The sequence below is a fragment of the Amblyraja radiata genome, chromosome 6 (genome assembly GCF_010909765.2).
Source record: "Amblyraja radiata isolate CabotCenter1 chromosome 6, sAmbRad1.1.pri, whole genome shotgun sequence".
Lineage (NCBI taxonomy): Eukaryota > Metazoa > Chordata > Chondrichthyes > Rajiformes > Rajidae > Amblyraja > Amblyraja radiata.
Genome location: NC_045961.1, coordinates 10,567,862 through 10,856,219, shown reverse-complemented (window position 1 = coordinate 10,856,219; position 288,358 = coordinate 10,567,862). Strand labels below are relative to the sequence as shown.

At 43.2% G+C, this 288,358-nt stretch overlaps 2 protein-coding genes across 4 annotated transcripts; both read right to left on the bottom strand.

Annotated features, from left to right (window-relative positions):
* Nucleotides 1–87,573: 87,573 nt before the first annotated feature.
* On the bottom strand, nucleotides 87,574–147,314 carry efnb2 (ephrin B2). Of its 2 annotated transcripts, XM_033022206.1 has the most exons (5): nucleotides 146,645–147,312; nucleotides 121,616–121,899; nucleotides 97,989–98,081; nucleotides 96,509–96,607; nucleotides 87,574–90,909 (listed from the first exon to the last, which is right to left on the bottom strand). In XM_033022206.1, exons 1-5 carry the CDS (start codon nucleotides 146,761–146,763, stop codon nucleotides 90,500–90,502), a joined length of 1,005 nt encoding a protein of 334 aa, XP_032878097.1. In that variant the 5' UTR covers nucleotides 146,764–147,312; the 3' UTR covers nucleotides 87,574–90,499. The 2 variants fall into 2 exon arrangements, with proteins under 2 accessions (XP_032878097.1, XP_032878098.1); XM_033022207.1 differs by lacking the exon at nucleotides 96,509–96,607 and having other exon boundaries at nucleotides 146,645–147,314.
* Nucleotides 147,315–169,730: 22,416 nt separating this feature from the next.
* On the bottom strand, nucleotides 169,731–210,860 carry arglu1 (arginine and glutamate rich 1). 2 transcript variants are annotated; one of them, XM_033022205.1, is made up of 4 exons: nucleotides 210,363–210,857; nucleotides 183,301–183,526; nucleotides 179,846–179,929; nucleotides 169,731–170,618 (listed from the first exon to the last, which is right to left on the bottom strand). In XM_033022205.1, exons 1-4 carry the CDS (start codon nucleotides 210,665–210,667, stop codon nucleotides 170,451–170,453), a joined length of 783 nt encoding a protein of 260 aa, XP_032878096.1. In that variant the 5' UTR covers nucleotides 210,668–210,857; the 3' UTR covers nucleotides 169,731–170,450. The 2 variants fall into 2 exon arrangements, 1 of the variants encoding a protein (XP_032878096.1); XR_004412275.1 differs by having other exon boundaries at nucleotides 170,600–170,618; nucleotides 180,336–183,526; nucleotides 210,363–210,860.
* Nucleotides 210,861–288,358: the final 77,498 nt, after the last annotated feature.

Genomic DNA, 288,358 nt, shown 5'->3' with positions numbered 1-288,358 from the left:
GGCTGAATACTGAGGAGCAGGGGACACATGCTCTATGGGACTGAAGGAGTTGTGAGAGAACCAGCAAAAGGGTAAACCTACTTAACCTCACTCATCCCCATCTACCTGTGGCAGCTGCAAAGCCAAATCAAGACCAGATTTCCATTTAACATACAAGGGAGTTACCATTGTTGCGTTTGCTATAATTAATATTGGGGGGTCCACCATTGGCCAGAAACTCATCTGAAACATCCTCATAACTCCATGTCCACATGAGCTGGCCAAAAGCTAGGTTTATCCTGCTTCTAATGTCCCTGCAGATCTGTCCGAACCAAGCACATTAATGGAATAATAAAGAAAGAAAGCCCATCAATGCCACTGCTTCCCTGGAAGATTGGGGAAATCTGATATGTTGACAAATGCTCTCTTGAACATGTATGTGTAGAGTAGAGAGCGTATTGACTGGTTGTATCACGGCCTGGTTCAACAACTCAAACGGCCAGGAATGATGAAGATTTCAAAAAGTGCAAACACTGACCCGTCCAACACCTCCCCTCCATCGAAGGAATCCAGCATCATCAGAGACCCACACCACCCTGGCCATGCTCTCATTTCACTCCTGCCATTGGGAAGAAGGTATAGAGAGGCCTGGAAACTGTAACGTTCAGGAGCACCTTATTCCCAACAACCACCATTGTATAGAAAAGAACTGCAGATGCTGGTTTAAATCGAAGGTAGACACAAAATGGTAGAGTAACTCAGCGGGTCAGGCAGCATCTCAAGAGAAGGAATGCCTTCTCTCCATAGATGCTGCCTGTCCCGCTGAGTTACTCCAGCATTTGTGTCAACCATCATTGTATTGAATGCATGAGCTACAAACTGCCCCGATTGAACTAGGAATTTGGAGGGGAGGGGGGGGGGGTGGGGGTAATTTTAGTCTTTGCACTATACTGATAGTTTTTATATATTGAACTTTTTTGGGTGTTTATTATGGTGTCTACGTTTACAGATCCTTTGTGCCGCTGCAAGCAGAAGTGAATTGGTCTATTTCAGGACATCTATATGTAACTAAAACTCTCATTTTGTCCTCTTCCGGTTTGCGTTGCTTTTAAATTTGTGCAAAATCATTACCCGACAGCGCTACGATTTTTTCCACCTTACTCACCGTTGTCCTGTGCTCCAAGCGCATCAAGTTTTGTTCCGATCGGTGGTATATTACAAACGTTATGAAGGTTTAAAAATCATTAGATCAGCAGATTGGTCTTCTCTCCTGTCAGTCACCAGGACTGCAACGCCCATTCCGGCACCCACTGTCAACTGCCGGGGCGAGGAGAATAAACCCCAGAGGCCGGGCTGAGTTCAGAAACCATGAGTGAGTGAGTCCAGAAGCATGAGTTAGTGAGTGAGCCCAGAAGCCCTGAGTGAGTCAGTGAGTGAGTCCACAAGTCGTCCGCCCCGAAGCTGGCCCGGTGTGCGGAGGAGGCCCGGAGTGCGGAGGAGGCCCGGAGTGCGGAGCATGGCTGACTGCACACCGACTGATGCAACCTCGAGAACCTGGGGAAGTGAGGAGTGGGAGGATTGAGGGGGCTGGGCTCTGGCCTGGGCCGGGCTCTGGTGGGACCGGGCGCAGGCGGGGCCGGACGCTGGTGGGGCACATCAACCCCGCCCACACACCCCCATCTCCCACTCCTCGCACACCCCTCCCCCCAGCGGCAGGCCACGGAAGCGGTAGGCCACTGCCTGAAACCGTCCCCCTCCCCGGCTACAGAACGTTCCCTACAGCCCCCATCTGAACCCCATCCCCAGCTGCGGGGCTAGCCCAAGAAAAGTTCCATTGGCCCACAATGCCCATACTAGCCATCCAGAAATCCCCCCCACCCCCCGCTGGCCCCCATCTGAAGTGCTCCCCCTCCTGCAGGATGCTCTCCCCCCCCCCCCACAACCCCCACCTGAAGCTGTCCCTGTCCCCAGCTGCAGGATGCTCCCCACTGGCCCCATCCTGAAGCCAGTGGGGAGCGGCAATGGAAGGCCATGGCAGCGGCAGGCCACAGTAGCAGTAGGCCATGGCAGCGGCAGGCCACAGTAGCAGTAGGCCACAGTAGCAGTAGGCCACAGTAGCAGTAGGCCACAGTAGCAGTAGGCCACAGTAGCAGTAGGCCATGGCAGCGGCAGGCCACAGTAGCAGTAGGCCACAGTAGCAGTAGGCCACAGTAGCAGTAGGCCATGTCAGAGGCAGGTAGTGGCAAGCCACAGTAGTGGTTGATCGCGGCAGTGGTAGGCCACGGCAGCACTCCCTTACCCCCCTCCCCCACATGCCCCCGACAGCCCCGCCTGAAGCCAGCCCCCTCCTCCTCTGCAATACGCTCCCCCTCCCCATTGGCACACGACAGCCCCCACTTGAAGCCATCCCCCTCCCCCTGCTGCAAGACTCTTTCTACCCCCCCACCGGCACAAAACAGCCCCCACCTGAAGCCGCCTCCCTCTCATGGCTGCTGGATGCTCCCCCCTCCCCCACCGGCCCCCAACCTCCCCCGCCTGAATCTGTGCCCCTCCCCGGCTGCAGAATGCTCTCCCCCCCCCCCTCCCCCCGACAGCCCACGCCAAAAGCCGTCCCCCTCCCCGGCTGCAGGATGCTCTCCCCCCCACCAATCCCTGCCTGAATCCGTACCTGTCCCCAGCTGTAGGATGCTCAGGAGGGGGCCGGTGGGAAGTGGCATTGTATGGCCATGGCAGCAGTAGGCCATGCGAGCAGTAGGCTATGTCAGTGATCCCTTACCAACCCCTCCCCCACTGGCCCCAGAAAGCCCCTGCCTGAAGGCGTCCCCCTCCCCTGGTCGCAGGATACTCCCCCCCTCCCGCACCCGACAGCCCCCTCCTGAAGCCGTCCCCATCTTCCGCTGCAGGACGACCCCCCCCCCCATGTAACGTGATGTCTCCACTCTTGTACCCATTGCCTACCATATCAATAAACTGCCCTCTGTGCAGCATAAAGTTATAGATATGAATGTTCACTGATCATTATTATAAAGCATTTGTATTTAGTGAATTCTGAATCTCCAATAATCCATTGGGGAATTTATAGAATTACATACCTGAGGCAAACTAAGTATGTGGTTTAGTCAAGGGTCTTCACTGAAAGATCGTACTTCTTATTTGATTTTCAGACCACTGCATTTTAATGACAATCCAGATTACTTTTTGTGGCTAAATAATGTAATTATCACCATGTCTATCTATATTACCACATTGAGGGAAGTATGTACCTGTACCCCCCTGTCTGTCTGCTTCACAACACTCACAATTTACCGTGTGAGTCCTGCCCTCAAGTAACTTACCAAAGAGCAAAACCTTGCACTCATCGGACTTAAATTGCACGTGCTATTCTTTGCTTCACTTCACATTGTAATCTTAGATAACCTTCTTCACTGTCCACTATGCCACCAATTTTGATGTAACCTGCAAACCTAAGAACAATTTCAACAAACAGCAGTGGCCCAGTACTGATCCATGATCCAGGACACACATTCCCACACATTGTAAAAGATTTGTATCTGCCATCATAGCTTCACTTATTCCTGTGCTAACTTTTGCATCCACTGCTGAAAGTACTAAAGACCACGGGAGGATGCATGTGATTTTTCAAAATATTTGACCTTTTTTTTAAACTGGAGTCCTGATGTTTGCAGTGCATAGTGGAAAATGTGGTATAATTGCTGTATTCAAGTCCAGTACAATAAAATATCATATTTCATCTTGAAGAGGCGTAGGCTGAATATCAAAGAAGCGCGTGTAGCCAGCAGGCTGTGGTGTGGGTACACCTGCTCCATGGACTTCAGAAAGTGATCGGCACATTGTTGAAGGAGTGCTAATCTGTCAGCAAAATGTAAGACAACAGACATAAGCATCTTCTCTGACTTTAGATCCTCCTCAAGCACTGAAAATGTTATTTGGGGTAATCAAGTACGCACTGAAAGTTAGGAATTACAGCAGCCCATTTGTGCACTCGGAGCTCCTACAGATAGCAACATGATAATGATTAGACACAGAATGCTGGAGTAACTCAGTGGGACAGGCAGCATCTCTGGATAGAAGGATAGGGTGACGTTTTGGGTCGAGACATTTCTTCAGACTGAAGGTTAGTTTAATTTAGCGATACAGCATGGTGATGAGCCACCTCCTTGAACCAATGCAGTGCAGTCAGGGAGAGATTTCCAGTAATCTCTGTTGATGATATTGACTGATACATAACTATCCTTTAATACCTAAAACAATTTTTACATTGGCATCTTTTATGTTAATGTTATAACAAGTCTGATCAGCCCTGCATAAATATCAAGCACATAGTAAGATTAGTTTGCATCAGAGGGTATTTGTCCATTGGCATTTGTAAAGTATTTCTGCAATACAGTTATAATGACATTGGGCCACACAGTATCATTTATCTGACACTCTGGGTGGCAATTTGCTTCCAGTCATTCACATAACTTGCACTGCTCAACTGATTAGGTAGCCTGGAAGCTCATATGTAACATGTTAGTGCAAACAGTTATTGACATCAAACCCTGTGTATTGCTAATTTGGTGTCAGTCATACAATCCAGCATCTTGAAAAGCTCCTCAGACCAATATCAATTCTATCAACTGCAGTGCATAAAAGGTCCTCAGTAACCTGTGAGTTTGTACATAAATGGAATTTGGATGGTTATGCTGAACCAAAAGTATCTGAGTATGTCACTGACATTGGTCAGGTCCATATGATTCTTTTCAACTACAGAATTATGTCTCTTGTTGCAGTCAAACATATCTCCAGCATGCCTAGGGGAAAAGGATAAGACCTGAAAAGATACTAGGAGACGATGAATGTGAGTATGGCTTTATTATTTTAAGTTGTCGGGTAGCTTGGCAAGGGACACACTTCCTGATTCACCAAAGTCTTTTCACTATCTAATAGCCACTAGTTTGTGGAGAGGATGTTTCCACTAGTGGGAGAGTCTAGGACTAGAGGTCATATCCTCAGAATTAATGGGAACTGCACATTAGCCTTCCTGACTTGGAAACATACCTGACCATCACTTTGTTGCAGATTAAAGTCACGAACAAGGGGTCACAGTTTAAGGATAAGGGGGAAATCTTTTAGGACCGAGATGAGAAAAACATTTTTCACACAGAGAGTGGTGAATCTCTGGAATTCTCTGCCACTGGTAGTTGAGGCCAGTTCATTGGCTATATTTAAGAGGGAGTTAGATGTGGCCCTTGTGGCTAAAGGGATCAGGGGGTATGGAGAGAAGGCAGGTACAGGATACTGAGTTGGATGATCAGCCATGATCATATTGACTGGCGGTGCAGGCTCGAAGGACTGAATGGCCTACTCCTGCACCTAATTTCTATGTTTCTATGTATAACCTGCTACCTGAGAGCAGTGTAGGAGCATTTCTGCCACACGCACTGCACGAGATGAAGAATTACAGGTATAATTTTAAAATGCTGACCCCCTGAAAACTTCACCTCATGAGAAAATGACAATTTATAAATTCCGATTGCATGTCCCTCCTTCTTCCTCCTGTTCCAAATGATTCTGGTTGACAAGCACTCAGTAATGCAGAACCCAACCACATCAACAAACCATATTACATGTATTTACTTTCAAACAAGGCAAACAAAATAAACAAAAATACACTGATCAATATGTGACATTTCGGATCGAGACCCTTCTTCAGAAAGGTCTGCAGAAGGGCCTCGACCCGAAACGTCACCTATTCCTTTTCCCCAGAGTTGCATTCTGACCCGCTGAGTTACTCCAGCTTTTTGTGTCGAGATTCAGTTTAAACTGGCATTTGCAGTTCCTTCCTACGCATCCACTGATCAATCTTGTGTTTTCCTTGACCTTACCTTCAGAATCCCCTTGAATGCATAAATATTATTCTAGAGCACCTTCAAGTTAGTGGGAATCTGCTGCCTTGCAATGGCGATGAAGATGGACGAAGTATGATCTTGAACAGCTCTGGGCCCAGAACATGTTCCCTTCCCATAAACAGTAGTAGAATATGTCAGGTGGCTGATTAACATCAGTCATCTCCTCTGGTCCCTTCCTTATAAATGTTTGCAGTGTGTTGGAAGAGGAATTGCTGGAATAGTATGATGTCCCCAAAGCCCCCATGTAATAATAATAATAATGGATGGGATATATATAGCGCCTTTCTAATACTCAAGGCGCTTTACATCGCATTATTCATTCACTCCTCAGTCACACTCGGTGGTGGTAAGCTACTTCTGTAGCCACAGCTGCCCTGGGGCAGACTGACGGAAGCGTGGCTGCCAATCTGCGCCTACGGCCCCTCCGACCACCACCAATCACTCACACACATTCACACACAGGCAAAGGTGGGTGAAGTGTCTTGCCCAAGGACACAACGACAGTATGCACTCCAAGCGGGATTCGAACCGGCTACCTTCCGGTTGCCAGCCGAACACTTAGCCCATTGTGCCATCTGTCGTCCCAACAAACGTGTACAAACATGTACACACGTCCAGACCCCTGATGCCAACTGCCCGAACCTGCATGATTGGAGCTTCGATCCCTAGCTGCAGAACTCATGTGTTAAGTGGATTATAACCCGGCTGAAATGGAAGCTGCTGCATTGATATCAGATGCACTGTAATGCCTGGTCTGCAGATTTGGAAACAGCTGGGACCACTGACAAAGAATGTGCTTCAGATTTCACACAAATCGTAAACAAATTAGGGTCTGAAACTCTATAGGTAAACACAAAATGCTGGAGTAACTCAGCGGGACAGGCAGCATCTCTGGAGAGAAGGAATGGGTGCCAAGTTTGGTAGAGATCCTTCTTCTCACTGAGATGCAAGTGAGATGGAAACTAGAGATATGGAAGGGTACAAAGAACATGTAAGGTGTGAACAGAATAGATCAGAGCAGATGATGATCAACAAAATGTACAGTGGTTCTTAGTTGGCTGAGGGGAAGCTGACAACGAGGCATACAAACAATAAAATTAATCAGGAGAACAGTGAAACTAGTATGAGAACTAGGGTTGGGGGGATGGAGGTAGAGGGAAAGCAAGAGTTACTTGAAGTTAAATAAATCAATATTCATACCGTTGGGATGTAAGCTGCCCAAGCGAAATACGAGGTGCTGTTCCTCCAATTTGCGCTGGGCCTCACTCTGACAATGGAGGAGGCCCAGGACAGAAAGGTCAGTGTGGGAATAGGAAGGGGAGTTAAAGGGTTTAGCAACCGGGGAATTGTGTTGGCCCAGGCGGACTGAGCGAAGGTGTTCAGCGAAACGATCGCCCAGTCTGCCCTTAGTCACGGAACCTCCATGCTCCTGAAGATTTTACACAGGAAAGACAAGGACTCAAGCATTATCGTATGTGGTGAAAGGCAAGAATTCAATAACTTAATAACCATAAAACTAATGCAAAAAAAAAAGAGAAGTCCTCAGTGCAATCAGTGTTGGGAAGAAGCTTTCCTTGAACTTGGAGGTCATGGTTTTCAGAAGCCATCTCTCATTAAGCTCTCAAATCCTGAGTCCCCTCGAGCAGAATGATCGGGCCCTCAGAGAAGCTGGCACATGATTCCCCCCTCCTATCAGACCTCATGTCTGGTGATTCACCACCTCAACGTCCGAAACTGCCTTCTGTGGTATGTGAATTGCTGATGTTTGAGCCATCCAAAATTTGAGCCGTCAAATCAAGAGGCTGAGTACCTTCTTCCAGGACTGCACAGCTGCCCTGCAACTTAGTATTTGGCTAAGTATGAAAAGAAAAGCAAAGTGTGGGATCATGATGAGGACAGAAAGATAGTGAGAGATGGTGCTTGTGAATCGAAAGAGATTGCAGGATGAAGGGTGAATGGGGTAATGGGAGGCAGGTTACACAGGAAAATAGCATCTCAATAATCACCATAGCACTGCATATGCCCACCGTTGCCGTTCCAGGTGGCCCAGCCGCCGAAAGGACTCTCCCGACGCCGTAAGGGGTAAGGGTAAGAACAGTCAGCCATGGCTCAGTAAAACTATAAAGGATAGTATTCGGCTGAAGGCAAGGGCATATAAGGTAGCCAGAGATAGTGGGAGGGTAGAGGATTGGGAAGCATTTAAAGGTCAGCAAAAAATAACTAAGAGATTAATTAAGACGGGGAAAATAGACTATGAAAGGAATTTAGCGAACAACATAAAAACTAATAGTAAGAGTTTTTATAGCTATATAAAAAGAAAAAGGGTGGCTAAGGTGAACGTTGGTCCATTGGAGGGTGAGACTGGAGAGTTGTTGGTGGGGAACATGGAAATGGCAAAGGCATTAAACGAGTATTTTGTATCAGTCTTCACCATAGAAGACACAAAAAATATTCCAACGCTGGATAAACAGGGGGCGGTAGGAATGGAGGAGCTAAATACTATTAAGATCACCAAGGAGGTGGTATTAGGGAAATTAATGAGACTGAAGGAGGATAAATCCCCTGGGCCTGATGGATTACATCCAAGGGTCTTGAGGGAGATAGCGGTGGGGATTGTGGATGCATTGGTGATAATTTTCCAAAACTCCCTGGAGGCAGGAACGGTCCCAGTGGATTGGAAAATGGCCAATGTAACACCTATATTTAAAAAAGGAAGTAAACAGAAGGCGGGTAACTATAGACCGGTTAGTCTAACATCGGTGGTGGGTAAAATGTTAGAGACAATTATTAAAGAAACACTAACGGGGCACTTGGATAAACATGACTTCATCGGACAGAACCAGCATGGTTTTGTGAAGGGGAAGTCCTGTTTAACGAATCTGCTCGAATTCTTTGAGGAAGTAACAACCCGGGTGGATAAAGGGGAACCGGTGGATGTGGTATACTTGGACTTCCAAAAGGCTTTTGACAAGGTGCCACATAAGAGACTATTGCTAAAAATAAAAAATTATGGAATTGGGGGTAATATATTAGCATGGGTAGAGGATTGGCTAACAAATAGGAAGCAGAGAGTGGGGATAAATGGTTCATACTCGGGATGGCAACCGGTAACTAGCGGGGTTCCACAAGGGTCGGTGCTGGGACCTCAGTTGTTCACAATTTATATAAATGATTTGGAGGAGGGAACCAAGTGTAATATATCAAAATTTGCGGACGATACAAAAATGGGAGGAAAAGTAGGGGATGAGGAGGATAGGAAGAGTCTGCAAAAGGATATAGATAAGCTAGGTGAGTGGGCAACAACTTGGCAGATGAAATTTAATACTAATAAATGTGAAGTCATTCACTTTGGGAAAAAAAATGATAGGGCAAGTTATTTTCTAAATGAGGAGGAGCTGCGTTGTAATGCAACTCAAAGGGATCTAGGGGTATTAGTACATGAATCACTAAAAGTTAGTATGCAGGTGCAGCAAGCAATCAGGAAGGCCAATGGAGTTTTGGCCTTTATTGCTAGGGGGATTGAGTATAAAAACACGGAGGTCTTGCTGCAGCTGTACACAGTATTAGTGAGACCACATTTGGAATACTGTGTACAGTTCTGGGGTCCATACTTAAGAAAGGATGTACTAGCCCTGGAGGCAGTGCAGCGAAGGTTTACAAGATTAATTCCTGCAATGAGGGGATTGACATATGAGGAAAGGTTAAGTAGGCTGGAACTCTACTCTTTGGAGTTTAGAAGAATGAGAGGCGATCTCATTGAAACATATAAGATCGTGAGGGGCCTTGATCGGGTGGATGCACCGAGGATGTTCCCAATGATCGGGGAAACTAGAACTAGGGGACATAGTTGCAGAATAAGGGGGGGCTCTTTTAAAACTGAGATGAGGAAGAACTTCTTCACCCAGAGGGTGGTTAATTTATGGAATTCAATGCCCCAGGGAGCAGTGGAAGCAGAAACTTTAAATATATTTAAGACTAAAATAGATGGTTTTTTAGCTGCCAAGGGGATAAGGGGCTACGGGGAGAGGGCAGGGATATGGACCTAGGTATGGTTAGTATAGTAAGACCTGAGTGATCTCCTGGACAAGTGTCGATCGCCTGGATTGGGGTCGGAGAGGAATTTCCCGGATTTTTTTCCCGAATTGGACCTGGGTTTTTATCCGGTTTTTTGCCTCCCCCAGGAGATCACGAGGTTCTTGGGGTGGAGAGGGGTGATAGCGGTATAAAGGGGAGGGTAGTGTCTTGTGTTCTGTGTCTTGTGTCTACTGTTTGTGGGTAAGTGTGTCTGTTTAGTGTTCAGCCATGAGCGAATGGCGGTGCGGGCTCGACGGACCTGGTGGTCTACTCTAGCACCTACTTTCTATGTTTCTATGTTTCACCCGGTGAGAACGGCCAGGGACATCGGGCCTCCGTAGAGGCAATTGCGGTGGCCTCAATAGGCCTGACTTTGGGGTGAACATGGGGCGGGGACTGGACATTGTGCCTTCCCCCACAGTGGTATCCACTGTGGGGGGATGATTTTTTTGTCTAATTGTAATCCTGTAAGTCTGTGTCCAAGATGGCTGCCGTGAAGAGAGAGTGGACGCTGGCGCGCTTTGGCTGCCGCTGCTCTCTCTTCACACTGTGTTTTTGATTTTCTGTTTTTGGATTGAATTCTGTTTTTAATTTGTGTCTCTGATGTCTTTATTACTTATTTTATTCCAATTATATGTTTTTATTCCGATTACTATGTAAGGTGTCCTTGAGATGTCTGAAAGGCGCCCATTAAATAAAATGTATTATTATTATTTGTTGTCTGTTAGTTCAGTCAGTTACAGTGCAGTTTTGTTTATTGTCACATACCGAGGTACAGTGAAAAGCTTTTGTTGCTTGCTATCCAGTCAGCAGAAAGACAAAACATGATTACAATCGGGCCATTTACAGTGTAATAGCAGTGCATTTAGAAGACAGTGACAGGATCAGTCAAAGTCAGCATTTATGAAGGGGAAATCATGCTTGACTAATCTTCTGGAATTTTTTGAGTATGTAACAAGTAGAATGGATATGGGAGAGCAGTGGATGTAGTGTATCTGGACTTTCAAAAAGCCTTTAATAAGATCCCACACAAGAGATTAGTGTGCAAAATTAGAGCACATGGTAATGGGGGTAGGGTATTGAAATGGATAGAGAACTGGTTGGCAGACAGAAAGCAAAGTGTAGGAATTAATGGGTCCTTTTCAAAATGGCAGGCAGTGTCTGGTGGGGTGCCGCAATGCTGAGACACCAGTTAGTTACAATATATATTAACGATTTAAATGAAGGATTTAAATGTAGCATCTCCAAGTTTGCGGATAACACAAAGCTGGGTGGCAGTGTGAACAACAAGGAGTATACTATGAGGATGCAGGGTGACTTGGATACTGTAGGTTGCGTGAGTGGGCAGATGCATGGCAGATGCAGTATAATGTGGATAAATGTGAGGTTATCCACTTTGGTGGCAAGAACAAGAAGGCAGATTATTATCTGAATGGTGTCAGATTTGGAAAAAGGGATGTGCAATGAGACCTGGGTGTCCTTCTACATCAGTCACTGTAAGTAAGTGAAGAAATTGCATGTTGGCCTTCATAGTGAGAGGATTTGAGTTTAGGAGTGAGGAGGTCCTACTGCAGTTGTACAGGGCCCTGGTGAGACCACACCAGGAGTATTGTGTGCAGTTTTGTTTGAGGAAGAACATTCTTGCTATTGAGGGAGTTCAGCATAGGTTCACCAGGTTAATTCCCGGGATGGCGGAACTGACATATGGTGAAAGAATGGATGGACTGGGCTTATATTCACTGGAATTTAGAAGGATGAGAGGATATCTTATAGAAACATATTAAATTCTTAAGGGATTGGACATGCTAGATGCAGGGGGAAAATTCCCAATGTTGGGGGAGTCCAGAACCAGGGGTCACAGTTTAAGAATAAGGGATAGGCCACTGAGAGTTGTGAGTCTGTGGAATTCTCTGCCTCAAAGGGCGGTGGAGGCAGGTTCTCTGGATACATTCAAGAGAGAGCTAGATAGAGCTCTTGAAGATAGTGGAGTCAGTGGATATGGGGAGAAGGCAGGGACGGGGTACTAATTGTGGATGATCAGACATGATCACATGGAATGGCGGTGCTGGCTTGAAGGGCCGAATGGCCTACTCCTGCACCTATTGTCTATTGTCTATTTAGGACTGAAATGAGGAAAAACCTTTTCACCCAGAGAGATGTGAATCCGTGGAATTCTCTGTCAAAGAGGCCAGTGGAGGTCAATTCACTGGATGTATTCAAGAGAGAGTTGGATATACTGTAGCTCTTAGGACTAGCGCAATCAAGGGATATGGGGAGAAAGCAGGAACGGGGTACTGATTGGGGATGATCAGCCATGATCACATTGAATGGTGGTGCTGGCCCGAAGGGCCGAATGGCCTACTCCTGCACCTATCTTCTATGTTTCTATGTATAGGGAATAACGTTTGATAAGGGAATAACCTTTAGTGCAAGGTAAAGCCAGCAAAGTCCGATCAAGGATAGTGCAAGGGTCACCAAAGACGTAGATAGTAGATGTAGACAGTGGTCAGGACTTTTTCCTTTTGCCATCAGTCTGTTGTTGCTGCCAGAGATTCTCACACACAAGTGTGACAGAAATACCAATACAAGTTAATCTCATCAGTGGTTTCATTCCACTGCTGCTTTATAAGAGACCTGATTAGTTTTCTAGCCCCAAGAGCGAAAAGGATCTTTCTTGTCCTCTGCAATCTCATCGATGGAGAAAGTCTATTCAGATAAATGTTTCTTGAAGCAATGGTAGATTAGGCCAATCCCTGCACATATCCACCATTACTTCAAGTAACATTTCTAAAATGCTTGTCAGCATGTGCCACCAGTCTCAGGAACAGCTTCTTCCCCTATATTATCAGACTTCAGAAAGCTAGGGTACAGCCCTGGTTTTCCAAGCAAACTCTTTGTGGACATTGCCATTTTTCTCTGGAACTGTTGAACGCTTCAATACTGAAAAATATATATTCAGGTATTTTTCTCTTCACTCCACTTGTTGTACTTGACCACAAATTTCACTGTACCAATTGGTACATGTGACAAATAAATGTATCTTGTATCTTCTTGTCAAGCTTGATTATATTCATAAATAGTATTATCTGATTTGTTTGGATAGCATGCAAACAAAGGCTTTTCCGACCATGAGGAATTCCATTCCGAGGGATCATTCTACCACAACCAGAGAGCAGTGCTGAACTGCTATTAACCTCATTGATGACCCTCGGACTGTCCTTGATCGGACTTTGCCGGCTTTACCTTGCCCTAAACGCTTTTCCGTTATAGTTTATCTATACACTGCATGGTTCGATTGTAATCATGTATTATCTTTCTGCTGACTGGTTAGCAGGAGACAAAAGCTTTTCACGGTACCTTTGTCCACTTGACAATAAACTACACTGAACTGAACTTCTCACTGTATCTCGGTAAGCATGACAATAATAAGGTTATACCAATACCAATCCTTACATTGACTTTCAGTGGCAGCTGGGAACAACTGCTCTTTGACTTGTGAAGGTATGGTTTTGGTTCGCACTTTGCTGGCTCGAGCCACTGCAAAGTTACATCGCAAGGACATGTACTAAAGCAGTATATACAGTATCATGGTTTGTTGTGGCAATGCACTACAGTCATGAATAATTAAACCTGCACTAAGTCAAACAACCTTGGGTGACGTGCATTGCAATTCCTGCTTCATTTTTCAGCTCCGTCTATTTCTCCATGACTGAATCAGAGAAAGGATGAACAGTTCAGTTTAAAGTGAGATTAGTTAAATGGAAACTCAGTGTGCTAGGTTATGCCAGGAATTTGTCAGGTTAGAAATATCCACTCAAAGCTTTGTACTTGACTAATTCTGATAGTTCGCCATTGCAGGTTAGGGCTTTTCCTTGTTCTCCCGATTTTTTTGAAGATTACCTTCGTAAAAAAATGAAAACACTTCATGAAACTTGACTCACAACAGTTATTTTGAAATCTGTGTAGGAAAGAACTGCAGATGCTGGTTTAAATGAAAGATAGACACAAAATGCTGGTTTGTAACTCTGCGGGACAGGCAGCAACACTGGAGAGAAGGAATGGGTGATTAAATCCGAAGAAGGGTCTCAACCCAAAAAGCCACCCATTCCTTTTCTCCAGAGATGCACCCTGTCCGCTGTTACTCCAGTATTTTGTGTCTATTTTGAAATTCATGTTATTTGCATGCGATTTTAAGTGTAAAATTTTCACTTGCTAACATTTGCAGTTTGTTTTTTGTGTGTACGTTCAGTATGTGTGTATGTGTGTATATATATATATATATACACATGCACACATACTGTACGTACATATATATATTAAAACTCTGTGGCTGGCTAGCTGGCTGTGTGTGTGTGTGTGTGTGTGTGTGTTTCAGCCTGACTTGTGGGTGCCAGCCTTTGGTTCGTTGCTACGCCAACACCAGACCCAGAAACGCCGAGATTTTTTCCATTTCTGTAGAGATCTCACTTTTCATTCCAAGTATCCACTCCTCATTAAATTTTGTCGTGTTTATGTACACATTTTTAATAAAATCCTTCTCCCCCCCCCCTCCCACTCACTCATTTTGTCGCCTCCTGCTGGCCAGCGACCATAACGGCTGCTGGCGCCCGCCTCTCGCCTCAAAGACGGCATTTAAAAACAGCCGCACTGCTGAGTGCTGGAATCTTATGTTCGGGAACGGCTTGAGTTGGAGGACCACGTCTCCCGTGGGGGCTACGGGTAGGGAACGGCTGCGTTGGGGGAGCAGACCCAAAGGGTCTGCATTTGGTCTAGTATATATATATATATATATGTGTGTATTTGTGAGTATGTGTATATATACACGCTGAACTTTTTTTTCTCTCGTTTATTTTATTGTTTACAATGTACTATGTTTACATATTCTGTTGTTCTGCAGCAAGTAAGAATTTCATTGTTCTATCTGGGACATATGACAATAAAACACTCTTGGCTCTTGACTGTTGATGTTCCATTCCCATGACAAACTGAAATAGTTGTTTCATAAAGACAAAATAATGAATGGAACTTTATCAGCTTAATTCTAATCAAACCATTGAACAAAATGATCTTCCTACAACAGCAGCAGGCTAGATGTGTAGGAAGGAACTGATTATGCTGGTTTATACCGAAGATAGGCACAAAATGCTGGAGCAACTGAGCAAGTCACTGGAGAAAAGGTATGGGTGGTATTTCAGGTCAGAACACTTCTTCAGATCCACTGAGACCCCCAGAGTTACTTCAGCATGTTGTGTCTATCAGCAGCAGATAAGGTGCAACTGTCCAACATTTTACCCAAGAGACCATTGCTCACAAATGAAGAGGTTATTTTATTCCATGAGTGGCATCACAATTAAACCACATTCTCTTCACTTCTGCAAATGTAGCAAATGTAGGAAGGAGCAATGGATGGCAAGCAGCAAAGGAAATCAAGGTTAATTCTCTTACCACTAGATAGTCAGACATATCATTTGGGCTTCTATAGAGTTGCCTACATGAGATCATCTGGCAAGTGGAGATCTAGTACATGAACTTCAATGTAGTGTTTAAAATAATGGAGTAGTATGGAGATTTTATAAATACATAAGGGGGAAAAGGATAACTATAGAGAGAGTTGGTCCTCTCAGGAATCAAAGCGGTCACCTCTGTGTGGAGCCACAGGTAATGGGCAAGGTCCTCAATGAGTATTTCTCCTCTGTATTTACAGAGGAGAAAGACATTAGGATGGAGGAACTTGGGGCAGTCAATGGAAGTGCCTTGAGAGCAGTTAGTGTTACTGTCGAAGAAGTATTGAAGTTACTATCGTGTATGATGGTAGACAAATCTCCAGGGCCTGATCATATATATCCGAGGACATTGTGCAAAACTAGAGAGGAAATTGCGGGAGCCCTGATTTAAATTTATGCGTCATCCTTAAATGCAGGAGAGGTGCCGGAAGACTGGAGGGGGGCAAATGTTGTGCCACTTTTAAAGAAGGGCAGCAGGGAAAATGCTGGGAACGATGAGCTTAACATCTGTAGTTGGAAAGTTACTGGAGAGTATTCTAAGGGATAGGTTATACAAGCATTTGGACGGGCAAGAGCTGATTAGAGACAGTCAGCATGGTTTTATACGTGGGAGGTCGTGTCTCTTAAATCTGAGTTTTTTTAAGACGTGACCAAAAAGGTAGATGAGGGAGGAGCTGTAGATGTTATTTACATGGATTTCAGTAAAGCATTTGATTAGGTCCGGCATGGTAGGCTGCTCTGGAAGGTTAGATTGTGTGGGATCCAAGAATAGATGGGTGAATGGATAGCAAATTGACTCCATGGAAGAAAGCAGAGGGTGATGGTGGAAGGTTGCTTCTCGGACTGGAGGCCTGTGACTAGTGATGTGCCTCAGGGTTCAGTGCTGGGCCCGTTACTGTTTGTCATCAACATCAATGATGTGGATGAGAACATACAGGGCAAGATTAGCAAGTTTGCTGATGATACAAAAGTGAGTGGTTTTGTAGATAGTGAAAATGGTTGTGAAAGATTACAGCAGGATCTGGATCAATTGGCCAGGTGGGCGGAGGAATGATTGATGGAATTTAATACAGAGAAGTGTGAGGTGTTGCATTTTGGGACGTCGAACAAGGGTAGGACCTACACAATAAATGGTAGGCCTCTGGGTAGTGTTATAGAGCAGGTGCATGGTTCTTTGAAGGTTGAGTCACAAGTGGATAAGGTGGTCAAAAAGGCTTCATCAGTCGGAGTATAGAGTATAGAAGTTGGGAGGTCATGTTGCAGTTGTATAAGACGTTGATTAGACCGCATTTAAGTAAGTAAGTTTATTGGCCAAGTATTCACATACAAGGAATTTGCCTTGGTGCTCCACCCACAAGTAACAACATGACATACAGTGACAGTTACGAATGACTCAGAAAACACTAAACATTAATAATAATAAAACATTAATGATAAAACACCATTGATTAAACATGTGAACCAACAAAATACCAGATCAAAAGGAGGCTACAGATTTTTGGTTATTGAGTAGAGCAACTACTCGTGGATAAAAACTGTTTTTATGTCTGGCTGTGGCAGCTTTGACAGTCCGGAATCACCTTCCAGAGGGAAGTGATTCAAAGAGTTTGTGGCCAGGGTGAGAGGGGTCAGAGATGATCTTGCCCGCTCGCTTCCTGGCCCTTGCAGTGTACAGTTCATCAATGGAGGGAAGGTTGCAGCCAATAACTTTATCTGCTGATCAGCTGATTCGCTGCAGCCTCCAGGTGTCGTGCTTGGTGGCCGAGCCAAACCAGACCATGATGGAGAAGGTGAGAACAGACTCTACGATGGCCGTGTAGAATTGGACCATCGTTGCCTGTGACAGATTGTGCTCCCTCAGCTGCCGTAGGAAGTACATCCTCTGTTGTGGCTTTTTGACTGTGGAGTCGATGGTAGCCCCCCACTTAAGGTCCTTGGAGATGATGGTTCCCAGGAACTTAAAAGACTCCACAGATGTGACAGTGGTGTTGTTGATGGTGAGTGGGGTGAGGGGAGGGGGAGCTCTCCTAACGTCTACTATCAATTCCACTGTCTTAAGAGCATTGAGCTCCAGGTTGTTGCGATGGCACCAGGATGCCAGCTTTGACACTTCCTGTGTGTAGGCAGATTCCTCCCCATCCTAGATCACTTTCATCTGCAAACTTGAGATGCTTGACAGAGGTGTCTGTGGAGGTGCAGTCGTTGGTGTAGAGAGAATAGAGGAGAGGAGAGATTATGCAGGCAGGCTTGCGGTGCTCCTATGCTGAGCATTTGCGGGTCCGAGATGTGCTTTCCCAGCCTTACATGCTGCTTCCTGACTGTTAGGAAGCTCGTGATCCACCGACAGAGGGGTTCAGGCACAGTCAACTCGGAAAGTTTGGAGTGTAGTAGCTCTGGCACATTGGTGTTGAATGCAGAGCTAAAATCAACAAACAAAATCCTTGCATAACCCTGGCGGTCTAGGTGCCTTAGGATGAAGTGCAGGCCCAGGTTGACTGCATCATCCACAGATCTATTGGCCCGATATGCAAACTGCATAGGTTCCGGCAGGGGGATCGTGATATTTTTCAGCTTGGCCAGCACAAGCCTTTAGAGTGTCTTCATGATCACAGAGGTCAGTGCGACAGACCTGTCGTCATTAGGACAAGTAATCCTTGCCTTTTTGGGTACAGGAACAATAGTGGAGACTTTGAAGCAGGCAGGGACAGTTGAGTTAGTTAGAATATTGTGTTCAATTCTGGGCATCATGTTATAGGAAAGATATTGTCAAGCTTGAATGGGTTCAAAGAAGATTTACGAGGATGTTGCCAGAATTAGAGGGTGTGAGCTATAGGGAGAGGTTGAATTGGCTGGGTCTCTATTCCTTGGAGCGCAGGAGGATGAGGGGTGATCTTATAGAGGTGTACAAAATCATGAGAGGAATAGATCAGGTCTCTTCCCCACAGTAGGGGAATTGAGGACCAGAGGACATAGGTTCAAGGTAAAGGGGTAAAGATTTAATAGGAATCTGAGGGGTAACTTTTTCACACAAAAGGTGGTGGGTGTGTGGAACAAGTTGCCAGGGGAGGTCGTTGAGGCTGGGACTATCCCAACGTTTAAGAAACATTTAGACAGGTACATGGATAGGACGGGTTTGGAAGGATATGGACCAAGTGTAGGCAGGTGGGACTAGTGTAGCTGGGACATGTTGGCCGGTGTGGGCAAGTTGGGCCGAAGGGCCTGTTTCCACACTGTATCACTGTATGACTCTATGACTATATGTCTGTGACTCGAGTACACCAAAGGTCAATATTTTAAATCTCATGATGACAACGTATGAATTAAATGCTATGAAACTGGACATAACTGGGACAACTCCACTAAAATGAATTATAAAAGCCAATAGGTTGTTGTAAAAACCCAACTGCTCTAGAAATGTTCTTCATCATTAATTGTCACTAACATCCTCCTCAGCCTGCCCTTCATGTGCCTCCAGTTGTCATTGATGTGTTTAATTTGCAATACCTGCTCAAGTAACCTAACAAAATCTTCAATGACAAAGAAATGCACAACTGTGGTAAAAACCTGCAATTACTTTCCTGCAGCAACCAAGAATTTGCATTAAATGTGCCCTTAAGCGGCCTTTTCACGGGGCGAGTTGACGCAAGATGTCACCAGAGTGAAGAGGTCGTGGTCCAGCACGAGTCTCGCACGATATAACGGCAGTAGATAAAGAGTTCCCACGGTACTCGGCATTTCTGCTATTTGTGCGAGTGACTTGTCCATTTCCCGAGCATTCCCGTTAAATCTTGAATGAACATCGTGAACTACACGTGACACAAATGATGTAACTTTTTTTTTCACACACTATATATATCCTCCCTTGGTTGAATTGGCTCATTTGGAGACATATTTTACTGTGTATGTGGGAGACACAGATGGACTGAGCACAGTACCTCGGTCTTACTGTGTGTGGGAGAGGGGGAGAAAGAGACGTACACTCACAGAGGCAGAGTCTCTCAGCCTGTGTAAGAGGGAGGGAGAGAGAGAGAGAGGCACACACAAGGTGGATGTGAAATCTCACCTGCCTGTTTCAGTGACAGACACCCGCCGTCAGTAAATGAAGACACCCCCATCTGTCTCCCCCTCCTCTCCCTCGACTCCCCCACCTTTCTCTCCCAACTCCAGTCCCGTCCCGACCCCCTGGGAAACTGAATAGAGCAACAGTCAACTGCTGCCTGTGCGCTGATATGACAATAAAGGCTACTTTACTTTACTGAGTTAAAGAGTTCCCACGGTAGACTGTAAAACTGGGACCCTGGTTCTGGACTCCCCCAACACCGGAACCCTTCTTCAGACAGCCTAATCGGAATTGAGTCTGAAGATGTGTCTCGTCCCGAAACATCAGCTTTTTGTCTCCAGAGGTGCTGCTTGACTCGCTGAGTTACTCCAGCTTTTTGTGTCTGTCTTCGGTTTAAACCAGCATGTACAGTTCACTCCTTACACGGGTCTCTGTACAACATTGATTGGTAGCGTTCCGGACCCCTGGACCCGAGGACTCCGACCTGTATCTCTCAAAGAAGTACATGTGAAAAATTTCTCACGGACCATAAAAATGCGTAACCTTTCAGTAAAGTCCCTTTTAAAGTCCCTTTTAAAGATTATAGTTATTTTCTTGAATCTCATTAACATAACTCATGAATAAGTTGATGTCCATATGTGGATGCAAATCTTTATTTTTATTTATTTTTTAAATTCAATCCCACATAAGATAATTTTTACTCACCTTCTGTTCCCTCTGTCCAGCTTCCGGGTTCACCGTTCGCAGGAGTTCCCACGGTACCCGCAAGAGTTATTACGGATATCGCACTGGCCACTACGTTCATATAATGTTGCAATACTCAACCACAAGTGTACAAGTCAATCTTGGAGAAATTCAAACTTTCTTGAATTTTCTCCCGAGTGACCAAGTTACACGATGACCTGCCGTTAGCGCTACGGTGGTCCACGGTGGTCCACGAATGCCGCACTGTTATCGCACGAGGTTCCCACGATGTTAAACTCCGGTTAACTCTTGCGTCAAGTCGCCCCGTGAAAAGGCCGCTTCACTGCATCAACTATGCAAGACATTCATCTGAAAAAAACAACTTTTTTACAGGTTCAAAAGGAAAGTTAAAACTTAGAAGAAAAGAAAATGAAGAACTTAAATCCACTTAGAACCTTCTGCATTATACAACAGTCCAAATGATTCACAACTGGTAAGATAGTCAGTGTAGGAAGGAACTGCAGATGCTGGTTTACACCGAAGATAGACACAAAACGTTGGAGTAACTCAGCGGGAGAGGCAGCATCTCTGGAGAGAAGGAAAGGGTGACGATTCGGGTCGAGGCCCTTCTTCAGGTAGTCTGATCACTGTGGTAGTACAAACAATCGGTACTCAGCAAGGTCATACAGTCGACAAGGTGATAGTGACTATTAACCAGCATTGGGGGGTTTTTATTGAGAGATAAGTGTTGCCCAGAATCATTTTGAAATTTATTGTGTGAACTTTATTCCACAAGTTCAAGCATTAATACAATGCTTGTCCATCGCTTTTGTGACATTGTTATCACTCTATTTTGAACAGATTAGTAACGCTGCCACTTTATTTTTGAAATAGACTGTGTTTCTGATATCCCACTAACATAATTAGGTCACATTACATGACTTTCCCGTCTATGCAGGTTTAAATAATGCAGTGTGAGCAGAAAATCAATGTCACAAATTGCCCACTGAAGCAAAACCTTTAACACGATTAAATGCTGAAACATATTTTCAATATCATTGTTGCTGGTGAGAGTGAGGAAATAACAGGAGCGCTTGCATTATTCTGTGTCTTTGTCAGTTTATACAATCTGGTATACAATGTAATAACATATCTGCTAGTCCATCACATGATGCAAAATGTTCCTCAGGGTAGATTATTACCAAATTGCAATCACTACAGAGCTAGAACGAATATAATGCACCAATGGTCTGAGGTGGAAGGTGATAATTGCTCGTTTAATTCCCATATTCAGGTGTTGAAATTCTAAATTAGCTGATTTTAAACGGTAAAGAATAATCAGACGATGAAGTGAGTTGTGTCATCCAGTTTGAGCTAAATGTGGAACCAAACTTCATGAAGGCACAAACACAGGACAATGATGGTAAGAAAGACCTGCAGATGCTGGTTTACACCGAAGATAGACACAAAATGTTGGAGTAACTCAGCGGGACAGGCAGAATCTCTGGGGAGAAGGAAAGTGGTGTCAAGACCCTTCTTCAGACTGCTCCACTGTGAAATCTCCTCAAGGTAAGTCTACTTTGAAGAAGTTCTCCTCCTCTCTCCGATGAGAGTTCTACAACACCCTCTCTCGCTGCTCCCCCTCTGTGACAGTCTGAAGAAGGGTCTCGACCCAAAACACCACCCATCAGTTCTCTCCAGAGATACTGCCTGTCACGCTGAGTTACTCCAGCACTTTGTCTATCTTTGAAAAATATTAGTACCTAGGTATTCACCTGCAGATTGTAGAATTAAATAGTGTAGTGTAGTTACGTATGCATAAAAGAATAGCAAACCATACCTAAATTAGCCAGGCTGAGTGGTTCAAACATAAAAGCAGTTTATGACACACTATGTATAGAGATTAGCCAAAGCATATTGTCCCAAAAGGCAATAAAACAACTTTGCAGTGTACAATGTGTAAAAGAGAATGACAGGAGAGAGCCAGCATGAATTTGCTCAAATGTAACCATTTGTTTTCTTGTCAGAACTCCAGTGGGTTTAATTATCGCCAAGATTCAGAAATGCACATTCCAATAAGCATTTTAATTCTGATCCTAAAGTCTTTGAAAATAGTCACAATCAGGTTGCATTTGAGAGGGTTTGTCCTGCCCCCACCTGCTCTTTGTTAACTTTCCCCCTTACTCCAATCTAAAGGTCTTGATCCAAAACGTTGCCTATGCATTAACCTCCATAGATTCTACCTGACCGGCTGAGTTCCTCCAGAAATTTGTGATTTGAACATTTAGAATTGAGCAGAGTGAAAGCTTACTTGATTAAAAGATTCTGGGAGACTCTGGGACTGAGTGTCGCTACTTACAAATATGGGGCTCAACCATTTTATCCCACACAAGCCCATCCCCTCCCCAGGTACCTTCCCCAGCAACTGCAGGAGATGCAACACCTGTCCCTATAACTCCTCCCTCGACTCTGTCCAGGGACGTCGACATTCCTTTCAGGTTAGGCAGAGGTTCACTTGGTCACTAGGTGTGGTCTCTTTTACATTGGTGAGATCAAACGTAGACTGGGCGATCATTTCGCTGAACACCTTCACTCAGTCTGCCTGGACCGACCTGATCTCCGGGTTGCCAAACCTGTCTGAAAGGTCTCGACTCGAAACGTCACCCATTCCTTCTGTCCACCGATGCTGCCTGTCCCGCTGAGTTACTCCAGCATTTTGTGTCTATCTTTGTCAGAGTGAGGCCAAACACAAATTGGAGGAACAACATCTCACATTTTGCATGCGCAGCTTACAATCCAGTGGTAGAGTTTTGGTTTCTCTAACTTCAAGTAACCCTCTCTCCCTGCCCCTCCCCCACCCAGTCATACCAGCTTCAAAGTAATCTTGAGTCTCATTAGCTGTAACTCGTTTTCACCTAACACACAGCTAGCAATGGCCTGTTACCTTTATCATCATTACTTTTTGCATCTTTCATTCATTTGTTCTATATATGTCTACATCACCGTCTATATCTCTTGTTTCCCTTTTCCCTGAAGAACATCACCAGATGCTATCTGACCCGCTGAGTTACTCTGGGTTTTTGTGCCTATCTTAGGCAGAGATGAGTTGATCATGAATCGTTGAAACTGTCATCCTGAAGGGTGGTGGAAGCTGTAGATACAAACAAAAAGATTCAGACAGGATAGATTATTCTGTTCCTCAATCCTGCTCTGCCTTTTTTAGTAAGGTTATGGCTGACCTGATTATAACCTCTGAATACTTGTAGTCTTGACAAGAGGGCATGGAAGGTGATCAGGAGTAGGGAGCCATGCAGAACTGTGATTATAATCAGATCAGCCAGGATCTTATTGAATGGTGGGTCAGGCTCAAGCCGCCTATTCATGCTTTGATTTCTTACTTTCAAGCGTATCAGATAAAGAGTAGATAGACTCTTAAGATTATAGCGATGAGACGTTTCAGCTCAAAACAAAGCCAGTGAGAGAGGGAGGGTATATAATTATCTTTTTCTTTATTCGTTACTTGACTCTGGGCATCATCGGCAAGCCCAGCATTTATTACCCATCCCCAAAGGCCCATGAGAAGGTCATTTAGTTTAGGAAGGAACTGCAGATGCTGGTTTACATCATAGACAAAAAATGCTGGAGTAACTCAGCGGGGCAGGCAGCATCTCCGGAGAGAAGGCAAGGGTGACTTTTCAGGTCCAAACACTTCTTCAGACTGAAAGTAAGTTTAGTTTAGAGAACCACTATCTTGAACCACTGCAGTGTAGTCAGGGATAGGTTTCCAGGTTTGAAACCTAGTAATGGCGAAGAACCAGAGATCTATTTGCAAGGTAGGATGGTGTGAAACTATGAGGGGAGCCTGTCAGTGATGAAGATCCCATGTACCTTCTGCCCTTGTCCTTCATGGCAGCTAGATGCAGCTTTTGGAGGTGTGGTCAGAGCAGCCTGAACAAGTTCCTGCAGCTCACGTTGGAGGCTGGCAGTGGAATGGATGATTGATTAGCTTGGTTCATGGCAGGCTGATTTGTCTAGGATGATGTTGAGCTTTGGGAGAGTTGTGGGTCCTTTCCTCACTCAGACAAGTGAAGAATAGTCTCTCACCTTCTGATGTGCTTTGTAGATGGTGGAAATACCTCAGGATGTTACCAGCGTCAGAAACACAGATGGCCCAGCATATACATAGATACATAGAAAATAGGTGCAGGAGTAGGCCTTTCGGCCCTTCGAGCCTGCACCGCCATTCAATATGATCATGGCTGATCATCCAACTCAGTATCCCGTACCTGCCTTCTCCCCATACCCCCTGATCCCTTTAGCCACAAGGGCCACATCTAACTCCCTCTTAAATATAGCCAATGAACTGGCCTCAACTACCTTCTGTGGCAGAGAGTTCCACAGATTCACCACTCTCTGTGTGAAAAAGTTTCTTCTCATCTCGGTCCTAAAGGATTTCCCCCTTATCCTTAAGCTGTGACCCCTTGTCCTGGACTTCCCCAACATCGGGAACAATCTTCCTGCATCTAGCCTGTCCAACCCCATAAGAATTTTGAACGTTTCTATAAGATCCCCTCTCAATCTCCTAAATTCTAGCGAGTATAAACCAAGTCTATCCTGTCTTTCTTCATATGAAAGTCCTGACATCCCAGGAATCAGTCTGGTGAACCTTCTCTGCACTCCCTCTATGGCTATAATGTCCTTCCTCAGATTTGGAGACCAAAACTGTACGCAATACTCCAGGTGTGGTCTCACCAAGACCCTGTACAACTGCAGTAGAACCTCCCTGCCCCTATACTCAAATCCTTTTGCTATGAAAGCTAATATACCATTCGCTTTCTTCACTGCCTGCTGCACCTGCATGCCTACTTTCAATGACTGGTGTACCATGACACCCAGGTCTCGCTGCATCTCCCCTTTTCCTAATCCTAATCCCAATATGACCTGATATAATTGCCATAGTGTTTTAGTGGCTGGATCAGTTGAGTTTTTGGACAGTGGTGGTCTTTGCCCAGGAAGATGGTGGTGGGGGATGTGTAATTAGAAACTCTCTTGTTGGAGATGATCACTACCTGACATGTTTATGTATCACATCAGCCCTTGCCTGAAGGCTGCATTTAGGTATGAAATGGTTGTTTCTAGTCTAGTGAAGTGTTCTAGTCTAGCTTTCTTCAGCTGCTCCATCCATATTCCTCCTTTGGAAGTGTAGTGTTTCTGATGATTGTGCAATGTTCATTTGCAGTTTTGCTGTGAGTTGAAATGAACATTACACAATCATCCGAAAACACAACACTTCTGAATGAGGAATATGGATGGTGTAGCTGAAGATGGCTGAACTAGAACCATGTGGGAGCTTATAAGGTGTGAGACTCCCACTATTTTTGTTACTGATAAGACAGGGGGCTGCAAAAGCTGTGTCTCTGTGAAGTACAGTCAGGTATCAGCCGACTGCACAGCAATGTAACACATTTCATCCTGGATAGCAGTATTCAAAAGGCATCAATTCATAGATAAGGAAGCTTGTTTTACACCAGTGTCTATTCTGTTAAAGTGTTAAGGGCCTGTCCAACTTAGGCTATTTTTAGGCATATGCCGGCGACTGTCATAGTCGTAGCAGGTAGCGACTGGACCCCCATACGACATAAAATTTAAAATAGAATCAATACCTTAACAACAAAAATAAAACGGTCAGCACCGGAGACAACCTACGTCACCTGGCGACAACCTACGTTAACTTGGCGACAACTACAACAGCACCTACGTCAGGAGAATTCAAGCTACGCTCATTGGCGTCAAACCCACAGTTGCCGACTGTCTCCGAACAATTGTCACCATGTTGAAAATCCAGCGGTGACCAAAAATAAGCATCTGGATAAACAGGGTCTGATTAGGAACAGTCAACATGGATTTGTGCCTGGAAGGTCATGTTTGACTAATCTTCTTGATTTTTTTCAGATGAAGGGGTTACTAGGGAAATTGATGAGGGTAAAGCAGTGGATGTTGTCTATATGGACTTCAGTAAGGCCTTTGACAAGGTTCCACATGGAAGGTTGGTTAAGAAGGTTCAATTGTTGGGTATTAATGGTGGAGTAGCAAGATGGATTCAACAGTGGCTGAATGGGAGATGCCAGAGAGTAATGGTGGATGGTTGTTTGTCAGGTTGGAGGCCAGTGACTAGTGGGGTGCCTCCGGGATCTGTGTTGGGTCCACTGTTGTTTGTCATATACATCAATGATCTTGAGGATGGTGCGGTAAATTGGATTAGTAAGTATGCAGATGATACTAAGATAGGTGGTGTTGTGGATAATGAAATAGATTTTCAAAATCTACAGAGAGATTTAGGCCATTTGGAAGAGTGGGCTGAAAGATGGCAGATGGAGTTTAATGCTGATAAGTGTGAGGTGCTACATCTTGGCAGGACAAATCAAAATAGGACGTACATGGTAAAAGGTAGCAAATTTAGGAATGCAGTTGAATAGAGGGATCTAGGAATAACTGTGCATAGTTCCCTGAAGGTGGAATCTCATGTAGATAGGGTGGTAAAGAAAGCTTTTCGTGTGCTGGCCTTTATAAATCAGAGCATTGAGTATAGAAGTTGGGATGTAATGTTAAAATTGTACAAGGCATTGGTGAGGCCAATTCTGGAGTATGGTGTACACTTTTGGTCGCCAAATTATAGGAAAGATGTCAACAAAATAGAGAGAGTACAGAGGAGATTTACTAGAATGTTGCCTGGGTTTCAGCACCTACGTTACAGAGAAAGGTTGAACAAGATAGGTCTTTATTCTTTGGAGCGCAGAAGGTTAAGGGGGGACTTGATAGAGGTCTTTAAAATGATGAGAGGGATAGACAGAGTTGACGTAGATAAGCTTTTTCCATTGAGAATAGGGAAGATTCAAACAAGAGGACATGATTTGAAAATTAAGGGACGGAAGTTTAGGGATAACATGAGGGGAACTTCTTTACTCACAGAGTGGTAGCTGTATGGAATGAGCTTCCAGTGGAAGTGGTGGAGGCAGGTTCGATTTTATCATTTTTAAATAAATTGGATAGGTATATGGACGGGAAAGGAATGGAGGGTTATGGTCTGAATGCAAGTAGATGGGACTAGGTAAGAATAAGTGTTCGGCACGGACTAGAAGGGCCGAGATGGCCTGTTCCGTGCTGTAATTGTTATATGGTTATATGGTTATAATATTGCAGGACAGTTTTCCTGCTGTTTGAGGATTGGCTGAAGTGTGAAGCCTTGTTTGAATTATTTACATTACCCGGGAGAATGTTGCGTTATTTGATTAATTGACTTCCTTCCAGAAGCTTCTGTAGAAACATTGTTTGGGACACAGTAATTGGGTTGGGGGACTGTCAATAATATTTCAATGTAATCGATATGTGTGATTGGCTTGTAAGGAGAGCCACCCCTATGTAGTTCGGCCCCTCATGTTTCTTAGACCTATAAAAGGTAGTCCCACTGGATCATAGTCGATCTTCTGGAAGGGCACTTGGGACTGCGTGACCTTTTGGTAGTGTCAGCTTGCACGAGGCTGAAGGGCTTAGCCAAGCAGAGACAAGGATCGAACCCACGGTGGTTTAAGTATCGTATAGGTGGATTTGTCTTTCGTTCAATAATAAAGTTTAGTTGATCCAGTGCTTGACTCAGTGTTTTTACTAAACTAGACTAAGGGGGGTAAGCTTCAGGAGCATATTCACAAGGAGACTACTTACGACCATACAAGCGACACTCCGGCGACCATGTGGTGACAGCCTAGTCACCGGCAGTCGCCAAAAAATAACCTAAGTGGGACAGGCCCTTTAGTTGAGTGTCTCTGGTAATGTTCAGTTTCAGTCCTTTAGTTACAGTTCAGTGGTTTCTTTGTTTTGTTAGTTATAATTTCAGGTCTAGAGGGTCTGACCTATGGGGGGAGGTTGAGTAGGCTGCGACTCTATACCTTGGAGTGCAGGAGGATGAGGGGTGATCTTATAGAGGTATAAAATCATGAGCAAAATAGATCGGGCTGAAGAATCAGTTACCACACTGTATCACTATGACTATCATACATTCAGTTTTTAGTTATGTTCTGCAGATATTTGAATTCTTTGCTCTGATGCCGTATAAACCATTGTGCTTGAAAAAAATGTTTTAAATGTTGCTACTGGACTCGGCAAATCATTGAGAATTCAGTGATCCTACAAACACTGGCATGAACTCCTACTGTGAAGTACTGGATCTTGTGACAATCGCAACAATTTTCTGTTTGTCTGGTATTACTCCAAACACGAGTGAAATCCACTGGAATTTGGATCTAATTCCATGTCTGGACCAAGGGAGTGATGAGGGATGGATCCAGGTGATCCTGGCAAAATCCAGCGTCAGTGAGTGGGCTATTCGTTCGCTCGTTCGCCCGTGTGTCAGACGACGCATATCTCGCTGTTGGCTTCCGTCGTCGTCCAACATGTCGACAGAATTGGAAGCCCGACACGTCACAGAGTGCATCGTGTTGTCGTTTCTGGGAATTGCCACGAGGAGGTTTCTGTCATGATCCACAGTCTATTGGTGAGTCAATGATACGAGAGAGCACCTTTGACAATAGCTTCCATTGCTCAGTCTTTGCACCGTTACTGCCATATCTCAATCTCATATAACAGATTAGCACAAAGCACAAAGTAAGAAATTCTGCTCATTTGACATTTATTAAAACCCTGTGTCAGCTCCTAGACAAGAGGCCGTGATCAATTTTACCTGTAGACACAAAAAGCTGGAGTAGCTCAGCGGGTCAGGCAGCATTTCTGGAGCAAAGGAATAGGTGACGTTTCAGGTCAAGACCCTTCTCCAACTGTGATCAATTCCCTGCTTATAGTAAGTGTAGGTCATAGACATAGACATAGACATAGAAAATAGGTGCAGGAGTAGGCCATTCGGCCCTTCGAGCCTGCACCGCCATTCAATATGATCATGGCTGATCATCCAACTCAGTATCCCATACCTGCCTTCTCTCCATACCCCATGATCCCCTTAGCCACATCTAACTCCTTCTTAAATATAGCCAATGAACCGGCCTCAACTACCTTCTGTGGCAGAGAATTCCAGAGATTCACCACTCTCTGTGTGAAAAATGTTTTTCTCATCTCGGTCCTAAAAGACTTCCCCCTTATCCTTAAAGTGGGACCCCTTGTTCTGGACTTCCCCAACATCGGGAACAATCTTCCTGCATCTAGCCTGTCCAACCCCTTAAGTCATAAAGTCATAGAGTGATACAGTGTGGAAACAGGCCCTTCGGCCCAACTTGCCCGCACCGGCCAACATGTCCCAGCGACACTAGTCCCACCTGCCTGCGCTTGGTCCATATCCCTCCAAACCTGTCCTATCCATGGACCTGTCTAACTGTTTTTTTAAACATAATGGTGGTCAAGAGAAAACACTGATCCTTTGTGACAACCATCAGTGTTCCAGTTTGCCTCCAAAATCCATTCCATTGGCTTTAATGTATTGAGTTCTGAAGGCAGTGTACAAGTGTACAAGCCTTACCTCCACAATATGTCCCACGGTACCACTCATCAGGAACAACTTTCTAAGTAGTATGTTGCATTGTTATTATCAGTAATAACTGTTCTATTTTATGGGAGATTATGGTAGAAAGGATAATAATTTAAGAACATGGATTAGAGATAACTTGAAAAAGAACCAGAAAAGAATATAAGATTGTTTTTTTTTGCCAGGAGTTGCTATAATTCTGATTGCACTGCCTCAAAAGATACTGGAAACAGATTTATTGGTAACTTTTAAAAGGGAATTGAATATTTAACTGAATAAGACAGGCTTTGGAAAGAATGGGACTTTAATTTCATTATATCGCTCTTTCAAAGAATTGTCTGGCACTGTGGGCTGAAAGGCTTCTTTCGGTGCCACACAATTCCATGATACGATGTTGGGTGGAAAATATTCAGAATGTCATAGTCATAGAGTCACAGAGTGATACAGTGCGGAAACAGGCACTTGGGCTCAACCTGCCCACACCGGCCAACAATGTCCTAGCAAGACTAGTCCCACCTGCCCGCATATAGTCCATATCCCTCCAAACCTGTTCTATCAATATCTAATCTGAGGCATTAGGTTAGATATGAGAAGAAAATAGCCGTTTGTGTAACCATATTCAAGGTGTCTGGAAAATACACACCGAAGATTAATCAGGTGAGCAGCCTTCCCCTGATTTGGCAGCAAGGTAAACAAAGCCACAAAAAAAGATGAGCAGAAAGGTGAGAATGTTTTTGGTCCCATTTACGTTTTAAAATTCTGTTTGGAATATTGATTTGGTTTTGTATTCATGAATGTGATTCCGGTTCCCGAGCTCCATAAATTAGAGAATGTCCCTGTGCTGAGTGCAGATGTAGATCAAGAGGTTAGATGTGCCGGAATCCAGGCTAGGCTGGCCACCTGGAAGCTCTGGCAGCTGCCACAGGGACTGATCCACCTCCGGGTCATGAGCCGGTTTTCATGAAAAAAATTATACACCAAATGTCAAAATAACAAATGTTTTATCGACTCCTTGTTTTTATTTTTGAATATGCTCCAATTTGTATCTTATTTCTCAAGTATCTTTGTTGCTCACTCAAATATAGCCTTGCCTTTCAACTAGACTTCATTTTTAATTTTCATTAAAATGTCCTAATGGAAAAAATACAGGTACATCTTAGCTGACTAATCCTGAGTAAACTGTAAACCACCACAAAAAATAAGCAGGACCGTCAGAAAAAGTCAAAGACAAACCATAAAAATCTCAGGAGACCACAATGGCTTAATGTGTGAAAATAAATACCTTTTTATCCTTTGAGTCAAATATCCTGGGCCCAATGCAAGGGTTTCCACTCAGAACATTCCCGAGTCTAGAAATTAACAACATTTGCGAGAATTTTTTTTTTCCAAATCACAAGTTGACCAGGAAGAGGTAAACGTGGTCATTTGAGGGAAATACCACAGAACAGGGGAAGGCAAAAGGATCAGCGAGGAAAAAAACTAAATAAGTAGTTTGATAGAATTGTTGCAAATCATTAACAAAAATTATAATAACAGAAAGGCTGGGTCTCTATTCCATGGAGCACAGGATGATGATGGGTGATCATATAGAGGTGTACAAAATCATGAGAGGAATAGACTGGGTAGATGCACATGGTCTCTTGCCTAGAGTAGGGGAATCGAGGACCAGAGGACATAGGTTCAAGGTGACGGGGAAAACATTTACTAGGAATCCGAGGGGTAACTTTTTCACACAAAGGGTGGTGGGTGTATGGAACAAGGTGCCAGAGGAGGTAGTTGAGGCTGGCTGTCCCATTGTTTAAGAACAGGTAGACAGGTACATGGATATTAAATTAAATTAAATTTCTTTATTTATATAGCACATTTTTAGTCAACTTGCATTGACCCCAAAGTGCTTCACATAATTACATCCACACACACAGGCAAAGGTGGGTGAAGTGTCTTGCCCAAGGACACAACGACAGTATGCACTCCAAGCAGGATTCGAACCAGCTACCTTCCGGTTGCCAGCCGAACACTTAGCCCATTGTGCCATCTGTCGTCCCCCTGTGATAGGACAGGTTTGGAGGGATATGGACCAAGCATAGCAAGTGGGACTAGTGTAGCTGGGACATGTTGGCCGGTGTGGGCAAGTTGGGCTTGTTTCCGCACTGTATCACTCTATGACTAATAAAAATATGAAAAATTAGTGAAATATGATTGTGAAGTATTATAAAATACATGTTGAGTGGGATCAATGAACTTTCATGTTTTTCATAATTAATGAAGGCTGGGTGGTAAACCTCAGCATGGATTTGGTAAAGTTCTATATGAAGGTTGCTCCAGACAGTACAAGCACATGAGATCCAAGATGAGCTGCCTAATTATATCCAGAATTGACTTGCAGATAGGAAGCTTTTCCGATTGGAATTCTGTGATTAATGGGATCACACAGGGATCAATCCTGGGATCCTTGTGGTTTGTGATATATATCCATTATGTGGACATAGGAGGAATGATTCGGAAATGTGCTGACGACATAAAAATTGGTGGAGTGTGGATAGTGAGAAAGGCTGTCTAAAACTACTGCACAATATAAATCAGAGAGAAAGTTGAGTAGAGCGTTGGCAGATGGAACTTAGTTGTGACTTGTGTGAGTTGATAAATTTGGGAAATCATGAAGTCATAAGTGATAGGAGCAGAATTAAGCCATTCGGACCAATAAGTCTGCCTCACCATTCAATCATGGCTGATCTATCTCTCCCCCCTAATCCCAATCGCCTGCCTTCTCCACATAAACCCTGACACCCATACTAATCAAGAATTTATCTATCTCTGCCTTAAAAATATCCATTGACGACCTCCACAGCCGTCTGTGACAAAGAATTCCACAGATTTACCACCCTCTGAATAAAGAAATTCCTCTCATCTCCTTCGTAAAGGAATGCTCTTTAATTCTGAGGCTATGACCTCTAGTCCTAGACTCTCCCACTAGTGGAAACATCCTCTCCACATCCACTCTATTCAAGCCTTTCATTATTCGGTGAGTTTCAATGAAGCCCCCCCTCATTCTTCTAAACTCCTGCGAGTACAGGCCCTGTGCCGACAAACGCTCATCATATGTTAACCCACTCATTCCTGGGATCATTCTTGTAAACCTCCTCTGGACCCTCTCCGGAGCCAGCACATCCTTCCCCAGATATGGTGCCCAACATTTCTCACAATACTCCAAATGTGGCCTGACCAGCGCCTTGCAGATTATACTGGGACTGCAGGCCTCTGCATCTTCTACCCGATGATAGCAGCAAAAAGTGGACATGGCCCAGATGGTGGACATCATTGATAATAGAGGCGACCTTCTTGAGGCAGCATCACACATAGATGCTTGCAATGATGGAGAGGATTGCGCCCTTGATGGACTGGGTTGAGTCCACCACTCTCTGCAGCCTGTTGTGTTCCTGTCAGTAGGAATTGCTGTATCAGCCCCTGGTGCACCCAGTCATATTACTTTCTGCAATACATCAGTAATCATTCGTTGGAGTATGCAGTGACATACGAAGTCGCTTTAAACTTCTAAGAACAGAGATACTGGCAAACCTTTGTGATTACATGCTTTGCCAGAGCTGGTCGGGGGGGGAGGAGGGGGGGCAGAGGAACAACTACAGGATTGTTTGGAGTATGTAGACTGGGCAATGTTCAAGGACTCGGCAATGGACTTGAATGAATACGTCGCAGTCGCTACAGACTTCATTAAGAAATGTGTGGAGGACTGCATCCCTACAAAAACCTTCCAAGTGTTTCCCAATCAGAAACCTTGGATGAATTTTGAGATCCGCACTTTTCTGAAGACTAGACACAGGGCATTCATGTCTGATGATACAGTGGTCTACAAGAAGTCCAGATACGACCTTGGTAAGGCCATCGAAAAGGCCAAAAGGGACTTCTGCTCCAAACTGGAGGATGAGACAGATGTTCGGCAGCTGTGGCGGGGCCTGAATGCAATCACCTCCTACAAGGCGAAATCAGGAGGCAGCTCGAATGTCGGCGAAACATCACTCCCTGATGAGCTCAATGCGTTTTATGCACACTTTAATAGGGAGAACCTTCCCGAGCCCCCATTCGCTGTGATGGTACTTCAGTCTCAGTCACAGAGGCCGACGTCAGGAAATCGTTCAGAGGGGTGAACCCTCTAAAAGCGCCTGGACCTGATGGTATACCTGGTCGTGTTCTAAAAACATTTTCAACCTCTCACTTCTGAGGTCTGAGGTTTCCACCTGCTTCAAAGGGCATCAATTATACCAGTGCCCAAGAAGAGTAATGTGACGTGCCTCAATGACTATCGACCAGTGGCACTAACGCCTGTGGTGATGAAGTGCTTTGAGAGGTTGATCATGGCGCAAATCAACTCCTACCTCGACAAAAACCTGGACCCACTGCAGTTTGCTTACCGCCACAACAGATGAACGGTGGATGCGATCTCGCTGGCCCTCCACTCCGCACTGGACCACTTGGACAACAAAAACTCATATGTCAGGCTGTTATTCATTGATTATAGCTCGGCATTTAATACAATCATCCCCTCCAAGCTGGTTACCAAACTCGCAGAACTGGGTCTCTGTGCATCCCTCTACAATTGGATCCTCGACTTCCTCATTCTCAGACCACAGTCTGTTCGTATTCGTGGAAATGTGTCAGACTCGATAACCATCAGCACGGGAGCACCTCAGGGCTGCACGCTCAGCCCCCTGCTGTACTCACTCTATACTCATGACTGCGTAGCCGGTCATAGTGCGAACTCCATCATCAAGTTCGCTGACAACACCACTGTTGTGGGACATATCACTGATGGGGATGAGTCAGAGTATAGAAGAGAGATCGAGCAACTGTCCATATGTTGCCAGCACAATAACCTGGCCCTCAACACCAGCAAAACCAAGGAACTGATTGTGGACTTTGGAAGGAGTAGGATGGGGACCCACAGTCCCGTTTATATAAACGGGTCGATGGTTGAAAGGGTCAAGAGCTTCAAATTCCTGGGCGTGCACACCTCTGAAGATCTTTCCAGGTCCGAGAACACTGATGCTATTATTAAGAAAGCACATCAGCGCCTCTGCTTCCTGAGAAGATTACGGAGAGTCGGTTTGTCAAGGAAGACTCTCTCTAACTTCTACAGGTGCACAGTAGAGAGCATGCTGACCGGTTGCATCGTGGCTTGGTTCAGCAACTTGAGCACCCTGGAGAAGAAAAGACTACAAAAAGTAGTAAACACTGCCCAGTCCATCATCGGCTCTGACCTCCCTTCCATCGAGGGGATCTATCGCAGTCGCTGCCTCAAAAAGGCTGGCAGTATCATCAAGGACCCACACCATCCTGGCCACACACTCATCTCCCTGCTACCTTCAGGTAGAAGGTACAGGAGCCTGAAGACTGCAACGACCAGGTTCAGGAATAGCTACTTCCCCGCAGCCATCAGGCTATTAAACCTGGCTCGGACAAAACTCTGAACATTAATAACCCATTATCTGTTATTTGCACTTAATCAGTTTATTTATTCATGTGTGTATATATTTATATAATGGTATATGGACACACTGATCTGTTTTGTAGTCAATGCCTACTATGTTCTGTTGTGCTGAAGCAAAACAAGAATTTCATTGTCCTATACAGGGACACATGACAATAAACTCACTTGAACTTGAACTTGAACTTTGCTGGGCCCTAGAGAAGTCAACCGAGATGTTAGTGCCTAGGAATATGAAGCTGTTAATTCTCTCCACTGCTGACCTCCATTGAAACTGGCATGTGGTCTCCTGACTTCCCCTTTTGGAAGTCAACAATGAGTTCATTGAATAGACACAAAATGCTGGAATAACTCAGCAGCACAGGCATATAAGGAATGGGTGAGGTTTTGGGTTGAGACCCTTCTTCAGACTGAGAGTCAGGGGAGAGGGAGACTAGAGATATGGAAGGATAAGGTGTGCAGAGGTTCCTTGGCTTTGTTCGTGTTGAGTGAGAGGCTGTTGTTGTGGAACCACTCAACCAGGTGTTATATTTTCTGAATGCTGACTGACCACCATCCGTAATTAAGCCAACCACAATGGTGTTGTCAGTGAATTTGTGGTTGGGATTGGATCTGTGCTTAGCCACACCATCATGGGTATAAAGAAGGTAGTGCAGGGAGCTGCGCATACCGTGAGGCGCACCCATGTTGATGGTCAGTGAGGAAGAGATGTTACTGATCTGCACTGAATGAGCTCTGCCAATGAGCAAGTCAAGGATCCAGCTGCAAAGGGATATGCAGAGGCCTCGGTCTTGAAGCCTAGTAATGAGTTAGGAGGTGGTGATTGTATTAAATGTTGAGCTGTAGTCAATGAACAGCAGCCTGATATATTTGCTCCTGCTATCCATGTGGTCCAGAGAAGACCCTGTGATGTAGCATTAGCTGATGACGTTTGATAGGCAGATTTATATAATTTCTGAGGCAGAAGTTGATTTATACTATAACCAACCCCTTGAAACACTTCATTACGGTGGATGTTAAGTGCTACCAGATGATAGTCATTGAGGCATTTCACCATACTCCTCTTGAAGCATGTGGCAACCTCTGACTGCAGAAGCGAGAGGTCGAAGATATCCTTGAATACACCAGTAGATGGTCCACACATAGTTGGCAGCACATAGCCAGGTACACCATGTGGAATGGATACTTTGTGTGGATTCACCCTCTAGAAGGATGCTCTGGTGTCCTTCTGGACACTGAAATCCCAGGGTCATCAGAGGCTGTTGGGCCTCATGTAGGTGTGTCATCGTTGATCCGTTGAAAGGATACATTAAAGGTGTGTTCATCTGGAAGAGATGTGTTGGTGCCATTTATACTACCAGGTGAAATGGAGAACTAATATCAGTGCATCTGACCCCCAGCTCATCTTGTGTGTCTATGTTTCAAAACATAGGTCCAGATGTCAGGGATGAGCTGAACTGGAAGGAATGTACAACAACCAATGTTGGCATTTCTCCAAAGAACTACCAGCCCAATGTAGTTATCAGGACACCAATACACGGGCTGTAGTTGAGGTGAGTTTCACTTTAAACTGGTCCAGGCATTACAAAATATGTAGGAAGGAACTGCAGATGCTGCTTTACACCAGCTGCCTGATGGTGATTTGTAATTCTGTCTGGGAGAATATCCAGCCTCTTTCTTAATTCTGCTATTCTAACTTTAAAATATTTTGCTTGAAATGCAGAAATGACTTAAGTTCTTGTGGCAGTTTACACAACCTCAGAACATCCCACGACTGCTCACAACCACTTGCATTAATGTTTGATCAAGGAGAGCAACACCACCACGAATTTGGCTGCAGTTGGATCTTACAAACAAAGTCCTGATAACTGTCAAGAAAAATAATTAGTGATGCTGATTGGGGAATTTACTTTTTATTTTACATTTTACAGCTTCATTTTAGTTAAAAGGAGCAAATTGTTTCCAGTTTAATAACCAATCCATTAGGCAGCGCCTCCTATAAGGCAGCATTCCACTCGCAGTGCACTAAGATAAAATAGTAAGATTAAACGAGAACTTACCAGTTTGAAGTTTGATCTTTATTTTAATGAGGAGTAACGTTGAGGGATTACGTGAAGACCCCGTCCAGTACGCATGCGTGTCAATCTTCAAAGCAGCGGTGTGAAATCACAGAAAACAGTTGTTGAACTGAACATAGTAAGATAAGAGAACCATAATACCTGTTGAACTTTATGATAGAGGGCTGGGAGCAGAGGGCACGTAATCCCTCAACACTCCTCCCGAGCCTGGTCTCGTGGTCGTGGTTTGTTACAGCTGGGGTTCCTCTGTGGTCCTTGTAGAAACACTCCATTGCGAGTTATTTCTCCCCCCCAGCTTTTTCTCCACGGTCCCTTATAACAGGGCTTATCCACGGTGTTCTCCAGCTGGGGATTTCTTCCCCCCCCCCCCCCCCCCATCTGGGTATCCCCGCAGAAACTGCAGCCGGGATATCCCCGCAGTCCCTATCAAATGGATAGCCGTGATTTACAAAGTCGGGGGGGTTATCCTGCTTCGGGGGGGGGGGGGGGGGGGGGTATATAAAGCCCCTGGTTTAACTGCCAGCGGCACAGTACTTACTGCCGTCCGCTCCTCGCATCCCGCAGTCTACGGAGCGGGTTCTCAGGTCGCTCCCCGTATTCCACGGTCTCCGGAGCAGCTGTCCCGGTGTCCCCGGCACCAATATGAAGCCGCTGGCACCACTGCCAGCGGCTCGAAGGTGAATCCACCACCGTCCGCTCCCCGTTTCCCGCGGTCTCTGGAGCGGCTGTCCATGTGCTACCGGCACCAATATGAAGCCGCTGGCTCCACGGGTGAATCTGCCGCCGTCCGCTCCCAGTGGTCTCCAGAGCGGCTGTCCAGGTGCCCCCGGCACCAATATGAAGCCGCTGGCTCCACAGCCAGTGGCTCGAGGGCGAATCCGCCGCCGTCCGCTCCCCGCGGTCTCCGAAGCGGGTTCTCCACCAGTATGAAGCCGCTGGTTTTACTGCCAGCGGCTCAAAGGTGAATTTACTGCCGCTCGCAACCCGCATTCCGCGGTTCCGAGCGCCTAGGTCCGTGGGCGGGAGTCCCCGTGACCGGGGTTCCCTGAAGTCCGAGACTGGGGTTTCCCCTCCATCCCGACTTAGCCCCGGACTTTTAGCATGACCTCTAAGTAGAGGTTCCTGCAAGAACATTTTCAAAACCTGAAAGTATTTTAAAAAACTTACCTGTGGTCTGTTGCTGGCAGGAGAATAACATTCACCCTGCCAGTCGCCACGCAATGCGATAGACGATATGGCACGCATGTGTACTGGACGGGGTCTTCACGTAGTCACTCACGTGACTCCGAAGTAAAATAGCTTGTTGTAGATGCTGAGGACTGATGCTGGAAAAGTATCAAACTGAAAAAACAGACTCAGATCATGTTTGAATGCTGTCGTTATGATGAACGACCTTTGAGAAATTTACTGCTGGGATATATCAATTTATTGTCATTTATCAGAATCCTCTCTTTTATTATTTATTTCAATCCACTATCAGCTTCCTTCAGCATGTTGTAAATTAATATAGTGGACATAACACTTGTGAATTATTTTGGGAGTTTTTTAGTCAATAACTTGGAAGATTCATTTAATCCATTCCAATAACTGTCACAATCTTTTTACATTTTACATGTTTTATATGAAAGTACACTAGCTTGGATTTTTTTTTCTTAAATCATTTCATGTTTTTAAATGCATTCCTCAAAAATAGTCAGATATTTTTCAACTATAAATGTCACACTGGTAGTTCCCCGAAGCATTATTGTGACCTTTTAATCTGATAGCCATCAAATTCATATTTTGTAATCCTGCAGGACTATCCTCCCACCCAATAATATAAAGCCTCATATCTTTCATTGTTCATAGCTTGTTTATATTAAATTATGGCCCACATCTAATTCTATATATGTTGTACTCCTGCAGTAATATCAGATAACTGCTGTTGATGGTAAATAATGTGAGTTTCGGTGGGCATTTGTTAAGGGCAGATTAGTATTGAAGAGTGTAAGAAGGAACTGCAAATGCTGGTTTACACCGAAGATATACACAAAATGCTGGAGTAACTCAGCGGGACAGGCAGCATCTCTGGAGAGAAGGAATGAGTGATGGTTCGGGTCGAGACCATTCTTCAGAGTCTTGACCTGAAACGTCACCCATTCCTTCTCTCCAGAGACACTATCTGTCCCGCTGAGGTACTCCAGCATTTTGTGTCTACCTTTAGTATTGAAGGAACTGTTGTGGTATGATTGACAGAAAGCTGATGACAGGAGCAAATGGTGGGAGCAAATAGATGCGAGGAATGTGTGCCATAATATGCCTCAGAAATCTGTGCTGCGATCCTTTTTATTTTAATGATTTATATATTCGCACAAATTATTTATCATGGGAGCAGTGTCAAAGATTGTTCAAGTACCAGGTTTATCAATTTGTCGATAGATATCGCAGCATGTCGTATCATTTTTTCAAAAATAAAATGCTATTGAAGATTTTGTACCTCTGACCAAGAATAGTTGCTGGATGACACCTCCTTAAATATGATCTCCCATTTTAAAAGCTCCCAAATCACCTGAAGTCACCGATGGTTGTACATCTGGGGACAACAGTAACCCACCAGCACCCACCTGGACTGAGCACTTTGTAAGGACCGCAAAGCAATTTGTTTGAGAAACATCCTCAAGAGGGATGGTGAACAGCCGGCTGTAGTTGTGCACATAGGTACAAATGACATTGGGAAGAAGAGGAAGGAGGTTCTGCAACGCGAGTTTAGAGAGTTAGGAAGAAGACTGAAAAGCAGGACTTCTAGGGTGGTTATCTTTGGATTGCTTCCAATACCTCGTGCTAGTGAGGCAGGAAAAGGGAGATAGGGGTTCTTAATGTGTGGCTGAGGGGCTGGTGCAGGGAGCAAGGATTTAGATTTATAGACCACTGAGATCTCTTTTGGGGTAGGGGTGACCTGTACAAAAGGGACGGGTTACACCTTAACTGGAGGGGGACAGACGTTCTGGCAGGAAGGTTTACTAGGGCTACATGCGTGGGTTTAAACTAAATTGTGGGGGGGAGGGATTGACAAATTGGGAGTATAAAGGTGGAGTTAAAGGGGAAGTGACTACAGGAAAAGTTACAAAAGATTCTCGAATTAATGGGAAGGAAAGTTCGAGAAGTGATAACAGAGTAAGGTCAGGGCCAATTGCGAGCGGTGCGAGGGGGGAGGTGAATACGGAGGTCAAAGTGTTGTATATGAATGTGCGAAGTATAAGAAATAAAGTGGACGACCATGAGACTCAGTTAGAAATTGGCAAGTATGATGTTGTGGGAATTACAGAGACATGGCTGCAAGAGGGCCAGGGCTGGGAAAGAAATATTCAAGGGTATACCTCCTATCGAAAAGACAGACAGGTGGGCAGAGGGGGTGGGGTGGCTCTGGTGAGGAATGAAATTCAGTCCCTTGCAAGGAGTGACATTGAAACAGGAGATGTGGAGTCAGTATGGATAGAACTAAGGAATTGTAAGGGTAAAAAGACCCAAATGGGATTTATCTACAGGCTCCCAAACAGTAGCCTGGACATAGGGCGCAAGTTGAATCAAGAGTTAAAATTGGCATGTCGTAAAGGTAATGCTATGGTTGTTATGGGAGATTTCAACATGCAGGTAGACTGGGAAAATCAGGTTGGTATTGGAGCCCAGGAAAGGGAGTTTGTGGAGTGCCTCCATGATGGATTCTTAGAGCAGCTTGTACTGGAGCCTCCCAAGGAGAAGGCAATTCTGGATTTGGTGTTATGTAATGAAACGGATTTGATAAAGGAACTTGATGTTAAGGAGCCATTAGGAGGTAGTGACCATAATATGGTAAGTTTTAATCTACAATGTGAGAGGGAGAAGGGTAAATCGGAAGTGTCCGTGTTACAGTTGAACAAAGTGGATTATGGGGCCATGAGGGGGGAGCTGGCCAAAGTTGACTGGAAAGATACCCTAGCAGGGATGACAGTGGAACAACAATGGCAGGTATGACTGGGAATAATACAGAAGGTGCAGGATCAGTTCATTACAAGGAGGAAGAAAAATTCCAAGGAGAGTAAGGGGCGACCGTGGCTGACAAGGGAAGTCAGGGACAGTATAAAAATAAAAGAGAAGTACATCGTAGCAAAAATGAGCGGGCAGTAAAAAGATTGGGTAATGTTTAAATAGCAACAGACGATAACTAAAAAGGCAATACGGGGAGAAAAGATGAGGTACGAAGGTAAGCTAGCCAAGAATATAAAGCAGGATAGTAAAAGCTTCTTTAGGGATGTGAAGAGGAAAAAATTAGTTAAGACCAAATTTGGACCTTTGAAGACTGAAAAAGGCGAATTTATTATGGGGAACAAGGAAATGGCAGATGAGTTGAACAGATACTTTGGACCTGTCTTCACTAAGGAGGACACAAACAATCTTCCTGATGTACTAGTGGCCAGAGGATCTGGGGTGACGGAGGAACCGAAGGAAATCCACATTAGGCAGGAAATGGTGTTGGATAGACTGATTGGACCGAAGGCTGATAAATCCCCAGGGCCTGATGGTCTGCATCCCAGGGTACTTTAGGAAGTGGCTCTAGAAATCGTGGATGCATTGGTGATAATTTTGCAATGTTCTATAGATTCAGAATCAGTTCCTGTGGATTGGAGGGTAGCTAATGTTATCCCGCTTTTTAAGAAAGGCGCGAGAGAGAAAACAGGGAATTATAGACCAGTTAGCCTGACATCGGTGGTGGGGAAGATGCTGGAGTCAATCATAAAAGATGAAATAGCGGCACATTTGGATAGTAGTAACAGGATCATTCTGAGTCAGCATGGATTTACGAAGGGGAAATCATGCTTAACTAATCTTCTGGAATTTTTTGAGGATGTAACTGGGAAAATGGACAAGGAAGAGCCAGTGGATGTAGTGTACCTGGACATTCAGAAAACATTTGATAAGGTTCCACATAGGAGATTAGTGGACAAAATTAGGGCACATGGTCTTGGGGGTAGAGTGCTGACATGGATAGAAAATTGGTTGGCAGACAGGAAACAAAGAGTAGGGATTAACGGGTACCTTTCAGAATGGAAGGCAGTGACTAGTGGGGTACTGCAAGGCTTGGTGCTGGTACTGCAGCTATTTACAATATACATCAATGATTTAGATGAAGGGATTCAAAGTAACATTAGCAAATTTGCAGATGACACAAAGCTGGGTAGCAGTGTGAACTGTGAGGAGGATGCTATGAGAATGCAAGGTGACTTCAACAGATGAGTGGGCGGATGCATGGCAGATGCAGTTTAATGTGGATAAATGTGAGGTTACCCTCAATGGTATTCCTGCAGTTTTGAAGAACTGTGTTGAAGAATTGTGTTGGAAGGAACTGCAGATGCTGGTTTAAACTGAAGATAGACACTGAAGGGTTTCGGCCCGAAACGTTGCCTATTTCCTTCACTCCATAGTTGCTGCTGCACCCGCTGAGTTTCTCCAGCTTTTTTGTGTACCATAGACACTTAAAGCTGGGTAACTCAGCGGGTCAGACAGCATCTTTGGAGAGAATGAATAGGTCTGAAGAAGAGTCTCGAACCGAACCATCACTTATTCATTAGTTCATAAGTTCATAAGTGATGGGGATTTATAAGAATTAGGCCATTCGGCCCATCGTCTACTCTGCCATTCAATCATGGTTGATGCATCTTTCCTTCTCAACACCATTCTCCTGCCTTCTCCCCATAACCTCTGACACCCGTACTAATCAAGAATCCATCAAATCTGCCATAAAAATATACATTAACTTGGCCTCCATGGCCTTTTGTGGCTGTGAATTCCGCAGACTCACCTGAAGAAATTCTGCCTCATCTCCTTCCTACAGGTAGGAGATTCCTTTTCTCCAGAGATGCTGTCTGACCCACTGAGTTACTCCAGCTTTTTGTGTCCATCTTCCCTTAAAGAGTTGCTGCAGGACAAGATATGAAGTAACATCAATAGCCCAACCTCATACCCAGACATTACATATGCTGTAGACAGACACATGCATGTGACATTCATCTCTGCTGATCACCACCCTGACAGTGTGAGTTAAAATCTGCTCTTAATCTTATAATAGGATACACAGCAACCAGGACAGTGAGCAGATAGATTGATGCTGTGGTTCAAGACATTAAAGAAGTAAAACAATGGTAGGGATTATATTTTAAATGGTTTGGTTTTAACAGATGGACAAAGAGACATTGGGTTTTAGGTACAATTTAAAACAAAAATGAAATAGAGGGTTGAATTAATGTTAGCAATAACCCTGGGATTTTGAGCTTTTAAAGACAAGAGAATGATTTCGTAAAAATAAATGTCATAATCTATATTACTAAAAGTCTGATCTTGACCACTTCCTGTTGTCCTGTATTTTGATTTTAGAAAAAAACGCTGCCACTTACGGCTGTGATTTTTGGCCATCTTACTCAGAGTCCCCCTCTGCTTCGCAGGACAAGAGGCTTTTTCCCATCAATGAAAGATAAAAGAGTTATTAGTGTTTAAAAAATGTTGAGATTCTCTCTCCTGTCAATCACGCCATGAAGGCCACACACCCTTCTGGTGGGAGGGGGGGAGGGACTATAAAACCCAGAAGTGTGGGCGTGGCTCAGTCTCTGCAAGATGGAGGAGGGAGAGGTCACGACTCGCTGTCTTTAGTGGCCTTGCACCCTGCTTGAAATCGTATGAAACTGCACTTGAATTTGGTGGCCTTGCACCCTGCTTGGAATGGAATTTCAAGAAATAGCCGTGAGTCAACTGCCAGCCCAGCAGCCGTGAGTGAGTGAGCTGCCAGCACAACAGGCTTGAATGACTGAGCCACCAGCCCAAGAATCCATTCGGCCCACAATGTCCATACTAGCCCTCTGGAACCCAGTCCCTTCAGCCCACAACATCCATACTAGCGCTCTCCAGAAAGCCCCCCAGATTTAGATGGCATTTCGGGTTGAAACCCTTTTTCAGACTATCTTTGGTTTAAACCAGTATCTGCTGTTATTTCCTCTACAGTCGCATGAGCAGGCTTGTCGATTTACATTTGATGAAATTCTCCAGTGTGTCTCTTTGTAAACATCAAACAAAACAGTCTGTTAGTAGTCTGAAGAAGGGTTCCGACACAAAACATTGCCTAACCATGTCCTCCAGAGATACTGCCTGGTCTTCTGAGCCTGTGTTCCACTCAAAATTCCAGCATCTGCAGTTCCTTGCATCCACAGTCTGTAAATTAGTTGTCTCTTTATGTTGATATGCTTACTTTATGTTACTTTAAATGATAAAAGGGTAATTTCTCATCATTACACATCTATAGATGCTTCTTTTGAAAGAAGAAATGATATGTGGTGGTCGGGGAGGTGAATGTAACTGTCTAAAATGCAACTTGCTCTTTATTGTGGAGAACGTCTGAGATGGGGAGATGTTGTTTAGTGATCCTGGAGTTCTGGAAGTCATGAAGAACCTTTGTAAAACACTTATTTGACAACAACGAGTGTTGAAGAAGGGTCTCGAACCAAAACGTCACCCATTCCTTCTCTTCAGAGATGCTGCCTGACCCGCTGTGTTACTCCAGCTTTTTTATCAGTTTAAATCAGCATCTGCAATTCCTTCCAACACGGGTGTTATGTGATCAGTTCTGGCACCACACTTAAGGAAAGATATAAAAGCCTTATGGAGGGTGCAGAAGGAATTGACAAAATTATTTTATGAATGAAAGACATCAGTTCTGTGGATTGGCTGTCGATGTTGCTCTCCTTGGCATTGAGCATGTTGGGGGCATTTACAATCATGTATGGTAAAGACACAGTGGATAGAAAGAAACGGTTCATATCGGCTCAAGGGATAAGAAGGTGATCGGCAAAAGATTCCAAAGATGGAAGAGGACATAACTTTTTACACAGCCCATGGTTAGGGTCTAGAATGCAATGGCAGGCTTAGCAGTGGAAGTATGATCAATTGCAGAATTCAAAAGGGAGCTGTTAAACTTCTGAAAGGAAAGAAAAGGCAATGTTACAAGTTAAGAATGGGCAGTTGGATTAACTGGATTGACAGAGATTGGATGGATTTGATGAGCCGAATTACTTACCTCCAAGTCAGGTTATCCACTGGTGGCAAGAACAAGGAGGCAGATTATTATATCAATGGTGTCAAATTAGGAAAAGGGGAAGTCCAACGAGACCTGAGTGTCCTTGTACACCAGTCACTAAAAGTAAACATGCAGGTGCAGCAGGAAGTGAAGAAAACTAATGGCATGTTGGCCTTCATAACGAGAGGATTTGAATATAGGAGTAAAGAGGTCTTCTGCAGTTGTACAGGGCCCTGGTGAGACCACATCTGGAGTATTGTGTGCAGTTTTGGCCTCCTAATTTGAGGAAGAACATTCTTGCTATTGAGGCAGTGCAGCGTAGGTGCACAATGTTAACCCCCGGGATGGCAGGACTGTCATATGAGGAAAGATTGGCAAGTCTGGGCTTCTGGATTCACTGGAATTTTTAAGGATGAGAGGGAATCTTATAGAAACTTGTCAAAATATAAAAGGACTCGTCAAGCTAGATGCAGGAAAAATATTCCCAATGTTGGGGGAGTCCAGAACCAGGGGGCACAGTCTAAGAATAAGGGGTAGGCTCTTAGGGCTAGCGGAATCAAGGGATATGGGGAAAATCCAGGCACGGATTGCTGATTGTGAATGATCAGCCATGATCACATTGAATGGCAGTGCAGGCTCGAACGACCAAATGGCCTACTCCTGCACATATTTTCTATGTTTCTATGTTGCTATGCTGTAATCAAGACCCATCTCTTCACCTCTGCCTATCCTTAGCCCCACGTCCCCGTCCCTTTTCATCTGTGCATTAATTGCCTCATACGGTGTTTTGTATTGAATTCTGTCTTTACTTTGTGTACTAGTCATGTATCTACTATTTATTTCATTCCCCTTACATGTTTTTCCTCTACATGCTCAATTTTTGTACGGTGTCCTTGAGACTCTTGAAAGGCGCCCATAAATAAAATTTATTATTATTATTATTATTAATCAATCTGAGAGTTATAAAATCAACAGAATGAGACAAGTTGCTGGTATGATCAGAGCAGTGCCTTAAAAACTAACAGCAGGTTATGAGTTTCACGCAATTATGCTTATAGAAATACCCAGAGGTAGACATATTTAGAAATGCACACACAAGAATGCAAGGAAGATTGCTTCAAGAAACAAACTTGACCTTAAAGAAAACAGATGAGATATGTCATGTAGCGGAAAGCATGAAGGTTCAACCTCGAGTAATTAGAGAGTTTAACGGGACAGAATGTCAGGGCAGTAATTCAGCCCAAGGAAATCCCTAAAGGTGACATGAAAAAACCCATAAGCCAAAGCTAAAGAAGCCCTGAGATATATAAGGATTGGAATTCCGGGGGAAAGTTGAGCTCCAAAAGAGAGAATTGTGTCCTGTTTTTGGTCAAATACTTAATAAATGCAGGAATAATTGTGTAGAGGCACCCTCTTCAGATAAATCAACTGAACATAAGCAGACTGACAGAAAAAATGACGGCGAACTAATAACAAATATTTTTGTTTTAATTAGGTCAGTGCTTAGTGTTGGGAAGATGATGAGTGTTATATCTAATTTAGAATAGAAAGATTAAACAAGAACTTACCGTTTGAAGTTTGATCTTTATTTTATGAGAAGTTGAAGTGAGGGAATACGTGAAGAGCCCGCCAGCCCGCATGCGCATCAATCTTCAGAGCAACTGTATGAAACCACAGACCAGTTGCAGAACTTAAACTATAGAAAGACTAACGAGACTAGAGTTACCAGATGATCTTTTATGAGAATCAGGGTTGGGAGTGGAGGGCACGTATTCATATGGTCCGAGTGCAGGTAGATGGGACTAGGTGAGAGTAAGTGTTCGGCATGGACTAGAAGGGCCGAGATGGCCTGTTTCCGTGCTGTAATTGTTATATGGTTATATTCCTCACTTCAACTTCTCATAAAATAAAGATCAAACTTCAAACGGTATGTTCTCGTTTAATCTTTCTATTTTATTTCGAACACGCGAGTGACTACGTGAAGCCTTCAAAGCTATGTAGTTTCATGCAGTAACCCAATCTGTGTGTGAAACACTTAAACAGATAAAACCATAAATGGTAAAAAGACATGGGTTATTAACAACATGATGTTAACTTGCATACATGGCCATTGCTCTTAATCGGACCATAGTCCGAATTGGCTTTGAGTTGGATAATAACTCATGCAACCCTGTTCAGGATTCTATCTGCAAATATCCAGACATATTCAACTAAATTTTATAACTTCTGAACACGCATTATGTAAGCCTCTTGCTGTATGATGAAAGGGAAATATCCATTCTATTGGCTGCTAATGACTTGGGGTTGCCAAGTTGCTCCTCTAGGAGCCGACTCAGAACTAGCTGTGCAGACCGGCGCTGCCAGTGACTCTGAAGTGGAAACGGATGGCTGTCGGCTTTTCGCACTGCTGCGATCCTCTGCTGCTGGTATCTCAGCAGCCCCTTTAAATCATCATTATTTATTGTACTTACCAGACAGGTTGCGCCTGCTAGTGACTCCGAGTCCTTGCTCCCTTCTGGAGCCTCAACGGAGTATTTCAGGGGAGGAAATAGAGTGCAACCCTGAACCAGGTGTTGCTTCCTCAGGCCTCTGGCCCCCATATGACCCAGTCGAGCCGGCATCATAATCGGAGTCACCTCTTTCCGATACTCCCCTTGACAGAGTGGGAGAAATACTACAACCCTGCCAGGTGTTGTCACAGGCATATGGCTGGAGCCGCCTGTTAATGCTTCCGATATACGGAGCATAGTTTGTTCACATGATTAAAACGAAGCATATCCCCATTAGTTCAGGGTTTCAATTGCTTTATCGATATCCACATAGTTGGAGTCACTTATGAAAGAATCTCCAACAGTCCCCTCTATTGAGCGGAAATTATCATGATGCAACCCTGAACCAGGTGTTGCTCCCACAGGTGTCTAATAGACACAGCTCAAAAGGCTTCCTAAGCCAGGAGCTCCTTTCTCGAGCCTCAACAGAGATTCTTAGGGGAGGAAATAGAACGCAACCCTGAACCAGGTGTTGCCTCCTCAGGCGTCTGGCTGACTCTCTTTCGGAGCATCAATTTTTTACAGGCATTGCCCGTAAGATGCTCCGAACAGCCGCCTGCTCCAGTGGAGCCCCATTCTGCTACGATAGCCACAAACGAGACCGAGCGGCAACCGTTATTATAAGCTGCCACTATACACTATACGCTGCTCTACAGCGTATGCTGAACCGACCTCAGCCAGCAGCAGCTCTTTTTAAATTGCTAGGTGCTGCGGAAAACTCCCAAAGTGAATACTGACCCGCAACTGAGCTTTCATGGCGGTCGCTGTCCTGGCCGCGGCTATTTTTAAAACCCCCGGCTGACGCAATAATCCTTTGCAGCAGTCGCTGACCTGGCCGCGCCGGCAAGCCGCAATAACGTATCTCGTCAGCTCCTTACGTATCCCTCCATGACGGCCTCCAAATCCGGCCGCCTGCTCCCTTTCGGAGCTCCAACGGTGGCTGCAGCACAGGCTGCGCCCGTCAGCTACTCCAGGCCCGCTGAACCGCAGCGGCCCGTTCCTGAAAACAAAATTGGCTTACCTGCCAGAGCAGTTTCGACTGCTCCGATTCCCGCGCCATGCGTCGACGTATTGACGCGCTGGCGGGCTCTTCACGTAGTCACTCACATGACTTCGAAATAAAATCAAGCAACTACCTGAGATTTCAGATAAAATACGGATGCATTTCATTTATGGTACAAAGCTAAGGCAGATTCAATGACCAATTATTAAATTTACCACAGGTAATCTTGTCTTCCTCACAGAGATTAAAGTTGGCTGTTGGTTCAGCATGATAACTGTAAATGCCAAAACATCACCAATCCATGCTCTCCAGAGAAGTTGCCTGACCAACTGAATTACTCCAGCACTTTGTGTCTTTTTATGTAAAACAGTATCTGCAGTTTCTTGTATCTCCCTTTTGTGAAATCTCCTCAAGGTATGCCGACTTGAAGAAGTTCTCCTCCTCTCTCCGGAAAGAGTTCTGTGAGACTCTCTCTCAGTGCTCCCCATCTGTGAATCATCTCTCTCCTTTGTCCAACCATCTGCCTACCATCACTACCCTCCCTCACTTATATCACCCTTTCACTCGCCAGCCTATGTTCTGCCCCACCTCTCTTCAAGCTTTCTCTCCACCGCCCCCCACCCTCCCTCCTTCCACCACAATCAATTTAAAGAAGGATCCCAACCCCAAAATGTTGGGAGAATAAAATGTCAAGGTCTGTGGAAATTAATACCTTATGGTTGATATGGAACTGATGATAAAGGCACCTATATCCTTATTGTATGATTCTATGACTATCATGTTATATAAAGACTCTTATCATCAGCATTGTTCCATAGCCAATGATACACAATATAGTTATGCCACCCAGTTGCTCAACCGTTCCTGATTCTAAATATTGGAATGGATTTCAGCACATAGGCTTCCATGAACAGTCATCATATTCAACTCCTGAGGAAGTACCATTGCAAACATAAGCCATTTGGAATCAACTGTGTACCAGAAAAATGAATGACATGGTGAAATATAAAGGGAATAGAAAATCAATGCCGATGATTTGATGGCAATAGTTTTTGAAGAAAAACTGGTAAAAGCAAATAAAACCATGATAAACATTTAGAAGCATTGCTTCAAAGTTACAATGAGTGAGGAATAGTAAAAAAAAATTATACGATCCCACTCAAAGCTAAACCAATGTTAGAGATAGTATCACCTAACAACATGCCAGGATCTAACATGCTATGTAAGCTTCTTTCATACTTATCAAGCATGGTAAAGCTATCTTAGATTTAACAATTAAATATATAGGATGGTTTGGGAAAAAAATTAAAGTAAGTGGTCACTAGCATCGTTTTTTGAGGAAGAGGTCACTTTATATATGATACATCTCTGGAGAAGTAACTGCCGATGCATCAAGGATATTGACAGGAGCAGAAGTGAGATGTGTACTAATTGAGAAGGAGTACCTGGCAATTTTGTTCACCAGTGGCAAGTAGAACCACAAAACTATGGAGCAGATGTCGTGAATGGTGAATATTGCAAACAGTTGTTCTCTAACCACTGAAGTACATGGCTTCAGAAATCACAAAAATCGCACTGAAATTGACATAAACCCAAAACAAATGCAGGTATTGGTTTGCATGTTGAGCAAAACATAAATGGCAGAAGTTAGTACTTGAGTCAAAGATAGACACAAAATGCTGGAGTAACTCAGCAGGACAGGCAGCATCTCTGGAGGGAAGGAATCGGTGATGTTTTGGTTCAAGACCCTTCTTCAGACTGAGAGTCGGGGATAAGGGAAACGAGAGATATAGACGGTGATGTGGAGAGATAAAGAACAATGAATGGTAGATATGAAAAAACTAATGATGATAAAGGAAACAGGCCATTGTTAGCTGTTTGCTGGGTGAAAATGAGAAGCTGGTGCGACTTGGGTGGGGGAGGGATACAAAGAGAAGGAATGCCGGGGCTACCTGATGTGAGAAAAATCAATATTCATACCACTGCCCGAACAAAATTGTTGTTCCTCCAATTTGCGTTTAGCCTCACTCTGACAATGGAGGAGACCAAGGACAGAAAGGTTAGTGTGGGAATGGGAAGGGGAATTAAAGTGTTCAAGAAGGAACTGCAGATGCTGGAGAAACGAAGGTAGACAAAATTGCTGGAGAAACTCAGTGGGTGCGGCAGCATCTATGGCGCGAAGGAAAGCTTTTTAGGTTTGTGGATTTTGTGGAGAAGGTAAAATCGGACCGTGCGGGGCTGGGGAACGATGAGGTTGGAGGCTTGGGGGGGGGGGGCAGGGAGCCGGAATTGATGAAGTCAGTGATGGTGCTAGAGATAGTGGCCTGGTGCTCGTCAGTGGGGTCATGGTCCAGGGGTAAGTAGGAGGAGGTATCCGAGAGTTGGCGCGTGGCCTCAGCTTTGTAGAGATCGACGCGCCAGACTACCACGGCCCCTCCCTTGTTGGTGGGTTTGATAACCCAATCTGGGTTGTTGCGGAGCGAGTCGATGGCAGTGCGTTCGGGGGGGGGAGAGGTTAGAGTGAGACAGGGGAATGGAGAAGTTGAGGCGGTTGATGTCCCGCCGGCAGTTTTAAATAAAGCATCCTAAAGCCGGAAGACCATGAGGGGGGGTCCTCAAGGAAGGGGTTCGTTGGAGATGGGACAAGGGATCAACAGTGGGGGGGGGGGGGGGGGGGGGGGGGAATCGTTCCCATGGAAGAACGCAGTGAGGCAAAGGCGACGGTAGAAGAGCTCCAAGTCGTGGTGGGCGCGGAACTCATTGAGGTGGGGACGGAGGGGGACGAAGGCCAGGCCTCTGCTGAGGACCGACCATTCGGTATCAGAGAGGGGGAGGTCAGGGGGGGATGGTGAACACCCGGCAGGGATGGGGGTTGGGCCCGGAGGAAGGCAGGTAAGTGGACTGAGGGCGAGGGGATGTCTGGTGGAGGGGTGGTGGGTGGTCAGGGAGGGGGGTGGGGGGAGGCATGAAGATTGTGGTGTGGGTGGGGGAGAGCAGGGGTCACATAGCTTTACTTCGCTCCATAGATGCTGCCGTACCCGCTGAGTTTCTCCAGCAATTTTGTCTACCTAGGGGAATTAAAGTGTTTAGCAACTGGGAGATCAGGTAGGTCAAGTCAAGAGAGTTTATTGTCATGTGTCATAGGACAATGAAATTCTTGCTTTGCATCAGCTCAACAGAATATAGTAGGCATGAATACAGACCATATCAGTGTGTCCATATACCATTATATAAATGTATACACACATCAATAAATAAACAGATAAAGTGCAAATAAACAGATAATGTCTACTAATGTTCAGAGATTTGTTTCAGTTGAGTTTAATAGCCTGATGGCTATGGGGAAGTAGCTATTTCTGAACCTGGACGTTGCAGTCTTCAGGCTCCTGTACCTTCTACCTGAAGGTAGCGGGGAGATGAATGTGATAATAATAACAATAAATTTTATTTATGGGCGCCTTTCAAGAGTCTCAAGGACACCTTACAAAAATTGAGCATGTAGAGGAAAAACATGTAAGGGGAATGAAATAAATAGTAGAGACATGACTAGTACACAAAGTTAAGACAGAATTCAATACAAAACACAGTACGAGGCAATTAATGCACAGATGAAAAGGGAGGGGGACGCGCGGCTAAGGATAGGCAGCGGTGAAGAGATGGGTCTTGAGGCGGGACTGGAAGATGGTGAGGGACACGGAATTGTGGATCAGTTGGGGGAGGGAGTTCCAGAGCCTGGGAGCTGCCCTGGAGAAGGCTCTGTCCCCAAAACTGCGGAGGTTGGACTTGTGGATGGAGAGGAGACCGGCTGATGTGGATCTGAGGGACCGTGAGGGTTGGTAGGGGGAGAGGAGGTCAGTGAGATATGGGGGGCTTTGTAGGTGAGGACCAGGATTTTGTAGGTGATCCGGTGGGAGATGGGAAGCCAGTGAAGTTTTTTGAGGACTGGAGTGATGTGATGCCAGGATTTGGTGTGGGTGATGAGTCGGGCGGCTGCGTTCTGGACCAGTTGGAGTCGGTTGATGTAGGTGGAGCTGATGCCAAGGAGAAGTGAGTTGCAATAGTCCAGTCGGGAGGAGATGAAGGCATGGATGAGTCTTTCAGCAGCAGGCGGTGTGAGAGAGGGTCTGAGTTTGGCGATGTTGCGGAGATGAAAGAAGGAGGTTTTAATGACATGGCGGATGTGAGGCTCAAGGGATAAGGTGGAATCAAAGATCACGCCAAGGTTGCGGGCCTGGGGAGATGGGGAGACAGTGGTGCCGTTGATGGTGAGAGTGGGGTGATGAGGCAGACGGAGCGAAGGTGTTCAGCGAAACAATCACCCAGTCTACGTTGGGTCGCACCGATGTATAAGAGTCCACGTCTTGAACAACGAAACAGTAGATGAGTTCGGAGGAGGTGCAAGTGAACCTCTGCCTAACCTGAAAGGACTGTCGGGATCTCTGGACGTAGTCGAGGAAGGAGGTATAGGGACAGGTGATTCATCTTCTGCGGTTGCAGGGGAAGGTACCTGGGGAGCGGGTGGTATGGCTGGGAAGTGATGAGGGGACTTGCGGAGGGAACGGTTTCTGCGGAAGGCGGAAATGGGTAGAGATGGAAAAAATGTGGCTCATGGTGGGATCCCGTTGGAGGTGGCGGAAATTTCGGAGGATTACTGTATGTGTTGTATGCGACGGCTGATAGGGTGAAGGGTCAAGACTAGGGGGACTCTGTCTCTGTTGCGACTAGCGGGAGGAGGAACAAGGGCACAGTTGCGGGGTACCGAGTAGACCCGAGTGAGGGCCTCATCTATGAAAAGAGAGGGGAACCCCCGTTCCCTAAAGAATGAGGACATCTCAGATGTCCTGGTATGGAACACCTCATCTTGGGATAGACGGAGGAATTGGGAGTAGGAATCTTTGAAGGAAGCAGGGTGGGAAGCAGGATGGGTACTTGAGTCGTTACACATGAGCTTAAGAAATTGAGCCTTGAGATCAACACTTCCACAGTGGAAGCATTCAATAATATGCCCGTAGATGATTCAGTTTAAAAGCATCTGCAAGTTGGTACTCAGTAAGGATAGCCTCGGATTAAGTCACGCATGACTGAATATTTCCATACGTATTTTAATTTTCAAAAGGAATTAAATGAAGAAGGAAATCTAATGTTGAAAGGAGAATAATTTTCAGCAGTACTGCACAGATCTAATGTTAGTTGGTTACTGAGCTCATAGAAAATTGCAGAATTTGTGATTGACTCGATTGGCATAGGATGACATCTGAGTTTAAGCATTAAATTACAAAGTGTGATATTTAGATCAAATCTCATCACTGAATGGTGTTGTCATTTGGATATCACTATCAGACACTTTAGACATGTTTGTGCTAACAGCTGCATACTACATTTAGTACCAATAATGATATACTGCAGTGATTGTAGATCATAAGAGTCTTGCACCACAGAAACAAGCCCTTTGAAAATGACATGGACGCATCTACAATGTATGCTATTGCCATTTACAAGTAATTCTCTATAGCCTTCTATGCCTTGTTCACCTTCATATTTAAATAATATGTAACTACCTACTTCTACCACCTTCTTAGGAAGCTGTTATCAGGCAACTGAATCATCATACCATGACCAGAGAGAGGTGCTGGATTATGCCCCTGTCCCACTTAGGAAACCTGAACAGAAACCTCTGGAGACTTTGCGCCCCACCCAAGGTTTCCGTGCGGTTCCCGGAGGTTGCAGGTGGTTGCCGGAGGTTGCAGGTAGTAGAAGCAGGTAGGGAGACTGACAAAAACCTCCGTGAACCGCACGGAAATCTTGGGTGGAGCGCAAAATCTCCAGAGGTTTCCATTCACGTTTCCTAAGTGGGACAGGAGCATATCTACCTCTTTGGTGACCCTCAGACTATCCTTGATCGGACTTTGCTGGCTTTATCTTGCACAAAACGTTATTCCCTTATCATGTATCGATACACTGTAAATGGCTTGATAATCATGTATTGTCTTTCTGCTGACTGGACTTGAAATGCTCCACCTCAGGCAGCATCCGAGTACATTTTACCTGCACCCTCTCCAGTCACATCCTTTCCATAGTGCAGTAACTAAAACCACATACAGTAGTCTCTGCTGTGGCCTAAGCATTATTTAATAAAGCTGTACCATGACCTCAGCACCCGTATATTCTATGTCCGTCTAAAGAAGGCCAACATCCTGTGTTATAGAGTCATAGAGTGATACAGTGTGGAAACATGCCCTTCGGCCCAACTTGTCTACTCCGGCCAACAATGTCCCAACCACACTAGTCCCATCTGCCCGTGTTTGGTTCATATCCCTCCAAACCTGTCCTATCCATGTACCTGTCTAACTGTTTCTTAAATGTTGGGATAGTCCCTGCCTCAACTACTTCCTCTGGCAGCTTGTTCCATACACCCACCACCCTTTGTGTGAAAAAGTTAACCCTCAGATTCCTATTAAATCTTTTCCCCTTCACTTTAAACCTGTGTCCTCTGGGCCTCAATTCACCTACTGTGGGCAAGAGACTCTGTGCATCTACCCGATCTATTCCTCTCATGATTTTTGACACTTTCTTCACCACTCTTTATCCCACCACCTTTGGGGATCTATGGACATCCATTAAGATCTCCCTATTCCTTTACATTCCCTAGAGCCTTAACATTTATGGTACATCGGATGTCCTACTCTGAACTTAGCCATCACCTTGCACTTATCAAGATTAAATTCTGCCATTGCTCTGCCCAGCTGGTCAATCTCATTCGGTACACTAAGATTGTCCATCCCATTGACATCAGTATCACCAATTTTCATGCCATCTGCCAACCTAAAAATATTTGGCCTGTCAATGTTTGCCATATCAAGACCATTTCATGGGCCATTGTGTCTTGGTCACATTGAAAGGCCTTTGATCTTTGTGAACAACATAACCGGACTCTATTTATTGGGTGTGATAATTACGATAACATTATTGAATTGTCTAGACTTAAACTACTGCTGACAGTGTCTCGAAATAACTAGGTGTGATGTTAGATTTGGAATAACAAATATCCTAGTAATAGGCCATGGATCACAGTTACATTCGTAGAATCTGTAGTGTGTTGCCTAAACATGGAGCTTTCGATATGTGACATCACCTCCTCTATATCCATAGTCAAAACTCTCAGGAGACTATTCACAAAACTAAAGGTGCCTGATAAATCTGAATTTTAATTTTTGTTCGATGGGCACAACATACAAATGAAGGTGAAGGAATATTCATGCACAGGGTCTAATGGGCCATCAGTACAGGGCTGCTTCTTGCTTCGAATGACTTACTGCAACCACAATATTCAGGAAGGATATTCTATGAGTCTGAAGAAGGGTCTCGACCCAAAACGTCACCTATTCCTTTTTCTCCAGAGATGCTGTCTGACCCGCTGAGTTACCCCAGCTTTTTGTGTCTATCTTATATTCAAAAAGATACTTGCACACCAATGCCCAGGAAGAAGCATCAGCATATTACTATCAATAGAGTGCCAAACCACTTCACAAAATCAGCCTAATGGACTCACAAGGATGAAACTCTTTGGCCAGAGCGCATGGAGTGTGGGGACATGGAATAGTATGGTGGGACTGAGATGCTATGATGTCTAAGTTGGAAACGATGTATTGAAATAATCAATGTTTGTTGATTTATATTGAAGCAATGGAAAAATCACTGAAGTTGAGAAATGTTCCACGATGTGGCAGCTTTATGAACTGTTCAGTGTCGTCTTTGAAAAATACAATAACTTGAAGTAACAATTGTGGATCCTGTGTCAAGCATCAGTCACTGGATGCAGCGAATTGAAGGTCCTGAGAGACATAAGAGAGGTGTAGGCAACATGTGTAGGAAGGAACTGCAGATGCTGGTTTAAACCGAAGATAGACACAACATGCTGGAGTGATTCAGCGGGACAGGCAGCATCTCTGGAGAGGAGGAATGGGTGATGTTTCGGGTTGAGTTTGAAGAAGAGTCTCGACCTGTAACGTCCCCCATTCCTTCTCTCCAGAGATGCTGCCTGTCCCGCTGAGTTACTCCAGCATTTTGCATCTATCTAAGAGATTGCGCATGCTGGAGTCTGGAGCAAAACAGGAGCTGCTGAACAAAACTCAGCAGTGGAGGGAACGTTTCAGGTTGGACTGAAAGAGTAGAGGCAGGATAGGCATTATAAAGAGGTGACGAGGAGGGGTGGGACAAGAGCTGATGAGTGATAGGTGGATACAGTTGAGGGGAGGTTGATTGGAAAATGGGGAAGGGAAGGATGGACATAGCAAAAGAGGCTGGGATGCAACAAAGGACTGCAGATGGTGTTAATGGTATTTGTTTATTTTTGTCATATGTATAGAGATACAGTGAAAAGGTTTGTTTGTGTGGTACCATATTAAATCATACTATACATATCATACTATACGATACTCTGGAACGTCGGAGGTTGAGTGGAGACTTGGTAGAAGTATATAAAATTTTGAGAGGCATTGACAGAGTAGACAGGCAAAACCTTTCTCCCAAGGTGGAAATGTCCAACACTAGGGGGCTTAGCTATAAGGTGAGAGGGGGAAGTTTAATGGAGATGTGCGGGGCAAGTTTATTTACACAGAGAGTGGTGGGTTCCTGGAACGTATAGGCAGGGATGGTGTTGGTGGAGGCAGATAGTGACATTTAAGAGGCTTTTCGATTGGCACATGAAAGTGCAGGGAATTGACTGATGTAGATCATGTACAGGCAGATTAGATCAGTTTAACTTGGCGTCATGTTCGGCACAAATAGTGAGGGCCGAGGGGCCTGTTCCTGTGTTGTAAGCTTCTACGTATTATGTGTACATGAGTGCAACCAATCCACCTGTAAGTATAAGATGCAATCTGCTAGCAAATGATGAGGAAGCATGGAACCAAATACGAAATGCAATGTGGTCAGTGCTGGGAGGGGTCCCAGTGGAAGATATGTGGGAACGGTTGGTTGAAAATAAGGGTGTGTGTGACTGGTCCTGGGTGGATCAAGAGAGAGAAAAGGATGGAGATGTAGCAGGTTCCCTGAAATTGGCAAATTTGATGTTCTTGTCGCCGGGTTGTGGACTAACTATAATATAAAGGAATATAATATAAAGGAATATAAAGATGGACAGTAAAAGCTTCTTTAGATATGTTAAGGGAAAAAGAGTAACAAAGTCAAATGTGGGTCCCTTGAAGGCAGACACGGGTGAAATTATTATGGGCAACAAGGAAATGGCAGAAGAGTTGAATAGGTATTTTGGATCTGTCTTCACTAAGGAAGACACAAATAATCTCCCAGATGTCCTGGAGGACAGGGGATCTAAGGGGATAGAGGAACTGAAAGAAATGTTCATTATACGAGAAATAGTATAGGGTAGGCTAATGGGACTGAAGGATGATAAATCCCCTGGGCCTGATGGTCTGCATCCCAGGGTCCTCAGGGAGGTGGCTCTAGAAATAGTGGACGCATTGGTGATCATTTTCCAATGTTCAATAGATTCAGGACCGGTTCCTGTGGATTGGAGGATAGCTAATGTTATCCCACTTTTCAAGAAAGGAGCGAGGGAGAAAACGAGGAATTACAGACCAGTTAGCCTGACTTCGGTGGTGGGAAAGATGCTGGAGTCAATTATTAAAGAGGTAATAATGGGGCATTTGGATAGCAGTAAAAGGATTAGTCCAAGTCAACATGGATTTATGAAAGGGAAATCATGCTTGACTAATCTTCTGGAATTTTATGAGGATGTGACAAGTAAAATGGATGAAGGGATGCCAGTGGATATTGTGTATCTAGACTTTCAGAAAGCTTTTGATAAGGTCCCGCACGGGAGACTGGTGACTAAAATTAGAACACATGGGATTGGAGTTCGGGTGTTGACATGGATAGAAAATTGGTTGGCAGACCGGAAGCAAAGAGTAGGAGTGAACGGGTCCTTTTCAGAATGGCAGGCAGTGGCGAGTGGAGTGCTGCAAGGCTCGGTGTTGGGGCCACAACTATTTACCATATATATTAATGATTTGGAAGAGGGAATTAGGAGCAACACGAGCAAGTTTGTGGTTGACACAAAGCTGGGTGGCAGTGTGAACTGTGAAGAGGATGTTAGGAGGTTGCAGGGTGACCTGGACAGGTTGAGTGAGTGGGCAGATGCGTGGCAGATGCTGTATAATATAGATAAATGTGATGTTATCCAGTTTTGCGGTAAAAACAAGGGGGCAGATTATTATCTCAATGGCTTTAGGTTAGGTAAGGGGGAGGAACAGCGAGACCTGGGTGTCCTTGTACACTGGTCACTGAAAGTTGGCGTGCAGGTACAGCAGGCAGTGAAGAAAGCGAATGGAATGTTGGCCTTCATTACAAGAGGATTTCAGTATAGGAGTAGAGAGGTTCTTCTGCAGTTGGATAGGGCTCTGGTGAGACCACATCTGGAGTATTGTGTACAGTTTTGGTCTCCTAATTTGAGGAAGGACATCCTTGTGATTGAGGCAGTGCAGCGTAGGTTCACGAGATTGATCCCTGGGATGGCAGGACTGTCATATGAGAAAAGATTGAAAAGACTAGGCTTGTATTCACTGGAGTTTCGAAGGATGAGGGGCGATCTTATAGAAACATATAAAATTATAAAAGGACTAGACAAGCTAGATGCAGGAAAAATGTTCCCAATGTTGGACGAGTCCAGAACCAGGGGCCACAGTCTTAGAATAAAGGGGAGGTCATTTAAGACTGAGGTGAGAAAAAACGTTTTCACCCAGAGAGTTGTGAATTTATGGAATTCACTGCCACAGAGGGCAGTGGAGGCCAAGTCACTGGATGGATTTAAGAGAGAGTTAGATAGAGCTCTAGAGGCTAGTGGACTCAAGGGATATGGGGAGAAGGCAGGCACGGGTTATTGATAGGGGACAATGAATGGTCACAATGAATGGCGGTGCTGGCTCGAAGGGCCTAATGGCCTCCTCCTGCTCCTATATTCTATGTTTCTATAACTAGGTAGAATATGAGGTGCTGGTGAGAAGAAGGGTCTCGACCCGAAACGTCACCCATTCCTTCTCTGCAGAGATGCTACTTGTCCAGCTTTTTGTGTCTATCTTCAGTTTAAAGCAGCATCTGCGGTTCCTTCGAACACAGCAGAAAGCAGAAATGGGTGGGGAGGGGAAAATTTGACTGATTATTCCCATCCACTGATGCTGCTTGACTCATTGAGTTCCTTCTGAGTCTTGCATTGAGAGACTTGATCATTGATAGTGCTTCCGCTGATTGTGATTAATTCTGACAAACAGTGAAAATTTTAGACTAAGACATAAGACGAATACATCACTAAGTAAATAAGTGTGCTGTGCTCAGCGAGATGTTAGGATTAAGTTGGTTATTACAATTTCGTCGAGAGTTGTTGGGTGTGTCTGTGTGGAAGCAGTAAACAAAACGATCTGTAATCAATCAATCAATCAATCATCAGTCTGAAGAAAGGTTTCGGCCCGAAACGTCGCCTATTTCCTTCGCTCCATAGATTCTGCTGCACCCGCTAAGTTTCCCCAGCAATTTTGTGTACAATCAATCAACCTTTATTGTCATCTTGCAAGCAACAGTTGTACAGTGCAAAATGAAAAGACGTTTCCCAGGGAATACCGGAGCATCGCACATGAAATTTAAAACATTTCACACATAACACTAAAAACAATCCAGTCCCTGATGGAACAGTATAAATAGTTAAAAGCAGGTAAAACACAACGTTAAAATACAATAAACCAATCATAAAATGTCCGGGGCAGCTGATTTGAGTGGCCAGTGCCAGTTATTAAAGTGGCCAGTGCCAGTTATTAAAGTGTCCGTGCCAGCCGCAGAATCAAGTGACTGTGAGTACAGAGTGACTGTTTAGCAGCCTCACATCCTGTGGTAGGAAGCTGTTTAGCAGTCTGGTAGTCCGGGCTTTGATGCTGCGATATCTCTTGCCTGATGGCAGGAGATCCAGGTGTATGTGGAGGGGGTGCAGTTTGTCCTTAGCAATTCTCTGAGCTTTTTTCAGACAGCGGCTCTGGAACAGTTCTTGTACCGAGGGTAGGGAGACGCCAATGATCCTCTCTGCTCCCCTCACTACCCTCTGCAGGGCCTTCCTGTCTGAGCAGTTGCAGGTGGAGTGCCACGTATTTACGCAGTACGTGAGTACAGACTTCACCGTACCCCTGTAGAAAGTCCTGAGGATGTTGGTGGGGAGTGAGGCCTGTTTTAGTTTCCTCAGGAAGTGCAGTCGCTGATGGGCCCGTTTGACGGTCCCAGTGGTGTTCCTGGACCAGGTGAGGCTGTCTGTAATTTGCACACCGAGGAACTTTGTGCTCTCCACTCTCTCCACTGTAGTGCCACTGATGTTGAGGGGTGTATGCTTTGGCTGCGCCCTCCTGAAGTCGACAACCATCTCCTTCGTTTTGTCGACATTTAATTCTAGATTATTTTTGCCGCACTAAAATGCTTATCTTCTGTTTTAACGTAGTTAGTTTCATTTACCTTAAAGAAAAACAATGTCAATGTAACAAATGTCACTATGCTTATTATTGGAGCCATTTAGTTTCACTGAAAGGAAAGGAAAGGGTCTGCCAATAAAGGTGACCTAATGGATATGGTATATTTTAATGAATGTTGCTAAGCTTCTGCAAAAGAGATTATTGTTGAGAATTACTGCTCCTGGTGCATGTCCTATCACGGATTCATTATTGATTAACAGTAACAAAAGAGGAATGAGAATTAAAATATCTCTTTTGAGATTGCCATCCATTGTTAATGAGGCACAATGACCAAAGGTGGTGCCTCAGCTTGCTTCTAATCTCTGTCAACAATCAATCCATATTTGTCCATGGTGCACAGCTTGTTACCTCTGAGCAGAGTGCAAAGGTGCACCTGAGTAAGCAAAAACGAAGCAGCAGTAACACAATGTACTGATATGTGAAGTTAGTAACCTGAACTCTCTGTGTGCTATAAGGCCATGGAGTACAACAGGGCATCTGTCCTCCACTTCCCACCCCTTGATTTACTCGGACCAGAGAGTGCTCACAGCTGCATTCCTGTCTAGTCTGGCTCCCTGCCATGCTGGCCGCCATCCCAGCTCTGGGCGTCAGCTGCCACCAAAAAACCCGAGTACCGCCCCAACTCCTTAAAATAAGTAACCTGACACTTCACAAGGGAAAGGTTATCGACCCTTCCTCTCGACCTACCGAAAAACTGACCTTGGAGCCCTCCCACTGCCAACCTTTGGGACCCTCACAAAGCCTCGAGGCCCTCCAGGCACCAGGCCCCAAGACTCTGCCACCACATGGGATCAGAGTCCCACATTGAACCAGGCGTTATACCAACTACCCGACTGGACACAAGGTGAGGGACCAGAATTGAAATACTCAGGGAGCAGACGCAAGAACTGAGGTAGACTAATCTAATCTTCAGGTTTTACAGGTCAGGACCACATCAGTGCAGTTCCCCTGGTCAGTGCTGGTGAGCAAGGTCTTGCTATAAAAATGGATGCAATATACTTGGGTATATTGTTGATATAGTTCAACACCGCGTCCTCACTACCCCCTCACTGTCCCCTCACTGTCCCCTCACTGTCCCCTCACTGTCCCCTCACTGTCCCCTCACTGTCCCCTCACTGTCCCCTCACTGTCCCCTCACTGTCCCCTCACTGTCCCCTCACTGTCCCCTCACTACCCCCTCACTGTCCCCTCACTGTCCCCTCACTGTCCCCTCACTGTCCCCTCACTGTCCCCTCACTGTCCCCTCACTGTCCCCTCACTGCCCCCTCACTGTCCCCTCACTGTCCCCTCACTGTCCCCTCACTGTCCCCTCACTGTCCCCTCACTGTCCCCTCACTGTCCCCTCACTACCCCCTCACTGTCCCCTCACTGTCCCCTCACTACCCCCTCACTGTCCCCTCACTGTCCCCTCACTGTCCCCTCACTACCCCCTCACTGTCCCCTCACTGTCCCCTCACTGTCCCCTCACTGTCCCCTCACTACCCCCTCACTGTCCCCTCTATCCCCCTCACTGTCCCCTCACTGTCCCCTCACTGTCCCCTCACTACCCCCTCACTGTCCCCTCACTGTCCCCTCACTGTCCCCTCACTACCCCCTCACTACCCCCTCACTGTCCCCTCACTGTCCCCTCACTGTCCCCTCTATCCCCCTCACTGTCCCCTCACTGTCCCCTCACTGTCCCCTCTATCCCCCTCACTGTCCCCTCACTGTCCCCTCACTACCCCCCTCACTGTCCCCTCACTGTCCCCTCACTGTCCCCTCACTGTCCCCTCACTGTCCCCTCACTGTCCCCTCACTGTCCCCTCACTGTCCCCTCACTGTCCCCTCACTACCCCCTCACTGTCCCCTCACTGTCCCCTCACTGTCCCCTCACTGTCCCCTCACTGTCCCCTCACTACCCCCTCACTGTCCCCTCACTGTCCCCTCACTACCCCCTCACTGTCCCCTCACTACCCCCTCACTGTCCCCTCACTGTCCCCTCACTGTCCCCTCACTACCCCCTCACTGTCCCCTCACTGTCCCCTCACTGTCCCCTCACTGTCCCCTCACTGTCCCCTCACTGTCCCCTCACTACCCCCTCACTGTCCCCTCACTGTCCCCTCACTGTCCCCTCACTGTCCCCTCACTGTCCCCTCACTGCCCCCTCACTACCCCCTCACTGCCCCCTCACTGTCCCCTCACTGTCCCCTCACTGCCCCCTCACTGTCCCCTCACTGTCCCCTCACTGTCCCCTCACTGCCCCCTCACTGTCCCCTCACTGTCCCCTCACTACCCCCTCACTGTCCCCTCACTGTCCCCTCACTGTCCCCTCACTGTCCCCTCACTGTCCCCTCACTGTCACCTCACTGTCCCCTCACTACCCCCTCACTGTCCCCTCACTGTCCCCTCACTGTCCCCTCACTGTCCCCTCACTGTCCCCTCACTGTCCCCTCACTGTCCCCTCACTGTCCCCTCACTGTCCCCTCACTACCCCCTCACTGTCCCCTCACTACCCCCTCACTGTCCCCTCACTGTCCCCTCACTACCCCCTCACTACCCCCTCACTGTCCCCTCACTACCCCCTCACTGTCCCCTCACTGTCCCCTCACTGTCCCCTCACTGTCCCCTCACTGTCCCCTCACTGTCCCCTCACTGTCCCCTCACTGTCCCCTCACTGTCCCCTCACTGTCCCCTCACTGTCCCCTCACTGTCCCCTCACTGTCCCCTCACTACCCCCTCACTGTCCCCTCACTGTCCCCTCACTGTCCCCTCACTGTCCCCTCACTGTCCCCTCACTGTCCCCTCACTGTCCCCTCACTGTCCCCTCACTGTCCCCTCACTGTCCCCTCACTGTCCCCTCACTACCCCCTCACTGTCCCCTCACTGTCCCCTCACTACCCCCTCACTACCCCCTCACTGTCCCCTCACTGTCCCCTCACTGTCCCCTCACTGTCCCCTCACTGTCCCCTCACTGTCCCCTCACTGTCCCCTCACTGTCCCCTCACTACCCCCTCACTGTCCCCTCACTGTCCCCTCACTACCCCCTCACTACCCCCTCACTGTCCCCTCACTGTCCCCTCACTGTCCCCTCACTGTCCCCTCACTGTCCCCTCACTGTCCCCTCACTACCCCCTCACTGTCCCCTCACTACCCCCTCACTACCCCCTCACTGTCCCCTCACTGTCCCCTCACTACCCCCTCACTGTCCCCTCACTGTCCCCTCACTGTCCCCTCACTGTCCCCTCACTACCCCCTCACTGTCCCCTCACTACCCCCTCACTGTCCCCTCACTACCCCCTCACTGTCCCCTCACTGTCCCCTCACTGTCCCCTCACTGTCCCCTCACTGTCCCCTCACTGTCCCCTCACTACCCCCTCACTGTCCCCTCACTACCCCCTCACTACCCCCTCACTGTCCCCTCACTGTCCCCTCACTACCCCCTCACTGTCCCCTCACTGTCCCCTCACTACCCCCTCACTGTCCCCTCACTGTTCCCTCACTACCCCCTCACTGTCCCCTCACTACCCCCTCACTGTCCCCTCACTGTCCCCTCACTGTCCCCTCACTGTCCCCTCACTGTCCCCTCACTACCCCCTCACTGTCGCCTCACTACCCCCTCACTGTCCCCTCACTGTCCCCTCACTACCCCCTTACTGTCGCCTCACTACCCCCTCACTGTCCCCTCACTGTCCCCTCACTGTCCCCTCACTGTCCCCTCACTGTCCCCTCACTGTCCCCTCACTACCCCCTCACTGTCCCCTCACTGTCCCCTCACTACCCCCTCACTGTCCACTCACTGTCCCCTCACTGTCCCCTCACTGTCACCTCACTGTCCCCTCACTGTCCCCTCACTACCCCCTCACTGTCCCCTCACTGTCCCCTCACTGTCCCCTCACTGTCCCCTCACTGTCCCCTCACTGTCCCCCCTAATTCTGCCCTCATTGCCCCTCACCATTCCCTCCTTTCCACCTTTGGTGCCACTCAAACGAATGCTGCCTTAATATTAAGAGCAGTTTCTCTCACATCAGCTCACGACTTTAGCTTTTTGGTCCATGTTTAAACTAACGCCATGAAGAGGTCTTGAGTATAATGGTCCTGTCGTAAACTTAAATGGGCAGCGATGAGCAGGTTATTGGTAGATAGCGTTGCTTGGAAGCATTAGCAACGATATTTCCCACCATTTGCTGATGATGATCACAGACTATTTATTGTCTGTAAACAGTGAAATTGGATTTGTTCTGCTGTTTTTTAGATAATTTTCCACTTTGTGATTCAGATGCCAATGTTAAAAACTGTGCTGGACTGACCAGGTGTGCAGGTCTGGAGAGCAAGTCTCAATACTACTGCCAGATTAGTGTCTGATCTCAAGACCTTTTCTTTACCCAGTGCTTTCAAACAACTCTTGATATCATGTGAAGTAATTCTAATACACTAAAGTCTAGGTTCAGGATGGAAGAATCCCAGCAGCAGGCCAAAGTACATAATCTATTTGGGCACTTTTAGCCATACGGGATTACAAATGTTTGAGTCTTTTCTTAGCATTCATATACTGGGCCCACTGTTGTTGAGGAAAAGTGTAGGAAGGAACTGTAGACATTGCCAGCCTTAGGAGGTGCAGGGCCCAATTGGGAACAATTTTGGTGAGCCCCAGGTTCCCAGCCAAGGTCTGTAGATTCATAGAAATACAAATCAAGTCTATCATAGACTTTATATCTCCATGGTAGAATGGAAAGTCATCAAAATGTGCACTTAAAAAGTGCCTGCGAGTTAATGGACCAAACAGGTCTAAGCTACATATTAATATAAAATTGCATACATGTAATAATGGATGGGATTTATATAGCGCCTTTCCAATACTCAAGGCGCTTTACATCGCATTATTCATTCACTCCTCAGTCACACTCGGTGGTGGTGAGCTACTTCTGTAGCCACAGCTGCCCTGGGGCAGACTGACGGAAGCGTGGCTGCCAATCTGTGCCTACGGCCCCTCCGACCACCACCAATCACTCACACACATTCACACACATTCACACACAGGCAAAGGTGGGTGAAGTGTCTTGCCCAAGGACACAACGACAGTATGCACTCCAAGCGGGATTCGAACCGGCTACCTTCCGGTCGCCAGCCGAACACAAATAAAATGTGTAGATCACCTCTGAAAAGTGCATAGTTACAATACCACTTGTTTTAGTGACTGAGAAATGAAAAAAAAACTAGATCCTGGAAAAGCAAGAACTATTGGCGAAAAACCAGTCCAGGCATTAAATTTTGAGCTTCAGCCCCATCCTACCCTTTGGGCTTCTACCCCATCCTAACTTAGGTGTGTGTGTGTGTGTGTGTGTGTGTGTGTGTGCGCGCGTGTGTTAGTTGTCTGTGCGTGATGATTGTGTGTTAGTTGTGTGTGCGTTGTGTGTGTGTGGGGGAGGGGAGAAGGGAGGGAGGAAGAGAAGAGAGGAAGGAGAGAAGGGAGTGACGGAAGTAGAGAAAGAAGGGGGGAGGGAAGGAGAGAAGGGAAAAGAGAGAGAGAATGAAGAGAAAGAAGGGAGGGGGGGAAGGAGAGAAGGGAAAAGAGAGAGAGAAAGGAGGGAGGGAAGGAGAGAAGGGAGGGAGGGAGGGAGGGAAGAAGGGAAGGGAAGGAGAGAAGGGAGGGAGAGGGCCGTCGATGGGAGCAGATGCCGGGGTCCGGGCGAACGGACGTGAGCTGAGGCCGAGGTTTGTAAACGTTGCTCCAACCCCCGGCCCGGCCCTCCCTGTGTTGGTCACCGCGTCTTCACGGGGAGAGAGGGGGGGGAGCCGGGGCTGTGTGCGTGAAGCACGGCGACTGGAGGGGCGGGAGCGATACCCCGGGACCGTGAGGGAACGACGCACCTCCCCCTTCTCCATTCCCCCTCCCCGTCTATCCCTTTCTTCCCCCTCCACCCCTCCCTCTCTCTCCACCCCTCTCTCCCCCTCCACCCGGGATAGATCTTCTCAAGCCGAGAGTAGATTACTCTAGCGCGGGGCCCAATTGGGAGCCATTGGTCCAATCGGCTTAAGGCCGGCCCTGACTGCAGATGCTGGTTTACACCGAAGATAGACCCAAAATGCTGGAGTAACTCAGTGGATCAGACAACATCTATGGGTGCTACTATCCTTTCCTCCTTTCCTCGTCTCCAGAGATGCTGCCTGAGTCGCTGAATTACTCCAGCATTTTGTGTCCATATTCATTATTGAGGAATGGACAATCATTTATTGGTCACCATCCTCCAAGATCAGTTGCAACTTAAGTGAGCCTAGCTCTGATGCGGGACACTAAAAGCTGGAGTAACTCAGCTGGTCAGACAGCATCTCTGGAGAAAAGGAATAGGTGACATTTCGGGTGGAGAAATGTAGGTGCAGGAGTTGGCCTTTACTGTAAATTATTGCTGCTCAGCATTGCAGTCATCCACCCACTTTCTGTGCCCTCCCTAGTTCCTTTTACTCAGCTCTGATTTACCATGTGATCATAAGGTCATAAGTGATAGGATAGAATTAAACCATTCAGCCCATTAAGTCTACTCTGCAATTCAATCGTGGCTGATCAATCTCTCCCTCCAAACCTCTTTCTCCTGCCTTCTCCCCATAACCTCTGACACCTGTACTAATCAAGAATCTATTTATCTCTGCCTTTAAAATATCCACTGGCTTGGCCTCCACAGCCTTCTGTGGCAATGAGTTCCACAAACAATAGACAATAGACAATAGGTGCAGGAGTAGGCCATTTGGCCCTTCGAGCCAGCACCGCCATTCAATGTGATCATGGCTGATCATCCCCAATCAGTACCCCATTCCTGCCTTCTCCCCATATCCCCTGACTCCGCTATCACAGATTCACCACCAGATGGGGGGCAGTGGGTGTTAATGAGGAGTATGTTTCCTTGCCCACATTTGATCTGATTGCAGGAGACTTTACGGGACTGGGCTACTCTTCTGCCTGCACACATTGCAGCACCATCTCTGTGCAGCTGTCTACACTGAAGAAGTCTGACATCGTAAGGTATTCTTCTCTGAATATGATCATGTCATATCGACTAGTCTGTGGAACAACTCTTTTAATTTAGTTATCACTTCCAAAATGTTTGAGAGAAGAACTTTGTAAGATTGATTGGTTGGAAGTGACTTCACCGGATCTGTATTTGGTGCTTAGTTTGTCAGATAAAACCACTTATTGCTTTGATACAGTGACTTGGTATAACTTTCACAGAGTCAACCACATTTCTATAGTCTGGGTAAGGCTGACAATATTTCTTCCACTAAACGACATTATTGTGTAATTTTTAACAACCATCTAATAGTTTCAAGATTTTCACTATTAAAAGTCATTTTATTTAAATTACAGATTAGATTCAGATTCAGATTCAGATTCAATTTTAATTGTCATTGTCAGTGTACAGTACAGAGACAACGAAATGCATTTAGCATCTCCCTGGAAGAGCGACATAGCAAATGATTTGAATAAATAATAATAAGTGATAATAAGTGTCCGGGGGGTGGGGGGGTGATTGGCAGTCACCGAGGTACGTTGTTGAGTAGAGTGACAGCCGCCGGGAAGAAGCTGTTCCTGGACCTGCTGGTTCGGCAACGGAGTGACCTGTAGCGCCTCCCGGATGGTAGGAGGGTAAACAGTCCATGGTTGGGGTGAGAGCAGTCCTTGGCGATGCTGAGCGCCCTCCGCAGACAACGCTTGCTTTGGACAGACTCAATGGAGGGGAGCGAGGAACCGGTGATGCGTTGGGCAATTTTCACCACCCTCTGCAATGCCTTCCGGTCGGAGACAGAGCAGTTGCCATACCATACTGTGATGCAGTTGGTAAGGATGCTCTCGATGGTGCAGCGGTAGAAGTTCACCAGGATCTGAGGAGACAGATGGACCTTCTTCAGTCTCCTCAGGAAGAAGAGACGCTGGTGAGCCTTCTTGATCAGAGTTGAGGTATTGTGGGTCCAAGAGAGGTCATCGGAGATGTTAACACCCAGGAACCTGAAGTTAAAAACACGTTCCACCTCCGTCCCGTTAATGTGGATGGGGGTGTGCGTGCCGCCCCTGGACTTCCTGAAGTCTACAATGAGCTCCTTGGTCTTCTTGGAGTTAAGGGCCAGGTTGTTGTCAGCGCACCATGCTGCTAGGAGCTGGACCTCCTCCCTGTAGGCCGACTCATCGTTGTTGCTGATGAGGCCAATCACCGTTGAATCATCAGCATACTTGATGATGGTGTTAGTACCATGTACAGGTGTGCAGTCATAGGTGAAGAGGGAGTAGAGGAGGGGGCTCAGCACACAGCCCTGTGGAACGCCGGTGTTCAGGGTGAGGGTTGAAGAGGTGTGCTTGTTTAACCTAACAGACTGGGGTCTGTTGGTTAGAAAGTCCAGTATCCAGTTGCAGAGGGAGGGGTCGATGCCCAGGTTACCGAGTTATTATTAACTCATAGTGTCATATTGCTGTCCTGCTCAGAAACAGGCACTTTGGCCCAACTCATCCCTGCTGTCCAAAGTGCCTTCCTGAGCTAACCGTATGTGCCTGCATTTGGCCCATGTCCCTCAAAACTTTTCCTATCCATTAGGATGAAGTTCATTGAAGTTAAATTCCATAACTTACATGGTGGGATTTGGCATCCTATTCATATATTGTTAGTCAAGCTTCTGGATTACTTGTCTCGTAACTTAACCAGTGCACCACCGACATACCGTAGAGTATTAATTTAATAGACAAAACTAAAAAAACTTGCAGTTTTGATGCCTTTCATGTCTTCAGATCATCCCTGAGTAGGCACATTATAAATATTGGCCAAAGCCGGCATGGTTTTGCGAAAGGGAGATCGTGCCTGATAAACCTGTTGGAATTATTTGAGGAAGTAACTAGCAGGTCAGACAAAGGAGAGTCAGTGGATGTTGTTTAGCTGGATTTTGAGAAGGCCTTTGATAAGGTGCCGCATGTGAGACTGCAAAGCAAGATGAGAGCTCACGGTATCAAAGGGCAGATACTAGCACGGATAGCAGGTTGGCTGGATGGCAGAAGGCAAAATGTGGCAATAAAGGGGGCTTTTACTGGTTGCCGGCCAGTGACTGGCGGAGTTCCGCAGGGGTCGATGCTGGGGCCGCTACCCTTCACATTGTATATTATTGATTTCGATGAGGGGATTGAAGGCTTTGTAGCCAAGTTTGCAGATGATACGGAAATAGGTGGAGGGGTAGATAGTGTAGAGCAAGCAGGGACTCTGCAGAAGGACTTGGACAGGTTGGGAGAATGGGTAAAGAGCTGGCAGATGGAATATAGTGCAGCAAAGTGTGGAGTCATGTATTTTGGCAGTGGGAATAAAGACGTAGACTGTTTTCTAACTGGGGAGAGGATTCAGAAAGTGAGGCACAACGGGAGTTGGGAGTGCTGGTACAGGATTCCCAAAAAGTTGCTTTGCAAGTGGAATCGGTAGTAAGAAAGGCAAATGCAATGCTAGCGTTTATTTCGAGAAGACTGGAATATAAAAACAAGGATGTAATGTTGAGGCTTTATAAGGCACTGATCGGACTGCATTTGGAGTATTGTGAGCAGTTTTGGGCCCAATATCTGATGAAACATAGAAACATAGAAAATAGGTGCAGGAGGAGGCCATTTGGCCCTTCGAGCCAGCACCGCCATTCATTGTGATCATGGCTGATCGTCCCCTATCAATAACCCGTGCCTGCCTTCTCCCCATATCCCTTAACTCCACTAGCCCTCTGCGGCAGGGAATTCCATAAATTCACAACTCTCTGGGTGAAAACGTTTTTTCTCACCTCTGTCTTAAATGACCTCCCCTTTATTCTAAGACTGTGGCCCCTGGTTCTGGACTCGCCCAACATTGGGAACATTTTTCCTGCATCTAGCTTGTCCAGTCCTTTCATAATTGTATATGTTTCTATAAGATATCCCCTCATCCTTCTAAACTCCAGTGAATACAAGCCTAGTCTTTTCAATCTTTCCTCATATGAAAGTCCCGCCATCCCAGGGATCAATCTCGTGAACCTACGCTGCACTGCCTCAATCACAAAGATGTCCTTCCTCAAATTAGGAGACCAAAACTGTACACAATACTCCAGATGTGGTCTCACCAGAGCCCTATACAACTGCAGAAGAACCTCTTTACTCCTATACTGAAATCCTCTTGTTATGAAGGCCAACATTCCATTAGCTTTCTTCACTGCCTGCTGCACCTGTAAACCAACTTTCAGTGACCGGTCAGTACAAGGACGCCCAGTTCTTGCTGTACCTCCCCCTTACCTAACCTAACCCTATTGTGATAATAATCTGCCCCCTTGTTTTTTCCGCCATGGTGGATAACCTCACATTTATCTATATTATACTGCATCAGGAAGGATGTGTTCCATAGAAACATAGAAAAATAGATGCCGGTGTAGGCCATTTGGCCCTTCAAGCCATCACCGCCATTCAGTATGATCAAGGCTGATCATCTAAAATCAGTACCCTGTTCCTTTTTTCTTCTCCATATCCCTTGATTCCTGTAGCCCTAAGAGCTAACTCGAACTCTCTTTTGAAAAACATCCTGTGAATTGGCCTCCACTGCGTCTGTGGCAGAGAATTCCATAAATTCACACCTCGGGGTGAAAAAAATGTTTCCTCATCTCTGTCCTAAATGGCCTACCCCTTATTCTTAAACTGTGACCCCTGGTTCTGGACTCCCCCAAATTTGGGAACATTTTTCCTGCCTCTAGCCTGTCCAATCCTTTGAAATTTTATATGTGTCTATAAGATGCCCTCACATCCTTCTAAATTCCAGTGAATACAAGCCCAGTCGACCCATTCTTTCCTCATATGTCAGTTCCGCCATCCCGGGAATTAACCTGGTGCACCTACGCTGAACTCCCTCAATAGCAATAATGTCCTTCCTCAAATTGTGCACACAATGCTCTAGGTGAGGTCTCACCAGGGCCCTGTACAACTGCAGTGCGGCCTAAACTCAAATCCTCTCGCAATGAAGGCCAACATGCCATTAGTTTTCTTCACTGCCTGCTGAACCTGCATGCTTACTTTCAGTGACTGATGTACAAGGTCACCCAGGTCTCGTTGCACCTCCACTTTTCCTAATCTGACACTATTCTGATAATAACCTGCTTTCCTGTTCTCGCCACCAAAGTGGTAAACCTCACATTTATCCACATTGTACTGCATCTGCCATGCATCTGCCCACTCGCCCAACCTTTCCAAGTCACCCTGCAGCCTCATAGCATCCTCATCGCAGCTCACACTGCCACCCAGCTTTGTGTCATCCGCAAACTTGGAGATGTCACATTTCATTCCCTCGTCTAAATCCCTTGTGGCACCCCACTAGTCACTGCCTGCTGTTCTGAAAAGGACCCATTAATTCCTATTCTTTGCTTCCTGTCTGCCAACCAGTTCTCTATCCATGTCAATACCCCCAATACCATGTGCTCTAATTTTGCCCACTAATCTCTTGTGTGGGACCTTGTCAATGTCTTTTTAAAAGTCCAGATACACCACATCCACTGGCTCTCCCTTATCCATTCTACTTGTTATCCTCAAAAACTTCCAGAAGATTATTCAAGCATGATTACCCTTTACTGCAGTGATTTTAAATTGGATCATCAAATAGGCGCGGTGGTAAAGTCCAGCTTCTTTCATTTAAGGCAGCTGGCAAAGGTGAAGCCCATTCTTGAGCGGCAGCATTTTGAAACAGTAATCCATGCCTTTATCACGTCTAGGCTGGATTACTGTAACGCACTCTATTTTGTAGTTGCTCGATCTTCCCTGGCTCGTCTCCAGTTGGTTCAAAATGCTGCTGCTCGCCTTTTAACTGGAACTCGAAAGAGGAAGCACATAACGCCAATTCTGGCCTCCCTCCACTGGCTCCCGGTGTACTTTCGAGTTCATTTTAAGACTCTTTTATTTGTTTTTAAATCTTTAAATGGCCTCGCCCCGCCTTACCTCTCTAAGCTGCTTCATCCCTACGCTCCTGCCCGGTGCCTCAGGTCAGCTGATCAGCTGCTCCTGGAGGTACCGAGGTCTAAGCGGAAGCTCAGAGGGGATAGAGCCTTCTCTGTTGCTGCTCCGGCGTTATGGAACACTCTGCCGTTGCACATCAGACAGGCCCCCTCACTGTCCATCTTCAAAACCAATCTTAAAACCCATTTCTATTCCTTGGCTTTTGACCCTGCATGAGACTTTGCTCCTGTTTTAGTGTTTTTAATGTTTTTTTTATTGTTTTTACTCTCTTTTAATGTTTTTATTGTTGTGTAATAATTTTTTGTCCATGATTAGTCATGTACAGCACTTTGTTGCAACAGTGGTTGTTTTTAAAGTTATTATTATTATTATTTATTAAATCCATGCTGACTTTGACCGATCCTGTCACTGCTTTCCAAATGCGCTGCTATAGCATCTTTAACAATCGACTGAAACATCTTTTACACTACCGATGTAAGGTCTGGTCTATAATTCCCCATTTTCTCTCTCCCTCCTTTCTTAAAAAGTAGAGTTACATTGGCTACCCTCCAGTCCACAGGAACTGATCCAGAGTCGAGAGAACATTGGAAAATGATCACCAATGCATCCACGATTTCTAGGGCCACCTCCTTGAGTGCCCTGGGATGCAGACTACTAAGCCTTGGGGATTTATCTGCCTTCAGTCCCAACAGTTTACCTAACACCATTTCCTTACTAATGTGGATTCCCTTCAGTTTCTCCCTCCCACAAGATCCTCAGTCCCCTATTATTGCTGGGAGATTGTTTGTGTCTTCCTTCGTGAAGACAGAACCAAAGTACTCGTTTAACTGTTCTGCCATTTCTTTGTTTCCCATTATAAATTCACCTGTCTCCTCTTAATAAACTCCTTTGTCCTCCTCTATTGAGTTCTAAATTTCTCCCAGTCCTCCGGTTTGCTGCTTCCTATGGCCCTTGGATTTAACACTATCCTTGATTTCCCTCGTCAGCCACGATTGAGCCACCTTCCACATTTTATTTTTTCACAAGACAGAGATGAACAATTTTTGGAGTTCATCCATGCGGTCTTTAAATGTCTGCCATTGTATCTCCACCGTCAACCCTTTAAGCATAATTTACAAGTCTATCCTAGCCAATTCCTGTCTCATACCTTCAAAAGTACCTTTCTTTAAGTTCCGTACCCTAGTCTCTGAATTATCTGTGTCACTCTCCATCCTAATGCAGAATTCCACCATATTATGGTCACTGTTGCCCAAGGGGCTTTGCACAACAAGATCGCTAACTAATCCTTCCTCATTACACAATACCCAGTCTAGGATGGCCTGCACACTAGACGGTTCCTCTACATATTGGTTTAAAAACCCATCCCGTATACATTCCAGGAAATCCTCCTCCTCAGCGCCGTTACCAATTTGGTTGGCCCAATCTATATGTAGAATAAAGTCACCCATGATAACTGCTGTATCTTTGCTACACGCATCCCTCATTTCCTGCTTGATGCTATCCCCAACCTCCCTACTGCTGCTTGGTGGTCTGTATACAACTCCAACAAGCGGTTTCTGCCCTTGGTTATTTCACAGTTCTACCCATACCGATTCTACAACATCCAAGCTAATGTCTCTCCTTGCTATTGCATTAATCTTCTCTGTAACTAGCAATGCCACCCCACCTCCTCTTCCTTTCTGTCTATCCTTCCTAAATATTGAATACTCCTGCATGTTTAGATCCCAGCCTTGGTCACCCTGGAGCCATGTCTCCGTAATCCCAACTATATCATATTCCTTAACTACTAACTACACATTAAATGCATCCACCTTATTACGAATACTCCTCGCATTAAGGCACAAACCTTTCATGTTTGTTTTTCACTTTCAGGTGTTAGCTCTGGAGAGGGTCCAGAGGAGGTTAACGAGAATGATCCCAGGAATGATTGGGTTAAAATATGATGAGCGCTTGATAGTATTGGGCCTGTACTCACTGGAGTTTAGAAGGATGAAACTTACCGAATAATGAAAGGCTTGGGCAGAGTGGATGTGGAGAGGATGTTTCCACTAATGAGAGAGTGTAGGCCCAGAGGTCATAGCCTCAGAATAATAGAATACCTTTCGAAAGGAGATGAGGAGGTATTTATTTAGCCAGAGGGTGGCCAACCTGCAGAATTCGTTGCCACACAAGGCTGTGGAGGACAAGTCTTTGTGTATCATGAGATGCAGATTGACAGATTCTTGATTAGTAAGGTGGTCGAGGGGTTGAGAGGGAAAGACAGATCAGCCATGATTGAATGGTGGAGTAGACTTGATGGCCGAACGGCCTGATTCTGCTCCTATGACAAATGGACATGAACGTTTGAGTGCTTTACAGCCTAATTATGAGATGTAGTCAAATTCTAACTCAGCAAATAGAACAAGTAATTTTGACACAGCAAGTGTAACAACAAGCTTTTATTACTGCTGGTCGTGTAAATTAATAGACTTATAGACCAGAATTGTGGGCTGGAAACCTGGTACATAGACCAGGGAGTTTGAGAATCTTTCATAGAAACATAGAAAATAAGTCCAGGAGTAGGCCATTCGGCCCTTCGAGCCAGCACTGCCATTCAATATGATCATGGCTGATCTTCTAAAATCAGTATCCCGTTCCTGCTTTTTCCCCATATCCCTTGATTCCATTAGCCCTAAGAGTAGCGATGTTACAAAACTTACCTTCAGCGGCGCTGCAGTGCTGTCACTGGCCGTGTGCGCGACTTTGGCGCCTTTGAGGGGGGGGCGGGATTAAAATGTTGTTTTCTCCTGCTGCAGAACAATCAACCGGACTTCCGTTATCGCTATGTTTTTTTTTAAATCGCAGGACAATTTAATCGCTGGATTAAAATAAAAAGCTACTTCTAAAGCCGTCAACGCCTACAACGTGACGGATCTCAAGTAGGGGACGAAACAAAGTGTAAGTCGTCTATTTTACAGGACAACTTCTTAGGACGACTTTAATCAAAATTTCCTTGGCAAAAAATGTGATTTTGGCCCCATACGAACCGGCAGTGTTTTTCCTGCCGACATGGGGTTCAAATTCACCGCAAACGCAACGTTCCAATCAATTGCATTCCACAAAAACCCACTCGCAAGATGATTTAAATGCCCCTTAATTTACGGGAATTAAACATTAAATTCCTTCCACTTGGCCTATAAATTCATGACAATGAGATTTTAAAATCATGTTATATTGTGAATTCTTGTGTGAATGTTATTTGGACACTTAGGCTATTTAAAAATGTTAACCTTTTCTTAAGAAATGGATAGATGTTTAGATCTAGTAATTGAATTTTGTAATTAGCTACAATTAGGTAACTAACTAATTATATGCTTTAATTTCAGGTCATCCAAGTAAGATTGTTTCATATTTGTTTCAGAATGCTTCAATCTATAATAACTGAAAATTTTATTTCGAATTCATGTGAGTGACTACATGAAGAACCCGCCAGCCCGCATGCGTGCACGCATTGACTCGCTGTTTGAAACTGCTCTGACAGGTAAGAGAAAATATTTCTTCGCTCTGAAAATAGGGGCAGCGGGCCTGGATAAGCTGGCACAGCTTCTGCAGCTGCCGCCGTGGAGGCTCCGTGGAGCTGGCGGAATAAAAATAGCGGCCCCCAGCGCGGTCGGGACAGCTACCGTCGTGAAGGCTTAGCAGGAGCTGACGGCTATAAATAGCTGCTGCCGGCTCGGCCGGGGCAGGGACCGTGGCCGGGACTGCCGCGGAGGCTCAGCAGGAGCTGGCATTTTTAAAAAATAGTGGCTGCCGGCTCGCCCGGGTCAGCGACCATGGCGGAGGCTCGGTAAGAAGCTGACGGCTATAAATAGCGGCTGCCGTGGAAGCTCAGCTGGAGCTGGCGGTTTTATAATAGCGCCTGCCGCTCGGCCAGGTCTTTGACTACCGTGGCAGAATGGGGCTTTGGGGATAGGAGATTCACTGGAGGAAGATCTGGCTAAAAGTATCCAGGACATATGCCAGTTCACATAAACTGCCAGACTTTTTGGATGTTCCAGACGTCAATTTTATCAGTTGAGATATCCCAGTGATGAAATGAAGGCAAGTCCAAAATCCGCTCTGGAGTCATTACGGCCTTTTGCAAGTCAGAAGATGGGTTTCATCTCTCGGAAGTGCAGAAAGCTGTATTAACACTTCTCTGTAATACACAGCTGGGGCTGTTGCCTTCGCAAAATGCTATAAGGCATGAGATAATTCCCAAAATGGCTCATTTGTACAGGGCCAGTAATGCGAAGACTTGCAGGGGGAATTTAAGGTGGCTGCGGGGGTGGAATACCATTCTATGTGGGTAAAGCTCCAATATTCCGGCGGGTTTTCACCCTGTATTCATGGAGCAGGACGCACCGTGAAAGCTCCGGAAATGAGCAGTCGGGAGTCACTAGCTGGCCTCGCAAGAACAGCTTGTTGAACCAGGCTTGCAGTATGGCAGGCGTGACCTGTCCAGTGAGCCCCGCTGAGGCTCCAAAGTAGCAGCTGGCCAAAGGAGCAGCCTGTTGATCCAGGCTGGGAGATTCTGGCAGCGCGATCTGCACAGTCAGCTCCAGCAAAGGCTCCAATAAAGGCAGAAGGCCGCAGGAGTAGCCTGTTGAGGCAGGCTCGGAGTTATGGCATGCGTGGCCTGTTTAGTGAGCTCCGCTAGGGCTCCAATGAAGCTGAAGGGGTCGAAGGAGCGGCCTGTCAAACCAGGCTGGGAATAACTGGAAGTGTGACCTGCACTGTAAAGCTCCTGCAAGGCTCTAAAGAGGCTGTAGGCCGAAGAAGTAGTCTGTCCCATTGGGCTCTGAAATGCTGGCAGGCATGCCTTGTACAGCAATATTGCCTTTGAGCTCCGGAAACGAGCTGTTTGGCAAGCGTGGGGCTGACAATGTGGTCAGACAGGATCTGCAATGAAAATTCGCTGAAGCTCCAACAAGCAGGTTGATCTGGGCTCAGAGACACTAACAGGTAAGGTCTCTTTATTAACCGCCGTAAAACTCCGAAATGGAGCAGTCTGTCGCCCCAGGTTTGGAGTCATTGGCAGCATAGGATGTCTAGTATCTTTCACTGTCTCTGGAGAAGATCAGGTTGATGCAGAGACATTGGCAGGGTGCCTTTCATGGCAACCTCTGTAAGCTCCAAGTAGGAACAGCTTGGCTACCCTGGTTCAGGGTAGACCATCTTGGAACTGGCTGGTCATATGGAACATATTGACCAGGGAAGCTCTGCCTCAACATCTGTGATTGAGGTTATCTGGCTGCTCAGTAGAGTGGGGTAGTTTGAGGTTTCCCTCAACACATGTTTAATTCTTTCAGCTCAGTTAGTAGAGTTGCCAGTTCGTTGGAAACATCATTGCCATCCTCTCTGGGATAGGTAGCTACCAGCAGGAAGCCGGTCTGGCATGAAGCATTTTTATCTGACCTGCAGGTTCATGTTGTGAATAGAAAAAAAATATATAATAATCTGTAGACTCTCAATACCAGTATTCCGGATTGAGTGGCTGGTCGAAGAGAGAGTGTTGAGCACACTGGCGACTGACACAGGTGGTTTCAGTCAGAGGACTGCGGAGCAACTCCTGGTTCAGGGTTGCATTTTGCTATTTTCCACTCTGAGGAAGAAGGCTGAGGATTCATGGTGACTCTGACAGTCAAGAGTTTGCAGGGAACTCGTACTCCCACATCAACTGGATGTTGTGTTTCAGCTCTAGTCATCAGGATCTGATTATATGTTATGAGATAGATAGATAGATAGATAGATAGATAGATAGATAGATAGATAGATAGATAGATAGATAGATAGATAGATAGATAGATAGATAGATAGATAGATAGATAGATAGATAGATAGATAGATAGATAGATAGATAGATAGATAGATAGATAGATAGATAGATAGATAGATAGATAGATAAATAGATAGATAAATGCATCTTCCGCGGCAAGAGAAGCCAAAAGTTTCCGTCCGTACGGTCAATAAAGGAAATGATGATTATCCAAGTGGAAACAGAGACGTCTCACAAAGGATGAGTAGTCTGCCCAGGAACAAGAGAGGTATATTTCTAATATTTCTCAAGGTTGTAGCAAACTGGAGCATGCCAAATCAGGTTAGGATTTGGCTAGTCTGATCATGTGTTTGGTTACCCACTTTAAGATGGATAATTGTCTTTCAGCAATTTAGCTGATTCAGAGGATTAGGGCCTCAATCGATCTTGAAGATGCATACTTGCCATATCCCTACACGAGGGGCACAGATATATCTGGTGTTTTGATGACAAAACCAGTGGTGGGAAGTATAGGTTCTATCTAGGGGTTGACTTCAGGCCTAGGCCATTTACAAAGATTCTAAAGCTAATGCTGCCCTACTAATATCAAAAGGGCATTGTGTCAAGGACTTTATAGATGGCACGCAAATTTTGTAGCTGACAAGACTCGGGTTTATCAGTAGATGCCTCTTACGATATTGAGGATGAGGCAACATTAAATTTAATAGTGCCAAATTTGCCTACTCATTCAGAGTGTCCATGGTAAAGGCGGCTGTAAGAAGCTTCTATTTATTCGAAGTCGCGAGTGATGGCTAGCTCAGCCTATTTCTCGTGCAGCTAGCTCTGCACGATTGTATGGGAAGTTTGTGAAGAAGACAAGTGAGCTACTTGTAAACAGAAGTAGCAGAGGGTACACAAAATTGCTGGGGAAACTCAGCGGGTGCAGCAGCATCTATGGAGCGAAGGAAATAGGCGACGTTTCGGGCCGAAACTTTGCAGAAGTAGCAGAGGTTTGTGTTTCTTTCAGTTTGCGCTCAGAGAAGCGATTATGTTATAGCACAATTGACACTGCCTGTGCTGCTTTGTCATTCTCTATAGTACCATAAGTGGGACAATAAATGATTGGTTATTCTTCCGTTGTTGACTAACATCAGGCAAGGTGTCTTTTATATGACCGCTCTAAAAGCCTAGACTCATAGTAGTGTGGAATGTATATCAGTAAATTATTATGCAGATATTCAGCTACTGTTTTCCTAATGGGAGAAGAATCTTTAAGTTGATTATGCTTTAGCAGCTGATTTCAGCACAAAGAACACAGCCTTTACTCAATCTCTGGCTCGGTCTCTGGGTCATAACTGACATGAGGGTAGCTTGTTATGAGAATGATCTCATAAAGCAAAATGGGCATGCTTGGGTACAAGTTGGAGTTGACAGCATACCCACCAGATCGGAGATTGGGGGTGTATTTATTTATACAGGTACACTGAGCTTGCTGGTACCTATGAGATGAAGGATACTTTCTTCATTGTTATTTAATAGTTTCTCAAGAGATTGTTGGTGCTCATTAGCAGCCAATAGAATGGATATTCCCATTTGACCATCATCTTGCAACAGCAGGAGGTTTACATAGTGCACTTTCAGAAGTTATATAATTTTGGTTGAATATGCCTGGATGATTGCAGATAGAATTCTGAACAGTGTTGCATGAGTTATTGTCTAACTCAAAGCCAATTGGGACTGTGGCAATTAAGGGCAATGGCCATGTATGCAAGTTAGCGTTATGTTGTTAATAACCCATATCTTTTCTACCATTTATGGTTTTATCTGTTTAAGTGTTTCACACACAGATTGGGTTACTACATGAAACCACATAGCTTTGAAGGCTTCACGTAGTCACTCACCTGACTTTGAAATAAAATAGAAAGATAAAACGAAAACTTACCGTTTGAAGTTTGATCTTTATTTCATGAGAAGTTGAAGTGAGGGATTACGTGCCCTCCACTCCCAACCCTGAATCTCATAAAGATCATTCGGTAACTCAACGGTTATTAATCTTTCTATAGTTTAAGTTTGTGCAAGTGGTCTGTGGTTTCATACAGTTGCTCTGAAGATTGGCGCGCATGCGGGCTGGCGGATTCTTCACGTAATCCCTCACTTCAACCTCATAAAATAAAGATCAAACTTCAAACGGTAAGTTTTCGTTTAATCTTTCCATTTCATTCAGTTCTCTTAATTTTTAAGAAAGTAATGGGCTTTTGACTGTCCTCGATCACAGCTTTTGAGTTAAGTCAATGGAAAAGCAATAGGGAACAAGATGCTAATTTCAGAGTATGAAAATGGCCATATCTTTTATAATACTGAAGATATGAAAGTGAGTTAGGTGTCAAATTAAATTTCTTTTTATGCTTTATCTGATGGGATGAATTGCAGACTTGATTTTTAAAATCTCAAAATGTTGTAACATTGCTACTAAGAGCGATATCTAACTCGCTTTCATTTCATTTGAATAGAACCTTGTATCTGAACCTATAACATCTGGCCAAATAAACAGTATGGATTTAACATCTAATCTCAATTTCACTAATTAACAACCAATAACTACACTTAAAAAAACAATGTAGCCAAGTAGGTGTATTTACTGAAGCTGCAATTAATAAAATCTAACACATTCTTATGGCTTGTCCCCACTACTGGATCTAAATAGCACTATTTTATTCCAACTATTGTTTTAAAAACCAAACTAAATGTTCTGACTCTGAATCGAGTGCTGGAGTAACTCAGCGGGACAGGCAGCATCTCGGGAGAGAAGGAATGATTGATGACTTCACACTTCATTCTGAAGAAGGGTGTCTCGACCCGAAACATCACCAATACCTTCTTTCCCGAGATGCTGCCTGTCTGGCTGAGTTACTCCAGCATTTTGTGTCTATCTTGGTTTAAACCAGCATCTGCAGTTCTTTCCTACACGCGTTAAATACTCAGAGCTATTCAATACCTTGAAAGCACGTCCTGTCATTCAGTGAACAGGTAACATTTATGTGCTTCTATCCTGTTATTTAAGTATTAATTCTTTTCATGATTTTTGTACACTTGTGTCTTTTAACAACACTTTGAGGACTAAAGCTTTTAACTTTTTTTAAAGAAACAAAAGAAGCTATTTTATCTTTTAAATAGAATGTATATCCCATTACAATATCCTCTAAGCTATTAATTTGAAGTGGTGTGTCCTAAAGGAGCCAAGTATGACTGTTTTTGCTACGATAACCTCTCAATCCAGTACAAGACCATATTTACAAAGGAAAAAATCTGATGATGCCATTGCATTGTATGTTCATGTTCATAAACAAATTCTGAAATCTAATCATTAAGATAGCTCTTTTAGAGTCATAGACCAACAATGTCCCAGCTACATGAGTCCCACTTGGTCCATATCCCTCCAAACCTGTCCTATCCATGTACCTGTCTAACTGTTTCTTAAACAATGGAATAGTTCCAGCCTCAAGTGCCTCATCTGGCAACTTGTTCCATACACTTACCACTCTTTGTGTGAAAAAGTTACCCCTCGGATTCCTATTAAATCTTTTCCCCTTCACCTTGAACCTATGTCCTCTGGTCCTCGATTCCCCTACTCTGGGCAAAAGACACTGTGCATCTACCCAATCTATTCCTCTCATGATCTTATACACCTCTATAAGATCACCCCTTATCCTCCTGCGCTCCATGGAATAGAGACCCATGATCACAATGAATGGCGGTGCTGGCTCGAAGAGCCGAATGGCCTCCTCCTGCACCTATTTTCTATGTTTCTGTGTTACCCAACCTTTCTCTGCTCACACCCTCTAGTCCTGGCAACATCCTCATAAATCTTTTCTGAACCCTTTCAAGCTTGACAACGGGGTACTGATTGGGGATGATCAGCCATGATCACATTGAATGGCGGTGCTGGCTCGAAGGGCCGAATGGCCTACTCCTGCACCTATTGTCTATTGTCTATTGTCTATAACATGGTGCCCAGAACTAAACGCAATATTCTAAATGCGGTCTCACCATTGTCTTATACAAGCGGCCAAAGTGCCAAAAGCCTTTATGACCACCTTATCTACCTGCGACTCAACCTTCAAGGAACCATGCACCTGTATTCCTAGATCCCTCTGCTCTACCACGTGTAGCTGCTTGCAGTGTAGCTGCTGCTGCTGCTGGCGCAGACGATGGCGGCCACGGTGTACTGTTCCTTGCTGTTTTGTATGTGTTGTTCGTTTGTGTCGTCTGTGAAAACCCTATAATTAATTTTTTATTATTATTAATGTTTAGTGTTTTCCGAGTCATTCGTAACTGTCACTATGTCATGTTGTTACTTGTGGGCGGAGCACCAAGGCAAATTCCTTGTATGTGAATACTTGGCCAATAAACTTACTTACTTACTTACTTACTTACAACATTACCCAGAGGCCTACCATTTACTGTGTAGGTCCTGCCCTTGTTCGACGCCCCAAAATGCAACAACTCACATTTTTTCCATATTAAATTCCATCAACCATTCCTCCGCCCACCTGATCAATCAATTCAGATCCTGCTGCAATCTTTCACAACCATCTTCACTATCTGCAAAACCACGAACTTTTGTATCATCAGCAAACTTGCTAATCTTGCCCTGTATGTTCTCAACAACACCTTGTTCTCTTAAGTCATTTAAACCTCATATCTAATATTCAGAGCACATGGAAATTAGTCAGTGACCCTGAATAAAAAGAGGTACATGGTTTAATTACTTAGAATACAAGTACTGTACTGTTGTTACAGTAGGAGCCAACAGTGGGAGTCAACATCTCCGATGACCTCTCTTGGACCCACAATACCTCAACTCTGATCAAGAAGGCTCACCAGCGTCTCTTCTTCCTGAGGAGACTGAAGAAGGTCCATCTGTCTCCTCAGATCCTGGTGAACTTCTACCGCTGCACCATCGAGAGCATCCTTACCAACTGCATCACAGTATGGTATGGCAACTGCTCTGTCTCCGACCGGAAGGCATTGCAGAGGGTGGTGAAAATTGCCCAACGCATCACCGGTTCCTCGCTCCCCTCCATTGAGTCTGTCCAAAGCAAGCGTTGTCTGCGGAGGGCGCTCAGCATCGCCAAGGACTGCTCTCACCCCAACCATGGACTGTTTACCCTCCTACCATCCGGGAGGCGCTACAGGTCTCTCCGTTGCCGAACCAGCAGGTCCAGGAACAGCTTCTTCCCGGCGGCTGTCACTCTACTCAACAACGTACCTCGGTGACTGCCAATCACCCCCCCACCCCCCGGACACTTATTATCACTTATTATTATTTATTCAAATCATTTGCTATGTCGCTCTTCCAGGGAGATGCTAAATGCATTTCGTTGTCTCTGTACTGTACACTGACAATGACAATTAAAATTGAATCTGAATCTGAATCTGAATCTGTATATAGTAAACATTTTTTAAGGTTAGCAGACACAGCAATTTCTGAATAGCAACCTATCTACATGCTTTCCATTGGCCCTTGACCTGAAAATGAAAGTGATATAATGCTTAAAATGTGCACAATTCTTCACAGCGAGATTCAACCAACCCCCGATCACAGCCACAGCTCCTCAACATTTCTCTGTTGAACAAACTCGACATTTAATGAACTGTCAACTTCAGGCAAGGAGCACTGTGTTCCTATTCATGTAAGTTATTCATATTAGTAGTTGTCATAGTGAGAATGACACTGCAAAATTATCCTGGAGATTTTGCTCAAAATTGCTATGGTAGCAATTTAAGTGTCTGACACCATTATTTATGAAAGAATGCAGCTCAAAGACAGACTTGCATTCAGCCGTACTATTTTTAGAGCTCTCGGAAGAATGTAGAAAATTCCCATGTCCGATTATTTTTGTCCATGCTGTAAAATCATTTCTGGATCACTTTGTTTATTAAAGGCGCACATCAGCTCTGCTGAGAATTTAGCCATCAGGAAAGAAAAGTCTATCAGCAGTTAGCTGATCTCAACTTGACAACACAGTGAGACTACCAGCCCCGACGTGCCTGGGTTAAAGAGGACAAAAACAAACAGCAATCCTGCTCTGACTTGCTGAATGTCTGGTGGATTTGGATCTTTCATGAGAACAGGGTCGACACTTACTGAGAATTCCTCTGGAGGTGTAAAGTTGGTGGGTGACAACAATGATAAATGGACATCTGAGTGTTCTGGCTTGTGTGTAGTCAGGTAGGTGCCTGTGGGTGAGAAACTTTACTATCCCTACGAAAATCAACTGCCACAGCATTCAGTGTTTTTGCATTGAAACTGTCCCATGGCCCTCCCCACCAAGCCTATTCACAAGGCCACTGACTGCAGGGCGCTGACATCAATTGGTGTGCAATGAATATTCACACCATCACGGCAATAATGCATTTGCATTTGAATGAACTGAGTGGGGCTCAAATGAATAAACAGGCTTCAAAAGTGGTGGGGGGGAAGTCCTTGCTCAATTGTAATTTGAAAGCTTTCATGAAGTCCGCCATTGAGGAAGACCTTGGGATTTTTTCCAATGATAATGTGATGTTAGTAAAGCCATCATAAAAGCGGTCACTCCAGTGTCCATTCCATGAATCCCAGCATTAGCTATTTAGATGCGGACCAACTTCCTCAAGTTTGTGTTACGAAATACCATGTGCAAAGCTCCCACCACTTTGCACTTCATATACTGTATGATGCATGTAAGGAACAGTGAGGGCCACAAATTCGTCATGTATATTCGACAAATTTTAACATATAATGCATATGTATACCTCCCCTCCACACCTTGCAAGGAACTTTTGTAGATTTTGAGCAAAATCTTTTGTAGGTTTTGTTGGTTTCTGATATCCTATTAATGTTCCTTTGTTTCTCCGTTAGAATTTAGTGCATTGTTGTTTCAGGGAAAACAGAAGAATTACTTCAGTCATGAGAAGACAAGGTTCCAGGTCTTTAAGTCAATCAATCTCACTTGTTTCAGATGTGAAGTTATGTAGTTCTGAATTTCTTTGTCAAGTTACATAAGAAGGTCTCAAAGTGCTGGAATAACTCTGCGGGTCAGGCAGCATCGCTGGATAATATGGACAAGTGACTTTTTGGGTCAGGATCCTTCTTGAGATTACAGTCTGAGGAAGGGTCCTGATCCGAAATGTTGTAAATCAGCCCCCACAGTTCCATGTTTCCACATAGGAAGGTCTTCCACATAAATGAAGGCGTACCAGTGTGCATCCTCACAATGCGAGGAAGATGGAAACTGGAAGATCTTTATTCATCCACGGTAAAGGTGTGTGAGTGTTGTTATGCAGCAATTCGCAACACATGTTCTTACAACAAGGAAATGGGGAGAAGGATGTCTTTAGAAAATCCTCAGACAAACAGGATTTGCTGCAGGTATGCTGATCTTTCAATTTAACGCTCTTCTTTAGAACATCATGTGCTGGAAAACTTGACAGCGATTTGGATGTGCTCGCATACAAGGTTGCAGGAAAGGAAATGATTAATTTGCTGATGCATTGTAAAGGTTAAAGATTTTTCACCACCAAATCCCACACTGGAGTATGATCATAATGGTTTCTGATATCCTATTCAGTTTTGTGTTTTTGTTCAGTTCACATACTATCATTTCTTTGCACGTTTCCATTCATCTCCTGAAGAGCAGCTTTAAAGCCAATCTTTTCGCACTATCTTGTGATTCCCTTTCATTTAGTTTGTACACTACTTACTTTCCAGATTAGGTTGCCATCAAATGCATCTTCTTACAATAAAGATGCTATTTAAGTGCAAATTGTTGAAGCAGAGCTTTGTCAGTGGGCTGGGTGGAATGGAGCATTACAGCCAAGCCCAATCTTATGCTCACAATTACTACAAAACACTTCCAAGGCGATAGTCATCAGAAATAGGAACACTGGATGGCCTTCCCCTCTCCCTAACCCAGCGGCACCAAAAAGAATAGCTTCAAAAAATTAAATCCTCTACATTTTATTAAAAACGACCTTTGTTTTGTGCCAAATTTCAGAAAGTGTTTAGTTTAGTTTAGAGATATAGCTTGGAAACAGGCCTTTCAGCCCACCTGGTCCGCACCGACCAGCGATCCCCGCAAATTATCACTATCCTACATACACTAGGGACAATGTTTTACATTTGAGACCAAGCCAATTGACCTACAAATCTGTAGGTCTTTGGAGTTTGGGAGGAAAACGAAAACCCACGCTGGTCATGGGGAGAACGTACAAACTCTGTACAGACAGCACCTGTAATCATGATCAAACCAGTGTCTCTGGCACTGTGAGGCAGCTACTCTACCGCTGCGCCACCATGCGGCTCTTAGAGCGTAGGATGAAAAAACTCAACCCCAAGCAGTTTTCCATAGGAAAAAAAAAGTATTTTATTTAAAAACAATTTCAGTTTGTAACAGACTAGTGGAATGTGATTTTAATTTTGTTTCGATTTTCCTTGGACAGCAGGGGAGTGAAGGTGAAAATTAAACACTTCAGAAAAAGATGATTTAAAGAACATTATAAAAAGTGGGAACATGAGGAAAAGCAACATTCAATATTTATAAAGCAAGCATAATACTGTGTGTACAAACTGGACAAAGGAACAATTAAATAAATATTTATGGCACAAATATGCAGCGGTCAATTTGGTAAATCTACCAATTTTCTTTTAGCTCCATTTTTAAACAGTGACACTGCCTTGAAAACAAAGTTTAGCTAAAAATACGTTGCAAAAAGTTCAGATTTTATACAAAACTTCCTCCTTAGAATCTGTTTAAAAAAAATCTTCTATTTACACAGAACTTTTTACTTGAGGGGAGATTAGGCCATGCTCTAATGTGAGTTCCTGTTGCTAAAAAGGTAAATAAGGCTATTTTAACTCTCTCCTGCCCTGCCTAAAGCCTTACACACAAAAATATCCCACGTATTTACAGCTTCACGCTTAACATCAGTTTACTGTGTGGTACAACTTCTAAAACCAGGTGAGGGGGATGATTGTGTCTGCAAGGCAGTTAGAGTGAGGTTAGTTTTGGGAGCGATGGAGTGGAGTAAGACGATCCAAAAGCAATCCGTTTAAAGTGACTTACTCTACACTGGACACAGTACGGCACATTCTATAAACCAGCAAGCCCATTTACCCCCACATTGGCTTTATTTTTTTTATTTGAAATTCACCTGCCATTTACACAGTCTGTTTTAAAATGACAACACAGTCAGACGTAGATAACCCATAAAATACTTCATAAAGAGCAAAACATGATCTTGTACAACTGAGAAGTGTCTCCGCCAGTGTGTCGATTGTCCCAAAGGCCCAGAAAAATACCACTTTGCATGGAAATGGTAGAAACTCAGATGCACATGTAATGTACTTCATCACCATGGCAACAGCCTATGTATATGCAAAAGTGCTTCACTTGTGTTGCTAACATAATTTTCAGGTTCAAGGATTAGGTTGGGCAACCATTTTGCAAGTTCCCTTTCGGGATTCCTGAGACCCGGCTTTGTGCAGCTATTTGTATGTGATCTTTGAACTTTAAGCTGCGGAGTATGGAGATTAATAACAAACTCTCTGCTGCTGCCCATCCCCCAGACTGAAGATGATTTTGAAACAGACATTGACAATTCCAGGCCTCAACCATTTAAAAAGTATTTTCTAAAAATTAGGCTTGTGTTTACACTAAATAATTCAAGGCTACAAAGTCCTTTTGCATTTGCAATTCCGAAGCAGGACTCATTTTCATCATTTGTTGGTGAAGAAGTCTTACGAGGACTCTATTTTAGTCATTTATTTATGGAAACAAGATTCCATTCCCAGAGGCAAGTGTCCAAACATTTAGTGGCTGTGTTATGATCATCCAGAGAGTCTAATGTTCACCCACCCACCATGCATACTTACAGAGCAATTCTGACTACAAAAATTGACCCATAATAACCTACTGACCAGTTCTGCTATTAAATCACTTAATTCCTCTACTCCCGTCTCCATTTTATGTAGTGTATTTTTTTTGTCTAATGAATATTTCATGGGTGACCCTGAAAGGTCACTCAAGCTGCAGAACTGTGCCAGCTACAGTACGAGAAGCTGTACCATGTAAAAGTGACTGCTCCACAGTCTATTCATACAAAGCATTAAAGGAATCAAACTGTAAGGCAGTATACTTCCTCTGTGTTTCAATACCACTGTTGCACTGTTCTAATGAGTATCATGACTAGCCCCACTGATGCCCCTGTTCACTGACGTGGGCCCTTCTCTTCATACCTCTAATAATGCACCATGAATATAGAGGCATTTCACTTTCTCACTTTCTCACTTTCTCACTTTCTCTCTCTCTCTCTCTCTCTCTCTCTATCAGTTTTCCTCAAAATAATTTTTTTTTAGTTAATTTAAAGTGCAGCCCTACAGCACTGTGCTTGTTACCATGTCTACCAGCCTATATCTTGGAACTTTTAGTACCAAAGTGCTCCCTAAATAATCTATATCTCTACACTTCCTTCTCAGATTCAAAAAGGCAGCAGCATACCACTGCAAATGCAGTTAAATGTCACAGATGAACGTGTAGTCTCCTGCTCATTTATAATGCATCGCCGACTCTTATGTCTAACTGATTACAATGTAACTGCTGTGCGATGTCTACCACTGGTGACTGGGATGATTAGTTAAGGTTAATATTGTGGTACGTTCTACAAAGTTCCTGAAGTTCTAGTGATTGTGTTCGAAGGCAAAGTGGCCTTCAGGTTAATAAGTAATACTGGTAACAGGAAAACAAGAAGAGGGAGTAAAAATCAAAAGCACAAGAACAAGGACAGAGGTGGATTTATGAAATCCGGTTAATATAAAAGTTAACAGTCTAGGGAAAGTACAGACTGACTATTTTCTATTGCTGAATATCCAAAGCATAAAACCTTATTGGTTATAAATACAGTGATAGATAGTACAAACATCAATTTTGCATTTTGCTTCCTGTATGTTTGTAACATGTGGTCCATAAATTAATGGTGAAAGTAGAAGATGGAACAAATTGGTTGAGTCCCTGACTCAACTTTCCTTCAACTTGCTGCTCCTGGTACTTAACTTTAACCAGATTCCTACACAAACCGTAGACACTAACCAGCTCTCTCTTCAGCTGAATTTCCTGCAAAGCTTCCATTTTCCCCTTTAATTCTTCTACATATTTAAAGTCAATCCTGGTGCAAAGAGAAAGAGTCACCACTAATTTCAGCAGAAGACCCAGGTTGCAACAGGCCAAGAGTATTCTTCAGGATCCCAAACTAGCCTCTGTCCTTTTATCTCAGACTTTGTAGTATATATTTGCTGGGCTTTGTGGTGGCATCTCCTGGACTATATATACAGGATGTCCATAATCTCCGCTGACTTTCTCATAATGTGGACAGAAGGCGCTGTCTGCAGTCCTTAATGGGATGATAATGTCACTGGGTTCAGAACCATTATTATTGCCTCCCCTCTTGGGGGTAGCCAGCGTGCTGAGCGAGAGGGTGGTGGTGTGCTGTGGAGAGTGTTTTCTGTGTCGCCTCTTGTATTTCAACAGCAGAACCACCAACATAATGATGATGATGATGAAGATCACACAGCCCGATCCAATGCCTGCAAATAAGGCCACATCGGAATTGAGGAACCTGCTCTGGGTGTCCCTGGGTGCAGTGGAAGGCTTGTTGTTAGTACTGAACGAGTTTGTCCCGCCTGTGAACAAAAGAGAACTGGGTGAATAATGTACTCTTGACCAAAGTCTTTTAAAATCAAAAGAATGACATTCGATTAATTGTAAATAAATTTGGGTCTCCTTCAAGAAGCCGTACGTAGTCTCTGTGCTTTCACAAAATTACTGGTGAGGTTTGATGGTGTGCATTTAACTTGGCCGGCCACCCCTCAATATGATGCAGGTATGGATCAGACACGGGCTTGTCAGCCCCTCCTGCGTATCCAATCATTTACTATTGTTGCTAATCTGTGACCAAGCTTCATTTACCCGCATTTTTATTATCCCTAGCATCCTATTCGAAGCAACTGTAACGTTCAGAAACAGCTTCTTCCCTACAACCATCAGGCTATTAAACACTACAACCTCCAATAAATGCCAGATTACATAAACTATTCTTGTTATTATTGCACTATTATTGTTTGTTTGTTTTTATGTGTACATATGTGTGTGTGTGTATATGTATATATATGTATATGTGGGTATGTGTATATATAAACACACTGAACTTCTTTTCTCAGGTACACAAAATTGCTGGGGAAACTCAGCGGGTGCAGCAGCATCTATGGAGCGAAGGAAATAGGCGACGTTTCGGGCCGAAACCCTTCTTCAGACTTCTTGCGAACTTCTTTTCTCGTTTATTATATTGTTTACAGTGTACTATGTTTATATATTCTGTTGTGCTGCTGCAAGTAAGAATTTCATTGTTCTATCTGAGATTTTTGATGAAAAAAAACTCTTGACGACGATTCAAAAGGTCTATCAAATTAAAGTTAACCATTTGCCATTGAGTGCATTTCATGCTCTAACATTGTCTGTTCACAGAATGCTCTGGGCGATATTGCTAATGTACACATTGATCGAGACGTAACAGATTGCAAATAAATAAATTAGGTTTTAAATAATTTTTTTAATATTAAGTTCATTATTGATTGTTTGCAACCAAGGATACTATGTGACAAATGAGATTACTATAGGCTTCCTAAACACAAGCCCGTGGTCAGCAATGAATATTTAAAACAATGTATGCTTACAGGCTTTCCTTGAACCATTTTTTAAAATCAATAAATCTTCGTCAGTCACAAACTGACAGCTTCACTTAAAACAGATGTAGACTTGCCTGAGGCATCATGGGTGAGAATAAGAAAATGTAAATTCTTGAGACAATTGTCCCCAGTCATAATGTCTGACTTGCTTCAGCCCTTGGCTGCTGGTGCTTAGTATTGGTAATTTCATACGTTGAGCAACAAGCCAGCCAGGCCACTCAGAAAGCATGTTGCACTTATCTAGTTTACAACTTCAGATCTGGTTGACCATTTTAATAAAATGCATGACAGCTTTTAATTTGTGGATCCAAAAATGTTTCGGCCAAAGATTATAATCTTTATAAATTCACTTGTCTGGAACTATTTCCACCCCATCTGCCAAAATCTGAATGGTTCCCTGACTGGACAGTTTGGCAAACATGCATTTCCATTTGGCCTCATGGTAGGCAGATGGCACAATGGGCTAAGTGTTCGGCTGGCAACCGGAAGGTAGCTGGTTCGAATCCCGCTTGGAGTGCATACTGTCGTTGTGTCCTTGGGCAAGACACTTCACCCATCTTTGCCTGTGTGTGTGGATGTAATTATGTGAAGCACTTTGGGGTCAATGCAAGTTGACTAAAAATGTGCTATATAAATTATAATTAATTAGGCACCCTTACATGTGTTATGATTTCCAACCTGTGACTGCCTCACAGAGGTTCACACCTGACCAACATCCCCACTGGCTTTGCTGACATCGGGAGCTGCTCCCTGCAGGGAGCTGTGGCTGTGAATCTATGCAACATTTTTATTTTCAGTTTTTGTTAATTATAAGTTTTGTTGAAGTTCCCGACTAAAAGGGGAGCGTCAGAAGACAAAGTAAATCAAGAAGTGGCAATTAAACAATTTAAACTTGGAAATTAAAATTGCGAGAGGGGATGAGTCTTTCAGAATTTGCTTGGTAGTGCTGCTGCCTCACAGCGCCAGGAACCTGGCTTCAATCCTGGCCTTGGGTGCTGTCTGTGTGGAATCTGTACATTCTTGTACGAAACCCCCTGTGACTGCGTAGGTTTCTTCTGGGTTCTCCGGTTTACCTCACACATCCGATAGACGTGCAGGTTTGTAGATTAATTGGCCTCTGTGAATTGCCTCAAATGTGTAGTGAGATAACTAGTATGAACAGGTGATCAATGGTCAGTGTGGACTGAAGGGCCTGTTTCCATGCTGTGTATCTCTAAACTAAACTACAAGCTTTAAAATTAAAATCAAAGATGTTCCTGTTATGATGTTCCAAGTGATGAAATGATTGAAAACATACTGTAAGTGAACAAAGGTACACAGAATTGCTGGAGAAACTCAGCGGGTGCAGCAGCATCTATGGAGCGAAGGAAAATGGGTGAAGTGGGTGAAGGAAAAGTGAACAAAAACTGTTCCATCTGGAGATAAATCCAAGGTATTGGGACAAAAGTAGAGCCAGGCTAGGCAGGAGATTCAGGAGTGACAGGATTACTTCACACAAAGTGGAATAGAAAATTTGCAATTCTATTTTCCAAAAGATTGAACATTGGGTTAATTGCAGGCTTCTGTTCGTTTACGCGTAGCATTGACCAATAAAATATTCAGAGATGATGAGAGGCACAATAGAGGAATATTACTTGAAACATACCAGCAAGAAAAATATTTTGATAAACTAGAACCCAAGAGATTTCTAGTGAGTTCAGTTCCCATGTATTATTTTTTGTCATTGCAGGCATGAACAGATGGAATTGGCGGTCAAAAGCAGACTGCATAAGCTTAACACAGTGGGTTAGACAGTGGGTCTGACAGCGTCCTTGCAGTATATGGATAGGCTGCATTTCGGCTCCCAACCCAAAACGGTGCCTATCCATTTCTCCCACAGATGCTACCTGACTCGCTGAGTTACTCCGGTACTTTGTGTTTTGCTCAAGATTCCAGCATCTGTAGTTCGTTGTGTCATCAGAACACTTAAGCTATTGTTTGTAATAGGTAGACAAAATTGCTGGAGAAACTCAGCGGGTACGGCAGCATCAATGGAGCGAAGGAAATAGGCAATGGTTTCGGCCCGAAACGTTGCCTATTTCCTTCGCTCCATAGATGCTGCCGTACCCGCTGAGTTTCTCCAGCAATTTTGTCTACCTTCGATTTTCCAGCATCTGTAGATCCTTCTTGAACACTATTGTATTAATAATGTTTTGTGGATATATCATGAGCCAACTCACGTGAGTGCATCATAGTCATTGAGATAGAAACAAATGGTGTCAGTACAATAGTGCTTTGGTGGAACAAAGCACTACCCACATTAATTGATCAGATTTTCTCAGCTGTTCACTGGAGAAATAGAGATCTACCGTCACGATTGTGTGGAACTATGCACTGAAACTCACACATTTATTGACAACTTCATATCTGAAATAATTATGTGGATTTATTTATTATGTGGATTTATTTATTATGTGGATATTAACTTTACATTGATCTCTTTGTATTCTTGTCATTCACAAAATCATAGGGTGCTATTTTCCTTCCAAGAAACATTAATTTATTTTCTCATGAGCACATGTAAAGCCTGTGGCTTTTAAAGATGAATATAAATCTTTGAAATAATGAACAGATCAATGTGCAGAGTTACAATTTGAAAAAATATACCATCTCTGCCCTCCCTTTTATGAAAAAAATTCTACTTAGCAGTTCCAATCCTTTGAATCTGAGGCAAAGCAAGACATTCTGATAGAGATGATGGAATCAATCACATTTAAATTAATGTGATTCGTGTAAGCTGCAGCTGAGTGCTGGCCTGACACAGTGAGGAAGAAGCACAGGAAGAAATTAAAAGCTTTCCTCTCTTGAAAGAACAGTGAATACAAGCTCTTATTATCTGTCAATCATCTGGAATTGCTCACAACCTAAACTCCATTTGGAAGCAAATCAGAATATTCCAACCCCTAATTTTCATTTGGTTCTATCGTAATTCCACATTGCAGTTCACTTTTCAACAAAGTGGAAAGACAGAGATGGTCCAAAAGGATGAGGAATAGAGTCTATCAAGATATAGGAAATAGGGAGAAAATAACTGCAGCATTTACTTTGATCCAAATGCAAAGAACTGCACTCATGAAGGTGAATTTCCAGTTGCCTTGGCCAGCTGCAGTTTAAGATTGGAATTCTGCGGATATCTCGCTCCTATAGCTTTCCACAGAATCAGTTTACAGTTGTTAAATAAAGAGATTCAGGAATGTTAGAGTTTGTAGATGATGCAAAACTCTGAAATGTAATAAACATTTAAGGAAGACAGCTGGCTTCATTGGGAATTTGACAAGTTGATGAAATGAGCAGAATGTTTAATGCAGAGAAGTATGATGGGATGCATTTATTGAGTAGGGTTGAGGAAAAGTAACACAAACTGGATGATATAATTGTAAAGGGAGCACAAATGTAGAGAGCTCCAAAGTGCACGCACAAGTCTTTGCTGCTGATGGCATTAATTGAAAAAGCTGAGTAGAAAGCATGCAGGAATCTTGGATTTATGAACAGAGACATGGAATATAAAAAGTAAGGAAGTAATGTTGAACCTTTATAATTCATCAGCTAAGCTTCAACTAGAACGTGCTATTGAATTTTGGCACCTCACTAACGAAGGACATCAAGCGCTTTAGATGATGCCAAGGAGATTTTAAAGTATTATGCATATGAGGGGCCACAATCATGCTGTGACACAAAAGAAGTTGGCATTTTCCACTTGGAGCTGAGAAGACTGAATGGACATTTAATAGAGTTAATCAAAATTATGGTGGGATTTGACTGAACCATTATGGGGAAATTATTTCCACTGGCTGGTCAGTAACCAGAGGGTAGAATTAAAACAAGAAGTAAAAGAACTAGAGCATAAAACAAACTGCTGGAGGAACTCAGCGGGTCAGGCGGCAACTGTGAAGGGAAATGGACAGACGACATTTCAGGCCGAGGCCCTTCTTCACACTGAAGAAGGGTCCCAACCTGAAGCCAAAAGACCTAGACTGGAGCTGATCTTTGTTAAAATGTGCAAGCTGTTAAGATCTGAAATGAGTGGCCGAAAGGCCAGTGTAAGCGGAGTGATCAGTGATTTTGCCCATACATTTGAAATGGAAACTTTGGCAGGCAGATGTTGAAAGTAAAGACTGGGAAGGGAGTAGTCAGGTATAATCTGGTTGATTTTTCAAAGGTCCAGCACAACGATGAGGGCCTGAATGGCCTCCTTTTGTGCTCTGTGATTCCAGGGGCAAGCTGTCTACATGATCAACACTTCCCGTCCATGCAGAAATGAGCCAAATTAAGTTGCAACTTATTGTGGCTTACATAAGGGCACCTTGGCTCTCAAAAATATTTTTGCATTTCTCTCAGGATTTCCCCAAAATGAGGAGTTTTGCCATTTGCTTACTCTCATCTATGACCTTTGTGGGTAACATGCCCATAAAATGTTTTTTTTTTTAAGGCTGATGAATTAAGTTCCACAACTGCAGCTCAAAGATGAGGTTTCTTCATTACAATCAGCTTCTATTACCTTCATTCTCAGTCTTTTGGGTGGGCTTGCTTGTGGCGCCGTCTCCTCCTTTCCCGGGACCACTGGGTGCTTTGTCATTTCGTCCCATAGAATTTGCATCTAAAAAGTTTTTAAAAAGGTTGTTTCAGTTACATGCCGTAGCGCTGAGATACCTTCATCAGTCAGACAAAGAGGAAGATCCCTCAACACTGATGTTTTATTTCAAGGGCAACAAACAGAAGCCACTGTGGACACTAGCACCATGACTGCAGCAAAGTCTGTTTGCCTTTAGCTTTGTTTACTTGATGTGGAAGTCACTTTGATGGGCAAGAGTGTTCAATATAAAGTTTCTATTTCTGTATTCAGACTTACAAAGTGAACCAGCAGAACTAATTATTGAGAAGGTTTTGATAGGTATATATTCAGTCCCTCTCAACATATGAGGTGAAGTGTAATTCATTTCAACGCACAAGCAGTTGTGGAAAAACAAGCAATTTAAAACTTTCACTTTTACAGAAGCCCTGCGTTGCTTGGTTTATTTCATTTTTAGATTGTTATACGTGTGTGTACCCTTGGCAGCATGACGATGTTCACTGTCTAAATTGGCCCTTTCCCGGGCTAGAGCTTATAGAAAGTGCAAACATTAGGCATTTAGATGCTGACACTCAAAAGCCATCTATAACAGCTATTGAGAAACCTACCAACAGCAGGCAAAGTTTTTGCAGATGATAGCTCAATCAAACAGAGGATGCTGACAGAATGCTGAATAGACACTATTTGGAAAAAGCAGCATGGAAGTGGTTGCAAGTTTTTGTTCTGCATATTCTAAACATGTAAGAGGGAGTTACTCATGACCACACAGATTGTATTTCAAAATTAAAATTATGTTACGCAAAACCAACTTCGATTCAACTTTACTGTCAACATTTTTTACTAGGAAGAAATATGCTTTTTATTTAAGTATTTATTTTAATTAACAACCTTTACATTCAAATGAACCTCCAATTTCCTACAAAATAAATTTCTCATTATTGACTTGAAAACAAAGATAAGCACGTCAGCATGTATGATTATTTATTTTATTTTAAAATGCTAATTTAATTTTCTTCAATCATAACAGAAAATGTAAAGTTATTTTTTCCCACAAATTAAAAAGTACTCATGCTTATCTCTTGGTCGACCAACCTGATGGATAAAATACAAACAGATTGTCGTAATGTAATTTACTTTGCAACTATCCAATTAAAATTTAGGACAAGCTGTTGGACTACTTCTAATCATTTCATACAACAAATTTTGACTTGAGAACTCTAGAAAAGTTATAGCGGTTAAATATTGTACACCCTTCAGTTCTGATGGCTGCAGCCAACTAATAAATCTTTACTCTCTTGAAGAGTCTGCATTGTGCCTTTAATTGTCACAATGACTAATACCAGTTTATAACCACGTGAGCAAAATAGACAAATGCTCACATCTCCCAAAAATACTTCTTGACTCTTACCTTGTTCAACTTTCATGATAAGCTTCATGGCTTTGGTTAGGCACACTCCTCCTTCTCGGTTTTCCAGTCCTTCCAAAGTACCATTTGAAGTTGCTGGGGTGGGGGGGAAGAAATGAAAGGTTCAATCTTCAAAATTCAATCCAGTGCATCCATAAAAATGTCCATTGTCACAATAAAGTCACTAAATAATTACTGTAGATACACCAACAGATCGGAACACTGCAGCATTTGATCCAATATGTTCACTTCCCTTATCCCAATGATATAAAGAAGCTTGGTAATTTATCAGCTATTGAAATCCAATCTTCTGAAAGACACTTAAAAGTAGGCCTGTAATGTGGTCCCACATCAACAGATTTGGAGAATTGTGGAGGCATATTGCTTTTAGATGAGAAAATCAATAGCACGAAGGAAATCTGCATGTAAACCAGGCCTATCAATTTTGGAGGTGTTTTTAATGACCTATGAAACGACACTGAGGACAACTCCCTTACAACAGCACCCACACATGGAACAGCAAACATCAGAGCACTGGAATGGCTAATAAAGAGGTTATCATGTGTAGGGAGGAACTGCAGTTGCTGGTTTAAACCGAAGACAGACACAAAAAGCTGGAGTAACTCAGCAGGTCAGGCAGCATCTCTGGAGAAAAGGAATAGGTGGCGTTTCGGGTCAAAACCCTTCTTCCGATGTTATCATTGTCACTTGGTCAGGTCATTTAATTACAGGTGTACACTTACAATAGCTTGGAAGGTGAAACCAGGCTATGAAGACTAATCCCAAACACCACTAGTTCTTCAAACAAGATTCAGGTACCACGTAAATAGTTTATTGTAATGTGATCTGCTCAGTAGGTTAGCCATTAAAATATGCTCATAAATCAATCCACATGGAGCCTGGGAAAGTGTGTGTCTTTCTAGACAGGATCAGACATCAGTTTAACATCCAGACACTTTTGAAAATGGCAACAAGGACGGGTGGAACAAATACTACAAAGCCTGAATAACTAATGTAATGCCCCACATAACGTATTAGTAATCCCAAAACAAGCTCTCTCTTACCATCCATGGGGCTTTTAAAAAGCACTAGTGTTTCAGTATTTGACATGCTTTTAGTTTATTTCCTATGTGGTTTTTTTTTTCAATTTATGATAATTTAACAGGATCTTTCCATTATATAATACGTTTCACCACTACAGCATTATCTCAAATTGCTTTACAACAATTTATGTATTTTTGAACGATATCCCTTGCAGTAATATTGGAAAAGCAATGGCCACTTTATAGAACTGAAGCAGTTAACCAGTTAATTGTCTTTCAGTTCTCTGTTTGAAAGCTAAATGTTGGCCAGGGCACTGAGGAAAATTCCCCGGCTCGTCTTGGAAAGATGCCATGGGATCTCGTCCCTGAGACAACAGACAAATTTTAACATATCAGAAATAGCAATGAGGACTGAACATACCATTATGGCTGCTGGAGAGGGAAGGGGGTTAGTGGGCCTGACAGTGTGAATCCCCTGAATTAATGCATGCAGTTGAAATTACAACCCGGGGTTAATAAATATATCTACTTATGTTGATTAATTCTCCTACTAATACAGGACCTCCTCCAAGGCAACAAGTCACTGTTTACTTTTTAATTAAAAAATAAACAAATAAACACTCAAATTAAACATTATGGACTTTAAAAGATTAAATTATTCTATGGTACAACATTTTCTATCAGCTGCACATGGCATTGTTGCCATTTACTGTATGCTGGTTTCACCCATTTACCAGGGAATTGAGGGAATGTTGAAAGTTCATGCATGAATACTACCCACAGTTGCAAACTGAGCATTAGCATGTGATAGGTACACAAAATTGCTGAGGAAACTCAGCGGGTGCAGCAGCATCTATGGAGCGAAGGAAATAGGTGACGTTTCGGGCCGAAACCCTTCTTCAGACCGCCTATTTCCTTCGCTCCATAGATGCTGCTGCACCCGCTGAGTTTCCCCAGCAATTTTGTGTACCTTCGATATTCCAGCATCTGCAGTTCCCTTTTGAACACATTAGCATGTGATGGTGTCTTGTTCACCCAGATCTACGGCCAGCTGAGTTTCTATTGAGTAGAAAAACTACTAAAGATGGAGGAAGTTTGACACCTATCCTATGCTGCTGTAATCTTTTGATTTCCCCCAACAATCACTCAACAAACTTTAAACATCCCTTTAGGGTAAATGCAGCATTAAATTAAGTTAATTTTGGAATAACCGAGATGTGCAAATTGGAAGAGGAAATTCTTAACTAAAATGTTTACCTATATGAACAAATCCATTCAAGAGTACTGCGCTCAATTACGACATAATATTAAAAACTAACAATTCACTCTTAAATGGGGAAGAGTTTTGGTCGCAGTTTATGAAGGCAGATTACACTAATTATGATAGACCTTGCAGCTCTGTACAAAAATAATTAACAAAGAGGATATAAAAACAGAATTAAAATTAACTGTGCAATTAAAATTAACTATGATGCCAGTTTGAATGCTATATGTAGCTTCTTCTTATTTTTAATTTGTTGGCCCTCAAACTATATTGTGGGATCCTATACAAGTAAGCACATACCCTGACCGTCTGAAATTATTCTAGTGCAGACATTCGCCTAACTAAATGTTTTATCACCGACACCCTAATTAAAGCCTTACATGGAATTGGTTGTAAGTTATTAATGAGCTACTATTTTCTGTTGGTACACAAAATTGCTGGAGAAACTCAGCGGGTGCAGCAGCATCTATGGAGCGAAGGAAATAGGCGACGTTTCGGGCCGAAACCCTTCTTCAGATCGAAACGTCGCCCGAAACGTCACCTATTTCCTTCGCTCCATAGATGCTGCTGCACCCGCTGAGTTTCTCCAGCAATTTTGTGTACCTTCGATCTTCCAGCATCTGCAGTTCCTTCTTGAATACTATTTTCTGTTATCTTCTTTGTTTTCCCTTCCTCCATACCTGCCTATCCAAAGTATTAACAGTTGAAAAATTCCTGATCCCTCCGTCTCGCCTGTCCTCCCACCCTGGATGTTTAGTTTAGTTTAGTTTAGAGATACAGCGCGGAAACAGGCCCTTCGGTCCACCGAGTCCGTGCTGACCAGCGATCCCTGCACATTAACACTATCCTACGCACATTAGGGACAATTTTACCAAGCCAATTAACCTACAAACTGTACATCTTTGGAGTGTGGGAGGAAACCGGAGATCCCGGAGAAAACTGATTTCACTGATTTTGGATGATCATAGTGAATGGCTCGAAGGGCCTATTTTCTATGTTTCTATGTTTCTAAAACCCATGCAGGTCATGGGGAGAACGTACAAACCCCGTAGTTAGGATCGAACCCGGGCCTCTAGTGCTGTACGGCAGCAGCTCTACTGCTGCTCCATCGTGCCACCCCATCATGTTACTGGAAAAGTCAGAAAAAGCCAGCGCCTTGATCTGTGCACCGTTTGTTAGCTGTGAAATAGGATCAGGCACAGGCTTACAAATGTAGTCTGTTCAGCATGTCAGTATGCAAAGTGGCCACCTCAGCAAGATAACAAGTGCATCCATTCAAAATATATGAAAAAAATTAACCGTACACATTGTTCAATGTGACAGGTTTTGAGGTCAAGCTACAAAGCAATGAGCAACCGACAACTAAAAATCTCATTTGATTCTTTATGTTTGCTTCAGATGGTGTCTGGTTTCTCTGTTCTGGGGTGGGAGGTGCATTGGACAAATAATAAAAAGCTGTTTACTGGCAGTAATCTGACACTCCTCACTGGAGTCACATTGCAATGCGGCCCACATAATTTATCTAACAATTAGCGCTGGGTGTTGAGAGAACTATTTGAAAAATTCATAGGGACAGCCCAACCACTGCCTCACATATCCAGCTGCATGGGGTCAAGCTATAAAGAAAACTTCCCAGTGTAAAGGTCTGCGTTACATTCGCGAAAGGAGACAAATCATCTGGTGATGCCCAGGCTTCATCACATTAGCACCTGTTGAAAGCTGCGTGCAACTCAAACACTGGAGCAAGTGCAAAGTATTCCCAACGGGCTGCAGAAGTGGAAGAGACTGAGTAAGCGCCAGCACACTCTCTCCTTTCAAAAAAAACTATTTTTCAACCTTTAATGTTAACCTGGCTCCCAAGTCAACGGTCTAACTGTTTATGTGCTGGTTTAACCCGAAGATAGACACAAAAAAACTGGAGTAACCCAGCGGGCCAGACAGCATTCTCTGGAGAAAAGGAATAGGTGACATTTTGGGTCGAGACCTTTAACTGAAGAAGGCCTCAACCCAAAACGTCACCCATTCCATCAGAGATCCAGAGATGCTGCCTGTCCCGCTGAGTTACTACAGCATTTTGTGTCTAATTCGCCTTAAACCAGCACCTGCAGTTTCTTCCCACACCCTTAACTGTTTAACTGCTTTGAAAATAAACAAGCCCTCACTGAGTTTGAGTTTTAAATCCCTAATAGATCCTCATGTACCATTTTCAAAGGTAAAATAGCACATTCTTGAAAATAGTCGATTGGCTTTTTGAGGCGATTCCATATTTCAGAGTCCAGAAAGCAGCATTGCACATTTACATAGAAGCATAGAAACATAGAAAATAGGTGCAGGAGGAGGCCATTTGGCCCTTCGAGCCTGCATCACCATTCATTGTGATCATAGCTGATCATCCACAATCAGTAACCCATGCCGGCTTCTCCCCATATCCCTTGATTCTGCTAGCCCCTAGAGCTCTATATAACTCTCTTTTAAATTCATCCAGTGAATTTGCCTCCACGGTGGCAGAGAATTCCACAAATTCACAACTCTCAGGGTGAAAACGTTTTTTCTCATCTCAGTTTTAAATGGCCTCCCCTTTATTCTTGGACTGTGGCCCCTGGTTCTGGACAACATTGGGAACATTTTTCCTGCATCCAGCTTGTCCAGTCCTTTTATAATTTTATATGTTTCTATAAGATCCCTCCCATCCTTCTAAATTCCAATCTTTCCAAGCCCAATCTTTCCAATCTTTCCTCAAATGACAGTCTCACCATCCCGGGGATTAACCTCGTTAACCAACACTGCACTGCCTCAATAGCAAGGATGTCCTTCCACAAATTAGGAGATCAAAATTGCACACAATACTCCAGATGTGGTCTCACCAGGGCCTTGTACAACTGCAGAAAGACCTGTTTACTCCTATACTCAAATCCTCTCGTTATGAAGGCCAACATGCCATTAGCTTTCTTCACTGCCTGCTGTACCTGCATGTTTACTTTCAGTGACTGGTGTACAAGGACACCCAGGTCTCGCTGCACTTCCCTTTTTCCAAATCTGACACCAAACAAACAAATCCAACCGTACGATCATAAATCCTGAAGCAGTCACGGGCTGATCACTGCCTAATTCCTTACACCTTTGTGTCAGGTTATGGAAACTTTGTGCTCTGTCCTCCAGTAGTAAAAGACAGCTGAAATTCCAACTTAAGGCAATTTAGAAATGTCAAAATAAAGTTTAATTACTCCTGCATACAACATTCAAAACAAAAACGGCTCATTGTAAGATTTTAATGTTGAGAGCTTTGGCCATTTATCCAATAAAATTCCAATAGTTAGTAAAGCGATGCTTAAAAGTTAGAAAATCAAATTGGCAGTACAGGTTGCTGTTCTGCTCCATAGAGTTAGATTTAAATCAATAAATCAACATCCAGCAGTGCTCTTTGAGTTGAGACAAACATTGTATGACAATAATTTGCACCAGTAACCGAGGGTAATCTGGCAGTTAATCGAGTAGGCTCACTGCAGTGTCTTTCAGACTGAGCCATGACAGCTTAAAAATAACAAACTCTGCTGCTGCACGGATTGCTGAAGTGATCTGATCCACTGTCTGCTTTTTGCCAGATTGCACAGTTTTCACGTTATCACAGCAATGGTGGTGCTGGTCCACGTTAGGGCCTAATGATTTGAAGAAAATCACTAGCAATTTTCAATTGGTGGGGAGTTCATTGTGATGGAGAAGAAGAAGGCTGTGATTTACATCATAATTCCAAAGAGAATATTACTGCTGGCTTCTTACTATTTATCTAGCTATTGCACCTGTCAGAAAGAACAACTACAGCTGCTGGCACGGGGTTCTTGTCAAAATTGTACACAATTTAAAAATGGAATGATTATATGAATTAATAAACAGAAGAGAAATATGCTTATACATGTGCCACTTCTGAATTCTCCCCATCCCCAATGGAAGAGAAGTAACATTACATTGTAATGCATCTTCGTTTGATCATTTATTACCCTACTTCTCCGGAGACTATGCATCATAAAGCAACTGTGCTTCATATACACTTGGGTGATCTGGGCTTTCAGACGAGTAACACTGTTTAATCACTGACTGAATAAAGCTCTGGGTTTTTTTACTGTACCTTTGGTTTTGCTGTCAACAACCAGAGGGACCTGAACTGAAGCAGCGGATTTCAGTTCCCCACTATCCCATGATCAGAAAGTAATGTTTTAACTTTTTCAGGATGCCAGGCCATTCTATCTGCTGCTTTTAGGTCACTCAAAATTCAGCCATAAAACTTGCCTCCGTTTCCCTACAACTTGCTGGGCATCACCATGTGCACTAACTATATGAATAGTTTTGCCATTTATTAAAGGTCAGCATCCAAGTATTTCAAACCTGTAGTACGATGAGAAAGTTCTCACACTCTCTGAAAAAACAATCACAGGGGAGCACTTATTTCTTTTCAAAATGCATCAGCAACTCAGTTCACAACTGGAAACTAAAAGTGGGGAGCATGGAGGATAAGAATGTCAATTGAGATAAGTTAGCATTTCAAAGCTTAGTTTCCTAAAATATAAACCTATGTGTCCACCTGCAGACCCAGACTGATGACATTTGTGTTTTTATTTATAAATCCCAATTTTTCAAATCAATTTTCTGAAGTGCAGAACTGGGCTGAGAGAATATGTGCGACACTGACACTTAATCAGAAGCTGAATGGATTCTACTCTGACATTCAAAATAAAACCCAGCTGTGTTTTTGCCTTCTGAAACTGGCATTCAATTAATTTTCCCCACGTAGTATTTTCAAGCATCTGTATCTCTAGCCTTTACAGTGGACAAGTACACAACTCGAATGGCTGGAGTCAGCCTAAGGTATTAGCTATGCCTCAGTAGGGAATCAATAAGATTATGGGTTCAATTCCTACTCCAGAGACAGGAGCAACAAATCTAGGCTGCCATTCCGGTACCGACTGTGAGCTGTATTGACAAAAGCACCATCTCGCAATAAAGCAGGGTTCAGTCTACTCTTTAAAGCAGGGTGCAGGCTACTCTCTCAGGTAGATATCAAATATCAACTGATGCTCCTTGAAAAAAGCAAGCCAGTATTTCCCATTGGTTTGTCCAACACTAGTCCCTTCATCATAAGACTACCTTCTCACTAACATTGATATTTTGGGGAGCTTGAGCATAATTTGACTGCTGGATTACATGTTATACTTCAACAAAAGGTACATCATTGTCATTAATGTAAACATTATAGGTAAATGCTAGTTTCTGTGTGCATGCATCCGCACACCCCACAACCACGACGACAGATGGCACAATGGGCTAAGTGTTCGGCTGGCAACCGGAAGGTAGCCGGTTCGAATCCCGCTTGGAGTGCATACTGTCGTTGTGTCCTTGGGCAAGACACTTCACCCACCTTTGCCCGTGTGTGAATGTGTGTGAATGTGTGTGAGTGATTGGTGGTGGTCGGAGGGGCCGTAGGCGCAGATTGGCAGCCACGCTTCCGTCAGTCTGCCCCAGGGCAGCTGTGGCTACAGAAGTAGCTTACCACCACCGAGTGTGACTGAGGAGTGAATGAATAATGCGATGTAAAGCGCCATGAGTATTAGAATGGCGCTATATAAATCCCATCCATTATTATTATTATTATCCCTGCTTTACAGTGTCTTCGTGGATCAAGGATATAGATCAAGGCATAATTTCTTCTCTGCTGGAACATGCATCAATGTGCAGTTGCCAATATTCGATAATTGCTTGTTTAAGTGCTGGACACTGGCTGCAATACCTTTCCAGCTGTTAACCAAATGCAGCCTTATCTGACTGAAGTTCTTTAGATGTCTTAATATAGTACTGCCACATCGAGGTGTATTTAAATGCAGGAAAAACCCTTTCACATCCCCACAGATGTCTTTTTTTTAAAATATTTATTTTATTAGAAGCAAACGTACAAAGGGAAAGTAATTAACAAAACAGTTATACAATTTTCGTACTGCTTCAATTTTAACATTTTATAAACTAATAACTAAATAAGAAAAAAGAAAAAAGGAAAGAAAGAAGAAAAGAAAAAGTAAAGAAAGAATTTCGAGAAAGACATGAAAAAGAAAAAAGAAAAACCCCAGAACTAACGAAGAAGTGACAGAAGCGGAGATATATCCCACTGCCCTTCCATACGCGCACTCACCTGACCTTAGCGTCGGTTTTGAGTTTGTGTTCAACCATTATGTTGTGAAGAAATTCAATAAAAGGAGACCATATTTAGGAAAATTGATTTGGTTTGTCAGTCAAGACAAGCCTTATTTTTTCTAGATGTAGTGTCTCGGTCATTTCAGTGAACCACATCTTCACTGTGGGGGACTGTTATCTTTTTCCAGAATTTAAGTATAAGTTTTTTCGCAGTTATTAAGCCATAGTCAAGGAAGCGTCTTTGAGATATCGTTAGATTAGGGCAGCCCTCTGATATTCCTAATATTATCAGTTTTGGATCTGGCTCCAATTGAATTTTAATTGTTTTAGAAATGATATTGAATATTTCCGTCCAGAAGTTTTGTATTTTTATACAGGATACAAAAGAATGTTAGGGTGGCTTCTTGATGGTGACATTTATCATAAAGAGGAGAGACAGTTGGGAAGATCTTGTTCAATTTGGTCTTTGAGTAGTATAACCGGCGCAATACTTTAAATTGTATCAGGCAATGCCTGGCATTTAAAGAACAGTAGTGTATGTATTATAGGCTTTCCTCCCATATATCTTTCGAAATGGGTGAACCCAGCTCGTCCTCCCATGCTCGCCTATAAATCTCAGAGGGTGGGGTGTCAATATTTAGAAGAGTGTTATAAATGTAAGGTATCAACTTACTTGTATCGGCATGTCTATTCAAACAATTGTCTAATATATCTGGACCCATAAGAGGACAGTCTTGTGTATATGTTTTCATGTAATCTCAGATTTGAAGGTATCTAAAAAAATTATTGGCATTCAAGTCATATTTCTCCTGTAGTTCTTGAAAAGAGAGAGTCCCCTTCTTATCGAGGTCTCCCACAGTACTGATTCCCAGGTTCTTCCATTGAACATCTAAAGTAGACGGTTTAAACTAGGGGATTGTTTGCAATAGGAAGAAGGAGAGACATATTTCTCAATTTAAGACTGAATTTCAGCTGTTTCCAGATACGGACAGTACTATGTATTATCGGATTTTGCTCATATGTTGACTTATTCAAATGTATTGGAGATAGGAGGATCGAGCCGATACAAAAAGGTAAACAATCTTCCCTCTCCATTTTTAACCAGTTTACATGTTGACATGTATCGTCCAACCAAAAAGTTATATTTTTAATATTAGTTGCCCAGTAATAAAAAAAGAAAATTAGGTAAAGCTAATCCTCCATTTTCTTTGGATTTGCACAAATGTCTTTTGTGTATTCTGTGGGTTTTGTAGTCCCAAATAAAGTTAGTGACAATAGAGTCAATTTTTAAAAAAAGCTTTTAGGGAGATATATCGGTATTGATTGGAATAAGTATAAAAGTTTCGGAAGGAAGATCATCTTTATGGCATTTAATCTACCAATAAGGGAGATAGGAAGTGTTTTCCAAAATAGGATGTAGGCATATAATTTAGTGATTATGGTGGGAAGTTTATTTTAAACAAAGAGGAATACTTTCAAGTCACGTAAATTCCAAGATATCTGAAAATTTCAGTAACGATTCTGAAAGGAAATTGCTGGAGTTGAGAAGGGTCTTGTTCTTTTATTGGCATGATTTCACTTTTGTTCCAATGGGAAATTGCAATTCTCAAGAAAGCTTATCATCTTTGCAGAATCGACTGGTGTTTTTGATGAATGTAGTGTTTGGTAGAATTGTAAGAATCTTTCATTGATATCTTTAGGCAATGTAAGCAAATCTCCTTTTTCTGATCTAATTTTGTGTATAGTACGGTCATTCTCTAATTTGCGAAGTTGACGTGCTAGTAGCTTGTGTGGTCTATCACCAAATTCAATTTTTTTTTGTTTAGTATATTGAAATACCCTAATAGTTTTTGCTGAGAGAATCTGGTTTAATTTAAATAGTAGTGCAGCTTATCTTATTATGTTTTGCAATGGTTGGGTCAGCCGCATGTTCTAGATCTAACTGTTTTATCTGTTTTTCTAATTCCAATTGTTCAGTCTTATTTTTCTTGTTTTGAAAAGCTTGGTATGCGATGTCAATTTAAACTTATTCTGCAACTGGTTACACACATAATTATTTTAATCTTGAAACCTTGGGAAGATTTTCAAAGTCAAAAAGTATTTTAACATATAATATAATTTAAATAAATATTATAAACATCTTAAAAAATGTACATATATTTCAACAGAAAATGCTGGAAACACAGTGGGTCAGTCACAAGGAAACTGTGGTTAGGTCTGGGTCCCTTCACAAATTTTCATGGACCTGATAACACTGTTTCCACAGATGCTGCCTGACCCATTGGAGCCTTAGAGACATCAACTAGGTGAGGTTGAAATGCTAATTTGAGTGTGATGTCATGATTCCCAAAGTCAGTGAACCTTTCATTGTATTCTTTAATTAATAAGTCTATAACAGCTGCGTATTCTTCAAATGATTCACATGAATCTTCCTGCTCATCAATGACCTTCGCTAACTGGGGAAAATGTTCCTGAAATTTCATTTTGAAGGAGAATACTGAAGACTGGATGGCCAGCGGACTCTCCCCGACATTTTCCCCTCTCGTCAACCAGCCTCAGGCGGTGGTGGCGCCAGTCAGGCAGGGAGGTTAACGTACATTCTAGAGTCACACTAGAACTAAATCATGAGCATAACAGGTGTTAAAATAGCCCTCATGACTTGCTAATGTTTTAATTGGGGCCGTCAGTCAGGGGGGATTATTTAGTTGAATCTTCTTTTACTATTTGGTATTGTAAATACGTTCATTTTAAGATTAAAATAAAAATAATAAAAGACGAACAAAAACATATTAATAATAAAAGGATTTATTTTTCAAAATTTGGATTCATTCAAAAGGCCGCACTTAATGGCCTAGAAGGCCGCAGCGCAGGTTCCCCATCCCTGGACTAAACCAATTGAATCCTGTGCAATGAGCTGGGACTTGGGTCTATCACGGAACAAGTAAATGCCATATCCTCCAAGCTCCATCCAGGAATCTGTAACTGTGCAGGATGCTGGCACAAACCATCTTCCTCGATAACAACTCATCTAGTATTTCAACGGGAAACACCAGTAGCATTAATGTTCATGGGGTCCAAGTAATAAAATATGCCCTGGGATGATAATTTATAATTAATCTGTGCACATGCAGTTTGTTGCAGGGTGTGCATGAAATTCAAGCCCTCTGTTCATTATCACAATTTCAATGACCAGCTAGCCTTGGCACATCAACACTGGGGCCAAATTCAATAGAGGTGTTAAAAGCTTCTCATCGTGATTGTTCATAGTGGCTGGAACTAGTGGCAGATGTTTTACTGAGGAGCTGCAGAAAAACATGGGCAGAGTGGATATATCGATTTGCTGATGGTAAGAAAAGGAGAAAGATCCTCTTCCGCCACTGGCCTGCAAAATAGCAAGGCCCTGGACTGCACGATATCGGATGCAGTGCCACCGGAGTTCAATGATCTCATGTGAGAGGTCAAGGTCAGTGAGAAAAACTCAAATGACATCACCAGCAACTCTGCCACGAATGATACATGCTGCAAAGTACACAACACCCCCGCCACAACTCTCTCTTACATCAAGCTGCAAGTGTACTCACATATTGTACAGGACATAGTCGCAAACTGCACCATGGTATGTAACAAATGGTGCTACGTAGCCCAACCTCACTGGCAAAGCAGGTTTTAGACGAATGAAATGGTAAAAATAATTTTAAAACTGCAGCTCTGTTATTTAAGAGCAAAACCTTAGTGTTCAAACTAAATTATTGTGCTAAGTTAATTCTGTATCAGCTCTCTGTTGGACCGCAGTTTTTATCTACTTCTCTGGGACAAGAACAAAAACCAGGATTCATCTACTCTTGTTAAGAGCTCTGTACCTAGTACTTACTATCCCATTAGTCAACCTGAAGACACAGATCAGTGCTTGATGGGTTTTTGATTTATCAAATTGACTTATAGATCATAGATCAAATGTAGCTATAGTAAAACGACATTTATTTATCTAACATCAGCTGCTCATGACATCTCAAGGACAATACTCCAGCTTTTTAAACAGAGAGCAATGTTCACGCAGAAGGTTGAAATAAATTGAATGTAACATTTAAGCTTGCTGCAACAAGGAGCCGGAATGACAAGGACTCCTCCCCCAAAAATCCCTCCTTTGTTAAGCAGACTGTGGAAAAAGGGTCCATTCAACTGCACCACTTGTAATCCCTATTCACTTTCTCTTGATGAATAAAAGAAAACACAGTTCTTTGTACTCTGTGTGTTCCACGAAATGCACTCTTGTTTAGTCTGCAATGATGTAAAAATAATTTTATAGGAACTGGGACTAGACATGGAGTAACTGGATTACACAGCGCAGATGAATTGTTGAATGCGAAGAATACTAAAAGGAACATGAGCTCTCTTGGTGGCAAAAACAACCATTCTCCAATTTTGGACAGTGGAAAACACGAATGAATGTCCATTCTAGTTTCAACCTCTCAGCTAATTAGCTTGCACCCAATGAAATATCAACCAGGAGTGAATCTGATGTTTTATCCCACTGAATTAGTTAATTCAAATGCCTCCTTTAGACATGAAACTTAATAAGTGCCATAAAGTACATCAGAATTTATCCAATGTCATGCCTTTGAAGAAAATTCTTATATAGTTCTAATACATGTGGGAATGTACCAGTACATTTATTTCAAAGTAGCATCAAATCAAAGTAGCATCTGCATCAGATATGAAAAGCTTCCTCCAGTCAAATAGAAGTGAGTAAGGTAACTGAATGGATTGAAGATTTTAAAACTCTTGTATGTGTCATTACTTTAAGAGACACCACAGTACCTTTAACACAGTGGGTCGCTTGACAGGGGCAACTTGATTTGTCTAGCTAACAGGAAAGGTCACTGCCATGTCAAGTTTTATGCAGTGGCCTTCTCCTTCTGGGGGATTTCTCTATGCCGTGAAACAAAGACATGGTGGGTGCCTATGAATATTCCTAACACTGGCAAGTTTTTTTTTAATCAGCGCACAAAGACTAACCTTCTATTGGTAGGCATGAGAATATAGTACTCACCTCCCCCACACCCTTCATCAATAAGGCCACTTATCTGAAATGGAAGCAACGAGCTCCGCAGTAATTGTCTCACATTATACCCAAGTCCTTCAAGGACGACAAGGAATTCTTTAAACTCGAGTGTCTTGATTTAATGAGCACAGATTCTTGGGGCCATGATTGTCTGCAATAAATGTGAGCTTCAAACGTTGCCCGTGGCAAAGAGAAAGTGCGCGAGGGGGACACTCGCCACTTCCCATGCCTTTAACAACACTCCTGTATTTTCCATAGCTCTCATGCAGCATCAACTGCTACCAGCAATTACAAATTGACAATATTTTCACTGTGGTAAAGGAGTTGGGACTTTAAAATCAAAAGCAATAATACTTCAAACTCTAAAGCATTGTTTGGATTCTATCTTTTCACGTGTTGATGGTTTACAGCCTTGAGGGTTGAGGAAGCCATGAAACCAATTATCTCTTAACATAAATAGTGAATGCTGAAGTAATTACTGAACACACAAATAAAAAGGAGTATCCAATAACTTTCAATGCCTTATATAAGCTTCAACATCATCATTGTAAAATCCAGGGATAAAAATGAACCAGCATGATGATCTTAGCTCAGACTGTAGGGACGGGGTAATTTACATCATGGCAGCAGGACAACTGTGCCATTTGCAGTTCTCCCCGGGAGCTCTATAGTGTGCAGTAATTTTAAAAAGACATCCTGAAAAAGAAGTGGTGCAAAAGATATCATTCCTAGATTCATTTATCCTAAGATTCGCACCAATAAGATCAGAAAGCCATGTGGTGGAAGATTTTTGACAGCATTTGTACGGGATATCAGCCTATATCGCAAGGGATACAGGGCCATTTGCAGTTTTTGGATAATGGGTTTTAGATGAAAGCTGAAAAGATTGTGAGATAATGGATTCACATGTGCTGTCATCGACTGTGGGAGAATGGGTTCAACTAAAAACCCTTTATCCTACAATCCATGATATCACATGTGAAAGCTGTGAGTTTGAAAGTATATCTGGCTTCTCTGCCCAGTGGGAATTTCAGAACCTAGCCAAGCATAGGTCAAAAACCATTTCATCCAAAATCTCTCCGCTATCTACAATTGCATTGTCTCTACTATCTCTTCTACATTGTCTCTATTACAGTCCTGAACTACTATCTACCTCATTGGAGACCCTTGGACTATCTTTGATCAGACTTTACTGGCTTCATCTTGCACTAAACATTATTCCCTTTATCATGTATCTATACACTGTGAATGGCTCGATTGTAATCATGTTACTGATCAGTCCTTCTGCTGACTGGTTAGCACTCAACCAAAGCTTTTTCACTGTAAACACATGACACTAAACTAATATGAACTAAACCTAAAACTACACGTAAATTAAACAAGAATTTCTCAATTCTTGTTCTTTCGATGATACAGTTGGAATTGCCTTGATTGATAGCTAAACAAGAAAGACGTCAAACATAGACACAAAATTCACACAGAGAGTGGTGAATCTCTGGAACTCTCTGCCACAGAAGGTAGTTGAGGCCAGTTCATTGGCTATATTTAAGAGGGAGTTAGATGTGGCCCTTGTGGCTTAATGGATCCGGGGGTATGGAGAGAAGGCAGGTACGGGATACTGAGTTGGATGATCAGCCATGATCATATTGAATGGCGGTGCAGGCTCGAAGGGCCGAATGGCCTACTCCTGCACCTATTTTCTATGTTTCTATGTAAAAAGCTGGAGAGAAAGAATGGGTGACGTTTCGGGTCGAGATCCTTCTTCAGACGTCTGTAGAAGGGTCTCGACACAAAATGGCACCCATTCCTTCTATCCAGTGATGCTGCCTGTTACTCCAGCTTTTTGTGTCTATCTTCGGTTTAAACCAGCATCTGCATTTTCTTCCTACACACTAAAGACATGCCACCACATACTTATAATGTGCCCCTTCAGATGTTTCGGTTGAGTTTTAAGCTAAAAGGTCATAGTTCATTAATTGTTCTTTGCCCACAATGGTCTGTTTAGAGCTGTATATTTTTAACACCACTTCACCAATGTTTTACTCATGAAAACTCCCTCCTTTGCTGCCAAATGGTATCAGTCATGAACCTGGTTAGGGAAGCCTTCCATTCGAATCTGCCTCGCAGTGGCTGGGTTAAATTTGGTGAGCTATCAAGCATTAGCAAGAGGGAGCAAGAGAGAAGGGAGAAAACAAAATGGCAGCATGAGCGGTGTAGGAGGAATGGCAGATGCTCGTTTACACCAAAGATAGACACTAAACGCTGGAGTAACTTTAAATGAACTATAACGTGCTCTAGGCCGCGCTGTCGCAGAGCCAATAAGTCTCTGAAGACATTCTTTATCTACAGTTGTCTACAGTGAGAGCATATGTGGGTTCACAATTTAATTCCCTCTATTGTATTTTTATATTCTGAGAATCTAAATTCTACCTATTAATGGATCAGAGTGTAAAATCTCAATTTGCACATAGTCGATTAGTCAAAATGTGAAGTAAATTGAACTAAATAAATTAAGATTAAAAACCATATTCAACCCATGCACTTCCTTTTATAATTGTCCTTCCATAATTGTCCTGCCGAGTTAGAGATTGGTTCATTTATTTTAAATAATTCCCCTAAATTACTGTTTCCTTAAATGTTGACGTCCAATCGTGCAAATAATGTAAAGGTCAATGAAGCTGCATTTTTGAATATTATGTTAGCCAACTATTAATTGAGAATTCTCACTCTCTAAAGATCTTTGTTACACTGGAACATTCTCACATTCCTTATCCTGTTGTTTTAAAATTGAGGTATTGCTTTGCTTAAATATCAATCAAATTCTTCTTTATCAGCAAGTTACTTTTCAAGTAACAGAAATATTTTTTGAAAAGTTCTGTCATTTGAAAGCACTGGTGCACAAAATGGACACCTTACTTAATTATGGAACAGCACAAATAATGCCATTCTATAACCACAGCTAACCAAAAACTACAATCACCAAAATCTCAAATTCTATGATGCGGAACCAATGTTTTTTTTGTCTGGAAAACATTTACATTCAACTGTGAAATATCACAGATTTAAGGAATATTGCAATCTGATAATTTGGCATTCTGGATTTGAAAGAACTGAGGGATGGTTTTTTTTAATTATTCGGCGAAAATAATTCAATATGAAAATTAGCCCTTTTCAATCCAACGGCTTTCACTTCTGATAACTGTCCGATCGCAAATAGACGCAATGATATTAATGACCCGATGATTGCCCTGCTGGCTCCAGTCAGGCAGAATGCACTGTTTTAAGCAGGAGGTCATCGGTTGGTTAGTCGATGTCTGCATTCATTGAGATAATGCCAGTTGACAGTTTGGGCTATAGTGTAACTAATGAGAAAGCACACCACTCTGCTGCACAATGGCTGGTTTTAAAACTATGATGTACATGAAGCTATTTGGTTTGGCTACAAACCATACTCCAGTAAACTTAATAAAGTGCCACAGTCAGGTTGTGCCCCACTGATGAACCTCACTGTTTTACAAGAAGAATCTTTACTCGGTAAAAATCCGCAGCAATTTCCCACTTGTCTGCTTCAATAAAACATGTGTTTGTCAGGCATTTTTAGATCAAAGGCTACAAAATAATGTTTGTAAAACACAATCTGCCATTGATACCATGTGGCTGCCTTTATGTTGCAGTTAACAAGATTATGTTTGCATTTACTCCATTTCTGTATTCCCATCTGTGGTGGATGAATGAAGCAACTGCCACCCTCAGCACCAAAAATAAACTAAAATCATATGAACTTCAAAGGATCAATCTCTACAATAAAGTAACTACTACAAATCTTGTAGATAACCAGTGGTGGTCTACCTGAAGGGTCTGCAGGTACAGTATTTCTCAGCCATTGTTTCCTAGTAACACACCTGGCTTTGAGTCAGAAGCTGTGGGTGCAATTTCACTCTAGAAATATAAATGCAAAATTCAGAGACCGTGGCAGATGGAAGTGCTGTTTTTTGGATGAGATATTGGGCCGATGCTTTCTCAGGCACATATTTCCAGAAAAAAACATTCCCAAAATAATCAGATAAATTCTTCTGAATATCCAGGCCAATACATGTCCTTGAACCAAACACAACAGTTGTCTGATAATAGTTGCGGAATCTTGCGGTGTATAAATTGCAGCAAGTACCCTACATCACCACAGTAACTACCTTTCATTAACTTGTTTTGAAAATGTCCTGACACTAAAAGTGTGATATAGGTTCATGTCTTCCTTCTATACGTTCTCATTTATGCACTTAGTTTTCCCGTACAAATTCAGTTATCAATCTAATGAATATTGCTAAATGTCAAATGCAGCAAGTTACATTAAAATCTACTTATGAGATCAATTTAATTAACACCTAGACATTTCTATTGTGAATTTTTTATAAACTTTATGTTAGCACATCAGTTTCTACTTAAAATTCTGGCTATGCTTAACAACATTTCCTGTTGTGAACATCTCATTGGGACAAAAGTTTTGGACCTTAATTATATAAAGACAATATTTATCATACTATTGACCAGAAGCATGGTATTAAATCCACTTGTGTAAGATGGTAGCCTCAAGTCTTATCGTATTGAATGCTTCTATATTTGAGCCAAATATAGGTTTGATTTTCATAATTATTGGAAATGTTTTGGATGACTTGTTCATACCAGGCTCCAAATGTTAGGACAGGGTTTAACTCCCAGGTTTGGCTTTGTGCAGCTACGTGGACTTACTTAATTAAGTCAGACGCTATCAGACAACACATTTGCAGAGAGCACTTCAAAACGCTGCATGAACTGAATGCTGTCAAAGCGAGTCATCATCATCCAACTGTAAGCTGAACTAATGAGATCTACTTGTTGACCCAAAGCATTTGCATGTTCGCTCATTTCTAGTCCCTGAGTCAGAATCCTGTCCTCCTAGAGGAACAAAAGGATTGCAAATTAATTAAGGTGTCATAATTAGAGTCTGGGCAAGACTGGGGACAACTGAAAAGACAATTTTATCGTCTTAGTGTTCTATAAGAAGACAAATGTAGGTCCCTTAAAATCAGAGACAGGTGAATTTAAAATGGGAAACAAGGAAATGGCAGAACAGGTAAACGAGTACTTTGGTTCTGTCTTCACTAAGGAAGACACAAACAATCTCCCATAAATACTAGGCAACCAAGGATCTAGTGGGAGGGAGGAACTGAAGGGAATCCACATTAGTCAGGAAATAGTTAGGTAAACTGTTGGGACTGAAGGCAGATAAATCTCCAGCCCCTGATCATCTGCATCCCAGAGTACGTTGGGAAGTGGCCCTAGAAATCGTGGATGCATTGGTGATCATTTTCCAATGTTCTCTCGACTCTGGATCAGTTCCTGTGGACTGGAGGGTAGCCTATGTAACTCCACTTTTTAAGAAAGGAGGGAGAGAGAAAATGGTGAATTACACCGGTCAATTATTAAAGATACTATAGCAGCGCATTTGGACAGCAGTGATGGGATTGGTCAAAGTCAGCATGGATTTATGAAGGGGAAATCATGCTTAACTAATCTTAGAAACATAGAAATATAGAAAATAGGTGCAGGAGGAGGCCATTCGGCCCTTCGAGCCAGCACCGCAATTCATTGTGATCACAGCTGATCTTCCCCAATCAATAACCCGTGCCTGCCTTCTCCCCATATCCCTTGATTCCACTAGCCCCTAGAGCTCTATCTAACTCTCTTAAATCCATCCAGTGATTTGGCCTCCACTGCCCTCTATTGCATGGAATTCCACAAATTCACAACTCTCTGGGTGAAAAAGTTTTTTCTCACCTCAGTCTTAAATGGCCTCCCCTTTATTCTAAGACTGTGGCCCCTGATTCTGGACTCGACCAACATTGGGAACATTTTTCCTGCATCTAGCTTGTCCAGTCCTTTGATAATTTTATATGTTTCTATAAGACTACCCCCTCATCCTTCTAAACTCCAGTGAATACAAGCCTAGTCTTTTCATTCTTTCCTCATATGACAGTCCCGCCATCCCAGGGATCAATGTCGTGAACCTATGCTGCATTGCTTCAATCACAAGGATGTCCTTCCTCAAATTAGGTGACCAAAACTGTACACAATACTCCAGATGTGGTCTCACCAGAGCCCTATACAACTGCAGAAGAACATCTTTACTCCTATACTGAAGTCCTCTTGTTATGAAGGCCAACATTCCATTAGCTTTCTTCACTGCCTGCTGTACCTGCACGCCAACTTTCAGTGACCGGTGTACAAGGACACCCAGGTCTCGCTGCACCTCCCCCTTACCTAACCTAATCCCATTGAGATAATAATCTGCCCCCTTGTTTTTGCCGCCAAAGTGGATAACCTCACATTTATCTATATTATACTGCATCTGCCACGCATCTGCCCACTCACTCAACCTGTCCAGGTCACCCTGCAACCTCCTAACATCCTCTTCACAGTTCACACTGCCACCCAGCTTTGTGTCATCCGCAAACTTGCTAGTGTTGCTCCTAATTCCCTCTTCCAAATCATTAATATATATGGTGAACAGTTGCGGCCCCAACACCGAGCCTTGCGGCACTCCACTCGCCACTGCCTGCCATTCTGAAAAGGACCTGTTCACTCCTACTCTTTGCTTCCTGACTGCCAACCAATTTTCTATCCATGTCAACACCCTACCCCCAATACCATGTGCTCTAATTTTAGTCACCAGTCTCCCGTGCTGGACCTTATCAAAGGCTTTCTGAAAGTCTAGATACACTACATCCACTGGCTCCCCTTCATCCATTTTATTTGTCACATCCTCAAAAAATTCCAGAAGATTAGTCAAGCATGATTTCCCTTTCATAAATCCATGTTGACTTGGACTAATCTTTTTTACTGCTATCCAAATGCCCCATTATTACCTCTTTAATAATTGACTCCAGCATCTTTCCCACCACCATCAGGCTAACTGCTCTGTAATTCCCCGTTTTCTCTCTCGCTCCTTTCTTGAAAAGTAGGATAACATTAGCTATCCTCCAATCAACATGAACTGATCCTGAATCTATTGAACATTGGAAAATGATCACCAATGTGTCCACTATTTCTAGAGCCACCTCCCTGAGGACCCTGGGATGCAGACCGTCCGGCCCAGGGGGTTTATCATCCTTCATTCCCATTAGCCTACGCAATACTATTTTTCACCTAATGAACATTTCTTTCCGTTCCTCTACCCCCTTAGATCCTCTGTCCTCCAGTACATCTGGGAGATTGTTTGTGTCTTCCTTAATGAAGACAGATCCGAAGTACCTGTTCAACTCTTCTGCCATTTCCTTCTGCCATTTCCCCCTCCTTCCCGCAACCATGCGTTAAGGGGACGGGACCCAATGGGTCCCCTTTTTTCCAGTATGACAATAAAACTCTCTTGACTCTTGACTCTTGAATGGCAGTGCTGGCTCGAAGGGCCGAATGGCCTACTCCTGCACCTATTTTTCCATGTTTCTGTGTTTCTAAAACAACTAAACTTGTTCAAACCAACTTGTCTTTGAGTTGGATTTAGGAACAGTCTAATGAAGGGTCTCGACCCGAAACTTCCCTCCAGAGATGCTGTCTGACCCGCTGAGTTACTCCAGCTTTTGTGTCTATCTTTGGATTTAGAATTGATTGGAAGAACAGACTCAACTCACCAGCAGGGAATTAATACTCATTGACATCCACAACCGCATGAGAATGTGAGAGGCAATGCTTCTGTACTATTAATAGACATGCAGCAGAAGCAAAATGCTACTAAATACATCCATATCTAACTCTTCATTGCATCATTGTAATTGAAGTTGTATGGTCTCATATTGTATCCTGAATCTAACTGCTCATTAGAAGAAATGAAAGACATTCTGAACTTCTTGTCAATAAATAAAAAATAATGCTGCATCTTTTAATATCACTGTACTATTCTGTTTGTAATAAGAGTTCTTGTCATCCACTTATCTGGGAACAAATCTGTTGTGGACCATTATGTATACATCCTTCACTGATCTTTACAGGGATAAGAGGAACAAAGGGAAACTCTAAATTATTAATTTTTTTTCCAAAAGCCAAACACTATTTTAAAATATAGTTCCCCGTATTGAAATCGTTTACCCTGGTGACCCTGAATATCAAAACACCAGAATTAAACATTTTTGCTGAGATTCTGAAACTGAAATTCGTGGGCAAACAATTTAACATTAGGATTTTTTCATTCATATATTGCTGTGCAGATTCCAGGTATTTCACAGTAAATTGCTTTTGGTTACAGATTTCTTATATTAGCATGTTAATTCCTTTTGTGCTCAATCTCAGCTTCATTTTTTTGTTAATTGCCAAGACCTTAGGCAATAATTAGGCTTTTCCTTTACAATTAGTGATTGAATTGTAGACAGCAATTCCTTTCGCATTTTAACGAGGATTGAAATTTAGCATGCAGCATTTTCCTGCCGAGACTTCCGTTTACACCTTAAGTGATTAACGTGTGGGATAAGCTGCCATCCATCTTGGCTCTATGTTCCTGTTTTATTCCCTTAGCACATTTATGTACAAGGAAATCATCCTTTTTATCTTCCAAGTTTGTATAAATGCAGAGAGCTATTAACTCAATATGAATTGCCGAAGGAAAATAACAGCTGATTCAACAAAAGAAAGCTGCCTGTACACAATGTTTCAGATCACAACGGCAAGAGATGGAATTGACAGTGGCAGATATGTTCAAACGAATGCGGTTGGGTACAAAACAGAATGCAGTGAAAACAAATACAGAATATCAGAAAGCATGGGTGATGTTTCGGGTGGAGACCTTTCTTCAGACCCGAAACGTCACCCAGTCCGTCGTTCCAGAGATGCTGCTTCAGAGTTACTTCAGCTTTTTGTGTTTATCTTCGGTGTAAATCAGCATCTGCAGTTCTTTCCTACGCATATCAAAAAACCATGAAGTTTCCATATTTTGTTGAAGAATTGAATGAGATTTTGCTGATTTTTATCCACACGGTATTTTTCAGCTTCAGTGCGGCTAGGTTTTAGATTTCCCACATATGCACTGGAATCCAAATCTATTGGCCAAACCCTGCCAGTGTTCTGGAAGAACTCCACCACTCAGCTCCACATTGAGATCAATGGTAGAACAAGAGTCCGTGGCAATGTCCCACATCTCAGATCCTGTTCCCGTCAATGGAAATTGTAGCATTGTATCGAAGAAATAGGAGAATAGGGTAAGTTATCTCATTTGTGTCGGAAGGAACTGCAGATGCTGGTTTACAACGAGGATAGAAACAAAAATGCTGGAGTAACTCAGCGGGACAGGCAGCATCTCTGGAGAGAAGGAATGGGTGACGTTTCGGGTCAAGACCGTTCTTAAGAAAGGTTATCGCACTTCTTTATTATTTGGATTTGGTTTTGTATTTTTGATCACTTAGAACATAAAACAGTACAGCACAGGAACAGGCCCTTCAGCCCATATCTGTACCATAATTGTTTTAAGTGTTTTCAGTTGTTTACCCCTTTTCTCATTGAAAAATATTAATAATTATTTCATTTGTAGACGTCCTCCCAGAATTACGGCAGTGTTCTGTTCCTGAGGGCTGTTCCAAACTCGAACAGTCCGCAAGTCAGAATGTGGCCACTTGGCAATGTATTTATATAAAAACGTAGGCCAACTAAGACCAATGTGTGGGAGAAGGCAGGAGAATGGGGTTGAGAGGGAAAGATAGATCAGCAAGATTAAATTGGGGAGTAGATGGGCCAAATGGCCAAATTCTGCTCCTATGTCTTATGAAAAAGACCAGGTGAACTTTCCCCATGTCCTAGTCAATATTTATCTCTCAAACAACACCAGTAAAAATGATTTACTGAGCCATTATTTCAGCGATTTGGTGCTGCATATAAATCAGCTGATATATTTTATGCAATATGAACATGACCACATTTCAATTGAAGTTCACTGCCTGTAATCACTTACAATCTCTCTGTCCAGTGTCATGAAAGGTTTGAAAGGTCTTTTCTAATTTTTCTTTGTGCTCATGGTTCATTCCATTTTCCTTATTCCTAGAAAAATACTGTAAGTTGCAATACTTACAAATAATGTAGTAGTCTTGACGTTTTCTGAATTCCAGTCCCCAGAGGTTAGGGCTGAATTCCTGAAACTTGATGGTAAACTTGACATCTTGATCCGGCTTGTTGCAATTGAGTAAAGGTGTGGGGCTGAGCACAGCGTTGCAATTGTCTGCTTGATCTTTCGTCACCATATATAGTTTAAAGTATTCATACTGTCCAGTAATCCTGGAGTCCACCTTCGGGCAGATAATATCAAGTTTGTCTCCTATTTGTGGGAACATCACAAACCCTTTACTAGGTAGAAACCTGAAAATAAAAGCACAAGATTGGAACACGTCAATAAATATGACATCACTTGCCAAAGAGCACAAATATTCAGTTTCACACGTTTTTTAATGCCAGGAAGTTGGAACTTGATAAGTAACTGGCTGCAATAACATATTACAGGGTGATGTGGTATCAAATGAAAGCAAAGGAAAATCTTTTTTATTGATCTTTCTTTGTTGGGACAATTTCCCTTTTAAACTATCAACTCCACAATCGTGTTCTAAAAACATAACTTCTAAAAAACAAATTACTTATTTCCCCTGAATTCTAATTGCCATGTTATTAACTGTACTAAAATGAGAAAACATTGCAGTTTATTGAAGAATTTAAAATATTTTTAACTTTATAACAGATTCCCTTTAGAATGCATGTTAAGCTTAAGGTACATAGTTCACCAGATATGTTTGGTTAGAACAGGAGGTAAGAGCACAGTCATAATAAAATAATTACATAAAAAGGCTTAATCCAAGACATTTTATAAATTGTTATAAAGATCCAGCATTGTGCAATTTATTTTATTCAGAAAAGTACCTCCAATTTTGGAGGATTTGTCTTGGTGATTTATACTCATAACTTTCATTTGCCACATTCATATCTCTACACCATCACTAATCCTTGCTCTTAGGTATATTTGCTGCAGTTAATACTCAGAAGCAGCTCCTTAAATTCACAGCGGCCGACACAATACTCCGAGGCTCAGAACTAAGTGCCTTTGTCCCGTGAAGCTGATAGATGTTTACACAGCATCTAACCAAATGTACACAGGGCCAAACATGAAACATGAAGGAACAACTTGCCATTAAGAAGCATGTATACTAGTTAGTCATTTTGTAATTGATCTCTCCTATGAACTAACTTGCAGGTTAAAGGATTTTCTGAGGGGGTCTGAAAGGAATCATCTCCTCTCGTGTATCTCTATTTGGCTTTAGAGGGAATGGCACTGAAATTATTAACATGTAAAAGCAAGTTGTCTTTGCTATTTCCTAAATCTGTAATTTTACGCAATGAAGCAGGGGCCCAAATTTCACTCTTCTTTTGTATCATTGTTTCCTGAACTTGGATGTCTCCCTATTTTTGTGATCTCCTCCAGTTTTACATAACCCCAATATCTCTGCACTTTTTCAAATGTGACCTCTATTATTCCCCTGATTTCAAATTGCCTAATATTAGAAAACATAGAAAATAGGTGCAGGAGTAGGCCATTCGGCCCTTCGAGCCTGCACCGCCATTCAATATGATCATGGCTGATCATCCAACTCAGTATCCTGTACCTGCCTTCTCTCCATACCCCCTGATCCCTTTAGCCACAAGGGCCACATCTAACTCCCTCTTAAATATAGCCAATGAACTGGCCTCAACTACATTCTGTGGCAGAGAATTCCAGAGATTCACCACTCTCTGTGTAAATTTTTTTTTTCTCATCTCAGTCCTAAAAGATTTCCCCTTTATCCTTAAACTGTGACCCCTTGTTGTGGACTTCCCCAACAGCGGGAACAATCTTCCTGCATCTAGCCTGTCCAATCCCTTAAGAATGTTGTAAGTTTCTATAAGATCCCCCCTCAATCTTCTAAATTCTAGCGAGTACAAGCCGAGTCTATCCAGTCTTTCTTCATATGAAAGTCCTGACATCCCAGGAATCAGTCTGGTGAACTTTCTCTGAACTCCCTCTATGGCACGAATGTCATTGGAATGTATTGATGGTTAACTTTTGGGAATATTCCTTCCTAACTGTTTCTTTACTTTTTTGTAAAGACAATTCTTAACCTTATCTCTTTGAATAACATTTCCCAATATTTGCAGTCCATTGCCAGATTCTAATGAAGTGTCTAGCGATGTTTTATTCTCTTAGATGCAATTTTTGTTAGCACTGTGCATTGCCATCACTGGGGAAATCAAGAGCAAGAATGCGCCACCACTCAAAGGACACATCCAAGGCATAATGCTGGGTGTGTTAAGGCCAATTGCACGTCCCACTGTCTGGGTTGTGAGGACTGATATAAACTGATGAAAACAACGTTCCCTGCAAACACCACCTAATCTTATTTGATGAAACTTCGGGAGCATATGGGGATGTGCTATCTGACCATGTAAAGTCCATGTAAGACGATGTGAACTTGAACTTGAACTAAAACCTATGGGCTGATATTGGCATGTTGTTTTTGGTCTAATCACTCTAAATCCTGAACAAACGATTGGGTTCAGCATTGGTTTCTGTTGATAACTGCAACATGTGTATGTGGTTTACTTAGTGGTAAGCTCAAGTTTAACTATCAGTTTTGTTTTAAGATGCAATATCCATGCATTCCATTAACAATTGCAAATCCCAATGTATTTCTCTGTGAAATTACCCAATGAAGCAACTACATTTCATGGATTATTTTTCATCTTGCAACTAGAGTGGAATTGATTTGCGATATTGTGACCAAATATATTTGACCAAAATCATTGCTGCAGCTATGTTACAAGAAAATCTAACTCTGAATATTTTTGCAGGAGAAAATTCTGCTTAGATTCAATATATTTTAAATTAATTTGTGAGAAAGAGGAATGTCTGAATTGATACAATTGAGGTATTCTAGTCTGAAAAATATGCTGAACACATTAATTTTATATCGCATGGGAGACTCTTATTGCCAAGGACATGGGAGGATTCATTGTCATTAATGTTATGCTCAATAATTTTTAATTATTCCTTTCGCCTGACACACTTACACTTTTTTTAAAGTGGAGAATTCAATCTGCTGTACTGAAACTCAGCTTCTGAAAAGACGATAGGAACCACATGCTGACAGAAACAGTCAGAGATAGCATCTTACAACAAAGAAGGGGATTAGTTGACAGGTTATATGTGTTTTTTAACACCTGAGGTAGCAAAACAAAAACCCTGGCATTCAAACTGCACAACAAAGGAATCCTCAGCACTGCCTTGATCAGAAATATGGACGCATGGAAAAGTCACTATCACGTTTATCTTTCTAAAAGTTGCTTCTTGGAAAAACAATCAGCAGTGGTCTTGCAATGATTACATTACTCTATCCAATGTTATAATTGGTTTACAGGTCCATCAATTTTGCATAATTAAACCAAGCTGCTTGCTCACCTTTACAATACACAATCACAGGCTGGGGTGAGGCTGCTAAGGGTTTAAATAAATTTACAAACTTAACGTGGAATTGAACAGGTCACCACAGCTCCCTTGTGATCACAGTTATTTTATCATTCCTTGATACTTACTAATCGGCAAAAGAACAATATTTGCCAATGGCTCACGTTTTATTGTCCCTTGTGTGCTATTTTGCTTACAACTGATTTTTCAGAGAGCAAAAGATTCCAGTACATTTTCAGTAGTTTGAGAGTTCATGCATGAATTCTGGGATTAAAATTGAACCTGAACTGGTTTTCATGTCAGTCTCCTCTCTCTTCTGAAGAGAAGGCTCCCTATGTGATATAGGGCTTGGACACACTTAACCTAGTTTATATCTAGATCAGTCTGAAGAAGGTAGACACAAAAGTAGGGTCTTGACTCGAAATATCGGCCATTCCTTTTCTCCAGAGATGCAGCCTGTCCCGCTGAGTTACTCCAGCATTTTGTGTCTATCTTTAACCTAGTTCATAGTTGCTTGGACACAGCACTAAAACCTGGCACACACACACTGGCATTAAATTGCCAACTGGCAAACCCAGGGAAACAAAAAGCACAGCCGACTCTGGAAAGTGTCAAATGCATGCTAGTGAAGCAGTAAGTGCTCTTTAAAAAGACACATTACTGAAGCACAGTGCTGGGTATTATGTCCACTCAGAGGCAACTTCAATATAATACTGAATTACAGAAAAGGATAAAAAGCACCATGACAGGGCATTGATATTACTCAGCTTGACTTAGGTAAAACGATTGCCAAAACATAAACAATTGGTGAATGTTTTTAAATTATTTTGCCAAAAATGTCATAATGATTGATGGGAGGTTAAAGTCTTACATGATGCTTGTGCAGCACTGGCAACGTAGGTATTGCCACTGTTAGCCACCTAACTTGTGTTAAAAATCACCTGCTTCCAAAAGAGACTTGGCATGTAAAGTGTCTTCAGCTTACTTCACCTAACACCAGATCCTGGCCTTAGATATCTGTAACAGTATCTGCCTCCACCTCCTCCTCTGGCAACAGGTTCCAAATATTCACCACTCTCGGTGAAAAATTTACCCCTCAGACCTTCCCCAAACCATTGAACTAATAATCTACTCTTTTTTAAAGGGAATTCTTGGTTGCAAAGGAAATGAAAAATGATTCAGAAAGTTGGAATCAGCCAAGGACTAGTGGACTAAATGGTACTGATCTGATTCTATGGTGAAATATTTTTTGTCTTTAAGCTGTTCATCTGTTTTAAAAGGATCAGATGAGTTTGGTAATTTTAAGACATCAATTTGAAAGACGGCACTGTTCTTGACACAAACGTAGAAATTGTGCAACAACTGTGAATCTAAAATTCTTGTGCAAATTTCTCTCTGCTTAGGTTTCTCATTCATCAATCTTCAGTTTCTGCAGTCATATTAGCATTCTCTATTAATATTTAAGCCTGTTAACTATCAGGCCTTGCCCTGTCTGTGATCAGCTTCTTGTCAATGTGTGATCTGGACTTGGAACAATCGCCACTAGTATTGATCACAATCTGTTAGATAGTTAGTTAAGAATGTTAGATAGATAGTTAAGAATGAAATGTCAAAAAAGCAAATCCTATTTTTAGAGTTTACTGGTGGAGGTCTAGCCAAGGAGCAAATTATTTATCCTCTGAGGCTACAAACTGTTAAAATAAATCTGTAATCATCTTTTATTCTTCCCAGTTATCCTTCAAATGTTCCGTACTTATAATTTAGTCTGTCATTTCATTTCTACGATGTTTTTACATATTCAGACTAAATGTGCCATATATTACTTTAATTGTGTAGGAAAGAACTGCAGGTGCTGGTTTTAATCAAAGGTAAACACAGTATATTGGTTTGATCACAAGAAAAAAAATTATATTACAAAAAAAATTCGTACTGATTATTATTGGTAATTTTCTTTAGAATCGTAGAGGAAGTGCATTTTGTTATATAGTTGGTTGTTAAAGCTGCTAGTTGCCATTCTTGGAGTTCATTTTTGTGGAAAATTACCATGGATCTGCAATTACCAGGCTTCAATTATGAAATTTTTGAAGATGCTAGATAAATGTGCATCCTTCCTGAGATTTTACTTATCGTTTTGTAGCATTCATGGTGGTCAGATGCATTCACTTTGACAATGGCAATGAATACCTCAACATTGAACCCAGCAGATAGACTCTGCCTAGTTCTCATTAGTGTCAAGCAAGCATATCCTAGGTGACTAACCAGCTCTACAATATACATTTTCAATACAGATTTATGAACTGTACTTATAACAGCAATTATTAGACATGAAAACATGGTTTTGAATAGCCCTAAACCTAATGACATAGACTCTCTTGCAAGCTTGCACCAAAACAATGTTATAAACTTACAATAAAATTTCAATTGAGGAAATCTGAGGATTTTACATGTTTCTAAATTACATGTGTTTCTGTGATGTTTTCTGCCAAATCTATAAAACAGACAGTTTTATTAACATTGCTCCACTCACACTAGTCAATAGGACACTAGCATTTCCTCAACCTGCTCTAGATCTACGCAGTAGATGAAACAAGAGAGCTAAATTACAACTCATTAATCCAACACAAAGTGCTGGAATAATTCAGTGGTCAGGCGGCATATCCGGCGGTCATAGATAGGCAATGATTCGGGTCAAGAACCTTCTTCACGCTGAAGCACTTTTTTAATGTAAGATTCAGCATCTGCAGTTCCTTGTGTTTACTACTCATGAAATGTTATAGTGCTTTACAAGAAGATTCTTACTTCCACATGCAAAGTTCTACATGATTAACATATAAACATAGAAAATAGATGCCGGAGGAGGCCACTCAGCCCTTCGAGCCAGCACCGCCATTCATTGTGATCATGGCTGATCGTTCCCAATCAATAACCCGTGCCTGCCTTCTCCCCATATCTCTTGATTCCACTAGCCCCTAGAGCTCTACCTAACTCTCTCTTAAATCCATCCAGTGACTTGGCCTCCACTGCCCTCTGTGGCAGGGAATTCCATAACTGATTGAATGTAAAATTGTTTAAAGAAACTGAAAAACAGTCATGGCTGGTATATATATATATAACGGTTTGATGGTTTCAAACTAATTTCTTATACAGCAGCGGTAGAGTTGCTGCCTTGCAGCACTTGCAGGTCTAGAGACCCGGGTTCAATGCCGACTACGGGTGCTGTCTGTACAGAGTATGTACGTTCTGTGACCATGTGGGTTTTCTCCGAGATCTTGTGTAGGATAGTGTTAATGTGCTGAGATAGCTGGTCGGTGCGGACTCGGTGGGCCGAAGGGCCTGTTTCCGCGCTGTATCTCTAAACTAAACTAATGAAAGATCTTACTAATATTTCTGCATTTTCCTGGACCTTGACTCTTCGGGTCCATTTTCACAATTGAAAATAATCTAATGTGAAAAATTCAGGCAATTTTGGCATTGATACTGATTGGGGAACAAAGTGGAGACTTCCTCATTTCAATTTGTGCTCGTCCAGGAGACACTAGGTGGGAACAGATCCACTATTAAGAGGAAGACAAAAATGCTGGAGAAACTCAGTGGGTGAGGCAGCATCTATGGAGAGAAGGAATAGGCGAAGTTTCGAAGAAGTTCTCCTCCTCTCTCCCTTCGATTTTTACAGCATCTGTAGTTCTTTCTTAAACATTTCATCTACTCCACTGCAAAATCTCCTCAAGGTAGGTCTACTTTGAAGAAGTTCTCCTCCTCTCTCCGAACCTTCAATTTTTGTCAACCGTCGATTTTTCCAGCATGTGCAGTTCTTTCTTGAACAACTCTACTATGAGGTGCTCTTTAGTCATAATGCTAGGAAACTTAAAGGTGGTAAATCTCGGTTATTGGCGAAATTCAAAGCCATGGGGCCTCATTTCTGCTTGGCAGACTCATAGCTATGTTGTCACACTAACTTACAAACATATTTTAATTCATTTATTTATATTACATTTAGATTTACAAGTCATGCTGATATCAAATTTCCAAGCAGTGCAAATAAACTTAGCTCATAACTGTGAGGAAATGACTTAAGGGATAACAGCAAATCTTGGCAAGAGTGATTGGATCTAATTGTAAAAAGTTTTGAATAAAACTTTTTCAAACACGGCCAATACATCATAAACTGGTGCATAAATTGGTAAGAATTGCAATAATAATAAATTGAGATGCATCACTAATGTGTTGCACATGTCATTTCTATTATAAAGCTAGGTCTACCAAAACCAGAACAGGCAGAGTAAATCGAAAGATTCCTCACTACAGTATTTTCTCACATCTAGTCATGTTCTCAGGTATCCTTTTGGCCCAAAGCCAATTGAAAATTAGAGTTCTTTTTTGAGAAAACACAGCTGAATTATTTTGCCAATCATGATAAAAGATTTCAACAAGTACATTTGGAGCTTTCAAAGCCTTGCTTTGATGTAAAAGACTCCTAGAACTTGTACAAAACAAGAAACTGAAATTACATTGGCTGTCGTCCCAGTTTTCATTCCCTTCTTCTCTAGTTTGTAAGAACTATAAGTTGGCAAAGGGGAAACAAAATAGAACTATTTAAACTGTTGAGACACTAACCCAACTACCACTGAAACATGCTCCAGAAAGTTATAATAGACCGCTATGGGTTTGTGATAAGGGCACAGTACTTCTGAAAGGAAGCCAGATGCTTAGCGGGAAAGCTCTGATTTAGTCGCATGAACTCATTGTTATCCATACTATAAAATAGAAAGGATCATATCAATTTAAAATATTTGTTGTTTGCAAGTAGAACTAAAACATGTTTCTTTACAATCTATGTAGAGAGACAAACAATTCCAAGTAAGCTTCAATGTATTTTCTTCAAAAAACGAATTCAGTAACCTAGAGGTAGGATTTTAGTGGACGTGTTCTGCAAACATATACCCAGCCTAATGGGCTGATGGAGAAAGGGCCCAGACAGGATTTCAGCACTCTCAGCACCTACAAGCTACAATCTGGCAGAGGTCCCAAGCCCTAGACTGTGAAGTGGTGGCTGCTGAAATGGCTCTATGTTTACCTTGTTGAGTTATGATACAATTACTTCATACACTGACTGTCAACAGTTAGAATACAAATTAAGTTCCAGCGGTGAGACAAAAAGACCTCAAAATCCAAGAGAATGCATTCATATAAATCATTTATATCAATTAATATTACAACAACAGATCAAAGATAAGTGGTTACAGAAATTAAATGTATTACATGTCCTTAAATAAACACAGTCATTACTCCTAGAATTCTGCTTTCTTAAATTGATCTACTAAACCAAACTGTTTATTTTACTGTGCTTATCAGGTCAATAAAGACCAAATGCTTCAAATTCACAGGGGGCTTCAGCTCTCCAAGATTAGTGCTTGATATAATTTGCATTTGATGTTAAAGTCTTTGAACAACTGAATGATACATAAAACAGGTTTGAATCATAATTGCTAATTTCTACATTAAATGTGCGAATATCTTAGACATGAACCAATCCAGCTTTTAAACAATGTACAATATCTGTGTGTCCAAACGTATTTTAAAACATTTTATATTGACTGCCGATTTTGTTCAATATTCAACATTTAGTTGTTTTACTGTAAGATGACTTCATATTTTAGATATTGTGACAACACCCCCTCCCTCAGATGCCGCTCTGATGTGTATCACTGGCAGACAGGTCAGGAGAGGCCCATCCTTGGCATCATTGGTAACAAATGAGTACAATTAGCTAACATCAGATTGCCCCACCTAAACCTCGTTGGCCTACTCCTTGTGAAACCCAGACAGTCCAGTGAAAAGGAAAGAAAGTGGGGGTGCCTCCCTGCTAGCTATGTTCCCACCTGTCACAGGTTTGAGAAAGACTGAGCCATTGTGACAAGCCCGAAACCACCAGCTCCATTGTCTTGCCTTTGAGTGGCCAGGGCAAGCCTGAGGTGCCAGTGCCTCTTCCTGCCCACGGACAATGAGGGACTGCGCCCACACACAGAGGCAAAGACTGAACTGTCAGGATATGCCAAAGATAGCCAAGGCAAGGGTGAACTGCAGGGAGAAGCCTGAGATTGCCACATCTACCCCTTCAAGTCCAGGACTGAGCTACCAGGACATGCCTGAGATCACCAGCACCACCAAACATGCACCCTGACGCCCCGCCCCGTACAGTCCTGGACTTTTTCGGCACTGTAAATAAAATATATCCCTGCATTCACCCCACCGTGAGTGTCCGTGTGGTCACAGTTGAACCCAGCAACATCCCTGATGCCAGAATATGTATATGCCAGGTTTACATTGCTCTTTGTTACTGATAACCAGCTGATGCTATCAACTCACATTATACACACATAACATCTTCAAATCACTGGAAATAGTTAGAATGGACCATCAGGATTACATGGATGCACATAGTTCAGCTCCATTGTTTCCTTGACAAGTCCACAGTGTTATGTTGTAGAATAATATATCTGATGAAGATAATCAAACAGAGCCTGGGGAATGGTCTATTGATAATCAGTTTGACCTTTGCAGGAAGGCTGTGGAAAGATTATAGTCATTTCTAACTACCCTGTTAAAATATGCGCATTGATCAATTTCAGAAAGTACAAGACTGGTTTTAATCTTTATTTTGCCAAGCTCCCTGTTACAAAGTGAATACCTTGTGAGCTGCTTCTGACCAAATTCTAGTCAGTAAACTCACACAATGTGTTTGAATAAGATTTACTCAGAAGAGAAAGAATAAGTGCTCCAATGTTTTCAGAAATCAAACTGAGTAAAGAAAGCTTTGATGTAAATGAGTTAAGATTCAAGATGAATTCAAGGAGAGGTTGTACCGTAAATTATGAATAATTTATCCATCAGTTGACAGTGCTTGTCTAGAAATTTACAATCTTAGATTTTTATGTCTTAATTTTGTTTGATGGAGAATTAGAATGGGTACAATCCAAGTGTGACCTGGTCAACGGAAGTAATTCCAGGTCTTCTCCTGAAGAAAGCTGCCTTCAACATTAAATCAACCAGCAACACTTTACTTATAGTCTTGTTAACAAATGCTTATAGTTCCTCTGCTTATTTCATTTTTCCTTTGGCAAATACGTAATGTCTGATTTTTAGTTACAGGACCAAAGGAAAATTTAAGTCTCCACCTCTCTCTGTAATAATAATTTATCAGAAAAACGTTGGTTTTTGGCCTCACAGTTTTGATTTTTCTGGAAAAAGAGGAACACTAAATGATTTTCACATTGGCAAGATGTTTTCTACCTAATTTGGGACAGCAACAGTAATCAATAACACTGAGCAATTTTACTTGTTACATTTCAACATTAATCACACACCTCTACATTTTAGCCTTTCATTTTGTAAACTGTTTATATAAATTATTCTATGAGTTACACTTATTAAAAGACAGATTAGAAACATAGAAAATAGGTGCAGGAGGAGGCCATTCGGCCCTTTGAGCCAGCACCGCCATTCATTGTGATTAACCGAATAGTCTAAACAATGTAGCAAATTGATACAATAACTAACAAAATGGTATTGCTATGTTTCTACTTATGATTGCTTTAATTTCAATTAAGAACTTTTGACGCTCTCAGATACTAACAGTGGTTGAGGCCTAAAATAGGTGACCTTTATCAAAAAGGTTCCAACTTAGATGTGTAGGAAGGAACTGCAGACACTGGTTTAAACCAAAGATAGACACAAAAAGCTGGAGTAACTCAACGGGTCAGACAGTATCTCTGGAGAAAAGGGATAGGTGATGTTTCGGGTCGAGACCCTTCTTCAGACTGTGAATTTGTTAATTGAGTGTGATTAAGATTCTGTAGTTGTTTTTCTAGTGTCTCTGAGGGGGGAAGGAAATAGCCATCTTTGCCCCATTGCCCACTTTCCTGAATGATCAGTGGTATTTATAATCTATAAACCCCCTTCCAAGTGGCACAACGTTAACTCATGCTGCTGATAAACTCATTAGCAACCTGTAAAACAAGGGTCGATCAACATCTTGCCCCAATTACCCTTCAAGGCTAACGGATGAATATTAGATTCTGGAGAGTTAAAGGACTGCATTCCAGAGGAGCAGGCCAAGCGGGAATGAGCATAGAGAAACAATGAATATTATTGGGAGCAAAACAAATAGTTATGGTATTTTTTCATACTTCCACAGTAGCTCGGAAACAAAATTCCCAACAGACTTTCTCTGTTTCTCTCAAAGTTTAAGTTTCTCTCAAAGTGAAGTTTTTAAAACCAGTTACACATGTATCTTCATATGAACAAATTATGTAATTGATTACATGTCGTCCCCCCCCCCCATCCTTTGGTGGTACTGAATTTAAATATATTTTAACAGATTGTACATCTAACAGTTGATACTTCATTTGGCCTTTCATTTCCTGAGACAGCTGGATGTACTTATTAGGATCATGGGGGGAAAGGATTGGGTTGAATACTGAAGATCAGTGCAGTTGTGTTGGGAGGGAAGCCGTACTGGGGAAACGCCGTTATCAGAGTAGAGAGTGGACAATGTGGTGTTTATCTTAGCCTTTCTCGTGGAGGGATAGACTAAAGTCTGCGCCTGAAAGATGGTTACATCAATCGCACTATGTTTTCCTTTCAGATAACCTCAGACCTGCCAATTCTCCCATATTCCGTTGCAACTCAGCATGTTACTCTCTGTGGCATAAATAGATGAAAGAAACAATCTCAAAGTGAACTTAAGCCAACAGAATTGCCACTGCTGGGCCGGAGGAGAAAATAAAACTCTCTTGCCTAACCAATGGTACAAGCTAGAGCTTTGGGCGTACGGGTGTACAATAACGCAGCAAATTAAATCTACCTTTTTCATATTACGCACAATGAATGAACAAGAACTGAGCAGCTTTTCTTTACCGTCCTCCAGCCCAAGCCAGAAATACATGCCCTTTATACATCCTAATCCTAACCTGCCGTTACAGAGCAAAATGCTCATCAGCTCTGAACACTGCTTCCCTCCTTTCCCTTTCAAATCTCAATGATAGATGTGTCAGTTTGGGCATGAAAAAAATCTATATGTTGCCTTGGCAACAACAGTTCCCACTTATATTTCGCACACAAAATGGTTCCACCACCCCACTACTTATCAGAGAGACATAATTTTAGCGAGATTTTGATTTCCATATTCTGTCCCATGCTTTACATTGCTGGTTTCAGCTGGTTTCAAACAAATTATTGTCAATAACTTGAGGTTGATATCTTTTTAAATACTGTACTGAGACTTCCCAAAAATCTCTACCCAATGTTTGAAGGATGTTTCTCAGAAGAAAATACTTGAATACTTCTGCAAGAAACCATATAATGTGTCAAACAAGCCATGCCCATGCCTACAAATATCCACATTATTCCCTTTATCATGTATCTGTACACTGCCAATGGCTCGACTGTAATCATGTTTTGTCTTTCCACTGACTGGGTAGTACGCAACAAAAGCTTTTCACTGTACCTCGGTATACGTGACAATAAACAAAACTAAACTAAACATTAATCTAGGAAAGCTAAATGAAAAATGTAACACCTTAAACATGTTTTTCTGATCAGCAACAACTGTTTTATTTTATTCCCAGTATTTTGAATTATGGAAATTTGATTTGTTTTTGGCGATGTTTATCAACCTTACTCCAATACAGAGAGAGAAGGGGAAAAAATCTGCAAGAAGAGCAAATTATTACTGTGTATGGTAGTGGTTACGAAAACCTGTTTGACAATTCTTCTACTCTACAAGGTTTATACGTAAATATTTTGCCTTAAAATATAAAAGTTCAACAAAATGTTTACAATACACATAGTTAATCATGGTACCTTATGATGAAAAGACTCAACTGTCTTTACCAACGTTTCTCCAGCACCTTTACTGCTCATGCACAAAATTATTCAACATCAAAAGGCAGTTGTTGCCAAACCTAACCAACAATGATTTTACTGAAGTTGCATTTTTCTTTGTTCTTTTCTCCTTTGTCAGTTAGAACAAAATTATAAGATGTCAAGATGTTCTGCACCCATGCAAATACTGTCTGCATTCCTTCAATATGACATAATTTGAATCAATACTTTAATACATAAATTATATGTAAACCTCTTAAGTAAAAAGCTGATCAACCTGTTCTCCCTCTTAACAGGGCCAATGGCACAGGAACTGATGGGATACTTCACATAAAAATGTCTACTTTATACATCCCAATCATTAGTAGAAGGAACTTGCCCCAACCAGCCTAACTTAGTGCACAATGTGCAGGAAGGAACTGCAGGTGCTGGTTTACACCGAACATAGACACAAAGTGCTGGAGGAACTCCGCAGGTCAGGCAGCATCTCTGGAGAAAATGAATAGGTATGCTTCTGTCAAGGGTCTGAAGAAGGGTCTCGACCCAAAACGTCACCTATTCCTTTTCTCCAGAAATGCTGCCTGACCTGCTGAGTTACTGCAGCATTTTGTGTTTGCCTTGTGCACAGCCCCACGTTCTAATGACCTCTACAGCCACACTTCATAAATAAACATTTGTTTCACTCTTTAATATAGGCAGATTCCCCTCTCATACTGTAAACAGATTAAAACAGTACCTTTCCCATGACTGATCTCGTTAGGTAGGATCGGGAAATGTGCTTTCATATCTGCCAGAATTAAAATTCCTCAGGGGTTAAGTATAAGGGTGGGAATGCAATGTCTAGAAACAGGCTTCTCGTTTGTTTGTTTTTTGCTGTAAGACAGCCGCACCTTCCAGACCCATGCAATTTTATGAAGGACATGGGACAAAATCCACTGCAGTGAGTCTTTTTCTTAAAGCAAGTGCAGGTCAGTTTTATCATATCTCTTCAAGTGGTATTTATGACCTCACATAAATCATGCTGATTCCCATGTACAGTACTATGTAGCAATTTATTTTAATCAAATTAATGCCTACTTCGCAAGAGTATAACAATTTAAATCTCTCCTGACAATAACACATTATGATTTTAACGCAGCCTGATTTTAATAAGCACAGTAACATGTTCAAAGAGCAGCATTCAAAACCCATTCTATTATGAACACCAAAACCATCAAGACAATTATGCATCTTAAGTCTAATCATGTCTGCAACAGATCTCAATCTTTTGTTACATAGAAGCATGGCAAAACCTGCACTATGCTGAGTCTAAATTCCATATTCTTATTAATTGTCACACTTTCAGGAATTTATCTAAAGTCTGTACTTTAAAAAGATTAAAGAACCTGATGAGTTTAATTTAACCAGAACATTCAATTTGTTTAATAAAAGTCTGTGACCGTGTATACGCAATGCACTTCTATTTATACAACAAAAATACTTCCTTCTTCCATTCTCAAATATTAAAGCAAGGTGACCCCAGATAAATTTACAATGTCCAGTTCTGGGCCAAACTCAGAACACAATTATATGGTGAGGAGGAGCAGTAGCAGAGCAGCGATAGGCTGCACAGCATCTTAAGCCTCCCATGTCTCTCAATAATATCATGGCTGATCAAATTGCAATGCATCTTGCTAGCCTGTCGTACCATCACTTTTCATCCATTGTTTATCAAGTAGTTTAGTTTACAGTGTTTGGGACAAAGACTCATTATTTATTTATTTGCCTCTGTACTCCACAATTTGAGAATTGTAATAGAAAAAAAATCACATGTGGTTAAAGTACACATTGTCAGAATTTATTAAAGGGTATTTTTATACATTTTGGTTTCACCATGTAGTAATTACAGCTGTGTTTATACATACCCCCCCCCCCCCCCCCTCCCATTTCAGGGCACCATAATGTTTGCGACACATGGCTTCACAGGTGTTTGTAATTGCTCAGGTGTGTTTAATTGCCTCCTTCATGCAGGTATAAGAGAGCTCTCAGCAAGTCTTTCCATCACCTTTGGAAACTTTTATTGCTGTTTATCAACATGAGGGACAAAGTTATGCCAATAAAAGTCAAAGAAGCCATTATGAGACTGAGAAACAAGAATAAAACTGTTAGAGGCATCAGCTAAACCTCAGGCTTACCAAAATCAACTGTTTGCAACATCATTAAGATGAAAGAGAGCACTGGTGAGCTTACTAATCGCAAAGGGACTGGCAGGCCAAGGAAGACATCCACAGCTGATGGCAGAGGAATTCTCTCTATAAGAAAAATCCACAAACACCTGTCCGACAGATCAGAAACACTCTTCAGGTGTGGATTTGTCAATGACCACTGTCCGCAGAAGACTTCATGAACAGAAATACAGAGGCTACACTGCAAGATGCAAACCACTGGTTAGCCACAAAACTAGATGGCCTGGCTATAGTTTGCCACAAAGTATTTAAAAGAGCAACCACAGTTCTGGAAAAGGGTCTTGTAGACAGATGAGACAAAGATTAACTGATATCAGAGTGACGGCAAGTGCAAAGTATGGAGGAGAGAAGGAACTGCCTAATATCCAAAGCATACCACCTCATCTGTGAAACACGGTGGTGGGGGTGTTATGGCCTGGGCAGGTATGGCTGCTGAAGGTACTGCCTCACTTATCTTCATTGATGAGACAACTGATGATGGTAGTAGCATAATGAATTCTTTGTAGAAACATCCTATCTGCTCAAGTTCAAATAAATGCCTCAAAATTCATTGGCCGGTGGTTCATTCTATAGTAAGACAATGATCCCAAACATACTGCTAAAGCAATAAAGGAGTTTTTCAAAGCTAAAAAATGGTCAATTTGTGAGTGGCCAAGTCAATCGCCCGATCTGAACCCAATTGAGCATGCCTTTTATATGCTGGAGAGAAAACTGAAGGGGACTTGCCCCCAAAACAAGCATAAGCAATACAGGCCTGGAAGAGCATCACCAGACATCTCAAGACATCCAACAACTGGTGATGTCCATGAATCGCAGACTTCAAGCAGTTTCAAGCAAAGTATACTAAATATACTAAACATGACTACTTCCATTTACATGACATTGCTGTGCCCCTAACATTATGGTGCCCTGAAATGGGGGACTATGTATAAACACTGCTGTAATTACTACATGGTGAAACCAAAATATTTAAAAATGGCCTTTATTAAAATCTGACAATGTGCACTTTAATCACATGTGATTCTTTCTATCACAAATCTCATCAAACCTCGGTCTCTGGCTCTGTGAGGCAGTAACTGTATCGAGTACTTCGCAGTTTGTCATTTTAAATTGTTTTAAGAGTCACTAAGGAGGGGTTCCAATGACTCACAAACTCTGAGTGAAAAAAAATTACTTTGTCTCTGCTTTAAATGGGTATACCATTATTTTAAAAGTTTCTGCTAATTCTATGTTCTCCCCACAACAAATACATCTTCTCCATATTTAACAAGTCAAGTATCTTTGAGACCTTTTATGTATCAATGAAGTTTTGTTCTTACTGTTCTAAACTCCACAAGGTACCAAGCCTAAAGACATGTGATTTACCTTCAAAAGAGTGGTATAATATAACAACACCTGTGATCTACCTAAAATGACTCATTGTCAAATATGATTTGAATATGCTATGATACATTAGATTTAATGTTTCATTTAATGTTTTGTACAGATGAATATGTTACAAGCATATCAAGCAATTCAGTATTTGCATCATCATTTTGCATAATATCATTCCCTGGTTCATTTATGTTCACAACTGGCATAATGCACAAATTGAACATTTCTATTTTTGAAATCCAATTTTATCAAAGTGTTTCTTGCCCAGTGTATTCTCTGTACCTTTAAGCAACTTATTTATGAATCGACATAACTAAGTTTGATAAAGAGAAGAGATTGGGTACAACAGTCATTAGCATTCAGGAACTGGAACTTTTATTTAATTAGGACTGCAAAGAAAGGACTTTCTCAAGTAACAAGAAACATGTGCGCAATATATTTTCAAACCATTTTTTTATCTCAATATATCCCAAACCACCTGATCTTCGTGTTTTTTACAATAATATATATCTCCTAAACGTCACAATATTTGCTAGTGATATTTTTAACATCTTCCTTCATAGAAAGGCTACCTATAATTTGTCGAGGTAGGATGTAGTGACATATTCAAGTGACCTTTCTTTGAATGGAGAGCCTGATAATATGATCTTTGCTCACATCACACATGCTTTTACTCACTAAGGCTAATCAGAAGGGAAACCCTGGTTCATTCTCCTCCCAGTCCAGGGGCACAGAGCATACTGGAGCACCTCATCGTTCTATCTGTGTCATATATTGCATTTACTTAGACAACCCACCATTGAGCCCAATAATGCAAAAATATTATTTTGCAGAGTAGGAATGTGTTAATACTGAACACGTAATTGGTAGGAATTAATCACCTGAGCTATTTGAGGTAGCTGACTGTGAATTGAGAATATATTAATTTACCAAAACTCAAACACTATTTTATTCTGGCATTGATTAGCCGTATCAGAGCACAACACCTTCTAGTCAAGTTACGATAGTGAATACGAAATGCCTCACCAGCACAGATGCTAATGTGTCTACAAACCACAAATGGATTTGCTTGTCCTTTCAAAATCTGTTCCCTTTGAAAAGTGGCATGCTTCTTAATGAAGCAAAATTCACTGCCTAGACGTTCTGGTTCTTTGAACAGAAAGCTGTCTGTTGGCTCTGCGCTCGTGTTGATGTGAAGGAAGGAACTGCAGATGCTGGTTTACACTGAAGATAGACACAAGATGCTGGAGTAAAACGGGACTGCCAGTATCTCTGGAGAGAAGGAATAGGTGACGTTTTGTGTCGAGACCCTTCTACAGACTGAGATGCTTGCATTTTACATGTTCTATGCCTTCAGCTGCTGCTGCTTGTTCGCAACCCCAATATTCCCTTGGAAACAAAAAACCTAGATACTTTGTCTATAATACAGATCAGCATTTTATTTCTTTATGGTTAGGTTTATCATGATGTACACTAGGGCCCTGCCCAAAATCTAGTTTTTTGATCATTTGAATTATTCAAAGAAGTTCAGGTAATATTTGCACAACACGGCATTTGATAGCAGTGATGTTACGCTCACCTCTGAATTTTCTTCAGACAAACCTCATAAATGTAAGCCAGAAACAACTGCCTATTCAACTACTTCCTCCACCAACATCTTTCATGACAGTACTTTTAAAGAAGGCATCTCTCACAACTAACTGAAGGAAATAAGTCAGATTCAGAAGTGCTATGAGTAATGGTATCAGTACAACCACTCTCAAAAATCTCACATAATGAACAGATTCTGTAATTCAACAAGACCAGGACTGATTGTGTATCTCAGCACCACTTGGCTGCACTAACTCCATATTCCCTTGATTACCTTAATTTATAAAAAAAAGAATTATCGCCTCTTTATTGAATTTACTCGTCCTGAAAGCATTTACAGAAATTAATAATCATAGTTTGTTCCTTTGCTACAGTCCTTTGAAAGATCAGAACTAAGAAATTTTATCATTGAGCTTCCTTTGTTCATCAATTTCCTGGAGACACATTGAATTGCACCAGAAAAAATTTAATTCTTGGGGGAAAATAAAAGAATATTCCTTAATAATAAAGGTTGCCTCTTTATTATTATTCCCATGTCACAGGAAGCATGTTAGAAACACAAGATATTTTAAAGAATGACTGCAGAAATAAACGGGAATTATGAAAAATAGCAGTTTTTCTCAGTCGGTCAGAGAAGATTAAGAGGAATCTTACAGAGGCTTCATAAGGTGATAGGAGCAGAATTAGGCCATTCGGCCCATCAAGTCCACTTCGCCATTCAATCATGGCTGATCTATCTCTCCCTTCTAACCCCATTATCCTGCCTTCTCCCCTTAACCCCCGACATCCGGAAATTATAAAGAATCTTGTGATGGGCTCTTTTAACCAACTGGCGAACGGATTAAAAAAAAGTACTGACTGATTTTTTGAACCAATGGTTATTGGAACATGGATACTTTTGCATTATAACCATTAAAACAGAGCTCCTAATGACAGTTGTATGGGAAGTGGACAATAACAAATCAAAGGATATGAGGAACAGGGAAATTAGATTAGGATGAATGGCCTCAGGTGAAAACATGCACAGTGGCACTGGGGCAAATGATCTCCATATGCATATGGTTCAGAACATTAACATAACTGAATGGAATTGAGACTTGCATCTTTTACTTTTAAGCAGAGGTGAAAGACAGATAAAAAATATCAAACCTCCCTGTTGTTTTGTATGGACATCATAGCAATGGGTTTTTGTACATCTGAAAACCAATTTTTGGTATTAGTCTGACTGGAAAATGTTAATTGTCAAATGTTCCAGCTAGCCTTGATGATTTTGCCCAAATCATAAGATTCTGGAGAATTATAAATAAGGAAACAGCAGCAATCAGATGACAGTAAATGTGCATAGGCTCTTTGTTTAAGTACAACATTGAGACAGTACAAGTTCTCAAGAATTAGTATGTCCACACCCTAACTGCTGTGACAATTGTAAATCAATTCAATTTAGGGCTGATGTGAATGAATAGAACTTGAGAGGGGGAAAAACTGCCAATTTACCATTAACCATCATAAGTGAAATTTAAAAAGCAATTCACGTAAAGAAAAACTTTATACATACGTTTCTAATATATTGTAAAAAAAATACTCATCTGATCAGATCACAGACTGAAAGCGTAAATTGTGCTTTCATCCTTTTGAGATGCAGGAGAGTAATAGAGATAATGATGTTCACCATTACCTTAGGGATGGGCCTTGGTAGATCCCAAAAATGAATTAAAAAAACTTTTGGGTTTTTTTCAATCATGAATTTATCAAGATTGATCTGTGCTTGCTGCCTTCAGTGCATTATAGAAGCACTTCACAGCAAGCAAGCAAAACTATTCCTCTCTCTCCTCGCTTGAGAGTGAACGGGCAACGAAGCAATTCGTGAGCAATGTGCCAATGTAAAACAAGGTGTCTATGAGCAGGATGCTCATTAATCTCAATGCTGCATGGATATTCTCTGGTGAGAGTTCATTGCATCAGCCCAATAAGCTGTAGAAAATAGTCAGTTCCTTAAAATGCATGAAAACACTATGCGACACATCGCAGAGCAGACTGGGCAGATAAGACGATCCACCCTTGCCACACAGGTTAAAAGGCCCAGTAAACAGAGGGAACATGAGGAAAATATAACAACTGCAAAACAAAGTTTATATCTCGTTTAAGAAGGAACTGCAGATGCGGGAAAATCGAAGGTAGACAAAAATGCTGGAGAAACTCGGCGGGTGAGGCAGCAGCTATGGAGCAAAGGAAATAGGCAACGTTTCGGCCCAAAACGTTGCCTATTTCCTTCGCTCCATAAATGTTGCCTCACCCACTGAGTTTCTCCAGCATTTTTGTCTACCTCCAAGGTTTATATTTCATAGAAACATAGAAAATAGGAGCAGGAGGAGGCCATTCAGCCCTTCGAGCCAGCACCGCCATTCATTGTGATCATGGCTGATCGTCCCCTATCAATAGCCCGTGCCTGCCTTCTCCCCATATCCCTTGACTCCACTAGCCCCTAGAGCTCTATCTAACTCTCTCTTAAATCCATCCAGTGACTTGGCCTCCACTGCCCTCTGTGGCAGGGAATTCCATAAATTCACAACTCTGGGTGAAAAAGTTTTTTCTCACCTCAGTCGTAAATGACCTCCCCTTTATTCTAAGACTGTGGTTCTGGACTCGCCCAACCTGGGTTTGCTAGTTTTGGTGAGATATTTCTTGTAAATGTCATTAGACTTTCCATCTCCTGCCATCAATATTATTCTCAGCCTCATTAATAAGTCAATTTACTAAAGGAAATGAGAAAACTTTATTTCAAAACTCCTAAATATTCCTTCTATTTGGCTTATAGCAGTGTCCAGGAAGTTACTTCTTAATTCAATGAAATGCTGGGCCAAAGCTGTAGGAGTTAATAAGTATCACCTGCATAAACTAAATAAGATAACTGGTTAACCAACATTATATTTGATCAACTTTGTACAACTCACTTCTCAAAGCCTCCAACTTGAATGTAAGAATATTTCCGATGTACAATCAGACATCATACTATGATTCTGATCATCCAATTCAGATTGTGAATCTGTTCCAAACCATTTTGCACAAGTCTGGCAATAATTACATCAGAATCAACCCCACCCCACGAACCTCTGGAAAATATAGTTTTAGAAGCTCTAGAAAATATCAATAAACCACAATGTGGGAAAGAGGCACACAGTCAGCTACTGACTGACTACACTCTCTTGTTGGGTTTGGGCTTTTTTAAGCATATGAAGAGTGACCTCTGTAGGACTATTTGGAGAGATCTGTATGTCATCGCTGGAGTGTGCTAAAAGCTACCATTCACCCACACGCATCTACCTTTTGACTGAAATTTCTCCTTGTACTTCTACAAGGAGGTTTCGATATTTTATTGATGTAATTACTGGTGCCAGATTTTCAATTCAGAAATAATTCTTGAATAGAGATGTTAGAAAATTTAAACCTTGGCAAAACACTAGTTTAATTTGGGGTTTTCACTTTGTGGACTGATGTAAACGGTGTCATCTATACTTAACGTCAATGTGTCTCTCGTTACATATATGAGATTACGAAAATGGGCAATATTCAGACAGGATATAAAACGTATATTTAACAACACAATATACCACAGGCTAAATTTTGAATTTTGCAAACTCAATGATCAAAACGATTTGCTTACATGTCGCTAATACAAAAAAAACATTTTGCCTGCAAATAATTGTGTGGGTTTATTTTCTAAGAAAGGGGGAAATGGATAACATGATTAGTTCACTGCAGTCACCAGTTTAATGCGCTGGGCCTGCGTGGCTCGTTTGGGATAAACATTTTTTTAATCGGAAATGTTCTGAACCAAATCAAAAGTTCCACTTCCCACAGAATGCCCCAGCACCTGAAGACTGAGAGTTAAAAAGTATTGGCTGATTCGAGCGATTTCTGCACCAGCTATTGACCGGTTAGAATTACACCACTCGTCTTTCCGGCTGCCTCTAAATCAGCTGCGGCTGGAATGACCTTGGGAGGAAAATGAGGAACGATACACGTTTACATTCCCGTCGCAGCAAAAGACAAACTGGTGGAGGAACTCCTCGGGTCGGTCTGAAGAACGTGGTCTGTCCATTTCCCGTCACAGATTCTGTCTGACCCGCTGGTTTCCTCCAGCATTTGTGTGTTTTAATCACTCAAATTAGCAGAGGGTGTCGGGTTAGAGAAAGATTTGTTTTTAAATTTGTGAAATCGATTTTCTTTGACGAAAAGTCGAACAAAGTTATTAGTTAGCTCGAATCTTCTACTTGCAATGTATTCCTACATTGTAATTGGTCATTTCTTTCTCCCAGCTAAATCTGAGTAAAACGTCGCACCTGTCGGCTGACTGCGAGTTACTCCGAAGCCACATCGGTCAACAATACCCGCTTCTCGGCATTTTGTGAACATTTTATTTGGAGCAGATGGCGCGGTAAGAACAAACTCTCTTGAAAAACCACTACTCTTTCACTCCAACGTGCTGGAGAAAACTGATGCAACTTTTATTGAACGAAAGTGTCACTTCACTGAAGATAAATGGCCAAGCCGTAATGTGATTTCTCAATCAATTTAACAGTATCTTATTCAACTCCTAAATCTAATCCAAACCTGGGCGAGTTTGATCACACTCCATCGATCCTTGATTTCCACCAGCGAACGGGCCTTATGCTGGCAGTGCTCCTTCCTGCCCATCTCCCCCTTATGTGGCCTGAATGCTTCTTTAAACGGGGAAGGAGACCCTGAGTTTCTGTTTGACAAAGAGACAAAGCCCAGAAGCAAACCACAAGTTACATGTTGAGCTCTTGGGGGTAATTTAGATGTCCGCCATCTGCCCTCTAGAGATATTTATTTTCGCGTTTTATTTCTGATTCTGCACTATCTTTATATATTCTGTTGTGCTGCTGCATGCAAGAATTTCATTTTTCTATCTGGGACATATGACAGTAAAACACGACTGTTCTGCAACCGATAACCATGAAATGTTGAGGGAGCGCGAACAGGCACAGAGTGTCGTGTAGTAAATAATGGTAATAAAATACGATTTAATCATATACCAGCGCTTAGGAAATATTCTACTCTCATTTGTGATCCGATGCATTGATGCCGAGGTAAATACTATGGTAACTTAAAAATGAGTGACCGAGCGGGTGTGCTCGTGATTAAACTTTGACGGGATGGGGTCGGAGAGGGCGGGTAATTAACGCGGGGCCAAAACTGAGCATATTTAGATTTGTCATCCAACCTTCTTATCTTATCTTAACCTGTTGTGTGGTAGATGGGACTGGGATAATCCATTTACTCTAACACTTTAAACAAACATTTGCTCAATGAGTTTCAAACTAAGGATTTACTGAAACTCCGATAAGATGCTGATTCATTCACAGGACAGTTCTAGGCGTACACGGTTTTAACTGTTTGTGTTTTTCCTTCGTGTAAAGTGATAGACTGCGAACTGAAAATCTGAAAAGATAATTATCCTTCAGAGGAAGTGATTAGACGACACCATCACAAAAAAGGCTGAGCAAATTAAATATCTTCGGTTAATGATCTGTTCTGATGTAACTCTAATTTTACTATGGGGACCTGGTGTAATCAGAACCATTAGTAGTCTGAGAAGCCAATCGGCAGAGTTTAGGGAAAGGGTGGTCGTGGGGGTGGGGAAGGTGTTTATTTTGAGTTTAAATGTTGCCTTTATTTAAATAAGGTGCGCATCTCCCTGTATGAAGAAACCAATGAGATTTCGGATCGATCATCCATACCGACTGTAACCTGCTTTTGCGTTACACATGGAGTGAAGTCTGTGTAAAAGATTAGATTTCTTGGAGATAATCATCCTGCAGTAAAAAAAATTCAGGCAAAGCCTCAGATGCTGCCTGATTATTGACTGTAGAATCTCATCCAGCACATAATCAGGTAGAATCGCTTGATACTGTCGAACATTAGCTCCGAACCCTGCACTAACGCCACCTGCTTCCTTGTCAGTTTGCCCGCTGCTCGAACAGATAGCGCTCTGGGGTTATGAGTAGCTCTCTGCGAGGTCTCTGTTTCGACCCAGCAGTATCCTGTTTCTATCTCGCCACGCTCCGATCCCGTTCTCCCAGCCGAGTCACCGGGACTAACTGGATCTCTGCTGCAGATATCGTTCTGCTTTCAATTCCCGCCGTTCGTAAAATCCGTCCCACTCCCTCTACATTCAGAAACATTTCCCTTGGACATACCAAGGCCAATAATCTTTAAGCAATCGGCGCCCAGTCCCAGTCCCCGAGATCGCCGCTTCTAAGCATTCTCCTCCGGCTTCAATCTAAACAAGCAAGCTTGTGTTAGTCCTTGTGGACTGCTCAGACCCCCCTCGCTAATTATTGGGGGTCTCTTTAAATTGCGATACATTGCACGTGTGTCGATCTTTGTGATTACAACAGCAATGAGGACTATCCTCGCTAGTCATTCTCACCTTATGCCGAGTTGCGTATGATGTGTATATCATATCATAAGAAATAAAACAGCAAAGTTGCAGGTGTGGAGCCTGATCAGGGTCATTACTTACTTGGGATTTGAGGAATTCCAATATATAGGTGCCAAAATTTCACAATTTGATACTGCCATCCTGCATAAAACGCACAAAACTCCCAAATAGTATTTCCACAACGAGTTCCTTATCGCCATCGTCGCTGATCACTCTTCTCCGGCAATGTTGGTATAAATATATATTTTTAGCCTGTCCTCCTCTTGGGTCCGACTCCTCTCAAAGGTCTCAACGATATCCCTTTTTAACAAAAAAACGCACTTCTGGTCCGAGACTGCCTGGTCGAAACTTGAAATGGAGCGTCGCGTTGCTGTCGATACTGATCGGCCGGGGTTGTTAGCTGAGCGGAGCTCCGGATCTTACTCTCGGCAGAATGTCCTCTTCATTCCCCTTGTGTTCCTGGAAATTGCTGCAACTCTTGTTTTTTTCTGCAGCTAGGCACTTGCTTGCATCGTAACAGCAGTAAGAGCCAAAGATTTCAGTTGCAACGCTGCTTTCCGCTTGTAACCTTTGCTGTCTGCGATGCCCGAGTCTGTTCCGCTGTCAACAGAGGTACGAGCCGATGTGCGCGCATGCAAACGCGCTCTGCGTGTGGCGTGTGTGTGTTTGTGTGTGTGTGTTGTGCTGGGTATCGCTCTGGACACTTTCACGATCCAGGACGTGATGATCTTGCTCTTTGCAAGAAAGCTTTATACCTCCCACTAACCCAGGGTGAGAGCACTCAGCGTCTGCCGCCAGCTCATTGGTCCCTCCGGCCACCTGCCCCAGCAACTCCGCCCGACAGACAACCCTCTCCGCGCTACCATTGGACACGACAAGAGTCACTCTGGTCGTTCTCGCACCTCCATTGTTATTTCATCGGATTAAGGCTGATCGCAGTTTATTTGCAGCCTGCCCAAAAGCACAGGTAACCAAATAAAGCCAAACCAATAAGCTTTTCTCTGCAAACCCACACACACCATTTCATTTGCACCTTGATAATTGGAACCTCTGCCGATTATCACAAATCGCATTACACTGTTTGATAGACATAAAATGCTGGAAAAACTCAGCGGGACACCTCAGGGGAGAAGGAATGGGTGACGTTTCGGGTCGAGACCCTTCTTCAGACTGAGAGTCAGGGGAGAGGGGAACGAGAGATATAGACGGTGATTATAGAGAGATATAGAACAAAGATATGCAAAAAAAAGTAACAGTCTGAAGAAGGGTCTCGACCCGAAACGTCACCCATTCCTTCTATCCAGATATGCTGTCTGGCCCACTGAGTTACTCCAGCATTTTGTGTCTACCTTCAACCAAGTGATTCGATGTAAAGCAGCATCTTCCTACATGTTACTGTTTGATTTGCATGATAGGAGATGCAAGATGGTGGGCGGTGGAAATGCCCCTCGGCCACTGCACACTTTATCACTTCCATGAACTGGTAAAGTTTGCACTTAACAATGTGGGTTCCCCGTAATTCCCTGCGAATTGTTTTCCAGTGGAGCAGTTACCTTACGCTGCATTGGGGGATGGGGCGGGGAATGAGACGGGATTACATGAGTCAAGTGAAGAACGAAACCTAAATTTAATGGGGTGATTAATCGTGTAGCTAACGGGAAGTGCACCGTATTGCTTTCTTTACTGGCTTGCTGCAATTCCGTGCAATTATGCTGTATGGAAGGAATGACACGCCTGGGCTGGGCACCAAATGCATTGATGTAAGGTAGGGCATGCGAGACGCCAGCCTGGATCCGACCGACCTGCGTCTCTTCCATGGATCGACAGCGCCCACTAGAGACTTCATTTGAATATTTCATAACATGTTGACGAGACGAATCCTCTCACAGTCCCATCGATTTCAGCCCGGAGACAGTCTCGAGGCGAATCCACTGCACGATGAACGGTTTGTTTCTCGATTTAATGTTAATTATTAAAAAATACTACGAAAACCTGGTTGCTTTGTTCATTTAGTTACTTTCAAATCCATTGAGATGATTTAGAACTGTAACTTCAGACGAAACTCATTTGAACTAAACACCCGGGGAAAATGTTCAAATCCAAACTTTGAGCCCTTCAAGGGAACGGAATACTATTTACATTTTTCAACTAACACACTGTTTTCTTAAGCAGCAACACTGGTTTCGGAACGTGTTTGGTCGTTTAGCGTCAGCCGTTCAAATATGCAACCATTATGAATCAGACCCCGCGTGAATAGTTGATCATTTTTTGCCGTTAACTCCTGGCACAAACCCATTCAATGCAGTTAGGCTTATTCCAGATCTATACTAAGACGGGGTTTTTTGGGAAATAGGAAACAAAAAAATGCAAAAATTACTGAAAACATGCGTTTCCAACGAGCAATGGAAGCATACAGTTGGTGGAAATTGTATTTCTACATTTCAGTGCAGCTAGTGGGAAAATCAAGTGTTAATCGCGTTAAACAAAAGGCCCCACAGAGTACATGTTCTTTATGGATATTTAAATATGGGGTAAGGACTTCGAAGGTGCTAAAAGCGAGGTTCGTTTTATAAATCAAATATTCGAATCGCCAGACACGATCTAATTTACAGTTAGTCTCGGGAACCAGCATGATCGGAATCCCGGGCTCCTAACGCAATTTACTTTAAATGTACTTTAAATGGGGGTGATTAGATTTCAATTGTGAACGTGGGTTGCAACATGAAATAAGAAAACTCTAATATAATCAATGCAGGTGATTGAATCATCCAGCACGGTGACAAGTTCTCCAATGATAAAGAGAAACGTCTTTTTTTGTTTCGGCTTTACTTGTGATTTGAAAACGTTACTAAGCTAAAAAACATTAAAAAGCAATGACCAATTATGACATAAATAGTTTTCAATTCTTAATTTATATTGATAGTATATACTTTTAAATAATGAATTGAGGGTATGATGTTATGGTGCATCTTGATTTATCGGTTTCGCCATTCAATAGATTGGATCAGCCAAATATCCTAAATGGTCACATATTTATAGTGATAGTCTTAAACGCAAAGAACCCTCGATAGAAATGAATTTGTGTTAAATCTCGTTATCTCTCCATCCGTCCTCTATTTCGCGTGTCGGTTAACTCCATTTTCATAAAGGCAAAGTAGCAAATGAGTTGCAAATACATTCTGCTGGATATTTGGCTGCACCGTCGAAAGACGTACACATATCCAAGTTTGCATTTTGATACAAAGTGGATGCATCAAGATCAATGATCGGTTTATTTCGTGTTTGACGCAAACTACAATTGCATTTTATTAGTGATATGCTGTTAGTGCTAACCTGGGCGTTTCCTTGCATTGCCCACCTATCTGGGAATAAATGAGTTAAACAGAAATCGTCACGCGTGTCTCCCAACAACAGCAAGGCATTAGAAATGATCGTAAACCCTTTCAACATCACCCCTAACGACGACAGCTGTCGACACGTTTACTGCAAATTTTTATGTGGCAATTTACACGATGCTCATCAGGTCGGTGAACATTTGGTGATTAATAACATCGATGGGCGGAGAGGAAATCAGCGCTGAGAAGCGTTAAAGTTCTTCAGTTTCGCGACTGTAGCCTAAAGTAAGTCGAACCGAAGATCAGCTGTTGAGTTTATAGGCACCCCGTGAACTCGCAGCGTCCCCGTCCAACGCATGTGCGAATCTTTGTTTTCAGAAACTAGTCTCTGCTGAATTTCCTGTTGTTTCCCGGTTTGCGTTACCTGCGGACTGTAGACTACAATCTGTGAGAATTGCATTTCCGTATTGAAAACGTAGATTAGAATGAAAGTGAGCGGCGGGGAATAAGTGTTTGCAAATTCACATAAGCTGATGTACATATATATATATATAGCGCGGTCACTATATTTTCAAGCTAACACCAAGTAGCTGAAAACCCAAGTGATTTTTTTCCGCGGCGGACCTGCAGACTTTGATCTGTTTTCTGGATATAGTTTTAATTTTAACCTCAAACCTACAGGAAATGGCGGATTTGCTAACTGTCTGATCTTTCCCTTTTTCCCGTGACCCAGACAACAGGAATAATTGGCAGGACTGCGAAGCGAAAGAAATAGGAAATATCAACACTGCCCCCGGACCATAAAGAAACTACTCCACGATCAACAGGAATGGTATCACTTACACATTGCACAGGATCCAGAAAACTATTTCAAAGCAAATTCACAAGCCCATTAAATCGACATTGTCTTAAAATGTTCCTCAATGCATTCGTTATGCGAAGTGTAGTATTATAAATTATTATTTATCACCTGTCAGTATAACACTAGACCTTTCAAGACCGTTTGATAGTGTGTTATTGGTAGGGTATTACGTTTCGAATTAAACGTGCCCTTAGAGTTCACCATCGAAAACCTAAAGAAATGGAGACTCGAGTTTGTACCCCTTAAATATTCATCACACTCTTCCTTAAATATATATATTTTTCACAATTCATATTAAGCAAGTCGTCCCCTAGTTGGCATAAGATTTCTCATCGCGACTTTAATCTTATTGCAATGTTTTTGGGCGGCAATTTTCATTTTCCTTAAAATTCCGCTGCAAGTTATAGAAATGAAACACTTATTTTTAAATGTGGGTACGCTGGCGTATTGTTATATTTTAATTCTGATAAATAATTTAAAATGTAGGCTTTCATTTCAAATATAGAATCTGGTGGTTTTTAATAACTTGCACGTCTATTAATAAAGGTAGTATTTAATAATGTTTTTTAATGTATATCACTGCTTCTAAATATTTGATAAATCAGTTCATGTGGTGAATCAAATTGGGAATACAATACACACTTTTTAAAAGTTGCTGCAATTAAGTCGGTCAAGAGGCGCCATCAAGAAGAAACTGCATATGGACCCCGCGTCTCCATCCACAATGCTAAATGATTGTTCACAGTCTACTATACATTAACACAGCAGAAGTCTGCCGCTGACCAAATGGAATATTTCTGAGCAATTCTTCTTCCGTCATGCAGCGTGGAAGAAAATCAAATCTCGTCCTATTTTGGAAATTCACGTACACGAACATTTAAAACATAAGCTAGCTGGATAACTTGAAATGTATTAGAACTGTCTGGCTTATAAGGTGAAATAACAATCCATGTTGCATTGAAGGCGGTCACACGGTCTAAAATTTCTCGGTTGTGGGCGTTCAAATATTTTACTTTTATTTCATATTTCCAATATACAGTGGAAGAACACGCGTTTTTTTTGTTGTTAAACCTGTTTAGAAATCTTGCACTTGTTTGACTAAAATTGTATTATCTGGTGTCATTATTTAACTGTGATTCCTGCACAGACTGCATTGTCGATGCTGCATGCATGTGGGAGGGAGAGCAGAAAACATGATCTAATTCGCAGTGGGGCTGAAACGAGTTCAAGTGTTCATTCAAGGACAGGTGAGAGGAGTCTATGCAAAACTGCTTTGGAAAGCTGCGTGGGTAGATTCCCCCTTCAATGAACCCAGATCAAGAAGCGGAAATTGATTTCAAAGCTAACCCGGAAATCCTGGCATTTACACTTCAAGTTTTTAGCTTCTGCATTTTTATATAAAAAATAGAAATTCGCTTTCGTGTTTTCTTACGAAAGGCTCGATAATTCACAAAAATGCACACAATTGCATACCAAGGATGATTTTATTGTAATAATTTAAAGAGGAAGGTTTAAATAGTTTGGTGGAATGCATCAAAGAGGGCGAATGTAATCCGACTGTAGAGCAGACGGCAGACGGGCGCTTAATTCAACTGAAAGGTTCCACTTTATGCCACCAGCATTTCAAAGCATTATAATGCCTTGGATACTTTCTCAACCAGAATTCTATTACATCCCATTCGATTTGTTTTTAACTGTTGACGTTCTTTCATCTTGCATTCGTTTTTGAGATTGCTTTTGAACATTTCATTATGTATATCATTTCGAGTACAGCGGGATCATTTCCCCCGAAGTTTGAATCAGCTACCTGAGATATTAATAATCGTACACTGCGATTTGGAAAGCTGAGATGAAGGGCGCAGAGCCACTGGCAGGTACCCTGCAGCGAGACGCTGCCAGCTGGGGTTTGGTGGAGAGCTCCACCCGAGGCCACTGTAAGGAACAATACAAGCCCGGCTTCTGATAGCACTATAAACAGTGAACGCTGTTTATCACTCCAAGATGAACTCGTTCCTATGTAACGTTATCCAATGGAATTGGTGGACGGTTTTATGTATGTCAATTTTTTGTTTAATCAGCTATTTTCAACATCAATCCTGTTAATTCAAAATTATGTCCCACCTATAGTTTTAATGACTAAGGAATCGTTGAAACAAAACCACAAGACCTTTCTATTTCTCCACCCCCCAAAAATAAAATAGCAAATATTCACAGCCTCATAAAAGCAGTACCATACCAAGATGTTTATACGAGCGGAGCTCATATATCTTTCTTTCATTGAACGATGAAAAGAAACGTGCCTCGATCGGTTTTGCGTTTACTGATTTGTGTATCACACATACGATAGTACCATCATTCCACATGTTAAGGAAGTATATTTGATACGTAATCATTGGTCTGGTGTATGGTTATTTTTTTTTCTATTTTACAAATATTTGATAAACAAACAGAATATGCAGACAGTATCTGCGCAGTTACAATCAATGAAGTACACAGATAAAGTTAATGTTGATGTCATGATTAACAACATCTTTTTTTTCCCGGAATGCCATAGATTTGAAATGATTTGTTGTAGTAACTTCGCCATGTCGAACCAAATTATCTTTATGGTTGCTTCAGACTTCTGGATTCTCGCCGAAATAAACCCCTTTCGCGTGGTGGGTTCAAACATGTGACCCGGCCAAGCGTTTACCGCATCTTTGTCTCCCCCTAGTGTGAAATCATGCCTTGAAAGTTTAAACACACACGCTGGTCACCAGTTTTTATTTTCATTCACTTCACTTATTGAATTGGTGCATGTTCCTAGGCTGTCACTGATATGATTTCAGATTGAAATCAGGAACAACTGTCAATGGACAACGGGAAGACAACAGAGAGAAGATAGCGTAGGAAGGTAGGATGGACACAAAACGCTGGAGTAACTCAGCAGGTCAGACAGCATCTCTGGTGAAAAGCAATACTGTAGGTGACGTTTCAGGCCGAGACCGTTCTGAAGATGCTGTCTGACCCGCTGAGTTACTCCAGCTTTTTGTGTCTATCTTCAGGGAAAAGATACATACTGGACAATTTCCCTGCAGATAAAATGGCAGAGAAAAAGTTAAAGCTCCTTGGATGACAAAATAAGGAGATTAAAATTTAGAAGAAGACATACTCATAATTCTATAATGAATCAAGCTGAATAGAGAATTCCAAGAAACATGGGATAAAATAATGAGGGATGCAGAAAAAATAAGAATAAATTGGTGAGTAAGATAAATGGGAAGTCATCAAGTGGCAGAAAAGATTGCACATGCTGGAATCTTGAGCAAAACACAAAGCCGAGCAACTCAGCAGGTCGGACAGCATCTGTGAAGGGAATGGACAGGCTACCCATCTTCAAAGGGAGGGGGGTGGGGCATGTACCTTATGCTTTTCGAGGTTGCACATGCTATTCTGTACCTGCAGTAGAATCTTCTTCAAAGCCTGCCTCTTTCAGCCATTCCACAAAGACGGGCAGGGCACAGATGGTTGCTGGACATATGGATGCTGGAAATGTGAGCAAAATGCAGGAAAACCTTCACAGGTCAGGCAGCATTCGTGGAGGGAACAGAAGATGATATTTCGGGTTGGGGCCATTCTTCAATTTGATGTGAAGGGGTGGGGGAGGAAGAGATAAATCTAGAAAAGAGAAGCTGGGTGGGGCAAAGCCTACCAAGTGATAGGTGAATCAAGTGCAGGGTGGGTGCTGAATGGTAGATGGGTCAGAAGTCTTCTATAAATATATAAACTTCAAATTTGTAGTAAGTCTTGAAGGAACGTCAACATTCATTTGCTTAAAATAAAGTCTACACAATTATCCAGCCATTTCAGATGTGAGTTTAACACTTTGCACATCACCCCAAGGGAATTTCTGGGTCCAACAGCTGTGTGGTCATCAAATCACCTTGGAAGCTAGTCACTTTTAAGACTCAGGGAGTCAGGGGATATGGGGAGAAGGCAGGAACGGGGTATTGATTGGGGATGATCAGCTTTGATCACATTGAATGGCGGTGCTGGCTAGGAGGGCCGAATGGCCTACCCCTGCAACTATTGTCTATTGTCTATTAACTCCTCAGCTATGGGGATCCAGGGAGCAATTTTTAATTAACTTTTAAAACATTATAAGGAAAGATCGTCACAAATAAATAATTAAAGTAGAAGCTGAACTATGATAAAGGAAAATTGAAAATATAGTATATTTACTATATACTATACTATATCACTAAACTATAATAAAGTCCCTTATATTTTAAAATATTCAAGTAGGAAAAATGTCTAGGTTTATTTGGTAGTTTACTGTAATTATGGTTTTGTCCAGAAATATTCATTATTCAGCCTCATGTAACCAAGCATAAGACTGGATGCATAATTGTATCATTTTGGAAATCTTTCCAGTTCAAATAATTTCAGCTTGGCTGTGGCATAGAAGGTTGCAAATGATGCACACTATGGAGGCATGTTAAATCACTGGCAGCAACATTAATATCACTGCCAAAATTATGAAATTGCTTTCATTTTCAGAACAATAATGACTTTGGTTATTGCTCTGTCAACCAGGAGACCATTTGATGCAAGCTCACAAGTGAGAGGACAATATTCGCGGATTTCAATTCATTAAGATCAGCCTTGAGCATGTTCTCATCTTCCAACCACAGAGGAATGAGAACAATGTTTAATATGTTCACTTTAGCTAATACTGCAACATCTAGATATCATTCAAGATAAGAAATCAAGCTAAAGTGGGCTGTTTAAGGAGCAAAAGAGTAAATTTCTTGTGGAGGCCAAGATAATCTCTAGGGTATTATATGGAATCTGAGTCTGTAGTTTTGTTAGATTAAATGGAAACTGTCAACATCATGATAAAGAACACAGGAGTGAAATAAAAGCTGAGGATTAAACTGGATAAGTGGAAAGAGTACTTAAGGTTGACATTACCCAAAGCAGAAATTTACTCAATCTGGATAGGATCCATATCAGGTTGCTGAAAGATGTCGGGGTGGAGATAACAGGTACCCTTCCTTCTCAAGATAGTACCAGAGAATTGAAGGGATATTCTAAAAAGGGGAAAGGCTGATAACGCTAAATGTCTACATATTGTTGCTTTTAAAATGGATAATTATGTTCAATTCGGGATGTTACATTTATGAAGGATGTCCAGACATTAGAGAGAATGTGGAACAGATTTATTAGACTGGTGCAAAGGATGTGGGATGTTGGTTACATGACAGTTCAAGTTCAAGTTCAAGTTCAAGTGAGTTTATTGTCATGTGTCCCTGTATAGGACAATGATATTCTTGCTTTGCTTCAGCACACAGAACATAGTAGGCATTTACTACAAAACAGATAAGTGTGTCCATATACCATAATATAAATATATACACACGTGAATAAATAAACTGATAAAGTGCAAATAACAGAAAATGGGTTATTAATAATCAGAGTTTTGTCCGAGCCAGGTTTAATAGCCTGATGGCTGTGGGGAAGTAGCTATTCCTGAACCTGGTTGTTGCAGTCTTCAGGCTCCTGTACCTTCTACCTGAAGGTAGCAGGGAGATGAGTGTGTGGCCAGAATGGTGTGGGTCTTTGATGATGCTGCCAGCCTTTTTGAGGCAGCGACTGCGATAAATCCCCTCGATGGAAGGAAGGTCAGAGCCGATGATGGACTGGGCAGTGTTTACTACTTTTTGTAGTTTTTCCTCTCCAGGGCGCTCAAATTGCCGAACCAAGCCACGATGCAACCGGTCAGCATGCTCTCTACTGTGCACCTGTAGAAGTTAGAGAGAGTCTTCCTTGACAAACCGACTCTCCGTAATCTTCTCAGGAAGTAGAGGCGCTGATGAGCTTTCTTGATAATTGCATTAGTGTTCTCGGACCAGGAAAGATCTTTAGAGATGTGCATGCCCAGGAATTTGAAGTTCTTGACCCTTTCAACCATCGACCCGTTGATATAGATGGGGCTGTGGGTCCCCCTCCTACTCCTTCCAAAGTCCACAATCAGTTCCTTGGTTTTGCTGGTGTTGAGGGCCAGGTTATTGCGCTGGCACCATATGGACAGTTGCTCGATCTCTCTTCTGTACTCTGACTCATCCCCATCAGTGATACGTCCCACAACAGTGGTGTCGTCAGCGAACTTGATGATGGAGTTCGCACTGTGACTGGCTACGCAGTCATGAGTATAGAGTGAGTACAGCAGGGGGCTGAGCACGCAGCCTTGAGGTGCTCCCGTGCTGATTGTTATCGAGGCTGACACATTTCCACCAATACGAACAGAATGTGGTCTGTGAATGAGGAAGTCGAGGATCCAATTGCAGAGGGATGCGCAGAGACCCAGTTCTGCGAGTTTGGTAACCAGCTTGGAGGGGATGATTGTGTTAAATGCCGAGCTGTAATCGATGAATAACAGCCTGACATATGAGTTTTTGTTGTCCAAGTGGTCCAGAGCGGAGTGGAGGGCCAGCGAGATCGCATCCACCGTTGATCTGTTGTGGCAGTAAGCGAAACGCAGTGGGTCCAGGTTTTTGTCGATGTAGGAGTTGATTTGCTCCATGATCAGCCTCTCAAAGCACTTCATCACCGCCGGCGTTAGTGCCACTGGTCGATAGGCATTGAGGCACGTCACCTTACTCTTCTTGGGCACTGGTATAATTGATGCCCTCTTAAAGCAGGTGGGGACCTCAGACCTCAGAAGTAAGAGGTTAAAAATGCCCGTAAAAACTCCAGCCAGTTGGTCCGCACAGGTTTTTAGAACACGACCAGGTATACCATCAGGTCCAGGTGCTTTTCGGGGGTTCACCCCTCTGAAGGATTTCCTGACGTCGGCCTCTGTGACTGAGACTGAAATACCATCACAGCGAATGGGGGCTGTATTCTCCCTATCAAAGCGTGCGTAAAACGCATTGAGCTCGTCAGGGAGTGATGTTTCGCCGACATTTGAGCTGCCTCCTGGTTTCGCCTTGTGATTGCATTCAGGCCCCGCCACAGCTGCCGAACATCTGTCTCATCCTCCAGTTTGGAGCAGGTCCCTTTTGGCCTTTTTGATGGCCTTACCAAGGTCATATCTGGTCTTCATGTAGGCCACTGTATCATCGGAAGTGAATGCCCTGTGTCTGGACTTCAGAAGAGTGCGGATCTCAAAGTTCATCCAAGGTTTCTGATTGGGAAACACTCAGAAGGTTTTTGTAGGGATGCAGTCCTCCACACATTTCTTTACGAAGTCTGTAACGACTGTGGCGTATTCGTTCAAGTCCATTGCCGAGTCCTTGAACATTGCCCAGTCTACAGACTCCAAACAGTCCTGGAGTTGTTCCTCTGCCCCCCCCCCCTCCCCCGACCAGCTCTGTACTGTGACAGATTTAGAGAAGGTGGAATATGTTCTCCTCAGGGCAGAGAAGTTACAGAAATAATCAACTGAGATGTTGAACTTGTGAAGGATATCGAAAAAAGCCAAAATATTTTCAACAGAGTTGTCAGTAACCACAATATATAGATTTCAGGTAATTGGCAAATAAATCAGGGAAGCTGGAGGAATTTGTTATACCCTGTGGTTGCTGACAATCTAAGGGTTAATATGTGTATGACACATCTGGTTAGCACTCTCAACAGGAAACATTGAAAAAAGTTAAAATGCCCCTCGATTAATGCCACCAACATTTTACGGTGTAATGTCATTTGAACACCTTCACACTTCAATTGAGAGTAAAATAGGACAACTGAACTTCCCAACATGAAGTAGCTACCTCAATAGAATTGTGAGTCCATACCAGAATATGTGGTCAGATGCTTAGCTGTCACAATCAATAAAGAACTGCTGATTCCTGTTGTGTGCCGCAATCCAAGTGTGAAATATAACAGCACAAGATTACAAGCTGTCATGCCTCCCCTGGGAAGGTTAGTAAGAATACCTTATGGCCTTTAAACTGCAAGACACAGTGATTGCAAGTTAATTCATGAAATAATTCCGTTTTTATATATTATTTTAAGTAAAATTTATTTCTCAGATCCAACAGCGCAATTTTTCAGTAATGGTTTCAGCAGCTCTATTTTTTTGGAAGCGTTGTAATCGCTATCCACAAAATTAAGAGGCATATGATTGAGACGATTTATGACAAAATAATTCTCTCTTTGAGAAAATCGTTTACTTTTGCATTGCAATTTTTGATTTTTAATGTACCCATATAATAGATCTATCATTTTCATGAACAGGGTGAAATTAATATTAGGTTTTGAGGTGTCACAATCATATATTTACAGAGACCTGAGTGGAAAACTACATCTGTCTTTCTCTCACCCATGTATACACGTATTTATAAATACAAATGAGATGAACATTTCACATAACCTGTTTCTGTTGGCAAATAGAATTTACCATGAAGTAGTTATAACCATATAACCATATAACAATTACAGCACGGAAACAGGCCATCTCGGCCCTTCTAGTCCGTGCCGAACACGTATTCTCCCCTAGTCCCATATACCTGCGCTCAGACCATAACCCTCCATTCCTTTCCCGTCCATATAACTATCCAATTTATTTTTAAATGATAAAAACGAACCTGCCTCCACCACCTTCCCTGGAAGCTCATTCCACACAGCCACCACTCTCTGAGTAAAGAAGTTCCCCCTCATGTTACCCCTAAACTTCTGTCCCTTAATTCTCAAGTCATGTCCCCTTGTTTGAATCTTCCCTACTCTCAGTGGGAAAAGCTTATCCACGTCAACTCTGTCTATCCCTCTCATCAAAGACCTCTATCAAGTCCCCCCTTAACCTTCTGCGCTCCAAAGAATAAAGCCCTAACTTGTTTAACCTTTCTCTGTAACTTAGTTGCTGAAACCCAGGCAACATTCTAGTAAATCTCCTCTGTACTCTCTCTATTTTGTTGACATCCTTCCTATAATTAGGCGACCAAAATTGTACACCATACTCCAGAACTGACAAGTTTTTCTGTTTTGTTTTGTAGGTACTTGCAGTTATGGTAGGCAGGGAATTCTAAGATTTTGAACCAGTGAAAATAAAGGGATGGCAGTCCAAATTGCGTGTGATGTGGCGGTGAATTCAGTGGTCACTTCACTTCCACATGTACATATCCTGCTAGGCCGTGAGGACATGGGTTTGGAAAGACACTGCTAAGTATCCTGACAAATTGCTCTGGGATTTAGATAATACTATGATATTGGAGGATGAACAGCTAATGAATGGAAAATCAAAAGGAAAGCTTATTTTCTTTGGATTGTGTTGAGCTTCTTGAGTATTGTTGCAGCTGCTTCCATCCAGCAGTCAAAATAGTATTATACTTCTGGTTTGTATCTTTAGGTGATGGAAATGTTTTGGGTTGAAGGTGAGGCGGACACCCAGAATGCTGCATCATGGACCTGCTCTAATAATACCACTTTTTTTATGGCAGGTCTTTTTGAAATTCTGGCCAATGACAGCCCAATTGACAATGGGAATTCAGTGATGATGTCAAATAGAGGCGGTTAACTGTATTTTTTGAAGATGATCAGTAATTGGCACTTGCTTGGCATAAAAGTTGTTTGTTAAATATCTACTTAAATTGGAATGTTGCCCAGGATGTGCTACATGCACACATAGATGGTTTCATTATCTAAGGAATTTCAAATAGAGTTGAACCGTGTGCAATTATCAATGGACCTCTGGGCTTACTAAGGAGAGAAGTTCGTTGATGAAGCTGTTGAACATTGTTGGACCTGGTACACAGTCCCGAACAGCATTGATTGATCTCTTATAACTATAGTCATCTTCATTTGTGCTAGGCATAACTACGATCACTGGAGATCTTTCCTACTGATTTCCTTGCGTAGTTCCTCCAGATTTCATATGTGGACACATCAGGTCAAATGCTGTCATGACATTACTCTCATCTCACCATGGAATCAAAATCTACAATGAAGTTTTGGCTAAGTGGCCTTGGTGGACCTCAAAGACATCATTAGTGATTAACATTATCGATTATATGGTTTATTTGCTCTGCAACGGACAAGGCTGAGGAGTAAACATAAAGAGGTTTATAAAATTATGAAAGACAGGGATAGGCTAGATAGTCAGGATCTTTCTCCCAGGCCAGGAGTGTCTGGAACTGGGGGGCATGTTTTTGGTGAGAGGGAAGAAATTAATAGAGATCTGAGAGTCATGTTTTTTGCAGCAAGGATGGTGAATGTCTGGGTGAACTACCACAGGAGGCAGCGAGGGCAGATAACTACTATGTTCAAAAGATGTTTGCCAGGTATTTCAATAGGAAAGATAGGTAGGATTACATGCCTCATGTGGGTAAATGGGATTAGCACAGATAGAAACATAGAAACATAGAAAATACGTGCAGGAGTAGGCCATTCGGCCCTTCGAGCCTGCACCACCATTCAATATGATAATGGCTGATCATCCAACTCAGTATCCTGTATCTGCCTTCTCTCCATACCCCCTGATCCCTTTAGCCACAAGGGCCACATCTAACTCCCTCTTAAATATAGCCAATGAACCTGGCCTCAACTACCTTCTGTGGCAGAGAATTCCACAGATTCACCACTCTCTGTGTGAAAAATGTTTTTCTCATCTCGGTCCTAAAAGACTTCCCCCTTATCCTTAAACTGTGACCCCTTGTACAAGCCGAGTCTATCCAGTCTTTCTTCATATGAAAGTCCTGACATCCCAGGAATCAATCTGGTGAACCTTCTCTGTACTCCCCCTAGGGCAAGAATGTCTTTCCTCAGATTAGGAGACCAAAACTGTATACAATACTCCAGGTGTGGTCTCACCAAGACCCTGTACAACTGCAGTAGAACCTCCCTGCTCCTATACTCAGATCCTTTTGCTATGAATGCTAACATACCATTCACTTTCTTCACTGCCTGCTGCACCTGCATGCCTACTTTCAATGACTGGTGTACCATGACACCCAGGTCTCATTGCATCTCCCCTTTTTCCTAATCTGCCACCATTCAGATAATAGTCTACTTTCCTGTTTTTGCCACCAAAGTGGATAACCTCACATTTATCCACATTATACTGCATCTGCCATGCATTTGCCCAACCTATCCAAGTCACCTTGCAGCCTCCTAACATCCTCTTCACAGCTAACACTGCCCCCCAGCTTCGTGTCATCCGCAAACTTGGAGATGTTGCATTCAATTCCCTCGTCCAGATCATTAATAGGCATCACAAGGTGGGCTGAAAGGGCTTGTTTCTGTGATTCATGTTTCAATAATTTTATAATAAGGTGCCACAGCACATTTCATGGCTGGTTTAAATAAGAATTGTGCAGCATTTCATGGACAGCACATGCCTAAGAAACATAATACAAGGTCAGATAGATACAGATGTAGATTTGCTGGAACATTATGGCGCAATTTGGAGATTTTTCCGAAGTACTGGCTTTAGCGTGGCAGCATGTATGAGTCCAATATATTTAATTGTGCCTTTCGATATCATGCCTTTCCAACAATATGATGGGAGCCTCAGGAGAAGACCACAATGGATTAGCCACTCAATTCATTTTGAAGAAAAAAGGTTATCAGTTTGGTCTTGCTTTATGATTGATGTTTATGAAGTCATTACTTGGCTGCAGTTTGCATTAGTGTATGTATTAATAAGTCGTAACTTCACCTACTTAATACCTAGTTTTCAGGTTCCCATGGTACCGCTCTAAACATATTGCCCTGAATTTGAACTAAGGTTGGTCAACTTGTTAATGGAATGAAGTGGGAAAGGATTGACCACACCCTAAAGTTAACAAGTGTAGTGACATGCAGATGGACTGCTGCAGATGTGAATCTGATGGATGTTTGACTTGGAGCTGCTGGATCTGTTGCAGTTAGTAATATGGTGGGTACATGCACCACAAATGGAATGTCAATAATTGTGAAGATGGTCCCAGGTCCATCAGAGGAATGTGCAGTCATCCCACTTGCACACTTGTACAGTTGTATCAGTAACAAGTGGATTGTTGAGGCAGGACCACATGAACGATAGCTTGGTGTTAGTCTCTCCATCCTCGTCTTCTTAAGAAACTCAGGTCAGCAAGGCAACAAGACACTACTGAGCTATGCTTTGTAAATCTATATAACTAAAAGTCTCATCTTGACCACTTCCTGTCTACGCCGTATATTGATTTTAGGAAAAACGCGACCATATATCGCTATGATTTTTTGCCATCTTACTCACAGTCCTCCTCCGCTGAGGCAGCCCCAAGGATTTTTCCAATCGATGAAAAAAAATAAATATTATGAGTGTTTAAAAAATCTTGAGATCAGCTGAATGGTCCTCTCGCCTGTCAATCACCATAATGAAGGTAACGCCCCTTCCGGGGGGGTCGGGGGGGGGGGGGGGGGGGGGGGTCGCAGGACTATAAAACCCCGGATGCCTGGACATGAGTCAGTCACTCTGGAATATTGCAAGGGAGAGTCCACAACTGTGATTCTAAGATGTGAATCAACTGAACTGTGAGTCTGCAACGTACATGCAATAAATGATTTGTTAGCCTTTAATGACAATGTAATGAGTTGTTTGGCAATTTGGTGGCCTGCACTCTGCTTCAAATACTGTGAAATTGAATTGGGTGGCCTGCGCTCTGCCCGAAATGCCGTGAAACCGAACTTGGTGGCCTGCGGTCTGCCCGAAATGCCATGAAACCGAACTTGGTGGCCTGCGGTCTGCCGAAATGCCATGAAACCGAACTTGGTGGCCTGCGGTCTGCCCGAAATGCCATGAAACCGAACTTGGTGGCCTGCGGTCTGCCCGAAATGCCATGAAACCGAACTTGGTGGCCTGCACTGCCTGAAATGCCACGAAACCGAACTGGGTGGGCTGCACTCTGCCTGAAATGCCATGAAACCGAACTCGGTGGCATGCACTTTGCCTGAAATGCCATGAAAACGAACTTGGTGGCCTGCACTCTGCCTGAAATGCAATGAAACCGAATTCGGTGGCCTGCACTCTGCCTGAAATGCAATGAAACTGAATTTGGTGGCCTGCACTCTGCCTGAAATGCCATGAAACCGAACTCGGTGGCATGCACTCTGCCTGAAACGCCATGAAACCGAATTCGGTGGCCTGCACTCTGCCTGAAATGCAATGAAACCGAATTCGGTGGCCTGCACTCTGCCTGAAATGCAATGAAACTGAATTTGGTGGCCTGCACTCTGCCTGAAATGCCATGAAACCGAACTCGGTGGCATGCACTCTGCCTGAAATGCCATGAAACCGAATGTGGTGGCCTGCAATCTTCCTGAAACGCCATGAAACCGAATTCGGTGGCCTGCACTCTGCCTGAAATGCAATTAAACTGAATTTGGTGGCCTGCACTCTGCCTGAAATGCCATGAAACCGAACTCGGTGGCATGCACTCTGCCTGAAACGCCATGAAACCGAATTCGGTGGCCTGCACTCTGCCTGAAATGCAATGAAACCGAATTCGGTGGCCTGCACTCTGCCTGAAACGCCGTGAAACTAAATGCGGTGGCCTGCACTTTGCCTGAAACGCCGTGAAACCGAATTTGGTGGCCTGCACTCTGCCCGAAATGCCGTGAAACCGAATTCGGTGGCCTGCACTCTGCCCGAAATGCCGTGGAACCGAATTCGGTGGCCTGCACTCTGCTTGAAATGCCATGAAATTAAATTTGGTGGCCTGCACTCTGCTTGAAATAGAATTTCAAGGAATAGCCACAAGAGAACTGCCAGCCCCCCAGTCCCGTGTGACTGATCTGCCAGCCACCAGCCCCGAGTGACTGAGCTGCCAGCCCACCAGCCCTAAGTGACTGAGCTGTCAGCCCACCAGCCCTGAGTGACTGAGCTGCCAGCCCTCCAGGCCTGAGTGATTGAGCTGTCAGCCCACCAGGCCTGAGTGACTGAGCAGCCAGCCCTAGAATCCATTCGGCATACAATGTCCATACTAGCCCTCTGCAAACCAGTCCCTTTGGCCCACAACAGCCATACTAGCGCTCCGGAAAGCAACCCCCCCCCCCCCCCCCCTCCTCCACTGGTCACCAATATTGGAATAGGTTGGCCTGCACTCTGCATTTCAAGCAGAGTGCAGGCCAACAGATATTCTTACTCCTGTTTAAACTCAATCAATGAGATTTCAAAACAACTGATGTAGTCGCCAGCCATACTGATTCTACATTTCTATACCTCCATCACTTTTTGGTCTTCCATCAATGAAAGGCATATCCTGGGATGGTGAGTGAAGATTCAGCCTCAAATGCATGATAGTTGCTGGACTGGTCCTAAATTTGGCTTTAATTCTCCAACGGCTTATAAGGATGACTGTCTGATGAAGGGTCTCGACCCAAAACGTTACCCATTCATTCCTTCTCTCCCAAGATGCTGCCTGAGTTACTCCAGCATTTTGTGTCTATCTTCACTATACAAGATCATGTGTGTTCAATGTTCATTGTTGCATCCAAGTTCAGTGCCAAGACATATCTATCCCGTTTCATGTTTTATGTAGTGGGCTGAAAAATAGACCTGGTGTTCTCTTGCACTTCTCCTATCCCCAGGCCATCCAAAGTCCTTTAGACACTGCTGTAATGCAAGAATTGTGTTGGGCACACAAAAAAGCTGGAGAAACTCAGCTGGTGCAGCAGCATCTATGGAGCGAAGGAAATAGGCAACATTTCGGGCCAAAACCCTTCTTCATTGTGTTGGGCAAATTGATTGTCAGCAAGCTTACACAGATTACTGGGCTAAATGTATTTACCCCTGGCTGATGTTTCTCTAGAAATTTGCCAGCCTCAAGATCCTCAGTGTTTTTTCTTTGACTTCCATGTCTGCATTGAGACGCAAAAAACTTGAAGTCAAATGCTGACACACTGACCTCATAATTAACAACTTATCTCAGCACTGTCCAGGAACAACACATAAATGTGCTGAGCTGTGGGGCTAAAGGTACTATGCTTTTAGCCGTTAGCTTAAGACCAGCCCTGCCTTGTATAAGTAAATGAATTTATTACAAAATTTGCTTGAAGGAACATGCCAACCTTGATTGAAAATAAGGGCAGATAAATGATTTGTTTTTATTTCAGTAAAATAATATCTTCATTTTCCTTTTAATTCATTTCTAGTTGCTTGAGGTCTTTGAACTTTTATTTTTAAAAATAATTTAAATTTTACTTAAAAAAAAACAATCATATTATTTGTGATCGTTTAAATCTATTTCAACTGTTACATTTCAGATTTTACATAGAAACGTACAGCACAGGAACAGGCCCCTTAGCCCATAATGTCCGAACAGAATGTAATGTCAAGATCAATTAATCTCCTCTGCTACATGATGCTCCATTCCCTACATGTCCATGTGCCTATCTAAAAACATAATATGGTTTTGCTTGCTAAGTAATGCAGGATTTAAAACAGTGAAACTTACTTTAACATTATTTCGCTAATTATGTTCAAGATTCAATCTTATTTAACTGCTTTGTAATTTGCTCACATTTTGTTTATTTTTTGAGTAATTTGTTATCATGGATACTTTAGCCTATCACTAATTTTTGTCCATGAAGACGTGCTTGAAATTATGACATTTAGAGAACTATATCTGATGTATGACACTAATGAAATGTGCATTGTGAAGGATACAAGTTTGATGCTTGACTTTTCATTACATAAGGTATTTATAGATCTGCAGTTTGTTTCGTGCAATGACACAGGTTCCACAGGAACATTTTAATTCTAGAACCTAAGACTGTTTATCAGCTGGAGGTAGATGCAATTGAAGAATTCAATGACAAAATCTAATCTAATCTAATTAAAATTTAAGTTTATGATTAGCGGCTGTTGAGATATCTTTGCGACTATTTAAAAAAATAAATGTCCTTTGCAATACGGACTACATTGATTCTTTTGCAGAATGAGTACTTAAGATTCTATCATCCATATGACAACTTGGAATGTGCAAATTAAATCTAAGCCAATAATGAATTAACTAATAGAAAAACTGACAAGCTTCCAATTTTAGCATAAAGCTTATGATTTTTAAATGATAGAAAGCATAGCAAAGGGACACAATTTCTATATATGTAAATTAGGCTAATTAACTTCATTACACTATAATAATCATATCCTTGAACCAACAGGGATAACCTTACACATAGGAAGGACAATCTGTTCAAGAAAGTAGTTTGTAATTAACCCGATCTATTTTGAGATTTAAATAAACTGCATTTGTTATCGTAGGAGCAATGGTGGTAAGTCTGTCTTCTGAGAATGATGGCTCTTTACTGAAATGAAAAGCAATACCTATACATTTATTTTCATTCAGTTGTACTAATGCTGATATACAAAGGCAAAAAACCGCAATACATTCTGTCTCCAAATGTATTCATAAGAAGGGTCCCTACCGAAACACTTACCCATTTCCCTCCACAGATGCTGACTGAACCGCTCAGTTCCACTAGCAGGCATAGTTTTTCCATCTTCGTACAGAATCCAATACAACTTCAAGGAGATGAATGTTAAGCATGCAGGACTGCATTTGCTGCTCATTGGGAGAGATGGTGGAGATTCTTATTCATGGGCTGAGCCTTGACCTCACATCTTGGGTTACTCCACTCCTCTATCATGTCATAAAGAGGGCCATTCTGATCACTTCTTCCCACTTTTCACCTATCAATCACCTCTGATTTATTCCGGAAGAAGCGTTGTACTATTTTACTTGAGGATTTACTTTCAACATTTCGATTGCATGGTATATATGCTTTCATCTGGCTGCGCATTTCTGCGATCAGCAATCTGCCTAAATACATGTTTGCTTCCACTTTTGTGGAACAAAACTTACTTTTCCTGGCATTCCGAGATCTTTTGTGTCCTCATAAAGGAATCTTTGTAAGTTACCATGCAGGTGGAGCAAGTAATTAAGAAGGCAAAGTGTGGCCTTCATTGGAAGGGATCTGAATACAAGACGAAAGACATCACAAAATGTGTAGGGAGGAACTGCAATGCTAGTTTATACCGAAGATAGACACAAAATGCTGGAGTAACTCAGTGGGACAGGCAGCATTTCTGGATAGAAGGAATGGATGACATTTCGGATTGAGACCCTTCTTCTGCCCCTGAATTCTGAGACGTCTCGACTCGAAACATCATCCAGAGATGCTGCATGTCCCACTGAGTTACTCCAGCAATTTGTGTCTATCTTCAAAAGACATCTCACTAGTCATACAAGACCCCAGGGGAATATTGTGCATAGGTTTGATTTCCTTATCTATAAGACATGCTTATGATAGGAGTAAAGCCAAATTGATTCCTGGGAGGAGAGGTTGAACAAACTCAGCCTAACAGTTGGAGGACAATTTCATTGAAAACATACAAAATACTTAGAGCTTGTCAGAATAGATGCAGGAATAATGATTCTTTTGGTTGGGGTTCCTTAAACTGGGATCAGAGTTTCAATATCAGAGCAGAGTCATTTGGGACAGATTAGAATACCTCTAGTCAGAAGGTAGACAATCCTTGGAATTCTCTTCCGGATGTGGGAGTTCAGCTGCTGAATGTGTTGAGGTCAATAGATTTGTGGACATTAAAGGAATATAGGATTCAATCCCGACTACGGGAGCTGTCTGTACTGAGTTTGTAGATTCTTCCTGTGACCTGCGTGGGTTTCCTCCTGCTGAGATCTCTCTTACACCTGCATTACTTATAAAGACCTGTGAAGCCATATGTTCCAAACATTATGGTGCCCAGAAATGGGGGGAACTATGTATAAACACAGCTGTAATTTCTACATGGTGAAACCAAAATGTATAAAAATGGCTTTTAATAAAATCTGACAATGTGCACTTTAACCACATGAGATTTTCTCTATTACAAATCTCAAATTGTGCACTACAGAGGCAAATAAATGGGTCTTTGTCACAAACATTATGGAGGGCACTGTATATGGTTACAATTCTTGGTTTCAATGCAATACATAAATATACATTACACAATGCATAATAAGCATAGCACCATTATGATAGTAAAGTGCCACTGTAAAGTAGCAACAGAAGTTAAGAGTAATATAGCACAGAAACAGGCCCTTCATCCAACGTCCATACCAATCAAAATGCCCCCTGTAAGCTAGTCCCATTTGCCTGCATTTGACCCATATCCCCCTAAACCTTTCCCATCCACGTACCTGTCCAAATGTCATTATTTTATTAGTCTCAACTATTTCCTCTGGCAGTTCATTCCAGATACCCACCATCATCTGTGTGAAAAGGTTGCCTCTCAGGTACCTATTAAATCTTTCCGCTCTCACCATGAAACTATGCCCTCTAGTTCTGTGAAAAAAAAACTCTGTGCATTCACCCTATCCATTCTCCTCACGGTTTTATACATTTCTGTAAGATCACCTCAGCCTTCTGCACTCCAAGGAATAAAGTCCAAGCCTGCCCAACCTCTCCCTATAGCTCAGTACCAAACCGAATCACATTATTTTTTGTATGTTAAGTTTAGAGATACAACATGGAAATAGGGCATTCAGCCCGCGCCGACCAATGCTCACCTGTACACGAGTTCCATCCTACACACTAGAGGCAAATTTACAGAAGCCAATTAGCCTACAAACTGACATGTCTTTGGAATGTTTAAGGAAACCAGAGGACCCGGAGAAAACCCACGTGGTCACAGGAAGAACATACAAATTCTGTACAGACAGCACCCATGGTCAGGATTGAACCCAAGTCTCTGTCGCTATGAGGCAGCAACTCTACCGGTGAGCCACTGTGCCATATGGAATGCAGAAATCTGACTGAACATTCAACAACTGTTAGATGTTGTTTCCAGATGCCCCCATTTTTGGTCATAATGTGTATTTGCAACATACCACTTGAGTGCTTTGCTTAGATGAAAACAGCTTCTATCCAGATTCTTGTTTTCACATTTTCACAAATTAAGCAACTTAACACAATGTGCATTTGCAATGGTTTAAGACGTGCATTAAAATAAAAATACACCACTCTATCATGCATTTAAGACCTTATTTTATTTGTGAAGTTTGTACATTTACAATACAGGGGGGAAAAAAGCAGGCTAACTCTTGCTAAATGATGAAAAACAAATCAGAACATTAAGAGGTGCGTGTACTGCAAATCCAGAACAATAATTCTTCTCACCCCCTCCAAGAAATGTGGTTATTTTCCTTACCTGTGAATGACGGGAGCCATTCCACTGACAACAGCATTAGATTTGTTAACACACCATAGAGACTCCAAAGTTCATTCAGGGTTGCTTGGGCAGTCAATTTCGATTACAGATCCAAAATGTTTTTAAAATGGTATATTTTCCAATTTGTTTCATTTACAGTCGATATTACATCATCCCAATACTACTTAACATTTACATCACATTGGGTTTACTAAGTTGACTACAGCAGAACCCATTTTTAGATCACCTCTACTGATCCCCTTAATCTTTCAAAGTCCCAATCTGCTGCAGCCAATTTGTTATAAAAACTGATGATGATGATCTCTGCGTGATAACATTTTACATCGGCAAATCAGAGATGCTCTATACAGGGTTCCATTGTACTGATAGATGTTTGAATTTCAGTTTTAAAATCACATTTCTTATTCTGTTAAGAAATGTTGTAGAGCACAGCCCACATCTGATCATTCGAACTTCGTCTTTCCCAAAAACACTTCAACATGAAGCTACAAGGTTTAAAAAAAGAACACAAGCACAAAGTTATCCAACAGAGCTTTTCAGTGAGAAGGACAGCTTTGGCCTGGACTTCCCCTTGCCCAGGATCAGTTTTTGTTCTTCCTTTTGTTGACGCTGTCTTTCTTGCTCAAGCTTCATCCTTTCTTCATGAATTTTTCTTTGCTCTTCAACAATTTTCAATTGCTCCTCAGCCTGTAAATTGCAACAATATTGTTTAATAGCGTAATAATCATTTTTCCAAAAAGAAAATGGTAAAATTATGCAATTAGCTCAAAATAATTGAACAATCGCTAAAACTACTTAGTTTACACAATTATTGGAACAGTGATTGTGTTCCAATCTATTCATTCCAATGAAACATTGAAAAATAGGTGCAGGAGTAGGCCATTCAGCCAACATGCCATTAGCTTTCCTCATTGCCTGCGTGCTTACTTTCAGAGACTGAAGACTTTCAGTGACTTCAGTACAAGGACACCCAAGTCTCGTTGCACCTCCCCTTTATATATAGGGTCTATGGTATATAGACGCACTGAATTTTTATCTCTTGTTCTGTATTATGTTTACATATTCGGCTGTGCTGCAGCAAGCAAGAATTTCATTGGCCTATCTGGGACACATGACAATAAAACTCTTGAATCTTGACATGGACTTAAGCAAAAAAAGGTTCTTGGGAAAATAGAGCTACCTTAAATTTAGTTGCGTCTGGTTGGGTAACTATGGTAGGGCGAAGATAATTCCATGCTTTAATTGTGCGGGGAACTCCATGGAGCAGCCAGCATCTCTGGATAGAGGAAATTGAGTGACGTTTTGGGTAGAGACCTTTCTTTAGACTCCCTCTGGTTTTAGTGTTTTTAGTTTAATTTAAAGATACAGCGTGCAAACAGGCCCTTCAGCCCACCGATCACCCGTACACTAGTTCTATCCCATACATTAGCAATGCAAGTCAAGAGTCACGAGTGTTTTATTCTCTCACGTCCCAGTTAGAACAATGAAATCCTTCCTTCAACAACAGAATATGTAAACAATGTTATAAACGAGAAAACAAAAGTGTATATATTTATATATATAATATATATTTCTGTGTGTGTGTACTATACACACACACACACACACAATTTCCCTCCTGGGATTAATAAAGTTCTATCTTATAGTGCGTGTGTGAAGGAAGGAACAGCGGATGCTGGTTTAAACTGAAGATAGACACAAAAAGCTGGAGTAACTCAACAGGTCAGACAGAACCTCTGGACAAAAGGAAAATATTACGTTTTGGGTTGGGTCTGAAAAAGGTTCGGGCATACCTTCGGAATGTGGAAGGAAACAAGAGCACCTGGAGAAAACCCATGCGATCAAAGGGAAAAGGAGCACACATATTCAGGATCAATTCCGGGTCCCTGGCACTTTAAGGCAGCAACTTTATGGCCAATCTACTGCCCCATAGTCTTGAACAGATTTTAAACATACAGTAGCTGTAAAGGGGGACATAGCGTCACTTAGAGATTTAAGACTGAAAATGGGTAGTTTCTTTTTTTAGTAACCAAATTTATCAACGTATAATTTTTTGTGTGTTGGAAAACAAAATATAATGGCACAGCTGGTGGGCTTGCTGCCTCACACGCCAGAGATCTGTGTTCAATCCTGTCCTCGGGCACTGTCTGTGTTGAATTTGCACATTCTCCCTGCAAGCGTGTGGGTTTCCTCCCACATCCCAAAGACGCATTGGTTTTGTAGGTTAACTTGTCTCTGTAAAATTGCCCCTGATGTGTAGAGAGTGGGTGAGGAAAGTGGGGTAACCGAACTTGTGTGAATGGGTAGACAAAGATGTTGGAGAAACTCAGCAGTTGAGGCAGCATCTATGGATCGAAGGAAATAGGCGACGTTTGACAAACTGATGTCGTGGGGGACGGGAAAAAGAAAGGAAGAGGAAGAGACAGAAGGCTATGGGAGAGCTGGGAATAGGAGGGGAAGGAGCGAGAAAGCAAGGAATACCTGAAATTGGAGAAGCCAATGTTCATACCGCTGGGGTGTAAACGACCCAAGCGAAATATGAGGTGCTGTTCCTCCAATTTGCAGTGGGCCTCACTCTGGCCATGGAGCAGACCCAGGACATAAGGGTCCAATTTGGAATGGGAGGGGGTGTTAAGTGCTGAGCTACCGGGAGATCAGGTTGGTTATTGCAAACTGAGTGGAGGTGTTGTGCGAAGCGATCGCCAAGCCTGCGCTTGGTCTCATCGAGGTTGATCATACGATGAATAATCCAACCACATTTTTGTTTGGAAGTGGAAAGAAATAATAGAAATTGCATTCATTGCAGCGTGTAAAAAGAGTTGAGATACTGTATTATAATTTTGCTGCATGTCATTGTGGTATATATATATCATGTCTTGATTGGTGAATATGTTTAGTTTGTGACTTTATTTGAAACAGAAATAATATGTGAATGCTTCATTGAGCATAATTCCGACTGGTAACTACACCCTTCGTCTGAGCACATTATCGCACGCGTCATGCAAGCCATCATAAATGACCACCTAAACTGTCATTTGGCAACCTAAAATGCTGCCTAGGTTGCCCGGCTGGAAACCGAGAAAAAAAGTTGTGAGAGCCCTGATACTGCATCTGCCATGCATCTATCTGCATATTTCCCCAACCTATCCAAGTCACCGTGCAGCCTCACAGCATCCTCATCGCAGCCCACACTGCCACCCAGCTTTGTGTCATCCGCAAACTGGGAGATGTCACATTTAATCCCCTCATCTAAATCGTCACTGCCGTTAATTCCTACTCTTTGCTTCCTGTCTGCGAACCAGTTCTCTATCCATGTCAATACCCTACCCCCAATACCATGTGCTCTAATTTTGTACACTAATCTCTTGTGTGGGACCTTGTCAAAGACTTTTTGAAAATACAGATACACCACATTCACTGGCTCTCTTGTTACATCCTCAAAAACTTCCAGAAGATTAGTCAAGCATCAATCCATGCTGATTTTGACCGGTCCTGTCACTGCTTTCCAAATGCGCTTCAACAATCAACTCCAGCATCTTTCCCACTACTGATGTAAGGCTAATTGGTCTATAATTCCATTTTCTCTCTCCCTACTTTCTTAAAAAGTGGAGTTACATTGGCTACCTACCAGCCCACAGGAACTGATCCAGTAGAGAGAACATTGGAAAATGATCACCAATGCATCCACGATTTCTAGGGCCACCTCGAACACTCTGGGATGCAGACCATCAGGCCTTGGGGATTTATCTGCCTTCAATCCCAACAGTTTACCTAACACCATTTCCTGACTACTGTGAATTCCCTTCGGTTCCTCCCTCCCACTAGATCCTCAGTCCCCTTGTATTTCAGGAGATTGTGTCTTCTTTAGCGAAGAGAGAACCAACAAACTTGTTTAACTGTTCTGCCCTTTTCTTGTTTCCCATTATAAATTCACCTGTCTCTGATTGTAAGGGACCTACATTCGTCTTCACTCTTTTCCTTTTTACATATCTAAAGAAGCTTTTAATCATTTTTTATCATCTCCACAAGCTTTATTTCATCCTCTTCCCCCCTCGTAATTAACCCCTTTGTCTTCCTCTGAGCTCCAACCTCTCCGCCCTCCAGTTTGCTGCTTCCTCTGGCCAATTTACATGCCATTTCCTTGATTTCCCTTGTTAGCCATGGTTGAGCTGCCTTCCCAGTTTTATTTTTTCGCCAGACAGGGATGAACAATTTTTGGAGTTCATCCGTGCGGTCTATAAATCGTTGCCATTACATCTCCACCGTCAACCATTTAAGTATAATTTGTCAGTTTCATGATATCTCCATACATGCTCTATAAACAGCCTGTTGCACAATTAGCAATAGCTGTAGGCAATAAAATGAAGACAAGATTAAGGTACTTGTAATACTTTCTTAATTACATTTGGAACTTGAGGCAATTCCATTAAATATAGAAGGACCAGGTGTATTAGAACAAGCTACAATGTCCCTTCAACTTTAAACAGGTCATGAGTTTAGAAGTTGTAATATAATTCCAATGATGATCTCAGCAACTCTTTATAGTGACAAATTGTGAAACTTAAACCTGCAATTAATCAGTGACTATGGTAGAATTAATGCAAGCAGGTCAAGTAACTAACACTGGGAAAGGTCGTGGCAAAATAAAAACTCAGCGCTCAATGTATTATGTAATTGAGATCTGCTTGATTGGTCAGTGACCAAACCATGCAAAATTTGGCTTATCATTTTTGGTGGATAATGGAACTCTCATATATATATATATATACGTTCCCACATTCTATTTTGATTTTTTTCCCTCCCACAGTTGTTTCTGGAGGGTTAATGAAAGTCAATGGAGTGTATGCTCCTCCTGTAAAATGTGGGAGATCAGGGAAAAGTCAAATGTAGTAATGACTACATTTGTATAGAGTGTTACCAAATGCAGCTCAGCTCAACTTCCATGAATCAGTTGGAGCAGCAGTTGGACTCACTGAGGGGTAAACAGGAGGCAGAGTGCATCTTAGATTGGACCTTCAGGGACACAGGTGATAGCCCCTCCTCCCCCGCCGGTCACACATCTACTCTGTTGATTCATAGAAACAAGGAACTGTAGATGCAAGTTAATACACAAAGGGACACAAAGTGCTGAAGTAACTCAGCAGATCAGGCAGCATCTCTGGAGAACATGGATAGGTGACATTTTGGGCTGAGATCCTTTTTCTAGACAGATTGCAGGCGGGAACGACAACAAGAAAGCGAGCAGGGAGAGGCAAAACAAAACATGGCAGGTAATACAGAGGCAGGGGTACAGAGAAGGTTCACCAGACTGATTCCTGGGATGGCAGGACTTTCATATGAAGAAAGACTGGATAGACTCGGCTTGTACACGCTAGAATTTAGAAGATTGAGGGGGGATCTTATAGAAACTTACAAAATTCTTAAGGGGTTGGACAGGCTAGATGCAGGAAGATTATTCCCGATGTTGGGGAAGTCCAGAACTAGGGGTCACAGTTTAAGGATAAGAGGGAAGTCTTTTACGACCGAGATGAGAAAATCATTTTTTACACAGAGAGTGGTGAATCAGTGGAATTCTCTGCCACAGAAGGTAGTTGAGGCCAGTTCATTGGCTATATATAAGAGGGAGTTAGATGTGGCCCTTGTGGATAAAGGGATCAGGGAGTATGGAGAGAAGGCAGGGATGGGATACCGAGTTGGATGATCAGCCATGATCATATCGAATGGCGGTGCAGGCTCGAAGGGCCGAATGGCCTACTCCTGCACCTATTTTCTATGTTTCTATGTTAATACATGGGGACTGGAAAGTTTTTTTGATAGGCAGATAGTTGGAATAAAGGCCAAAGATAAAAGCAAAAGGTTGGAGTTGTGAAGATTGAGGAAGGAAAATAGCAGGAGGGGATAAATTGGTGGCAGTCTAGGTGGGGCTCGTGGGGGGGAGGGGAGATGAGGTGTGGGGGTTTAGTGAATTACTTAAAATTGGTGAATTCAATGTTCATACCCAAGCGGAAAACGAGGAGTTGTTCCTCCAGTTTGCATGTGGCCTCACTCTGGCAATGGAGGAGCCCAAAGGAGAATGCCCAAGACAGAACATTCAGCATGGGAATGGGAGTTAAAATAGTTTACAGGTTTACCTCTTTAGATACTATTAGGGAGATGCATGTGGGGGGGGGGGGGGGATGAGGTAAGACCCTGGGTAGGAAAGTAACACCAGCCAAAGCAGTGGCACCACCACTGGCTCTACTGTAATGCAGGCAAGGACATGGTCTATATGTGCATTAGTGATTTGGGACTTCATAGTAAGGGGACAGATAGACATTTCTGTGGCCACAAGCAAGACTTTGGGATGAGGTGTTGTCTCATGATGCCATGGTTAAGGATGTTCTTGAGCAGCTACAGAATATTCTGAAAGGGGAGGTCAAGCAGCGAGGGGGGTCATAGTCCATATTGACAGTAAAAACATAAGAAGAATGATGGGGTCCTGCAAAGAGAAATTAGGGAGTAAGGTAGAAAGTTGAAAAGCAAAACATTGAGGATTGTAATTTCCAGGCTGCCCCCTGTGCTAGTTCCAGCAAGGATAGGGCAAATAAATGCCAGACTGATGAGTTAGTGCGCTTGGGTTTCAGATCATTGGGATCTCTTCTGGTTCAGGATGGCCTGTATAACGATAGGTTGCACCTAAACGGGAGGGGGACACAATATCATTGCACTGTGCTACCCAGAGTAACATTTCAGCAAGTAATATGGTTGGAAGAAGAGCTGGATTGACAATTCAATGCCCTAGGATAACATTTTCAACTGTGATAGCGCGTGGTGCAAAAAGGGATATGTCATAAAGCTAATCAATGGGAGTATTATGGTAGTACTCTGGAAGAATATCCTGGAAGCATCAGTCAATAAAACTATAAGGGTAGTGTTTTGGAATAAGAAAAGAATGATCACTTTAATGGGGTTGTACAATAGGCCTCCAGTTGTAAGCAGGGACCAGAACAGGTATGTAGGCAGATCACAAAAGGTATAAAAGCAACAAGGTGGATCATGCATTAACTATCCCATAATAGACTGGAATTACTTTGCAAGGAACTTTGATAGGGAGGAATTAGTGAAGTACATTCAAGGGTTTTCTAAGACATTAAGTAGAGAGCCCCACTAGTGAGGGGGCTTATGCAGAAGGAGATACTTAACCTTATCATATGGAATGAGAATATACGAGTGATAAAAGTTACTGTGGATGAACTCTTTGGGAACAATGACCAAGAACTGCATGCTTCCGATGGTTGTGGAAAAAGATAGTTGATCCTTGAGTTAGGGCACTAAATTGGGTGAAGGCACATTTGAATTACTTAAGACCGGACCTGGGAGGGTTAGTTTGGAAGCAGCTGTGGAGGGGAAAAATAACATCTGATAAGTGTGATGCTTCTAAAGATGGTTAGAGTTCAGATTCAGCATGTTCCTGCAGGAAGTGATGCAAAAATGGAAACCCAGGTTATCAAAGGATATTGAAAGCTTTATCAGGAAAAAGGAAGTATATGGCCAATTAAGGAAATTGGTATTCAGCATGTCACTTGAGGTTTATAGTGGATTAAGAGAAAATTTAAGAAATCATGAGGGTAAATGGGTTCATTAAATTACCTTGTAAAATTCTTAATCCAACCAAGAGTGTTAGAAGCAGGAGAGGGGGAAATAAATAAATAAGTTCCTTCTGAGACCACTGGGGAAATATCCACTTGGGGCCTGGGAATACGAGCTGGATCTCAAATGAATACTTCTCATCAGTATTCATAATTCATATTGATCATGGATAGACAATAACACAAAAAATAGATGATTTAGATGCTCTTATGACATGATTGTGCAAAAAAAAAAAAAAAATAAGAACATCTAAATCACCTATATTTTGTGTTAGTCTATCCATGATCAATATTTTCGTACTAAATATCCACAGTACAGTTTTAGTGAGATGTATTGTGCAAAAAATAATGATTTTGATTATCTTTGGAGTGGATGTTTCTGGATTAATTCATGGGAATTAAAGATTCCTTCCATTAGGCATATAAATTCATGACAAAATGAGATTTTAAAATCATTTTATATTGTGAATTCTTGTGTGAATGGGATCAGTTTGTTATTTGCTATTGGATACTTAGGCTATATAAAATGTTTTAACCTTTTCTTAAGAAATTGATAGATGTTTAGATCTAGTAATTGAATTTACATGAATTTAATTAATTAGATGAATTGATTTGATGAAACTGATGAATATGAATTTTTTGTTGGGTATTTACTATTTGTTTTAGCGTTTAACCTTATTTCTACCTTTTTTTCTAAAACTGCAAATAACTTATTTCTGTTAATGCTGTTCAGTGTTTTTTTTTTCTTAACATTTTAAACAGATGTGTCTGAAGAAGAAATGCAAAATTGTCAATCCAAATGCCCAGCAAAAGAAACTGATTTAGACAGCATTCGCTGAGATTATCCGAATTTGGACTACTCCAAGGACATTCTTAATGGGAAAGTAGTGGGCAGAAAGGCATATCATGAGCGGTTCGAAGAGGGGGCTTATGTAGTTTACAATGCCAAAATTGAAAAGTTGAGGAAAAACAAGGTGTACAGAGTTGTTTTTGGTTACAATCTAAGGAGTATGATGATGCTACTGATTATGATATGCAAATGTACCAGCTAGCAACAGATCTTCTCCATAAAGACTTTGTCTTTTGCTAGAAATTGTAATTTCTTTACCTGTCTGTTACTGACTTACAGCATATAATACAATAATTTTAAAGTTCTGATCTCGAGAATATCACATTTTTGAATTTTCAAGGCAGTCTCGGTGTTTATTACTATTTCCGTCACAACGGTCACTTTTGTAATTAGCTACAATTAGTTAACTAACTAATTATATGCTTTAATTTCCGGTCATCCAAGTAAGATGTTTCATATTTCTTTCAGAATGCTTCAATCTATAATAACTCAAAATTTCATTCAGTTCTCTTCATTTTTTAAGAAAGTTATGGGGTTTTAACTCCTCGATCACAGCTTTTGTGTTAAGTCAATGGAAAAGCAATAGGGAACAAGATGTTAATTTCCGAGTGTGAAAATGACCATAACTTTTTTAATACTGAAGATATGAAAGTGAATTAGGTATCAAATTAAAGTTATTTTTATGCTTTCTTGCTTTTTAATTGAGCTGTGTAATGTTGATGCACAGAGACATTTTACCATGCAGGTCCATAGCTCCCTCACAGTGACAACACTTAAACAGAATTGCAAAAAAGGCATTTGCTATGCCTGCCTTCACATGCCGAGGCATTGAGTTAAAGTTGGGATGTCATTCTGTATTTGTACAAAAAAATTGTGAGATGATACGGAGTATCATGTACAGTTCTGGTCATCACACTACAAGGAGGATGCAATTTCGAGTCCCAGACAACGTTGCCAAGAATGGAGAGCTATAGTTATAAAGAGATATTGGATGTGCTGCGTTTAATGTTACTAGGGTGGGGGAAATCCTTACAAAAATATTTATAATATATGATGGGACACAAAGATGGGGGGGAGGGGGGGGGAGATCTATCTTCCCTAAGGGGAGGGGAATTTTGCACAAGAGCTTACAAGTTTAAGTTAAGTGGTGAGAAATTTAAAGGTAGTCTGAAGAGTGAACTTTTCAGACGGTGGTGAATATCTAGAATAAGGTGCCATAGAAGGTAATGGAGGCAGATATAATTTACAAGGCTGAAATGACATTTGGAAAGGAACTTAAGCAGGAAAGAGGGATATGGCCCATATCTAATGCAGGAACATGGGATTAGCATAGATAGGCATTACAGTTGGCATGGTTGAGCAGGGCAAAAGGGCATGTTTTTGTGCTATACATTGCTATGGTTCTCTTAAATAAGCAACCATACATTCACACTTACCAACTTAGCCTGAGCTTCTGCTATTTTTCGATTATTTTCCTCCAATATTCGCTCAAGTTCTTCTCGTTTAGCTCGTTCTTCCTCCTAAATAGGAGACAATAAAATGTTAATGGAGCGAAATCATTTTAAGATTGTATCTAGACTAGCTGCTTCTTCCCTTAGTATCCTTTCCTTCACTATGCCCAAGACAGCCACCTTTTTTTATTGCTAGTCATTCTGGTAAACTATTCTGCCCCTAGTTACAATTCTTCCTGAATTATATCATTTCCCCCACCCCCAGCCCTCAAACAGCAAAGACCCACACCCTTTTTTTTCTCCAGTCTTGCTGATATTACTAGTTTCTTTAAACCACACATAATACAACTGCTAAAAAAACTTTACCAATTACATTAAAAAATAAAAAACAAATAGTTTTTTTTCATCAATTACAAATACCTACGTATGCTTTACCTATAACTCCATTAATCAGCATTAAAAGTTGAATATTTACTGTCTCGTCCAGTGTCCTGCAGAGTGTGCTCCTCGGCTGCCATATGCGCCAGCTTCCTCTTTAAACTGATTTGTACTGTTAGCTTGGCAACACCTGCATCAGCAGCTCAGCCAATAACAAGAAACACAACACAACGCAGGCTGAGCTGAGGAATGCAGATGTTTACGGTAAGAAGAAACAATATAAATCACCATTCCTAAGGCAAACAATTAATAAGAAAGATACATTTACTGTTAGTGAAAAATACAAGCTTTAATCCAACCTTTTGTGGAGCTGAGAGCATCTTTCACAGTTGGAAGAAATTATGATTTTTTTTCTGTTCTGAGATCAAATTACACAGGTGACCGAGCTACTGATGATCTACTAACTTTCCATTTGCTATTACTGGTCTCATTAGTGCTGGTTAAGTTATATTGATTTTGTGGTCAATTCAATGCAGACTTCAAATTTCCAATTACCCTACAAAATATTATTAAACACTACAAAATAGTGCTTTCAATTAATTATCCAGAACAGAAAAATTACATTTTCAATACTGTGAATGGCCCAGGAAATTTGCCCTTTGTCTGTAGGATGACAACGTAAACATGAAGCTAAGCAAAGCTATCAAGAGACATGAGAAAGAAAAATAATCTTACTATGAATAGTAACGTGCTACAAGCCGATACTCATCAACCCTAGAAATTCAAATAATCTGAATACAAGTTAGAAAGTAAATAATACAAAAGGCTGTATCTTATGGTATAATGCACTCTGAATATTTCAAAATGGAGTGTTTTTATAAAATTAAATAAAATCACATTAAAATAAGGTAGTACCATCATGCAACTTATAATACAATACTGTTCATAACAAAATTTTGATCTGAAGGCATTTTATAAATTCATGAAAGTGCCATGGAAGTTTCCTAATAAACCTCGTCTCTCGTGCCTGTATCAAATACAAAGATGATATAAATCAATTCTCACTCTAAGGTAGACGATATTCTGAAATTAAAATTTGTCCAAGATACAAACTAACGTAGTAACAAAACAAAAAAAAATCACTAATATTCTTTCATTTAAAGTCAAAAATTACAGACTGAGTTCATAAACACAAAAAGTTGTAAATATCAAATTGTCAGGCACTGTAGCCAAAAATATTGGAGGATTTATTTTTGAAACAATTAACCAATACATTATTATATGCATGGAAATCTACTAACTACTAACTAACCCTTTGAAGTTTTAATGGAATTTTAAGACCTAACTACCTACTTTCGGAGGCTGGGAATCATTCAACATTGCTTAATGTTTTGTTGAGATAGCACACCAAAGAAACAAAAAAGTTGTATCACGCAAAATTGGTAGCTTCAGTCTTTAATCATCATTCAAGAATATAAAGGAACAAAGATAAGTAAAATTGTTTTGACTAAAACAATAAAATCTGCTGTGGGACACAATACTTGGCTAAATAATGCCCAGCCCCGGATTTAAAGTGGCAAAATAGAAATACAAAGATCAAATTGCTTACTATATATTTTAAGAGGCTGCAGGAAAAAATCTCACCATAGGGAAATCTATAGCTACTTTCAGCTTAGTTACCTAGTTTGTGTCGAATGGTGACGTAAAACCAAAGGGTGAGGAAGAGAAGGGAACGGGAGGCTTGTCAGCGATGTTTAAATGAAAGCTACTCAAAGTTTCAACAGAATTCAAAATGAATGAAATCATTTTTATTGCTGCCTCTAATATCTAGGAACAAATCCGATCTGGAATGTAAACATAAAACAAACCAATTTGAAAAGGGTTTGTCAAATAATAAGGAAACATGCCAGGACGTTTTTTTAATTGCTGAATAAAGAAACTGGAACCACCTTGTTCATAACAATGGTGTACTGCCATGTGATCAGACCTATATGAAATATTAAACATTACATAGCAGTTGTAGTTTCTTCCGAGCCTCTACTGAATGGAGCACCATTTTGTGCAACTTTGCTCTTTTCTAATTCTATTCAATACTTAAACAAATCACGTGAAAGAAACTATGTACAACGAAGATAGCTAAATTATTTCATACTCGAAAGGTTGCTACAAGATCTTTAAAGTTACAGTTAACTCGGCACTGTACTGCTCTGCACTGCAAAACTATTTCATTTCAGAATCGAGAGGTAATGAGTGTCAGCAAACGTCAATAAAGTAGCAATTCACTATTTCACAGGAAGACATTTTTCTGCTTTTGCTACTGTGACCATGTAACACAGAATGTCTAGCTTCACACTGAGGGACTCACCAGCTGTCAATAGCTCTCATGGGAGGAAAAAGCACTTAGAACTACACTATGGAGGAGGGTTATAAATGCAGAGTTCCAGTCCCACAAGAATCCTTTGAATGCAACGGAGACTGATGCCATAAACCTAATGTTAAAAGTCCCCCTGCTGTATCTTATTTAAGATGGATATGCAGCAAACATGAACCACTTGCCATAGATGACTGTAGGCTTATCCACTTTGACTTATTTCAGCACTGGAAAGACTAAGTCACTGGGTCAGAAAGGAATACAAAGTGATTACACAAATGAAGGGCAAATCATTATCCTGAAAGTGCCTTTGAAGAAAAAAAGCTTTAGCATAGTTAGATAATAGTCTGCAGCCATGGCAAAAGTTTCAATTAAATAAGTGTGAAAAGAGACTTTGAACAGGTACATTGTTACGTTAGTATTATTTCTTCCATAGTTCCTGAATTTAAACAGCAAATGCCATGGCACAATGCTTTGTGTAGCCTGATTAAATACTACATTCGGCACCTTAAGCTATAATGGAAAAGAAATAAAACTTAAAAACAATGTTGTGGTACTGCAGACTGCTGGAAAAGGGGTAGACAGTTGCACTCTGATTCCATTTACTGATGACGATTAAGTGGTGGCCATTGACTGTGACTGAAAGTTTTGCCATGGACTGTCGTTTGCTTTTCCAACGATCGAGCGTTACCTCTCTAGCTTTCTGTGCAGCAAGCTCAGCGTGTCGCTGTCGCTCAAGCTCCTCCAACAATTGCTTTTCCATAATTCGCTTGGCCTCCTCGACACGCCGGAGTACCTCACGCTCAATCTCATCCTTACGCTTCTCTAACTCTTCTTCTACACGTTTGGCCACAAGCTCTTCCACTCTTCTTGCCGTTTCTTCTTCAATCAACTTTTCCTCTATTTCCTGCTGTCGGCTGCAAGAAACAAGGGAAAACCATTAGTAAACATACCTCGACAAAAAACTGACCATTCCAGACAAAACAAACATCAAATATCCCATCACTAGCTTATAATAGCCTCTCTTGCTTTTGTTATAAGGTTGGGAGCCTAAATTCCACTCAGAACTTGACTACAAAAAGTAGGCTGATAGTGTCACTAAGGAAGCACAAATTTGTTTTAAGTACCCCACACCAATGTAGAAAAAAAATAATTTGGCAGCATTAATCAAATGACAAATAGGAGAGTTCTTTGTAGTCTCTTAGCCAGTAGCTTTCAATTCACAGAGCTGAAAAACTCATAGCCAGTAATTAATAATAGTTTGTGGATCTTCATGTGTTATTTTATCATGATGCAACAAACTGTACTTCAAAGGTCCTTTGTTGGTTGTGAATGTTTTGGTATCCCAAAACCACAAAGGATCAATTACTATACGCATACAAGCCCTTCCCTCCTAACATTTTGATCTCAGTTTTGTTTTTTCTGCATAATTGCCCTATTAAACCGCATATAGGCTTCAGGCTACCTATGCTACTGTCATGAAAGAATCGTCTCAAAAACTATGCTGAATTGACGGGTCAATATCAACTTGTCAGGAACAAACTTTTCTGATTTTCTCCTCCAAGCTTTGGTGTTCTTCACAAAAAACCAGAAGAGTGATCCCAGATGGTTTCTGTGCATAATAAAAGTGGCTTTTGTTTTATATTTGCATTAAATTAGACAAGTTACAGTGAATCCAGACAGAAATATTAGATGACACACCATCAAAGTTTTGCTTTCAAATATACTGGAAAGAACATATCTGCATGGTCCCAAATTCAAAAGAATTCCAGTCGTGCATAACCTGCATATATATATATTTAATCAAACCTACTCCTGAAATTCAGCTTCAATCAGCAAGATGACAAAATGCTTTTACTTAATTTTCCTGCCATGAATTATTAAACAGAAAAAGACTATCTCTCTACATCAGTACCTCTCTTGACTCATTTATTTTTAGGAGCTGGTGTGTAATCTCTAATTAGCTTCAGTTGTATGCCTATCCTGAACTGCACTAACCATCATTTTCCATTTCCAATTCCATTCACTTGCTTTCTATTCTTTTAATCTATTTCATGGGACTAAATTAGAGCCCAGAATGACTCATCTCAAAGAACCATGACAAGCTTCAGGAAATCACCAGTGACACGGTTTATTTTCCTCAATGATATATGAAAAGCTAGCTAGGGTGATCATTCAGCAAATGACAATATATTTGCAGACATTGTCTTGCTTCCTTTGCAACGCCGACAAGAAAACCTATTCACAGCTTCTATGTTAACATTCAGTCCCATGCAAAACTGTGACACATGTTGAATAGGTACTTGCTGTATCAAGCCCACTTCACACGAATTAGCAGCCAGATCAAAGAAAATGGCTATACTGCCATGAGGTAAATAAGTACCTGTTCCCTAGATACCCAGAATTTCTATTTTAACATGCCACCTGGTAGGTTACTAGTTGACGAGGATATTCAGAGAAAATTTAAAATAATTTATATAAAGATACAACTTGGCATAGTGCTACTCGAAATAACTGTTGTGAAAACGTAATTATTTTGGAAGGAGTAGGATGGGGACCCACAGTCCCGTTTATATCAACGGGTCGATGGTTGAAAGGGTCAAGAGCTTCAAATTCCTGGGCATGCACATCTCTGAAGATCTTTTCTGGTCCCAGAACACTGATGCTATTATTAAGAAAGCACATCAGTGCCTCTACTTCCTGAGAAGATTACGGAGAGTCGGTTTGTCAAGGAGGACTCTCTCTAACTTCTACAGGTGCACAGTAGAGAGCATGCTGACCGGTTGCATCGCAACTTGAGCGCCCTGGAGAGGAAAAGACTACAAAAAGTAGTAAACACTGCCCAGTCCATCATCGGCTCTGACCTCCCTTCCATCGAGGGGATCTATCGCAGTCGCTGCCTCAAAAAGGCTGGCAGCATCATTAAGGACCCACATCATCCTGGCCACACACACACATCGCCTTGCTACCTTCAGGTAGAAGGTACAGGAGCCTGAAGACTGCAACAACCAGGTTCAGGAATAGCTACTTCCCTACAGCCATCATGTTATTAAACTTGGCTCGGACAAAACTCTGAACATTAATAACCCATTATCTGTTATTTGCACTTTATCAGTTTATTTATTCATGTGTGTATATATTTATACAATGGTATATGGACACACTGATCTGTTCTGTAGTCATGCCTATGTCCTGTTGTGCTGAATCAAAGCAAGAATTTCATTGTCCTATCAGGGACACATGACAATAAACTCTCTTGAATCTTGAATCTCTTGAATCTTGAATTTTGTGAAGCATTACACAGATAGGGTCTATATTCACCCCGAAGACAGCTCATTCCACTGCAAAATCTCCTCAAAGTATGCCTACTTTGAAAGCATTCTCCTTCTCTCTCTCCGGCAAGAATTATGTGACATCCTCTCCCTACTCCCTCCCATTGCTCTTCTGTCTGCATGTTCTCCCAGACTCACTACTACCGCCACATGTGTTTCCTCAACACTTGCCTAAACCGTCACCACGTGGCTTCCAGCTGCGTATCCAGACCAGGACCTAACTCCCCTTCCACCTACACCCCTCTGAATTATGCTGCTGAAATTATTTCAGCAGCATAATTCAGCGCTAAAGAACCATGTTCAATCCTGACCTCGGGTGCTGTGTGCACTCGTGGAGTTTGCACATTCTACCTGTGACCTTGTGGGATCTTCCCAAGTGATCTGGTTTCTTGCCACAAGTATGCAGGCTTGTTCGTTAACTAGACTCTAAAATTGTCGACAGTTTTAGGGAATGGATGGGAAAGTGCGATAAAATATAACCAGTGTGAATGGGTGATTGAGTAGGGAGAAACAGCAAGATGCTGGTTTACACTGAAGGTAGACACAATTTGCTGGAGTAACTCAGCGGGTCAGGCACCATCTCTGGAGAAAAGGAAAAACAATCTCAGTTTGAAGGATCGACCCGAAACATCACTTATTCCTTTTCTCCAAATGCCTGGACCGCTGAGTTACTGTAGCATTTTGTATCTATGAACGGGTGATTGATGGACAGCGTGGACTTTGTGGGCCGAAGGGGCTGTTTCCAAGCTGTAATTTTAAAGCAACAAACCTCTTTTCTCCTTATCTGATGATCTTTTCATCTCAATAGCCTTTGTCCACCCATTTGCCAACCAAAATACACCTCACCTGTACCCACTTATCATTTTGCTGATTTTGTCCTGTCCCACCTCCTTTTCAGCTTTATCCCCATTACAACAATCAGTCTGAAGAAGGATCGCAACCTGATCCATCGCCTATCCAGGGCTCTCATAACTGTTTTCCCCTGTTGCCAGCCGGGCAACCTAGGCAGCTTTTTAGGTTGCCAAATTACAGTTTAGGTGGTCATTTAAGACGGCTTACATGAAGCGTGCAATAATGTGCGTGGACGAAGTGCGTAGTTACAGGGCTCGAAATTAACGGTTGCCCGGGTGCCAATGACCACTCAAACTACCGCCGGGCAACCTAAACGGCGAGTCATTTTGCCCGGCTTGGTAACGTGGTTTATACCGAAGATAGACACAAAAAACTGGAGTAACTCCGCGGGTCCGGCAGCATCTCTGGAGAAAAGGAACGCGACGTTTTGTGTCGGCGACGGTTGTGGGGAAAAATGCTAAGTGTGGCGTGACGGAGGGTCGGAGCTAAAGACGGGCAGCAGCGGCGGCTCAATCTCCTCCTCCTCCCGCACCCCGCCCCGCCCAGCCTGCTAGCGGCAGCTGCTGCCACTCCGCCAACGGCGCTTTCAAAACAGACCCTTGGAGGAGGGAGATGTCGGTCAGAGGCGGAAGTAGAGTGGGGGGGGGGGGGGGGGGGGTGATTGGAGGAGGGAGACGAGCCAAAACACTCTCGACAGACCTGCACCACAGCCAGGACCGATCCCGGTCTCCGGCGCTGCAATCGCTGCCGAACCGCCACTGGACCATCCCCGCCCCCGCCCGAGAGCCTCCACACGCCTGGGGATGGCCAGAGCCGTTGGGAGTCAGACGGGCGCGGCGCTCCCAGCCAGCGCAGAGAAGCAGCGTTAAACCCAGCTCACTCTGCCTGTCCCGCCAGGTTAACCAACAGCCATGTCTGGATTGACACAGGGCTGTAGGCGAGACAGGCACAGTTGGACTGCATTTAGCGTTGGATTGAGCTGAAATTACCGTTCACAGAAGCCTCCGAAGCCTCGCGTGTGAGTGTGCGCATGCGCACGCGGCCGCCAAGATATTCTGTCCGCGGTCCCCTCCATATTTTGGTTGCGATTTATGTGCCTGACAGGTGTTGTCCGAGGAGCGTTGGCCTTCCTTCCCACCTCCTCTGCCCCTTCCTCTCTCTCTCTCTTACGCCCCCCTCCACTCCCATTATCCTGAGACCCCTCCTCTCCATCCCGCACTGATCCCCATTCCTGTCTCTATTCAGTCCTCACAGTCCCCCCCCCCCCATCTATTCATCCTGCACTGATCTCCCTAGCCACCTTGCACTGATTCTCCTGCCACTCCCCATCAATCCTACACTGGTCCCCCAATTCATCCTGTACTGACCCCCTTCCCATCCATCCTGCACTGCTCACCCCTTCATCCTGCACTGCTCCCCCATCCATCCTGCACAGATCCCCCCCATTCAACCCCACTGACATCCCCCGTGCTCTTCCCTCATAATTTTACCTACTCCAACCAACACTCACTAATTCCCCTGCCTCAATCCATCCAATCCACACCGATTCATACACCCCCCCCCCCCCCCTCCCGTCCCTATTGTGCTGGAATTGTCTTCAGAGCTAACATTGACTATGTTTGATAACGGAATGCAATCAAATATGTTTTAATTCCCAATGTTATTATTTGTTTTAATCCATAAAGATGGATTAATTAAATTTTGAACACGTGAAACATTAAAACCGCAGTGTTCGATTGTCACTGACACGTTATTACAGAATTCATTTTAATGGCAAATCAATGCTGTTAATATGGAGTATCAGTACTGTAGTTATTTAATGAGCAACATTCACAACTACGTTGGATTTATCCAGGTTTTACTTCTACAGTCAGCCATATACATCACAAATTTGGTCAGGAGATATTTCAGTTGAAATTTTAACGTTAATTCTGAAGTGGGAATGATGGAAAAAGCGTTTATCAACTATTTTTTTTTTTTAAATGTTGCTTACAAACTGGGTATCTTCATTGCCACATACATCTAATCTGAATGTCTGGTAATGTGGTGCCTTGACACCTTTAAATATATTACCAAACATTTGCTGCATTTATGTCCTTTGGCCATCTCTTGTTAGTTAGTGTAATGTCTAACCTGTCAGATGGGTATAGTCAGTTTTTTCAGCTATTATCATAAAATGCCTTTAGAAAATTCCTTGCAACCTGTATATTTAGTTGTGGATAAATTATGTGAGAAGCGAGAGTGTTTCTGTACCAATAGCAATAACGACCCATGTCATGATAATGTTCGGTCCTTCACAGAAAACATGCTTGTAGTGTGCATGGTTAAGCATATATGTTATCAAGGTCCAGGATTTATTGACACAGGTTGATCATACGCTGAATAATCCAACCACATTTTTGTTTGGAAGTGGAAAGAAATAATAAAAATTGCATTAATTGCAATGTGTAAAAAGAGTTGAGATACCGTATTATAATTTTGCTGCATGTCAATGTGGTATATATCATGTCTTGATTGGTGAATATGTTAGTTTGTGACTTTATTTGAAGCAGAAATAATATGTGAATGCATAATTCCGACTGGTAACTACGCACTTCGAGCACGCGTCATGCAAGCCATCTTAAATGACCACCTAAAATGTAATTTGGCAACCTAAAAAGCTGCCAAGGTTGCCCGGCTGGCAACAGGGGAAAAAAGTTAAGCGAGAGCCCTGTGTTACCAGTCAGAATTATGCTCAATGAAGCATTCACATATTATTTCAGCTTCAAATAAAGTCACAAACTAAACATATTCACCAATCAAGACATGATATATATACCACAATGACATGCAGCAAAATTATAATACAGTATCTCAACTCTTTTTACACGTTGTAATTAATGCAATTTCTATTATTTCTTTCCACTTCCAAACAAAAATGTGGTTGGATTATTCAGCGTATGATCAACTTGTGTCAATAAATCCTGGACCATGATAACATATATGCTTAACCATGCACACTACAGATTGATGCAATCATGTTTTCTGTGAAGGACCGAAAATTATCATGACATGGCCATAGCATGGGTCGTTATTGCTATTGGTACAGAAACACTCTCGCTTCCCACCCATCTGACAGGTTAAACATCACACTAACTGACAAGAGATGGCCAATATGTTTAAAGGTGTCAAAACGTCACATTACCGGACATTCAGATTAGATGTATGTGTTATGAACAGCAACGAATATACCCAGTTTGTATGCACCAGATTTAAAAAAATTATTGATAAACACTGTTTCCATCGTTCCCACTTCAGAATTAACATTATAATTTTAAATGAAATATCTCACCAAATTTGTGATGTATATGACCGACTGTAAAAGTAAAACCTGGTTAAATCAATTGTGAATGTTGCTCATTAAAAAACTACAGTACTGATACTCCATAAAGAGCATTGATTTGCCGTTAAAATGAATTCTGTAATAACGTGTCAACGGTAGCAGTGACAATCGAACACTGCGGTTTTAATGTTTCACGTGTTCACAATTTAATTAATCCATCTTTATGGATTAAAACAAATAATAACATTGGGAATTAAAACACATTTGGGATGGGGGGGGGGAGGGTTGAGAAGGCAATCGGTGTGGAATGGATGGATTGAGGCTGGGGAATTAGAGCGTGTTGGCTGGAGTAGATAAAATTGTGAGGGGAGAGCGCAGTGCTGGGACCCCAGCTATTTACAATATACATTAATGATCCGGATGAGGGAATTGAATGCAACATCTCCAAGTTTGCGGATGACACGATGCTGGGGGGCCGTGTTAGCTGTGAGGAGGATGCTAGGAGGCTGCAAGGTGACTTGGATAGGTTGGGTGAGTGGGCAAATGCATGGCAGATGCAGTATAATGTGGATAAATGTGAGGTTATCCACTTTGGTGGCAAAAACAGGAAAGTAGACTATTATCTGAATGGTGGCCGATTAGGAAAAGGACAGATGCAACGAGACCTGGGTGTCATGGTACACCAGTCATTGAAAGTAGGCATGCAGGTGCAGCAGGCAGTGAAGAAAGCGAATGGTATGTTCGCATTCATAGCAAAAGGATTTGAGTATAAGAGCAGGGAGGTTCTACTGCAGTTTTCTAAATTCTAGTGAGTACAAGCCGAGTCTATCCAGTCTTTCTTCATCTATTACAAACCCACTGACTCCCATGGCTATCTGGACTACACTTCTTTCAACCTTGCTTCCTGTAAGGACTCTATCCTCTACTCCCAATTCCTCCGTCTACCCCACATCTGCACTCCCTCCGTAACTCCCTGGTTAATTTGTCCCTTCCCACCCAAACCACCCCCTCCCCTGGTACTTCCCCTTGCAACCGCAGGAAATGCTACACTTATCGCTTCACCTCCCCCCTTGACTCCATCCAAGGACCAAAGCCAAGGTTCAGCAGAGGTTCACCTGCACCTCCTCCAACCTCATCTATTGCATCCGCTGCTCTAGGTGTCAGCTGCTCTACTTCAGTGAGACCAAGCGTAGGCTTGGCAATCGCTTCGCCCAACACCTCCGCTCAGTTCGCAACCACCAACCTCATCTCCCGGTGGCTCAGCACTTCAACTCCCCCTCCCATTCCGAATCCGACCTTTCTGTCCTGGGCCTCCTCCATGGCCAGAGTGAGTCCCACCGCAAATTGGAGGAGCAGCATCTCATATTTTGCTTAGGTAGTTTACATCCCAGCGTTATGAACATTTGACTTCTCCAATTTCAGGTAGTCCTTCCTTTCTCCCTCTTTCCCCTCCCCTTCCCAGCTCTCCCACAGACCACTGTCTCCACCTCTTCCCTTCTTCTTCCCGCCCCCCCACCCCCACATCAGTCTGAAGAAGCGTCTCGACACGAAACGTCACCTTCGCTCAATAGATGCTGCCTCACCCGCTGAGTTTCTCCAGCACTTTTGTCTATCTTCGATTGTTCCAGCATCTGCAGTTGTTTCTTAAACTATATTTTATCGTTAACCAGGGCATTGAGAGACCTACATTCCAGGGCACGTGCGGCGTACGTTGAACCCCCACCTTAACCACTCTGTCTAAAATTGAACCTGGTGCTTGTGTAATGATCAAGAATTGACTGGAAGGGACTGGACGCTCGGTGGGAAGTACCCTACCAGGTCCTTCTCACAACCCTAACGGCTGCCAAAGTGGAAGACGAAATGCGTGGATCCACCTTCACCACTGTAAGATTGGCAGTATTGCGCCTAAAGCCTAAAATACTAACCTCTTCTTTCCTTTCAGAAATCTCTTCCCAGGACAGACAAGTTGAGTCACCATGGACACATCGCTGTTGTTCGTCTACCTCGGGATACTGGTAACCATCAAATTCGTGGAAAACAGATTATGCCAACGTGATGACCCCAAGAGAATCCATCACCTATGTGAAGGAGACGCACTGCAATGTGATGATGACAGCAAGGAAGGATTTGGAGAATGGAAACTCACTCGACTGGCTGGATGCCTCGGGCTCCTGGCACAATCTCACCAATCATCATTGTTGAGGAGGAACAAGAATAATAATTATGGACTATTGCCATGTTACCAGTTTCTGTGTAAATTTGATTATGCATGTCAAAAGGAGGGAGAAAAAGTCCCTGCGCCATGTAAACCCCTTAAGCACGAAGGTCCACAGATAATAAGAGAAAAACGGGACTCCAAAGTAACAGCCTTTTGTAGAATCCCAAGGGCAACTTATTCCTCCGAGCCCACTTTGCCATGTTCTCCCCAGTCAGTTGTTTGCTACCCCCCAACCCCCCCCCCCCAGACATCAGTACAGGCATTATTCAACATAAGGCTAGAATGGAACCCACTAAGGCAGGGGTCGGCAACCTACGGCCCACAGGTCGGATATCGCCCGTAACCCGAAATCATCCGGCCCACTGGCGTTTTTTTTCCCCAATTAGATTTCGTGACCTAGGAACTGTAGCCAGTCCCAGGGACGCGAGCTGATATGGGAACTGCAGCTAGTCCCGGGGCACGCAGGCGACCTGGGCGCTACAGCCAGTCCCGGGGAAGGCAATCCGACCTGGGAACTGTAGCCAGTCCCGAGGACGCGAGCGGATCTGGGAATTGCAGCCAGTCTCGGGAACATGAGCTAATCTGGGAACTGCAGCTCATCTTGGGGCACAGCGGTGACCTGGGCGCTGCAGCCAGTCCTGGGGCAGGCAAGCCGACCAGGGAACTGCAGAAAACTAATTGAAAAACACATGAAAACGAATGCGAAAAACTACACCAAGTGTCACACTATGGCAATAGATGTGGCCCGCCATCCGCTCACAGACATGGGTCCTGGCCCCTATGCAGAACAAGGTTGCCGACTCCTGCACTAAGGTATCTTACATGTGAGAATTGGATGGGGTACAAAAATGTAAAGGCGCCCAAACCCATCCACCTCATTTACGGACCTCCTGCTGCCCTGCCTATTATCTGTCTTCCGTTACCAAAGGACAACTCACATATGTACATATGTGGGCTAAATGTCATGAGAGGCTCCCCCAACCCGTGCAGATTCAAAACCAATGATGACCTCAGGTCATACGAGAATTGCTTCTACCAGGAAGGGGAGGGATGTGTATGTCAAGCACCCAACCCACATAACATGTTTGATGTCATTCTGCGATAACAGGACCTGCCAGATCAAAGATGACCATGGGAAGTGTGAATGTCACCACTATACCTGTGCTTCCCTTGCCATAGGACCCCAACTGGTCTATGGAGTATACATGTTCCTATTTACCCAGATGAGCAAAGAAGGAGGTGGCAGGGATGCGCGATGGTTCTCAGAGCAGTTTAGGAAATAGACAGGGGGAAAAGTGCGAGACCTAAACGAGTATTCAGGATGCAATAGCGCCTTGTTTTTAAAATCACCGGATCTCCTCTTATTCTCTAACGGCACCGCCACTAATGTCCTGACTCCACCATTTCTTAGACAAGTAGCGATAGGAACCCTGGTCCTTACGACAATAACCTGTCCCTCACAGTGGGTGTCCGATCGAAGGTTCTGAAGAATTCTGCTTTAATTGAAAAACCCTTGGCAAATTCGGCAGGATATGGATGGGCTGGCTTTTGCTGTATAGGATGGACAGGAGGCTACATAGAGGCTAATAATCGTAAGTACATCATATGTGGACGAACGATCCTGGGAAACACTACCACGGGGACTATCGCAGCAGTAACTGAAGAATTATCCGAGCTTAGATAATTTGTGATGCAGATTAGATATGTCCTGGACTACCTACTGGCTCGGGAGGGCGGTGTTTGTGTCATTGTGAAAGGAAAGTGTATCATGGGAGTAAAGGATCAGACTGAGAACATCACCCGTTTCATTGTTAAAATAAAAGAACAGTTGGATAACATGAAGGAGGCAAGTGGCTGGGGAAATTGGGTCTTCAGAGGCTGGTCGGACTGGCTAATCAATATGGCAATGTACCTGGGGATCACAATTGTTTGTATTTTTGGCTATTCTGAATGTGTATTGGGAAGAATGCAGACGGCGTTAGAAGGCATAGGTGCTCCGAGAATGTTAATAGTAACACAGACTAAAGTATGCGATGAAGAAGAGGCTGAGCGGGCGATGGATAACAGGACAGCAGGCGGCGGAGCTTACTCCTGTGTCAGCGCGATCAAGGGACCAATTGAGGTTACTCGCACTGACACTTCTACAGGTGCACAGTAGCTTGGTTTGGCAAATTGAGTGCCCAGGAGCACAAAAGACTACAAAAAGTTGTAAATACCGCCCAGTCCATCATCGGCTCTGACCTCCCTATCATCGAGGGGATCTATAGCAGTCGCTGCCTCAAAAAGGCTGGCAGCATCATCAAGGACCCACACCATCCTGGCCACACACGCATCTCCCCGCTACCTTCAGGTAGAAGGTACAGGAGCCTGAAATCTGCAACATCCAGGTTCAGGAATAGCTACTTCACCACAGCTATTTCCGAATAGCCAAATACACAATTAAACTCAACTCAAACATAACTCTGAACATTAATAGCCCAATGCACTTTATCTGTTTACACCGGCCATACGGATTCAAAATAGGCTAAATGGGTAGTGGTGGACGAGAGTTTTTCTGAGGTCCATGACCTGTGAAGTTCTGCTGGGACCTCAATTTAGCTAGTAAATTTGCAGACCACACAAAGATTGGTAGACACTGAGGAACACTGTCAAAGTATACAGCAGGATATAGATTAAACTAGACTAAGTGGGACCTGTTGGGTCCCAGCATCACACGGGAGGGCTGGTCCCCCAACGCAATATTTCACCTTTCCATCAATTCCAATATTGGTGGCCGGGGAGGGGGGGGGGGAGGGCCGCTTTCTGGAGTGCTAGTATGGGTGTTGTGGGCCGAAGGGACTGGTTTCCAGAGGGCTAGTATGGATATTGTGGGCCGAATGGATTCTTGGGCTGGCGGCTCAGTCACTCAAGCCTGTTGTGCTGGCAGCTCACTCACGGCTGGTGGGCTGGCAGTGGACTCACGGCTATTCCTTGAAATTCCATTTCAAGCGGGGTGCAAGGCCACCAAATTCAAATGCAGTTTCATGCCATTTCAAGCAGGGTGCAAGGCCACTAAACACAGCGAGTCGTGTCCTCTCCCTCCTCCACCTTGCAGAGACTGAGCCAGGCCCACACTTCTAGGTTTTATAGTCCCTCCCACCAGAAAGAGGGCGTGGCCTTCATGGCGTGATTGACAGGAGAGAGAATCTCAACATTTTAAAAACACTAATAACTCTTTTATTTTCCATCAATGGCAAAATCCTCGGCACCTGATGAGCGGAGGGGGACTCCGAGTAAGATGGCCAAATATCACAGCCGTACGTGGTAGCGTTTTTTCTAAAATCAATATAAAGCGCAAACAGGAAGTGGTCAAGATTAGACTTTTAATTATATAGAAGGCAATGCAACTTTAATTAGGCAAGGAAACTATAATTAGGCAACACAGCTTTAGCATTTCCAAACCAAAGGCAACACAGCTTTAGCATTTCCAAACCAAAGGCAACACAGCTTTAGCATTTCCAAACCAAAGGCAACACAGCTTTAGCATTTCCAAACCAAAGGCAACACAGCTTTAGCATTTCCAAACCAAAGGCAACACAGCTTTAGCATTTCCAAACCAAAGGCAACACAGCTTTAGCATTTCCAAACCAAAGGCAACACAGCTTTAGCATTTCCAAACTATATTTTCAAACCACATTAAGGGCACTGACAGGTCAGTAAAACCACTCACAGTTTAGTAGAAGCAGTTCAGTGTTATTCACAGCTCAGACTGAGAGACGTGACCTTCTAGCTCCCCCATCTTGCAGAGACTGACTGAGACACTCAACACTTCCGGGTTTTATAGTCCTTCCGGAAAGGGCGTGGCCTTCAGGAGAGGGAATCTCAACATTTTTTTAACACTAATAACTCTTTTATTTTTCATCGATGGGAAAAATCCTCTAGTCCTACGCAGCGGAGGGGGACTCCGAGTAAGATGGCCAAAAATCACAGCCGTAAGTGGCAGCGTTTTTTCTAAAATCAATATACAGAACAACAGGAAGTGTTCAAGATCAGACTTTTAGTACTATAGATTCAGAAATGGGCAGAGAGACGCGCGCCACGGGCCTGTCGCGTAACTGTTGGCCAAAGTGGGACAGGCCCAAGACCCTGGCGCGACGTCTCACCTGCAACCGCAGAAGCAGGCAAACGATCGTCGAACTCAGCCCGGGGCTCACGGCCGTTGCGGATCCGGATCCGCCCCCACTCCTACTCCCAGAGCGGGGCCAAGAAGATTGAAGATAGACACAAAATGCAGGAGTAACTCAGCAGGACCGGCAGCATCTCTGGAGAGAAGGAATGTGTGACGTTTCGGGTCAAGACCCTTCTTTCAGACAGAAGGGTCTCGACCGGAAACATCATCCATTCTTTCTCTCCAGAGATGCTGCCGGTCCCGCTGAGTTACTGCTGCATTTTGTGCCCATCTTCAAATGACGTCACGTGCTCCAGACGGCTGTGCGGGTGCATGATGATGCGCGCGACTCTCACGGGACCGTCGCTCGACAGTCACTACCAGACTGTTGCGTGAAGGCCCAAGTGAGACAGGCCCTATAGCCTTCTTGAACACCCTGTTTACCTGCAACACTACTTCAGTGTCTTCTGCAAAGTTACTAATCATACCTTGTATATTCTCATCCACGTCGATTATGTAAACCACAAACAGCAATGGGCCCAGCATCCACACACGAGGCGCACCACTAGTCGCATGCCTCCAGTCCGAAAAAGAACCATCCACCATCACCCTCTGCTTCTGTCCATGAAGCCAATTCTCTATCCAGTCAGCTGGCATACCCCGAATTCCATGTGATCTAATCTTCCAAAGCAGCCTACCATGCAGAATCTCAAATGTATTGAAGTCCATATAAAACATGTCTACGACTTTGCCCTCAACCTTTTGGTTATTTCTTCAAACACACAATCAGATTTGTGGATACGATCTCCTATGTACAAAACCATGCTGACTATGTCCTATCTATCCAAACGCATGTATATCCTATCCCTCAGAATCCTCTCCAGAAACCTACCTACCACAGATATTAGCTCCCAGATCCAGTAGCTCCCAGGATTTTCCTTGCAGATATTCTTATAGAGACAACATTAGCCACCCCCAGTCTTCTGGTTCCTAACCCATGTGTAATGATGATCCATATATCTCTGAAGAAGGGTTTTGACCCGAAACGTCACCCATTCCTTCTCTCCAGAGATGCCGCCTGTCCCGCTGAATTACTCCAGCATTTTGTGTCTGTCCATATATCTCTGGCCAGGGCTCCTGCAATTTCTCTCAAGCTTCCTACCTTTGATACAGTGCATTCAGAAAGTATACAGACCCCTTTTTCACATTTTGTTACGTTACAGCCTTATTCTAAAATAGATTAAATTCTTTCTTTTTTTATCATCAGTCTTCACACAATGCCCCACAATAAAAAAAGCACCTGCTGAGTTCCTCCAGCATTTTTGTCTATCTTCGATTTTTACAACATCTGCATTTCTTTCTTAAACCTAAGACTAGATAGTGACCAAATCCAACAAGAAAGGAATAAACAACTTCACATCATTTAATATGCAGTATTATTATTTGGGACAGACCCATCATTTATTTATTTGCCTCTGTACTCCACAATTTTAGATTTGTAATAGAAAAAAATCACATGTGGTTAAAGTGCACTGCCAGATTTTATTAAAGGGTATTTTTATACATTTTGGTTTCACCATGTAGAAATTACAGCTGTGTTTATATGTAGTCCCCCCCCCCCCAACCCTCCCCATTTTAGGGCACCATAATGTTTGGGACACATGGCTTCACAGGTGTTTGTAATAGCACAGATGTGTTTAAATGCCTCCTTAATGCAGGTATAAGAGAGCTCTCAGCACCTAGTCTTTCCTCCAGTCTTTCCATCACATTTGGAAACTTTTATTGCTGTTTATCAACACGAGGACCAAAGTTATGCCAATGAAAGTCAAAGAACCTATTATGAGACTGAGAAACAAGAATAAAACTGTTAGGAAACATCACCTAACCCTTAGGCTTACCAAAATTAACTGTTTGGAACATCATTAAGATGAAAGAGAGCACTGGTGAGCTTACTCATCGCTAAGGGACTGGCAGGCCAAGGAAGACCTCCACAGCTGATGACAGAAGAATTCTCTCAATAATAAAGATCAGAAACACTCTTCAGGAGTCAGGTGTGGATTTGTCAATGACCACTGTCCGCAGAAGACTTCATGAACAGAAATACAAAGGCTACACTGCAAGATGCCAGGTTACAATGCCAAGAACTACTTAAAAGAGCAACCACAGTTCTGGAAAAAGGTCTTGTGGACAGATCAGATGAAGATTAACATATCAGAGTCATGGCAAGAGCAAAGTATGGAGGAAAGAAGGAACTGCCCAAGATCCAAAGCATACCACCTCATTGAAGGGCTTGAAGGGCCGAATGGCCTACTCCTGCACCTAATTTCTATGTTTCTATCTGTGAAACATGGTGGTGGGGGTGTTATGGCCTGGGCATGTATGGCTCCTGAAGGTACCTGCTCACTTATCTTCATTTATGATACAACTGCTGATGGTAGTAGCATAATTAATTCTGAAGTGTACAGGCATATCCAATCTGCTCAAGTTCAAACAAATGCCTCAAAACTCATTGGCCGGCCGTTCATTCTACAGCAAGACAACGATCCCAAACATACTGCTAAAGCAGAAGGAAAAAAAAGAGTTTTTCAAAGCTAAAAAATGGTCAACTGGTGAGTGGCCAAGTCAATCGCCCGATCTGAACCCAATTGAGCATGCCTTTTATATGCTGGAGAGAAAACTGAATGGGAACTAGCCCCCAAAACAAGCATAAGCTAAAGATGGCTGCAATGCAGGCCTGGCAGAGCATCACCAGAAAAGACACCCAGCAACTGGTGATGTCCATATATCGCAGACTTCAAGCAGACATTGCATGCAAAGGATATGCAACAAAATACTTAACATGACTACTTTCATTTACATGACATTGCTGTGTCCCAAACACTACGGTGCCCTGAAATGGGGAGACTATGTATAAACACTGCTGTAATTTCTACATGGTGAAACCGAAATGTATAAAAATAAATAAATGATGGGTCTTTGTCCCAAGCACTATGGAGGATACTATATTAGATGTGATGGTCATCAAAAATTGGAATATTCATGATTCATATCATCAGGTTGCAGAACAACGACCTAAAGTGAACAAAAGACGATATTCTACTAGTTTGTGCTGGGCCTCAGTTCAACAGGTTATGGGGAGAAGGAAGGAGAATGGGGTTAGGAGGGCGAGATAGATCAGCCATGATTGAATGACGGAATAGACTTGATAGGCTGAATGACCTAATTCTACTACTATTCCTTATGACGTTTTATGGCATGACCCTTCTTCAGACTGATGACAGATTGGGCCTGCTGTTCATCAGTGGGGTCATGTTCAAGGAGTAGCTAGGAAGAGGTATCTGAGAGCCAACAGTCAGCCTCAGTATGGTAAAGATCAGTCTGCCAGACTATAATGGTACTGTGGCGGCTCCCAAGGGTCATGCCATCATACTGTCGAACCCCTCGGCACGGGAGTGGTTCAGTCCGGAGGCGGCCCTTAGCCAGAGGGTTTAAAGGCAGGGGTTTGGGTGCCATCTTTCTCTTGTTTGGTCTTCCCTACAACCGGGATGAACATAATAAAAGGTGCCTCTCAAAACACTGGACTTCGTGCTTCCTTTTGAGACCCACGCACTACAGTACTGGAATTTGCAACTGGGTTTGATGAAAAGTACTAGAATTGTGAAGGAGCAGAAAGCAGTGTTTTCGGAATGGGTGAGTCTGGGGTGGATAGGGGAATGCAGCGGTCGAGGTGGTCCATGTCATGGCAGTATTTGAAGATGAAAGATTGAGGGTGGTTGTGCGGGGGAAGTCCAGGATGAGGGTGGGAAATAGGAGAAGGGGCTGTCAACGAAGGGTTGGCGCTTGGGTCAGACACAGGGTCTGAGTAGATCAGGGTGAACAGAAGGAGGCTCAGGGGAGGAACAGTGGAGATAGGGGTGTGTGTGCTGATGTGCGGGTTGGGTGGTAATGGAAAAAGGTGTGATCAGTATTAAATGAAAGTCACTGGCTCCCAACCGGGGAGGCTGGCGTAATTAGCAGAGTCAGGAGATCCAGTCTGCAGCCAGGTAGGGCCAGGGAAGCCTAGATTGAGTGGGATTGTGTGCCCTATTCAATCTGGTTTTATCCCAGAGGCAGTTAGGTAGGTGAAATGCCTACCTAAAATACTGATTGCAGGCATGGATCAGTCAAAGATTGAGGTAGAGGAGAGGTCCATGGCATGACTGGGAAACCAAGGCCAGGAGCTACAGGAACTACTGAGCTAGGACTAGGAAAGGCACAGTGGTGAGTGCATGTCCTAAACTCTCCACTGTGCCTCTTCTGATCTATACTCAAGGAGAACGGATGTGAATAACAATAGATGCAGTATATATAGTTTAGATCCTGGTTGAGCCCAAACGTCGAGGCCTGAAAAACGAGCCGACAGCCATGCAGGACAAGTTGGCAGCAAAGACAAGTGCTGAAGAAAGACATGCGGCTGCAATAGTATATTGATATTAAAACATGGTCGTAGACCAGAGAGCAGGAGGAAGCAGAGGGCGAGCTGTGCAAGGGGGTCTCACATAATTCCCAGAAGAGGTGAATGTCAGACGAAACTAGGGTCCTGACACAAAACACAGCTTTTCCATTTGCTGCCTGACCAACTGCGCTCCTCCAGCACTTTGTGTTTTACTTAAGTTTCAAGTATCTGCAGTCTATTTACACTTTACTTTACAGTTTAGAGATATAGTGCAGAAACAGGTCCTTCGGCACACCGAGTCTGCACCAACCAGCGATCACCCATACACTAGCACTATCCTACACACTAGGGACAACCTTTCTAATTTACAGAAGCCAATTAACCTACAAACATGTACGTCTTTGGAGTGTGGGAGGAAACTGGAACACCCAGAGAAAACCAATGCGGTCACAGGAAGAGCGTACTCTGTTCAGACGGCACCCATAGTCATGATTGAACCAGGGCCACTGGTGCTGTAAGGTAGCAACTTGACCAATATGTTACTTGCGTCTCCAGTCTTCAAAGTTGGCGTACTTTGAGGAGCTTTTACAGTGGAACAGTAAAATAGAGACAAGCGATTGCAGATGCTGCCATCTGGCGCAGAAGAACAAAGTGCTGAAAAAAAAGCAAAATGCCAGAGTAAAGGGCCTGTCCCACTGTACGAAGTAATTCAAGAGTTCTCCCTAGTTTCCCTTGATTCGAACTCGGAGAATTACGGTAATAACATATAACAATTACAGCACGGAAACAGGCCATCTCGGCCCTACAAGTCCGTGCCGATCAATTATTTTCCCTTAGTCCCACCTGCCTGCACTCATACCATAACCCTCCATTCCCTTCTCATCCATATGCCTATCCAATTTATTTTTAAATGATACCAACGAACCTGCCTCCACCACTTCCACTGGAAGCTCATTCCACACCGCTACCATTCTCTGAGTAAAGAAGTTCCCCCTCATGTAATAACAGTTCGTAGGTACTCGGGGCTCTCGTGGACATTTTTCAACATGTTGAAAAAACATCACGAGTTTACCGCATTTCCCGAGTACCTGCCATTAGCCTTGCGAGCCACTAAGAGATAACCCGAGCTCCGACGTACCCGCTACGTACATACCACGAGTTTTGACTTTTTATTTATTTTTTAAATTCGGGAGAGCTCTTGAATTACCTCGTACAGTGGGACAGGCCCTTTACTCAGCAGGTCAGGCAGCATCTCTGGAGAACATGAACAGCTGACGTCTCGGGTCCGGATGCTTCTTCGGGAGGAGCCTGAAGAAAGGCCCCGACCTGAAACATTATCTACGAGTCTGAAGAAGGGTCCCGACCCTATCCATGTTCTCCAGAGATGTTGCCTGAGTTACTTCAGCACTTTGTGCTATTTTTGAAAACCAGCATCGGCAATTACTTGTCTCCAAAGTGCCATTGGAACTCAGTGGGTCAGGCTGCATCTGTGTAGGGAATGGACAAGGCGACATTTCAGGTCGGGACTCCGTTTCAGATGAAAGAAGGGGCCTGACCCAAAATATAGCTTGTCCATTCCCTCCGCAGCTGCTGCCTGACCCACTAAGTTCTTCCAGCACTTTGTCTTTTGCTCAAGGCAGCTTGCAATGGATTGTGATTACAATCCTATCCCTTGGGATGGTGGCATCCAGAAAGATATAACAAGAAGGTGAAAGCACAGTGGAAATTGGCTAAACAAAATGAAATTTGAGCGCAGCATGAGTGTACGAAGCAACAGGAATGTAGACATGCCTATTCTGGTGAAAGATTTGGGGGAGTGTTCCATTTTGAATCGTTGAATACTTCCTTAATCTCAATTTCTCACATTATTCCCCTTATACTTAACTCCCTTAAATATATAGTTTTATCTTGAGTATACCGAATTACTAGTTCTGCAATAGAAAGTTTCAACATTCACAGCATGTTAAATAAAGGCTTTTCACTTCACACGTTGGGTGGAAACGATGAATTATTCTGACACTGGAGTCACATTCCATCATTTGTCTTCCAAGACTCTTCAGAGTTTTAAGTAATTTGCTCCATCGCTCATTGAAGCATTGGCAATTCCCAATAATTGGAAAGTCATTCACAAGATGATCAGACACACTGCATGGTTGTGTTACATGCTGCTATTCAAAGCAGATCAGTTTTAGATGTGGTAAATTTTAAAAGCTTTTGGTTTCCATTAATTACAATATATTTTGGGGCATAACTTTGTAATTAATCACAGATTATTTTCAATCTCACTATACAATGACTTTAGATACATAGAAAATAGGTGGGCCATTCGGACCTTCGAGCCTGCACCGCCATTCAATCTGACTATGACTGATCATCCAACTCAGTATCCCGTACCTGCCTTCTCTCCATACCCCCTGATCCCTTTAGCCACAAGGGCCACATCTAACTCCCTCTTAAATATAGCCAATGAACTGGCCTCAACTACCCTCTGTGGCACCTGAAAAGAAACTGTTCACTAATTACATTGAAAGAAAGGCCCATTCAAGTATTCATAGCTATAGCTTTGATCAGGAGAAACTGAGTGGAATAGAAAGATAAGTTGTTCCCACAATGGGGCAACAGGAGAGTTGCTGCCTTACAGAGCCAGAGACCAGGGTTTGATCCTGATGACGGGTGCTATCTGTACAGAGTTTGTACATTCTCCCTGTGACCATGTGGGTTTTCTCTGGGTGCTTCAGTTTCCTCCCATGTTCCAAAGACACATGGGTTTGTAGGTTAATTGTCTTCTGTAAATTGCCCCTAGTGTTTAGGAAATAACTAGTGTATGGGTAATAAAACGTTAGTCGGCACAGACTCGGTAGGCTGAAGGGTCTGTTTCCACGCCGTATCTCTAAACCAAAGGACAAAAATCAGCCAAGTGAATTAATGCATGTGGGAGTGGAACGACTAAGCCTCTGTTTGAAAAAGAAGCAAATCGCCTTCAGAGGGAAGTGTAGAGGGAAGGCTGAAGCATTCAGGACCAGGGAATTGGAAAATATCAAATTAGTAGAGGGCATTCAAAGTGTCACCACTATAAGTGGGAGGGGACTGGATCAAAGGGGAATAAATGTGGGAAGATACAAGTTCAATGCAGGCTGTATGATCTGGGGTAATACAAGGTTAGAAGTCGTGGAGGAAGATCTCCCAAGGAAAATAGGCTTGTCGACTGCACTGAAGGCAATGGCCTGTCTGATGGTGTTTAGAGTAATATGAATGCTACAAATGATTAATTCATTGTATGTCTATAATACCGAATTATTCACTTTCTTTAAAGCTGATTACTCCAGGTTAATTTTCAGTTATAGTTTTCTGAAACTGGTTAAAATTCAACTTGTTTAAGCCCAAAAGATCCTCATACATTGACACTATGGCATTGTCTAGGGCCAACACATTTATGTACTTATTTATATTTTAAAATTAAAAAGTTAAGGGTTGTAGTGGGATGATGAGTGAAATAGTCTTCCCTGCAATAGTGGACAAGGTCATGCCAACTGTGCCTTTTCCCCAACCCCAAATCAAATGTACACCACAAACATGTTCCAGTTATAACAGGAACTTGGGACAGTAAAATGGAAGTGTATTGAGAGCAATCTGTGTTACGGTCAAAGAGGCGTTGAAGGAACTATTGTGTATGAAGGTAGACAAATCTCCAGGGCCTTATCAGGTATATCCAAGGACATTGTGGGAAACTAGAGAGGAAATTACAGGAGTGTTTAAGAAGGAACTACAGATGCTGGAAAATCGAAGGTACACAAAAATGCTGGAGAAACTCAGTGGGTGCAGCAGCATCTATGGAGCGAAGGAAATAGGCAACGTTTCGGGCCAAAACCCTTCTTCAAACTGATTTTTCCTTCCTTCTCCCCACCACCCCCTATCAGTCTGAAGAAGGGTTTCGGCCCGAAACGTTGCCTATTTCCTTCGCTCCATAGATGCTGCTGCACCCGCTGAGTTTCTCCAGCATTTTTGTGTACCTAGGAAATTACAGGAGCCTGGTTGAAATTTATAAGTCGTCGTTAAATACAGGTGGTGTGCCGGAAGACTGGAGGGTGGCAAATGCTGTTCCTCTATTCACGCAGAGGATGCAGTGAAAATACTGGGAAGTATAGGCCAGTGAGCTTATCATCTGTAGTTGGAAAGTTACGAGAGAAGATTCTGAGGGATAGGATGTTCATGCATTTAGATCGACATGGGCTGATTAACGATAATCGGCATGGTTCTGTACGTGGGAGGTCGTGTCTCACAAATCTGATTGAGTTTAAGACGTGACTAAAAAGGTTGATGATGTAGCTGTAGATGTATATATGGACTTCAGCAAAACATTCGACAAAGTTCCACATGGTTGGCTGCTCTGGAAGATTATGTTGCATGGGATCCAAGAAGACAGCAGAATGGATAGAAAATTGGCTTCATGGAAGAAAGCAGAGGGTGATCGGTGGTGATTGCTTCTCAGACTGGAGGCCTGTGATCAGTGGTGTTTATCAGGTTCGGTGCTAGGCCCGTTACTGTTTGTCATCGACAGTGCCCTCCATAATGTTTGGGACAAAGGCCCATCATTTATTTATTTGCCTCTGTACTCCACAATTTGAGATTTGTAATTTAAAAAAAAAATCATATGTGGTTAAAATACACATTGTCAGATTTTATACATTTTGGTTTCACCATGTAGAAATTACAGCTATGTTTATACATAGTCCCCCATTTCAGGGCACCATAATGTTTGGAACACACGGCTTCACAGGCCTTTGTAATTGCTCAGGTGTGTTTAATTACCTCCATAATGCAGGTATTAGAGAGCTCTCAGCTTTCCATCGTCTTTAGATTTCTAGTCTTTCCATCATCTTTGGAAACTTTCATTGCTGCTTATCAACGAGGTATCCACACGTGTGCAGTGTGTACTTGACTGGCATCACAATGGGGACCTAAAGGATCCAAGGGTCGTCACAACGGGTCGACTAGTAATAAAGAACAATCCCCAAACACCTGTCCGACAGATCAGAAACACTCTTCAGGAGTCAGGTGTGTATTTGTCAATGACCACTGTCCACAAAAGACTTCATGAACAGAAATACGGAGGCTACAATGCAAGGTGCAAACCACTGGTTAGCTGCAAAAATAGGATGGCCAGGTTACAGTTTGCCAAGTACTTAAAAGAGCAACCACAGTTCTGGAAAAAAGGTCTTGTGGACAGATGAGATGAAGATTAACTTATATCAGTGATGGCAAGAGAAAAGTAAGGAGGAGAGAATGAACAGCCCAAGATCCAAAGCATACCACCTTAATCTGTGAAACACAGTGGTGGGGGTATTATGGCCTGGGCATGCAAGGCTGCAGAAGGTATTGCCTCACTTATCTTCATTGATGATCCAACAGTTGATGGTAGTAGCATAATGAATTCTGAAGTGTATAGATATATGCTATCCGCTCAAATTCAAACAAATGCCTCAAAACTCATTGGCCAGCGGTTCATTCTACAGTAAGACAATGATTCCAAACATACTGCAACAAAGGAGTTTTTCAAAGCTAAAAAATGGTAAATCCTTGAGTGGCCAAGTCCATCACCCGATCTGAACCCAGTTGAGCACGCCTTTATATGCTGATGAGAAACCTGAACGGGACTAGCCCCCAAAACAAGCATAAGCTGAAGATGGCTGCAATACAGGCCTGGCAGAGGACTGGTGATGTCCATGAATCGCAGACTTCAAGCAGTCATTGCATGCAAAGGATATGCAACAAAATACTAAACATGACTATTTTAATTCACATGACATTGCTGTGTCCCAAACATTACGGTGCCTTGAAATGGGGGACTATGTATAAACACTGCTGTAATTTTGACATGGTGAAACCAAAATGTATAAAAATGGCCTTTATTAAAATCTGACAATATGCACTTTAACCACGTGATTTTTTTCTATTACAAATCACAGATTATGGAGTACAGAGGTTAATTAATAAATGATGGGTCTTTGTTCTAAACATTATATGTCAATGATTTGGATGAGAACATACATTGCAAGAATAGCAAGCTTGCAGATGAAACAAAAGTGGGTGGTTTTGCAGATAGTGAAGCTAGTTGTGAAAAATTGCAGCAGGATCTTGATCAATTGGTCAGGTGGGCTGAAGAATGGTCGATGGAATTTAACACAGAGAAATGTGAGGTGTTGCATATTGGGAAGTCTTAACATGGACAGGACCTACACAGTGAGTGATAGGGCTCTGGGGCGTGTCGTAGAGCAGAGTGATCTAGGAGTGCAGGTGCATGGTTCCTTGAAGGTGGAGTCGCAGATAGAGTGGTCAAAAAGGCCTTTGGCCATTGGCCTTCATCAACCAGAACATTGATTATAGAAAATGGGAGATCATGTTGCAGTTGCAGAATAAGACGTTGTTGAGGCCGCATTTAGACTACTGTGTTCAGTTCTGGGCACCATGTTATAGGAAAGATTTTGTCAAACTGGAAAGGGCACAGAGAAGATTTACAAGGATGTTGCCAGGTCTGAGCTATAGAGAGAGGTTGAGAGTAGGCTGGGACTCTATTCCTTGGAGCGCAGGAGGATGAGGGCTGATCTTATTAAGCTGTATAAAATCATGAGAGGAATAGATCGGGTAGCTGCAGAGTCTCTTGCCCAGAGGAGGCGAGTCAGGGACCAGAGGTGTAAGGTGAAGGGGAAAAAATGTAATAGGAATCCGAGGGGTAACTTTTTCCACACAAAGGGTGGTGGGTATGTGGAACAAGCTGCCAGAGGAGACAGAGACTATCCCAACATTCAAGAAACAGTTAGACAGGTACAAGGATAGGATAGGTTTAGAAGGATGTGGGCCAACACGAGCATTTGGGAGTAGTGTAGTCCCAGCTACACTACATGTCCCAGCATGTTGGCTGGTCATAGAATCGTAAAGTGATACAGTGTGGAAACATGCCCAACTCACCCACAACGGCCAACAATGTCCCAACTGGTGTGGGCAATTTAGACGGAAGAGCCAGTTTTCAACACTACACAACTACAAATTTAGGATTCACCTTGACTCAATTAAATAGAATAAAACTGTATTCACCCAATTCCAAGACAACTGCGTGACTATTACTGGAGATGCCCTCAGTCAAATGGTGGGTATTCATTCACACCCCTGACTTCAACCTTATGGACAGTGGAATGGGTTTAGGATCTCTGGTGGTGGATTACACATCACAAGATATCTAACGCAATCCACTTGTTACAGTCACTATACCTGTTGAATTTCTGGTTTATTATAACACCCAAGTGGTTTATGATGAGATATTGATAATACAATTGAAAATCAAACCTGGGTGATCAGACTCTTACTAGAGTTGATCAATGTATGGCCCACTGAAATGAAAAGTTTCCAGTCCTGTGATCACTTGACCACACCTAAAGCTGATGAATCCAAGCAAGACTGGGCTCTGCTGGCAGATGGCACATGAGCCCATTCTAGCTACAGGTGCAGGAGACCTGTCATTCAACGAGTTCCAGATTGTAGACCCCTCTGAAAAGGGTCTCAACCCGAAACTCATCCATTCCTACCCAGAAATTCCGCCTGTCCCGCTGTGTAAACCAGCATCTGCAGTTCCTTCCAGATTGACATCAGTTCTGCATGTCTCTGTAAAGTTCATTGTTCCATTTTGAATCGTTGAATACTTCCTTAATCTCAATTTCTCACATTACTCCCCTTATACTTAACTCCCTTAAATATATAGTTTTATCTTGAGTATACCGAATTACTAATTCTGCAATAGAAAGTTTCAACATTCACAGTATGTTAAATAAAGGCTTTTCACTTCACACGTTGGGTAGAAACGATGAATTATTCTGACACTGGAGTCACATTCCATCATTTGTCTTCCAAGACTCTTCAGAGTTTTAAGTAATTTGCTCCATCGCTCATTGAAGCATTGGCAATTCCCAATAATTGGAAAGTCATTCACAAGATGATCAGACACACTGCATGGTTGTGTTACATGCTGCTATTCAAAGCAGATCAGTTTTAGATGTGGTAAATTTTAAAAGCTTTTGGTTTCCATTAATTACAATATATTTTGGGGCATAACTTTGTAATTAATCACAGATTATTTTCAATCTCACTATACAATGACTTTAGATATATAGAAAATAGGTGTCCAGGAGTAGGCCATTCGGACCTTCGAGCCTGCACCGCCATTCAATCTGACTATGACTGATCATCCAACTCAGTATTCCGTACCTGCCTTCTCTCCATACCCCCTGATCCCTTTAGCCACAAGGGCCACATCTAACTCCCTCTTAAATATAGCCAATGAACTGGCCTCAACTACCCTCTGTGGCAGAGAGTTCCAGAGATTCACCATTCTCTGTGTGAAAAATGTTTTTCTCATCTCGGTCTTAAAGGATTTCCCCCTTATCCTTAAGCTGTAACCCCTTGTCCTGGGCTTCCCCAACATCGGGAACAATCTTCCTGCATGTAGCCTGTCCAACCCCGTAAGAATTTTGTAAGTTTCTATAAGATCCCCCCCTCAATCTCCTAAATTCTAGCGAGTATAGGCCGAGTCTATCCAGTCTTTCTTCATATGAAAGTCCTGACATCCCAGGAATCAGTCTGGTGAACCTTCTCTGCACTCCCTCTATGGCAATAATGTCCTTTGGTTGGAACTATCAATTTGCAATGAAGTAAGCAAGTAATAAGCACCTGTGCATCACTGTCCAATACTGTTTGGGGTACTTTAACAGAGATACAATGAGATTGGGTGTCAAACGTGAGATGTAGAGACTCTAATCTGATTTTCATTTATTGAGGGTAACAGGGCAATTGCACTGCAATTTTAGACGAGCAACTCGAAGGAAATATCTTCCAACTCTTATATCCCTCTCCCCTAATTCTCAGCCTGACGAGTCTCCACCCGAAACATCACCTAATCCTTTTCTCCAGAAAGGTTGCCTGACCCGCTGAGTCACTCCAACATTTTGTGTCTAGCTTGGGCGTAAACCAGCATCTCCAGTTACTTCCTACACACAATTCGAATTTAATTGTTCCGACCACCACCTCCACCTGCGTTCTGAGGTGGAGGTGGTGGTCCCTTCCTTCCTTTTTGGGGATCAACATGGGGGTCTCCGGGGCGATGAAACCGTGAAAACTAGTTTTTTTCTCTCTCATTTATGATATTGTTTAGAGTGTACGTTGTGCTGCTGCAAGTAAAAATTCATTCTGTAGAAGTCTCGACCCGAAACGTCACCCATCCCTTCTCTCCAGAGATGCTGCCTGTTACTCCAGCTTTTTGTGTCTACCTTTGATTCAAACCAACATCTGCAGTTCCTTCCTACACGTAATAATTTAATTGTTCTGTTTGGGACATATATACGACAATAAAACTCTCTCGGCCGCCAAGCCGCTGTGGGACCCATCCCCCAGTTCACTCACATCTTACGCTGCCTCTCCAGCTCGGCCTTCTTCTCCTCCTCCTCCCGCTTCTGCTTCTCGTCCAGGCTGCTGCGCTTGCTGAGGTTGCGGCCGAAGATGTCGATGCGCTCGGGGGTGTTGCGGCAGCGGGAGCGGGATCGCGATTGGCGGGCGGCTGCGTGTCGCCGGGCCTTCTTCTCCCGCGACTTGGAGCGTTTCCGCGGCCGCTCCTTTTCCCGCGAGTGTGAGCGCGTCCGCCGCTTGCCGTGCTTGCTGGCCTTGGCGTGCTTGCAGCGCGACGAGCTGCGGCTCCGAGACCTGCCCATGAACGCCAACGCGGCCCACTCTCACCCCGCGACCACACAGCTCCGCCTTCACCACCGGCTACCGTCCAGCGACTCCTTTCAGTGCCTCAAGCGCACAATGTCTCCGAAGAGACGGAGACGCGGCAGCGACACACACAAAATGGCGGCTCCCGTAAACATGGAGGATGGCCGGCTCCCGCCCACAATGCACCGCGCCGCCTCCCGCTGCAGAGCAGCTCCGGCCCGGACATTGCCGAGTGGGCCCGGACATTGCCGAGTGGGCCCGGACATTGCCGAATGGGCCCGGACATTGCTGCTCCGGCCCGGACATTGCCGAATGGGCCCGGACATTGCCGAATGGGCCCGGACATCGCCGAATGGGCCCGGACATCGCCGAATGGGCCCGGACATCGCCGCTCCGGCCCGGACGTTGCCGAATGGGCCCGGACATTGCCGAGTGGGCCCGGACGTTGCCGAATGGGCCCGGACGTTGCCGAATGGGCCCGGACGTTGCCGAATGGGCCCGGACATTGCCGAATGACTCCCGAGTACCTTCGGGGAACACCTGACGCTTGCAATGGACTCTGGCGCAGCGGTACGCTGCTTCCTTACAGCGCCGGTGTCCCGGGTTCGATCCCAACTACGGGCGCTGTCTGCACAGGAGTTAATACGTTCTCCACGTGACCTTCGTTTCCTCCCACACTCCCAAGATGATCAAGTTTGTAGGCTAATTGGCTTAGTATACATGTAAATGTCCCTAATGAGTGTAGGACAGTGTTAATGTGCGGGAATTATTGGTCAGGTCATAAGGGACATGAGTAGAATTAGTCCATTCGGCCCATCGTCTACTCCACCAACTCTGCCATTCAATCATGACTGATCTATCTCTTCCTCCTAACTCCATTCTCCTGCCATCTCCGCATTATGTCTGACTAATCAAGAATATATCTAACTCTACCTTAAATATATCCACTGACTTGGCCCAACATTCCATAGATTCACCACCCTCTGACTAAAGAAATTCATCATCATCTCCTTCCTAAAAGAACGTACTTTAATTCTGAGGCTATGGCCTCCAGTCCTAGACTCTCCCAGTAGTGGAAACATCCTCTCCACATCCAATCTATCCAAACCCTTCATTATTCGGTAAGTTTCAATGAGGTCCTCCCCTCATTCTTCTAAAATAATACAGGCCCAGTGCCGTCAAATGCTCATCATACGTAACCTACTCATTCCTTGGATCAGTCTTGTAAAGCTCATCTGGACCCTCTCAGAGCCAGCACATCCTTCCTCAGGTTTGGTGCCCTAAGTTGCTCACAATATTCCAAATGCAGCCTTACCAGCATTTTGCATTTTTCAGCTTGAAATTGTGCAATATGGTGCATACTGTAACACACTTGAATGCAATATTTATGCTTAAAATTGGATTAGCTATGAATAAGGTTAGACTAAATTACATTCCACAGTAGAGCCCAGGCTCTGATCAACACGTGCAGCACATGAATGATCTTAGTATATTCATGTATGGAAATCAGATTATAATCAAACACCTGGCCCATGTTGACCAAACTGGGTCTCACTGCACACCTGGTACTACTCCTGACCCTGTTGCATCCAGTTGCATACCTTCTCTCATCCCTGACCCTGAGTCCAGCCTTACACCTGGCCCCCTATTCTACCCTGATCATAGCTGCTTACCTGCTAAGAATCCCAGTGCTGAACACTCCACTGGTCCCAGCTTTGACTGCACACCTAGTACTATTCCAGACCTTGACTCTGGATGCACACTTGGCCTTGCTCCTAGCCCCTCTGCACTGACAATATATGTGGCCCACGCATAAAGCCCCATATCTGACCCCCTGGACTTAACCTATTAGGTTCAAGTCCACAGGTGCTTATCGAATGTGGTAATCTTTTATGGGGCACTTCACAGACCAAATTTTGTATAACAAAATTTGCTCATCCATTGACTTCCTTGTTATCTAACATGCTAGTTACTTTGTCAAATAAGTCATCAATTGGTTGAACACAATTTCTCATCCGTAAAATTATGCTCACTCAGCTGTATAAGTATTCTGTACCATTTCTTTCATTTTCCGAACAAACTGTCCTGAAGTCATTTTCACCCCCAATATTTTCGGGATTTTGTGTCTTCCTCTCAGCTGGGACTTTTCCGAGATGCAAAGTCCAATAACTATATATTTAAGCAATATTATTCTATTAAATGTGATCTTGAGAGTACATAATATTTTCTGTGGTATTCATAACACAACAATGCTAAAAAGATATTTGTTTTGATTGCACCTACCACCATGCATACATTATTATGTTAGGTAATATGTGCCGAGGGCAAATTTTTGTTCCAATGCACCACATTCCCAATTACTTTTACATTGAAGTGATTTAGCTGAGGAGTCTAGATGCAGGAGCATAGCTTCATACGAAGTGAGTGATTAGGACCAAGATTATAATTGTTTTCATTTTGCTTATGACTTTCATATTTTCTCATAACATAAAAGGGTAACCCTTGGTCCTTTGAGCCATTGCTGGCTCTCATAGGATGCCATTAATCATGTTCCCTGACTTTTTCCCCGTGAGCCTATTCTGACACGGAATATTAAGAGTCAAAGATGTTCTATCATGCTTATGTCCCAAACAGAATAATGATATTCTTACTTGCAGCAGCACACCAGAATATGTGAACATAGTACACTGTAAACAATATAATAAACAAAAAGAAGTTCTGAACATATGTTTGTGCATGCGTGCGTGTATATATATATACTAGACTAATTGGGACCCGTTGGGTCCCAGCATCACACGGGAGGGCCGGTCACCAACGTAATATTCCACCTCTCCACCAATTCCAAAATTGCTCGCCAGTGGGGGGGGCTTTCTGTTGCGCTAGTATGGGTGTTGTGGGCCGAAGGTACTGGGTTTCCAGAGGGCTAGTATAAACATTGTGGGCCGAATGGATTCTTGGGCTGGCAGCCAACTGTTGCAATGATTTAAAAAGCCAAGGCAAACAATTTGGCTGCAGCCACCCGACATCCAAAATTCATTTTGTGAACACAAACTTTAAAAAAAAGGCAAGGCAAACAATTGGGCAGCAGCCACCTGACAACCAAAATACATTTTGTGAACACAACATTTTTAAAAAGGCGATGCAAACAATTGGGCAGCAGCCACCTGACAACCAAAATTCATTTTGTGAACACAAACATTTTAAAAAAGGCAAGGCAAACAATTGGGCAGCAGCCACCTGACAACCAAAATTCATTTTGTGAGCACAAACTTTTTTAAAAAGGCGAGGCAAACAATTGGCCAGCAGCCACCTGACAACCAAAATTCATTTTGTGAACACAAACTTTAAATAAAAAGGCAAACAATTTGGCAGCAGCCACATCGAGGGGACTCACCGTGGAGTAGACGTGCGTTCAGTGTTATTCACAGCTCAGAGAGCCGTGACTCTCTCGCTTCCTGTGTCTGGCAATGACTGAGTGAGGCACGACACTTCTGGGTTTTATAGTCCCTCCCCCCTCTCCCTGCCGCCAGCGGGGGCAGCAGAGAGAATGGGGATTTAAAAAAAAAACATTAATATCTCTCTGATTTTTCATCGATGGGAAAAATCCTCTGGTCCCGGAAGATGGAGGGGGGCTCTAAACAAGGTGGCCAAAAATGACGACCATAGGTGGCGCCGTTCTCTCGGAAATCGCAGCACAGTGGGCCAAAAGCGGTCAAGATCAGACTTTTAGTAATATAGATAAATGTATATGTATATGTATATATATGTGTATGTGCGTGTGTGTATATATATATATATATATAAATAAATTTAGTATATATATATATATACTAGACTCAGTGGGACCCATTGGGTCCCAGCATCACACGGGAGGGCTGGTCCCCAAACTCAATATTCCACCTCTCCACCAATTCCAATATTGGTGGCCAGTGGGGGAGGGGGCTTTCTGGTACGCTAGTATGGGTGTTGTGGGCTGAAGGGACTGGTTTCTAGCGGGCTAGTATGGGCATTGTGGGCCGAATAGATTATTGGGCTGGCTGCTCAGTCACTCAAGCCTGTTGTGCTGGCAGCTCACTCACTCACGGCTGGTGGGCTGGCAGTTGACACGGCTATTCCTTGAAATTCCATTTCAAGCAGGGTGCAAGGCCACCAAATTCAAGTGCATTTTCATACCATTTCAAGCAGGGTGCAAGGCCACTAAAGACAGTGTTGTGACCTCTCCCTCCTCCATCTTGCAGAGACTGAGCCACGTCCACACTTCTGGGTTTTATAGTCCCTCCCACCAGAAGTGGCGTGGCCTTCATGGTGTGATTGACAGGAGAGAGAATCTCAACATTTTTAAAACACTAATAATTATTTTATTTTTCATCGTTAGGAAAAATTCTCGGCACCTGATGAGCGAAGGGGGACTCCTAGTAAGATGGCCAAAAATCACAGCCGTACATGGTGGCGTTTTTTCTAAAATCAATATAAAGAGCAAACAGGAAGTGGTCAAGATTACTTTAATTAGGCAAGGCAACTTTAATTAGGCAAGGCAAGTTTAATTAGGCAAGGCAAGTTTAATTAGGCAAGGCAACTTTAATTAGGCAACACAGCTTTAGCATTTCCAAACCAAAGGCAACACAGCTTTAGCATTTCCAAACCAAAGGCAACACAGCTTTAGCATTTCCAAACCAAAGGCAACACAGCTTTAGCATTTCCAAATCAAAGGCAACACAGCTTTAGCATTTCCAAATCAAAGGCAACACAGTTTTAGCATTTCCAAACTATATTTTCAAACCACATTAAGGGCACTGACAGGTCAGTAAAACCACTCACAGTTTAGTAGACATGTGTTCAGTGTTATTCACAGCTCAGACTGAGAGACATGACCCTCTCACTTCCCCATCTTGCAGGGACTGACTGAGGCACTCAACACTTCCGGGTTTTATAGTCCCTCCGGAAGTGGCGTGGCCTTCAGGAGAGAGAATCTCAAAAAAACTTAAACACTAATGACTCTTTTATTTTTCATCGATGGGAAAAATCCTCTTGTCCTGCACAGTGGAGGGAGACTCTGAGTAAGATGGCCAAAAATCACAGCCGTAAGTGGCAGCGTTTTTTCTAAAATCAATATACAGAACAACAGGAAGTGGTCAAGATCAGACTTTTAGTAATATAGAAGATATCAACATGCTCATCCTTGGGACATGGGAGGAAACTCACATAATCACAAGGAAAATATGCAAACTCCACATTGACAACACAGTGTTACTGGAGCTATGAATTACCTACCTTATCTGCTCTGCCATTGTGCCACTCTCATTCAGAAGGAGGTGAATCTTTGGAATCCTCTACTCCCGAGGTCTCTGGGGACTAACACATAGTGTTTATTCAGAACACAGAAAAATGGTATTTATTATTTTAGGAAACATTGTAGCAGCAGTCCAAGATGACATTATGGAAGGATCATTCAGTGAATCCATAAGGGTAGTGATGAGAAATAAAAAGGGGATGATCACCTTCTTGGGATTGTACTATTGGTCTCCAAATAGCCAACAGGCATTAGAGGAACAAATATGCCACAAGATTGCAAACAGCTGCTAGACTAATTGGGTTATCATAGCAGGGGATTTAAACACTCCCAATATAGACTATGTAGCCCAGAATTTCAGGGTACTCCTCTAAATCCAGACCACTTCATTCTCCCTGATGAACACTGATAAGAAGTATTCATTTAGCATCCAGCTCTTATCCCCTGGCTCCACACACAGATTTCCCTTTTGGTTCCTGATGGGAATTATTTTTTGCTCGCTACCGTCTTGCTCCTAAAATATTTATAAAAGGTTTTCAGATTCCTCTAATATTTAATGCGACCTTGTTATATTTGATTGGAATTGGTTAGTGTCGGAACTTAATGCACTCATTATATTCCCTAAATGTTAGAAACAAAAAAGCCTGCCCGTGGTAAGAGGTAAATTATTTTCATGAATGCTGCAAGACAAATGCTTTGCATGATTCATAACAATCATTTTGGCTCTCCTGGGAGCTTCACCACCATGGTTCACCATCATTACTGAAAAGCAAAAAACTGCAGATGTTGGAAATCTGAAATAAAAGCCAATGCGCTGAAAATAATCAGCAGGCTCAGCAGCATCTGAGAAGGAAAAAGAGGAATTCCTCTTCATATCATTCTTAATGCATCCATCCTTCACCTCAGTTCTAAATCCTGGTCACAACATGACCCCTTCATGCCTAGAATCAAAAGTAGTATTGGTTTCAAATTTCTGGATGTTAGCATCTTGGATGACCTATCCCTGCCCCAGCACATACATTAAACCTTTGTGATAATAGTGGAGGGCAGGTGGTGTCTGTTATTGCTGATTGTCCGCTATAACAGGGGAAGGGATTATCGAATAATAGAGTATTATTGTATAAGTAGCAGAAACAAAGAACTGCAGATGCTGGTTATAAAAGACTCAAAGTGCTGGTGTAACTCAGCAGGTCAGGCGGCATTTGTTCTTCAGACTCCCGGTCAGGAACTGGGCCTGGAATCCAAGTCGGTTTACGGCCCTGGCCTGCTGGTGGCAAGGGGAGAGGTGAGGATCGGCGGAGTCAATGGTTGCCACCCACGGGTGGTTGGAGTGCAGGTATGGGTGGGCAGTGGTGATGGCATGCCTGATGTTGCCGGGGAAGCTGTGAGGACTGGCGATGGTGGCAGTAGGTTCGGTTGGGGAAGCGATGTGAGCCGGCAGTGGTGTCAACAGCCCAGCCCTGAAGCAGCCGGTGGGGTGGTGTGGGCCAGGGGTTAGTTGGCAGCCTGGACTGGAAGCGGCTGCGCAGGCGGTGTGGGCTGGGGTCAGCAGCCTAGCCTGGTGGTGGTGGTCAGTAGGTCCGGTCTGGATACAGCCGTGGATGTGGTGTGGGCTGCTGTCAACAGCCCAGCCGGTTGGTGGTCAATAGGTCCGGTCTGGAAGTGGCTGTGGTGGTGGTGCAGGTCTGCGGCAGCTTCGGTGGTCCCACTTGAAAGACCCGGGAGGCGGTGAGCGTTGGTCTGCATCTCCCAGCGCCGCTGTGAGTTACGTAGTGGACAGATGCACGGTGCTATCCAGCGGTGGTATCGACTGAAACGTCACCTATCTATGCACTGAAGAGATGCTGCCTGACCTGCTGAGCTATTCCAGCACTTTGTGCCTATCATCATTGCACAAGTGTCGATTGAAGCAATTGGTTGTCAATTTCAATAACCTCCACAGTATAACAGTGGTGTCTAATTACTGGGGGCACTCCATCCGCTATCACCAAGGTCCGTAATGGTAATCATGAAGATGTTGTGACGGTGCCTCTACGTTCTAGAAGTTTAAAGAAATTGGGCACGTCACCCGATACTTATAAACTTCCACAGATGCTCTGCTGGAAGTACTCAGGGCTGCCAACATTGGGTGAGAGTTGGGAGTGAGAAATTGTGAGACACTAAGCCTGAGGGCATGTAGCGCCCGAGGTGGGGGAGGTTATGGGAGGGGGGTCTCCCCCTTCCATTGGTACGGAACTTTTGCATTTTTCAGCTTGAAATTGTGCAATCTGGTGCATACTGTAGCGAGTCTTTAACTTACTCTTGAATGCAATATTTATGCTTTAAATTGGATTAGATATGAATAAGGTTAGGCTAAATTACATTCCTAATTACATTCCACAGTAGAGTCAGGCTCTGATCAACAGGTGCAGCACATGAATGATCTTAATATATTCATGTATGGAAATCAGATTAGAATCAAGCACTTGGCCCATGTTGACCAACCTGGGTCTCACCGCACACCTGGTACTACTCCTGACCCTGACTCCATTTGCATACCTTCTCTCATTCCTGACCCTGAGTCCAGCCTTACACCTGCCCCCCTATTCTTCCCTGATCATAGCTGCTTACCTGATTAGGTTCCCAGTGCTGAACACTCCCATTGTCCCAGCTTTGACTGCACACCTAGTACAATTCCAGACCTTGACTCTGGATGCACACTTGGCATTGCTCCTAGCCCCTCTGCACTGATACTATATCTGGCCCACACATAAAGCCCCATATTTGACCCACTGGACTTAACCTATTACGTTCAAGTCCACAGATGCTTATCTAATGGGGTAATCTTTTATGGGGCACTTCACGGACCAAATTTTGTATAACAAAATTTGCTACATCCATTGGCTTCTTTCTTAGCTAACATGCTAGTTACTTATGTCAAAGAAGTCATCAATTGGTTGAACACAATATTTCATCCATAAAATTATACTCACTCGGCTGTATAAGTATTCTGTTACCATTTCCTTCATTTTCCTAACAAACTGTCCTGAAGTCATTTTTACCCCCAATATTTTCAGTATTTTGCTGTCTTCCTCTCAGCTGGGACTTCCAAAATGCAAAGTCCAATAACTATATATTTATGCAATATTATTCTATTAAGTGTTATCTTGAGAGTACATAATATGTTCTGTGGTATTCATAATACAACAATGATGAATAGACCTCCATTTTGATTGCACCTACCAACATGCCTACATTATTATATTACAGTTAATATGTACCGAGGGCAATTTTTTGTTCCAATGCTCCCCATTCCCAATTACTTTTACATTGAAGTGATTGAAATCCAAGTGAAGTTTAAATGGCATCGAAAAATAAATCCTCCGGAATGAATGATATTCATTATGTGGTTGGTTGGAGTCAGTATCAGCACAATTAATACATTAAACTTTGAATCTTCAGATGTCCTGTTTCAAGACAAATAATAACCTCCTCACACATTCCCCTGCAAGTATCTCTGTCACTCCTTTAAAATATGCCCCTTCTTTGAACAAGCTCTAAACATCGCATCTGAATCAGTTTCCATCTGATTACACTCCTTGAGGATGTTCATCTACATGTTCAATTAATAAAACAACGAGATTGGGGACATTTCTATTCAACCTGTCAAAGGAATTTGCTGGGGTGGGGGTTTAGAAATTGTCAGTGAGGTAAACAAACATAATAGTTGAGTGGCAAATGACAATAGTGCTATCTTCCCAATATTTAACTGAAGGAAATAATGGGTTATCGGGGCTGTATATTGTGACAGACAGCCTGACACCTTGCATGTTATTTTAATATTACACTTATCCCATCCTCCTAGATATTCCGGATTAATGAATTAAGGTTTTGTCAACTAATTACAAATCAGGCTAATTACAAATCAATAACATTAGCCAACTCCGAAACACGAAGCGTGAGCATTGGAATCCAGACATCACGGACAACTGGCCTCAGTTCCCTGCTCACATGTGGCAGTGCTCTCTGTCTGAACCAGGGGCCATGGAGCGTTTTTGAAAGGGGGGGGGGGGGGGGGGGGGGGCTGAGCAATCACTGATCACTCGCCTTGGGGGTACCTGGCGAGGGAGTGGAGCAACTGAGTGGGGGGAGGGTGTTGGAGGAGGGGTGCCCCCCTCCCACGGTAGAGACCTTTTGAAATTTGATGTATTAAAATCATGTTTTAGTGCATTGTAGAAGTATGATTTCAATGTTTTTTGTTTGAAGTATTTTTAAGAGGTAACTTTTTAAGGGGTAACTTTTTCCCCACAAAGGGTGGTGGGTGTATGGAACAAGCTGCCAGAGGAGGTTGTTGAGGCAGGGACTATCCCGACATATAAGAAACAGTTAGACTGATACATGGATAGGACAGTTTTGGAGGGATATGAAACAAAAGTAGGTAGTGTACCTGGGACATGTTGAGGGGTTGGTCCAAAGGGCCTGTTTTCACACTGTATCACTCTATGACTACATTATACCTCCACCATGCATGAATGCTTCAAAATCAAGTGGTCGAGTTTTATTGCAATATATTCAAGCATAGAAACATAGAAAATAGGTGCAGGAATAGGCCATCAGCCCTTCGAGCCAGCACTGCCATTCAATAGGATCATGGCTGTTCATCTAAAATCAGTACCTCATTCCTGTTTTTTCCCCCATATCCCTTGATGTCGCGAGCCCCAAGAGCTAAATGTAGCTCTTGAAAACATCCAGTGAATTGGCTTCCACTGCCTTCTGTGGCAGAGAATTCCACGGATTTACAACTCTCTGGGTGAAGAAAGTTTGTCTTCATCTCAGTCCTAACTGACCTACCCTTTATTCTGAAACTGTGACCCCTGGTTCTGAACTCCCCCAACCTCGGGAACATTTTTCCTGCAGTTACAGTAAGTGAAAATCTAGCAGGTAAGCTGGATGCTTTCTCCAACCACCCCCATTTGAAGGCCACTATATTCCACCGTTTCTACCCAGTGCTTGGTACCTACTTCCAGCAGCCACTGGTTGTCCTCCAGAATGCACCGAGCTGCGGCCTGAAGGGCCTGTCCCACATAGGCGATCTTTTATGCAACTACAAGCTACAGTGGCAACAACTTTTGCTGTTGGAGGTTGTCGTAGGTTGTCGTGAGGTGTCATAGATGAATGCTAGCAAAACTAGCCCCTGACAGTCGCCTAAAGAGTCGCCTCAGTGGGACAGGTCCATAAGTGCGTGGGAATAGCGTAGATCAGGGGAGCGGCGACCAGCTGCGTCACTCGTTGTCCAGCCCACTCCAAGTCGCCGATAGACACCAAAAGCCGGAGTAACATCCAATTTCCTCTCTGGGTCTGTGGACCGACTCCAAGCACCAGAGGCCCACTGCTCGATACGTGATTGGCTTTGTGGAGATCAGAGCCAGATGTCACCGTGTCCCTGCACTCGGCGCTACACAGCCCTGTTAGCCGGACAGGGTTCAGTTTAGAGATACTGCGCGGAAACAGGCCCTTCGGCCCACGGAGCCTATACTGACCAGCGGTCCCTGCACATTAACACTATCCTATACACACTAGGGACAATTTACATTTATACCAAGCCAATTAACCAGACCTTCAGTCTGAAGAAGGGTCTCGACTAGAAACGTCACCCATTCCTTCCCTCCAGAGATGCTGCTTGACCCGCTGAGTTCCTCCAGCACTTTGTGTCCATCGGTTTAAGCCTGCATCTGCAGTTCCTTCCTACACGTGTACCTGTCCAAATGCTGTTTAAATATCATTGTGGTAATTTCAAGTGTAGAATGAAGACAAGAGGGTTTGGTTGCCACGTGCAGCGACATCGGAACAATGACATTCTCAATTGCTGCACCTTAACAGGCCGGTTAAAGCAACAACACACAGATACATGTAAATAGATTGATTTAGTTTACTATTGCCACCTGTAGTGAGGTACAGGGAATAGCTTTCGTTGCGAGCTATCCGGTAAATGCAAGCAAGCCGCTCACAATGTACAGATAAAGAAGAACGAGCGCAACATATATAATCAATAATACAATAGATTAATAATCAGTAATATTGGATAATCATCCCGGCATATCAGCGGAGGCCCAAGTATTTGCATTACAATGAATGCTCCACAGCGCCGGAAACCCGGGTTCGATCCTGGTCTTGGGTGCTGTCTGTGTGGAGTTTGCACGTTCTCCCAGTGACCGCGTGAGTTTCCTCCGGGTGCTCCGGTTTCCTCCCACATCCCAAAGACGTGTGGGTTTGTAGGTTAATTGGCCCTCTGTAAATTGCCCCCTAGTGTGTAGGATGAGAAAGTGGGATAACATAGAACCAGTGTGAACGGGTGATCGATGGTCGGCACGGACTTGAGGGGCCAAAGGGCCTGTTTCCACGCTATATCTTTGAACTAATCATAATATTGAACAAATCAAGACTTACCTATCCGATTTGAACATGAACAATATTATCCCAAGGTTGCAGAGTATTTGAATGGCATTTACTGCATAATCCTTGAGGTTATTCTTTGTAAAGTGAAGGGATAAGTTCATCTCTACAAGTTTCATTTTCTGAAGTTAATTTGTAGTTTATATTTACCATCTTGCCTTTGCTTATTTGTTCCCATGATACATGAATCCAAGACTTTCATTTAAAGATGAACAAAATATCAATTTAAAGACAGATGTCAACTAATTTCCCCGATTAAGTATGAATATCGATTTCTTTAACATCCCCTCTCTCTCCGTCCCTCCCCCACCCGAGTGGTATTAGCTTCAAAGTCATCTTGTGTGAGAAGGAACTGGAGATGCTGGTTAACCGAAGAGAGACAGAAAATGCTGGAGTATCTGAGCGGGACAGGCAGCATCTCTGGAGAGAAGGAATGGGTGACGTTTCGGGTTGAGACTCATCTAAAGGTTTCGGGTAAAGACCCTTAGAAGGTCACGACCAGAAACGTCACCCATTCCTTCTCTCCAGAGACGTTGCCTCATCCATGCCGGTCACCAGGGCGAATTTGGCACAGAGACTCTAATTGCAGCGGCGCAACGCTTCCGATGCCTCCGACGGCCCGGGACTCTTGCACTGAGGTTGCTCCATGGTCGGAGCTGCAGCGAGCGACTCGCCAGCCCGGCAAACACTCGCCAGCCCGGCAAACACTCGCCAGCCCGGCAAACACTCGCCAGCCCCGGCTATCCGTCCGCATCTGTCCCCGCCACTGCTTCTCCTTCCATCCCTCCCTCAGCCCCGGCTCTCCAACACCCGTGGCCCATGCACTTGATACGAGTTTTGAAATTCTCGTTGATCATAAAATTTCTCACGACAGAGCGTGAGAAATTTGTGATCAACGTGAGAACGTGAGAATTTAGCCACATGCGTAATTCTCACGCTCAATTAGTGAGAGTTGGCAGCCCTGACGTACTTGACTCGCTGCATCAAGACCTGGTATGGAAATTCCAATGAAGTGGAATGTGGGATGGTGAATGCGGGTGGACTCAAACCGGTCCATCATGGGCATAGAAACATCGAAACATAGAAAATAGGTGCAGGAGTAGGCCATTCGGCCCTTCGAGCCTGCACCGCCATTCAATATGATCATGGCTGATCATCCAACTCAGTATCCTGTACCTGCCTTCTCTCCATACCCCCTGATCCCTTTAGCCACAAGGGCCACATCTAACTCCCTCTTAAATATAGCCAATGAACAGGCCTCAACTACATTCTGTGGCAGAGAATTCCAGGGATTCACCACTCTCTGCGTGAAAAAGGTATTTCTCATCTCAGTCCTAAAAGATTTCTCCCTTATCCTTAAACTGTGACCCCTTGTTCTGGACTTCCCCAACATCGGGAACAATCTTCCTGCATCTAGCCTGTCCAACCCCTTAAGAATTTTGTAAGTTTCTATAAGATCCCCCCTCAATCTTCTAAATTCTAGCGAGTACAAGCCAAGTCTATCCAGTCTTTCTTCTTATGAAAGTCCTGACATCCCAGGAATCAGTCTGGCGAACCTACTCTGTACTCCCTCTATGTCCTGTATTCCCAAGAATGTCCTTCCTCAGATTAGGAGACCAAAACTGTACGCAATACTCCAGGTGTTGTCTCACCAAGACCCTGTACAACTGCAGTAGAACCTCCCTGCTCCTATACTCAAATCATTTTGCTATGAATGCTAACATACCATTCGCTTTCTTCACTGCCTGCTGCACCTGCATGCCTACTTTCAATGACTGGTGTACCATGACACCCAGGTCTCGTTGCATCTCCCCTTTTCCTAATCGGCCACCATTCAGATAATAATCTACTTTCCGGTTTTTGCCACCAAAGTGGATAACCTCACATTTATCCACATTATACTGCATCTGCCATGCATTTGCCCAATCACCCAACCTATCCAAGTCACCTTGCAGCCTCCTTGCATCCTCCTCACAGCTAATACTGCCCCCCAGCTTTGTGTCATCCGCAAACTTGGAGATGTTGAATTCAATTCCCTCATCCAAATCATTAATGTATATTGTAAATAACTGAGGTCCCAGCACTGAGCCTTGCGGTACCCCATTAGTCACTGCCTGCCATTCTGAAAAGGACCCGTTTACTCCTACTCTTTGCTTCCTGTCTGCCAGCCAGTTCTCTATCCACATCAATACTGAACCCCCAATACCGTGTGCTTTAGGTTTGTATACTAATCTCTTATGTGGGACCTTGATCTCTTATATGGGCACAACTCTTCGCACTATCGAAAACATCTGCAGAGAGAGGCTACCTGAAGAAGGCAATATCTATCATCATGGATCCTCACCCTGCGAGCCATGTCCTCTTCTCACTGATATCAGGCAGAGGCCTGAAGTTGCACACCGCCAAGTTCAGGAAAATATGTTTTTGGACAACCATCAGGTTTTTGAACCATCCTACACATCCTAAAATTGTGGACCTCCCCTGTATTACATTGGAGATTTTTTTCTCTCTCATTGTGGTTGGCATTAATGTCGTGTTTTTTTGCAGTTTTGCTTTTTACTCTCTTGCAGAATTTATGTATAATTTATGTATTATTAGATTAAGTGGGACCCGTTGGGTCCCGGCTTCCATGGTCCCCCAACGCAATATTCCACCTCTCCACCAATTCCAATATGCTGGCCAGTGCGGGGTGGGGGGGGGGGGGGGGCTTTCTGGAGCGCTAGCATGGTGTCGTGGGCTGAAGGGACTGGTTTCCAGAGGACTAGTATGGACATTGTGGGCCGAATGGATTCTTGGGCTGGCAGCTTAGTCACTGACACACACACTCACACACTCACTCAATCACTCACTCACTCACTCACTCACACACACACACACACTCACACACGCATACACTCACACACACAAACACACACACACACACACACACTCATACTCACACAGACACTCACACACAGACACTCAAACACACACACTCACACATATACACTCACACACACACTCTCTCACACACACACGCACACACACACTCACACTCACACATACACTCAGACACATACATTCACTCACACACACTCACACACACACATACACACACACTCACACAGACACTCACATACACACAAACACAAACACACACACACACACACTCACTCACACTCACACACACATACACTCAGACACACACACACAAACACAAACACACACACACACTCACACAGACACTCACATACACACAAACACAAACACACACACACACACACACACACACACACACACACTCACACACACAGTCACACACACAGTCACACACACAGTCACACACACGTACACTCATAAACACATACACACACACTAACTGACTCATACACCAAATATATGGCAGAAAACCTTCTTAAATACCCACATAGCTGAGCGCGGCCTCTCCACTTTGGGGCTTCCTCAGTAAGCAGCACTTCCACAATCAGCGTGACCTCTGCACTTACCGGAAATTACGCAAGGGAAGGGAGAGAGAGAAGGGAGAGAGAAGAGAGAGAGAGAGAGAAGAGAGAGAGAAGGGAGCGAGAGAGATGGGAGAGAGAGAGAGAGAAGGGAGAGAGAGAGAGAATGGAGAGAGAGAGAGGAGAGAGAGAGAGAGAAGGGAGAGAGAGAGAAGGGAGAGAGAGAATTGGGAGAGAGAGAGAGAGAGAATGGGAAGAGAGAGCAAAGGGGGAGGGAGAGAGAGAGGGGGAGAGAGACAAGAGCAGAACTCACTCATCGGAAATTACGCAATCAGCGCGACCACTAAGCGTTAGTCATGAAATGAGCGGGACTTTTGAACCAAACACAGTCGGACCTAATAAAGCATTTATTTCTTCCAAACAGTCGGACCTAATAAAGCATTGCAATTTCAAGCACAGGCATGGCAGCAGGCCAAACAACTTATGGCATTGTCAGGGACGTCAGACACCTACTGAAGGCTCGCGATGCCGCTTTCAGATCTGGCGACGCTGAGGGATACAGCTCATCCAGGGCCAATCTGAAAAAGGGAATTAGGAATGCTGAACTCAATCACAAACGGCGGATTGAGGAGCACTTCCAAAACAACTCTGACCCCAGGCGCATGTGGCTAGGAATCAAATCCCTTGCCGATTACCAGAAAGTTAACACCCTTCCCCCAGACAACGCCTCCCTTCCTGACGAGCTAAACCATTTCTATGCTCGCTTTGACCGGGACAACAAAACCCCAGCCATCAAAGTTGCTCAACAACCCTTCAGTCTCTCCACCTCTGCTGTACAAGATGCACTGAGCAAGGTGAATGAGCGCAAAGCTGCCGGCCCCGATGGCATCCCCGGGCGGGTGCTCAGGGCATGTGCTGGACAACTATCCCCAGTCTTCACCAACATTTTCAATCTCTCACTGGCCCAGGGTGTTGTCCCCACTTGCCTCAAGACATCAACCATCGTGCCAGTGCCCAAACAGTCAGCCACAGGGAGTCTCAACGATTTCCGCCCAGTGGCACTCACCCCTGTCATTGCTAAGTGCTTTGAGTGGCTGATCTTGGCTCACCTCAAAGCCAGCCTCACCCCCACACTGAACCCCCATCAGTTTGCCTACCGGGCCAACAGGTCTACAGAGGACGCCATATCGGCGGCTCTACACTCTGCCCTGACCCACCTGGACAACAACAACTCCTACATCAGGTTGCTGTTCATTGATTTCAGCTCTGCCTTTAACACTGTCATCCCCGCCAGCTTGATCACCAAACTCAGCGGACTTGGCATCTCCACCTCCCTCTGCAACTGGACACTGGATTTCCTCACCAACAGACCACAGTCGGTTAGGGTCAACAACCTCACCTCCTCCACTATAACACTGAACACCGGCGTGCCACAGGGCTGTGTGCTCAGGCCTCTCCTCTACTCCCTCTTCACCCACGACTGCATCCCTAAGTACGGATCCAACGCCATCATTAAGTTTGCTGACGACACCACGGTGGTAGGACTGATCAGTGACAACGATGAGTCAGCCTACAGAGAGGAGGTCCAGCACCTGACAACCTGGTGTGCCAACAATAACCTCGTCCTCAACTCCAAGAAGACGAAGGAAATTATTGTCGACTTCAGGAAGGTCAGAGGAGGCAGTCATACCCCCATCCATATAAACGGGACTGAGGTGGAGCGCGTCTCCAGCTACAAATTCCTCGAGGTACATATCTCGGAGGATTTGGCCTGGTCCCTCAACACCTCCAAGCTGATCAAAAAGGCACAGCAGCGCCTTTACTTCCTGAGGAGGCTCAAGAAAGCCCACCTGTCCCCCCAGATACTGACCAACTTCTACCGCTGTACCATCGAGAGCATCCTGACCACCTGCTTCACGGTATGGTACAGCAGCTGCACTGTTGCGGACAGGAAGGCACTACAACGGGTGGTGAAAACCGCGCAGCACATCATCGGTGCCCCGCTCCCTGCCATGGATGCCCTCCACCGAAAACGGTGTCTGAGACGGGCTGGGAAGATCATTAAAGACCCCTCCCACCCCAACCATGGACTGTTTGCCCTCCTCCCATCAGGGAGGCGGTACAGGAGCCTCAGGTCTCGTACCAGCAGGATGAGGAACAGCTTCTACAATTATACCATCACATTGCTGAACTTGGAGTCCCGCCGATAGATTTCTCCAGTCTCTCCGTCCCCATTGTTTAATTATTCTGTATTTTTGATTATTCTGTATCTTCTTTTTTTTTTTTTTTTTTTTTTAAATTTCTATATGCACTACTACTACGGACTGACGCAAAACTGCATTTCGTTGTACCCATACTCAGTATTTGTGCAATGACATTAAAGTTGAATTGAATTGAATTAAGGGCTAACAAATCATTTATTGCAAGTACATTGCAGACTCACAGTTCAGTTGATTCACAGCTTAGAATGAGAGTCGTGGCCTCTCCCTCGCGATCTTGCCGAGTGACTGAGTCACGTCCAGGCATCCAGGGTTTTATAGTCCTGCCCCCCCCCCCCGGAAGGGGCGTTACTTTCATCACAGTGATTGACAGGCGAGAGGATATCAAAGTTTTTTAAACAATCATAACTTTTATTATTTTTCATCAATGCGAAAAATCCTCAGGGCCTGCTCAGCGGAGGAGGACTGTGAGTAAGATGGGCAAAAATCATAGCGATATATGGTAGCGTTTTTTCTAAAATCAATATACAGCGCAGACAGGAACTGGTCAAGATGAGACTTTCAATTATATAGATTTCTGGTTTGGTCTTTTCTTTGAGACTGTGATGCTCCAGCAAGCTGGTTTTTCAATGTTCTTGCACCTCACCATACTTGTGCAAATGACAATAAACTCAACTTGACTTGACTGTATCTTCTCTGCATCACATTCAAACACAACCTTCCTTCATTCAAGGCACAGCAACGACTGTTCTTCCTGAGGACATTAAAAAAGACTGGTCTGCCCCAACAGCTGCTGACAACGTTCTACCGCTGCACCACAGAGAGCATACTAACGTATGGCATCTCAGTGTGGTATCTCAGCTGCACGGAGGCGGAGAGGAGAGCTCTTCAGCGCGTCGTCAACAGAGCGCAGTGGATCATCGGGACAGAGCTACCAGCCTTGGAGGGCATCTACCACACGCGGTGCCTCAGGAAGGCCCTCAGCATCCATAAGGACTCATCACACCCCTGCCACGGTCTGTTTCAACTACTTCCCTCCGGCAGACGTTACAAGGCCTTCTACGCCCGAACCTCCAGACTCAGGAACAGTTTTATCCCAAGAGCTATAGCGGCTCTGAACCGGCCCTAATGAGTGCCCCCCCACCCACCCCCTTTGGACAGTCTCCCTCAGATGGTCACGTCAATCAATTCAGCTTGCTTATTTATGTATTGTATTTATTTACCTTTCTTGTACATCAGTGGAGCTGCACACTAAATCTCGTTGCACTGACGTGCAATGACAATAAAAGATATTATTATTATTATTATTATTATTATTAAAGAGACCAAGAATTGCATGCTGTACATCAACACTGTAAGCAGTTGAATTAAAATGAAGTTTGGGCAGGTACTGAGAAGCTGCATCTTTACAACTGAAAGGGTTAACAGGTAAAGAGCATCTAAATGAATCCATGGATGTGGAGGTAATTGTAGAAGTGGTTATTTTCAATTGAATCTTAGAGAGTGAATTCAGGCAATTTTCAGAAGAAAAGATTGCCAAATATCATCTTGGAGGTCTGGAGTGAAGGAACAGTGCTTCTTACTATTTCATGGAATAGTGCCCATCGAAGTTTGCAAAGCATTATTGTAGTCCATGAATTAAATATATACATTGAAATATTGTAGGAAATGGTGCCTGTAAACTGGATTGAAGCTTTGAGAAATGTGTTGCTTATCGCCAACACCAATTTGCTGACCTCTCCATCAGTTTGACTATTATAGGAAATCTTTAATAACACTCATTAAACTGAAGGTCAATATAATTAAATGTCCTAGTTTCAAAATAGCATTTTGCATCAGCAAGGCCAGAACACATGTTGTACTTGCAGTAGAACCATTGTTTTTTTTTTGTCTCTTTTAAAGTTAATCTCAGCATTCTTCCATTGTAGTCTCACTGATAAATCACAGAACTTTTATAATTTGGCAGTCATTGCTGTTTCCTTGCACTACTTCCATTTGTTTCCTTGTTACATTGTTTAAGCCACTCCAAGATTGATTTGTGATCCAAATGTTTCCCTCAATGTAAGAAGCTAAAAAAAGAGATAGGCCTTACAGGTTGTGAATGATTCTTCTGATTTAAGATCAATTTTATTTCCCGTGATGTAAGTTGGAAATATATTTATTTCATACTTTCATGCTTCAGGGTGAATATTATGATTTCAGGTAAAAACACCATCATTCAATCTATAACTTTCATAACCATGTAATATTTTCCACAGGGCTGGTATTTCCAGAAATATGTAAAACCCTGATGAGTTGTTGTTAGGTTGATTTCTCTTTGGGAGAATTTAGAACTGTGGTTACTCTGTTAATAAGGGTTTGCCCATATACTGTAAGAGATGTGAAGCAAAGTCTGAATATTTTATGACAGGGATAGTTATTTCATAATCAAGGAAGTGAAAGGTTATCATGGGCAAGTGGGAAAGTAGATGTGAGAATTACAGTTAGATAAGTCATGATCATATTGAGCCCATTGAGGTTTGGAGGTTTGTATATTCTTTTAGGTAGAGGTTGCGAGTTGGGTGGTGCTGTGTAAGAAGCCCTGAAGAGCTGCTACAGTATGTCTTTTCCATGGTCAAACCCGAGGGAGCTTATGCTGGTGCATGGGGCCCATCTAGGTGGTGTTGGGCTCTTGAGCATTATTGGAGCTAACCTCATCCTGGCAACAGGCGTTTCATCACCCTCCTGATTTATGCCTTCTAGATAATGGTCAAACTTTCGGGAGTTAACAAGTACAAGTACACACAGTTTTCTTTGTAGAGAGAGAGAAGGGAGAGAAGGGAGAGAGAGAGGGAAGGGAGAATGCGGTGAGGTCAATGGCTAGTATCAGTGGCCCGGCCCCTCCCTGTGTTGATCACCACGTCTTCCCGAGGAGAGAGAGGGGCGGAGCCGTGGCTGGGAGGGAGAGAGCGAGAAGAGAAGGGAGTGCGAGAGAAGGGAGAGAGTGAGAGAGAGAAGGGAGAGAGAGAAGGGAAGGGAGAGAGAGAAGGGAGAGAGAGAGAGATGGGAGAGAGAGAGAAGGGAGAGAGAGAATGGGGAGAGAGAGAATGGGGAGAGAGAGAGAGAATGGGAAGAGAGAGCGAAGGGGGAGGGAGAGAGAGAGGGGGAGAGAGACAAGAGCGGAACTCGCTATCAAAACATGGAGGGGACGGGGGACACAATTTTTTGGCGTCCACGAGCGCATGCGCACACTCACACACACGCACGAGGCTTCGGAGGCTCAATTCAGCGCTAAAAGCGGAGATTTTAAAATCGGGATCACAAAAACTTGGGGGGGGGGATATCCCCCACCTCTCAAAACATGGGGGGGACGTGTCCCCTCTCCCCCCGGGTTTTCCGCCCCTGGAGAGAGAGAAGAGAGAGAGAGAGAGAAGGGAGAGAGAGAAGAGAGAAAGAGCGAAGGGAGAGAAGGGAGAGAGAGAGGAGAGAGAGAAGGATGGGAGAGAGAGAAGAGAGAGAGACGGAAGGGAGAGAGAGAGAGAAGAGAGAGAGAAGGAAGGGAGAGAGAGAGAGAGGAGAGAGAGAGAGAGAAGGGAGAGAAGGGGGAGAGAGAGAGAGAGAGAGAGGGAGAGAGGTGGGAGAGAGGAGAGAGAGTGAGGAGATAGAGGAGCGAGAGAGAGAAGGGAGAGAGAGAGAAGGGAGAGGGAGAGAGAAGGGAGGAGCAAGAGAGAAGGAGGTGGGGAGAGAGAGGAGAGAAGAGAGGAATGGGAGAGAGAGGAGAGTTAACGGTGAGAGAGAGAGGAGAGAGTATCGAAGGGGACGAGGAGGAGAGAGGAGAGAGAGAAGGGAGAGAGAGAAGGGAGGGAGAGAGGGAGGGAGAGGAGGGGGGATGGAGAGTGAGACGAGAGATAGAAAAGAAGAGAGAGAGAGAGAAGGGAGAGAGAGAATGGGGAGAGAGAGAGAGAGAAGGGGAAGAGAGAGAGAGAGAAATGGGAGAGAAAGAGAAGGGGGAGAGAGATAGAAGAGAGAGAGAGAGTAGGGAGAGAGAGGGAAGGGAGAGAGAGGGAAGGGAGAGAGAGAGAAGGGAGAGAGGAACGATGGCATGTTATAACGCACAGCCGTCCCATTCTGACCGTTGCTGAACCCACCACCGCACCATTGCACCCTTCTTCACGGTGGCCCAGTGATGTCTCGGCTCTGACAATTCGAGGGATGTAACCGGTAACAACACTAAGAGCAGACCCGGGCCGCCGCGTTCCCCGACTTGGATCTGAGCTTGAAAAATCTCGTGATGTGTTGATGTGTCCCGTGGGCCATATTTTGGAGACTCCTGCCTCACAAGAACAAAAACAAAAATGTACAAAAGTACAAAAATTGATAACTTTATTATTGTGATAAGTATAGATTTATTTTAAAAAAATCTAATAACTTTCTAATGTACCGACAAAGTCTACCTTCCCAATGACCGTTTTTTGGCTGAGTGGCGTATATTGCTCCGCTCTATGATCTTTGGTCAGCGCCGCCAGCGGTGGAATGCAGTGCTGCGCTGCCGCTGCTGAAGCTAGCTAACGTGGAGAGAGAGTGAGGTAGCGTCAATTACGTGGGCTGAGCCTACGTAATTGACGCTCGCTCTTCCTCCACTGAGCTCAAGACATGCCCCCTTGTGAGGCAGATGTGATCGCTGCCTCCCCTGGTGCTTTTTCATTGCAGTTTTATGTGAGACCAGCGAACACAAATTTAATATATCTAGATGTGAAATAAGTTACCTGGACTATGGAAGGTGAGGACATGCAATGAAGGGGTTTACACACATTACATTGGTGACATACATAGAGATAGTAACAGGCACACGCTTATTGCCCGCGCTCCATGCAGTTTCCGAGGGATTGGGCAATCAGAGGGGAGGCTCAGCTCGTTGCTGCCTCACCTCTCATCCCTCCCTGTATTGGCGATTTTGATTGTAAAAAATTATTCGATTCATGTAGAAATGACATTTATAACACAGATCAGTGGAAAAATCTTTATATTTATTTTATTTTATTATTATTTTTCTTTACTTTTCTTAACAGCTATTTTCATTGGGAGTATGACAGGTGAGGCTCTGCCTCCCCTGACCGCACGTCCCTGCTATTTAGTCAGTAACTTCTACTATTTATTCCTTTCTCTCACTGAGACAAGAAATGCCTTCCCCCTGCCCCCAAACTCCCTATGCACCCCAACATGCATACCCACCAACTAGTCCGATTTTATTGTATTTGTTCCAATTTTTAAGTTAAAAAGTGTGAAAAATCAGAACAGTATGATTTTAAAATGAGGGGGAAAAAACGGCCAATCAACTGCTGCCTCTAAGGGGGTTGCGTCCAATCACCGACCATCTGCTCTTAAAATTCCCGTCCAGTCAGCCGCTGTCTCCAAGGGCATTGTGTCTAATCACATAATGCTCTGGTTATCAGGCGCTGTCTCCGAAGGGCGTTGTGGCCAATCACTGACCAACTTCCCTTACTGAAGCAGAAGATGGCTGCAGCCAAAATCATTTTTCTCTGCTGTTTGCACACAGCGCTAGGCAAAGAGAAATTTCAGATAACACTCTTTGTAAAGATTTTTTTAGCTGTATGAAGTCATTTATTTCATTAAATATTTATCCTTTGGGGGTTATGTCGAGGTGAGAGACGGAGTGAGAGATAGAGAGCGTGATGGGGAGAGAGAGGGAGGGGAGAGAGCAGGAGGGGGAGAGAGAGGGCGGGAAAGAGAGAGGGAGAGAGATGGAGAAGGAAGGGAGAGAGAGAGAAGGGGAAGAGAGAGAGAAGGGGAAGAGAGAGAGAAGGAAGGGAGAGAAGAGAGATAGAGAAGGGAGGGAGAGAGAAGGGAGAGAGAGGGGTCGAGAGAGAGAAGGGAGAGAGAGAAAGAGAGAGAGGGAGAGAGAGGAGAGAGAGAGAGAAGGAAGGGAGAGAGTGAAGGGGGAGAGAGAGAGAAGGAAGGGAGAGAGAGAAGGGAGAGAGAGAGAAGGGAGAGAGAGGGGTCGAGAGAGAGAAGGGAGAGAGAGAAAGAGAGAGAGAAGGGGGAGAGAGAAGGGGGAGAGAGAGAAGGGGGAGAGAGAGAAGGGAAAGAGAGAGAAGGGAGAGAGAGAGAGAAGGGAGAGAGAGAGAAGGGAGAGAGAGGGGTCGAGAGAGAGAAGGGAGAGAGAGGAGAGAGAGAAGGGGGAGAGAGAGAAGGGAAAGAGAGAGAAGGGAGAGAGAGAGAGAGAGAGAGAGAGAGAGAGAAGGGGAGAGAGAGAGAGAGAGAAGGGAGAGAGAGAGAGAGAGAAAAGAGAGAGAGAAAGAATGAGATATAGAGAGATTCCAGCCTCTTAACGTTTCCCCAGGCCATGGGGAAACGTTGCTACCAAATGACTTTCAATGATAAACTTCTGGACAAATGCAAGAAAGCAGCTATGACATATAATACACAATAAACTGTATTACAAATACACAATAAACAAGTTATGCATTATTGTACTCTTACATCGGTATGACTGCACATAAAAAAAATCAGCAAAATGGCACCGCGGAAAAATACTGATTTCCTCAGCAAAATACTGATTTTGAGGTACTAGAATACTGATATGCTTTGACAAAACTCGGCAGCTCTGAATATATCAGGATATCGGCAAACTACTAAAAAAAACCTTAAAATCCAGGAGCTAAGGTGATTCAAGATTCAAGAAGTTTATTGCCATGTCAACAAGTTGATAGGAATGTGTCTTGGTTCGCTCTCAGACAGATGAGGCCCATGGACCCCACCCTTTGGCGCTCGCACTCCTTCAACCCGCACACTCAGAGTAAGATTTTTCATTTTCAAATGTTCGCAGGTATGGACAATTTTTACATTTTTATACCAAGCCAATCTACCAACCAACCTGTACGTCTTTGGAGTGTGGGAGGATACCAAAGTTCTCAGAGAAAACCCATGCAGGTTACGGGGAGAACGTACAAACTCGGTACAGCCAAGTACCCATAGCCAGGATCGAACCCGGGTCTCTGGCGCTGTAAGCACTGTGAGGCAGCAAGTCTACAGCTGCAGCACCGTGCAACCCCTAATTTCTTATAGGATATATTGGGATGGTACTTAACCTTATCTTATTATCACCTCTCCTGACCTTCCCATGTCAAGAGACAAGAGCAAAGTCTTTAATTATCATATGTACCAACAACAGAATGAAATTCGTACTTGCAGCTGTTTAACAAGTGCACAAACACAATTCTTTTCGATAATCGGGTTGAGAGTGCGTAAAATAGATCCACCAGGATTGAATGGCAGAGTAGATTCAATAGGCTGAATGGCCTAATTTTGTTCCTATGTTATGATCAAAAATATAATAATCAAAAAAGTAATAAATTAATAACCATATTCTTCATGTAGAAAACAAATATTGAAGCTGATATTGCAATTAAAGACACATCCATGAAGGTGATGGTTGCTGAGTTCAGTATTGAGTCGTGTTCGAGAGCTTAATAGTTGATGGGAAGATACTATTCTTGAACTTGGTGGTCACTGATCTTATGTTATTCATGTTGTTCATATTGCCAAATTGTTTTTGGTTGACTATTTGGTTGACATTCAGGATTGGATAAATTCTAAGAAGGCCAAAGTTAGAAACATAGAAAATAGGTGCTGGAGGAGGCCAGTTGGCTCTTCGAGCCAGCAGTGCCATTCATTGTGATCATGGCTGATCACAGGTTGCAGGTAGTGGAAGGAAGACCTCCCTGGTGGAATAAAACTGGGTGAAAAAAAGGTCTTACCTTCCACTACTTGCAGCCTCCGGTAACCACCATCAACTAGCATCGCAACCGGCTTAGACTAAAAAATTACCGATTTTTAAAACGGCAACCTATTTTTAGTCGAGGCCGGTTTTGAATTTTTTGAAATAATCGCCGGAACATAGAAGAAGCTCGACTACGCGGAAACCACTTTCGACCATTAGGGAGAGTGACAAAAACCTCTGGGAACCTCACGGAAACCTTGGGTGGGGCACAAGGTCTCCAGAGGTTTCCGTTCAGGTTTCCTAAGTGTGACAGTGGCTTTATTCCCTCTTCCAAATCAATAATATATATGGCAAACAGTTGCGGCCCCAACACCGAGCCTTGTGGCACTCCACTCGCCACTGCCTGCCATTCTGAAAAGGACCCGTTCACTCCTACTCTTTGCTTCCTGTCTGCCAACCAATTTTCTATCCATGTCCACACCCTACCCCCAATACCATGTGCTCTAATTTTAGTCACCAGTCTCCCGTGCGGGACCTTATCAAAGGCTTTCTGAAAGTCTAGATACACTACATCGACCTGCTTCCCTTCATCTATTTTACTTGTCACATCCTCAAAAAAATCCAGAAGATTAGTCAAACATGATTTCCCTTTCATAATTCCATTCGCTGTGATGGTATTTCAGTCTCAGTCACAGAGGCTGACATCAGGAAATCCTTCAGAGGGGTGAACCTTCGAAAAGCGCCTGGGCCTGATGGTATACCCGGTCGTGTTCTAAAAAGCCTGTGCGGAACAACTGGCTTGAGATTTACGGACATTTTCAACCTCTCACTTCTGAGGTCTGAGGTTCCCACCTGCTTTAAAAGGGCATCAATTATACCAGTGCCCAAGAAGAGTAAGATGACGTGCCTCAATGACTATCGACCAGTGGCACTAACGCCGGTGGTGATGAAGTGCTTTGAGAGGTTGATCATGGCGCAAATCAACTCCTACCTCGAAAAAAATTCCTGGACCCATTGCAGTTCGCTTACCGCCACAACAGATCAACGGTGGATGCGATCTCGCTGGCCCTCCACTCCGCACTGGACCACATGGACAACAAAAACCCATATATCAGGCTGTTATTCATTGATTACAGCTCGGCATTTAATACAATCATCCCCACCAAGCTGGTTACCAAACTCGCAGAACTGGGTCTCTGCGCATCCCTCTGCAATTGGATCCTCGACTTCCTCATTCACAGACCACAGTCTGTTCGTATTGGTGGAAATATGTCAGACTCGATAACAATCAGCACGGGAGCACCTCAAGGCTGCGTGCTCAGCCCACTGCTGTACTCACTCTATACTCATGACTGCGTAGCCGGTCATAGTGCGAACTCCATCATCAAGTTCGCTGATGACACCACTGTTGTGGGGTGTATCACTGATGGGGATGAGTCAGAGTATAGAAGAGAGATCGAGCGACTGTCCATATGGTGCCAGCACAATAACCTGGCCCTCAACACCAGCAAAACCAAGGAACTGATTGTGGACTTTGGAAGGAGTAGGAGGGGGACCCACAGTCCCGTTTATATCGTTCAAAAGGGAACTGCAGATGCTGGAATATCGAAGGTACACAAAATTGCTGGAGGAACTCAGCGGGTGCAGCAGCATCTATGGAGCGAAGGAAATAGGCGACGTTTCGGCCCGAAACGTCGCCTATTTCCTTCGCTCCATAGATGCTGCTGCACCCGCTGAGTTCCTCCAGCAATTTTGTGTACCGTCCCGTTTATATCAATGGGTCGATGGTTGAAAAGGTCAAGAGCTTCAAATTCCAGGGCGTGCACATCTCTGAAGATCTTTCCTGGTCCGAGAATACTGATGCAATTATTAAGAAAGCACATCCGTGCCTCTACTTCCTGAGAAGGTTACGGAGAGTCGATTTGTCAAGGAGGACTCTCTCTAACGTCTACAGGTGCACAGTAGAGAGCATGCTGACCGGTTGCATCGTGGCTTGGTTCGGCAACTTGAGCGCCCTGGAGAGGAAAAGACTACAAAAAGTAGTAAACACTGCCCAGTCCATCATCGGCTCTGACCTCCCTTCCATCGAGGGGATTTATCGCAGTCGCTGCCTCAAAAAGGCTGGCAGTATCATCAAAGACCCACACCATCCTGGCCACACACTCATCTCCCTGCTACCTTCAGGTAGAAGGTACAGGAGCCTGAAGACTGCAACGAACAGGTTCAGGAATAGCTAATTCCCCACAGCCATCAGGCTATTAAACTTGGCTCGGACAAAACTCTGAGCATCAATAGCCCATTATCTGTTATTTGCACTTTATCAGTTTATTTATTCATGTGTGTATATATTTATATAATGGTATATGGATACACTGATCTGTTTTGTAGTCATGCCTACTATAAGGGAGAACCAGTGGATGTGTTATATCTGGATTTTCAGAAGGCTTTCGACAAGGTCCCACATAAGAGATTAGTATACAAACTTAAAGCACACGGTATTGAGGGTTCAGTATTGATGTGGATAAAGAACTGGCTGGCAGACAGGAAGCAAAGAGTAGGAGTAAACAGGTCCTTTTCAGAATGGCAGGCAGTGACTAGTGGGGTACCGCAAGGCTCAGTACTGGGACCCCAGCTATTTACAATATATATTAATGATTTGGACGAGGGAATTGAATGCAACATCTCCAAGTTTGCGGATGACATGAAGCTGGGGGTTAGCTGTGAGGAGGATGCTAGGAGGCTGCAAGTGTCATGGTACACCAGTCATTGAAAGTAGGCATGCAGGTACAGCAGGCAGTGAAGAAAGTGAATGGTATGTTAGCATTCATAGCAAAAGGGTTTGAGTATAGGAGCAGGGAGGTTCTACTGCAGTTGTACAGGGTCTTGGTGAGACCACACCTGGAGTATTGCGTACAGTTTTGGTCTCCTAATCTGAGGAAAGACATTCTTGCCATACAGAGAAGGTTCACCAGATTGATTCCTGGGATGTCAGGACTTTCATATGAAGAAAGACTGGATAGACTCGGCTTGTACTCGCTAGAATTTAGAAGATTGAGGGGGGATCTTATGGAAACTTACAAAATTCTTAAGGGGTTGGACAGGCTAGATGCAGGAAGATTGTTCCCGATGTTGGGGAAGTCCAGGACAAGGGGTCATAGTTCAAGGATAAGGGGGAAATCTTTTAGGACCGAGATGAGAAAAACATTTTCACACAGAGAGTGGAGAATCTCTGGAATTCTCTGCCACAGAAGGTAGTTGAGGCCAGTTCATTGGCTATATTTAAGAGGGAGTTAGATGTGGCCCTTGTGGCTAAAGGTATCAGGGGGTATGGAGAGAAGGCAGGTACAGGATACTGAGTTGGATGATCAGCCATGATCATATTGAATGGCGGTGCAGGCTCGAAGGGCCGAATGGCCTACTCCTGCACCTATTTTCTATGTTTCTATGTTTCTGTTGTGCTGAAGCAAAGCAAGGATTTCATTGGCTTATCACGGACACATGACAATAAACTCTCTTGAATCTTGAATCTTGAAATCCATGTTGACTTGGACTAATCCTTTTCCTGCTATCCGAATGGCCTAATATTACCTCTTTAATAATTGACTCCGGCAATAGGGGGCGCTGCTCTGGCAGCAGCCATGTCATGCAGCTCGTCAGTTTTTCAACCTTTTTTAATTTTTTTAGTATGTTTTAAAGTGTGTATTTAATGTTTCTTTGTGTGTTTTGTGTGGGGGGTGGTGTGGGGGGGTGAGGGGGAAACCGTTTCGGTCGCCTCCTCCACGGAGAGGCGAGTTTTTCCAGGTCGCCTCCCCCGTGGCCTAACATCAAGGATCGACGCGGCCTTTCCCGGAGACACGCCCGGGGCTTCAGCGGCGGGCGCAGCGTGGACTCTCGGCGTGGAGCGGGTGAGCCCTCGCTGGAGGGGAGCGCTCCGTTTCGCTGGCCCGAGGCAGCCGGCAGCCTGAAGTCGCAGCCTGAAGCCGCGGTCTGCAGAGCTCCAGCTGGTGCGGCGTCTACAGCCCGGGATCTCACGTTGGGGACCCGGGGGAAGAAGAAGCCATCACTGCCGGCCCGCGGCCGACTTCTACCGCTGGTCCGGCATGGACTTACCATCACCCCTGGAGGGGAGCTTCGACCGACGGCCCTGCAGTCTACGGTGCTTCTGGCTGCGGCGGGGACTTTAAATCTTGACCGCCGGCCTGCGGCCTACAACAACTTAAAGCCGCGGTCTCCGGTGACGAAGAGCCGATCCTGGACTGACTCTGGACTCTGGTCCTGACCACGGGGGGGAAATGGAGGAGGACTGGCCACATTTTGTACCTTCCACCACAGTGATGAATGCTGTGGTGGATGTTTGTGTTACAGTTTTATTGTGGTTGTGTGTTCTATATTATTGTATCGCTGCAGACAACCCAAATTTCCACCAGCCTGGCTGTGTGGCAATAAATTATATCTAATCTATCTAATCTAATCTAATCTTTCCCACCACCGAAGTCAGGCTAACTGGTCTGTAATTCCCCGTTTTCTCTCTCGCTCCTTTCTTGAAAAGTGGGATAACATTAGCTATCCTCCAATCCACGGGAACTGATCCTGAATCTATTGAACATTGGAAAATGATCACCAATGCGTCCACTATTTCTAGAGCTACCTCCCTGAGGACCCTGGGATGCAGACCATCAGGCCCAGGGGATTTATCATCCTTCAGTCCCATTAACTTACCCAATACTATTTCTCACCTAACGAAAATTTCTTTCTTTTAGTTTTATTCTATCCCTAACTTCTCTTGCCAGCATGGTTGCCATCTGAAGAAGGGTTTCAGCCGGAAACGTTGCCTATTTCCTTCTCTCCATAGATGCTGCCGCACCCGCTGAGTTTCTCCAGCACTTTTGTCTACCTTCGATTTTCCAGCATCTGCAGTACCTTCTTGAAAACTTCTTTCAGTTCTGTCCTCCAGTACTTCTGGGAGATTGTTTGTGTCTTCCTTAGTGAAGACAGATCCAAAGTACCTATTCAACTCTTCTTGTTTTTGCAGAAAAATGGGGTTCTCCAATACTGATCTTTTCAATGATCCCAAACTTAATTTAATCACCCATTATTTAATTGCCACACATGGAATTACTTCCCTAAATGTTTCTACAACTTTTTTCCATCTATAAGACATTTCTTCAAAATTTCCTCTTTTTTGCTCAACTGCCCAAGTATCCCGATTTGACTTGGTCCCATTTCTTTTGTGTGATAACATTCCTGCAAATGTTATTAAAAAAGAATAGGATCGCAAGAACGGGACAAAACAAAGGTTAAGTTGTGTATTTTACATATAAACTTGCTTCTTGGGATGGCTTTAAATCTAATTTTACGTTGCGAAAATGTGATTTGGGTCCCATACGAACCGGCAGCGTTTTTCCTGCTGGTATGGGGTTCAAATTCACCACAAATGCAATGTTCCAAACGATCGCATTCCACAGAAACCCACTCGCAAGATGATTTAAATGTCTTTTTTTGGACAATCATGTCATAAGAGCATCTAAATCGTCTATATTTTGTGTTATTGTCTATCCATAGTGAATATTTTTATACTAACTATCAGTCCCATGTATTGTGCAAAAAAATAATGATTTTGAGTATATTGAGTGGATGTTTTTAGATTAATTTATGGGAATTAAACATTAAATTCCTTCCATCTGGCATATAAATTCATGACAGTGAGATTTAAAAATCATGTTATATTGTGACTTTTTGTGTGAATGGGATTAGTTTGTTATTTGGATACTTAGGCTATTTAAAAAAATATCCCTTTCTTAAGAAATGGAATCTACAGGACATTCTAATGGTAAAGTAGTGGGCAGAAAGGCATGTCATGCGTGGTTTGAAGAGCAAACACTTGTAGTTTACAATGCCAAAATTGAAAAGTTGAGGAAAAACAAGGTGTACAGAGTTGCTTATTGGTTACAATCTGAGGAGTATGATGATGCTACTGATTATGATATGCCAATGTACCAGCTAGCAACTGATCTTCTCCATAAAGACTTGGTCTATTGCTAGAAATTGTAATTTATTTACCTATCTGTTATGGACTTACAGCATGTAATACAATAATATTAAAGTTCTGATCTTGAGAATATCACATTTTTGAATTTTCAAGGCAGTCTGGGTGTTTATTACTATTTCCGTCACAACGGTCACTTTTGTAATTTACTACAATTAGGTAATTAACTAATTATATGCTTTAATTTCAGGCCATCCAAGTAAGATGTTCTATATTTGTTTCAGAATGCTTCAATCTATAATAACTGAAAATTTCATTCAGTTCTCTTAATTTTTAAGAAAGTTATGGGCTGTTGACTGTCCTCGATCACAGCTTTTGTGTTAAGTCAATGGAAAAGCAATAGGGAACAAGGTGTAAGCTAATTTCCGGGTATGAAAATGGCCATACCTTTTTTAATACTGAAGATATGAAAATGAATTAGGTGTCAAATTAAACTTCTTTTGATGCTTTATCTGATGGGATAAATTGCTGACTTGATATTTAAAATCTCAAAATTCTGTAGCATTGCTACTTGAAGTTAGAGAAATCAATATTCATATCGCTGGGTTGTAAGCTGTCCGTGGCTGATAGCGCTGTGCCCAGTAGTGCTATGTTTAAAGCCTCATAACACTGTGCCCAGTAGCGCTATGTTTAAAGCCTCATAGCACTGTGGTCAGTAGTGCTATGTTCAATGGCTGATAGTGGTGTAGCCGACATTGCTTTGTTTAAAACTTTGCGCACCAAGCCGATAACGCTGTGTGTATTACCTGTGGCCGGTTGCGCTATGTTTCCTAGGGGGGGTGGGGGGACTCGCTGGGATGCAGGGCCCTGCCATTGGTCGCAGTTTGAATTTGGAAGCGGCGCTATTGGCCAGGACTTAATGGCGGTTATTTCAATGGCGGATTTCTGCTGGTATAAGGGCAGGTGCCGGTGTAAGGGCAGGTGCCGGTATAAGGCCACGTGCCGGTATAAGGCCAGGTGCCGGTATAAGGCCAGGTGCCGTGTAAGGCCAGGTGCCGGTGTAAGGGCGGGTGCCGGTGTAAGGGCTGGTGCCGGTATAAGGCCAGGTGCCGGTGTAAGGGCAGGTGCCGGTATTATGACAGGTGCCGGTATAATGACAGGTGCCGGTGTAAGGGCAGGTGCCGGTATAATGGCAGGTGCCGGTATAAGGCCAGGTGCCGGTATAATGGCAGGTGCTGGTATAAGGCCAGGTGCCGGTGTAAGGGCAGGTGCCGGTATTATGGCAGGTGCCGGTATAAGGGCAGGTGCCGGTATAATGGCAGGTGCCGGTATAAGGCCAGGTGCCGGTGTAAGGGCAGGTGCCGGTATTATGGCAGGTGCCGGTGTAAGGGCAGATGCCGGTGTAAGGGCAGGTGCCGGTATAAGGGCAGGTGCCGGTATAAGGCCAGGTGCCAGTGTAAGGGCAGGTGCCGGTGTAATGGCAGGTGCCGGTATAATGGCAGGTGCCGGTATAATGGCAGGTGCCGGTATAATGGCAGGTGCCGGTATAATGGCAGGTGCCGGTGTAAGGCCAGGTGCCGGTATAATGGCAGGTGCCGGTGTAAGGCCAGGTGCCGGTATAATGGCAGGTGCCGGTATAATGGCAGGTGCCGGTATAATGGCAGGTGCTGGTATAATGGCAGGTGCCAGTATAAGGGCAGGTGCTGGTATAATGGCAGGTGCCAGTATAAGGGCAGGTGCCGGTATAAGGGCAGATGCCGGTATAATGGCAGGTGCCGGTATAATGGCAGGTGCCGGTATAATGGCAGGTGCCGGTATAATGGCAGGTACCGCTATAAGTGCAGGTGCCGGTATGAGGGCAGAGATAGTTCATGACTAGCGAGTTTCACTGACGAGCTGGGTCGTGATCACTGTTGCGGACGGATGTAGCGAGAGAGAGAAAGAGGGAGGTGTGCTGCTGTAAAACGAGCTCCGTGCATAGTGAGACAAGTATTGTTTTTGTTCTTTCTCTTGCCAATAAATCTGATTTGTAACTAAACAGACGAATGTCTTTTTCTGTTCTACTAGTCAGATCCTCGAACCTGTTCCCTTGTAACAGTTGTAAGCTGCCCAAGTGAAATATGAGATGCTGTTCCTCCAATTTGCATTTGGCCTCACTCTAACGATGGAGGGGGCCTAGGCCAGAAAGGTCAGTGTGGGAATGGGAAGGGGAATTAAAGTGTTTGGCAACCGGAAGATCAGGTAGGTCCAGGTAGACTGAACGAAGGTGATCAGCAAAACGATCGCCCAGTCTAAGTTTGGTCTCACCGAAGTATAAGAGTCCATTTCGGGGAATCAGGATGGAATATATTTCAGTTTCACTGAACTACCTTGAAACCATCCAGAGTCAAATACTGCCATGATTAATTATTCTCTCTGCACCTTAGGGGGCTTTAAGGGTGGTCATGGTGGTGCAGCGGTGGAGTTGCTGCCTTACAGCGAATGCAGCGCCGGAGACCCAGGTTCGATCCTGACTACGGGCGCTGTCTGTATGGAGTTTGTACGTTCTCCCCGTGATCTGCGTGGGTTTTCTCCGAGATCTTCAGTTTTCTCCCACACTCCAAAGACGTACAGGTTTGTAGGTTAAATGGCTTGGTAAATGTAAAAATTGTCCCTAGTGAGTGTAGGGTAGTGTTAATGTGCGTAGATTGCTGGTCGGATCGGACTCGGTGGGCCGAAGGACCTGTTTCCGCGCTGTATCTCTAAACTAAACTAATCTAAACTTAGGAGCAATTTTTGTCTAATTCAAACACAAATCACAATGAGATCTGGAAGCCTGCGTTCCTTATAAAACTAAACAGAGTAAATGGTACATACAACACACACAACAGTGCCTCCCATCACTCTAATGATTTCTCTAGTGATTTCTTCATTTGCAATAATAATAATAATAATAAATTTTATTTAATGGGCGCCTTTCATACAAAATCTCAAGGACACCTTACATAGTAATCGGAATAAAAACATATAATCGGAGTAAAACAAGTAATTAAAGACATCACAATGACACAAATTAAAAACAGAATTCAATCCAAAAACAGAAAATCAAAAACACAGTGTGAAGAGAGAGCAGCGGCAACCAAATCGTGCCAGCGTCCACTCTCTCTTCACGGCAGCCATCTTGGACACAGACCTACAAGACTACAGTTAGACAGTAAAAATCATCCCCCCACAGTGGATAGCACTGTGGAGGAAGGCACAATGTCCAGTCCCCACCCCATGTTCACCCCAAAGTCAGTCACTTCTTAAGTCTGTGAGCATCTACAAATGGAGATCTTGGACACCTGAAAAAATATGGTAATAGCATCAAGGGATCTCCTGAGCAATTGTTCACTATTCAAACATTGACAGAATGTATGAGTTGCTATATGTGGATGAGAACTCAGAGTAGTATTTCAGGGTGCCATGGCAACCAAATGTGTAATCAGGGGGTCTGGAGAGAAGGGATCAGGGGGTATGGAGAGAATGTATGTGGGTATGTGGGATCAGGGGGTATGGAGAGAAGGCAGGTATAAGATACTGAGTTGGATGATCAGCCATGATCACATTGAATGGCGGTGCAGGCTCGAAGGGCCAAGTGGCCTACTCCTGCACCTATTTTCTATGTTTCTATGGTGCTCCAATCCAAGGGCACAAACCTACACATTGTTCATCTTGACACACACCACTGATATAATTTTCATCTTTGACAATGAGCCAAAACACATAGAACGGATTGAGAGGATTTAGATGCACCTCTTCCAGGAATCAAAGCGGTCACCTCTGTGGGGTGGGCAACGCCCTAAATGAGTATTTCACCACTGTATTTACCAAGGAGAAAGGCAGTAGGACGGAGGAAATTGGAGAAGTCACTGGAAGTGTCTTGAAAGCAGTCAGGGTTACTGTCGAAGAAGTACTGAAGGTACTGTCGTGTTTGAAGATAGACAAATCTCCAGGGCCTGATCTGATATATCCGAGGACATTGTGGGAAACTAGAGAGGAAATTGCGGGAGCCCTGATTGAAATTTACAAGTCATCCTTCAAAACAGGAGAGGTGCCGGAAGGCTGGAGGAGGGCAAATATTGTATCTCTTTTGAAGAAGAGCAGCAGGGAAAATGCTGTGAACTATAGGCCGATGAGCTTAACATCTGTAGTTGGTAAGTTCTGCAGAGTATTCTGAGGGATAGGTTATACAGGCATTTGGATGGGCAAGGGCTGATTAGGGATAGTCAGCATGGTTTTGTACGTGGGAGGTCGTGTCTCACAAATCTGATTGATTTTTTTGAAGACGTGGACAAAATGGTTGATGAGGGCAGAGCTGTAGATGTTGTGTACATGGACTTCAGTAAGGTGTTCGGCTAGGTTCTGCATGGTAGGCTGCTCTGGAAGGTTAGATCGCGTGGGATCCAATTAGAGATAGCTGAATGGATTGCAAATTGGCTCCAGGGTAATGGTGGAAGGCTGCTTCTTAGACCGGATGCCTGTGACTAGTGGTGTGCCTCAGGGTTCAGTGCAGGGCCCGTTACTGTTTGTCATCTACATCAATGATTTGAATGAGAACTTATAGGGCAAGATTAGCAAGTTTGCCGATGATACAAAAGTTAGTCTTTTTGCAGATAGTGAAGATGGTTGTGAACGATTGCAGCGGGATCTGGATCAATTGGCCAGGTGGGCGGAGGATTGTTTGATGGAATTTAATACAGACAAGTCTGAGGTGTGCATTTTGGGACGTCGAACAAGGGCAGGTAAATGGTAGGACTCTGGGTAGTGTTGTAGAGCAGAGAGATCTGGGAGTACAGGTGCATGGTTCCTTGAAGGTCGAATCGCAGGTAGATAAGGTGGCCAAAAAGGTTTTGGCACTTTGGTCTTCATCAGAGTATTGAGTATAGATGTTGGGAGGTCATGGTACATAGAAAATAGGTGCCTTCGAGTCAGCACCGCCATTCATTGTGATCATGGCTGATCGTCCAAAATCAATAACCCATGCCTGCCTTCTCCCCATATCCCTTGATTCCACTAGCCCCTAAAGCTCTATATAACTCTCTCTTAAATCCATCCAATGATTTGGCCTCCTCTGCCCTCTGTGGCAGGGAATTCCACAAATTCTCTGGGTGAAAATGTTTTTTCGCACCTCAGTCTTAAATGGCCTCCCCTTTATTCTAAGACTATGGCCCCTGGTTCTGGACTCGCCCAACATCGGGAACATTTTTCCTGCATCTAGCTTGTCGAGTCCTTTTATACGTTTCTATAAGATTCCCCCTCATCCTTCTAAACTACAGTGAATGCAAGCCTAGTCTTGTCAATCTTTCCTCATATGACAGTCCCACGATCCCAGGGATCAATCTCGTGAACCTCCGCTGCACTGCCTCAATCACAAGGATGTCCTTCCTCAAATTGGGAGACCAAAACTGTACACAATACTCCAGATGTGGTCTTACCAGAGCTACAACTGCAAAATAAACTCTCTACTCCTATACTGAAATCCTCTTGTTATGAAGGCCAACATTCCATTAGCTTTCTTCACTGCCTGCTGTACCTGCACGCCAACTTCCAGTGACCGGTGTACAAGGACACCCAGGTCTCGCTGTACCTCCCCTTTACCTAATCTAACCCCATTGAGATAATAATCTGCCCCCTTGTTTTTGCCACCGAAGTGGATAACCTCACATTTATCTATATTATATAGCATCTGCCACGCATCTGCCCACTCACTCAACCTGTCCAGGTCAGCCTGTAACCCTGTAAACAGTTGCGGCCCAATACGGAGCCTTGCGGCACTCCATTCGCCACTGCCTGCCATTCTGAAAAGGACCCGTTCACTCCTACTCTTTGCTTCCTGTCTATCAACCAATTTTCTATCCACATCAACACCCTATCTCCAATACCATGTGCTCTAATTTTAGTCGCCAGTCTCCCGTGCGGCACCTTATCAAAGGTTTTCTGAAAGTCTAGATCCACTGCATCCACTGGCTCTCCTTCATCCATTTTACTTGTCACATCCTCAAAAAATTCCAGAAAATTAGTCAAGCATGGTTTTCCTTTCATAAATCCATGCTGACTTGGACTAATCCTTTTACTGCTATCCAAATGCCCCATTATTACCTACGTTAGTGCCACTGGTCGATAGTCGTTGAGGCACGTCATCTTGCTTTTCCTGGGTACCAGTATAATTGATGCCCTTTTAAAGCAGGTGGGACCTCAGAACTCAGAAGTGAGAGGTTGAAAATGTTTGGAAAAACTGCAGCCAGTTGGTCCGCACAGGTTTTTAGAACACGACCTGGTATACCATCAGGTCCACAGGAACTGGTCCTGAATCTATTGAAAAAAAAACGATACTTTTTTTACTCGTAGGTTTAGTCGTAGTAGGTCGTAGAAGGTCGGCATGTTAGTCGTAGGTAATCGAGGGTAGTCGAAGGTAGTCGAGGGTAGTCATAGATAGTCTTCATCATAGTCAAAGGGAGGTCGAAGGGAGGTCGAAGGGAGGTCGAAGGGAGGTCGAAGGATTTCCCTCTCCACTATTCAGTTTCCAATTTTCACGAAGTTAGTTGTAGCTAGTCGTAGCTAGTCAAAGTTGATCTTCAACATAGTCGAAAGAGGATGAAGGATGTCGGCTACATAATCGAAGGAGGTCTTCAACATGTCATTTCTTCAAACTCTTCTAAACCCGCCAATTAGGTCGCCCAAGTGGGACAGCCCCTTTAGACAGGTGCATGGATAAGACAGGTTTGGAGGGATATGGACCAAGCACAAGCAAGTGGGACTAGTGTGGCTGGGACATTGTTGGCTGGTGTGGGTGAGTTGGGCCGAAGAGCCTGTTTCCACATTGATTTACTCTATGACTCTGTGACCATGAAAGGATTCAGAAGCAAAACAGATGAGAATACATTATCTGGCATATATGCAATATCAGAAAGGTTACAGAACATCCACTAGAAGGTTTCTTTTCTAGCACCTGGTCTAGCTGGCCTCCAGGAGTACAGTTTTTCTTATTTGTCACGACTGTTCATCATCTTGCTCCTTGTCAAGGATCTGATCTGAAGCAGCCATAAGCCACTCTTTCAAATTCTGAATCTCAATCTCAATACCTCGAATGTAAATTGGTGAGTTGGTAATGTATTCTCAATAGATGCTTTCATCACAAGAAAACAAGATTGCAGCTTTGGGCACTAACAAATAATAGTAACATTAAACGAGAACTTACCAGTTTGAAGTTTGATCTGTATTTTATGAGGAGTTACGATGAGGGATTACGTGAAGAACCCGTTCAGCACGCATGCGCGGCATACTTCAAAGCAGCGGTGTGGAATCACAGATAGACACAGTTATTGAAGTAAACATAGTAAAGATAAGGAGACATCAGTTTATGAATTTGACCCATATTATTGAGGGTGGGAGCGGAGGGCACGTAATCCCTCATCGTAACTCCTCATAAAATACAGATCAAACTTCAAACTGGTAAGTTCTCGTTTAATCTTACTATTTTACTTCGGAGTCACGTGAGTGATTCCGTGAAGATTTCAAAGCTCTGTGATTTCAAACCGTGTAACAGTTATTACTACATCACTGCCGAAGTCTTTGAGGGAGGAAGTGTGTTATCGTACCAACCAATGAATCTGTTTGTAGAAAAACACAATGGTATTTTTTAACAATAACAACAAAGAAATTAAATTGTTCCCCTGGGCTTAAATTAAATATTTGCAGTCTGGAAAATCTTTCCTGCAAATAAAACAGGTTTTGCCAACGGCTTATTATAAAATTTCTGAACGGTCTTTCTCCCCACCATCCTGCTGTAGCCAGGATGTGGTTTATAGGCACGTCCATTCTTTTAGCCGTCGACGTGGATGCTGCCCTGGTGGAATGAACTTTGTACAGGTTAGTTTTTATCCCAGCAGCTTTTAGCACCTGCTTGAGCCATCCCGAAATGGCTCGTCACCCGACCATAAGGTTTTTTATGACTGACCCACAAGGCTTTTCATCTCCCTCGAATATTTTGGTTGTGTCTATGTAGGATAATAGGGTCATGGCACCTAACCGTGTTTCTGGCGGGTAAGCCCAGAATTCCACGACTGGATTAGGTGTTCCTGGTCTGCTGTGTTTGACCATACCCTGGACAATGACAGAGATCTGGTCTGGAGCTGTGAGCATGGTGTCCAGTCGCAATAGGTGTAGTGACTGGACCCTCTGTGCAGCTACAAGTGCCATCAACATGAGTGTTTTGAGCATAGATGGTTTCAGGTTGAGGGATCTGGCTGGTGGGCATCCCCTGAGGTATGTCAGGACCACACTGACATCCCATATATGGGTGTACCTTGGTCTAGGGGTTTAGAGTTGTAAATACCCTTCATTAGTTTGACCACCAGCTGGTGGGACCCCATGGCCTGTTGTCCTGGAGCTGGTTTTGAAATAGACAGGCAGGGCAATTCTAGCTGTGTTGATGGCTCTGTAGCTGAAGTCCTTCATCGTGGTGAAGGTTCACCAGGAATTCCAGTACGCTGGTAACTGTAGCGGTTGAGTAGGTGGTCCCTGTATCCAAGCAGTACTTCTCCCATTTTTTGATGCTGGACAAGTGCTGTTTTTTAGTGGATGTTCGGAGGGATGCTGACATGGTGTCGACGGTTTGTTATGATAATCCCAGTCCCAGAAGTGGTTTGTGCAGAATCTGCAACCCAGGAGTTTGATTTTTTCATGGCACGGGTGGCTTGTGCCCGACACTGGGTGTTAATAACTCTGGGTCACTGGGGAATACCATCGGTGTTTCAACAACCATGTCATGGAGTATTGGGAACCATGGCTGTGTAGGCCAGTCGGGTACTATCCAAATACCTGAAGCAGAGTCCATTTGTACTGTGCGTAGTCCCCGACTGATGAGGCAGAAGGGAGGAAATGCATAGAAGAAAAATTTCCCCAATCCAGCGCGAACGCATCTACCGCTGCTGCCTCAGGGTCTGTTTCCCAAGCGACATACATAGGTACCTGGTGATTTAGCCTTGATGCAAATAAATCGATATCTGGCGTGCCATATTGCTTGATAACTTTTGTGAAAAGAAATTCGGGTTTTTAACATCTATTTGATGTTGTCATTAAATTTATGTGACCTGGTGTCTGCCACTGTATTTAGCTTACCTGGCAGGTAAGTTGCTGATAGCCAAATATGTCTTTGGACACACCATTGCCAAATTGTGTTGACCAACTTGTCGCATGATACCGATTTTATGCCGCCCATATGGTTAATGTAGGCCACCACCGTAGTATTATCTATTTATAACCGTACATGCAAGTGATGCATATGCTTTTAAACCATAAAAGTCACCCAAACATCTCTAGATAATTAATGCCCAGTGTAAGTGGTAACGATGATTCTGGGTTAGTCCATCTACTACTTGTGCTGGATATAGAGCTAGTTGCTCCCCAGTCTTGAGTACTGGCATCTGTTTGGATAACTGACGTAGGGTTAGTGATAATAATAGGCTGAAACTATGTCAAACGTAGCTGAACAGCTAACATAGTCAAATTCATGGTCTTGCCTACCATTTAGGATATCATCAAGATATGCCATGACAATATGTTTTTGTCTTCTGAATATTGCCAGAGCTGGTTTTAGTGTCTGGGTGACACTCTTGGGCTGATGTGAGCCCATTGGGTAACGCTTTAAACTGTTATAGCTACCCCATCCAGGTAAATTTCAGGTATCTGCGATGATCCTTGTGAATGGTACTAAATAGTAAACATCTTTAAGATAAATGCTTGCCATGAAGTATCCTTTGGAATTTAGTTGTTTGGCAGTAACAACCGGTTCCATTTTGAAATGTATATACTTAACAAACATATTTAGTGAAGTTAAGTCAATGATGATGCGACATCCACCATTTTTTTGGGTTTAGTGAATATATTTGATACGAATTGCAAGGGTTCAGGTTTTCCCATGATACCCTTTGTAATTATTCTCACCAGTTCAGCTTGTCCCCCTTGTTTCTTTAACGGAGAGGGGAAAAATACCCTCTGGGGTGAATGTTGACCTGGTGGCAATTTTTCTAGTATGAATGTATTCACTAATGCCATTGAGTATATACTGATCACTCGTGATAGACTCCCATGTGTTAGTATTACTCTATACACTGGTAGGAACCAGACCCACCTACCTCCATGGTTATGGGTATTCTTCTGTTTCCTGCCGGTCCAACGAGTGTTGCACGTCGTTTGACGTGGCGGTGACGTTGGGGCGTGGCACATTTTCCATTGGGTCCGCTCTGGGCCCTGGTCTAAAGAAGACTTTCAGTGATAGAATGCGGACCCCGAGCTTTCATCAGTCCCATATGGTAGACGTTGACTGATGGATGCGATGGGGTGCTGCTGCGTAGGAATTACTGTTTTTGGTTACTCGTCCCGGCCCTGCCCTCATGAGCCGAAAGTTTTGTAAAACCTCTTGCATGTCCTTCATATGCTTTGTGAGGTTTTTGCCAAAGAGCAGTGGGTCTGGCTCAGTGGCTGGGGTATGCACAACCTCCCAATGTAGGATTTATGGCAGGCCTTATGACTTGTTTACGAAGGTTGTGGTCATCTCCGTATTTGTCCATGGAACGAGGAGAAAAAACGATGTGATGGCTGTCGTCAGGCTTTTAACGGCCTCCTGCATGTGGGGTTTCCACGTAGCTGTCCACCACACCTAGCAGCTCTTCCTGTTCCTGCACCCCTTGCATACTCCCGAGATCTTCAGCCATTGCCCCTGTTCTTGACCAGCCCAGTCCTGGTCACCAAAGCTATCCTCTGGAAAGGAGGAAGCAATGGATAGTGCACAAGGCACTGTGGAGGGAGTGCCTGACCCCCCTCTGCGAGAGCGCCCCTCCTGGGGTGCACCTCGCTGGAGCTCCTGCTCCAAGAGCCGCTCCATGCGACTCAGGCGGCTGTCTCTCCCCCCGCCTGGGTGGAGAGATGTCCCCGTCCGATAAGTCGGAGCCACTGGCCGGACGCCTCTTCCTTGGCTTGTACATCCAGCCCGCTGCTCAGGCGCTAGCGGGGCTGGGCTCGGCGTGGTGTCGGGGTATAGTGGACCGCTCGGTAAGCGGTCCTACCGCCTTGTTGCTGCCCCCGCGAGATGAAACGCTCCTCCGTGGAGTCGAGCGGGGGGCAGGTCTGTGCAGGCGGCTGTCTTTCCCCCCGGGCGGGTGGAGAGACGTCCCCGTCCGATAAATCAGAGCCACCGGCCGGACACCTCCGTAGCGTTACTTCCAGCCCGCTGCTTAGGCGCTAGCGGACTGGGCTCGGCGCTATGTCGGGATAGCGGAGCGCCGGGTAAGCGGTCCTACCGCCTTGATGCTGCCCCCGCGAGATGGGAAACGCTCCTCCGTGGAGTCGAGTGGGGACAGGTCTGTTCCGTTGCTGCCCCCCCTGATGGAACGCTCCTCCGTGGAGTCGAGCGGGGACAGGTCTGTTGCAGAGCCTTTCTTCTCTGCCGGACAGCAGAAGGCTCCCTGTGAAGGAAACCAACGTCAGCTTACCTGACGGTCCGTTCTTTCACCTCCATAGCGGGAGCGCCCGACTCCCGCTGCGCCGCTGTTGCTCTGCTGGACGTGATGCCGTGCATGCGTGCTGAACGGGTTCTTCACGGAATCACTCACGTGACTCCGAAGTAAAATTGCTGTTGGGTGTCAGACGTTTAATGATCCCTTTGAGTTGTCTTTCAGTCTTCTGACTTTAGTTTCACAAGAGCACTATACATAGGAGCAGAATTACTCCATTTGGCCCATTAGGTCTGCTCTGCCATTCGATCATGGCGGGTCAATTTTCCCTCTCAACCCCATTCTCCTGCATTCTCCCCGTAACCTTGAACGCCCTTAATAATCATGGACCTATCAATCCATCTGTCAAAGAAATTCCTCCTCATCTGCATTCAAAATGGTACGTTCTGTTCTGAGGCTTTGCCCTGTTATCCTTGATGCTCCCATTACTGGAAAAATCCTCTCCTGATCCACTCTATCTAGGCCTTTGATTATTTAGTAGGTTTCATTGAGATCCCCTCTTACCCTTCTAAACTCCAGTGAGTACAAGGCCAGAGCCATGAAATGTTTTTCATATGTTTATCCAATCATCCCTAGGATCATTCATGTAAACCTCCTTGCTGCCCTCTCCAAAGCCAGCATATCCTTCCTCAGATATTGGGCTCAAAACTGCTCACAATATTCCAAATGTGTTCTATCATCACCTTATAGGACCTGATTATTAAGGGCGTTCAAGGTTATGGGGAGAATGCAGGAGAATGGGGGTGAGAGGGAAAATTGACCCGCCATGATCGAATGGCAGAGCAGACCTAATGGGCTAAATGGAGTCATTCTGCTCCTATGTATAATGATCTTGTGAAACTAAAGACAGAAGAATGAAAGGCAACTCATAGGGATCATTAAACGTCTGACACCCAACAGCAATTATTTGTTAGTGCCCAAAGCTGCAATCTTGTCTTCTTGTGATGAAAGCATCTTTTGTTTACTAGCCCTCTCAAAATAAATGCTAATATCGCATTTGTCTTCCGTCCTATCGACTCAACCTGCAAATGAACCTTTTGGGAATCCTGCAGCAGCACTCCCAAATCCCATTGCACCTCCAATTTCTGAATCCTCTCCCCATTTCAAAAATAGCCTACGCCTTTATTCCTACTATCAAAGTGCATGACTCCATACTGCTATGCTGCATCTGCCACTTCTTTGCCCACTCTCTCAACCAGTCCGAGTCTTACCGCAGAGTCCCTACTTCCTCAATATCACCTGACCTTCCACATTTTCATGTCATCTGCAAGCTTGGCAATGAAGCCATTAATTCCATCATCCAGATCATTAATGTAGTAGTGGACCATGCGCATCACCAGAAGTAATCGACAGCCAACTAGAAAAGGCCCCATTTATTCCCATTCTTTGCCTACTGCCATTCTTCTATCCATGCTAGTACCTTGCCTCTAATACCATTGGCTGCTATCTTGTTCAGCAGCTTCACGTGCAGCACCTTATCAAAGGCCTTCTGAAGATTCAAGTAAACAACATCCACTGATTCTCCTTTGTCAATCTTGCTTTCTACTTCCTCAAAAATGTCCCACAGATTTGTCAGGCAAGATCTCCCCTTAACAAAATCACGTGCTTCCAAGTACCCAGAAATCCCATCCTTAACAAAGGACTCTAAATTCTCACCCACCACAGAATTCAGGCTAACTAACCTATAATTTATTTTAATTTGCCTTAAACTGTGGAGGTACATTGGCAATTTTCCAGTCTTCTGGAACCATTCCTGACTCTAGTGATCTTGAATGATCACTATTAATGCCTCTACAATCTCTACAGCTACCCCTTTCAGAACCCTGGAGTGTAGTCCATCTCAGTGGCAGACTGGCCAGGGTGTCAGCTTGCCCGATGGCAAGTGGGCCCCTGGTGAAGTGGGCCCTCTATATCAAGTGGGCCCCTGATGAAGTGGGCTCCCTTTGTCTCCTGGCAACCAATACTTTTAGACCCAGTCTGCTACTGGTCCATCTGGTCAAGTTTTATCCTTCCTCAGATCTTTCAGCTTCACAAGCACCTTCTCCTTAGTAATAGCGACTGCATTCGCTTCTGTCCCCTGACTCCCTTGAATTTCTGGGATGTTGCTGGTGTTTTCCACTGTGAAGACTGACACAAAAAAAACTATTCTGTTTGTCTGCCATTCCTCCTCCATTGTCACATTCCGGTGGTCCAATGTCCACTCTTGCACTCTATATATCTGCAAAATATCTGACCTGTCTTTCCATTGCGGATTATCTAGTTGACGTTAAACTTATGTTGAGAGAGTAAAGTTATATTTATGGCGTGTTTCCATTTTTCTGCATTAACTCTCCCTATGAACCTAATCCATATGAATTCTAATGTTAATATCTGATTGTCATCTTTTATTCTTTGGTGATCGTCCATTTTCACTAGATGGGGAAGCTGATGTACAGCTCTGGGGTCCAGCCTCAGGTAGTTCCACTTAGCTTTTACAATGGACACCTCACAGCAGTTCTCTCTTGAACCTCTCAATAAAAATCCATTCATCACATGCTCCACAGTTGTGATCAGTTGGCAGATCTCCACCGGGACCTCTGGCTAAAAAAAAAAGTCAAGGTCGCGGTGACCTACGACCTCCAACGACCTTCCTCGACTATGTGTACAACCTCCTACGACTATGTTGAAGACCTCCCTCGACTATGAAGAAGACCTCCTTCGACCTCCTTCGACCTCCTTCGACTATATTGAAGACTTGCTTCGACCATGTACGTTTTATTCGAGGATGGTCTCTGGCAAATTGGTCCGTGAATGAGCACGACCCCCTTCCACCTCAGAGGACCACATAGAAAACCAACAACGACTAGTGACGAGTGTCTACAGCTCAAATGATCACCTGATAAAATGAAGTAATGTCTGCATTTTATTCTCACTAAAAAATGCCTCCCAGGTTTTTTTTAATCAAGGAAGGAACTAGTTTGGAGGATGTTAGTAAAAATACAACTACTGCTGTTTGCAGCAGCCCTTTTGCTTCAGCAGCCTATTAAGAAAGGCAGAAGGGAAGAGCAAGGGAGAAGAGGAAGCACAAGAAGAGGTCTCAATGGGGGAATGGAGATGATGTGATGGAATGTCCCAGTACACCAGATGACTGGAAGAAAGTGGCGCTGGGCTTTGACAAAAGATGGAACTTTAAGCACACATGTGGGGCAGTGGATGGCAAGCATGCCATTCTTATCCCTGTCCCTGTACCCCTCGTTTTCCTTTCCGTACAGGATGGCATTCTGCTGAAACCATTCCTCAAGTTCCCCCTCCTGCTGCCTGGTGAAGGTGTAGGGCCTAACCTTTCTCCAGCCCTCCCTCACCACCAATGGGGCATCTGCCTCTGATGCTGTGTCAGACACAGGAGAAAGGGCTGCTTTGCTGCCTTCAGATGAGGCAGTGAAGGATGGGGTGGTGGTGGGGACATATACTACCGCCCTGGTCTCCTCCTCCAGGGGTCTCTCATGCAGGGCTACCTCCTCCTGCACTATCACCTCCTGTGGCATCACATCCTGCCACTCCTCCTCCTGGGTGGGCAACACCTGCATGGCAGGTTTTTTGAGGGTTGTGCCCTCCCCCTGCGCTGCTGCCTATTTGGTGCCATCTCTAAAACACAAGTCTCCTCTCCAAAAAACTCTCCAGCTATGAATGAACATGCCTTGGAGTGAAAGAGGTGACGTGCTGCTGTTTAGATTACCTTTTTTATCTACTGACCTTTTTTTCACCCCGGAGCTATTACCTTCGACTACCTTCGACCGCCTTCGACTACCTACGACTAGCATCACGAACTACTACGATTTTTTAATATCGATTTTTTTTCCCACGGCGACCTATTTTTGTCGTCGCTGTCAATTTTTAACATCTTGAAAAATACTCCGCGAACTAGCTGAAGCCTCGACTACGCGGAGACCACTCTCGACCATGAAGGAGAGTGACGAAGACCTCCTACGACCTTGTGGCGACCTTGCCGCGACTATGGGTCGCGGGCAAACTCGCCAGAGGTCGCGGTGGAGGTCGCCCAAGTGGGACAGGGGCTTTAGTCATGGAGTTACGCAGCAAGGATCAAAACCAGGTCCCTGGCACTAACTCTACAGTAAGGCAGTAACTCCACTACCTTGCCACTCCTACTGTTTCTACGCCTACTGTTGCAGTCCGTGCCAACAAAGAATTGCCAGACTGCTGTGGGAAAAAAGTGTAGGGAATAAAAAGCTAATGGATTGGCGTTCGCTGCTTTAGGTCACGCAATTGTCTGTCTTAATCAGAAGGAAGGAGCTGACTTCTTACCAATAGCACAATTTCATATTATTGACATGATATATATTTCAAAACTTTATTTGTCTTCTTGGACTATTCACATAATCTATTCTCCTTTTATTAAAAATCTTTCTTGAAAAGGATGCATTTTTAAATGAAGGTTCTAGTTGGCAGTAAAGGGGTTAATTTGGAGAAATAAAGTTGAGTGCGTCAAGTTATTTTACTATTTCAGCTCAAACAATATGTGGTTTGGAAGGGGAAGGCAGCATTGTTTGCCTTATTAAATAATGGCCTACTCTTTCTTACTTGGGTCTATTCAATTAGAGAAAGAAACTCTCATGGGAAACCCCGTACAGGAAATGCTCCATTCCTGTTAATGACAAATGCCACTTTGTCATCACATGACTAAATCCAGTTTAAACAATAAATGCTTCCTGCAGCCAGGGTTCTGAACAAATGTGTGAATATTGGGAAAGACGGACTAGCTTAACCAAACATTTTTACAGGAATATTTTTGAGAAACTTTAAGGTTCATGTAAATATTTCTTTTGTGAACTAGTATAACAGTGACATCGTTTTTTTATGTTTTGACCTTTAATTTTAAACATTAATTTGTTGCCCACAGACTATTTAATGGCATCAGCACAAACAAGTCTAAGGTACACATTCCCATGAAAATGTGCCTGCATTAAGAAGGAGTAATGGTTTTTCTTTGCGGTTTTCCTTTTGGTCCATGTTTTGCTGAGATTGTGACACGGTAAAGACACACCGAGCTCACAGCTGTTGGCACACAATGTTTAAAGCAACAAAACCACCACGAACTACAGCTGTTGGATTCCCATCCTCATAATAGCTTTTCCGCTGTGTAGTACATAATAGAAATAACTCTTTTTACAGCTAAGAATATAATTTATAAAGTTCACCGTGTCTGACCAGAGCCTATTTTTTTGTTCACATTAGTCGTGCAATGAAGAATAGGCAAGGAAATGTTTTGTACCAACCGAACATGTTAAATATTCAAAGACAGCCGGATGCTTGAGGTAACTAGCCATATGCTTGAGGTAACAACATATTTGAAAGAGAAATCGCATTAACCAAATTATAGCTGAGAATTAACAACATTGAAAACGTTTGCAAGTTGCAAGTATTGACAGTCCAGCATTGCATCTGTTGTTGTTGCTCAATCCACTGGGCCTCCACCATGGCACATCAGCAGATTAATAACTAGAGCTGACACACAAAAGGAGACATTGGAAACAGGAAAGTTGATCAGATTCAGGCTTTTAAATAAATTATTTCTCAGATAGGGCATTTTGTATATTTATCATCAGAGGAGAAAACTGTGCAGTTCCTACTCAATAAGTGAATAATATAAGGTTGGAAAAGGCATTGTTTATTGGATGCTTCAACCAAACCATTAGCCATTCCAACAGATATGAAACTCCTAAATATCTGACTGAATGTCAGGAGAATTGGCTAAAATGATATACACCCTGAAGAATTCAAAGTGATCCCATGCAATAACAAGAAATTATATTACATCTTTACATGAGATGAGATTACATAAAATGAGTAAGAAGGAACTGCAGATGCTGGTTTAAACTGAAGATAGACACAAAAAGCTGGAGTAACTCAGCAGGACCTGCAGCATCTCTGGAGAGAAGGAATTGGTAGACACAAAGAGCTGGAGTAACTCAGCGGGACAGGCATCATCTCTGGAGAGAAGGAAAGGGTGACGTTTCGGGTCGAGACCCTTCTCCAGCTTTTTATGCCGTACATAAAATGAGGCAAGATGCTTCATCAGAAAGTTATTCATTCAAATTTGACATTAAGCATCCAAAGTATTAGAACAGTGAGGAGAGAGCAGTCACGAATTTATGACAAAATTCAGGGCCGAGACATCTGAAGATAAACTCTTGAAGTAAATAAAAATAAAATCAGGGTCTCCAAATGGCATAGTTTAGTTTAGTTTAGTTTAGAGATACAGCGTGGAAACAGGCCCTTCGGCCCACCGAGAATGTACAAACACCGCACAGACAAGCACATGTTGTCAGGATGGAACATGGGTCTCGGGTGCTGTAAGGCAGCAACTCTTCTGCTGCACCACCATGCCATCCACAAATATTTTAATAAAATTACATCAATCTGTTTCACTTTTGAAAAAAATATTTTAATTTACGTTAAATATCATGTAGGTTAAATATCATGTAGGTTTTCCACAGTAAATGCCTAGAAATTATATTGTGTAACCTCTTTTTTGCATGGCATTCAATCCAATTTCCATGAAAAATGAAAATTGGGAAGTCACAAACCACTTAATTTTTGCTTCAGGTCTTCTATACTTCTGAAGTATTATGGATGGAGAACTCTTGGATTGCAGTGCCAGTTGCGGCATGCAATGCACTTTTGGTGCCAATGGCACTTTCATTAACGTAGGAGTGATTTATATTTTTCGCACACCACTCATAAGCTTTTACAGCACCTTCATGGGCTGCTTCAAGGTGACAGCAAACCTGATTCAGGTACGTTTTTCTATTGAAGATAGACACAAAATGCTGGAGTAACTCAGCGGGATAGGCAGCATCTCTGGAGAAAAGGAACGGGTCGAGATCCTTCTTCAGATAGAGACCCTTCAATAGTTATTCTATGATGTTCTTTCCAGCTTTCTTCCATGTGCCCAATCTTCTCCAGAGTACTAGCCATAATTAAACCTCACCTGATCTGATAACTCACCCACTGACCACCAAGCATCCCCATTGACCAGCACTTGTACCTCTCTGATTTACCAATCCTGGGCTTTGATCACAGAGCTTCCTGAACCTCCACCTCTGTAATCTCTGCTGATTGCCAACAACCATTTCTCACTGTGACTTTCAATATCTAACACTCACTGACCTACGGCAGGCCCTCTATTAGATTCTGGCCTTGTGTAAGTTTGATGCAGGATCTGTGCCTCATCCACAATTGAATTTAGAACAGCTTTAGGCCTGGCACTCAACAGCAGCAGCCTCCAAGGAAATTTGTTTTATTACTGTAATGTGCTTCTGGTATCACAGGCATCTCACACTAGGCTTTAGCAAATATTTTACACCATGCCACAGCATGGAAGGATGATATTTGATTTAACTTTCATGCACTGTCCACTCAGTTTAGATTAGTCAATGTGAAAACAAACTGTCGTACAGGAGTCTTTGCTCCTGACTGCACCGTCTAGTGTAGCAATGTAAGGCGATCTGTGGTATTTAAGAATGTTAAGGAGTATGTGCAGGAAGGAACTGCAGATGCTGGTTTAAACCGGATAGGCACAAAATGCTGGAGTAACTCAGCGGGACAGGCCGCATCTCTGGAGAGAAGGAATGGGTGATGTTTCGGGTCAAGACGCCTCCTTAGATGTTACGTATGTTGCAAGATTTATATATTGTTCAGTCCTGGCTATACCTTAAACACCATATTTCTGATGAACTATCTGGTTTGATTAACGTTTACTGTATTTTACTGTATTTTAAATGTATACACCATTCAAAAAGAGGTGGTCCTGGTTGTAAATACACCACGGGATCAGCAGGTGATTGAAAACTGAAGGTTCTATTTCAGCAAAACATTACTTAGATAAGGCACATTAGCATTGTTGTTGTTGAGTTGGATTGTGCTTTACCCAGCCTATGCCTCATGTGCATCCCATGTGCTATTTACGGGATTATACTTATCTTCCATGAACAGATACAAGACCTCAAGGTGTGGATCTGGATGCCCCCAACCCGCAGGCTATGTTGATGACCTATCAATGGCATGATGTTGAATGCCTTCTCAACTGTTTCTAAATGTCTGTGTTGCTTATATTGAGGTCGTACGCAGCGTCTCGACGCCGTACGCATTGTCTTGATGGCGTGCGCCTAGCGCGTGGCATTGCACGATGATGTCACCGCCCGCCGTGCCGTTGCGTGATGACGTAACCGCCCGACGCCGTGCGACGTCCAAATTCAGTCGGCCCGCCTCCTGCCCAGCTGATTGGTGAGTATGATGTCGGGACCAGCCCCGCACAACTCCAGACGGCTCCGCGGTTGGAAGTGGGACCGGCCCCGCGAGGCCGTACGCCTCAAACCACCACGTTTGGTCGCGCTAGACGCATGCAATCGCATGCTGGTGGGACCGGCCCTTTACCCACAAGCAGTAAGCTAATAATCATGTCATATTGTGAGATTGGAATTGGTAGGGCATACTGCCTCTGAACAAAAGCAGCAGAATGACTATTGTGGACTACTGTGGTTGCACATTTATAGTGGGGAGCCTTTGGAGTTCATAAACAATGCAGTGTAATCTGAGAGTGCCCTCGTTGCCATGTGCATGTCAGAGCTGAACATGCAAGTACACTCTCATTCTGAAAGGGCTCATCGGTGACAGACTTGATGGAATTGGTTCACCTTACAAACACGACCACCCCTTCCAGACCTAATTGGATATTTGTTATTGGTAGAATCCATGCCGCTATAGGTGTTTGAGAGACCGCTTTGTTCCTGGGCTTTGGCTGATATTGGTTGGGGCACTTTTCTAGTCTCAAATTATAACAATAACCTTATCCTTTGGTCAAGGAAATTTGCAAGATGTGCTTCAAAGATTCCTGGACTGTGGGTAAAAAAAACTATACAGTTTTATGAAACTATCACCAACATTATAACTGTCACAAAATAGTATTTGAGCACAACTTTGGGGCTGGAAGTCTTTCACAGAGGAACTCATCAATAAAGCAATGAGTGTTTAGTGCATTTATTGTCAGCATTTCAGACACTAACTAATACTACTCTGTGGTGATTCCACAACAGTGGAAAACCCACGCATTCTTCCTTACGATCTTCTAATATCACGGTTGTTAAATGGGTGATACTTCTCTGTACTTCCAAATCCACCAATCAGGCAATTTAGAATTCACTTCATTTTAATGTCTCTAAATATGACACTCTGAATTCTGCCCATCTAGACTGGATGATACATATATTGGGAATCCCCAATTAGTATAACTCCTCTCTATCTGGTCTGATCATATCAGATTCAGATTCAGATTCAGATTCAACTTTAATTGTCATTGTCCGTGTACAGTACAGAGACAACAAAATGCATTTAGCATCTCCCTGGAAGAGCGACATAGCAAATGATTTGAATAAATATTTACATGAGCATATATACAGACATAGTGTTTTTCCTGTGGGAGGAGTGTCCGGGGGGGGGGGGGGGGGGGGGGTGATTGGCAGTCACCGAGGTACGTTGTTGAGTAGAGTGACAGCCGCCGGGAAGAAGCTGTTCCTGGACCTGCTGGTCCGGCAACGGAGAGACCTGTAGCGCCTCCCGGATGGTAGGAGGGTAAACAGTCCATGGTTGGGGTGAGAGCAGTCCTTGGCGATGCTGAGCGCCCTCCGCAGACAACGCTTGCTTTGGACAGACTCAATGGAGGGGAGCGAGGAACCGGTGATGCGTTGGGCAATTTTCACCACCCTCTGCAATGCCTTCCGGTCGGAGACAGAGCAGTTGCCATACCATACTGTGATACAGTTGGTAAGGATGCTCTCGATGGTGCAGCGGTAGAAGTTCACCAGGATCTGAGGAGACAGATGGTGAACTTCTATCAATTCTACCAATAACAAATATCCAATTATTTCTGCCATTTCCACCTTTAACATGGCACCAGCAACAAATTTTTGAGGAAGATGTGAAAACTACTGATTTAGTACCTTTGCATTCACGTAAAGATCTCCATTCTGCTGCATAACTAGCTCCACTCTCAGTTTATTATACATATACCTGACATTTCACATCCCTTTTAAACTATTGTAAACTGTAACAATCTGGCGAGCATCCGACTATGTTGAACTCCTGATGATCTAGATTACCAGGTAAGGACTGCTGCACTCCCTCTGACTACCAGGACCTTGATTCCTCCCTCCCTCCCACTCAACCACATTTCAATTCAACTCACTGGATACCAGTTCCTGTGCATTCTTTCGATTGACCAGAATCCCATTTTCCACAGTAAATTTACCTAATGTGCTGATATGGACAGATTCAGGGACAGTTTCTTCCCAGCCATTATCAGGCAACTGAACCATTCTACCACAACAAGAGAGCAGTCCTGAACTACTACCTACTTCATTAGAGACCCTCGGAATATCTTTGATCGGACTTTACTGGCTTTATTTTGTACAAAACATTATTCCCTTCATCATGTACATTGTGAATGTCTCGATTGTAATCATATATTGGCTTTCCGCTGAGAAGCTTTTCACTGTACCTCATATAATAAACTAAACTGAAACATAAAACTGAAACTAAACTGAAACATAATACAGTGCAACATCTTAGAAAGGTGAATGAAAAAAAATGCTAATCCAGCTCTGTCAAAGTGCAGAACGTGCTGGATTATCAAGGCCGCACTTTACCTGCTTTTCAATTATCATGCAGTCCCTTTGTTCCCAAACAATAAATGCAACATCATCCAAATCCCAGCAACTAATGATGGAATCACTTACTTTACAAACTCTGATTGAAAAGACAGTTCTTCTGCCAAATCAAATTTCTGTTCATGACAAGTTGAACACACGCAGAGAACACTCAGGCAGCAATACAAAAAGCACCTCAGTATTCAATGTTCACAAACAGATTTAGCGAGAGATCATTGGCAACATCTTACTCCAGATTGGAGGTAATGCCAACACCAGGCTGGTTAAACTTTTCTCCCCCAGCGACTCCAACGAGTCTGCTTTAATCTGTCGTTTTCACACCTTACATTCTGAACACAATATTCTAAATGTGGTCTCACCAACGTCTTATACAACTGCAACATGACTCCCAAGTTCTATAGTCAATACTCTGACTGATGAAGGCCAAAACTTACGTGGAGTTTGAACAAGCAGCAACAAAGTGAAGCAGGGAGAAGAACTGATTGGCCGAAGCCTGTGGGAAAGGTGAGTCAGAGGTGAGTCAGAGGGGGAAAACAGTTGAAAAAGAGCGCCAAAAGGCAGCTAGACTTAGAACAGAGCTTACGTGGAGTTTGAACAAGCAGCAATAAAGAGATGCAGGGAGAAGAACTGATTAGCTGAAGCCCGTGGGAAAGGTGAGTAAGTCACAGGGTAAAAACAGTTTAAAACTGAGGAATTTGGTTTGCAATTGGTAAATTAGGCAATTTATCAATCAAGGCTACTCTAGGGGAGCGGCAGTGAGGGAAGTGCCTTGTGAGTCTTTGGCTTGAGTGCCTTGTGAGTAAAGTGTGAGTCATTGGCTCGAGAGTCTTCGGAGAGGAGGCTGAGGGAGGATGCCACACCAAACGAAAGAAGGAGATGTCAAGCAAGCTGATTCAGTGTGATGCTTGCAGTATGTGGGAGGTCAAGGACACCGCTGGTGCCTCTGGCTGCTACACATGTGAGAAGTGCATCCAGGTACAGCTCCTGAAGGACCGTGTTGGGGAACTGGAGAAGTGGATGACCTCAGGTTCGTCCGAGAAGCTGAGTCGTACCTCGACGAGTCGTACAGTAAGATTGTTACACCTAAGGTGCTGGAAGAGAGAAGGTGGGTGACGGTGAGAAAGGGATGGAAACATAGAATGCAAAGGTCCCCGGGTGTTATACCTCTTGAGAACAGGTTCACCTGCTTAGCTGGGACAAAAGACGTTACACACTGAGCGGCGCACTGGCTTGCGAAGCAAAAAGTGCTGTTGAGCCAAAACCAAAGAGGCCGACGTCAGGCAATGCTGTGGAAGTTGGAGACTCCATTGTGAGAGGTACGGACAGGGGTTTCTGCGGCAACAGATGGGATTTGAGGATGGTGTGCTGCCTCCCTGGTGCCAGGATCTAGGATGTAACGGACAGAGTGCAGAAAATCCTCAAGGGCAAAGGTGAGCAGCCGGAAGTTGTAGTGCAAGTTGGGACAAACGATGTCGGAAAGAAGGGGATGGATATTCTGAAGCGTGACTTTAGAGAGCTCGGAAAAATGCTGAAAAGCAGGACCTCCAGGGTTATCTCCGGTTTGCTTCCAGTTCCTCATGCTGGCGAGAGCAGGAACAGGGAGATACAGGACCTGAATGTGTGGCTGAGGAACTGGAGCAAGGGGCAGGGATTTAGATTCTTAGACCACTAGGATCTGTTTTGGAGTAAGGGGGAACTGTACAAAAGGGACGGATTGCACCTTAACAGGTGGGGGACCGGCATTCTGGCAGGCAGGTTTGCCACTGCGACACGGGTGGTTTTAAACTAAATAAGGGGGGGAGGGTGTCAAATGGGATAGTCAAGGAGTTAAAGGGAAAGGGAGTTAAGGGATAGTTAATGACCCCAGAATTAACGGGAAAGAAAGCTCACAAAGGGATAGGAGAGTATGGCCAAGTGTAATAGGGATCGATGTGAAAGGTGAGATGCGTACGGAATTAAAAGTATTGTATATGAATGCGTGAAGTATAAGAAGTAAAGTGGATGAGCTTGAGGCTCAGTTAGAGGTTGGTAGATATGACATTGTGGGGATTATTGAGACGTGGCTGCAGGAGGATCGGGCCTGGGAACATAATATTCAGGGTTATACATCCTATAGAAAGGACAGGCAGGTGGGCAGAGGAGGGGGGGGGTAGCTCTGCTGGTGAGGGATGGAATTCAATCCCATGCGAGGGAAGACATAGGGACTGACGAGGTAGAGTCACTGTGGATTGAGTTGAGGAATTGCAAAGGCAAGAAGACACTAATTGTTGTTATCTACAGACCCCCAAATAGTAGCCCGGATGTAGGGTGTAAGTTGTAGCAGGAGTTAAAACTGGTATGTAACAATGGTAATGCCACTGTGGTGATGGGAGATTTCAATATGCAGGTAGACTGGGCAAATCAGGTTGGTTCAGGACCCCAAGAATGAAAGTTTGTAGAATGCCTCCGAGATGGATTCTTAGAGCAGCTTGTAATGGAGCCGACCAGAGAAAAGGCAATTCTGGATTTAGTGTTGTCCAATAAACCAGATTTGATCAGAGAACTCAAGGTAAGGGAACCGCTTGGAGGTAGTGATCATAACATGATTAGTTTTAATCTGCAATTTGAGAAGGAGAAGTCGGAATTGTCAGTGATGCAGTTGAACAAAGTGGACTATGAAGGCATGAGAGAGGGGCTGGCCAAGGTAGACCAGAAAGGGATTCTAGCAGGAATGACGGTGGAACAGCAATGGCAGGAAATTCTGTGCATAGACGCAGGATCAATTCATTCCAAAAAGGAAGAAAGATTCTAAGGGGAGTATGAGACAACTGTGGCTGACAAGAGAAGTTAGGGATAGAATAAAACTAAAAGAAAAGATGTATAACACAGCAAAGAGTAGCCGAAAGCCAGAGGATTGGGAAACTTTCATTGGACAACAGAAGGAACCAAAACGGGTAATAGGGGCTGAAAAGATGAAGTACGAGGGGAAGCTGGCCAGGAATATAAAGAAGGACAGTAAAGCTTCTTTAGATATGTTAAGGGGAAAAGAATAGCAAAGTCAAATGTGGGTCCCTTGAAGGCAGACACAGGTGAAATTATTATGGGGAACAAGGAAATGGCAGAAGAGTTGAACAGGTACTTCGGATCTGTCTTCACTAAGGAAGAGACAAACAATCTCCCAGATGTACTGGAGGACAGAGGATCTAAGGGGGTAGTGGAACTGAAAGAAATTTTCATTAAGCGAGAAATAGTATTGCGTAGGCTAATAGGACTGAAGGATGATAAATCCCCCTGGGCCTGATGGTCTGCATCCCAGGGTCCTCAGGGAGGTGGTTCTAGAAATAGTGGACGCATTGGCGATCATTTTCCAATGTTCAATAGATTCAGGATCAGTTCCTGTGGATTGGAGGATAGCTAATGTTATCCCACTTTTCAAGAAAGGAGCGAGAGAGAAAACGTGGAATTACAGACCAGTTAGCCTGACTTCGGTGGTGGGAAAGATGCTGGAGTCAATTATTAAAGAGGTAATAATGGGGCATTTGGATAGCAGTAAAAGGATTAGTCCAAGTCAGCATGGATTTATGAAAGGAAAATCATGCTTGACTAATTTTCTGGAATTATTTGAGGATGTGACAAGTAAAATGGATGAAGGGGAGCCAGTGGATGTAGTGTATCTAGACTTTCAGAAAGCCTTTGATAAAGTACCGCACGGGAGACTGGCGACTAAAATTAGAGCACATAGTATTGGGGGTAGGGTGTTGACGTGGATAGAAAATTGGTTGACAGACAGGAAGCAAAGAGTAGGAGTGAAAGTGTCCTTTTCAGAATGGCAGGCAGTGGCGAGTGGAGTGCCGCAAGGCTCGGTGTTGGGGCCGCAACTGTTTACCATATATATTAATGATTTGGAAGAGGGAATTTGGAGCAACACTAGCAACTTTGCGGATGACACAAAGCTGGGTGGCAGTGTGAACTGTGAAGAGGATGTTAGGAGGTTGCAGGGTGACCTGGACAGGTTGAGTGTGTGGGCAGATGCGTGGCAGATGCAATATAATATAGATAAATGTGAGGTTATCCACTTTGGTGGCAAAAACAAGGGGGCAGATTATTATCCCAATGGGGTTAGGTTAGGTAAGGGGGAGGTACAGCGAGACCTGGGTGTCCTTTCACTGAAAATTAGCGTGCAGGTACAGCAGGCAGTGAAGAAAGCTAATGGAATGTTGGCCTTCATAACAAGAGGATTTCAGTATAGGAGTAGAGAAGTTCTTCTGCAGTTGTATAGGGCTCTGGTAAGACCACATCTGGAGTATTGTGTACAGTTTTGGTCTCCTAATTTGAGGTAGGACATCCTTGTGATTGAGGCAGTGCAGCGTAGGTTCATGAGATTGATCCCTGGGATGGCGGGACTGTCATATGAGGAAAGATTGAAAAGACTAGGCTTGTATTCACTGAAGTTTAGAAGGATGAGGGGGATCTTATAGAAACTTATAAAAGGACTGGACAGGCTAGATATAGGAAAAATGTTCCCAATGTTGGGCGAGTCCAGAACCAGGGGCCACAGTCTTAAAATTAGGGAGGCCATTTAGGACTGAGGTGAGAAAAAACTTTTTAACCCAGAGAGTTGTGAATTTGTGGAATTCCCTGCAATAGAGGGCATGGAGGCCAAATCACTGGATGGATTTAAGAGAGAGCTAGATAGAGCTCTAGGGGCTAGTGGAGTCAAGGGATATGGGGAGAAGGCAGGCACGGGTTATTAATTGGGGACGATCAGCCATGATCACAATGAATGGCGATGCTGGATCGAAGGGCCGAATTGCCTCCTCCTGCACCTATTTTCTAAGTTTCTATGTTTCTAAGTGCCAAAAGCCTTTTTGACCACCTTATCTACCTGCGACTCAACCTTCACGGAACCATGTATTTGTACTCCTAGGTCCTGTCAGCTAGGGGAGGTTGACAATGAAGCATACAAAGATAACATATAATTAGGGGACAGTCAGACTGGTCAGAGAACTAGGATGGGGAAGGGATGGAGAGAGAGGGAAAGCAAGGGTTACTTGAAGTTAGAGAAGTCAATGTTTATACCGTTGTGTTGCAAGCTGCCCAAGCGAAATATGAGGTGCTGTTCCTCCAATTTGCATTTGACCTCACTCTGACAGTAGAGGAGGCCCTGGACAGAAAGGTCAGTGTGGGAATGGGCGGGGGGGGGGGGGGGGGAGTTAATGTATTGAGCAACCAGGAGATCATGTAGGCCTAGGCAGATTGAGCGGAGGTGTTCAGCGAAACGATCGTCAAGCCTGCGCTTGGTCTCACCGATATATAGGAGTGCATACCTTGAACAATAATTGAGGTTGGAGGAGGTGCAAGTGAACCTCTGCCTCACCTGAAAGGACAGTGGCCTCAGTGCTGGATAAAACACAGAACATGAGCATTCCTTGCAGGTCAGGAATATGCAGTACGAATGCGCCCTCTGTTGGCATGGATCTGACACTACAAGCAGTTCATCAGCCTTGAAAATACCAGGCAATTTCTTCACCTTTCTAACACAGCACTGTTACAAAAGCCATGTTTTAAATGACAAATAGTAGTTATGCTTATTCCAGAATGTTCATCTTATGTTTTACGAGATTAACATTTGTTTTACAACATCAGACGAGGTTAAAGCTCAGCAAGTAAAGCACTGAAAATGGTCACATGAGAAATGTATTTCCGCCAGGCTCTGGTTCTCTTTGTTCCCATCCACAAGGAGTGACTCAGTGGGTTTTTTTTAGTTGCACATTATCTCAGTGTATTGTTCAGCTCTAAAATTAACACAGCAATACACTCCCTGCAATAGTTAGAAGTAAGATTGGCATGTGAAGAAGTAAACTAAAACACAGGAGGCAATTACACTGACATGATCTTTATCCCCTTACCCTCCTGGTGGAGGTTGCAAGCCCAGAGGTGCTGGAGCAAGCTTGAGGTGTTGCTGTGTGCAGTATCCTTTGGAAGGTTATACAGCAGTCACAGTGCACCATAGTGGACGGCACATGCAATGATTTCTATAATAGTTTTATTATTGTCTTGAAATTGCATTATATTGTTTCTTTTCAGCAGTAGGTCATTGAAAATTGATTTAACCCAGAGTAAATCATGTTTGTGTACAATTCCCAGGTCAAATCACAGAGATATGAAATTAGTCCAGACTTATGCTGTCATGAAGCACCCTGCAACCACAATGTTATTTCTGGGTTAGGCACACACGCACATATTCGTTTTGGATCCTTGCCTAGTCCATGGACCACATTGTTAAGAGAGGTTGTAGTCCCACGAGACCAGAGTCTTAAAAATACAGGCAATCTCATTCTCCCTGCAAAAGGAGACTCCAGTAATTTCCTCTCTCCCGATGAAGGAAGACTTTGACTGAAATTATGAGCCTTTGCGCTTTCTCCTCCCAGCATTACAAAAGAACAATAAATCAGGCACAATGCAAAGATTCACAACAATGCTTTTTATCAATTAATATCCTAAAAAATTATGGAACTGCATGTAAAAAACTCTGCATGGGAATCTTTTTTCCCTCTGTTGTGTGGCAAAATTGCGTGAGAACACAAGGATCTAAACTATGCAACACACACATTTGTTTTTTTAACATCATTCTTATGTTTTGAAATGATCAATTATTTCTTTATCTAAAGCACGAGGCAATAAATTAGCTGATAAATTGGCCATTGAAGAGGTTTACCTGGATTTCTGCCTGATGTCTGGTTGATGACTAAACCAAATTATACAAGTTATTTGCAAAGAAAACAAAAAAAGTGAAGTAAATCTGCCCTCTGGACTTCACAGTAAATTAAAATTTGACAAAACCCTGAACTGAAATCTTAACCTGGTAGATAAAGTAATAAACTTGTCATTATGAAGTAATTTGAGGCCCCTTTGTGAGATTGGTGCTTTGTAATTATTTGTAGTTAGCCATTATTTTCTGTTTAATTTTCCATTAATGGTTCAGCGGATGAAACAATTAATCGACAATGAACATATTGTTCATTTGTATACACGTATCTATCATGTTAAACTCAAATATAAATTTCTGCACAATCTTACTCCTTGTTAACTCGAGAAAATGGTTTTAAATAATCTGCTCTCCTTTTATCATGAAAAGTTTGGTGAGGTGTAAATAAAATTCAGTTAATGAAGGATTTTACATCAGGATTGGCAGAACATTCTCAGGATTGGCAGAAAATATAATTGATTGTCATTGACATTATTGGCATTTATTATTGCCACATTAAATTCAGTGCTAAATATAGTATTATAGCTGCACAGAGAAAGTGCAAGATATGTAAACAGATGCAAAAAGATATGCGAGTCCAGAACCAGGGGCCACAGTCTAAGAATAAAGGAAAGGTCATTTAAGACTGAGGTGAGAAGAAACTTATTCACCCAGAGAGTTGTGAATTTATGGAATTTCCTGCCACAGAGGGCAGTGGAGGCCAAGTCACTGGATGGATTTAAGAGAGAGTTAGATAGAGCTCTAGGGGCTAGTGGAGTCAAGGGATATGGGGAGAAGCCAGGCACGGGTTATTGATAGGGGACGATCAGCCATGATCATAATGAATGGCGGTGCTGGCTCGAAGGGCCGATGGCCTCCTCCTGCACCTATTTTCTATGTTTCTATGTTTCTATAAATTGGAAGATCAAGAATGTATCCACAGCACATCAGAGATACACAAGAATCTGATAACATAAGGGAAGATGCTGTTCCTGTATCTGGTGGTATATGATTTCAAGTCTTGGTAACTTTGGGAAAGGGGAGAAGAGGGAGTGACAGGGTGTGAATGGTTCTTGATTATGTTGGTTGCTTTTCTGAGACATTATGAAGTATAGATGGATTGGAGGCTGCTTTGGGTGATGGACCAGCCTGAAGTTGCAACTTTTTACAATGCCTCTTTGTTTTAGGCAGAACAGTTGCCACGCCAAGCTGTGATGCATCCAGATAGGATGCTTTCTATGGTATATTAGTATAGTATATATGGTATTTAGAGTTGATTGACCTCAAAATGCAGTATAAATCCACAGTTAGAAACCAGAGGGCATGGCAACTCAGAAGGATACATCGATCTTTAAATAGTTTGTTGCTGATTCACCTAAAAGATACCATGGTCCATTGGACTAAATTACGAAGAAAGGATGGATTAACCCAATTTGGATTTTGTAGCGAAAGGAAATCTGAGGACTTCTACACTTCTAAACATGTAAAATAGATACAGATGCACTTGTCCAGTGTGTGAAACCATAATAAAGCATAACATTATAGAGAGATCATTTCAGAATGAAACCAAGAACCACTCCTTAAATTAAAACTTTTGTAAAATTCTTGAATTCTTTTCCACTAAATGTTGCAAATACTATGTTAATTGAAGCATTGTGATTTTGATTGTTAGAAACATAGAAACATAGAAAATAGGTGCAGGAGTAGGCCATTCGGCCCGTCGAGCCTGCACTGCACCGCCATTCAATATGATCATGGCTGATCATCCAACTCAGTATCCTGTACCTGCCTTCTCTCCATACCCCCTGATCCCTTTAGCCACAAGGGCCACATCTAACTCCCTCTTAAATATAGCCAATGAACTGGCCTCAACTACCTTCTGTGGCAGAGAGTTCCAGAGATTCACCACTCTCTGTGTGAAAAATCTTTTTCTCATCTCGGTCCTAAAAGATTTCCCCTTTATCCTTAAACTGTGACCCCTTGTTCTGGACTTCCCCAACATTGGGAACAATCTTCCTGTATCTAGCCTGTCTAACCCCTGAAGAATTTTGTAAGTTTCTATAAGATCCCCCCTCAATCTTCATTGTTGTTAGGTGTAGAGGAGTATAGAGCTGCAGCAGGCAAGTTGAGGTGACTATAGATTAGAACATTCCCATGTTCCCATCTGTCCTGTCTGTAGTTAATTAGGGTGTAACTCATTTGAAACGATCATTTATTTTTCTTCAGATGAAGGTGCGTGTTAAGAATAGCGTTTTAGGCCATTGACCAAGTCTTCTCAGAAACATTTGGAAAAAAATACATTTCATATATCTCTAATCCTGTTGTAAAATGAACCGTTTGCAGCCAAGTATAAAAATAGTATTTGAAGAATGATAAATAAGGAAGATTTTGAAAATTTAATCAATTAATATTATCAATAAGCAACTTCACAGTCAGATAATATAAAATACATCTATTTATTTGAGGTCTATTCTTCTAGATACTATTTTCAATAAAACAAATAGATATATAATTTTATCATTGTGACTAACAATTTGCATTTAAGCTTTAAAATGTTTCATTTATCAATGTATAAAATATTGTTTTAAAATGATCACCTTATTTCTCACTTATTTATATAACAACTTGTTTGGTCGCGGCTGGGCCGGGGCCTCGTGGGTCGGAGCCCGGGTTGGCGGAGTGGCCAATGGAGCCCGCGGCTGGTGCTCGGGTCGGCACCACGGACACGTGAAATGGGGCGTCGGCAGCGGCGAGGTCTCGGTGGCGCTGAAGCAGCGGCACTTGTGAAGCCTCGCGACGATGGAGGCTCAACGGCGGCGATGCCTCGCGGGTCGACCCGCGGTCGATGGTTGATGAGAGCATGGAGGACCACCGTGAGCGGGGAGGGGAAGAACAATGGAGGGCTCAGCATGGGGGGACTGCCATGTGAGAGGTGGGGGGAGAACAATGGAGAATAGGGGAGGGGGGGGGGAGTGACAAAGGACAATGGGAACCTGGCATTGGGGAACCGCGGTGTTGGGGGACAAAAGGGGGAGCCGGACTGTTTTGTAACTTTGGCAGCGCGTGCAAAGAATCTCACTGTTAGTAGTCATCATGTGACAATAATGTATTCTTCTTCCTAATCCATGGGTCATTTACATATGTGGAATATTTTCAATATTCCCTGAGTTATGGAGCAACATGCACATTTTCTTTGCAAGGCTGATTGCTGTAAAATGCATTGTCAGCAGGGACAGTCTGTTAACAATTTAAATCCTATTTCATGTTTAGCAATCTATCTGATAGTGACACCTAAAGTATTTTTTTTATCATTACAGATGACCTTTGATAAAAGAACGCTGAAAGGATTTGGACAAGATGTTGTTATCATCATTGCTCTGATTCTAAATTTAGTGCTTGTGAAAAAAACAATTGGTTCAAATTTAGCAGCTCATGGGAAAAAAAGGACAATCATTGTTTGTGTTTCCATGCTGACAGCGACAGTTTCTATTAACTCTCTGATAAAGATTCAGCTGAGTAAATGAAGAAAGACATTCAGTCACCGCTGCTTCATCTTAAACTCTTGATTATTAAAATCACTCCTTTAGGACTTTCCTTTCTTATTTCTTTCTTTTTTTTGTTTATTTCAAAGATTCGCCACGTTTAATGAAAGAAAAGCTGGATTGATGTTACTGGTAAGTAATCTGGCTCTCTGTCAAATGCTGTAATTAGATCTGTTTTGAGGAAGAACATTGTTCACAAGAAATAAGCCTTCTTTTGATGCCAAAGGAAATCTAATGATAATCAAGGGCTGAGAACTGAGTGAATTTGAGAAGGGACCTTGACCTTCAAACCTAAGAAGGCAACACAAGCCCCAGGCCTGGAAATGAACCACAAAATTATCAACAAATTGTGAGTTCTGAGTCACTTGCATCAATTAAACTTGAAAGAAAAACTGGATGCCATATCTGTGTTAACACCTCTGATCCAGATGCATTTCCCTGCAGTTTCCTTTGCTTCTGAGAATGCAGTTCAGCATCAACATTGGCATTATATATCATGTGACAAGCAAACTAGATTATTAATAATTAGACTCTGAAAGAATGGAGGGCCTTGCTTTTGTAAATGCCATGATATGGGGAACATAACAAGTCGATGAATATTGATTTCTCTAACTTCAAGTAACCCTTGCATTCCCTCTCTTTCCATCCCTCCCCATTCCAAGTTGTACCAGCTTCAAAGTCGGCTTGTTGAGTGTCATTGGTTGCACTCATTTTCACCTAACACACATCAGTCTGAAGAAGGGTTTCGGCCCGAAACGTCGCCTATTTCCTTCGCTCCATAGATGCTGCTGCACCCGCTGAGTTTCCCCAACAATTTTGTGTACCAGCTAACAATGGCCTGTTTCCTTTATTTTCATTACTTTTTTCATATCCTTCACTCATTTGTTCTATATCTTCCTACATACTATTTCTAGGGGCTAGTGGAATCAAGGGATTATGGGGAGAAGGCAGGCACGGGTTATTGATTGGGGACGATCAGCCATGATCACAATGAATGGCAGTGCTGGCTCGAAGGGCTGAATGGCCTCCTCCTGCACCTATTTTCTATGTTTCTATGTTACATCACCATCTATATCTCTCGTTTCCCTTTCTCCTGACTCTCAGTCTGAAGAAAGGACCCGACCAAAAGCGTCACCTATTCCTTTTCTTCAGAGATGCTGTCAGACCCACTGAGTTACTCTCGCTTTTTGTGTCTATTTTCAGTTTAAACCAGCATCTGCAGTTCCTTCCTACATATCCCATCTCCAAACAGCTTATCGGTTTTTAACAGCCATTTGAACCATGCTTCTTTTCATGGTTAGCTGTCAAAACCATCAGAAAATATGACTCTCTGGCTATCAGATACAGTTTCGCAATCTATAAGGCATATTTAAGCCATTAACATATTTCAAATTGTTAATTTTAAGAGACATATATATATGTGACTTAAATATCAAAACACAAACCAATTAAAATATTCAAATGAATTACCTTTAAAAAGAAGGTAAGTTAACAAAAACTGATCTTTGTCATCATAGTAGTTCACTTGTCAATATAAGTTGAAGTCAGTGGTGCTTCTGGCCTAACCTGCAGCATGTTGCTCGGATAAATCCCCCAGCGTAATTACTGGGAAATGGCTACAAGGTTTGAACATACCATTGGACAGACAACTGCCAACAACTTTGAGAATTTCACATTTGCATAAAAATCCCAGAGTTTTGTGTAGAAAGGAACTGCAGACAAAATGTGTAGGAAGGAACTGCCGATGCTGGTTTACACCAAAGTTAGACATAAAATGCTAGAGTAACTCAGCGGAACAGGCAGCATCTCAGGAGAGAAGGAATGGGTGACGTCTTGGGTCAGGTCTGAAGTATAGAAGCTGGGATGTAATGTTAAAATTGTAGAAGGCATTGGTGAGACCAATTCTGGAGTATGGTGTACAATTTTGGTCGCCCAATTATAGGAAGGATGTCAACAAAATAGAGAGAGTACAGAGGAGATTTACTAGAATGTTGCCTGGGTTTCAACAACTAAGTTACAGAGATAGGTTGAATAAGTTAGGTCTTTATTCTCTGGAGCGCAGAAGGTTAAGGGGGGACTTGATAGAGGTCTTTAAAATGATGAGAGGGATAGACAGAGTTGATGTGATCAAGCTTTTCCCTTTGAGAATAGGGAAGATTCAAACAAGAGGGCATGACTTCAGAATTAAGGGGCAGAAGTTTAGGGGTAACATGAGGGGGAATTTCTTTACTCAAAGAGTGGTAGTGGTGTGGAATGAGCTTCCAGTGGAAGTGGTGGCGGCAGGTTCGTTGGTATCATTTAAAAATAAATTGGATAGGCATATGGATGAGAAGGGAATGGAGGGTTATGGTATGAGTGCAGGCAGGTGGGACTAAGGGAAAAAAGTTGTTCGGCACGGACTTGTAGGGCCGAGATGGCCTGTTTCCGTGCTGTAATTGTTATATGGTTATATGGTTATAAGGGCCTCAACCCAAACCGTCACCCATTCATTCTATCCAGAGATGCTGCCTGTTCCGATGAGTTACTCCAGCACTTTGTGTCTAATCCCAGAGTTTTGTTGGTTCAGCAGATAAATACCCTGTAAAATCGACAACAAAGGATTTTCTTCGCAACTTTCTGCTAGTCCTTGATTTTTAGTATTCAGTTGTCTCTTACAATACTCATAGGTAGTCCCGGTGTTACGAACATTTGGATTAGAACATCCATAGTATATTGCAATGATTTATAAAACAGTTGTTTTATAATGAAAATCAATGCCAAATGACATCAACAACTTTACGTGGATGTAAGCTATGGGAAACGACTTTGGAACTGTGTCTGAGATATGTTAATGTTTGCAGTGCTGTGGCTCCACTGAGCTGATATCAGTTCACGGATCAATAAATTGTAGCCTAAATACACGTTTGTGAATTACACAGGTATTAATTGCTGATAAATGTCTTTATCAGGTAGCCACATAGGCACTAAGCTTCTTAGCTACCAATGTATGTACAACATTATGAAGTCAAGGAGACAAACATGTACTTTCAAATTACAGACCCATTTCATTGCTTCCACTGTTCTCCAAAATACTGGAAAAAATATTTTACACAAGACTGGACGAATTTATCACCAAACATAACATACTGTACAAACAACAATATGGTTTTAGAGCTAACAGAACAACTTCATTTGCAATTATTGAATTTATAGAAAAAATTACTAAGGCAATAGAAAATAAAGAGTATGCAGTAGGGATTTTTTTGGACTTAAAAAAAGCATTTGACACCGTAGACCACGAGTTATTAATAAAGAAACTACAAAGATATGGCATTAGAGGCATCGCACTATCATGGCTATCCAGCTACCTACAGAACCGGGAACAATATGTCCAAATACAAAACCATAAATCACAATTACTGCAGGTTACGTGTGGGGTGCCCCAGGGCTCAGTGTTAGGGCCATTATTATTCATTTTGTATATCAATAATATATGTGAAGTGTCAAAAACTCTTGAAACTATTCTCTTCGCTGATGATACTAACTTACTCTGCTGTGGAGACAACTTGGAACAGCTCCTGGATAGTATGGAAAAGGAATTGAGCAGGATGAAGATCTGGTTTGACGAAAATAAACTCACATTGAATTTAAGTAAAACAAAATTCATAATATTTGGAAATCGATCAACCAACACAGAGAAAAAGCTCATGATAAATGGCACAGAAATAGAAAGAGTATCTGAAATAAAATTTCTTGGGGTATTAATTGACAACAAATTAACTTGGAAACCTCACATAAATTATATTAAAGCCAAAATATCCAAATCAATTGCAATACTGAATAAAGCCAGAGACCTACTAAATCAAGCCTCCCTGTATATGTTGTACTGCTCCCTCGTACTCCCATACATGATCTACTGTGTGGAGGTATGGGGGAACACATACAAAACAAATACACATCCAATCTTCATCCTCCAAAAAAGAGCAATACGAATTTAGGGACGACAGATGGCACAATGGGCTAAGTGTTCGGCTGGCAACCGGAAGGTAGCCGGTTCGAATCCCGCTTGGAGTGCATACTGTCGTTGTGTCCTTGGGCAAGACGCTTCACCCACCTTTGCCTGTGTGTGAATGTGTGTGAGTGATTGGTGGTGGTCGGAGGGGCCGTAGGCGCAGATTGGCAGCCACGCTTCCGTCAGTCTGCCCCAGGGCAGCTGTGGCTACAGAAGTAGCTTACCACCACCGAGTGTGACTGAGGAGTGAATGAATAATGCGATGTAAAGCGCCTTGAGTATTAGAAAGGCGCTATATAAATCCCATCCATTATTATTATTATTATACATAAAACCACCTACAGGCAATCAACAAAACCATTATTTATCAGACTAAAAACATTAAAATTTCAAGATCTGACAGATTATAAAACTATCCAAATTATGTTCAAACCAGCTAATCAGCACGCCTTGTAATATCCAGGGGTTGTTCCAACGGAGAGAAAGCAAACACAACCTGAGAGGAACCTATATATTTGAAAAACCGGCAATAAGAACTAATGCAAAACTCCATTGTGTTACAGCAAAGGGTGTTAGTCTCTGGAATTACTGCCATGATGAGCTGAAAAAATGTAAGACTCTATTCAAACTAAAAACACTCTTCAGAAACAAAAGATTGAATGGTTATGAGCTGGACCAGTGATTTTCTTTTCTGTTTGGTTATTTCTTGTTTGTGGACTGTTCAACAGATTTTGGGTCCATTTGTTCCCATTATTTTGTTTTTCCATGAAAATGTCTAGAAAATAAGAGGGGGTAGGACCAGAAAAGTTTTCGAACTTCTTCTTACCCCTTTTGAACATGAACGATATTATTTGTATTATTTGAGTTACTTATTTGTTTGTTTTCCTTTGTGTTTTATTTTCTTTTTTTATTGCTTACAAGTTTATCTGTGTTTGTATTTTTTAACATGTTCAATAAATTAATAAAGTAAGTAAAAGTAAAGTAAAGTCTCTCTGCTAAAAGAAAAGGAAACTTATGTCTTTCTACTTGAGTACATAACAGCAATATTGGGGCACGTGAATTTCCCTGGGTAATGGAGAAATTAAAATCAAGTCTAATATAATAGTTTTCACATGTGAACCTCAGCCTGCTTTGCAAAAGAGAGGGCTTTCACTCTGAACTTATTAAATGACCACTGTTAAAATAACATTGCTTTGCACCTGGGGAACATATAACTTCTCTGTTCTGACCATGTTCGAAATGCTTGCTATTGGTCAACCACTATGCTGAACTAATCTATTATCTCCCCTGAACATATTGCTCTTCAGGGAACATATTCCCTGAAAAATGGGAAACATAACATATGTTATGCCACCTTAAATAATCTGCCACCTTAAATGGCCTGGAGGCTAAGACGTTCATTGCATCTGTGACCATTTGGGAAAGGAACTTGGAACTAACACTGGGATCTTCAAACAAAGATGTTGGTGATTAAATTGGTCAGGAATGCCCTAGAAAACAACAGTTATTTCACCATGTCTCAATTAACCTGGTTAATATGGATCCTCAGCACCTAAGCATTGTGCCATGGTGTTGGAGGAAGAGAAAGGGAACAGATATAGATGGGGAGAAAGAAAAATCCTCGGAAGCAGATGGAGAGGAATGTGTCAAGGACAGAGGGAAATAGCAGTTAGTGGAAAGTGAAATAATTGGACACGGATAGAAAAAATATGTCAAGGCATGGAAACAGGTAAGAACATAAAAAAGCAAATAGATGTTAATAACAAGAAAAGGATATGCAACGATAAAGCATACTTAGAAAAGGTGGAGAGAAACATGTGGAAATAATTAATAAACAAGAGAAAGGCATGGATGGGGTTAGAGAGTAGATGAATAATGATAGACGGCAACAGAAAATCAATGCACCAGAATGTAAAAGTGCAAAAGAATATAGACTGTCTCCAATTGTATCTGATTGCTTCAGCCTATATACTTATTTCACTGGTATATTGGCACTCAGCAGGATTACATCATGCGGTATTGTTTTCATACAACATTCACTCCCTGAGGTCTAATGTGGAAACATTTAGATTTATGTCTAAGGACAGATTGCGATTCAATGAAACCCAAAGGTTTGTTCATCTCCTGTCACCAGCACCACCAATGAAGTACTTTCCTTTTTAACCCAGCACAGTGGTAGCTCCTGATTCTTTTGCAAATGGTTCACACATTCCTCACAAATTTATGGCCTATTGATGGAGTTCTGTGGGTGGCTTGAAACATCTGGAGGCCAATCCTTTAGAATGGGATTGGCCCTCTTCAAAGACAAAGAATTGTGGCCTGGGTAGGCCCTAAGCCACTGCTCATGAGTGAAATCAGTGGAGAATAATGGACCTGTTCAACATGTATATTCATTACTTACACTCAATTAGAAAAGAAGGAAAGGAATTGGTGTCAACCGGCTTCTTCTATCCACCCCATAAATGTCATTCAGATTGTAACACAACGTTTCATGAGGGTAATTCTGTTTGGGTGTATTTATGGCCTTGTCATGCATAACATCTACAGGCAGCAGCAGCTGTGCCTTTTGTATGACTTCTTTAAATCCAGATAGCTTGCTCATGTAAATAGATTGCTCGCTAAAATCTTAAAAAATGGATTCCAATTTTAAGAAGTTTCTTTTCCTTTCTTCTTTCACTTTGGTCAAATCTCCTGTAACATTCGCAAACATGTTTTTATGAAATAATTTATTTTTAACTCACCTTTTTCAGCCTTGCTTTCCCTTTGTTCTGTGCTGCCGCACACTGTGAGTCAGCGAGGCTGTGTGGTGAAGACCTTTCTGCTGAGAATGAAGCAGAGCCATAAGTCAGTTTCTGAAGCTGAAATCCTTTTAACTTCAGCAGCCCCAGTGCAAATTGCTCAAATTTGAAAAGATTCAGGGAGAATTTGCAGGTCAATAAAGCACTGTTTAAAATCTTACATTTATTTTTTGCTAATATTGTTTACCTTTCCTGTATGTACTGACTCCCCATGTGACTGTAACTCACCCGCATAGCTATTATTCATATGTGAACCTTGGCAATAGATATCACTAGGTTATTCAACCATGATGGCTGCTACTGAGATAAATATTTTGTTCTCAGAGCTTCTACCCACCCACAGGAAGTCTATGGCAGTAATCAGAAATAAACCAACAGTTTGTTACATTTATTTCAGTCCATTTTCCATCGATGATGCTAATCAGGCTTTATTTAATATTCTAATTTGAGAGAAATTAGCTTAATAACGTCTTGCACATTTTCAACCTTTTCAGAATGTTCTGAGAGGTGCTGCTGTTTTGCCAATACTGTTTCCTGCTTCCAGCATTCTAAAGTAACAGTAATTGCATTGACTTCCACTGGTGCCAGGTGTGGAATGCCTCCATGTTCAATTTATTGAACTTGACCTTAAAGCACATTGTGACCATTCTGCCCCACTAAAGGGCCTGTCCCACGAGCATGCGACTGCATGCGGCAAGCGCGACCTAACGTGGTCGCTTGAGCCGTACGGCCTCGCGGGGCTGGCCCCACTTCGATCGCCGGAGCTGTATGGAGTTGTGCGGAGCTGGGCCCGACATCGCGCGGGGCTCCGAAAAACTGACACTGTCCAAAAATTCTGCGCGGCAACGGCCTGCCGGCCCTCAGCCACATTGAGGCCGTACGCACCACCTCGACGGGCGTGCGCAGTGTCTCGACACCGTACGCAGCGTCTTGACGGCGTACGCAGTGTCTTGACGCCTTACGCAGCGTCTTGACGGCGTACGCCTTCGCTCAAACTTCACGTCAACTTGTACGGGATCACCGACCTCCGTGCGGCCCCCGCTTCCGGCTTGGTCGCGCTCGCCGCATGCAGTCGCATGCTGGTGGGACAGGCCCTGTACGGGGATCACTCGGCCTCCACGCGGCCCCCGCTTCCGGTTTGGTCGCGCTTGCCGCATGCAGTCGCATGCTCGTGGGACAGCCCCTTAAGTCTCTATAATCCTTCAACAGGCGTTTAACATCTTACAGTGTCACTACGTCTTCTAAACTGTCTTTTTGCACTTGCATGAGTCTTATTGCTCCATTGGTAGGAGGGAAGTGCAGATGCTGGTTTACACCGAGGAAAGACACAAAATGTTGGAGTAACAGCGAGACAGACAGCATCTCTGGAGAGCAGGAATGGGTGACGTCTGAAGAAAGGTCTCGACCCCAAACATCACCCATTCCTTTTCTCCAGAGATGCTGCCTGTTCCGCTGAGTTATTTTCTATCTTTATTGCTCCATCATTGGCTCTGATCATCTATCTAGCCCTCTGCTTGTTAAATTCTTACCTAGAACTGTATATTTTTCTCTTTCTCTGCCTCCTTATAATTTTTTTAATTCCACTCTATGATTTTTGACAGTCGTAATAACTCCTTATGAATGCCAATGCTCCTGTACATCAGTTTATTATATTAAAGGCACAATGTAATTACAAATTGTAATTTATAATGTAAATTGCAAACTATTAGTCCCAGAAAATATACAGTTATGTAGGAGCATGTGTCAATGTTATGTGTCCTCACATCCTGTGGAGCTGCAGAGGAAATCAGTTGGCTTGTTGGACAGGAAGGGATCAGTGCGCTTTGGGTAGGTTTTTGAGCCAGGTTTTCTCAAAGAGGAAATTGGAGATTGTAGTTCATTCTCCTATGTTCTGTAGGGGGCGCTGCTCTGGCAGCAGCCATGTCATGCAGCTCGTCAGTTTTTCAACTTTTTTTATTTTTTTAGTATGTTTTAAAGTCTGTATTTAATGTTTCTTTGTGTGTTTTATGTGGGGGGTGGTGTGGGGGGGTAAGGGGGAAACCGCTTCGGTCGCCTCCTCCACGGAGAGGCGAGTTTTTCCAGGTCGCCTCCCCCGTGGCCTAACATCAAGGATCGACGCGGCCTTTCCCGGAGACGCGCCCGGGTCTTCAGCGGCGGGCGCAGCGTGGACTCTCGTTGTGGAGCGGGTGAGCCCTCGCTGGGACTCGCTGGAGGGGAGCGCTCCGTTTCGCTGGCCCGGGGCAGCCGGCAGCCTGAAGTCGCAGCCTGAAGCCGCGGTCTGCAGAGCTCCAGCTGGTGCGGCGTCTACAGCCCGGGATCTCACGTTGGGGACCCGGGGGAAGAAGAAGCCATCACTGCCGGCCCGCGGCCGACTTCTACCGCGGGTCCAGCATGGACTTACCATCACCCCTGGAGGGGAGCTTCGACCGCCGGCCCTGCAGTCTACGGTGCTTCTGGCTGCGGCAGGGACTTTAAATCTTGACCGCCGGCCTGCGGCCTACAACAACTTAAAGCCGCGGTCTCCGGTGAGGAAAAGCCGATCCTGGACTGACTCTGGACTCTGGTCCTGACCACGGGGGGGAAATGGAGGAGGACTGGACAAATGTTGTGCCTTCCACCACAGTGATGAATGCTGTGGTGGATGTTTGTGTTACAGTTTTATTGTGGTTGTGTGTTCTTTATTATTGTATCGCTGCAGACAACCCAAATTTCCACCAGCCTGGCTGTGTGGCAATAAATGATATCTAATCTAATCTAATCTAATTACAAACGTTTTCTTGCCCAACTGGATGGCACAGTGGTGCAGCAGTTATTGCTGCTCTTGTCACTCATGTCCGATTCTGATCTCCAGAGTTCTCTATGTGGAGTTTACACAATCCCTCTGTGTTCATGTAGGTTTTCTCTGGATTTTCCAGTTTCCTCTCACATCTCAAAAAGTAGGTATTGATAGATTAGTTGGCCACAGGTAAATGGTGGAATCTTGGGGAAATTGATGGGAATTGGGGGAGAATAGGTTGCTGGCTTGAAGGGCCGAATGGCCTACTCTTATTTTGTATGTTTCTATGTAAAGGGAAAAATAGCAGGAAATGGGATTGATCTATGAGTTGGCAGAAACTTAATGGGTCAAAATAGCCTCCTGGATTTCTTATAAGAAAATATGCAATTAAGGGAATGGCAATGGACAGATGGGTGATAAACAAAACACAATTGCTGGAAATGGGTTGTCTGGGCAGCTGGATATTGGCAGTGAAGAGGTGGCGATGGTTGTACCAAACTTTAAAAGTCCCAGTCCTCACCCAGTCCTCGCCAAACAGCGATCTCCCATACATTAACACTACTTAAAGATGATGCATTCCCTGCAACCGTTCAGATTTTTCATTCCCTTTGAGGAGACCCAAAGCAGACTTTAACCATCTTGGACGACAGATGGCACAATGGGCTAAGTGTTCGGCTGGCGACCGGAAGGCAGCCGGTTCAAATCCCGCTTGGAGTGCATATTGTCGTTGTGTCCTGGTGAGTGATTGGTGGTGGTCGGAGGGGCCGTAGGTGCAGATTGGCAGCCACGCTTCCGTCAGTCTGCCCCAGGGCAGCTGTGGCTACAGAAGTAGCTTACCACCACCGAGTGTGACTGAGGAGTGAATGAATAATGCGATGTAAAGCGCCTTGAGTATTAGAAAGGCGCTATATAAATCCCATCCATTATTATTATTAAGGGTCAAATGGACTGTACATGCACTGAACAATTCAAAGTAAATTACATTAAAATGTACAGGACTCATATATTCCACTTTCATACCACTGGGTTGTAAGCTGCCCAAGCGAAATATGAGGAGCTGTTCCTCCAATTTGTATTGGGCCTCACACTGACAGTGGGGGAGGTCCAGGACAGAATGCCTGAAGAAGGGTCTCGACTTCACCCATTCCTTTTATCCAGGGCTGCTGCCTGTCCCGCTGAGTTACTCCAGCATTTTGTGTCTACCACAATAAAATGTACTATCGGTCAGGGTGTAAATTACAGAACGACAGCACTATATACCTATTGACCCAATTGCTGCAATTAGGTATGAAACTAAAAACAATGCACAAGGTGATCGACTTTCTAAGCTGATCTGTACTGCTGAAGTTCATGTAAGGGAACAAATAAATTCCAATGCCTAACATAATATGTGATAGAGCTGACCTGCATATTCTCTCAGAGCCAGAATGTGCATAGATATTAAATTGGCATTAAACTACCATTTGCAGTGTGTATAATTTAAATTAAAAGTAAAATCTAAATTACATTTGTATTTTTCCAGAAGCTATTTCAGAATTAATCATGAATGAACAGCATAAAATAACTCTGAAGTTTTACAGTGGTGTTATCACATTAATGTTTTATTTTCTTGGATACGCTTGAACTATTCTGTAAATGTGCTTGAGAGTTTCTTTTATTTTGGAGTAGGGCACAATGCACACAGTCTCTTGTTATCTGAAGGATCAGTAGGATTGCCCCTTATTTCACAGTGGCACAGATTTGGTATACCATTCACTAAAGACCAATTGTTTCTTCAGTGAATTATTGTTGGTCAGTGAGTTTTTACTTTTTTGGTGCCATTCTGTCTCATCCGCACTTAATCCTTCCTGTGCTGAAAGTATGTGAAATGAAAGATAGGTTTGTTTACTCTGTATTGCTTGGCCAGGGCTCAGCTGCAGCCCAAGGAGGTGATCATTGTTTAGGGATATACTGTATATACTGAGACAAGCTGATGAGGAATAGCACGAAAGGAGAGCAAAAGGAAAAGGAAGACTGAAAGGGAAAATTCAGAGACGGCACCGTGAGTGACCACCGTGATTGATGACAAATGGCCTGGGAATTTCTGAAAACAGTATCGTGGTAAGCCTTGCTTGTTGGCTTTGGTCAATTGTCCCTAGTGTGTAGGATAGTGCTAGCGTATGGGGATTGCTAGTTGGCGTGGACCTGGTGGGCCAAAGGGGCTATTTCCATTCTGCATCTCTAAACTAAACTAATATCACTACCAAAGTGCCAGGCAGTGGGCATTTCAAAAAATTATGAGGCTAACCATCTACCCTTGATATTCACTGAAATTACACCCTCAACTTCCTGGAGGTCACTCTTGGGCAGAACCTCAAATGGAGCAGCCACATAAATACTCTGACTACAAAAGCAGATCAGAGGTTTGGTAATCCTGTTGCAAGAAATACATTTTCTGACACTCTAAAGCCTTCCCACTATCTTCAAGATGCAAGTCAGACTTATGATGGTATATTTTCCATTTGCCTAGATGAGTGCAGCTCCAATAATTTCGAAGAAGCTCAGCATCATTCCGGTTAAGGCATCCACCTAGCATCCCAATAACTATCCTAAACAATCATTCTCCCCACTTCTGGTGAACCACAGTTGTACCATCTATAACATGCGAGAGAGTTATTCACCTGGGCTCTTCCAACATTGTATTCCCAAATGTGCAACTTCTATCACCAGAACTGACAAGACAGAAAGGAATCTGGGAATAACTGTGCATAGTTCCCTGAAGGTGGAATCTCATGTAGATCGGGTGGTAAAGAAAGCTTTTGGTGTGCTGGCCTTTATAAATCAGAGCATTGAGTATAGAAGTTGGGATGTAATGTTAAAATTGTCCAAGGCATTGGAGAGGCCAATTCTGGAATATGGTGTCAATTTTGGTCGCCAAATTATAGGAAAGATGTCAACAAAATAGAGAGAGTACAGAGGAGATTTACTAGAATGGTGCCTGGGTTTCAGCACCTAAGTTACAGAGAAAGGTTGAACAAGATAGGTCTTTATTCTTTGGAGCGCAGAAGGTTAAGGGGGGACTTGATAGAGGTCTTTAAAATTATGAGAGGGATAGACAGAGTTGATGTGGATAAGCTTTTTCCATTGAGAGTAGGGAAGATTAAAACGAGGACATGATTTGAGAATGAAGGGACAAAAGTTTAGGGGTAACATGAGGGGGTACTTCTTTACTCAGAGTGTGGTAGCTGTGTGGAATGAGCTTCCAGTGGAAGTGGTGGAGGCAGGTTCGATTTTATCATTTAAAAATAAATTGGATAGGTATATGGACGGCAAAGGAATGGAGGGTTATGGTCTGAGTGCAGGTAGATGGGACTAGGTGAGAGTAAGTGTTCGGCACAGACTAGAAGGGCCGAGATGGCCTGTTTCCGTGCGGTAATTGCCAAAAAAGCATCCCAAGTTGTAGCGACAGATTATCATATCTTTCAGGCAATTAGCGCCCTAGCCGCTATTTGGATGAGAATGGTGGAAGGGGGTGTCTTCTAAACGCATGCAAGCTCACTCACGGAGACCTTCAGAGCTTCTTCTCAGATATGACTTCAAAACAGCCTTTTGATGAATAAATGCTTTATTGCTGCTAGAAAACAGTAAGATACATCCAAGGTTCTTCCGACTCGTTACTACAAACTTCTTCGAACTCCAGCTTATTACTTTAGACATTAGAAAACTCCTCGTGTCTCCGTAACACTGGCAAGCTCCGCATGATCCCGCATAATCTCCTTTAGATCTCCCGTGGACCCCGCATGGCCCGCATGGTAGAAGGGTTAAACCTCTCCGTCGTCTCTCCAAAACTAATCTAAAAACGAAACTTCTGCTCAAGCATCTAAGCTCCAACACACGCCCAAAAACAAGACATAAATCCCACCCACATTATAACGGGCAGTCTAAAATTTAAAGGCACATGCCATCCACAATGACATGCAAAACAGGCAAAATGGCCACTACAGAAGTTGCCCAACATTCTGACTCGGAAACTTATTCCCAGGTTTTATGTTATTGTTATTTTAGGTTTTAGATGACCACTAGGGGCGCCGGGGAGATGGCAGCCCTGCCGGCAGTCTGTTCGTTTTTTCATCTTTTTGTTATTTTTAGCGTTTGTCAAAAGTTTGTTTTAATGTACTTCATAGAAACATAGAAAATAGGTGCAGGAGGAGGCTGTTCAGCCCTTCGAGCCAGCACCGCCGTTCATTGTGATCATGGCTGATTGTCCCCTATCAATAACCCATGCCTGCCTTCTCCCCATATCCCTTGATTCCACTAGCCCCTAGAGCTCTATCTAACTCTCTCTTAAATCAATCCAGTGATTTGGCCTCCACTGCCCTCTGTGGCAGGGAATTCCATAAATTCACAACTCTCTGGGTGAAAATGAGCCGATCGGTTTGTTTTATGTGGGGGGAGGGGGAAACTTTTTTTCAAGTTACTACATTCCCGGAGATGTGATCAATTTTTGGATCACATTCTCCGGGCTCTGCGGC

Excerpts from the sequence above, each read along its gene's own strand:
- efnb2 (XM_033022206.1), bottom strand. The coding sequence starts at position 146,763 with ATGGCGATAAGGAACTCGTTGTGGAAATACTATTTGGGAGTTTTGTGC. Across the intron at positions 98,082-121,615 it reads TCAAGACTACTACATTATTT|CAACTTCAAATGGTACTTTG; the intron begins GTAAGTATTGCA and ends CCCCCACCCCAG. Across the intron at positions 96,608-97,988 it reads TATCATGAAAGTTGAACAAG|ATGCAAATTCTATGGGACGA; the intron begins GTAAGAGTCAAG and ends AAAACTTTTTAG.
- arglu1 (XM_033022205.1), bottom strand. The coding sequence starts at position 210,667 with ATGGGCAGGTCTCGGAGCCGCAGCTCGTCGCGCTGCAAGCACGCCAAG. Across the intron at positions 183,527-210,362 it reads CTGGAGAGGCAGCGTAAGAT|CCGACAGCAGGAAATAGAGG; the intron begins GTGAGTGAACTG and ends TGTTTCTTGCAG. Across the intron at positions 179,930-183,300 it reads CTGCACAGAAAGCTAGAGAG|GAGGAAGAACGAGCTAAACG; the intron begins GTAACGCTCGAT and ends TCTCCTATTTAG.